At 43.9% G+C, this 235,531-nt stretch overlaps 1 protein-coding gene and 2 non-coding genes across 8 annotated transcripts; 2 read left to right on the top strand and 1 right to left on the bottom strand.

The window, feature by feature from the left end:
• Positions 1–101,763: 101,763 nt before the first annotated feature.
• On the bottom strand, positions 101,764–232,551 carry esrp1 (epithelial splicing regulatory protein 1). 6 transcript variants are annotated; one of them, XM_041190302.1, is made up of 16 exons: positions 231,867–232,201; positions 231,578–231,706; positions 230,181–230,294; positions 229,694–229,808; positions 224,115–224,213; positions 223,982–224,036; positions 219,684–219,794; positions 211,447–211,579; positions 199,952–199,994; positions 198,771–199,072; positions 190,109–190,327; positions 186,567–186,765; positions 152,550–152,724; positions 127,420–127,561; positions 105,469–105,595; positions 103,546–103,677 (listed from the first exon to the last, which is right to left on the bottom strand). In XM_041190302.1, the coding sequence occupies exons 1-15, from the start codon at positions 231,996–231,998 to the stop codon at positions 105,506–105,508; spliced, it is 2,058 nt and encodes a 685-aa protein (XP_041046236.1). In that variant the 5' UTR covers positions 231,999–232,201; the 3' UTR covers positions 103,546–103,677; positions 105,469–105,505. The 6 variants fall into 6 exon arrangements, with proteins under 6 accessions (XP_041046239.1, XP_041046234.1, XP_041046235.1 ...); XM_041190305.1 differs by lacking the exons at positions 105,469–105,595; positions 231,867–232,201 and adding an exon at positions 232,437–232,551 and having other exon boundaries at positions 101,764–103,677; XM_041190300.1 differs by lacking the exon at positions 105,469–105,595 and having other exon boundaries at positions 101,764–103,677; positions 231,867–232,202.
• trnas-aga lies at positions 157,376–157,457 on the top strand. Its single transcript has one exon. It is a non-coding gene; the product is annotated as a tRNA-Ser (tRNA).
• Positions 159,734–159,815, top strand: trnas-aga. The gene has a single exon. It is a non-coding gene; the product is annotated as a tRNA-Ser (tRNA).
• Positions 232,552–235,531: the final 2,980 nt, after the last annotated feature.

Genomic DNA, 235,531 nt, shown 5'->3' with positions numbered 1-235,531 from the left:
TTTTTGGTCACCTTTTTAACTTTTTAGCACCTAAAGTATTCGACCAAAATTGTCCGCACATTCTTTCCATTTCTACTGTTAATATCTACATTTCCATTAAAGCCAATTTGAAGGCCCTCAACTGCAATCCTGGCTGAAATCAGTTTAACTTAGTAGAACACCTCATCAAAATCCAGACTTTCCAGTCTATACGATCCTGTAAAATGACACCTGTATGAAAAGTGCTATCAGGGAAGCATGGTTCATACATTTAACAACAAATATATGTGATTTCTCAAGTCATTCCAATGAATAAAAAAGCCTACACCTTAGATAACAGGTGAGTAAACTGAGTGACCTGGAACCCTCTGCCCCAAAAAGCTGTTGAGGCTGGGTCAATTGAAAATTTCAAAATTGAGATTAACATATTTTCACTAGGTTAGGCTAGAGGGACTAAATGGCCTACTCCTGTTCCTATGCTCCTTGAGTATGTTTGATTCTTTTGCACTGGTACAAATATAAAAAGTCAGTATGTACTTAACAAGTTGAAAAGAGTAATAAACACAGCACTGCAGACACCATCTTGTCAGACCAAGGATAAGCTAGATCATTGGCAGATTTTAGCTTCCAGGCATCCAGTCCTATACCTAATTTGGGCAGACATGATGCATGTATTTCAATAACTCCCCACTCCTCTCCTAAAGATGTTGATTTGTGTTGGTGTATGGATACCTTCTGATTATCATGCATAATCGCACACAGTGAGTGTTGCAGCCATTTGAAGGTAGGGGGATCATAGCAGAGGCTAATCCCCTTCATACACAATCTCTACATTGCACACAAACCAGCAGGAGCCACTCTGGGAGTAGGACTCTGATTTCATTTTCCCTTCGTGATGCTGAGACAAATTTTAGCAGCCATATGGCTGCACTAGCTGAGATAAGATAATTCATCACAGGCTTGAACTTCAAAAAAATAGAAACAAATATAATGGTGGTATCAGTTGCACAGTAGATAGCTCTCAGATTTCCTGTTAGTCACCAATGATTAAAAATATCTGACAAACAACCTGATGCAGTCTGATATTAATCCGAGATCATATTACTAGAAAGATGAGTTATTATTAATTCAAATTTAATCTTCATACAGTGTTATTGTTATTGTTTATACCACAAGTGCAGCTATACAAATACCATAAACCAATAACTAAAAAGGACAGAGACCATATTGCAAACTAACACAATTTTAGATGTGTTTGTTATAGCCAATGTCTTTTGATTTAATAAAGTAGGACCTTTAAGGCTAGTTAGAACAGATTGTAACTATAAAGGTTCATGTAAAACTCATCCTAACGTTGAAAATGTTTAAAAGGTGTTTTGTATAAATTTGATTTTTCTCCCCCATAAAGTAGATAGCTCATGCACAGACAGTTGATCAGACTTTAGAACTTCACTTTCAGCTGACTCAGACTACTTCTGAGAAAACATGAGTTCTTGGTACAACTGTCTGTTGCATAGCTGATGATAACTTACTAAACCATACAGGTCGGCTAGTTTAATCTTCAATCTATGCTGTTATCTGACTTTAGCTGGGGAGGGGTGGGAGTGTCTGGTGTGTACTGCGATTGGGCTTAGTTCTGGCGAATGAGAGGAATATTTAGCTATCATTATCACTCAGATCCCGAATGACATGTGTGAACATATATAGGCTCATCTAGGATGCTGGACAAGGTCCAAATCTGTTAGACATTCAAGTTTGACATAGATACCTTCTTGCGTTCAGTGGCCTCAGTTGCTCCTGTAAATGGTCTGAGTATCTTACCCTTATAGAAATTGGCTCACTCTACCCCACATATACTTGTATGATAACGTAACCTGGGATGTAGCAATAATATTCCCATGTGACCTCAACTGGATATTTGTGGCTTTTACACATGCACTGCTTCAATCTTTCCAAAGCGAACCAAACAAACCAATACAAGAAGTACAACCTCTGTTTGAGTAATAAAAAAAAAGAAAGAATGCAACACATTTTCTCGCATTATTCGGACATGTTGCTTGGCTTATTCAAGTATTATCGCTCTCTCCACCTCCTATGGGCTGGTAAAATTCAGTCCAATGTTTCAGGACTATAATCTCCTATTTCAAATTCTTCCCCAGCCAAGAGGAGATATGAAGGGTCATGAGGACTCAAAACATCAACTCTTTTCTTCTCCACCAATGCTGCCAGACCTGCTGAGTTTTTCCAGGTAATTCTGTTTTTGTGTTGGAGATATGCTTAACCCTGGCACCGTAAGGAAACACAACCTTGGAACCCCTGGTTGAGGTTGCAGAGAACATTATCCCCTGGCTATATTGTCCCGTATCACTACCACATTGCTTTTCACTCTGCCCACTTGTCCGATCTCCTGTACCAGGGTGCCATGGGTAATTTGCTCATTCACCCTGCAGCCTTTGCCCTCTTTCGTATAAGAAGCAAGAAGCTCATTACGATTAACAGTTTTTAAGCAAGTACAGAACCAGGGAAAAGGAGAGGGGGAGAAAGAGGACAAAACTGAGAGCTCTGATAAGGTGAAGGGCAGGAGTGATTAAATGACAAAAATGATAATGGTGCAAGGCAAAATTAGGTGATAATGAAACAAGTATACCTGGGAATCACCTAACACTGATCCACCCCTCCTCCATTCCCAATGCTTCTGGTGCAGGCATTATGCATTACTAGCACCAGCTGTCTGAGAGAAAATGGGAGCAGAACCTTAGATCTAAAGTTATAAAATTCAATCTTAAGATTGGAAGGCTCTAACATGTCTAGTCAAAAGCTGAATGTTATTCCTCAAGGTTCATTGGAACAATGCAGCAGGTCAAGGACAGGGGTATCAGAGTGAGAGTGGGATAAGAATTAAAGTAGCAAGTGACTGGAAATTCAGGGTCACGCTCATGGGCTGAATAGACGTATTCAGGAAAGTGTTCACCCAATCTGTGTTTGGTCTGCTCAATTGTCTCACCACATCATGAGCAGCATACTAAGTTTGAAGAAGCACAAATAAATCAACATGTACTCAACATGCCTGTGCTTGCAAAGCTCAGAATATAGTGTCCGACATTGAATGTGCTTCTGCGATTGGACAGCATTTAATGAACAATCCAGGGTTTGCCAAGAGTTACACCAGCAACCAATTTAAGATTATCCATCGGGCTTGCAGTGTGGCTCACTTACACTTGCTAGTAACTAGGTATATTCATACGCTGGGCTCTATCTCCGAAAGCAGAAAGAACATTGTGCCTTTTTCAACTAAACAAAAGCATGGGGGAACAACTGTTCCCTGGTGCTTTCTCCATGGTAACTCCTCGACCAATCAAAATCCACTTGCCAACCAATCAATACCCTCGTTCTCATGCAGAATAAATTGCTGTCCCCTTTGAAATTTGATATTATTGCACCTGATGATTGCAAGACGAAAGGCTTCAACAGCATGACTCTTTTTTCAGCAATACTCAAGTTCTGCACAGCCAATGGCCTGAATTTTTCAGGCAGTGGACAGGCTCGGCGGGAGCGGGCGGAGGCAGTCACAGAGCCGATCACCACCTGTGATCAGCTCCATGCTGCCCTTTTATGTGGATGGGCCAGTTAAGACCCACCCAACATAAGACACAACTAGTAGTACTCAGCGCTACCTGTGCGGGCAGGGGGAGGAGGGAGAGTCGGGGCCAGCGCTCTTTCACGCTTTGCTTTCTGATAATTCTAAGTTGTGCATGATCAAGAATGAACATCAAGCTGCCTGTTAGTAAAAAAGGACAGCTGATCATTTATGACATACTACTTATGTCATAAGAGTGCTTCAATCTCCCTGAGGCAATGAGCTGCCTCAGGGAGATCGAATTGATATGGAAAAAATTAAATAAATGGGTCAAAAATTTATTTAACCATGTCCCCTCATGTGACTGTGTCACTACCACATTGCTTTTCACTCTGCCCACTTGTACGATCTCCTGTATCTTGGGGATTATCATTGACCAGAAACTTAATTAGTGCAGCCATATAAATACTGTGGCTACAAGAGCAGGTCACAGAGTGGGAATTCTGTAATGAGTTACACTTTCCAAAGCCTGTCCACTATCTAGGCGCAAGTTAGGAATGTGGTGTAATACCTTCTGTGTCACATGGGATGGGACATATTTTTATATTTAGGTAAAATTTTTATTTATTAAGTAAAAGCTTTTGGAAACCTCATCCCGCTCGTGGTTGAGGTTTCCTAAAAAACGCAAAGGCTGCTTGGACTTTTTGCCTGACCACCAACCGTAAGGCTGGACAGGCAACGTTAACAAGTACTTCAATTAATTTCCTAATGGCCTTAATAGGCCGTTTACATATTGGCGGGACGCTTACGCAAAGTCATCGCGTGTCATTTTAAGCGTCAGTGTGTCAGGCCCAACCCCGCACACCGACTGAAAAATCCTGCCCTATTTGTGCTGTTTTTCATTGTAAGAATTTTACTTATATTTGTCTTATGAAATGGTTAAATTTAATGAAAATAGTCAAGCAAAACTCCAAGGTGAGGCCTACAATGGGCTCATCCTCAAATATTTGTGAGAAAAAATACCCATTTTGTATTTAATTTTAAAATAATTGCAAGTAAAAATTTAGGAAGTTCTTAATTGGCATGATTCAGTTGCAAAAGGAAATTGGTCTAGCCTGTCTATTGATAAACACCAACTCCCCTCCTCCACCAACAGTCATCCTGGGAGAGGGAAAATACATCTTGTGACAGTTTGCTAAACTGTTATCAGTAGCACCACGCACTACTAAAACTTCTGTAGGAAGGCTGCACAATTTAATCTATCAAAAATAGTATCATTGAATGGAGAGATTGTGTGTGACTTATAGTTGGTTCCACGGAACATAATAACAGGTTAGGGAGGGTGGTTTGGATAGAGCATGAACCTTTGGCTTGTGAGGCAACAATCCAAGAGAACATTGTATTGAAATGCTTCCGTAACATATTGTATGTGGTCAAAACTGAAAATATTATCAGCTTTAAGGCTGATGCATCTAATAGAAATATTATGGAACTATGTATGGCATAAGGGTGCTTTCTATCTGTGGCTGATAAATGTCATTTTACTTTTTACAATGTACCTTCCCTTTCCCCTCCTCCAACATTACTCCTCTGTGGGCTCAGTGAATGATTATAAACAGACTATTCACTGTGATGTGGGGAAGGGTCAAAACTGAACTCGCCCAAAATACAGACACATAGGTGTTCAAGCAACCATCAGCAGAAAGCAATGAGGAGTGGAAGCCCAGGGGGTTAACTTTCCTTCCTTAGTCGAGGGGCTTTGAATTCAATTCTAGCACCATAACTGCCAACCTGACAGTGACCATCTAACTCAGTGGAGACCAAGAGCTAAAACTGCAACATTCTTCGTTTGCACAGTTTAGTAACCAGCTTGTCCATAAAGGGAAAGATCCAGTAAGTGTTATTTCACCAACTGAAATAAAGAGAAACCAAATAACATTAGGCCCATTATGTCCAGGGGCTGCCACTTCCTTTTCAGCCACAAGTTTTTTTTTTCAGTATCCTCTACATTGAATATTTGGGTCTAATGCTTTATTTTTGTAGTAGGATGGAATAGTTTACAATCTGAGACAAAGGGCTGAATAATATGTTCCTAAATCTGGAGCTTTCCCTATCCACACCGACATATTATCAGGCGTGATGATGTCAGGTTGCATTCCCGATGTTATTACACCAGTTTTGAATAATACGGCAGGCAGGTGGGGTTAAAAATTGGGAGCCCGCATGCATTATTCAAATTTTATTTAAGGAGATATTTAAACTCATTAACGAGCTGATTGATTGGAATATATGTAGTGTCTAATAATATGCTTGCTGAGTCTGCTTGATGCCATGTGGGGTTCCCATTTTGTAAATGAGGCAGCTTGTTAGGGCAGATTTAAAAGGTTCAGCTGAGCCCTGCATCTCGTCTTATCAGTTCAGAGGCATGATACTGTTGGGAGTGCTTTGTTCAAGTGGAGTTTCCACTTTAAACTTATATTAATTAGAAATCTTTTATCCTCCTGCTGAGTGCTCCATTTAGTTCTTGTCCATCTCCCCAGGCTTTAAAGTAGCTGGAAAAAATGCGCATTGTGGTTCTTGGTGAGGGACAACCTCCCATGAGGAGGTTGAGAAGGAGGAGGAAGACATTGAGAGGAAGAAAGACAGATCAGGATGTCCAGGATGCACTGGTGGTACATGAAGGGGCCAGAGCTGTGTCAGACCTGGGGTGGGGGGGTGCAGGGCAAGGGGGGGGTGGGGGGGGTGTGGGGGGGGGTGTCGGTGGGGGGTAATGAATCTGTCATACATCCTCAGTGGAGGCGTAGAAGGATGCAGCCCCTTGAATATACAGGCAGAGTTTGAGCTACCTGCAAATGTCAGAAACTCAATGCAAGAGAATGCTCAGGCTTTCAAGTTTCATTACACTGTAACATGTCACAGGGGAGATCTCCTCCAACTGCTTTGGGGAGGGGATCACCTGATGCCTATAGCTCTGAAGGTCACTGTCCCTCTCAACAACTTTGCGACAGATTCCTTTCAGGCTGCATATGGAGACTTCAGTGGCTTAACGCAGCCTGTTGCACACTGAGAAGAACAAGGGCAGCATATGCACAGGAACACCACAACCTGCATGTTTCCCTCCAGGAGACGTACCATCTTGACTTGGAACTGTATTATTTTTCCTTCACTGTCACCGGCTCCAAATTCTGGAACTCCTTTCTTAGCATCACTGTGGTGTACATACACCATATGGACTATAGCAGTTCAAGAAGGCGGTTCACCGCCATCTTCTCAATTAGGGATGGCAACAAATATTGGCCTACCCAGCACACGAAAGAATGAAAACAAGGCTTCAGTCCGACTTGTCTATGGCTTCCCTTTTGAAGAGGCAGAATGCCATTCTGAAGTTTCAACTGGTCAGCAGGGTGGGAGGCCCCATACTGTCTTCCAGTATGGGTGTCTACTTGTGATGGATCAGAATCCTGGAACTCTCTTCCTAACAGCAGTACGTGTGTACCTATACCAAATAGATTGCAGCAGTTCAAGAAGGTGGCTCATCACCATCTTTTCAAGAGCAATTAGGGGTGGGCAACAAATGCTGGCCTAGCCAGCTCACATCCCAGGATGAGCACACTTGGAATTCGGAATGGGATCATGGCCAGGTAAACGTTGTGCCCTGCTGCTTCTGGTGATGCTGTTGTAACACTGGAGTTTTGACCAACTAAATTAAGTAGGTAATAATGGTGAAACTTTGGCTCAAAATTCTCTCAAGGGAAAAATTCAAGAAGAAATTGGGGTAGAATCTGTCTCTGCTGAGCTTCTAACCCTTGATAACAGCAATTGCATGTCTGTGTATGTTGTCTGGTTTCTTCACCAGAAACTGTTCCAAATTCATTGGCAAGGCAGTCAATAATATATGCAGCTCTGCAGAAAGCAAACTTCTGGGTCGCACATGGGCTCCATGATGTCAGGTATCAGTTGCCATTAGAATTGTGGGCCCGCCATCAAGGGAGATTCATGTAAGATTTTTATTGGAGTTTTGTTCTTGTTTTCATTTTGACACTCTTCCATGGGGCAGCAAGTATTCCTCCAAAATTCAGCCAGTTCTGCTAAATGGTTGTCTCTGTAGCCTTGCTACTGGCATCAGTGCCCACTCCTAACATGGTAATGCCTCAATTCCCAAGGCTTGGGACAGGATCATAATGTTATCCTTCCGGGATTACATTGGCACCACCAGAATTTCCACCCTCCCACTACAGGCAAACTCCTCATTGCTTTTATTATAGAAATCATGCATCAGGCTTTCCACTATAATTTATTACATAGAATTGCAGAGCTGGGCATTCCCATATTGGTAAAACTGAAACTCAGTATTGTGGGCCAGTGTTTGAAGCAAGCACGTCATTGTAACAGTTATCAGGAAAATATCACTCTTTCCAAACACATGGAGGTCATATTGAACACACTAAAATCACTTAAGTATCTGTCAAAGTTCTGTTGGGCACTTTTCAAGGAAACACATACACACATCCGGCCAAACACAAGTTTAAAGCGCATTTTCTAAGAAGGCACCACATTAACCACATTCAGTACATAATATTCAAAATTTTGTTTTCATCAGAAACAGAAAATAAATTGGGTTTGTTCTTGCGTGGTGATTTAGTTTTGGAATGAAGATGGGAGTCAGTGATAATTAACTTCTTTCTGATTTTAAATTCTTATTTTCCAAATGCTTGATGCATAATGCAGATGCCATGTTAGCTGATTAATGGGGAATTTCTATTTGTACTTGTGCCCAGTAAGAACTAGACTGAAATAACTCAAAGTTCATTTCATAACAAGAAGTCCCAGCAGCAAGAGATGGAATTATTTTCCTATCAACTGGAATGGATTTGAGCCCAGAGCAGAGTCAGCAAACAACCTCAGAACATGCATCACACCCAGACCTCAACTATTCAAACACACTCCTTTTTGGCCTGTTATCTTTCAAAATTCTTACACTCCAACTTGTCCAAAATTGTGCAATGCACATTCTGTTCCACAGTAACTTCCCCTCGTCTATCATGCATGTTGAAGCCTAAGTTTTCCATTCAATAATGCTGATGGCAATCCCTTAAAAAAATCAAAAAATCTGTTCTGAGAATCAGTAAACTATTCAACAGTGCAGCATCATAGCTGACCATTATTTATCCTAACCCAGGGTACATTTAGTCACATTTTTTTCACAAAGAGCCATTTTAAAATAACTAGAAGCAGGGTCTTTAGTTGATTTTCCAACTTACTCAAAATGCTGAAGCTACTTACAGCCCCACTATTACCACCCCAGTAGAAATCTAGTCCCTTAACAGAGATCAGAGATTGCCCCTGTATTTGAGCTGTTCGGCTCAGTAAGACATTATGTAGTGAATTTCCTCACTGAGCTTTCAAGGTGTTCTGAAACTACATTTGCTGGATTGCTAGTTTGCTGGTAGTAATGTTGCAGTATTACTGATTTCTTCACAATGCTAAGTCATAAAAAAGGTGAAGAAGAAAAATGACTCAACTCTTTCAATGAATGGAAGAAAATGGGTTAGAGATTGATTGCCAAACACATTATTCTGTGCAAAAAAAGGAATTTGGACTTGTCTGTAAGTAAATTTATCAAATGAAAACTTGTTGGTTCACAACTTGATACAAATCAAGCTGTTGTGTTACTTAATTTGCAGGCTGAGAAATAGTTTTTTATTTCCTGAACACTAAAAGGAGGCTAATGGAAAATATTGGAGAATTACATTAAAAACATAATTATGGGTTCTTCATGGGCCACACCCCAGCCTAAATCCAAAGAATCCCCCATTGAATTCCACTGCTTCCTGTTTGGATACACCTTATTTAGTACACTGTGTCACGTGCCAACCCAAGATGGTGGTCTGTGCATGTGCACCGGATTGTGATTGCACAGAAATTGACTGACATCATTCTGCGGCGCCCAGACTGCCAGTATTGGTCTACCTCTGTGCATGTGTAATTAAAGGCTGTACGGTGTTGTGATGTCAGAAGGATTGCACATGCGCGAATTTCAAAATTTGGTGATTCCCAGGGAGTGTGCCAGTTGCATAGGGCATCCATAGGGAGTGTTAGGCAGTGTTTATATGGTCCTCATCCACTCCTCCTCACCCCCAACCCCTCCATCCTCTCCCTGGGCAGACACTCTTGGGGAATCCCCCGTCAATGCTTGCTTATGACTATTGTGATCAAGTGCATGATGCCATATGTTTTCTCCAAGCTTTATGGATGGCAAACATTGTACAGTTTTCACAGTGAAACCCAGTGATTTACTATCACTCCTTGTTCCACAGGCAACTCTGCAATTATTCCATGAAAAATGTACTTTTATCAAGCTAAATAGTTGTATGAATTCTGGTTACAAGTAGCTGTGCTTCATTCCAGTGTGCTGGTATCTATGACAAGACAGAGTGCAATGTCTTGCCTTAAATCTGCGCCTTTCCTTTGGGTATTTTATAATTTAAATAACCCACAATGGATGAATATAAATTAATACAGTTTCACACTTCTTTCCAAGTGCCCGTTAAAAGGACACCGCCACCCAGCTGTGATGATTTCAGCAGCGCCACCTTGGCCTTGGCCACTGCCCACTCGGGGGCTCTGAATGACATCACAGAATAACATGCTTGAACTGTGCATGCTTGGAACATGCACAGTGTTGGTAGGAAACACAGCTATTTAGTACCATACCACAAAAAAGCCTCCCCCACAAAACGTTTGTGACAGTTCTGACATTCCACCGTGAAATACTATCCACAATTTCATTGACCTTCAGCAGGTAGGGAGTTTTTGATCTCCTATATCTAATGCCCACAGAACTATGATGCATACATTCATGATATTGGCAATACTTACTGCTGCAGGCATTTTTTTATTTGACACCATTTCTGTTCTGGTTTCACACATTTCGATTTTCTATTTCAGGCAAGCACAGAAGCAAAGAATTATATAGTGAGTTTCCCAGAATAGTTTAGTTAACCTCCAGTCTTAATGAATAATTAATCCTGGAGTTAAAACAGCAAATGAAGGCAGGTTACATTATCTCAGAATCATGGTCCCAGATGATGAAAGCAAAATGTACTGTTTGAAATGATCAACTTACCATCAATTTACAGTCAAAGCAATGTTGCTTACAGATTTACTATGCTGAGTATTTCAGTGTGCATATTAATCATGTGCTGACTATAGGTGGTACATGATGTTAGACATTCATCAAGGCTGACATCAGTATAGTTTGTAACAGTTTACTGATAAATATATACAGCATGCTATTGCTAGTCTATTTTCCAACCAAAAGAAGAGAATCTCATATAAACTAAATTAAAGCATTAAGATCGTTTGGGATATGCACTGGTCATTGTGGATTTCAACCATGGTGACCAGGAAGGTCCCAGGTTTAATCTGTTCTGTTAACTCAATGTGATATCAATTTCTGAATTTCACAGTCGGCGTGCAGGCTTGGAGGGAGTGGGTGGGTGCAGTTGGGAAGCTGACCGCCGCCTGCGATTGGCTCCGCAATGCCATTTTACGCAGGAGGGCTAATTAAACTCACCCAGCGTAAGATGCGACAGCAGCAACAGGGAGAAGGGGCGGGCGGGGGTGGGGGCTGGAGCTCAATGTCCACTGGGTCCAATGGCAACCCGGTGGCTGATTCAAAAGCGACTGTGGCAGGCATGTGAAGGCTGCAAGTGAAGCAGATGCACCTCGTCATGGAGCTCATGAGTGCTGAACGCGGCAGGTGGAAGGGCAGGTCGGCAGGGCAGTCGGTCCCGTGTTTTTCCAATGAGTGTCCCTCTGCCCTCTTGGAGGAGGTGGCAGCACACAGAGAGATCCTTGCCCCAGGGACGGGAGGAGGAGGCCTCCCACCACATCAAAAATGCCTGGGAGCAGGTAGCATCCAGGGTCAGCTCCCATGATGTGGTGAGGCGCACATGGGTGCAGTGCCGTAGGCGGTTCAATGATCTACTGCGATCGGGAAGGGTGAGTACCGTGTTGGCGTGAATCACTTAGCACAGCAGTTAGGAGCAGCCCCCATCCACTCCACCCTCCCCCGACCTCAGAGTTCTTAGAGTGTGAGTGACAAATGTCAATGAGGCAGCATCTGGTTAAGGGGGTGAACCCTGGCTGCTTGGAATGAGTGTCTAGCGGCTTCAGGATCACAAATTGGCTGAGTCCTATGAGGTGTTCCTCAGGTGGGGTTGGCCAGGCTGCAATAGCAATGCAGGTACAGGGCGGACTAATCAATGCTCCTCTCTCCTTTCAGGAGAAGACAGACCATAACAATGCCGAGAGGTTGCAGACTGGCAGAGGACCGTCCCATCTTCTAATCCTAAGTAGATATGAACAGGAGGCCGTGAAGCTGGAGAGGCGCCATTCGCCGAGGTCAACCGGCCACAGTGAAGTTGGGGTGCCACAGGGAGGTAAGCATGCAGTGCACTGAGGTCAGAATGTCTTTATAGCAATTATTCCACTGTTGTCTCAGTATTGATGTGAGCCTCGAACATGGAATCCCCATGGATAATGGAAAGATGAGGGCATCACGATCCGGGTGCCAGGCATGCACAGTAACAACGTAACAACTTCAACTAATGACATGTCCTTGTTCTTCCTTTCAGGCTCACCAGAGGCCTATCAGCATCAGGAGCCTGAAAGCCCACCACTGACCCCAGAGGACAGCAACCATGAAAACGCACCTGCATCACACTCTGTCAGCCAATCAGGCACCAGCACAGATACCAGCACCTCAGTGGGCATTAGATCAACGGATAGTATCTCGGTGCACAGTGGTGAGGCCATTTCACACTCGCTTGAGGAGGCAGGACCCTGGCAGTAGGAGGGCTGCTGGACACCAGGAAAATGCTCAGTCAGTGGCTGATGATGAGCCTCTGGAGTCGTCCCTGAGGCAGCAGATACTGGAAGTCCAGCAGAGTGTGGAGGAGGATCTAGCGGATATAAATGAGGGAATGCGTGCCATAGGCTCCATTGTGGAGGAGTCATTGAGGAGCATGAGCAATGCAATGACCCTCATGGCCGAGTGCAATGCCTCCTCCGTGGAGAGAGTGGCGACTCTCATGGAGAGGCTGCCCCTGGAGCTGAATCAGGGATTCCTGGGGATGCGAACGGACCTGCAAGCCCTCACAGCGGCAATGACCTCAGGTGGTCACTGTCAGTGTGGGAGATGGATTGGAAATCCAGTATCTTGGCTAGGTGCCCGTCCACCAATGGTGAGCAGGGAGGTCTAAAGTGACCTGACGTTGGCACATGAGCTGCTTGTTGTCTCTGCTGGCTCCTTTCAGGGTGCTCCAGATGATGGCAGCAGCTCCTCCACCCCTCTGCCAGTGACCGTGGCATCTGATGAGGCTGTGGTGACTGGGGAGATGCCAGCCGTGGCACTGGCTGCTCTCTCCCAGGTGGGGCCAGCACAGGCTCCATGGGCCAGAGGGCACCCGCCAAGTCATCAAGGCCAGCAGGACAGCAGAGTAAGCAGGCGGTATCCAATGCTGGTGCCAGCGATGGGGGAGCACCTAGATGTAGCGCCCTCAAACAAAAACTTAAAACACCTTAAGCACAACACAGGTTTATCACTGGTGATATTTTTTCCCCCACTTTTACATTAATTATTATTTGGTGTGATGGAGAACACCTTTCCATTTAATTTGTTTTAGGTATGCCAGGCACTGCAGCATTAAATGTGTTTGTGTTCAACAAGCCTCTGGATGTTTCATTAGTTCTGCAGTTGCAGGGTAGACCATGATGAGTGACTTGTTTGTCATTGAACTTTATTGAAATGGCACATAGTGTATGTTGTTCACCAAGCAAATGTTCATGTCAGGTACTGAGTATGGAGCCTGCAGTCCTGGTATGTGTTGGTGGTTCTTATTTGGTAGTCTAGCTGAAGGAGCGTTGGATCAAAGCCTCCTGGGTGTCCCTGCCTCCCTGGAGGTTGCCAAGGTCAGCATCTATCCCCTCAGTGTTCTCCTCACCGTGCTCGTCCTCGGACTCACTACTGGAATCATCGTCTGTTGACAGAGCAGCTGCATTAACAAGTTCTTCCTCCACTGCGTCCCCTCTTTCCAGTGCCAGATTGTGGAGAGCGCAGCATGCAACCACTATCATGGTTGATCTGGGGGGTACTGGAGTGCACCCCCTGAATGGTTCAGGCATCTGAAGCACATCTTAAGAAGACCAATGGTTCTCTCTACCACAGCCCTGGCGGAGGCATGGCTCCTATTGTACCGCTGCTCAACCTCTGTTCTTCGATGGCAGAGAAGCGTCATCAGCCACCTTCTGAGGGCATAGTCCTTGTCACCCAGCAGCCATCCATCCAGCCGGGCTGGAGCACTGGAGAGCCTCGGTACCTGGGAATGTCTGAGGATGTAAGCATCATGGGGACTGCCTGGGTACCCTGCACAGACTTGCAGAATCTGCATCCTGTAATCACACACTATCTGCACGTTCATGGAGTGGAAGCCCTTCCTGTTGACAAAGGCACAGGTGTAACCTGCTGGCGCCTTGATGGCCACGTGTGCAACCTATAGCACCCTGCACATGGGGGAAGCCTGCAATAGCCGCAAAGCCTCTGGCTCACTCTGCCCGGCTGACCTCGTTCATGCCGTAGTGAATGAAAGTCAATGCATGTCTGTCACCAGCTTGACACAACTGCGGACAGCTGATTGGGAGGCTCCACAAAGATCACCCACCGACCCCTGGAAAGAGCCGGAGGCATAGAAGTTGAGGGCCACTCTGACTTTCAGTACCATTGGCATGGGGTGCCCACGCACACAGTCGGAGCTGATCTCAGGGCCAATCATCTGACAGATGGAGGTCACTGTCTCCCTTGAGAGGCGGAGCCTCCTTTGACATTGCACCTCAGACATATTGAGATAGCTGCATCACCGCCTGAAAATCCTTGCAGCAGGGTAGTAGCGTCTTCTGTGGCCCCTTCAGCCTTGGACATCTTGTTGGCCCTGTGCCCCTTGTGCCTACACTTGTCCTCCCACAGGTCGGTCCCCTGGAGGCTGAAAAGAGACACCTGGCCTCCTCTCCCTTCTGGCCCTCTCTTCCTCCTTAGCGAAGGTGCCTCTAGCGGAGACCACAATCCCCGTTCCCAGGGTAAGGAAAGGCTGTCTGATACCTGGAAGGCTCCAAGTGGTATGACTCCTCCAGAGTCCTAATTTCTGTCAAAGCAGCTCTGAAATGAAATGAAGTTGTTCTGTTCACACAAGCAAGCAGCATTAAGTTATAATCTAAAGCACTAACAACTCGCATTAGCGAGCCCACTCACCCCTCTTATCCCGCCTGTGGATGAGGTTTTTGAAAATGTAGCCTACCTGCCTTCCCATTGCGCTCGTGCAATACCCTAAAAATCACACGAGCTGTGTAAAATCACAGGCAATTGGTACCTCAAGGGCCTTAACTGGCCCGTTAATTAATGGCAGGCGTGCCTCTGTTTTCATTGCATACCTACCTAGCGAAATATTGCGACGGTGTGTGGTTACATTGGGACGGAACCTCGAGGTCATCATGCGTCATTTTACGTTCCAGCCTGTTGGGCGTGCGCCCAGATGTCCGAAGATAAAATTCTGGCTCAAGAAACGGCTGAAGGCACTGGATATTGCAAAGTCCTGACAATATTCCAGCCATAGTACTGAAGATTTGTGCTCCAGAACTTGCCGTAACTCTAGCCAATCTGTTCCAATACAGTTACACCTTAACAGGGCTGGGACTAGTGTCCTTACGGGGAGGTTTGCTAGTGCTGTTGGGGAGGGTTTAAACTAAATTGGCAGAGGGATGGGAACCTGGGGGGAAATTCAGAGTGCAGAGAAGAAAAACTGGCAGTGGGAGGTAGTGAAGTATCAACTGATAAGAAGGATATATCAGAGAGTTGCATCAAGGTAGATAGAATACTTGGAAAGTTTGGCAGAATTAGAGTAGGCAACAGTAAAGCACTAGATGGGGTCAGAATAAGCGGGAAAGTAAAAAAGCCTAAATCAGGGCTAATGTGAATGTATGTGAATGCATGTGAATGTGATTAATGAGATTGGTGAACTGCAGGCACAGGTTGACAAATGGAATTTGATATTATTGCTACAAATATGGCTCAAAGAAGGGCAGGACTGGGCATTAAATATTCTTTGGTGACAGGAAAGGAAGAAAAGTAGAGGGAGTGGCAATATTGGTAAAAGATGGCATTACAGTACTGGAGAGAGGGGATGTTCCAGAGGGGTTAAGGACAGAATCTCTCTGGCTAGAGGCAAGGAATGGGAAGGTGCAATTACATTGATCAGTATAGTAAATAGACCTCCAGCTAGTGGAAGGGATGTGGAGAAACAAATTTGCAAAGAAATTACGGGGAGGTACAAGAGTTATAGAGTAATCAAAATAGGGAACTTCAATTATCCAAATATAGACTGGGATCGGAATAGTATAAAAGGACAAGAGGGGTGAGAGTTCCTGAAATGTGTTCAAGATAATTTTCTGCAGGAGTATGTTTCCAGTCCAACGAGAGGACAGGCACTTTTGGACCTGGTTTTGGGGAATGAGTTGGCCCAAGTGGATCAAATATCAATGGGAGAGCCTCTAGGTGACAGTGATCATTGTACCATAAGGTTTAGGTTAACCATGGAAAAGGACGGAGAACAATCCAGAGCAGGGATAATTAACTGGGGAAAGCCAACTTCGTTGGAATGAGAATGCACCTGAGTCGTGTGAGTTGGAATCAAATATTGGCAGAAAAGAAAGTGGCTGAACAATGGGCCACCTTCAAAGAAAAAGTATTGCAGGCAATGTCAGGGCATATTCCCTTGAAGAAGAAAGGTAGGACAAATAAATCCAGAGCGCCCTGGATGACGAGAGAGATAGAGGTAAAGATGAAAAGGAAAAAGTAGAATCAGGCTGAAGGACCAGAGGGCAAGTGAGAAATTAATAAGAAAAGCAAGGAGAGAGTATGGAAAGAGACTGGCAGCAAACATAAAAGGAAATCCCAAGGTTTTCTATAAGCATGTAAATAATAACAAGGTGGTGAAGGAAAGAGTAGGGCCGATTAGGGGCAAAAAAGGGGACATGCATGTGGAGGCAGGAGAAATAGGGGAGGTGTTGAATGAATACTTTCCATCTGTCTTTACAAAGGGAGAACTTGCTACCCAGGCCAAGGTAAGAGAGGAGGTAACTGGTACACTAGGCGAATTTACAATTGGGAGGAAGGAGGTGTTGGAAAGGCTATCTTCACTTAAAATTGATAAGGTACCAGGACCAGATGAGATACATCCAAGGGTACTGAGGGAAGTGAGAGTGCAAATTGCAGAGGCACTAGTGATAATCTTCCAGTCTTCCTTAGAAACCAGGGAATGTGCCAGAGAATTGGAGAACTGTGAATATTGTTCAAAAAGTGGTGCAGGGATAAGGCTGGCAACCACAGGCCAGTCAGTTTGACCTCAGTGGTAGGGAAACTTCTGGAAACTATAGTATGGGATAAAATCAATAATCACTTAGACAATTGCAGGATAATTAAGGAAAGCCAGCATGGAATCATTAATGGAAAATCATGTTTAACTAACTTGCTAGAGTTTTTTTAGGAGGTAACAGAGAAGGTTGATAAGGGAAACACTGTTGATGTGGTGTATCTGGGTCTTCAAAAGGAATTAGATACAGTGCCACACAACAGACTTGTGAACAAAGTTCTAGGTCATAGACTAAAAGGGAAAGTAGGCATTTGGTAAAAAATTGGCTGAGTGACAGGAAACGGAGGATAGTGATAAATGGTTGTTTTTCAGATTGGAGGAAAGTTTATAAGGGGTCAGTGTTGAGACCCTTGTTCTTCCTGATATATATTAATGACCTCGACTGTGGCAGGGCATGATTTCAAAATTTGCAGATGATTTGAAAATTGGAAATGTTGTCAACTGTGATGGGGATAGTCTTGAACTTCAAAAAGAATAGACATGTTGGTGGATGGGACAGGCAAGTGGCAGATGAAGTTCAATGCAGAGGAGTGTGAAGTGATTCGATTTGGCAGGAAAGGTATGGTGAGACATTAAAAAATAAAGGGAGATCCTCTAAAGAAGATGCAGGAACAGAAGGACCTTGGTGTAAATGTACACAGGTCATTGAAGATGGCAGGGCATGTTAAGAGAGCAGTTAATAAAGCATATAGTATCTTAGGCTTTATTAATAGGGTCATTGAGAACAAGAGTAAGGAGGTCATGTTGAACTTATATAAGACACTAGTTAGGCCTCATCTGGAGTACTGTGTCCAGTTCTGGGCGCCAAACTTGAGGAAGGACATGAAGGCCTTGGACAGAGTACAGAGGAGATTCACAAGAATGATAATCAGGGTGAAGAACTGTAATTATGAGGATAGTTTGGAGAGGTTGGGACTGTTTTCCTTGGAGAAAAGAAGGCTGACAGGAGACTTGATAGAGGTATACCTGAGGGGTATGGAAGGGTAAATCATGAGAAACTGTTCCCACTCAAGGGAACATCAAGAACTAGAGGGCACAGATTCAAAATAATTGGCAAAAGGAATAAATGTGATGTGAGGAAACATTTTTTTACCCAGAGGGTGGTTGGAGTCTGGAACAAACTTCCTGAAAGGCTGGTGGAGGCAGGTTCGATCAAGGTATTCAAAAGGGAATTGGATTGCTGCCTGAAAAGAGAGATTGTGCAAGATTACAGGCATAAGGCAGGGGATTGGGACTAGGTGGAATGCTCTTTCAAAGAACCAATGCAGACTCAATGGGCCAAATGGCCACCTTCTGCACTGTAAAGATACAATGATACTGATACTGCGAACACTGGCATATACCCAGCAATGTGAAAAAATAGTCAGGTATGACCTGTACACAAAAAGCAGGACAAATCCAATCTGGCCAATCAGTCTACTCTTGATCATCAGTAAAATGATGGAAGGGGTCACCAACAGTGCTATCAAGTGGCACCTGCTTTGCAATAACCTGCTCACTGATGCTCAGTTTGGATTCAGCCAGGCCCACTCAGCTCCTGATCTCATGACAGCCTTGGTTCAAACATGGACAAAAGAGCTGAACTCCAGAGATGAGGTGAGAGTGACTGCCCTTGACATCAAGGCAGCATTTGACAGAGTGTGGCATCAAGGAACCCTAGCAAAACTGGAGTCAATGGGAATCAGGGGGAAACTCTCCACTGGTTGGAGTCACACCTAGCACCAAGAAAGATGGTCGTGGTCATTGGAGGTCAATCATCTCAGCTCCAGGGCATCACTGCAGGAGTTCCTCAGGGTAGTGTCCTAGGCCCAAACATCTTCAGCTACTTCATCAATGACCTTCCTTCCATCAGAAGGTCAGAAGTGAGGATATTCGCTGATGATTGCATAATGTTCAGCACCATTCATGACTCCTCAGATACGGAAGCAGCCTACATCCAAATGCAGCAAGATCTGGACAAAATCCAGGCTTGGGCTTACAAGTGGCAAGTAAAATTCATGCCACACAAATGCCAGGCAATGACCTTCTCCAACAAGAGATAATCTAACTGTCATCCCTTGATATTCAATGGCATTAACATCGCTGAATCCCCCACTATCAACATCTTTGGGGTTACCATTGACCAAAAACTGAACTGGACTAGCCATAAAACTACTGCGGCTACAAGAGCAGGCCAGACATTAGGAATCCTGCAGTGAGTAACTCACCTCCTTACTCTCTAAAGCCTGTCCACCATCTACAAGGCACAAGTCAGGAATGTGATGGAATACTTTTCACTTGCCTGAATGAGTATAGTACCAATAACACTCAAGAAGCTTGACACCATCCAGGACAAAGCATCCCACTTAATTTGTACCATATCCTCAAACATTCACTCCCTCCACCACTGATGCACAGTAGCAGCAGGGTGTACCATCTACAAGATGCAGTGAAGGAATTCACTAAGCCTCCTTAGACAACGCCTTCCAAACCAATGACCGCTTTCATCTAGCAGGACAAGGGCAGCAGATAGATGGGAACACCACCAATTGGAAGTTCCCCTCCAAGCCACTCACCATCCTGACTTGGAAATAGATTGCTGTTCCTTCACAGTTGCTGGATCTAAATTTTTTTCTATTATACATTCACGGGATGTGGGCTTCGCTGGCTGGGCCAGCATTTATTGCCCATCCCTAATTGCCCTTGAGAAGGTGGTGGTGAGCTGCCTTCTTGAACCGCTACAGTCCATGTTCTGGAACTTTCTGTCTAACAGCGCTGTGGGTGTACATATACCACATGGACTGCAGCGGTTCAAGAAGGCAGCTCACCACCACCTTCTCAAGGGCAATTAGGAATGGGCAATAAATGCTGGCCTAGCCAAAAATGCCCAGAGCCTATGAACAAATAATAAAAAAATTGACCTTGGCTGGGATCAGAGCACTGAAATTAGTCTTAGGGAAAATCAGCAAGTTGTCCATTCTGATCACTGACCAATAACACCTGCTAAAATGTGTGAATTCAGATGTTGTGTGAGGACTAGAATGGACGTGAATGTATCATCTTCTTAAGGTACACTGCTCATGCTCAACCTAGAAATTAATTGCTTTGACTTCAATGGAAAGCATAATTGGTCAGGCTGTTAAGTGATTCTGCCAACCCCATCAGTTTCCAAACAAGTGGCTTAGGTTAAAATCATTCCTTACTTAATCACTGATGGGGATTACTCCACAGTATAGGAATGCACCTTCTTGGTGCTGAGTGATATCTACCTAAACATGTGCTAGGCTGTGGTTCCTTACCTTGCTAACAACAAGCGAAGAAAATAATAGCTTGGATCAGAAGGGTTTGCTAGGCCCAGTCATAACCTATCTGGAAGGTTGGAGGGTGAGACAGGACCAAAATATGTGCAGAGGTGTGCCTTGATGGCCATAGTTCTGCCAGCAGTCAGCTGCTAAAGTCAACTTGAGTTTCTTATATTTGTGTGAGATCAGGTAGAGCAGGACAGTGAGTTGACCTATTTTCATTCCGCAACAAGGCAGTCTCAGGACCTCATTCTGTTCTTGTCCTGAAAGTGAATGACTCAAGTCAATGCTTCCAGGTTATATGAATGACTCCATTGCTGAATAGATACAGTTGCAGACAACATTGTGCAGTGCCCTGTAGAGTACCTCTGTGTTACAAGGGATAAACCCAATGGGTTGATTTGTATTGGATTTTGCAGCATTGTGCATTTCATTGAATGCCACTACTGCCACATCAGTGAATGGTACTACAGTTATATAGTGTTACATCATTACCTATACTGTAGTGTTCACCAACTGAATACTATTGCTGTATGTATAGTTCCCCATTATTGAATGTTATTACACTTTGAATAGTGTCATGTATTTTATTGAACATAATTATAGTTTGTATAATGCCCCATCACTGAATGTTAGAACAGTTATATGTTATTGTATGTCATTATTTTATAACATGGCCCAGAACTTCCAACCTCCAGAGGGTCGTACCCCAGAGGTATCCCTGAAGATGCACTGGGGGATCCCCTGAAGTCCCCATGCAAGGACTGCATACGAATTGCCCAGTGAGTTTAAACTTCCAATGCATAATTACCCTGGACCTGGAATCATCTAATACTCTGATTTAAATTGGAGACTTCAGATGGTTCTGACTCCCTTATCAGAATAGTTACTCAGGAAAAGTTAGAAGGATTAAAGCCAATTCTAACTCCTGGGTAACTAGACTATTGACCCCCCCTCCCCCTGACCGCCCCACTGGACCCCCTGACTACACCCCCGCCGACCACCTTCCCAACCCACTGACTGCACATTTCTCAGCAGGCCCTGGTCAGAAGTCTGGGCAAGAAATGTGTAGCTCCAGACTAAGGTAAGTAAAAAGGAGTGGAGTAGCAATCTGACGTGATTGCCACTCCATGGAAGTTCTGACCCATTATCAATAATGCCACTTCACAAAATGTTACTATTATTTTGTATCATTTTGTATTGTGCCATAAGGCATAGGCTTGGAGGGCCGAAGGGCCTGTTCCTGTGCTGTACTCTTCTTTGTTCATTGTAACACCAAATATTTTACGGTCTAAATAGTGCCATTTTTTCTGAATGTTATTGCAGCTTGTGCTGCAACATGTACTCTTATTATACTTTGTATAGTCTTACATTGTTGACTATAGTACCACATAGAGTCATAGAGTTTTACAGCACAGAAAGAGGCCCTTCGGCCTGTCGTGTCCACGCCGGTCATCAAGCCCCTATCTACTCTAATCCCCTTTTCCAGCCCTTGGCCCATAACCTTGTGTGTTATGACATTTCAAGTGTTCATCTAAATGTTGTTGAGGGTTCCCACCTCTGTCACCCGTTCAGGCAGTGAGTTCCAGATACCCCCCGCCCCAACCCTCTGGGTGAAAAGTTTTTTCCTCAATCCCCTCTAAACCTCCTGCCCCTTACCTTTAATCTACACCCCATGATTATTGGCCACTCCACTAAGGGGAGAAGTTTCTTCCTATCTACCCTATCTGTGCCCCTCATAATTTTGTACACCTCAACCAGGTCCCCCCTCAGCCTTCTCTGCTCCAAGGAAAACAACCCCAGCCTTTCTAGTCTCTCTTCATAGCTGAAACACTCCAGCCCAGGCAACATCCTGGTGAATCTCCTCTGCACTATCTCTAGTGCAATCGCATCCCTCCTGTAGTGTGGTGACCCAGAACTGCACATAGTTCTCCAGATGTGGCCTAACTAACATTTTAAACAGCTCCATCATAACCTCCCTGCTCTTGTATTCAATGCCTCAATTAATAAAGGCAAGTATCCCATATGCCTTCTTAACCACCTTATCTACCTGTTCTGCTGCCTACAAGGATCTATGGACGTACACACCAAAAAGCCTCTGATCCTCAGTACTTCCTAGGATCCTACCATTCATTGTGTACTCCCTTGCCTTGTTAGTCCTCCCAAAATGCATCACCTCCCACTTTTCAGGATTGAATTCCATTTACCACTGTTCTGCCCGTTTGACCAGCCCATCTATATCGTCTGTAGTCTAAGGCTTTCTTCCTCGCTATTTATCACACCACCAATTTTTGTGTCATCTGTGAACTTACTGATCATACCTCCTATATTCATATAAACATAAAAGCAAAAAAACTGCGGATGCTGGAAATCCAAAACAAACATAAAAATACCTTGAAAAACACAGCAGGTCTGGGAGGGAAATGTGCGGAGAGGAACACGGTTAACATTTCGAGTCCATATGACTCTTCAACAGAACTAAGTAAAAATAGAAAAGAGGTGAAATATAAGCTGGTTTAAGTGGGGGTGGATGTGGGGGGGTGGCGGGAGGGTGAGGGTGGGACAGGTAGAGCTGGATAAAGCAAAAACAGAATTACTTGGAAAAACTCAGCAGGTCTGGCGGCATCGGCGGAGAAGAAAAGAGTTGACGTTTCGAGTCCTCATGACCCTTCGACAGAACTGAGTGAATCCAAGAGAGGGGTGAAATATAAGCTGGTTTAAGGTTTGTGGGGGGAGGGGGGGGGATTTGGGTGGGGGAGAGAAGTGGAGGGGGTTGGTGTGGTTGTAGGGACAAACAAGCAGTGATAGAAGCAGATCTTCAAATGATGTCACAGACAACAGAACAAAAGAACACATAGGTGTTAAGTTGGTGATATTATCTAAACGAATGTGCTAATTAAGAATGGATGGTAGGGCACTCAAGGTATAGCTCTAGTGGGGGTGGGGAGAGCATAAAAGATTTAAAAATATTTAAAAATAATGGAAATAGGTGGGAAAAGAAAAATCTATATAATTTATTGGAAAAAACAAAAGGAAGGGGGAAGAAACAGAAAGGGGGTGGGGATGGAGGAGGGAGGTCAAGACCTAAAGTTGTTGAATTCAATATTCAGTCCGGAAGGCTGTAAAGTGCCTAGTCGGAAGATGAGGTGTTGTTCCTCCAGTTTGCGTTGGGCTTCACTGGAACAATGCAGCAAGCCAAGGACAGACATGTGGGCAAGAGAGCAGGGTGGAGTGTTAAACTGGCAAGCGACAGGGAGGTTTGGGTCATTCTTGCGGACAGACCGCAGGTGTTCTGCAAAGCGGTCGCCCAGTTTACGTTTGGTCTCTCCAATGTAGAGGAGACCACACTGGGAGCAATGAATGCAGTAGACTAAGTTGGGGGAAATGCAAGTGAAATGCTGCTTCACTTGAAAGGAGTGTTTGGGCCCTTGGACAGTGAGAAGAGAGGAAGTGAAGGGGCAGGTGTTACATCTTTTGCGTGGGCATGGGGTGGTGCCATAGGAGGGGGTTGAGGAGTAGGGGGTGATGGAGGAGTGGACCAGGGTGTCCCGGAGGGAATGATCCCTACGGAATGCCGATAGGGGGGGTGAAGGGAAGATGTGTTTGGTGGTGGCATCATGCTGGAGTTGGCGGAAATGGCGGAGGATGATCCTTTGAATGCGGAGGCTGGTGGGGTGATAAGTGAGGACAAGGGGGACCCTATCATGTTTCTGGGAGGGAGGAGAAGGCGTGAGGGCGGATGCGCGGGAGATGGGCCGGACGCGGTTGAGGGCCCTGTCAACGACTGTGGGTGGAAAACCTCGGTTAAGGAAGAAGGAGGACATGTCAGAGGAACTATTTTTGAAGGTAGCATCATCGGAATAGATGCGACGGAGGCGAAGGATCTGAGAGAATGGGATGGAGTCCTTACAGGAAGCGGGGTGTGAGGAGCTGTAGTTGAGGTAGCTGTGGGAGTCGGTAGGTTTGTAATGGATATTGGTGGCCAGTCTATCACCAGAGATTGAGACAGAGAGGTCAAGGAAGGGAAGGGAAGTGTCAGAGATGGACCACGTGAAAATGATGGAGGGGTGGAGATTGGAAACAAAATTAATAAATTTTTCCAAGTCCCGACGAGAGCATGAAGCAGCACCGAAGTAATCATCGATGTACTGGAGAAAGAGTTGTGGAAGGGGGTCGGAGTAGGACTGGAACAAGGAATGTTCCACATACCCCATAAAGAGACAAGCATAGCTGGGGCCCATGCGGGTACCCATAGCCACACCTTTTATTTGGAGGAAGTGAGAGGAGTTGAAGGAGAAATTGTTCAGTGTGAGAACAAGTTCAGCCAGACGGAGGAGAGTTGTTGTGGATGGGGATTGTTCGGGCCTCTGTTCGAGGAAGAAGCTAAGGGCCCTCAGACCATCCTGGTGGGGGATGGAGGTGTAGAGGGATTGGATGTCCATGGTGAAGAGGAAGCGGTTAGGGCCTGGGAACTGGAAATTGTAAGGTGTCAGAGGAATCATGGATGTAGATGGGAAGGGACAGGACAAGGGGAGAGAGAAGGGAGTCAAGATAACGAGAAATGAGTTCTGTGGGGCAGGAGCAAGCTGACACGATCGGTCTACCGGGACAGTTCCGTTTGTGGATTTTGGGTAGGAGGTAGAAGCGGGCCGTCCAAGGTTGGGCGACTATCAGGTTGGAAGCTGTGGGAGGAAGATCCCCAGAGGAGATGAGGTCAGTGACAGTCCTGGAAACAATGGCTTGATGTTCAGTGGTGGGGTCATGGTCCAGGGAGAGGTAGGAGGAAGTGTCTGCGAGTTGATGCTCAGCCCCCGCGAGGTAGAGGTTAGTGCACCAGCCAACAACAGCACCATCCTTGTCAGCGGGTTTGATGACAATGTCAGGGTTGGACCTGAGAGAATGGAGTGCAGTAAGTTCAGAGAGAGAGAGATTAGAATGGGTGAGAGGAGCAGAGAAATTGAGACGACTAATGTCGCGCCGACAGTTCTCAATGAAAAGATCAAGAGAAGGTAAGAATCCAGAGGGAGGGGTCCAGGTGGAGGGAGAATATTGGAGGTGGGTGAAAGGATCTGTTGAACGGGCAGAGGACTCCTGCCCAAAGAAGTGAGCCCGGAGACGAAGATTGCGGAAGAAGAGTTCAGCATCGTGCCGAGCCCGAGATTCATTGAGGTGAGGGCGCAAGGGTATGAAACTAAGTCCTTTGCTGAGCACTGAACGTTCAGCTTCGGAGAGGGGAAGGTCAGGGGGTATAGTGAATACACGGCTGGGGCTGGGATTGGAAGATGGGGTGGGGACGGAGGGACAGACAGGGGTGGAGTGTCCTAGATGGGTGTTGGTGTCGATGAGTTGTTGCAGCTTGCGTTCCTTAGCACTTGAGAGAAAGAGAAAAAGTTTCTTGTTGAGGCGTCGGATGAGACGAAGAATAAAATGAAACTGGGGGCACGCGCAGCTTTGACAAAGGGTACGGCGGTGCTGCTGGAGGGAGAGGTCGAGTGTGTTCATATGGCGGCGCATGGCACTGAATGTGGATCTCAGAATGTGATGGGAACAGCGGTCCGAGAAACGTTTTATGTCCCGGAGATACCTGTAATCCTGGGTGGGTTCGAAACATGAGGGGTGGAATTTCAATTGAAATCCACTTGGGGTAAGTCGGAGACGGAGACAGTCACTGAGAAAGGAGATATGGCTGTGAAAGCGGGTTTTAGTAAACACCTTGTCAAACAAGCTGGATAAAGGGCCAGTGATAAGTGGAGATAGCCAAAAGATGTCATAGACAAAAGGACAAAGAGATGTTGAAGGTGGTGATATTATCTAAGGAATGTGCTAATTAGGGGTAGAAAGCAGGACAAGCAAGGTACAGATAGCACTAGTGGGGGTGGGGTGGGGTGAAGGGAAGGGATTGAAATAGGCTAAAAGGTAGAGATAAAACAATGCATGGAAATACATTTAAAAATAATGGAAATAGGTGGGAAAAGAAAAATCTATATAAATTATTCGAAAAAAAGGGGGGTATCAGAAAGGGGGTGGGGTTGGAGGAGAGAGTTCATGATCTAAAATTGTTGAACTCAATATTCAGTCCAGAAGGCTGTAAAGTGCCAAGTTGGAAGATGAGGTGCTGTTCCTCCAGTTTGCGTTGAGCTTCACTGGAATAATGCAGCAGGCCAAGGGCGGACATGTGGGCATGTGAGCAGGGTGGAGTGTTGAAATGGCAAGCGACAGGGAGGTCTGGGTCATGCTTGTGGACAGACCGAAGGTATTCTGCAAAGCGGTCACCCAGTCTGCGTTTTGTCTCTCCAAAGTAGAGGAAACTGCATTGGGAGCAACAAATGCAGTAGACTAAATTGAGGGAAGTGCAAGTGAAATTCTGCTTCACTTGAAAGGATTGTTTGGGCCCTTGGACGGTGAGGAGAGGAGAAGTAAGGGGGCAGGTGTTGCACCTCCTGCGGTTGCATGGGAAGGTGCCGTGGGATGGGGTTGAGGTGTAGGAGGTGATGATGGAGGAGTGGACCAGGGTGTCCCGGAGGGAATGATCCCTGCGGAATGCCGCCGGGGGGTGAAGGGAAGATGTGTTTGGTGGTGGCACCATGCTGGAGTTGGCAGAAATGGCAGAGGATGATCCTTTGAATGCGGAGTCTGGTGGGGTGATAAGTGAGGACAAGGGGGACCCTATCATGGCTCTGGGAGGGAGAGGAAGGTGTGAGGGCAGATGCGCGGGAGAAGGGCCAGGCACGGTTGAGGGCCCTGTCAACCACTGTGGGTGGAAAACCTCAGTTAAGGAAGAAGGAAGACATGTCAGAGGAACTGTGTTTGAAAGTGGCATCATCAGAACAGATGCAACGGAGGCAAAGGAACTGAGAGAATGGGATGGAGTCCTTACAGGAAACAGGGTGTGAGGAGCTGTGGTCGAGGTAACTGTGGGAGTCGGTAGGCTTGTAATGAATATTGGTGGACCGTCTATCACCAGAAATTGAGACAGAGAAGTCAAGGACGGGAAGGGAAGTGTCAGAGATGGACTATGTGAAAATGATGGAGGGTTGGAAATTGGAAGCAAAATTAATAAATTTTTCCAGGTCTAGATGAGAAGCAAGGTACAGATAGCCCTAGTGGGGGTGGGGTGGGGTGAAGGGAAGGTATTGAAATAGGCTAAAAGGTAGAGATAAAACAATGCATGGAAATACATTTAAAAATAATGGAAATAGGTGGGAAAAGAAAAATCTATATAAATTAAAGAAGCAGCACCAAAGTAATCATCGATGTACCGGAGAAAGGGTTGTGGGAGGGGGCCGGAGTAGGACTGGAACAAGGAATGTTCCACATGCCCCATAAAGAGACAGGCATAACTGGAGCCCACGTGGGTACCCATAGCCACACCTTTTATTTGGAGGAAGTGAGAGGAGTTTAAGGAGAAATTGTTCAGTGTGAAGACAAGTTCAGCCAGACGGAGGAGAGTAGTGGTGGATGGGGATTGTTCGGGCCTCTGTTCGAGGAAGAAGCGGAGAGACATCAGACCATCCCGGTGGGCGATGGAGGTGTAGAGGGATTGTACGTCCATGGTGAAGAGGAGGTGGTTGGGGTCACTGAGGAAGGAAATATGGCTGTGAAAGCGGGTTTTAGTAAACACCTTGTCAAACACAAGGAGAGAAATGGAAAACAATGAAAGTGAACAATGCAAAAGAGAGATACAGAAATCCTGTCGGACAGAAGAGCAATACTTCTTCAAGGTAGGCATTACTTGAAGAGAAGTGTCAGCCAATTAAACACTAAGATAAAAGCAAAAAACTGCGGATGCTGGAAATCCAAAACAAAAATAAAAATACCTGGAAAAACACAGTAGGTCTGGCAGCATCTGCAGAAAGGAACACAGTTAACGTTTCGAGTCCGTATGACTCTTCAACAGAACTAAGTAAAAATAGAAAAGAGGTGAAATATAAGCTGGTTTGGGGGGTGGGGGAACAGGTAGAGCTGGATAGAGGGCCAGTGATAGGTGGAGATAGCCAAAAGATGTCACAGACAAAAGGACAAAGAGGTGTTGAAAGTGGTGATATTATCTAAGGAATGTGCTAACTAAGGGTAGAAAGCAGGACAAGCAAGGTACAGATAGCCCTAGTGGGGGTGGGGTGGGGTGAAGGGAAGGGATTGAAATAGGCTAAAAGGTAGAGATAAAACAATGGATGGAAATACATTTAAAATAATGGAAATAGGTGGGAAAAGAAAAATCTATATAAATTATTGGAAAAAAGGGGGGGATTGGAAAGGGGGTAGGGATGGAGAAGAGAGTTCATGATCTAAAATTGTTGAACTCAATATTCAGTCCGGAAGGCTGTAAAGTGCCTAGTCGGAAGATGAGTTACTGTTCCTCCAGTTTGCGTTGAGCTTCACTGGAACAATGCAGCAGGCCAAGGACAGACATGTGGGCATGAGAGCAAGGTGGAGTGTTGAAATGGCAAGCGACAGGGAGGACTGGATCATGCTTGCGGACAGACCGAAGGTGTTCTGCAATTCCTACATTCGGGTCTAGATCATTAATGTACACAACAAACAACAAGGGACCCAGCAACGAACCCTGCACTCTGCCAATGGACACAGGCTTCCAGTCACAAAAACAACCTTCGACCATCACCTTCTGCTTCCAGCCACTAAGCCAATTTTGGATCCAATTTACCCTGAATCCCATGGGCTCTTACCTTCTTGACCCGTCTCCCCTGCGAGACCTTATCAAAAGCCTTACTGAAGGCCATGTAGACTACATCAACTACATTATCCTCATCTACACATCCAGTCATCTCTTCAAAAAATTCAATCAAATTTGTTAGACATGATCTTCCCCTGACAAAGCCATGCTAACTATCCCTGCCACTCCAAGCAGAGATTAATTCTGTCCCTCAGAATTTTTCCCTACCACTGATGTTAGACTCACTGGCCTATAGTTCCCTGGTTTATCCCTACCATCCTTCTTGAATAACGGTACCACATTGGATGTCCTCCAGTCCTCCGGCACCTCTCCTGTGGCCAGAGAGGATTTGAAAATTAATGTCAGGGCCCCTGCAACCTCCTCCTTTGCCTCCCACAGAAGCCTGGGATACATCTCTTCTGGGCTTGGGGATTTATCCACTTTAAGCCTGCTAAAACCATTAATACATCCTCCCTCTCAATGTTAATTTGTTCAAGTCTATCACAGACCACTTCCCTGATTTCTATACCTACATCGTCCTTCTCTATAGTGAATACAGATGCAAAGTACTCATTTAAAACCTCAGCTATGTCTTCCAGCTCCACACACAGATTGCCATTTTGGTCCCTAATGGGCCCTACTCTTTCCCTGGTTATCCTCGTGCCCTAATATACTTAAAAAACACCTTTGGATTTTCCTTTATTTTACCCACCAGTGTTTTCTCACACCCCTTCTTCACTCTCCTAATTTCTTTTTTAAGTAAACCACAGCACTTTCTACACTCCACTAGGGTTTCTGCTGTTTTGAGCCCTCGGTATCTTTGAAGATTGTCACAGTTTGTTTAAGGGACTATCATTTCAGATTTCCAGGATCTGCAGTATTTTGCTTTTATGCTGTAAGTTGCATCCCACCATAATTTCCACTTCTCAGCTATTTCACTGCATTATACGATGACAATGCGCCAGTTCACTATGCACTACATCATGACAGCACTGGAATGGGGGTGAGTAACCTGGCAGGTCTTTTAACATTACAAATTCTTTTATATTAACACCTACAATTGTAACAAATACTGCATGTACTCATATCACAGGGAAGGCTGTCATATCAGAATTTCCATTCATTTGTACTTGGGCCAGAATGTTTAGCTCGTCAGGCGAGCGGGTGCCTGACCCGAACAGACGTTAAATGATGTGCGATGACAATGGGTGAGTGTCCTGATGTCATTGCACACTCACGCGATATTTCGGTGGGCAATCAAACTCGGGAGTTGGCAGCACGCCCGCCGACAATTAACAGGCCTATTAAGGCCATTACAACCCCAATCGAATTAAATTTTTCGCGGCCCATCCAAGTTGGCGGTCAGGTGAAAAGGCCAAGTGGCCTTTGGATTTTTTAGGAAACCTCACCCACGGGTGGGATGAGGTTTCCGAAAGCTAGTAAAAATAAAATAAAAATGTAAGCATTCCATTAATAACATGTCCCTGCTCATGTGCCAGAGTCACATGAGGGGACATGTTTTTTAACAATTTAAAATTCTTTACTATTAATTCTTTAAGTCTTCATCTCCTTGAGGCAGCTCTGTGCCTCAGGGAGCTTTTCTTGTGCGCACCTTCATGTATGCTCGAAGTTTCCTGCTTGCCCTCCTCCACCACCACCACCACCACCCCCACCCCCACCCCCACCGCGCCTCCACCCTCCAGCCCCCTGCCCCGACACACACACACGCACACACACATACACACAGGCAGAGCACATTTCATGCTGGGTGGGCCTTAATTTGCCCACTGGTGTGAAATCGCGGTCGAGTCCCGATCGCAGACGGCGTTCGGCTTTCCAACCACCCCCACTGAGCCCACCGGACGAGGGTTGGTGGGGGGGGTGTGAGGACCAGGGTTGGAAGTGTCCCTTGTTGTTAGGCACTCAGTGCCAGATTGAGGACCTGGCATCAGGGAGCAGGGTGGCCCCACTGAGAACAATCCCCAGCCCTTGCTGCAGACCAACCCTCCTCCACCATGATCCCCACCTGCGACCCCCTCTCCTGCCATTACTCACCTGTGGCTGGGTCAATGGCAATCCTAGACCTGGGGTGGGTGTAGTATCGACAGTAGCCAATGCCTCCCCGCTGGTGCTTCTGAGCAATGAAGAGCTGCCAGACTCCTCAGATTGGCCGACAGCTCTTGACAGGCAGGGTGTCCACCCAACCCCCATCTGCCATACTCCCCTCCACCCCCCCCACACACCCCCCCACCCCCTCCACCAGGTCTTTGATCCTGTGGAAGGATCGCCAATGACCAATTAAGTGCCTGTTTGTTTCTCTTGCTGGCTCTCTAGCTGGTCAGTGAGACCCCCATTGCCTCCAGTAAAAGCTGCTCAGTAAGTCTCCTGCTTCTCCACAACAGCTAAATGGAGATAATCTCAAAGCAGCACACAAGATTATTCTTTGAAAACAGAAATGCAAGGCAGGTGCAGTATACCACTAAGAAGCTGTCAATAAAAGTACAAGATATTTTGCAACCTTCCTATCTGCCACAAAAACAAAATTGCCATATTAATATCATCATTCTGATGGAATACAGTGTACAGCACAATTCTATTACATAAAGAAAACTTCAGTTATGTGAAGAAATTGGAGAAGTTTTGATTGTTCTTCGAGTAGAAGCAGTTAAGGGGGGGATTTAATCCTCAAAATTATGAGGAATTTTGATAGAATAAATAATGATATATTGTTTCCATTGACAGGAAGGTCCATAACTAGAGAACATAGATTTAATGTACTTGGCATCAGAACCTGAAGGGAGATGAGGAGAAATTTTTAACATAGTGAGTTGTTATTTACTGGAATGCACTGTCTGAAAGGGCGGTGGAAGGAAATTTCATAAAAGGTAAATAGAAACATACTTGAAATGGCAAAACTTGCAGAGCTATGGGTAAAGAACAGGGAAGTGGAACCAATTAGAAAGCTCTTTCAAAGGTCAATTGGCCACCAACTGTTATGCTTTTATGAGCACACTTCATTTATACCAACACTAGAGGTCAGTGGAGAGCTTCAGATCACAAAAGCAAAATACTGAAGCTGCTGGAAATCGGGATAAAACAGATTTTTTTTGTGTATTTATGGGGTGCGAGCATCGTGGGTGTAGCTAGCATCTATTGCCCATTCTTAATTTTCCTTGAGAAGGTGGTGGTGAGCTGCTTTCTTGAACCACTTTAGTCTATGGGTGAAGCACTTCCACAGTGCTGTTAGAGAGGGAGTTCCATGATATTGACAGCAATGATGAATGAACACCGATATATTTCCAAATAGGAATGGTGTGTGACTGGACACAAACATGCAGGTGGTAGTGTTACCATGCGTCTGCTTCCCTTTTCCTTCTAGCTGATAGAGATTATGGGCAGAATTTTGCCCTTAACGGGCAGGCGGGACCAACCGACTTGGCGGCAGGCAGGCAGCTGATCCCTGCCACCGAAACAGGCCCCACTGCCATTTTAAGTGGGCGGGCCAATTAAGGCCCGCCCAGCGTGATGCCTGATAGGAAGTGCTATTGCTTCCTGTGCGGACGGAGGGGGCTAGATTCTCCAAATGCGAGAGTGCTGCCTCACGGAGATTGCTGAAAGTTTTTGAAACTTTAAAAATAGAATTAAAACAATCATTAACATATACGCCTCATGTGACAATGTCACACGAGATGGGACTTGTTAATAAATATCACAAAATCTTTATTGAAGTTTTTTAAACCGACATGAAACCTCATCCCGCCGGTGGATGAGGATTCATGTATTATCAGAAGCCCGCTGGGGCACCTGGCCTGCCCACCAGCCTTAATCTTTTAACTACCCTGTCAATGGCCTCAATTGGCCATTGACAGGTCGGTGGGCAGACAGCTGATCGCACTGTGCCCCCATCTTCCTGAATATTTAAATGGGGTGGGATGATGTCAGGGCTTCCGTCCAATGTCATCACGTGTCATTTTTGTGTCGGCGAACGGGCCCTGCCCCCAGCTCGCCAATGGCAAAATACTGCCCTATGTGTTCGGGAGGTGTTGTCGAAGGAGGCTTGGCAAGTTGCTTGTAGATGGTACACACTGCTGCTTCTGTGTCACTGCTGGAGGGAATGAATATTTAAAGTGGTGGATGGGGTGCCAATCAAATGGATTGCTTTATCTTGGCTGGTGTTGAGTTTCTTGGATAAAAACAAAAAACTGTAGATGCTGGAAATCCAAAACAAAAACAGAAATACCTGGAAAAACTCAGCAGGTCTGGCAGTATTGGCGGAGAAGAGAAAAGTTGATGTTTCGAGTCCTCATGACCCTTCAACAGAACTAAGTAGAAATAGGAAAGGGGTGAAATATAAACTGGTTTAAGGGGGGGCGTTGTTGGGACAAGCAAGCAGTGATAGGAGGCGATAACCAAAAGATGTCACAGGCAAAAGAACAAAGAGGTGTTGAAGGTGGTGATATTATCTAAAAGAACATGCTAATTAAGATTGGAGAGCAGGACAAGCAAGGTAGTTCTAGTGGGGGTGGGGTGAAATAAGCGATGGGTGGAATACATTTAAAAATAATGGAAATAGGTGGGAAAAGAAAAATCTGTATAAATTATTGGAAAAAACAAAAGGGAGGGGGAAGAAACGGAAAGGGGGTAGGGATGGAGGAGGGAGTTCAAGATCTAAAGTTGTTGAACTCAATATTCAGTCCGGAAGGCTGTACAGTGCCTAGTCGGAAGATGAGGTGCTGTTCCTCCAGTTTACATTGAGCTTCATTGGAACAATGCAGCAAGCCAAGGACAGACAGTTAAAGGAGAAATTGAGAGGCCTGAACAATCCCCATCCTCCACTACTCTCCTCCGTCTGGCTGAACTTGTTCTCACACTGAACAATTTCTCCTTTAACTCCTCTCACTTCCTCCAAATAAAAGGTGTGGCTATGGGTACCCACATGGGCCCCAGCTATGCCTGTCTCTTTATGGGGTATGTGGAACATTCCTTGTTCCAGTCCTACTCCAGCCTCCTCCCACAACTCTTTCTCCGGTACATTGATGATTACTTCGGTGCTGCTTCATGCTCTCGTCGGGACCTGGAAAAATTTATTAATTTTGCTTCCAATCTCCGCCCCTCCATCATTTTCACGTGGTCCATCTCTGACACTTCCCTTCCCTTCCTTGACCTCTCTGTCTCAATTTCTGGTGATAGACTGTCTACCAATATCCATTACAAGTCTACCGACTGCCACAGGCACCTCGACTACAGCTCCTCACACCCCGATTCCTGTAAGGGCTCCATCCCATTCTCTCAATTCCTTTGCCTCCATTGCATCTGTTCTGATGATGCTACCTTCAAAAACAGTTCCTCTGACATGTCCTCCTTCTTCCTTAACCGAGGTTTTCTACCCACGGTAGTTGACAGGGCCCTCAACCATGTCCGGCCCATCTCCCGTGCATCCGTCCTCATCCCTTCTCCTCCCTCCCAGAAACATGATAGGGTCCCCCTTGTCCTCACTTATCACCCCAACAGCCTCTGCATTCAAAAGATCATCCTCCGCCATTTCTGCCAACTCCAGCATGATGCCACCACCAAACACAACTTCCCTTCACTCCCCCAGGCGGCGTTCCGTAGGGATCATTCCCTCTGTGACACCGGGTCCACTCCTCCATCACCCCCTACTCCTCAACCCCATCCTATGGCACCTCCCCGTGCAAACGCAAAAGATGCAACACCTGCCCCTTCACTTCCTCTCTCCTCACCGTCCAAGGGCCCAAACACTCCTTTCAAGTGAAGCAGCATTTCACTTGCATTTCCCCCAACTTAGTCTACTGCATTCATTGCTCCCAATGCGGGTTCCCTCTACATTGGAGAGGCCAAACACAGACTGGGGTGGCCGCTTTGCAGAACACCTTCGGTCTGTCCACAAGCATTACCCAGACCTCCCTGTTGTTGCCATTTTAATACTCCACCCTGCTCTCTTGCCCACATATCTGTCCTTGGCTTGCTGCATTGTTCCAGTGAAGCTCAACGCAAACTGGAGGAACAGCACCTCATCTTCCAACTAGGCACTTTACAGCTTTCTGGACTGAATATTGAGTTCAACAACTTTAGATCTTGAACTCCCTCCTCCATTCCCACCCCCTTTCCGTTTCTTCCCCCTCCCTTTTGTTTTTTCCAATAATTTATATAGATTTTTCTTTTCCCACCTATTTCCATTATTTTTAAATGTGTTTCACCCATCGCTTATTTCACCCCACCCCCACTAGAGGTACCTTGCTTATCCTGCACTCCACTCTTAATTAGCACATTCTTTTAGATAATATCACCACCTTCAACACCTCTTTGTTCTTTTGTCTGTGACATCTTTTGGTTATCTCCTCCTATCACTGCTTGCTTCTCCCTACAACCCTCTCCCTTCTTCCCCCCCCCCCCTTAAACCAGCTTATATTTCACACCTTTCCTATTTCTTCTTCGTTCTGTTGAAGGGTTATGAGGACTTGAAACGTCAACTTTGCTCTTCTCCACCAATGCTGCCAGACCTGCTGAGTTTTTCCAGGTATTCCTGTTTTTGTTTTGAGTTTCTGCTACTGAAGGAAAATGCTCAGTGGACCAAGTCGCATCTCTGGGGTGGGGGGAAAATGGTGAAAAATGTCAAGTCCAATACCTTGAACTATTTTCATTTAGAACTGGTTCTACGTGGGTCTGTACAACTTAATCATGAAGCAGCACTCATCAACTGAGTGGAGAGTATCCCCCCTTCTGACCTGTGCCTTATAAATGACGGAAAGGCTTTGGGGAGTCAAGAGTTGAGACACACAGAATACCCAGCCACAGAATACCCTGCCTCTGAACAGTTCTGGTAGCTACATTATTTATGAGGCTGTTGCAGTGAAGTTTCTGCTTAATGGTGATCCCAGGATGTTGATAGTGGGGAATACCTTTGAATGCCAAGGGGAGATTAGTTAGACTCTCACTTTTTGTAGATGTTCATTGCCTGGAACAACATGGCAAACATTTATTGTCACTTGTCAGCCCAAGCCTGAATGCTATCCAGGTCTTGCTGCATGTGAGCACAGACTACTTTGTTATCTGAGGATTGTGATTGGAATGGATCACTGCGATCATCAGAGAAGATCCCCACTTCTGACCCTATAGTGAGAATTTTACTGACCTACACGAAGCAGGAACAGAGCAGGGTGGCTGGTAAAATCAGGAGAGCCATGGCAGGGAGCATCCCCAAACGTGTCCTGCTGTCGGAGAATTTTACCAACGCCGGCTAAGGGATTGGAGAGGCTACCTGCCACAAGGAGCTGGAAAACCAATTTGAATATATAAAGTAAAGCAAAATACTGTGGGTACTGGAGATCTGAAATAAAAACAAAAAATGCTGGAAATACTCAGAAGGTCTGGCAGCATCTGTGGAGAGAGAAACAGAGTTGACATTTCAAATCAATAGGACTCTTCTTTGAATCTTTTTGTCTGAATATGTTAAGGCCCTCTTAAGGGTCATTTTACCAAACTTTCGGCATTTTGCCGATCGTGGATCAACCCACCCCCCTTCCACTGCTAGGTGGGGAGACTGCCACCTAAATGGAGGCACCTTCCAGCGGCAGCCTGGATGGTGAGTGGGTGGTGTTTTTCTAAGCAGGGAGCGGTTTGTGGGCAGGTAAGCCAGCCTCTTTGGCCCTTGTATATTCCTTGGAGGGGTTCCCCCTCCATCAGTGATCATTTTTTTAAAAATTATCTTTGGCCTACCTTCTGTAGGGCCTCTCCTTTCCTCAGCAGTGACCATAGTTCCTGGTGGTGCTTCTAAGCTGCTGGCCGATCTGATTGGCCAGCAGCTCACTGAGGGGGGACTTCCTCCTGAGTCCGGGTTGAAAGTCTAATCTCCAGTCAGATTGTTAAATGGCTGTGGGTCTGCTGGCATCGGTAGGGATGCATACCCCATCGACTTTATCGGTGGCCAGGCAGGAAACCCCATCATCCAAAAAATCCCACCCTATGATGGAAGCAAGGTCATTGATAAAGCAACTAAGGATGGTTGAACCTAGGACAATGGCCTGAGGAACTCCTGCAGCCATGCCCTGGGGCAGTGATGACTGGCCCCCAACAACCATAACTCTCTTCCTTTGTGACTCCAGCCAGTGAAAAGTTTTCCACTGATTTCCATTGGCTTCAGTTTTGGTTGGGCTCCTTGATGCCATACTTGATCAAATGCTGCCTTGACATCAAGGGCAGTCACTCTTACCTCCCCTTTGGATTTTAGCTCTTTTGTCCACCTAGGACCAAGGCTGAGGTCTGGTGCCAACTGATTGAGGCGGAACCCAAACTGAGCATCAGTGATCTGGTCATTGTTAAGTAAGTGCTGCATTACAGTGTCAACAGCACCTTCCATCTACTGATGATTCAGAGTGGACTGATGGGGCAACATTAGCCAGATTGGATCAGTTTTACTTTTTGAAGACAAATTTTACACTTTGTCGGTTAGCTCCATAAATTGCTGGTCACACTCAAAAGATTATTTTTGGGGGTGTGGGTCAGGGTGGGGGGGTGGGGGGTGTGGGGGGGGCAGAGGTGGGGGGTGGGTGTGATTTGTATCTGGGAGAAACTTATTTTCTGGACATAAAATAGAGAAAGAAGGGACAAATGCCTGTGATGTTGGATCTCCGCCCCTCCTATGTTGCCTCAGGATAAAGTAGGGGACAAGCTACTTGACATAAGTGCAAATTAAGTTTTGCCATGACAATTAGACAGGAAGGGAAATTCTCAGCCCTCCTGCCTCACTTCCTCCCCTAACCCGAGATGGCTGTCTGGAGGTGGGGAAGTGATGGTGCTCAAAAGAAATGGGTCTTAGACCTTGTTCTCAGTTTCTGTATGATCGGAGGATCAGAGAAGGACAGGCAGCAAAGTCCAGCAGAACCATAGTGATCCATTTTGCTCATCCAGGGACATGTAACAGAGCTAGATATTATAAAGCTGTTATTTTTGGACATCGGCCAGAAGGTCTTGCTGTTCCAGACCTCCCTTGCTTCCAGGCAGTAGGCCTTGCCAAGAGGCAAGGGAGTGCTAAGGGAGTGTCGACTTGTGTAAGCATCCTGAACATGGAAATGCAGATAGATTCATATCATTGCAGGTGGAGTGTACTTTGTGTGGGTAGGAGATAGGAATATTGGCCCTGCAAGCTTTTAAAATATCTTGTGTCACCTTATGCACATTCACAAATTTACAAGGTAAATAAGGATCATCAATAGTATTCAGGCCAGTTTAACTCATCCTTGCAGAAAGATCCTGCAATACCTCTTTTCATCTTTTCATCTCCAACATTTGACCTGGAAGTTCCATTTTATTTGTTGATTTGTGTGTGAAGAAACTTCCTGATATCAGTCCTAATTGCATTTTGCTGATTTGAGCCAGTCTTCCCTGCTCCAACTCTCAGGGCTAGTTTGAAGTGTTTTTCTGAAATTACCTTTATAATACCATTTACTTTCTTGTATAGGTCACATTTGAGTCACCTCCTGTTGAGGCTGGAAAGCACAAGTTTCCCTAGTTTCCTCATGTGTTACCTCACATTTCTCATTAATTGCTACAAGATACCACCAATGATGGCCATTTCGCCTTCATTAAATTCACACGATGATAAACATGACTTTAATTGGAAGTGATGAAAAATATAACAAAAGAACAGAATATAATAATACAAAGGATCAGAAGTAACAAATCAACCAATGTGGCAGCGCGCCTTCCTGAGCACATTTTCAGCTCCATCTGCCGAGGATCTGCTGGAAAACTGTACTGTGAAACCAGGATGCGTAGGCCTTCTTTCATTTATCTGATGCTTCTTTCACCTGCTTTCAGGAAACCTCTTAAGATATTCTTCCCAATTCCCATTCTTTCCACTGAGCTATTGCAAAGAAAATCAAAAGGTAAGTCACCCTTCTGACCAATTGGTTCATGACCAATGTTGACTGAGTCATGGGACTGTATCCTGGTACTTCCTTTGATTAATAATTCCTTGTAACAATGACCTCTGAATTTTTACAAGCTCATTCCACAATGCTTTCAATTTAGGTCACGGCTAGTTTGCTTACTTTCAAGCAATCTGCAGTTACATTTAAGAGCGGGTTACTTTTTATTATAATTCCTCCTTTTACAGGCAACACTGCATGCAGTTTAACTAAATTTTAATCTGCTCAATCTGAAATTTTGAAACTTTGCTTTCTCCTTTTGTTGTTCCAGAGCTGGCCCTATTATTCTGAGATCCGGTAAAGCTAGTTCCTCCTCCCCTTTCTTGTACATTCACTTTGTGGTCCTGTCCTGTGTTTTTATTCCACCTATATATATCGTACTTTTCTACTAAAGTATGTGTTGCAGCATGCAGGGTAGTTGTGAAATTACATTTGTTCATGTACTTTAACCATCTTAAAACTGTCACTTTAATCCTTTAAAATCATAACAATATGAGCAGGTGTCTTCACCTCTCCAACACTGATTATATTTCCTTCATTATCCCACTTGCAAGAACTTCTTCAGAAGAGGAATGATCTTTAATACTTGATTGCTGTGGAATTGTACATCAATGCTTCTAAAATGCTGACATTCTTTTCTTTATCTGAAAGTATGTAAACAAACTAGATGTAATTGCAGAATGTTGACCTTATTCCACTTTTACCACTAGAATAGAATTACATAGGGCTGAATTTTTCACTGAGTGGGTGGGCACACGCCCAACCCGCTCGAGCGTAAGATGGCGCACGATGACATTGGATGAGTGTCCTGATGTCATCGCGCAATATTTCGGTCAGCAGGCGTGCGCGGAGGTCGGCAACGTGCCTGCCGACAATTAACAGGCCTATTAGGGTCATTAAAGTATTAATTCAATTCAATTTTTTGCTGCCCGTCCAACCTTATGGTAGGTGAGCAGGCGAATTGGCAAAGCCGCCTTTGGATTTTTTATGAAACCTCATCCATGGGCGGGAAGAGGTTTCCAACAGGAATAAAAAAGTTTTTAAAATGTTGAAATGTCATTTATAACATGTCCCTGCTCATGTGACAGTCACGTCAGGGAACATGTTTCTAACTTTTGTAAGTTTTTTATTTTTAATTTTGAAAATCTTCAGCTCCCTGAAGAAGCTCTGTAACTCTGGAAGCTTTCATTGCAAGCACCCACACACATGCACAAACTTCCATGTTCGCCTTCCTCCCAGTAGTGCTCAGCGTTGTAGTGCGTGTTTCATGCTGTATGGCCGTTAATTGGCCAGACAGTGTGAAATCGATGACGGGCCCCAATTGTGGGTGGTGGTCAGCTTCGCGACCGCTCCTGGGCTTGCCCACCTGACAAGGTAAAAATCCTGCCCAGAGAAATTGCAACACTAGAACATTTGGCTCAACCGATTCAAGCTCTGCACAAGCAGTAGTCCTAATGCCATGCGTTCACTTTGTTCTCATATTCCTTTATCCCCGTTTCCTTCAACTATCTACCCAACCTATTCTTAAATGTTAAGATCCTGCCTTGATCACTGTTGGATGCCAGCCAAATCTCAGTGGCAGCATCATGAACTCTGAGTCCAAAGGTTATGGCTTCAGGTTCCACTCCAGAGACATGAGCACCTGGAATAAGCTGACACTCCAGTGCAGCACTGAGGGAATTTAGCACTGTCTGTGGGGCCATCTTTTGGATGAATTGAGGCCCTGTCTCATGTGGACATGAAAGATCTCATTGTATTATTTTTGCAGAAGTACAGGGGAGTTCTCTCCCATGTCAATATTTATCTCTCAGCCAACACCACTAAAACAGATTATGACCTTGCTGTTTGTGGGACCTCACTATGCATTTCCTTCCCTACATTACAATAGCAACTCCACTTAAAAAAAAAGTCATTAAATGCTTTGGCACATCCTGAGGTCTTGAAAGGCACTATGTAAATGCAAGATTTTCTGCTAATTCCTGTAGCCCACTTGCAACATAAAAGAAGAAAAGATACAATCTCCAGCTGGGTGTTTTGGGGAGGACTCTAACCATTTTCCGTCTTTTAAAACAGAGTTAAGATTTTTTCTTTCCTCTCCTACTGAAACTGGGTGCCGTATTTAGCTCATTAGTGTCACTGGACTGCTACTGAAGTCGATTGCCCTCCTAGGGGTGCGCATTCTGTTTCCACGCCTTCTATGCAGTACATCGTCTTAAAAAGGGCGTTTGCCCAAGCAACCCCTCCGATTGCCATAAGCAACAGCTATTACGATTTCTCACAGCCCAGTGGCTGATTTGATGCCCATTCAGCAAATTTGGACCACACAGGTCCATTCAATGAATTCTCTGCCATGTATAAAAGATCAAGCATTCAACTGCAAGATGGTCTTTCCATGAGTGTGACTTAAAGGTCCAAGTACCCAACACGTTAGGAAGGTAATTTTCAAGCACTTCTGTTATTACAAAGTATCTGGAGGTATTCAGGAGTTTTGGAGATTCTGTGATGAGTTCCTGGATTTGGGAGAAGTGTTTCTGCATTCTCACAGGGAGGGCAGAGGAGTAGCTGACTTGTTCATGCAAAGGCTACAAAAGGTATGTAGTTGCAGTGCCTCTGGTTCTGCGGCACAATAGGGAGATATAGCAGAGACTGTGGAGAGGCACAGTATGCACAATGCCCTCTGCCAACTTGCAGGCACATTCCTTTACCTTCCTTGACACTGACAGGAGTCTGCCTGGCAGCATCTCAGTGTACTGCCCATCAGCATTCTCCTGCCTGCTGCTCCACCGAGATCCTCATCTGAGTCCTTTCTGGCAGAGCTTGTCTGAGACCTCACCCTCCGATGACTCTACATGAATCTTCCTTTATTTCTGGTCTGACTGCAGTCCGATGGGAATGTGATGTATTGAGCAGCATGAGAGGTTGGTGGAGCAGTGGGTAGGAGATGTCATGTTGTGAATATCTAGTTCACTGTTCATTTTACTATTTTAGAGGTAATGTTTAGTTTCGGGAATAATTTTGTTGTAAAGGTAAGGTAATTAAAATGCTGGGCTGCAGCGATTGCCAGAACACCTGAAAAAAGCATTTTTAAAGGTTATCCACGTTTGTTTAATAGAGTCAGAATAGAAGAGATAGAATTATAAAACAGCAGGTGGGTTTACTTAGCTGGAGAAACTGTAAATGAGGGATAATTAATTTAAATATTCATTTGAGGATAACAGCCCAGAAGAGGCTATGTTGTCATGGAGATGGGTGCAGCTTAGAAGTATGTCTGGTTTCAATTGAACTGGGTGTTTGATGGGAGACGTTTTTAGTTGCAGTTTGAACCTTGTGTGGTTTGCAGCTGTTTTAGAGAAGTCAGCCAAAATAAATGACAGTTAAATAGACCTGCACTGTAAGCAGAGTAAAACACTAACTTCATCATTGAATGCATGGAAAGTGGATCGGTCTTAAACTTAGTTTGAATCTTGTGAAGATCAGAAGTTGGGAGATTGCCTAGTTTAAAGCTAGTGGGTGAATCTACAATAAGCCTCATGGTGTCTTATTGTAAAAGAAAGTAACCAGCAGATTAGCTTGGAAGTATTGAAAAGTAACCAGAGCCAGGGATTGATGTCTTCACATGAAAGCTTTACCTTTGAGAATAGCTGGGGCTGAAGAAAATTCTCCAGAGGATTGTGGCATACTTATGGGTGGTCCTGACAGAAGTACATACTTTAAGATTGATGTGTCTCATAAGAGGCTTCTTGAGGGAAATAGAAAATAAAACTGGGTGCATTATATATATAGTAATAAACCTAATAAACCATATTGTTAAGTTCATGGTGTTTGTTTTGTTTAAGTCTTTTATATACAGTAAATCCTCAATTAAAGTTGTGGTCGCGTTCATGAAAATTGTGACTTTAAGTGAATCATGGGTTCCCAAAGGAATCAATGTTAAAGTCAGAGTTAGGTTCCTTCGGACATTTCTTGCCTGGAAAAGCCAATGCACAAGTTGAAACACTGTACTGTATGTGTGCAGCATGGTGCAAAAACTTACTAAATAAAATAAATCACTGAATATCACAGAAATAAAATATACATTGAAATTAGGTAACACAAAATCACCAAAACAAGCTCTGAGTAGCACTTATTTTTAAATGTATTTCCATCCATTAACAATATGGTTTATTAGGTTTATTACTATATATATATGATGCACCCAGTTTTATTTTCTACTTCCCTCAAGAAGCCTCTTATGAGACACATCAATCTTAAAGTATGTACTTTCATTTTATCTCTACCTTTTGGCCTATTTTGATCCCTTCCCCCCACCCCACCCCCACTAGGGCTACCCGTACCTTGCTCTTCCTGCTTTCTACCCTTAATGACACCTATTAGCACATTTCTTGGCTAATATCACCAACGTCAACACCTCTTTGTCCTTTTGTCTATGACATCTTTTGGCAATCTCCACCTATCACTGGCTCTCTATCCAGCTCTACTTGTGTCCCCCCCCCACCCCCTTAAACCAGCTTATATTTCACCTCTCTTCTATTTCTTCTTAGTTCTGTTGAAGAGTCATACGGACTCAAAACATTAACTGTATTCCTCTCCGCAGATGCTGTTAGGCCTGCTGAGTTTTTCCAGGTATTTTTATTTTTGTTTTTGTTTCGGATTTCCAGTATCCGCAGTTTTTTGCTTTTATCTGAGTAGCACAGCTTCTGTGTCTCACCCACAGCAATCCTGAAAGTCAGCTTAACTTTTTGCTTGCTTTCCTTTCCCACTCTGTCTCTCTTTCTCTATTTTCTTTCCCACTCTGTCTCTCTTCCTCTCTCCTTTCCCACTCTTGTCTCTCTCCCTATCTCTCCTTTAACACTCTCTTTTTTCCCACTCAGTGTCTGTCTCTCTCTGTCTCCTTTCCCATTCTGCCCGTCTCTCTCTCTCTCTTTCCTTTCCCACTCTATCTCTGTCTTTTTGTCTCCAGAGCCTGGACCTCTTCCTGACAGTTTGCAGGGGCCAAGACTCTGTCCCATGGGGTGCCACAGAAGCTCATTAGACTTCATGCACTGATAGGTCCTTGGGTCCAGATATTGGAAAATGACCTCCCCAGCCACCTGCTTTCACTCTGTACTGAAGGTTTCCCTTGATAGGCTCCTGCCTACTCACAGAATCATGTTGTATCTCTTGCTGTTCACCAACTCTAAGGCCTCCAACATTGCATCTGTGACCCTGTAGCCCTCTATCTGCACTGGTGTTTCATGTTCCTTCTTTGGAATTGCAGCAGTAATTTTCAGCAGCAGCTTTCTGTCATTTTGTGAAACTTCCCTTGAAGAGGAGCAGACTGCCTTTAAGAATAGAAGGCTGTCTGTGCCACATGTGATCAACACAAAGCTGCTTGGCCCTCCCTGCTGAGCGCATAGGCAATGGTACCATGGAAAGACAGTTAGCAGCATGTAAGCCACTCAGCCCAATGCTACTATCAGATATATTTGGTGGCAGCACCAAAATTGCAGGCTGCCCAAATCCACTGGAACATATGTGAATCACAAGCCCGGTGCCCAAATAAGAGTGTAATCCAATTTTTGGCCAATTGTCTTATCTTGGGGTGCAACTCTATAGGGGCTGCCCCTCCTCCAATGCCTTATCTAAATGACAATTCTTCATCGAGAAGCCTGAACAATTAGCTTTAGCATGTCATTTGACCTTAGCACATACCAAAGCCTAATCTCCTTCTTTTCTGACACAGGTCACTGGATAATAAGATAATAAGAAGCAAGACTGTTATTGATTTTTTTTTAACATCTTTAGCCCAGAATATTGAGGCCAATTGTAGTACCCCTATTTTTCAGGATGAGATTAGCTAACTTAGATAATGGAGGGAGTCAACTTAGGAATTTCCTGGGAAGCTTTGTAAAGTCAAATATGTGGGCCAGCACTCACGATCTGGGTTTGCACATGATGAAATAACATGGGGAGAATTTTCTCCCTGTTGGGCGGGAGCCGCCCGCAATTGGCTGTGCGCCACCATTTTTGTGGGCGGGCCAATCAAGGCCCGTCCATCATGATGCGCACCCAGAATGGCTGAGCTCTCCCTGTAAGGGCAGGGGGAGCATGCATGCGAAAGAGTGCAGAAATCTCCCTGAGGCACAGAGCTGCCTCAGGGAGTTTAATTTCATTGTGAAAACCTGAGATAAAGATTTGAAAAAATTAATCGGATATGTCCCTCATGTGACAGTGTCACATGAGCTGGGACATGTCTATGAATTTTATTAAAAATGTTTGTTAAAGCTATAAAACCTTCATGAAACCTCATCCTACCTGTGGATGAGGTTCCATGAAAAATGTGAACGCTGCCTGGGCTCTTTGCCTGCCCGCCAACCTTAAGGTTGGACGGGCAACCCTGAGAATCAGTTTAATTAGTTAATTAATGGCCTTATTAGGCCTTTGACAGTTCGGTGGGCGCACAGCCAACTCTGCTGCACGCCCGCCAAACTGAGGATTGGAATCAGGCACAGTGACATCGGGACGCACACTGTGCGTCATTTTGCGCATCGGCGAGCAGGGCCCACCCCCACACGCCAACCTGAAGATTCAGGCCCATAGGTGAAGTCCTGTTGGGCTCTAGTATAAATAACACAGAGGCCTAGAAACTGGACTGCACACAACTTGGAGTGTCAATGTTTTCCCCTCATAGACTAGCTTTAGTTGCATGAGTTAATAGAACTCTGTAAAACCCTAGTGACAATATTAGTACAAAATGCAAACGATATAAATGCTGTTCATAATTTTAAAAGAATGTACTAATTCTTTTAGCTTTTCTGCGCACATCTAATGCAGCCACAGCAGCACCACACCAACTTGATTTGTTAGCTTCATTACCAATCAGAGCTCCTGTTTCTCCTGGCTCCACTGATAGGTAAAGTATTTTTTTAAAAATGTACCTTTTTGGTAGTGTGGCTTCCATCATGTTCTGTGTTCAGGTCAAACCAATTTCTGGTTGGACCCTAAAACAGGAGTTATACCACTTATTAGCATATTCAAGGTGCCAAATACTTGTTTTAGCCAACTGCCAGGGTTGTCTCTACACAGTCAGGTCCAAACAGGCACTAGGTGTGTTCCTGATGCAATATTTGGACACAGGTGTTTGACCTCTTAATCTAGTCCCCTTTGCAACAATTTTGAGCAACTTCATCTCCAATGTTCAAGTAATCACCTCGAGGAAAAAGAGAAAAAGTTGAAGGAGTAAAAGAAGGCTACAAGTAAAGGAACAGAAAATACTGGATTCGCATGAACAACTTTAATCTCTGCATTATTTACTGGAAAAGTGTTTACCATATGTGTCAGCATCTATTCTGCAGAATTCTTCCTGTCTTCGGGGTTGTTGCAGACCAATTATTTCAGGACATTTCAGTCCATTAACTCACAGGAATTAAAGATACAAAAAAAGTTAAGATTCCTTATTTTAGTAAATATAATGCAGAGCTCAGTAACATGAAGATATCATGGCAATGATAGTAATGGGGAGGACCACCCACTGAACCTGTACATCTGAGGGAGATGTATTTGGTTATGGGTTTGGTGCAGATGTTCAAGAGGAAATTAAAAGATAACTAACTACCTGTAGGACTAAAACAATGTTTAGGCTGGTAAAAAAAAAACAAACAAAATAACTATGCCACAAGGAAAGGCATTACCTTTCTTACCCTGTATTAATTGCTCAGCTTGTGGAAAAAAACCTGTAGTTTTATTACCTGCACTAAGTTAGTATACTCCTTCTATACTCAGTTCTGAAGAAGCGTCATATTGGATTCAAAATGTTAACCCTTTCTCTCTCCTCAGACGCTGCTGGTCATGTTGAGTTTAGCTAGCACTTTCTGGCAGAATTTTCCCTTCTGGAGACTAAGGACAGTGGCCAGCGGGTTTTGCAGAGCATTTCCCACTGGGGTGGCGTGGTGGGAAATCATGCCCAATTTCAGGCTTGGAAGCTCATTAATTATGCATCGACGAGTAGCTGTCCGAATCACATGGCAGGGCAGGCACTGATTCGTCCTCCCTGTCATCACCCAATGAGGTTGGGGGTCCGGGTACCGTATTTAAATGCCATCTGTACACACACATTACTCTCAGCAGGCCAATTATGTGCAGGAAACATCTTGAAATAGCTGCACCAAAGAAAAAAGCTTCCCACAGGTTCAGCAATGACCGCCTTGAGGCCCTCATCCGTGGAGTCCGCCAGCAGTGGGGCGTCTTCTATCCAATGGATGGCTCCAGGAGGCCCACTGGCCTCAATCACCTCGCTGGCTTACGAGGTGGTTGCAAAGGAGGTCACCTCATCAGGCAGCTGCCCGAGAAACGTCATCCAATGCAGGAATAGGGCAAATGATCTCATCCGCTCTGCCAGGGTGAGTTACCCTCCAGTTCATTCCAATCTCACAATCTCATAATGGCATCTTGCACTCAAAGGGTTGAACCGCTCAGGGGTCTCGCACAATTTTAGCGAGGGAGACATCAGCACTGATTGTCTCACGGACACTTTAACATCACTAGCGTCTCATCTAAAACACTGCACAAACTCCATCCTCAGCTCTTACTGGGGGAGGGCTCAGCACACACAGCAGGCATGCATATTTCCCAACCTCTCCTCTATCTCTTCTCATCACACTCCATTCCATTAATCTTCATGCAGGCCAAGATCGCTCACAACCGGAAGGTGATATTCCAGATGGGAGGAGGAATGGCAGAAGTCCAGGAACTGTCGCACTGAGGAGGATGCTGCTGAGCTGGCAGGCGAAGACAAAGCTGGCTCCTGTGAGGAAGATGAGATCAGTCTGTCCCAGCAAGCCAGTACAATGAGCCTTCCTTCCAATGAATTGACCACATCCTGACATTCACAGTGAGTCACATGCAATGTTTTATTATGCCTGCTTATGAACTAAATCGATCTTCTCTATCTTACAGGCACCAGCAGGCCCAGACAGACCACCAGAGATAATGTAAGCCCCAGCCCCCAGCCCACCACAGAGGAAGATGCTGAGGATGCATCAGAGGAAGAACCATCACTGCATTCACCTGCACCCTCCACCAACACAGAGACATGCACCCTGTTTGGTCATGGATCTAGATTAGGCTCGGGGGTCACTATCTGGAGACCACCTCACTGACATATCTCTGCAGCAGTTAGAGGCAGTGACAGTCCAGGTCTCTGGCACTCGGAGTCTGCTGCAGCTCAGACCCGCTGTCAGATGATGAGCCTCTGCAACAGGCCGCCTCTAACATGCTGGAGATGCAATGACAGGTGGTGGAAAATCAGGCAAAGTTGCAAGAGGCAGTCAACAGACCAGAGGGAAGGATGGAGGAGTCCATCTGCGTTCTGACTGATGTCATGGCTCTGACATGCAAGCACCTCGAGCTCTCCATGGGTAGGGTGGCGGCCACGTTGGAGACCTTGGTTCAGTAGATTCTGCTGGATATACGCCTGGACCTGCAATCCTATTGGCATTGGCGAGATCCATCAGTGACTAGGTAAGAGGGAGGTGGGACACCTCGACCTCACTCCAGGAGTCCCAGGGAGTCAGGCAGGGGCCCTCAGGCACTCATAGGGAGGAGGACCAGCAGCTGCAAACCCTGTGACCATCCACCCAGTTAACTCTGAGACTGGTCCAGCCAATCCTAATACTGTCTGCCTGTGACCCCATCACCTCCAGCTGCACAGGCTGGGAAGGGTGAACCTGCCCTACAGCAGGACACCCAAAGCAGGCCTGGGGCCCTCCAGGCCTTGGCCCTCTACAGGACGCCTGCTAAAGTCATCAAAGAAAACAGGGCATATCAGTCAGCAGGCTGCCTCCACCTCTGCTGCGGATGTCGGGAATGCACCAATACATAGTGGTAGAGTTAGAAAAATTAAGAAATTTTGACATCACTTCTGAGTCACAGGTGTTCAATCACTGTTTATATCATGCACCATTGTAAATACATTTGCTGTTGATGAGAATGGCCTCATCATTTGAAAGTGTCATTCATATGCGTCTTATTGGGAGGGTGAAGAAGCTCCCTCTCCGTGATCACTTCCCTTTGTGAGCCTTGCATTTATGTAATGTGTAGCTGAGTCATGATAGTTTCTTGACCCTCATATATTGTCAGAGAGATGTGTTAAACTCTTTAATGGAAGTATTTGCAAAATGCATTAGTAATCTCTATTCCTTACAAGACAACATGGAGTTAGGTGTGCTCAATAGCCTTGGAGGATTAGCTGCAATTGTTTTTCAAAATGAGATGGCTGTCTTCATTGGTAGTGCCAAAGCATAAAACCTGAAGCCATGGTCGTCTCTCCATGCAAGCATCAAAGTGTCCGCCAGAAGTTTCCCATTAAGGCGGCGACAACAGCATCAAGTCCTTTGATGCGGCATTTGCACTGTTGTGCCGACATTCACTTCCTAGAGCACACGGATACAGGGCTCACTGCTGACCTTTCCAAAGATTAGGGCCTGGTGAATCATGAGGGTTGAAAGGACAAGTCTGAATGCTGAACTTGCTCTCGATGTTACTGGTTGTAAAGGCCTTTAAGTGCACTGGCATGGCATTTAGGGACAGAAGGAATGTGGCTGTGTCCCATTGCCTGCACCTTACTCCTCCCGGAATCTTGTGGCTATCAGTGTGGCACGGGCACATCTTCCTTGTCGTGCTTCTTCAATGGCATCCTCACCTGGAAGCTGACCCTCATCTCCCTCTTCAGGTTCCTGCCCTTCCTGCTCTTCATCATCTGAAGAGCTCTCAACCTCCTTCACGTCTCCCTCTGGCAAGCGACCCCCACCCCCCCACCCCACCACCCCCCTCAACTTTGAATCACCAGGTTGTGAAGGGCACAACAGACTATGATTATGCAAGACACCCTCTGTGCAGAGTACTGCAGAGCCCACCTGAGCAGTCCAAACATTGCAAGCGCATCTTCAGGATGCTAACGGTCTGCTCGATTATGGATCATGTCAAGCTACGCGCCGCATTGTATCGCTCCTTCAAGGCCCTCCGAAGATTACGCATGGGCGTCATGAGCCATCGTTTGAATGGGCATCCCTTATTCCCAGGCAGGCAGTCCTGTAATCCATGGGGCCCTTTGAACAGTTGAGGCATCTGGGAGTGACTCAGAATATGTAACACATGGGAACTCCTAGGGTACCTGGCATGATGTGCTTCTGATGATCACACACCAGTTGAACATTCAGGGAGTGAAACTCTTTCCTGTTAGTGAACATCAGGGGCTGTTGCCTTGGAACTCTCAAAGCCACATGTGTGCAATCGATTGCACCCTGTACTCCAGGGAAGCCTAAGGTAGCTGCAAACCCCAGAAATCTAGCAGACTGGCTAGCTTCATCCAGTGTGAACTTCACATAATGATGAGAGAGCATCTGTCACCTCCTTGATACATTTATGTGTTGACAACCGTGAGATGCCGCATTGGTTCCCTGTGGACCCCCGGAATTGTCTGCAGGCAAAAAAAAAGAGCGCAGCGGTAACCTACAGGGCTACTGGACTCCCTGTCCATGGGCGCTAGATCCTCCTGCTGAATGTGGCAGATATGATCCGCCGCATCTCTTAACAAGCAGCATTGTCTTTCGCTCATCTCCAGATAAGAGAGTCATCTTCAGTAGATTCTTGGTCATGCGAGTCACCTCCATGGGATGAGCCCAACCTCCTCATCCTCTGGGTCTCATTGAGGTTCCACTGGACCATGGACCTAGGGGGTCTCCTCTTGAAGCTGTGCTCAGTGGCGCCAGGCCCTTCTCCTACTCAATCGGATCACTGCCATTAAGAAGGCAGCATTGTGAACAGGCTCCATTATTCAATCCTCCTTCTCAGTATGGATTGATAGATGCAACAGACAAATGAATTCTGGGCAAGTATAGTAGACCTCCCACTTTTAAACAGAGAGCCACTGTCGTGCCCTAGCGCTGCATCACTGCTACTAGCTTTTTGCTGATACAGCCTTGTAGCTGAGGTGCAAATTCACAGATCTAGGTCAACAAGACACCAACCCTGAATTTTTTTTATTCATTCGCGGGATGTGGGCTTCGCTGGCTGTGCCAGCATTTATTGTCCATACCTAGTTGCCCTTGAGATGGTGATGGTGAGCTGCCTTCTTGAACCGCTGCAGTCCATGTGGTGTAGATACACCCACAGTGCTGTTGGAACGGAGTTCCAGATTTTGATCTAGCGACAGTGAAGGAACGGCGATATAGTTCCAAGTCAGGATGGTGTATGACTTGGAGAGGAACTTCCAGGTAATGGTGTCCCCATCTATCTGCTGTCCTTATCCTTCTAGGTGGTAGTGGTTGTGGGTTTGGAAAGTCCTTTGGTGAACTCCTGCAGTGCATCTTGTATCTACATCTGGTACACACTACTGCAATTGTACGATGATGGTGGAGGGAGTGAATGTTTGTGGATGTAGTTTGTGGATCAAGCGCGCTGCTTTGTCCTGGACGGTGTCAAGCTTCTTGAGTGCTGTGGGAGCTGCATTCGTCCAGGCAAATGGAGAGTATTCCATCACACTCCTGACTTGTGCCTTGTAAATGGTGGACAGGCTTTGGGGAGTCAGGAGGCAAGTGACTCTGTAAGGTATGATGGATCTGTACCGTTGGGATGGTCTCCACCTGAACTGATCTGGGACCAATTTTCTAGCGAAAAGGGTAAATAGGGTGGTCAACAGGACTTTAAACTAGAAAGTGGGGTGGGGGGGGGGAGAGAGGGAAGGGTAAAACTCCAAGAAGTATGACTAATGGGAAACAAAGCAGCAGGTTAGCATGTGGGGGTGGGTGGGTGGATTCAACTTCATGGAAAATTAAGAAAAAACTGAAAAGGAAGGAGAGCCCAGGAGAGGCTATTAAAGTCCCCAGGACACAAAATAGGGCAGATTGTTTGGAAAGGGCTAGGAATCTAACTTCAAGCACATCAGATAAAGGAACGACAATGAGAAAGGGGACGGGAAATACAGGACTGAAGGTGTTGCATCTGAATGCATGCAGTATACAAAATAAGGTAAATGAGCTTGTGGCGCAGATTGAAATTGGCAGGTATGATGTGGTGGACATCACGGAGACATGGCTGCAAGGGGATCAGGACTACGAGTTAAATATCCAAGGATATACATCCTATCGAAAAGATAGGCAGGTTGGCAGAGGGGGTGGGGTTGCTTTGTTAGTAAGAAATGAAATTAAATTGATAGCAAGAAATGATGTAGGGTCAGATGATGTAGAATCTGTGTGGGTAGAGTTGAGGAATCACAAAGGTAAAAAATCCATAATGGGAGTTATGTACAGGCCTCTGAACAGTAGTCAGGATGTGGGGCACAAGATACACCAGGAGATAGAAAAGGGGTGTAAGAGAGGCAAGGTTACAGTGATCATAGGGGATTTCAATATGCAGGTAGACTTGAAAAATCAGGTTGGTAGTGAATCCCAAGAAAAGGAATTTGTAGAATGTCTACGAGATGGCTTTTTGGAGCAGCTTGTGGTGGAGCCCACTAGGGAACAGGCAATTCTAGATTTAGTGATGTGTTATGAGGCAGATTTGATAAGGGAGCTTAAGGTGAAGGAACCCTTAGGAGGAAGTGAGCATAATATGATAAAAGTTACCCTGCAATTTGAGAGGAAAAAGCTGGAATCAGATGTAACGATATTACAGTTGAATAAAGGCAACTACAGAGGCATGAGGGAGGAACTGGCCAGAATTGACTGGGAGATGAGCCTAGCAGGAAAGACAGTGGAACAGCAATGGCAGGAGTTTCTGGGAGTAATTTTCGAGACACAGCAAAAATTCATCCCTAGGAAGAAGAAGCATATTAAAGGGAGGACGAGGCAACCATGGCTGAAAATGGAAGTCAGGGACAGCATAAAAGCTAAAGAGAAAGCATACAATGTGGCAAAGAGCAGTGGGAAACCAGGGGATTGGGAAGCCTACAAAGACCAACAGAGGACAACTAAAAAAGAAATAAGGAGGGAGAAGATTAAATATGAGCGTTAACTAGCCAGTAACATAAAAGAAGATTGCAACAGTTTTTTAGATATTTAAAGGGTAAGAGAGAGGCAAAAGGGACATTGGGCCACTGGAAAATGACGCTGGAGAAGTAGTAGTGGGGAACAAAGAAATGGCGGAGGAACTGAATAGGTACTTTGCGTCAGTCTTTACGGTGGAAGACACAAGTGACATCCCCAAAGTTCAAGAGAGTCGGGGGGCAGAGGTGAGTATGGTGGCCATTACCAAGGAGAAGGTGCTAGGAAAACCAAAAGGTCTGAAGGTGGATAAATCACCTGGGCCAGATGGATTACAGCCCAGAGTTCTGAAGGAGATAGCTGAAGAGATAGTCGAGGCGTTAGTGGTGATCTTTCAAGAATCACCGGAGTCAGGGAGGGTCCCAGAGGACTGGAAAATCACTAATGTAACCCCCCTGTTTAAGAAGGGAGTGAGGCAAAAGATGAGAAATTACAGGCCAATTAGCCTGACCTCGGTCGTTGGTAAGATTTTAGAGTCCATTATTAAGGATGAGATTTCAGAATATTTGGAAGTGCATGATAAAATAGGGCAAAGTCAGCATGGTTTCATCAAGGGGAGGTCATGCCTGACAAATCTGTTGGAATTCTTTGAGGAGGTAATGAGTAGGTTAGACAAAGGAGAGCCAATGGATGTTATCTACTTGGACTTCCAGAAGGCCTTTGACAAAGTGCCGCACAGGAGGCTGCTGAGTAAGATAAGAGCCCATGGTGTTAGAGACAAGGTACTAGCATGGAAAGAAGGTTGGCTGTCTGTCAGGAGGCAGAGAGTGGGGATAAGGGGGTCCTTCTCAGGATGGCGGCCGGTGATTAGTGGAGTTCCCCGGGGGTCAGTGTTGGGACCACAACTTTTCACTTTATACATTAATGATCTAAATGAAGGAACTGAGGGCATGCTGGCTAAGTTTGCAGATGATACAAAGATAGGTGGAGGGACAGGTAGTATTGAGGAGCTGGGGAGGCTGCAGAAGGATTTGGACAGGTTAGGAGAATGGGCAAAGAAGTGGCAGATGGAATATAATGTGGGGAAGTGTGAGGTCATGCACTTTGGTAGGAAGAATAGAGGCATAGACTATTTTCTAAATGGGGAAAGAATTCAGAAATCTGGAGTGCAAAGGGACTTGGGAGTCCTAGACCAGGATTCTCTTAAGGTTAACTTGCAGGTAGTTAGGAAGGCAAATGCAATGTTGGCATTTTTTTTGAGACGACTAGAATATAAAAGCAGGGATGTACTGCTGAGGCTTTATAAGGCTCTGGTCAGACCACATTTAGAATATTGTGAGCAATTTTGGGCCCCGTATATCAGGAAAGATGATCTGGCCCTGGAGAGGGTCCAGAGGAGGTTCACGAGAATGATCCCAGCAATGAAAGGCTTAACATATGAGGAACGTTTTAGGACTCTGGGTCTATACTCGATGGAGTTTAGAAGGATGAGGGTGGATCTGATTGAAACTTACAGAATACTGGAAGGCCTGGATAGAGTGGATGTGGGGAAGATGTTTCCATTAGTAGGAGAGATTAGGACTTGAGGGCACAGCCTCAGAGTAAAGGGAAGACCTTTTAGAACAGAGATGAGGAGAAACTTCTTTAGCCAGAGAGTGGTGAATCTATGGAATTTATTGCCACAGAAGGCTGTGGAGGCCAGGTCATTGAGTATATTTAAGACCAAGATATATAGGTTCTTGATTGGTAAAGGGATCAAAGGTTACGGGGAGAAGGTGGGAGAATGGGTTTGAAAAACTTATCAGCCATGATTGAATAGCGGAGCAGACTCGATGGGCCGAATAGCCTAATTTCTGCTCCAATGTCTTATGGTCTTATGGACTATGTCAGGCTGTTGCTTGACTGGTCTGTGAGACAGCTCTCCCAATTTTGGCATTAGCCCCCATGTGTAAGTTAGGAAGACTTTGCAGGGTTGACAGGGCTGAGATTGCCATTTCCTCGGTCGATGCTGGGTGGTCTGTTGGGTTTCATTCCTTTTTTGTGACTTTGTAGCAGTTTGTTACAACTGAGTGGCTTGCTAGGACATCTCAGAGGGCATTGCGGCGTGTCTCACTTATCAGCCAGACCAGGTAAGAATGACAGATTTCCTTCCCTAAAGGGCATTAGTGAACTAAATGGGTTTTTATAACTTTTAATTCCAGATTTTTATTGAATTCAAATTCCACCAACTGCCATGCAAGATTCGAACCCAGGTCCGCAGAGCATTACCTTGGGTCTCTGGATTACTAGTCCATGACAATATCACTATGCCATCACCTCCAACATGTCTATCTAACAGAGGTTGGAAGAGGTTTGGATGCATTCATGAATTGTGTCACCTTACCAAAGGCACTCCCGCAATCTCTGATCTGGATGCTCTTTGGCCTGTTATCCATGCCAACTGGAGAAAGCACATCAGAGGCTTTCATTGATGATCTAGCAGATATGCAGCAGCTGTGCTTCCTTAATGGATGCCTGCATTTTCCATTCTCACATACCTCTCTGTTAATGCTCAAAATGGGGAAACTATATTGTGAAGCCAATGACCCCTGTAGGCTCTCATTAAAACACAGCAAAAGGCAGTGGCTCCAATTGGACATTCTCAAGAAAGTCTTCCTCTTTTCTCTCAGCTCTGACTCTATTTCAATGTTGTGACTCTAAGCAGTTTGAGGGTGCTCCCTGACAGGGCCCCATAGTCCAACCATGAGCTCCTCCCACACTGCCTCAGACCCCTCCTGTGCAAACTCTTCAAATTTGATTTTAAACTGCTAAAGAACTTTGAGGTTTCAAGATGGTGGTTCTGCATTTTTACTTTGAGGACAGCTTCAACCCACCCCTGTCAGTGTTTGGGTTCCTCCAATCTTCCTGGAATCTCACAATGTGCGAGTTGACCTCCAGTTATTCTCCATCCTCCCCCAGTAACCCTGCATCCCATTGTAATTGTGGTGGACATTCCAGCCCTCCCCCTGAACCCATCATTGTTGATGTCTCCATGTAGACCTCAGCCCTCCCCATCTCAAGGCTGTATGCATGGTCACATACAGAGGTGAACGCCCCCCTACCCCCGCAGTAGAGCTTCAATCACTCCCCTTTATTATGTTTTCCCTGCAGATGCCTCCCCTATCTATGACCATCCCATCTACAGCCCAGTACTGAGCCAGACAACCCCACTGCTGCCGACTGTAAGACCATGAACACGCCCTGCACACCAATCTGTGTCTTATCCCAAATGAGCATACAGTCCCCTCCCCTCCCTGAAGCAGGGCTATGATGCGTGTGTCATGCAAAGCCCTGTAGCATGGCCTGCAAAGCCCCAGGACTGCCTTTAAACTTTCCCCCAGACTATGAGATCCACAGAGGCCCAGGACTGTCTTCAATCTCTCACTCTGACCTCTTGGCCTCAGGCCAGTGACTATGACTGTCTTTCAATGAGCTTTCCTATTTCTTCATGACTGCCTTCCCCACCTCCTTCCATGAGTCTTATTGCAACCCATCCCTCATGTTCCCCACTAATAAAACCTGCCTCTCAGATTCTGGAGTCTGTGTGTATCCCCTCTCATTCATACAGTTCAATTCCTATTCACCCCTTTCTGTGTCCACGTTCTAGTCTTCCATGTTAGACTCCAGCTTCCCCTTTCTCAATCTCCCCTCTGCCTGCCATCATGCCCCCACACCACCTCCAACCCCACCATACCCCACTGTCCCCCATATGTCTGCCATCCTTCCCCTACTCCTATCCTTCCCCCCACCTTTCCAATCCCACCATACAATATTGTCCCTCATGTGTCAGTCATCCTTCCCCTCTACGCCCCCACCCATGCCTGGTTGCAAAGCTGGTCTCTGTTTCAGAGTGCAGCACTGCCTGAGACCTGCAGCACACACGGAATCCTGTCCTCCCGGAGCACAGAAGTAACCCACCATGAGGAGACCAATTCTACAGTGGAGGTACCCACCGCGAGGAGACCAACCCTACACCCCCAGTGTGGCGCCACACTAGCATTGCTGAGAACCTGGAGCAATGCTGTTGCAGCTAGGCTTTGAATGTTGCACTCACCTCAAAGGCATGAGTGAAGTGAGGGTGGACAGCTGCACGCCACTAATATCCGATTGTGATTTAGGCTGATCTAATATCCCATTGGTGTGGTATGTAATAGGGAGGGGGAATGTGATTCCAGTAAGTGGTATGTGTGGTAATTCATGCAAAAGGTGTTTCCGACATGAATCAGCGGGAAAGCCAACCCGCCATGAATGGGTTGAGGGTAAAATTCCGATTTGATTTCTCACAAGAGGAATTCCAATATTTGGCTCCTCACCAAATTTTCTGCTACGAAACCTGCCACTGGCAAGACCAGGAAATTCTGCCCTCTTCTTTTATTACTCCTTCTATTGTTTTTCAGATTGTTGTCACTGTGATTATACTTTTTAGTATAAGAAGAAAATCTCGGTCTTAAGCTTTCCATCCTCTTCTCTAGTCCTACAAGCATAGTTTGACTTAATACTGGGAAATTAAGTAGGACAAATAATTGATGCAACAGTGAGAACAACTGGGAAATAGCAGCCAGCTTGGCTGAATGTGAAAATAGAAAAGCATAATGAAGTCTCGAAGGCCTGGAAAAAACAGGGCACTCAGATTCTCCAGTGCCATGTCAGAGACCATAGTGCAGGCAGTGAATGAAAGGAGGGAGATTCTAATTCCACCAGGAGGCAGGATGCCCTCTGGGCAACTTCTCAGCACCAGTGGGAAGAAGTTACAGAGGAGACTAATGTCAGGAAATTAGCTCCCAAGGTATAGCTGCAAGGTTAGACGAAGTTCAATGACCTTACCTGAATAGTCAAAGTAAGAATACTGCTCTCTTAATCTCTGCTCTTACCTCCAGCCTCAGTTCTCATGAAACTGTGCATCTGCTACTCCTCCAAAATAACAACAGCACATTTTTCACACCTCCTTCTCCTTATAATCACACATTTTCCATTATCCAATCCTCACCTTACCACAATGACCCACTGCCATCAAAAGAGAATCTAACCATCTCCCCTTGATGGTTCAACAGCATTACCATTGCTGAATCCCTCACCATCAACATCCGGGGGTTTACCATTAACCAGAAACTTAACTGGAACCGCCATAATATAAATACTGTGGCTTTAAGAACAGGTCAGAGGCTTGGAATTCTGCAGCGAGTAACTCATCTCCTGACTTCCCAAAGCTGTTCCATCATTCATAAGGCACAAGTCAGGAGTGTTCTCGAATACTCCCCACTTGCCTGGATGAGTGCAGCTCCAACAACACTCAAGAAGATTGATACCATCCAGGACAAAGCAGCCCATTTGATCCAACACCTGAAATGTTCACTCCCTCAACCACCATACAGTGGCAGCAGTGTGTACAATCTGCAAAATGCACTGCAGCAACTTGTCAAGCCTCCTTTGACAGCACCTTCCAAACCCATGGCCTCAACCACCTAGAAGGACAAGGACAGCAGATGGGAACACCAGGAACACCTACAAATTCCCCTCCAAGTCACTCACCATCCTGACTTGGAAATATATCACTGTTCCTTCACTCTCACTGGGTCAAAATCCTGGAACTCCCTTCCTAACATCACTATGGGCGTACCTACACCAAATGGATGGCAGCAATTCAAGAAGATGGCTCATCACCACCTTCTCAAGGGCAATTTGGGATCAGCAATAAAATGCTGGCCTTATCACTGACACCCACATCCCAAGAAAGAATACAAGAAGTACTACAAACCAATGTTTGACCCTGACTAGCACATTCTCTAAACATCTCATAAGATTGTGATGAACACTTTCTCTTCATTCTTGCAGGAGAAGGCCATGCATAACTTGGGTCAGGCTGCTACCACTGGAGGAGGCTGAGCCTGACAACCTTCTCTCCCATTGAAGAAAATATGCCAGCCCCCATGGGCAGGGGGAGATCCAGGTTTGGCAAAACTGGAGGCAATGTCATGAAGGATTTCTTTTCAAGTTATCCTCTTTCCTTTCTTACTTCTACCTCACCTTACACACTTTGGGCAGAGTCTAATGAGGGCAGCAGGATGCCTGACGTCTGCCACTAAAACTGGCAGCACCACTGCCAACTCGCTTTCTGGGAGCCCCGAGGGAATTAAATCCCTACTTGGCAGTGGGAACCCTGCTGCCAGGGCTCCCGGCTCCACAGGAAATATTTAATTGTGGGACTTCTACCAGTAAATTGAAATCCCACCCCCGAGATCCAAGAGCCAATCAGAAGATGGTATTTCTCCATTACCACCAGCACCCCCAGAAGCAGTGCCTGCTGCTGGTAATTCACTTGGGCCTTTGCCAGGATGCCTGAGAAAGGAAGTGACAGCGTGATGAGAGTTGCAGGGAGGGGGCACTGGCAAGGTAGGTAGCAGGGGTGGTCAGGGGAAAGGGCAGGAGGATGCTTTCAGAGGGCCCTGCTCTGCCCGGTGCCGGGGTTCCTCAATCTGGATTGCAGTAGTTCAAGAAGGCACTCATTACCACCTTCTCAAGGGCAATTAGGGATGGGCAAAAAATGCTTACGTCCTGTGGAAAGAAGTGTCCTTGAAGAAGGGACCCTTGCCCCTGTCACTAGACCGCAAGCGAACCAGACAGGGTTTGCTTGTGGGTCTTCCCACATGGCAAGGCCCCCACCCAACCAGCGGCAGTGGATCACTTAATTGACCACTTAAGGGCTTCAACTGGCTTCTGGGTAGGAAGGTCCCCCCAAGCCCCACACAACCCCATTCTTCCTGTCTCAGACTTAATTAGGGTGAGGCAGGGAGGTGGCAGGATTCCCTAATTTAAATATTTTAATCAGCCTCTAATATGCATCCAGTGAGCTCCTGCGACATGAGGCAGCCCATTCCAATACGGTGGATAGCACATTTTTATCACATAATGATCGAGTGCACCCTGCCCACAAGCCCTCAATGTGCAAATTGTGCTGTGGAGCTGGTGGATAACCAACGTAGCAACTTTGTTGAAGAAGTGAACAAATGATAAATTAGGTAGCTATTGATCAGTGAGTTTAATTGTGGAATAACTCCTAGACTTGATAATTCAAGGCCAAATGAATAAGCATTGAGATGCAGGTGGTGATAAAGAACATTTGGCAATGGAGTGATAGACGTTTTGAACAGGTATAAGCTGATCAAAGAGTCAGCATGGAGAAGGGGTTGCAAAAAATGTACCTTCAATTGCGGTGTTTAAGTCGACCTGATTTATAAGATGACCCCATTTATTCAGCTCCTAAAATCATGTTTTTGCATATACTCAGCATATAAGTCTTTCCATCGTGACATGCTGCACTTGCACTAGTAGCTGCCCTCAATTTTTCTCCCCACAAATGTATGTTTTACTTACTGGTACCTTATAACTGGGTACAAGGAATCAAGCAGGCTAGGCGGGCTGTGTTGTGAAAATATGTGGGAGTTTAAGGTATGCCCACCAAGAGCGACAAAAATGGCGACAACCCACACCCATGCTGGCGACTCACTTTTGCACTTGGCGTCTAACTCAACCCCCATTTTTTTGGAGGGTTTTTTCAAGGCTTTAAGTGTTGGCCTATACGCCACCATCTATGGTAAGCTTCCCTTAATCTATTTTTTTAAAGACATAAATGAATGAACAAATCTGTAATATAGCAAAGATCATATAGCTTGCACTCCCCGTAAATGTCTAATTTTCTTCCTGTGAAATTAAAACTACTAGTTAAACTCTCATCATGGCTCAGTTATTAATTATGCTGCCATGTGGGCAATTAAGCAAAAACAGACCAGGAAAATCCTAACATTGATTGACAGTCTATGTTGAATTTACTGATCTTAACAGGCGGCACCACAGGTGTCATCAGGGTCCCTGAGACAAGGAAGGTTTTAAATGAGTGAACTAAGCAGCCATTTTCCTCTCCTGATCGCTATCCAGTGGTTCCTGATTGATTGATTAGGGAATTGAAAAGAAAAAGAAACCTCTATTTTGAACTCAAACTAACATTTCCATGAATAACAGGAGAAATTTTACCTCCAGGTTTGGCTATCAACATGCCTACTAATCTGCTGGTAATTCACTGTCAAGACTTACAAATGAAGAATGGCCATTCATGTGGCCTGTGAGACTGTACTGTGGCATGAATCAGGCTTTCAGGAGCTGAAGGAAGAAAACTGAAGAATCTAATTCCAGAAAAATAGCCTCCTTAGTCCATGCACATTGCCTGGTCAAGACACCAGGAAGGCAGACCTTGATTCTTTTCTAACATTAATCTTAGGGGTGCCAACCATGATTTAAGTATTCCTGGAGACTTCACCACATGACTTGCCCACACGCTCCAGCCATTCTGTTTCCAGCTCCACAGATGCCGCCAGACCTGCTGAGTTTTTCCAGCATTTTCTGTTTTTATTTCACTCCAGCCTTTCGTTGGTTAACACATTCATCCTTGTGATGTATTGCCTTCCTGCGCCAATTGGAAAACGAAAAGACATTTGGATGATGCGTGACTGTCAGCCAAACAAACTTTTCCCCCTCCATTTTTAATATTTTTATATCTGGTAAGGAGAAATGTTCAAAGAAAATGAGAAAAAAAAACAACCTTCTTTACTGTCCCGATGATTTTTCTCCAGGATTGCACAGTCTCCGTGTCCTGGAGATTGATCTTCAATTCCTGGAGACTCCAGGCCAATCCTGGGGGGGGGTTGGCAACTCTAGCTAATCTTGAACTGTCACTGACAGTTGGGTGAATGGCAGCTCAGGATGACTTACCCTCTATTTCTTTCCCACTCCATGGAAGGGAATGCTTGACAGCTCCTTCTGAGGTCACAAATACTGTCAGGAACACACCCGTTTCACGAATCACAGTTGGTAACCACATATCCATCTGGATATAAAGAAGGTCATTTAGCCCATCATATTTATGCCACCTTGGAAGGATGCCACCTCCCAACCTCTCACCTCGTGGTTCTTTTATCCCCTGCCCCCCTTCCCCATCTCTGTCCTTTCTTTAAAACCTGTTAATCTCTAATTTTTTCCAATTTTGGTGAAAGGTCAGCGACCTGAAACATTAACTCGGCTTCTTTCCACAGATGCTGAGCTGCTGAATATTTCCTGCACTTTCTGCAGTTCACACTTGCAACATCCACAATGTTTTGCTTTTGTCCTTTGGCTTCTTATTAACATATTAACATTTCCCAAATAAACAAATATAGACTTGAAGCTCTTGTTACACAAGGATGTTGAAGTACTCCTTTAGGTGCGATAGAATAACAAGGAAAGGAGCTCCAGTGTGAACAAGTTCTGTCTTGTTACCAGTCAGATAATTCCTATTCACAGTATAGGGTGGATAGACAGGTTCTGTAGCATCCTGTTTAAAGTGGGACAGCAGGTTAATCCTGACTCACACAGGTTGCTTTCAGCAGCTTGGTTATGATTCTAATTGGGTCAGACCCTGATCTCTGACTGACTCTCACTGTAACTTATTTTCAAATGGAGACTATGCATTGTGGCAGGGAATAGGTCCCGCTGTTGTTCAATAACTTTGCAACAGCTATGGAGAAAATGTCCCTTAAGTTAAGTTACCCATTTGTCACTCTCCTGTTCAGTGGGAGTGACCTCTGCATCACTCTTCTGTGTTGATGTTTAAAGCTGGGAGTTGAAGGCGCTGCACTCTGAAATGCAGGAGGGGGGAAGTGAGGAGAAGGGGGTGGAAGGGGGGAGAAAAGCAATGGAAGGAGGGGGAAGGGGAGGGGGGGAAAGGGGAGAGGGGAAGGGGAGGGGGAAAAAGGCAGAGGGGAAAGGGAAAGGAAGAAAGGGGGAGGGGGAAAGGGGGGAAGGGGGGAAAAAGGGAGAGGGGAAAGGGGGAAAGGGCAGGTGAAAGGGGAGGGGACAGGGGAGGGTGGAAAAAGGGGAGGGTGGAAAAGGGGAGGGGGAAGGGAATGAGGGAGGGGAATAGGGAGAGGAAGGAGAGGGTGGAAAAAGGGGAGGGGGAAAGGGGAGCGGGGAAAGGGGGAGTGGGGAAGGGGAAGGTGGAGAAGGGTGTGGGAGGGCGGAGTGGGAGAGGGAGGGGGGGAGAAGATTCAGCTGAGAGTCGGGAGATTGGGGTGAGTTTGGTGCCTGGAGTCTTTCAGGCCGCCGGAGAGAAGTTTGAAGAGGAAAGTGCAGCAATGCTTAAACATCACAATAATTGGAAAAATGCCGTCCTGGCTCAAACAACCCCGGAAACAGTGCAGCCCCCCAATTATGGGATGGTCCTGTAAAATCTCGGACAGCTGGTCACCTTGCCCCAATTGATCCTGCTGTTTGTGCTCTGATAGGTAAAAGCAGTTTAAATGCTCAATCTCTTTGTTTCACTGTGAGTTAATGACATGAACCTGAATGAGGGTGCAAGTGAATAATCCCTGCAGTTAGATCCGGTTTGAATGTTGCATGACTGTTATTCTTTGTGATTTTGTGTGTTTCCATATATTGATGATTGCAACCTAAGCTATGTAAAGATTCATTCGTCACACAATTCCACTAGATGTGAAGTCACATTTTATCTCTTACAATTAACAATGAGGTTTCAGCTCACCTAATAGCTCAGTGGTAAATGCATTACAGAGACACACCAGGAATGTTCCAGGTTTGACTTCTGTGCTGTAATTAATAACTATCTTAACCAAGGCTGCATTTTCAGGATTTGACAATGAACATCTATGTCCCTGAACTAGGCAGGAGAAAAATTAGTGTTCTTGCTCCTGATTACTCTCCAATGACCCCTGTTTGAAAGTATATTTGCAAGCAACTGGGAGAAAGGTTTACTGAACAGTCTTTCATGAAAATGATGACCCTTTACAAAAAAGTATGTTACGATAATTCCATATCAAACGCATGATCAAATAACATACTTGCTTGAAAATCAAAATTTAAAAAGGTTATCTTTGCAACATGAGCAAAGACTAGAGCTTAGAAATTCAATGGTGTCACATTCCTTTCTCAGGGACAAAATCGATGCCTAAGCATCACTATAAGGTGAGCGGGGTATACATACTCATTACTTGGCAGAAATGTGGTGCTCATCAAATTGTATATCATTGCTCATAACAGGGCCAGGGAGAGAAATCATGGGTCCCAGCGCTTCTCCTGTTTCTATGCCCTCAGGTGTCTCTGTGCAACAGAACTTTTAAGGGGCTAGAGAACAAGACTGAAAGGTTCACAATTGTATCTGTTTTGTGATCATCGGTCTGAAGACCCTGCTGATTGCTGCTTCTCACTACAATATATTTTCAATATCTACTGCTCAACACAACTCACCATATTTCAATACCTCAAAAAAACTCATAAAAAGCCCCAAGATAGAATTGGATAATAGATAAGTAGATAAAAGGACAAGACTGCACTCAATGGAAAAGACTCTTGCAAATCATGTGCAGAGTAAAACAGTTTACTGATTCATAATGAGCCCATTACGCACTCCCATCTGGTGATCTCATCCCACAAAGCCCGCTCACAGTAAACTTTCATTAGCAACAAAGTAAACAGAACTCCAGCCATGATTCCACCTTCTGTTCATCAGATCATTATGGATGACAAAAGTCCATCTAGCCCAGTTCATCTCATCTATCCCAGAATGACATATAACCATACACATTAGGAGTAGGCCATTTGGGCCCTCGATCCTGCTCCACCATTTGATAATATTACTGACTATTATTAACAATGTAAAATGTTGCACCCCTAGCCAAGCTGTTCCAGTACAGCAACAGCACTGGCGTCTAACCAGCAATGGGAAAAATTGCCCAGATATGTCCTGTACACAAAAAGCAGGACAAATCCAATCTGGCTAATTACTGCCCCATCAGCCTTCTCTTGATCATCAGTTAAGTGATATAAGGGGTCATTAACAGTACTACCATGTGGCACTTGCTTAGCAATAACCTGCCCACTGACATTCAACTTGGATTCCGTGAGGGCCACTCAGCTTCTGACTTCATTACAGCCTTGTTTCAAACATGGACAAAAGAGGTGAGGTGAGAGTGGCTGTCCTTGACATCAAGGCTACAATTGACCGTATGTGACATCAAGCAACCCTAGCAAAACTGGAGTCAATGGGAATCAGGGGCAAAAGTCTCCGCTAGTTGGAGTCATAGCTCGCACAAGGGAAAATGGTTGTGGTTGTTGGAAGTCAATCATCTCAGTTCCAGGATATCACTGCAGGAGTTCCTCAGGGTAGTGTCCTCAGCCCAACCATCCTCAGCTGCTTCACCAATGACCTTCCTTCCATATCAGATCAGAAATGGGGATGTTCGCTGATGATTGCACATTGTTCAGCACTATTCGCGACTCCTCAGATACTGATGCAGTCCATGTCCAAATGCAGCAAAACATGGACAATATCCAGGCTTGACCTGACAAGGGGCAAGTAACATTCATGCCAGGCAATGGCCAACTCCAACAAGAGAGAATCTAACCATTGCCCTTTGATGTTCAATGGCATTACCGGGCAGAATTTTCTGCCTGCCGGGTGGACGGGCCTGACCCAATCTCCGGAGGGTGGGGAGCTGATCCCCACAGGAGAAGCAGGCCCCGTCACTATTTTACATGGGTGGGCCAATTAAGGCCCACCTAGCATGACGTCCAGCAGGAAGTGCTATGCGCTTCCTGTGCTGGCGGGGAGGGGTTTCCCCAAAAGCGAGAGTGCGCTCTTTCACGCATGCGCACAAAAGAGCACACATCTCCCTGAGGCTAAGTGCTGCCTCAGGGAGATCGCTTACACTTTTAAAAACATTAAAAATAGAAAAAAAAGTTCCCTAACATGTTCATAAATTATAGTAAAGCTTCATTAAACTTTTTAGAACCCTGCACGAAACCTCATCCCACCACTGGATGAGGTTTCATGTTTTTTCTATTCCCTGCCGGGGCTCCTGGCCTGCCTGCCAACCTTAAGGTTGGACGGACAGGTCATTTAATTGTTTAAATGATCCTGTCAATGGCCTCAATTGGCCATTGACAGGTCGGCGGGTGCACAGCTGATTTTGCTGAGGCCCACCTTCCTGAAAATTTAAATGGGGCAGGATGACGTCGGGGGTTCTGCCCAACGTCATCCCGTGTCATTTTATGCATTGGCAAGCGGGCCCGGCCCCTGCTCACCGACGGCAAAATTCTGTCCACCATTGCTGAATCCCCCACTATCAACAGCCTGGGGCTACTATTGACCAGAAACTGAACTGGACTAGCTATATAAATACTGTGCCTATAAATGTAGGTCAGAGGCTAGGAATCCTGCAGCAAGTAACTCACTTCCTGACTCCCCATCATCTACAAGGCACAAGTCATAAATGTGATGGAATACTCTCCACTTGCTTAGATGAGTACAGCTCCAACAACACTGAAGAAGCTTGACACCATCCAGGACAAAGCAGCCCACTTGATGGCACCCCTTCCACAGACATTCACTCCCTCCACCACCAACGAATAGTGGCAGTAGTGTGTACCATCTACAAGATGCACTGCAGGAAGTCACCAAGGCTCCTTTGCAGAATCTTCCAAATTCATGACTGCTACCATCTAGAAGGGATGGAGGCGAACACCACCTGGAAGTTCCCCTCCAAGCCAGTCACCATCCTGACTTGGAAATATACCGCTCTTCCTTCACTGTCACTGAGTCAAAATCCTGGAACTCCTTCCTTAACAGCACTGTGGGTGTACCTATACCACATGGACTGCAGCGGTTCAAGAAGGCAGCTCACCACCACTTTCTCATGGGCAATTAGTGATGGGCAATAATTGTTGGCCTAGCCAGCAATGCCCACATCCTGTAAATGAATAAAAAATAATAATTTTTATGTTGAATATATACGTATCTGTGTGTTTTAAGAAAGGTAAGATGGTTTCAGTTTCATTTAGGATGTTTGTGAACCTTGGCACTTGGGAGTCTAGATAGAGCCCTTACTGAAAGGTCGGGTCTTTTAGGTTTGTTTGTACATATATATATATATTTTAATGAGGTTTTACAATCCTGAAGTTAAAGAGATCAGTTGGGATTATAATACTACATTATACCAGTGACTACAACTCAAAAGTACTTAATTAGCTGTAAAGTGATTTGGGACATTATGAAAGGCACTGTATAAATGTAGGTTTTGTCTTTCTTTCATTATACTTGCACGCAGTAGGCAGAGTGACTGTAGCAATGGTGAAATTGGAAGACTAATGCCTAAGGATAATTAATCACAGAGCAATCAACTGATGTGAGGAAAGTGGCTACAACAAAATCGCTACATTTACCAAAACAATTCAAATCTGTAGCCCCAAAGCTTCCCTCTAACCTCCCTCCAACCCTCCCCATCTTACCAACCACCACTCCAAACTCCCCCCATTCTCCATCCAACCTCCCCCAACCTTCCCTCTAATGTCTCTCCAACCTCCCTCTAACCTCTCTCCAACCCCCCAACCTCCCTCAATTTCCACTCCAACCTCTCCCCATCCTTCCCTTCAACACCCTCTCCAACCTTCCCCCAACCCTCCTCCAGCATTCCCCCCAAACCTCCTCTAATCTCCCTCCAATTTCCCAACCCCCACTCCAACCCTTCCAAAACTTCCCCCCAACACCCCCTCCAAACTTTCCACCAGGCCCCCTCAAAACTTCCCCTCCAATCCCTCCTCTAACCTCCCCCAACCCCCAATCCAATCTCTCCCCAACCTCTCCTCCTAAGCCCCCTCCAAACTTCTCACAACCATCCCTCCAACCTTCCCCCAACAAAAAGCTCTCTAATCTCCCTTCAACCTCCACAACATTCCCTAACTCCCACTCTAACATCTCCCCACCTCCCATCCAACTCCCTTCCAACCTTCCCTCCATCCTTCCTCCAACTGCCCCTCTAACATCCCCAACTTTTCCCCCAACCTCCCCTCCTACAATCTTCCCCCCAATTGCCCCTCCAACCTTCCTCCAACTTTCACCCCAACCCCGTCCTCCAAACTTCTCCCAAACACCCCAGACCCCCGACACAGCATCCAATTAGTTCTAAAATTACAGGGATTTGACTTACCATTTTTCAAGCATAGAAACAAAGAAAATAGGAGCAGATGTAAATCGTTAGGCCCTTCGAGCTTGCTCTCCGTTCAGTATGATCATGGCTGATCTTCTATCCCAATGCTCTTTCTCCATACACCTTGATGCCTTTAGAGTCTAGAAATCTATCTATTTCCTTCTTAAATATATTCAGTGACTTGGCCTCCACAACCTTCTGTGGTAGACAGTTCCAAAGATTCAGCACCCTCTGAGAGAAGAAATTTCTCCTCATCTCAGTCCCAAATAGTCGGCCCCATATCCTGAGACTGTGACCCCTTATTTTAGACCCCAGCCAAAGGAAACATCATCCCTGCATTCAGTCTCTCCCACCCTGTCAGAATTTTATATGTTTCGTTGAGATCCCCTCTTATTCTTCTAAATTCCAATGAATATAGACCTAGTCAACCAATCTCTCCTCATCCCAGGAATCAGTCTGGTGAACCTTCGCTGTACTCCTTCTACGGCAAGTATATACTTTCTTTGGTAAGGAGACCAAAACTGCACACAATACTCCAGGTGTGGTCTCACCAAGGCCCTGCACAGCTGCAGTAAGACATCCTTGTTCCTGTACTCAAATCTCTTGCAATGAAGGCCAACATACCATTTGCTTGCTGCACTGCATGCTTGCTTTCAGTGACTGGTGGATAAGGACACCCAAGTCCCTTTGTACATCAACATTTCCCAATCTATCAACATTTAAATAATACTTTGCCATTCTGTTTTTTCCACCGAAGTGGATAATTTCACACTTATCCGAGTTATACTGCATCTGCCATGTATTTGCCCACCCACTCAACTTGTCTAAATTGTCTTGAAGCCTCTTTACATCTTCCTCACCTCTCACATTCCTACTTAGTTTTGTGTCATCAACAAATTTGGAAATATTACATTTGGTTCCCTCATACAAATCATTGATATATATTGTGATCCCTGCCTGCCACTCCAAAAAAGACCTATTTATTCCTACTCTCTGTTTCCTGTGCATTAACCAATTCTCAATTCATGCTAATATAATACCTCTTATGTGCTTTAATCTTGCACACTAATCTCTTATGTGGGACTTTATTCCTTCTGAAAATCCCAACCCATTGGTTCTCCCTTATCTATTCTGCTAGTTACAACCTCAAAAATCTCCAGTGGGTTTGTCAAGCATGATTTCCCTTTCATAAATCCATTTGTCTAATCCCATTAATATTTTCTAAGTGTCCTGTTATCACATTCTTTATAATAGACTAGCATTTTTCCTACTACTGATGTTCGGCTAACCGGTCTTTAATTCCCTGTTTTCTTCATCCCTCCTTCCAAAATTCCCCTCCAATCCAGGAATACTCAGTTGGTGCTGCTGCTTCTTACCTTTAGGCCGATTCATGGTTTGCTGGTTTGCTGGTGGGCTTTTTAAAAAAAAAAATTGGCATTGTGAAGCTGCCCGAAGGTTGGAAGCAGAAGCGGAAGCAGCAGCAGCAACTAGTGAAATTGACCTGACACTGACAGATTGGCTTAAAAAATATCTGTTTTTCTTTAAGTTGGTCTTTCAGTTCTACACTTCTGGCTGCTCAGTATGGACGATGAGAAATTGTTTGAAACACCGAGACTCAAACCCCAGGCCCCCGTGTCTGACACCGTCTGCAGCCCTCTCTTCCAGGCCCTAGTTCATAGGCATCCAGGATCGCTAATTAAAATATTTAAATAAGGATTTTACTCTTAGATCCTCTTATGATAATGGGCTGCCCTTGTGCCTGCCCCACTATTTGATAAATTTGGCCAGCAAGCCCACGATGCTAACAGGCAGGAGAAGCTTTTAGCAGCACTATAAAGCAATAAGTGACTCATCCACTAAATCCAGGTTAAGAACATAAGAGCATAAGGATCAGGAACAGGAGTAGACCGTATGACCTCTCGAGACTGCTGCCCCATTCAATACAGTTATGGTTGATATTTGGCCTCAACTCCACTAACTCCTTATCCCTTCATTCCCTGAGAGACTAAAATCTGTCTATCTCAGCCTTAAATGTATTCAACAATGGAGCATCCACAGTACTCTGGGGCAGAGAACTCCAAAGATTCATAACCCATTGAGGAAAGAAAGTTCGCTCATCTCAGTCCTAAATGGTTGGCCCCTTATCCTGAAGCCATGCCTCCATGATTTAGATTCCCCAGCCGGGGGAAGTAACCTCACAGTGGTTACCTTGTCAAGCCCCTTCAGAATCTTGTATGTTTCAATTAAATCACCTCTCGTTCTCCAGAACTCCAGAGAGTATAGATCCAATTTACTCAGCCGCTCATCACAGGACAACCCCCTCATCCCAGATGCCAACCAGGTTAGTTACTGGCTTGTCCTTTGAGGCTACTGGTTAACCTTTATGTGTTCTTTGGCCAGTTTCTGACCTATAAATATTAATTCAGACTGCTGGATTCATAGGTCCCTAAAGCCAGTTATGCTGTAACATAATTGTCTGCTTTCACAACAGTCGTACTGCCATCATGAGTGATCCGTTAGGGCTGGCTTTAGGGCTGGAGGATGAGAGGAAGATAGAAGAGAGCAAGACCAGGCCACTGTGCAAAAATCCATACCCACAGTGAGTCTTCAGGGAGTTAATCTCCAAGCTCAACTGAGCTTCACTGAGCCCATGTCCACTGGTGTAGCTACAACTCAAGCTGTGCACCAGGGCATGGACCACTGCCTCTAACAGTCAAGGTCACCATGGCCCTTAATTTATGTACAGTAGGCTCCTTCTGGATGGCATTTGCTTATATCAGCGCCATCTCTCAGTTTTCAGTCCATCGCTGTATTAGGGAGATCACCGAGGCTTTCTGTGCTAGAAGTACCGTCTACACTACTTACCCCATGGACAGAGTGAAGCAGCCTTTGCTCACATAGCAGGCTTCCTCAGAGTGCAATGTGCTATTGACTGTTATATTCCAGAAAGCCAGGTGGTGAAGGATAAAACTAGGACCAATCTTTATACATTTACATAACCATTTATCACAAACATACACCTCTGAACCCCAGCCACAATTTCGGTCTGCTCCTATTTATAGGGGCATAAGGGCATCCCCAGTTAAAGCCCACCACCTACATACAATTAAATATAATTAATATTCAATTATAACACTGACTGTATCCAAATTGTCTTGGGTGCTTACCATTACCAGCTTAGCATCTTTATTAATCGGAAAGGATACCACAGCTTCATAGTGCAGTTGGTTTTTGACGACAGGCAGTGCAACATTTATACGCCCAGTTTCCGACCACCAGTTATGATTTACTAGTGTACTTTAGGGAAGGAAATCTATCGTCCTTACCTGGCCTGGCCTACACCTGACTCCAGACCCACAGGAATGTGGTTGACTCTTAAAATGCCCTCTGAAATGGCCTAGCAAACCACTCAGTTGTAACAAACTGCTACAAAGGCATGGACGGACCACCTGGCATCGACCTAGCACTGGAAACGACAATGGCAATCTCAGCCCGGTCGACCCTGAAAATCCTGCTTACTAACATCTGTCAAAATTGGGAGAGCTGTCTCACAGACTTGTCAAGCAACAGCCTGACATAGGCATCCTCATGGAATCATACACTACAGAACATGTCCCAGACACCACCATCCCTGGGTATATCCTGTCCCATCTGCAGGACAGGCCTAGCAGAGGTGACGGCACAGTGTTATACAGTCAGGAGGGAGGTGCACTGGGAGTCCTCAACATTGACACTGGACCCCATGGAAGTCTCATGGCATCAGGTCAAACATGGGCAAGGAAACCTCCTGCTGATTACCACGTACTGCCCTCCCTCAGCTGATGTATCAGTGCTCCTCCATCTTGAACATCAGTTGGAGGAAGCACTGAGGGTGGCAAGAGCACAGAATGTGCTGTGGGTGGGGGACTTCAATGGCCATCACCAAGAGTGGCTCGTTGCACCACTACTGACTGAACTGGCTGAGTCCTAAATGACATAGCTACTAGGCTGGGTCTGCAGCAGGTGGTGAGGGAACCAACAAGAGGGAAAAACATATTTGACCTCACCATCGGCAACCTGTCTACTGCAGATGCACCTGTCCATGACAGTATCGGTAGGAGTGACCACCGCACAGTCATTGTGGAGACGAAGTCCCGCCTTCATATCGAGGAGATCCTCCATCGTGTTGTGTGGCATTACCACTGTGCTAAATGGGATAGATTTTGAACAAATCTAGCAACTCAAGACTGGGCATCCATGAGGCGCTGTGGGCCATCAGCAGCAGCAGAATTGTACTCAAAAGCAATCTGTAACCTCATGGCGCGGCATATCCCCCACTCTACCATTACCATCTAGCCAGGGGATCAACCCTGGTTCAGTGAAGAGTGCAGGAGGGCATGCCAGGAGCAGCACCAGGCATACCTAAAAATGAGGTGTCAAGCTATAACACAGGACTACTTGCATGCCAAACAGCATAAGCAGCAAGTGATAGACAGGGCTAAGCAATCCCACAACCAATGGATCAGATCTAAGCTCTGCAGTCCTGCCACATCCAGTCGTGATTGGTGGTGGAAATTAAACAACTCACTGGAGGAGGAGTATCCACAAATATCCCCACCCTCAATGATGGAGGAGCCCAGCACATCAGTGCAAGAGATAAGGCTGAAGCATTTGCTACAATCTTCAGCCAGAAGTGCCAAGCGGATGATCCATCTCAGCCTCCTCCGGAGGTCCCCAGTATCACAGATGCCTGTCTTCAGCCAATTCACTTCATTCCATGTGACACCAAGAAACGGCTGAAGGCACTGGATAGTGTAAAGGCTGTGGGCACTGACAATATTCCAGCAATAGTACTGAAGGCTTGTGCTCCAGGACTTGCTGTGCCCCGAGCCAAGCTGTTCCAGTACAGCTACAACACTGGCATCTACCCCGCTATGTGGAAAATTGCCCAGGTATGTCCTGTACACAAAAAGCAAGACAAATCCAACCCAGCCAATTACCACCCCATCAGTCTACTCTCGATCATCAGTGAAGTAATGGAAGGGGTCATCAACAGTGCTATCAAGCAGCACTTGCTTAGCAATAACCTGCTCACTGATGCTCAGTTTGGGTTCCCCAAGGGCCTCTCAGCTCCTAACCTCATTACAGCCTTGGTTCAAACATGGACAAAAGAACTGAACTCGCGAGGTGAGTTGACAGTGAGTGCCCTTGACATCAAGGCTGCAGTTGACCGTGTGTGGCATCAAGGAGCCCTAGCAAAACTGGAGTCAATGGGAATCAGGGGGAAAACTCTACACAAGTCATGCCTAGCACAAAGGAAGATGGTTCTCATTGTTGGAGGTCAGTCATCTCAGCTCCCAGGACATCACTGCAGGAAGTCCTCAGAGTAGTGTCCTCAGTCCAACCATCTTTAGCTGCTTCACCAATGATCTTCCTTCCATATCAGATCAGAAGTGGGGATGTTCGCTGATGATTGCACAATGTTCAGCACCATTCACGACTCCTCAGATACTGAAGCAGTCCATGTCCAAATGCAGCAAGACCTGGATAATATCCAAGCTTGGGCTGACAAGTGGCAAGTAACATTTGCATCACACAAGTGTCTGGCAATTACCATCTCCAACAAGAGAGAATCCAACCATCATCCTTTGATGTTCAATGGCATAACCATCACTGAATCCCCCACTATCAACATCCTGGGGGTTACCATTGGCCAGAAACTGAACTGGACTAGCCATATAAACACTGTGACTAAAGAGGTCAGGGGCTAGGAATCATGCGTTGGGTAACTCACTTTTTGACTCCCCAAAGCCTGTCCACCATCTATAAGGCACAAGTCAGGAGTGTGATGGAATTCTCCCTACCTGCCTGGATGAGTGCAGCTCCCTCAACACTCAAGAAGCTTGACACCGTCCAGGACAAAGCAGCCCATTTGATTGGCACCACATCCACCAACATTCACTCCATCCACCACCGACGCACATTAGCAGCAGTATGTACCATCTACAAGATGCACTGCAGGGGTTCACCAAGGCTCCTTAGACAGCACCTTCCAAAGCCACGACCACTACCATCTAGAAGGATAAGGGCAGCAGATAGATGGGAACATCATTACCTTTAAGTTCCCCTCGAAGTCACTCACCATCCTGACTTGGAAATATATCACTGTTCCTTCCTTGTCGCTGGGTCAAAATCCTGGAACACCCTTCCTAATAGCACTGTGGGTGTACCTACACCACATGGACTGCAGCGGTTCAAGAAGGCAGCTCACCACCACCATCTCAAGACAATGAGGGATGGGCAATAAATGCTGGCCCAGCCAGTGAAACCCACATCCCGAGAATGAATAAAAAAATATTCAGAGTCTTCTTGATTGGATCTCTCTTGTAAGCAATGGCAGCGGATTGTTTGGCATCAATGATAGGCTCCATTGCAGTGATGTTAACCTCAAACCAGTCAGCGATTTTCCACTCTTGCCTCCCATTTGTTGAAGCTGCGGCATTGTAAATGGTATCCCGAAGTATGTTGCACTTTTCTCCTGTATACTGTGTGGGAATGCCACAGGGCAACTGTTAATTGAGTTGAGGAACTGTTGGTTCTTATCTAGGTAGGCAGTATGGCTGATGTTTACATGAGGATGACTTTTCTGCTTTGAATGAGAAAGCTTCAATTGTTGCATCCTAATCCTGGTGCATTCTGGAAAATGATCTGTATCACAGTCAGCTCTATGGTAGCTGTGCGTGTTGAGCAGAGAGCCAAGCCTAAAGATGATCAGATACAGCTGGTGCCAATGCTTGACCTTTGATGTCTCCAGGACACCTTGTTGGCAAAGTTTGTTCTGAAAGAAAGTGTGAGCTATACAAAGCTCATGGTAGCAGCAAAGCTCAGATAGTCTCTGTCCATTTTCATTTATCTTTCCCAGGCCATGATGTCCGAGACAGGAGGGCCGTGTCTCATGATCCACACCCCACTCATGTTGATTTCCCTCAATAGCTAAGAATGTCTATCATAGGGATTCTGCTGATAGCGGTGTCAAGCTCTTCGTAGAGCTGGTCCTTTGTCTCTGTAGTGGAGTACAACTTCAAGCGCCAACTCTAAATGGGAAACTTACCCAAGAACATTTCAAACAACTGCTCCTGCCCTGTGCTACTCAGCAGCTGAATATGACCACCCTGTTTGAGAACGTTCTCCACATGCCAAGAAGTTGGATCTCATCCTCAATACAGCTTGCAGAGCTATTACTGGCTGCCTGAAGCCCACTAAATTGGACAATCTGTACCTGCTTGCTGGCATTGCTGGCATTGCTTCACAAGCCATAAGGAGGCAAGTTATACCAAGGGTAGAAAGGACAAAGTAGACTAGTGACACTTATAACTCTCTCTTCCCAAAAGAGCCAGCAACAAACTGGATTAAGTTAAGCGGCAGCTTCTTGCATACTGTCCAGTCTGTAGACAGTAACCCCCACAGCAACCACCTTGCTGATTGGTCAACACATTTAAAGACAAAGGCACACAAGTTATCTAATGATCCAAAGGAATCTGTCCCACAAGGGGACAGCGAAACATGACCCATTTTGCTCTGTCTCAATTGCCTCAGGGCTGGTGTCGGGCACTGCAAGGCCCTTGTGCCGAAGTAAGGATACAGCCAAATGAATTCTGTTGATTGTCACTGTGGAGAGGCATTCCAAGCAATGGAACATCTCCTAAAGTGCCCTCTATCACCAGATCCACATAGCCCGGAAGACCTGAACATCTTCAAATCTCGAGCTAGAACCTGAGTAGAACAGTGGCATGGAAAGGTGTAGTGACATAACAAGAAGAAAAAGTGGAACACAGTGTTGGAGCTTTGATACTCATGATGTTAATTGGATCTGTTTGAGTTGAGCGGTGGATAGAGAGAACACATCTGTGGTGGGTTCTATCATTGAGAGCAGCGAGTTCCTTTCAGTGAAGTTTATACCCTGCTCATGTGTTTCTTCCAAACCCTTCCCTGCTAGCTGAGCATGTAATGTTTTTCTTTCTGTAATCCACTCTCAGCCAGCCTCGGCCCTTATAGGGAAGCTATGTCAATATTCATCCTATCAAGTTCCATGTCGATCACAGCTGCATTGTGCATGTTATCAACCAATTGCAAGTTGTCTGTCAGCCCTGTGCATATGGACTTGACGGTCCAGCTTGCCAATCAAAGATTTGGCATCTTTTTTTCTTTTTGTTTATTTTGTTTGTTTGCCTGGTACGATGGATTTGGTCGATTTATTGAGCAGAGACTCTAAGCTCCAAGCACCCAATGAAGCAGGTGGACTGTGGTGGGTTAACACCTTAATAGTTGGGGACTGCTTAACTTAAAATGGGGGTTGGTTGGCCAATGGGACAGAATGGCCCCTCCCACCATCAAAGACATCCATTCTCCAAGTTATTCAAATTGGGCTTATCGCTTGTAACTGTTGTCTCCATGATGTGTTAACATCAGCGTCAAAACTGGAATGTCCTCTACAGAGCACAAACCTGTGCAAAATTTATGAGGACCGTGGGTTAGCCAAATGTCAGGGTCCCCCTCTTGGCTTCACCCTTTGGATTACTGGGTCCTGCTTGCCTGCTTGGCCCCGGAACAGTAAAAGAAAATCTTAGCTGGCCTTTGAGGGTGTCTCAACAAGGAGGCATCCTCTTCTTCTCCATGCGGCCTCTGCAGTGGCTACCTCTATCAATGAGGTAGGTGAGGCTGTTGAGCTGCCGCACCTCTGATTCAGCAGCAGCTCTGAGAGATGGGCTGCCATCCGCAACTGGATGGCATTGGCTGCCGCCGATAAAATCCCACCCAGGGTCTCACCATTCGCCCACACAGGATTGGAACCTGCGATGGTAGGACTATGAAGCTTTTGGAAAATTCCAGCTCTAAGTTCAACTTTTCCATTTGTCTTTGTATCCTTCTCTAAATCTGTGGGTTACATTTTATCCATTTTCTCACCTAATCTTCAGCTGTGTTTATTACTCTTCTGGGTATTCCCGTGTCACTGTTTTATGAATGTGTTTAATTTCCTTAATACTTCTTTAGTTGCTTGATATGACAATCTTTTAAATAATTTAACAATTATTGCACCTATACTTTTTTTGGTTGTTTTCTCCTTCACTCCCCCTTTTTCCTGATTCTATCGACATTCCTTTTCCCGTATTCATTTCTCAGAAATGAAAACTAACCATCTGTTAATTCCACAGATGCTGACTGACTTGCTTTGTGGTTTCAGGCTATGCTTTTTATTAACTGACTCCAAATAGGAAGGATTCTATTTGCCTTTTTTTTAATGCCTTATCTATTGTGCCGCCCCTGTAATGGCCTGTGCATCTGCTTCTCCACTTCATTTAAAATCTTATCATTTAAGCTCAGTGCCCGAAGAAGGTCGAGGAAAGAAAGTTACACATTCAAGTGCGAATGCAGATTCACCTTAATACCAGCATCTCCTCCAAGGCATCCCAAACTCCTTTGTGAACAACATTTTCAAGCATATCATGAGTTACTCTTCCTGCCTGGCCTGTTACAACAAATGCTCAACTATCTTCTCGAGCAGGATCCAGACCAATGTTCACTTGCTGTTACTTGGGGGGGTTGGCCAGGGATACCATGTCAGAAGGGACAAAGATGTGACCAAGTAAGCCGGCACCAAGCATAACTCCAAGGAGTACTGGAAAAAACATACCAGGTGTTTTTCCAGGTAGTGCAATTGCTCAGTGAGCCTTGGGGGGAGTTGGTTTCCTGTTTTTTAAAATTTCTTTGTCCTGCATTTTCCCTATATCACACAGTGAAGTATGCTTATTTCACACATAATTTGCACTTGCATGATGTTTACGTAATTTCACAATGCTATCTGTTAAATTCTGTGCATATAACTTTCAAATCTACCATCATCAGCCCTCTCCTCATAACCTACTCTTGATCCTTGCAAACTGCTACCACATCTCCAACCTTCCTTTCCTCTCCAAGATTCTTGAATGTATTGTCACCTCCCAAATCTGTGGACAGATTCCCGAAACTTCATATTTGAAGTTCTCTAATCAGGCTCCAACCCTTACGAGCATATGAATAGGGAGCAAAAGTAGGCCATTTGACCTCTTAAGCCTGCTCCACCATTTGATAAGATCATGGCTGATCTGATTGTGGCCTCCAATTCCACATTCCGCCTACCCCCTACAGTCTTTGACTCCCTTGTTAGTCAAGAATCTATCTACCTCTGCTTTAAAAATATTCAATGTCCCTGCCTCCACCGCTTTCTAGGGAAAAGATTTCCAAAGACTCTCAATCATCTGAGAGAAAAAATTTCTCCTCATCTCGTCTTAAATGGGAGACCCCTTATTTTTAAACTGTGTGCCCTAGTTCTAATCTCTCCCACAAGGGGAAATATCCTCTCAGTATCCACTCTGTCAAGTCCCCCCCCAGGATCTTATATGTTTCAACAAGATCACCTCTCATTCTTCTAAACTCCAATGGGAGGTGATGGCGTAGTGGTATTGTTGCTAGACTAGTAATCCAGAGACTTGGGTTTGAATCCTGCCATGGTAGATGGCGGAATTTAAATCCAATAAAAATCTACAATTAAAGTCTAATGATGACTATGAAACCATTGTTGATTGTTGTAAAACCCATCTGCTTCACTAATGTCCTTTAGGGAAGGAAATCTGCTGTCCTTACTTGGTCTGGCCTACATGTGACACCAGACCCACAGTAATGTGGTTGACTCTTAAATGCCCCTGAATAAGGGCAACTAGGGATGGGCAGTAAGTGCAGGCCCACATCCTGTAAATGAAAAAAAAAGGATACAGGCCCAGCCTTTCCTCATAAGGTAACTCCCTCATCCCAGGAATCAGTTGAGTGACCGTTCTTCTAATGCAGTTATATCCTTTCCTAAATAAGGAGACCAATACTCTAGATGTGGTCTTACCAATGCCCTCTACAACTGTATCAAAACATTCCTACTTTTATATTCCATTCCCCTTGCAATAAACGCAATAATCATCGTTGTGAGTCTTAGTTTAGGTTGTCCTTGATAAAGACTGCTAGAGGTAAACTTTAACATTTATTAAACATTCTTCTAATTATGTACAGGATAAAGCTTATATTCTCAGCATACTCTATTGTCATGTGATCTTACATCACTGATGATGTAGACTGTCTATTTACATTAAATCTTTACACTACATCTCTCCCCAAGTCTCTGACTCTATTAAATGCATTACTAATATCATCCTGCACCTTCCCACAAAGTCTCAGCCTTCATCCTGGTTCACAGAGATAATCTTTGTAGTGTTTTCACCAATGTACTCTGGGTGGGGTACTTCAATGTCCATCACTAAAAGTGGCTCAGTATCACCACTACTGACTGAGCTGGCCAAGTCCTAAAGGACATAACTACTAGACTGGGGGTCTGCGGCAGGTGGTGAGAGAACCAAGTGGGAAAAACCTACTTGACCTCATCCTCACCAATCTACCTGTCGCAGCTGCATCTTCCATGGCAGTATTGGTAGGAGTGATCACCGCACAGTCATTGTGGAGACGAAGTCCCATCTTCACATTGAGGGAGGCCTCCATCCTATTACATGACACTACCACCATGCTAAATGGGATTGATTTTGAACAAATCTAGCAACTCAAAACTGGGCATCCTTGAGGTGCTGTGGGCCATCAGCAGCAGCAGAATTATACTTGACCACAATCTGTAACCTCATGGCCTGGCATATCCCCCACTCTACCATTACCATCAAGCCAGGGGATCAACCCTGGTTCAATGAAAAGTACAGGAGGGCATGCCAGGGACAGCACCAGGCATACCTAAAAATGAGGTGTCAACCTGGTGAAGCTATAACACAGGACTACTTGAGTGCCAAACAGCATAAGCAGCATGCGATAGACTGAGCTAAGCGATCCCACAACCAACGGATCAGATCTAAGCTCTGTAGTCTGCCAGATCCAGTCGTGAAAGGTGGTGGACAATTAAACAACTCACTGGAGGAGCAGGCTCCATAAATATCCCCATCCTCAATGATTGGGGAGACCAGCACATCAGTGCAAAAGACAAGGCTGGAGGATTTGCAACAATATTTAGCCAGAAGTGCCGAGCGGATGATCCATCTCAGCTTCCTCCTGAGATCCCCAGCATCATAGGTGCAAGTCTTCAGCCAATTCAATTTACTCCACGTGAAATCAAGAAACAGCTGAAGGCACTGAATGCTGCAAAGGCTGTATGGCTGACAACAATTTGACAATCCGAAGGCCAGAACTAGCTACACCCTTAATGAAGGTGTTCCAGTACAGCTACAACACTGGCAATTATAACTGCCCAGATATATTCTGAAAACTAAAAGAAGGACATATCCAACCTGGCCAATTACCGCTTCATCAGTATACTCTCAATCATCAGCAAAATGATAGAAGGTGTTATCGACAGTGCTACCAAGCAGCACTTACTCAGCAATAACCTGCTCACTGATGCTCAACTTGGGTTCCACCAGGGCCACTCACCTCCTGACCTTATTACAGTCTTAATCCAAACATGGACAAAAGAGCTGAACTCAAGAGGTGAGGTGAGAATGATTGCCCTTGACATTAAGGCAGCATTTGACCTAGTGTGGCATCAAGGAACCCTGGCAAAACTGGAGTCAATGGGAATCAGGGGGCAAACTCTCCACTGGTTGAAGTCATACCTAGCAAAATGGAAGATAGTTGTGGTTTTTGGAAGTCAATTATCTCAGTCCCAGGACATTGTTGCAGGAGTTCCTCAGGGTAGTGTCCTAGGCCCAAATATCTTCAAACATCAATGATCTTCCTTCCATTATAAGGTCAGAAGTGGGGATGTTCGCTGATGATTGTACAATGTTCTGCACCACTCCTCCGATACTGAAGCATTCCATGTCCAAATGTACAACATTCAAGCTTGGGCTGATAAATGGCAAATAATATTCATGCCACACAAGTGCCAGGCAATGACCATCCCCAATAAGAGAGAATTCAAGCATCTTCCTTGACATTCAGTAGCATGGCCATTGCTGAATCCCACACTATCAACATCCTGGGGACTATCATTGACCAGAAATTGAACTGGGCCAGCCATATAAATACTGTAGCTACAAGCGCAGGTCAGAGGCTGGGAATTCTATGGCGAGTAACTCACCTCCTGACTCCCCAAAGCCTGTCCACCATCTAGAATGTACAAGCCAGGAGAGTAATGAAATACTCTCCACTTGTCTGGATATATGCAGCTCCAACAATACTCAAGAAGCCCAACACCAGCCAGGATAGAGCAACCTGTTTGACTGGCACTTCATCCATCACCTTCAATATCCTCTCCCTCCACCAGACGCACAGTGGCAGCAGAGTGTACCACCTACAAGATGAACTGCAGCAACTCACTAAGGCTCCTTCTTCAGCACCTTCCAAACCCGTGACCTCTACCAACTAGAAGGACAAGGGCAGCAGATGCATAGGAGTACCACCATCTGCAAGTTCCTCTCTGAGCCACACATCATCCTGACTTGAAACTATATCACCATTCCTTCATTGTCACTGGGTCAAAATCCTGGAACTCCCACTCTAACAGCAGCGGTTCAAGAAGTTGGCTCACTACCACCTCCTCAAGGGCAATTCGGGATGGACAATATAAATGCTGGCCTAGCCAACAATGCCCATATCCCGTGAAAGAATAAAAAAAAATCCCCGGCCTCATTTTCAGCTCACTCAGAGGGTGTATAGGATTCAAACTGTCCATGTTTTCTGTTGAACTCGGTAGAGTAGCATGTGAATCATCAGAGACTACCAGCTTGCTGTTCAGGCCATCTTCCTGATGTACTAGGTTACTGTTCTATTCCATTGAATATCTTCTTCTTGTAGATACAAGTGCACTTCTGCTTCTCCTTGCTATTCCATTTTAAGTCTCCGCAAAATAAGATCGCAGATGTAGTGTTTTTTCCAAAACCTGGCCTTTGCGATTTCGGTCAGGCGCCCATACTGACTCCCCTGCCCAGAGTTCTGGTAAGTTATGTACTCTGTTGCAATGATTATAGTTTCTAGTTTGATTTGCATGATACTCATCCTCCTTCTCCCTTTCTCTATATCTGTTGCTTTGAGGCATGGTATAGGTATGTGTGGAAGAACAGAATGTTGAGTCCGCAGTTGTCTTCCCATTAGAAGTTCAGATGGAGTCAGACCACACTGTCGTGATGTGGATCGGTAGCTCAACAGTGCCATGTTGATATCATCATTTTTCTTCAACAAAGCCTTCACCATCCTTACTCCTCATTCAGCCTCCCCATTAGCTTCTGGGTATCTAGGTGAGCTAGTCGTGTGGACAAACCCATAAGCTCCTGTGAACTGCTTAAAAAATTCAATGGCAAACTGTGCGATATTGTCTGAAATCACTAGGTCTGGAATGTCATGTGTGGCAAAAATTTCGATTAGTAATGTAATGACAGCTTCTGAGGTGGGACTTTGTGGCATGAACTGAAGACAATGGCTTCAGTCTTCCCAATAATTCATTGGAGAAAATTTCTGCTCATCCTGTGCTGAATGTCAGTCAAGCAGTGTGACAAATTAAAGACAGGGGAGGAGCCGCACCAAATCTTGTTCAGCTCTGTGGTGGCTGCTGTAAACTGGCTTCTGGTCTGGTAATGCATCAATTTTAAAATTCTCATCCTTGCTTCCAAATTCTACCATGGTTGAATTGTCCTTACCTATCTCTGTAATCTCCTCCAGTTCAACATCCCTCTGAGATAGCTGCACGCCTCAAATTCTGGTCTCTTGTACATCTCCAATTTTAATTGCCTCACCATTGGTGGCTGTGCCTTCAGCTGCCTAGGCCCTTGTTTTAGAATTGCATTCCTAAACCTCTCTGCCCCTCTACCTCTCTCTCTTCCTTTAAGGCAGTCATTAAAATCTACCTCTTTGATTAAGTTTCTGGCCATCTGCCCTAATATCTCCCATTATGAATGTGAGTTTTTACAAGAGGGTTATGTTTTAAAATGTCTCCTTTAAGTTAAGGTGAAAATGGACTGTCCTGGAGAGAAAGGGATGGTGATCATACTAACTCTACCTGGAGTCAGGTCCATAGGATCTGTAATTGAAACTTTTTGAAATTCAAGTGATAGGTTTCACGCCTAGAACACGGAGACACAGAAATATGAAGAGAGGAGACAGAAAAAGCTGCTGATGTGAAGAAAATAGGAAAAGACTTTTGTGTCAGCAACAGCAAGATGCTGTTGAAAACTAGTTCTCTGTTTGAAAAGCTGGGATTTGAAGTACTTAAGGAACAAGGAGTCACAGGAGTGGGCCTTGTTACTAGAAGTCAGTTCGAGAATATTCAGAAGACTGATGCAATGATTTTTGAAGTACACTGGAAGATTTAACCTGGCGTGGCAGGGAGAAGGGAGACTGTTAAACAGCCAGGTGGAGCTTGGAACTTAATCTTTAAGGCTACATATCTGCTGGACTCTTGGTATAAAGTGAAAACATGTCATAAAGTATATTTCGGTTGTGTTAGTTAATGGGGAAGTACCTTTTTCTTTAGTTTGGTGCATTAGTTGCCTGTTAAATAATGATTAGTTTATTGTGATTTTAATTTGTTACAGTAAAAATCTTAAAATGTGAAATCTTGTCCGTCAGCTATTTCCCTTGGTCACTGGGGAATTCATCTCTTTTAAAAGTTATCAATGTCTTTGGGGATTGTAACACTCCTTATGTGGCTTGCTGTCAATTTTTGTTTGATAACGTGCGTCTGAAGTGCGACAGGATGTTTGACTAAAAGATGCCATATAAATAGAAGTTGTTGTTTAAATGAGAAAATACCCACTTAGTGGACGCTTCCAATTACAGGCATCAACTTCTGATTTTTTGGTTAACGTCTGTACACAGGAAGTTGACAATAAGTGGTTAAAACAATGTTGATTTTAATGTACTATTGAAATGGTAGCACAGGCCTGAAAGAGTTCAAAGATATTTAGCTAACAACTCTATTTAACTCAAAAGCTCTGTTTATCTTTAATGTTACTTTTTACTACCTGTAGTCTCAAGGTGCTTAGGAACACAGTTGGACCTGTTTTTGAAATGGGACACTGTGTTCTCTTGGAATTTTCCCATTTTCAAGAGAATCAGCATCAATCAACATTTGAAGTTTTCTTGAGGCGAGTAGATATGCATTAAATAAACAGAAGTAGGTGCTGGGATGACTACACCTAATACCTGAATACTTTCAGTTTGATTCAGTTTGTGTCATTCCATTCCGTTCCACAATTGTGGAAAACTGCTTGTCAACTTTCACATATAAAGCTATGGTTGCATAATGGAACGGTGAAGGGAAAAGCTGTTTTGAGGTAAACATATTCAAGTTGCCTTTGAATTCAATCCAACATCACAAATCCAAAAGCCAGTATTTCAAACAGACCAGTATTCCAACATTCCCATGTTAATCAACTTTATGGCCTTTTGTACATGCAATCACAGTACTGTGCACATATTTACAATCTACAGTTAACTGGCACTGTATATAAATATATATATAAACAAAAAAAATATTTTTTATGTATATGAGGTGGACAAATATTTTTGATTTGTTTTTCAAATGAATTATTAGTCCACACGGTGTTTGGTTCCAGCCAATTCAAATTTATGACATTGTACTCTGTTCTGAGTTTATTGCCTAGAAATGGTGCAATAAGTAGAGATTAAAAAGAAAACAAAAATGAATGCTACAAATTTGAAATACTAATCAGGACATTTTCAATAGTAAGATTGATAGATTTTTACTAGATATAAAGTGAAGGCGAATAAATAGAGTTGAGGGACAGATCGGCTGTGAACTAATTGAATAGTTAAATAGGCTTAGTTAAATAGGCTTGAATAGGCATACTGCCATTCCTCTGTTTCCAACATTCACACATGCACTCTCAGTAAGGCTTATTAGGCAGTGATCAGGAGCAATCCTGACTGATATTATTACCTGGAAAAACAGAAGGGTCATGAGGACTCGAAACTTCAACTCTTTTCTTCTCCGCCGATGCTGCCAGACCTGCTGAGTTTTTCCAGGTAATTCTGTTTTTGTTTTGGATTTCTAGCATTCGCAGTTTTTTTGTTTTTATATCTGACTGATATTTCCCTCTCTAGATTAGATAAACAATTGATGGTTTGAGAAGAAAATGTATGAATTAGGATTAGAGTGAGAAACTCTGATATGGAACTAGCATGAGGTCAGGAACAATGGGTCAAAACATATCCTTCTTTGTTAACAGTTGAGTGATTCAAGCTCACGGATGTTGCTTTAGCTAAAATGAGCTAATTCACAATAGAACACTGATGAAACTTGTAAGTGTCTGTTCTGAGTGGCTCATTGTCACAGCATTTTGTAAATTTATCTACTAAGGTTTGCTAACTGATCTCAGTCAAGATTTTGGACAGCACCATTGCACCTCATAGTCTAAGTGGAGTGAAAGGAAAACCTGCAGCATAACACTGTGTATTTCACTCAATGACAGTATTTACCACTTGTACCAGAACAAGAATACAAAACAGAAAGGCACTCCCTCCAACCTAGACAAAAAGCAAACATGACAAATTCCTTTCAACACCAACTGAACTTTCACAGGATCTTTGTTGATTTGCTGTGAAGACTTTCAGTAATATATCTAACAGTCTGTTCAAACAAATGCTTCAGGCTGAAGTAACACTACTGCCAATAAGAACAGTTGTTTTAATATTTCATGTAATTAATATGATCTCTCATTACTGTAGCCTTCTGGCAATGTAGATCACATTTAGTAGCTACACAAAGGCTTTATCAAAATTATATATTTTTAAAGAACCAACCAACAAAAGACATTATCACTATCTCACTATATGAAGGCCTTTTAGTTGAGAACAATGGGCATGATGTAAGTACCTGTATATAGCATTTTCAGAAGAGGAAAAAATCTATACATACAGCTAATGCTTGTAGGGAATTGTTTTATCATGCTATGGGAAAATTATTTTTCGCATCGGCAGTGCACACCAAGGCAAATCATGAGATGCCAGATAGTTCCCTGTCATGGGGAATGTTATTGCCCTCATATTATAGATGCAGATTTAATCTGACCACAAATATAACAATAACCCAACTTGGACTCGAACTCAAGTTCTGTCGAAGGGTCATGAGGACTCGAAACGTCAACTCTTTTCTTCTCCACTGATGCTGCCAGACCTGCTGAGTTTTTCCAGGTAATTCTGTTTTTGTTTTGGATTTCCAGCATCCACAGTTTTTTTTTTGTTTTAACCCAACCTTCAGTGTTCTCTGGGGAAGAGAATTCCAAAGATTAATGACCCTGAGAGAAGAAATTCCTCCTCGTCTCTGTCTTAAATGAGAGAACCCTTATTCTAAAACCATGCCCCATGGTTCACGAGGAGAAACATCCTCTCAGCACCAACCCTGTTAAGCCCCCTCAGAATTTTATGGCCGAGATTTTCCAGCCTGTCGCAGGCAGGACCGGCCACAGGCAAGGCAGCGCCCCAGTCAGAAGTCCATTGCCTTGCAGCAGGGCTGGAAGATCGCGGTGGTTGGTGGATGCGGAATATCCCACCGTATATGTTTGAAAAAGATCATTCTTCTAAACTCCAATGAATATAGACCCAATCTGCACCAGCTTTCCTCATAAAACAATCCTTTCATCCAAAGAATCAGCCTGGTGAGACTTTTCTGTACTGCTTTCAATGCAAGTATGCCCCTCCTTTAGTAAGGACACCCAAATTGTACACGGTACTCTAGGTGTGTGTTATGTATTGAATGTCTTGTTTAGCTTGCCGTACTTTGAAAGCTAGTGCATTATGGGATCACAGAATCCATGTTGTTTTTGTTAGTTCTGTTACTGCAGGAGAATAAATGAGAGCTGCAATGTTCAATCATCTCCATGCCTCTGTGAGTATTGATTAGACTTTAAAAAGTTATTGGCTGTACCAATATTAAAACATAACAGTGTGGCCTTGTACAGTTTTAGCAAGAATTCCCTTTTATGTGGCATCCCTCTTGCAATAAAGGCCAACATTCTGTTTGCATTCTTAATTACTTGCTGTACCTGCATGCTGACCTTTTGTGATTCATGTACAAGGGCAACCATGTTCCTCTGTACTGCAACATTCTGCAATCTCTCTTCATTTAAATAATATTTTCCTTTTCTATTCTTCCTGTCAAAGTGGATAACCCCACATCTTCCCATATTGTGCTCCATCTGCCAGATTTTATCCAACTCACTTAACTTCTCTATGTTCCTTTGCAGTATATTTGTATCCTCCTCACAACCTGTTTCCCTACCCATCTTTGTATTGTCAGAAAATTCAGCAACAATACTGTCAGTCCCTTCATCCAAGTCATTCACATAGATCATAAATAGTTGAGGCCTCAGCATTGATCTCTGCAACACTCCACTAGTTACAGGTTGCCACCTGGAAATCACCCATTTAATCCAACTTTCTAGTTAGCCAGTCCTCTATGCATGCTAATTTATCACCCCCAACACCACATGCTCTTATCTTGTGTAGTAACCTTTTATGTGGCACGTTATTGAATGCCTTTTGAAAATCCAAATACATTGATTGCATCTAGTGGTTCCTCTTTATCCACCCTCTTTGTAACATCCTCAGAGAACTCTAATAAATTTGTCAAACACGACTTTCCTTTCCCAAAACTCTGTCTGTTTGTATTATGATTTTCTAAATGTCTTGATACTACCTCTTTAATAATGGATTCTAGCATTTTCCCAATGATAGATATTACTCTAACTGGTCTATAGATTCCTGCTCTCTGTCTCCCTTGTTTCCTGAACAACAGTATTACATTAGCAGCTTTCCAAACTGCTGTGACTATTCCAGAATCTAGGTAATTTTGGTAGATTACAATTGATGCATCCACTATCTCTTCTTTTAGTATTCATTACCCATTTCTTTTAAGACCCTAGGATGCAGGCTATGAGTTCCTATGGACTTGTCAGCCTTAAGTTCCATTAGTTTTCCTATCACATTTTCTCTAGTCATTATGATTGTTCTAACTTCCTCCCTTCCTTTTGCCTCTTGATTTTCAACTATTCTTGGGATGCTTTTTGGATCTTCTACCATGAAGACAGATACAAAATACTTGTTCAAAGTCTCTGCTATTTCCTTGTTTCCCTTTATTAATTTATGTTATGACCAGGATGGGAGGAGTGTGCAGTTGATCTAGCCCCATGACTCCACAGGTCATACCATTAGTTTAAAAGTTTAATTTACTCACCAACGTGGCCAATTGTTTATCTTCACTACTGGTACCCAGAATAAAAGAGACTTTAACCAGGCTTCTTTCTTGCATTTCCCCACACCTTGGGCAGAATCTTCTGCTCTCGCTGGTGGTGAGCTTGGAGGCGGGAAGGGCGTGTAATTAGGGGGGATGGGAGTGTACCGCAACCTCACTATCTTCCCACCACCGCCAGAATCATCTTCTGTGCAGGAAGTCTCATGGTTGAACTTCTCACTCTGCCACCTATTGAAGCACTTAAGTGGCCAATTAATGACCACTTAAGGGTCTTGTCCTACTACTGCTGGGCCTGACCTAAATTAGGGGCTGTGCCTGATTTATCCCTAATTTTGTTGATTTAGTTTATTTGTTTTAACTCGAAAAGAGTTACTGCTGGGCCTGTCACTGTGCGGTGTGCATGGCGGCTAAGACTGTGCGGCCGGATTGACACCCCTTGGACAATGAAGAGACAGTCCATTGATCAAAGGCACTCCCCCTTACACCCCTTTCCCCGTGACCCCCACCCTGTGAAACCACACCCCCTTCCCCTTCCCCTCCCCCTTCCCCACCATTATTTACCTGAGGCCTGGGTCGCTCTGCGATTCTGGAACTCTGGTAGCTGTTTTACCTGCAGCAGCCACTACCTCCCTGGTGGTGCTGCTGAGCACAAGGGCCGCTGGCCTCTGATTGGCTGGCAGTTCTTAATTGGTGAGACTTCTTCTCCTGGGGTCTTGATTCCAGAAGAAGGTCCACTGGTGGTCTTGCCACTGCCTGATTGGCTTGTGGTTCAGCAGGCCTTCCTGAAAAGAGGCAGGTGAGAACCCCAAAGCCTCAACAAGATTCGTCTCCTCGTTTCCCCAGGACACCATCCCAGCACTGATAGTTGGCTCCTATCCTTGCATTGAAATCCCCATCACAATAAGCTTGTCCTCCTGTAGAGTATTTGCAATAGCTCAGAAGTTGTCCTTGAGATCTTCAGGATTAGTCATTGTTGGAGCATATGCACTGATGATAGTCACTTGCTTGCTGTTCTCAAAAGATAGGCATAGAGCCATGAGGCAATTATTTATGCTCCAGGGAGAGTATCCAACCTTCTTGCAATATAATGCCTGGCATTACACCAGCACTGAAATTCATCCACACAATTGAACAATACTGTGTTAGGCAGAATGTCTTTTCAGATTGACAGCAGTTAGTGGAAAGTACCACTCAGTGCCTTCTGGCTGAAGATGTTTGTAAATGCTTCAGCCTTGTCTTTTGCACTGATATGCCCTGTTGCATCATCATTGAGGTTGGGATGTTTATGGAGCCTCCTCCTCCTGTTAGTTGTTCAATTGTCCACCAACATTCATGACTGGATGTCACAGGGCTGCAGAGCCTTGATCTGATCCATTGTGGGATTTCTTGGCTCTGCTTCTTTCACTGTTTAGCATGCGTGTAGTCCTGTTGGCATGGTCTCTGCTACAAGCACTCAGCCTAGTAGTGCATTTCACAGCCTCACAACTCTCTGTCTATAAGCTTCTCTTATTCTCTAAGATAAGAGCAAAATACTGCAAATGGTGGAAATCTGAAATAAAAACAGAAAATGCTGAAAAAACTCAGCAGGTCTGTCAGCATCTGTGGAGAGAGAAACAGAGTTAACGTTTTGAGTCCATATGACTTGAGGAAGAGCTCTGAAGGAGTCATACAGACTTGAAACGTTGACTCTGTTTCTCTCTCCACAGATGCTGACAGACCTGCTGATTGTTTCCAGTATTTTCTGTTTTTATTTCTATGTTTTCTTTTTTTTAATTCATTCATGGGATGTGGGCTTTGCTGGCTGGGCCAGCATTTATTGCCCATCCCTAATTGCCCTTGAGAAAGTGGTGGTGAGCTGCCTTCTTGAACTGTTGCAGTCCATGTCGTGTGGGTACACCACAGTGCTGTTAGGAAGGGAGTACCAGGAATTTGACCAAGCGACAGTGAAGGAACAGTGATATATTTCCAAGTCAGGATGGTGATTGACCTAGAGGGGAATTTCCAGGTGGTGGTTTTTCCATCTATTTGCTGCACTTATCCTTCTAGATGGTAGTGGTCATGGGTTTGCAAGTTGCTGTCGAAGGAGCCTTGGTGAATTCCTGCAGTGCATTTTGTAGATGGTAAACACTGCTGCTACTGTGTGTCGGTGGTGGAGGGAGTGAATGTTTGTGGATGTGGTGCCAATAAAGCATGCTGCTTTGTCCTAGATGGTGTCAAGCTTCTTGGGTGTTGTGGGAGCTGCACTCATCCAGGCAAGTGGAGAGTATTCCATCACACTCCTGACTTATGCCCTGTAGATGGTGGACAGGCTTTGGGGAGTCAGGAGGTGAGATACTTGTCACACTATTCCTAGCCTCTGACCTGCTGTTTGAGCCACAAAACTTATATGGCTAGTCCAATTTAGTTTCTGGTCAATGGTAACCCCCAGGATGTTGATAGTGGGGGATTAAGTGATGGTAATGTCATTGAACATCAAGGGGCGATGATTGGATTCTCTCTTGTTGGACATGGTCATTGTCTGACATCTGTGTGGTGTCAATGTTACTTGCCACTTGTCAGCCCAAGCCTGGATACTGTCCAGATCTTGCTGCATTTGGACATGGATTGCTTCTTAGTATCTTAGGAGTCATGAGTGGTGCTGAACATTATGGAATCATCAGCGAACATCCGCCCTTCAGACCTTATGATGGAAAGAAGGTCATTGATGAAGCAGCTGAAGATGGTTGGGCCTAAGACACCACCCTGAAGAACTCCTGTAGTGATGTCCTGGAGCTGAGATGACTGACCTCCAACAACCACAACTATCTTCCTCTGTGCGAGGTATGACTCCAACCAGTGGAGACTTTTCCCTCTGATTCCCATTAACTCCAGTTTTGCTAGGGCTCCTTGATGCCACAATCAGTTAAATGCTGCCTTAATGTCAAGGGCAGCCACTCTCACCTTACCTCGGAAGTTCAGCTCTTTTGTCCATGTTTGAACCAAGGCTGTAATGAGATCAGGAGCTGAGAGGCCCTGGCGGAACCCAAACTGGATGTCAGTGAGCAGGTTATTGCTAAGCAAGTGCCACTGGATAGCACTGTTGATGACCCCTTCCATTACTTCACTGATGATCGAGAGTAGACTGATAGGGTGGTAATTGGCTGGGTTGGATATGTCCTGCTTTATGTGTACAGAACATACCTGGGCAATTTTCCAAATAAACGGGTAGATACCAGTGTTGTAGCTGTACTAGAACAGCTTAGCTAGGAGCGCAGCAAGTTCTGGAGCACAAATCTTCAGTGCTATTGCCAGAACATTGTCAGGGACATAGCTTTTGCAGTATTCAGTGCCTTCAGCCATTTCTTGATATCCGGTGGAGTGAATCGAATTGGCTGAAGACAGGCATCTGTGAATACTGGGGACCTCCGGAGCAGGCCGAGATGGATCATCTGCTTGGCACTTCTGGCTGAAGATTGTAGCAAATGTGGAGCCTGCTCCTCCAGTGAGTTGATTAATTGTCCACCACCATTCACGACTAGATGTGGCAGGACTGCAGAGTTTAAATCTGATCTGTTGGTTGTGGGATCGCTTATCTCAGTCTATCACTTGCTGCTAATGCTGTTTGGCATGCAAGTAGTCCTGTGTTATAGCTTCACCAGGTTAATACCTCATTTTTAGCTATGCTTGGTGCTGCTCCTGGCATGCCCTCCTGCACTCTTCTTTGAACCAGGGTTGATCCCCTTTCTTGTTGGTAATGGTAGAGAGGGAAAATGCCAGGTGTGAGGTTACAGATTGTGTTTGAGTACAATTCTGTTGCTGCTGATGGCCCACAGCGCCTCAAGGATGCCCAGTCTTGAGTTTCTAGATCTGTTTGAACTCTATCCCATTTAGCATGGTGGTAGTGCCATGCAACACAATGAAGGGTATCCTCAATGTGAAGTCAGGACTTCATGAGGATGAGGTCATGTATATTTTTCACTCTTGTTGGTTCCCTCCCCACCTGCTGCAGCTATGTCCTTTAGGACTCGGTCAGTAGTGGTGCTACCGAGCCACTCTTGGTGATGGACATTGAAGTCCCCCACCCAGAGTACATTCTGCACCTTTGCCACCTTCAGTTCTTCCTCCAAGTGATTTTCAATGTGGAGGACCGCTGATTCATCAGCTGAGGGAGAGCAGTACATGGTAATCAGCAGGAGGACCATTGATTCATCAGCTGAGGGAGGGCGGTACTTGGTAATCAGCAGGAGGTTTCCTTGTCCATGTTTGACCTGATGCCATGAGACTTCATTTGGTCTGGAGTCAATGTTGGGGACTCCCTGGGCAACTCCTTCCTGACTGTATACCACTGTGCCGCCACCACTGCTGGGCCTCTCCTGCCGGTGGGGCAGTGATGGTGATGATGGTGTCTGATACATTATCTGTAAGGTATGATTCAGTGAGGATGACTATGTCAGGCTGTTGCTTAACTAGTCTGTGAGACAGCTCTCCCAATTTTGGCACTAGCCCCCCAGATGTTAACAAGAAGGGCTTTGCAGGGTTGACAAGGCTGAGAATTGCCATTGTTGTTTCTGGTGCCTGGTTTGATGCCGGGTGGTCCGTCCAGTTTCATTCCTTTTCTGTGACTGTGTAGCAGTTTGTTACAACTATGTACCTTGCTAGGCCATTTCAGAGGGCATTTAAGAGTTAACCACATTGCTGTGGGTCTGGAGTCATGTGGAGGCCAGACCAGGTAAGGACAATAGATTTCCTTCCCTAAAGGGCATTAATGAACCAGATTCTTACTGAATTCAAATTCCACCATCTGCCGTGGTGGGATTCAAACCTGGGGCCCCACGGAATTATCCTGGGTCTTTGGATCATTAGTCCACTGACAATACCGCTGCATCATCGCCTCGCCTATCTCTTTAATGTTATATCCATGTCTCCTTAACCTAGATTTTTTATTCACTGGAAACAGTCTGTTTGATATACTGTGTGCCAACCCATCAGCATTTTAAGCTCCTCCAGCAAAGCACTCCAAAATTTCATCTATTATAATGAAAATAACCCTGTGCTCTGAAATAAAGATTTTCACATACTTTGGACAGCCATCTTTGCCCTCTGGAGAGCTTCTAACCTCCCTTTATTCAGCCAGATCTACTTTCTAACTGTGCTGCTACATTTGTTCCTGGACCATTTCCCTGAATTTTAATAACTTTCTTGTATAGCACCTTATTGAATGCCTTTCAAAAACTGATAGAAACATCTTCTGGAATTTCTATCTCTTCAATTTGTCACCTTTAAAAAGCTATATTAAATGTCAAAAAATGACTTTCAGGTCTGTGAGGAGGTCTCCACTTCCTCATTAGAATTCCATTTTCAATGTCATAACATTCTGGAACTTCCTCAGCCTCAGTTTCAGTTTGAGCTGATTGTACTATCTTACTTAACTCCGGATCAGCTTGTTGAGCATCAACTAGAGAAGATTTACTAAACATCTCTTTTGGAATATTTAAGTATTTAAAGAAACTAACAGCTAGCCAAATAGCTGTTTGTGGTGTCATTTTGGCTTCCAATGATGGATTTTGCTTAGTCATTGCTCGGGTCATCACACATGAAGGAAAAGTTTCCAGAACCTTTTCCTGTATCTGCTCCATCTCTTTAACCTCACATGGGCTTTCCATAATTATGGGAGAATCTACTACCTTTGCTCCAGCTGAATCATTTCCCAAAAGTAAGTCAACTCCATCTACAATTAACTTCTGAACAATCTCTACTGTCACTGTCCCAGACATTAGGTCACACTCCAAGTGCACCTGGTACAAAGATACGGGTACATATTCCCCACCAATACAATTTATTAAAACTTTGGTTTTTAATGCGCTTTCTGGTGGAAGTTAAGCCTTTCCCCAGCAAAAGTATTTGAGTGGCTCCCGTGTTTCTACGTATGATTATAGGTTTAGCTGTCTCATTTGAGGGATAACCTTTCCTCTCAATAAGAATTCTTTATCACTCTCATGTATCTTATTCACCTCTCCTGACCTCTCAGTAGTGTTCACATTCAGTTTCACAGCTGCAGTTGGCACTACAACTTGATCTGTTGTATTTTCAGGCAGGGCTCCTTTTCCTGAATCACCCTTACATACCCCAATAAGTCCCATGGATTTCTCATGCAACTTCCAGCAATCTGCATGAACGTTACAATGGAAACACTGAGGCCTTCAAATATCACTTCCACCCTCAGCACCTTTCTTTCAGGTCTGAGGAGGAGTTTCCAGGGAATTCCCAGCTGCCCCTTCTCTTTCCTGGCTACTTGTGCTCCTTTCACCTTCTCACCTTCTATCCTTCTCAGGTTTGTGGAGGAGACGGAAATAGGGTTTAGATTTATGGGCCAGCTCATAATCGTCAGCCATCTCCACTGCCTGTTTAGCTGCTGCAACCCTCTGCTCTTCAACATGGATTCAAACTACTGGGGGGAATAAATTTTTAAGTTCTTCCAGGAGAATTATTTCCACAAGAGTTTCATACATTGTCTCTACCTTTAATGCCCATATCCAACGGTCAAAATTACTTTGCTTTACCCTCTCAAATTCAAAAAAGGTCTGCCCAGGCTGTTTCCTTACATTTAGAAAGTTCTGCCTGTATGCCTCAGGGACCAACTCAAATGCACTAAGAATAACCTTTATTACTGCATCATAATTCACAGAAAGCTCTTCTGAAAGTGAGGCATAAAACTTGAGCTCTGCCCACCAATCTACTCCATAGGAGCATTGTCCAGATTTCTTTTGGCCACTTAATTTGCTTAGCTATCTTCTTAAATGGAATGAAGAATGCCTGTACCTCCCTTTACTGAAATTTTGCAGGGGCTTGTACAAATTTAAACGTCTCCCACTGGGCTTTGGGTTGGAGGTGTTTTTTTTGTCTTCAGAACCTTCCTCAGCACCTGAGACTTTTTTAAAATTCCAACATTATAAGCTGGTATTCCCTTACTTGTTCCTTCTCTCTCAATCCTTTGCCTCACTCTCTTTATCCTTCTGCCTTTCCTCCCTTGCCAACTTCTCTCTCTAGAGGTCGTTTCCACATTTCTAAATCTTTTTCAAGCTTTTTCTTTCTCTTTCTTTCCCTTTCTCTTTTGCCTCCAAGTCTTTTCGGCTCTTCTTTGTGTTCAAACTGCTTCATTTGCAACTGAATCTTAGCTAACTCAATTGACTCATCTCCTGGAGAATGTGGTCTCTCTTGTATCCCTTCCAATTTCAAATACTGCACTATTGCCTCACTATATCCACTTTCCTCGCCCCTATGTTTAATTCCAATTACAACTTATCCACCAATGCCATTAACTTAGTCTTGGTTACTTTTTGTAAACCAGTTTTCTGTACTAACTGCTTTAAGGAATGTAGTGACTGTAGCTTTAAGACTTACTGTACTGTGTAGGATCATATGACAGTGTGAACGAATCAGCCTGAAGCGCGGGGAACTTAGGGGTGGAGTTCGTGTCTAGTTGTGGTTCTTGATTGAAGCATGCAACTGCTGCTGAAGCCCTGTAAATAAAGTTCACTGTTTCTTATGAGAAACCTGTCTGGAAAATCAAGTCTGTAACACTGGTGATGAGGAGAAATTGGTTCCGGCCCTGTCCCTCGCCCATTGAATGTGAGTATCTTGTTTTAAACAGAACAATGGGAAAATATATTCTGGTCAGATCACCACATCGACTCCTCCACAGACGTTTGGAGTCAATATATAGAATGCCTCGGTTTCATTTTCCAAGTGAACGGAATTATGGTGGAGAAAAAAAGGAAGCGAGTGTGGGAGTAAAATTTAGAATTTAATCTGTAGTTTGACAGCCCTGAGTGCTCCCGATTTGAAGAGCTTCAGCGAACTGGTAGACCTCGTAAAAGGTCATTTCCAAGCTAAACCCTCCATAATCATGCAGAGGTTCAAATTTAATTTGACAGAAAGAGTCCCAGGGGAGACCATAGCAACATACATGGCGAAGTTGAGACAGCTAACTGAACATTGTGACTTCGGGGAGACCCTAAATGATATGTTAAGGGATCGTTTGGTCTGCGGTGTGCACGATGATGCCATTCAGCAACGGTTGTCAGCTGAAGTAAATATCGATTCTAAAAGAGCATTGGAAGTAGCGCTTGCAATGGAAAGCGCAGAGCGGGATTCGCAGGCCTTATAGGGTGTACAAAATGGCGCCATTTTCCAGTTGGGGCGGAAACAGACTGCCGGACGTGATGCGAAAACTAAGGAGTCAGCCGCAAAGCGGGAGAAAGTCCCAGCTACCCGAAGATTTTAAAAATATAGAGGAGACAGCTCGGCAGCAAATCTGAAAATGAATTGTTATCGAGGTAGAAGTAACCATATCCCTGAAACTTGGTGGAGTGCCATTATTGTCATAAAAGAGGGCACATACTGAAGCAATGTAAAGCAAGATTGAGACAGACTCCCAGGCAGCAAACTAAATTGATCGAAGTACATAATTTGGAAGAACCCGAAACCACTAATTCCGATGTTTATTCTCTATTAAATGTGAAAGTAAGGAAAACAGAGCCAATCACTGTTACTCCGCAGGTCAATGGAAAACTTCTGATTATGAATGTGGATACCAGTGCATCAGACACTATAGTGTGGGAGCATACGTTCAAATATTTAAAGAAGGGTACTCAACAATTGAATTATAGAGCAGGCTTCAGTCAAATTTAAAACATATACTGGTGAAACTATACAAGTGAAAGGTATTACCACTGTACCTGTTTATTACAAGCACCCAGACAGCACAGCTCCCTGTGATTGTAGTGGAAGGTGAAGGGCCAAGCCTTCTAGGTCATGATTGGTTGAGGGAAATTAACCTTGATTGGCCAGTGAGATTTCAAAAGGAAGCCGGAAGAGTTCCTGTTTTGGAAAAGGAACAAGGCTTCAGAAGGAGCCTGGAGGGTCCAAGGACTTTAACAGGATGCAAAAGGAATGTGTAGCCAATCAGCAACCTGAGGAAATGAAACCCGTCCTAAACAGCAGCATGGAAGAACAGCAGAAGAAACTCAAGGAGACTCTGCTGAATTACAGAATTCAAAATGAAGCAAGTGAGCTTCGCAAAGAAAAGGAAAGATCTTCACACACTATAAGGACGCCTCAGGTCAAAGTTTATACCTCTAGAATATTACGAAGAGAAGCAGAATGAATTTAACTTCACCCTGAACAAACTGAAGAACCAGTTGGCAGAGAAAACACAGCAATGTTCAAGGCTCCAGGAGGAAGTCAGAGGATACAAAAAAGAGACAGAAGAGCTGTAGAATCAGCTGAGTGAAACAAAAGAGGCATCAGAAGGAAAAGTCATGGAACATTCCAAAATGCAAGTGGATGATGAAGCCATGGCAGCTCAACTCCTGAACTGAACCAAGTTGAGATTTCGCCTGAGAGAAGTCTGGCCGGCTGTGAAGTCAAAATGAAGGACAAGACCAAACTCTGTGATAGACATAAGACAAGATGGAAGATGGTTCAGAAAAAACAATGAATGAGCCCCCCACGCTACTACAGGTTCAACACCTTCAGAATTACTTATGAAGTGCCATCTTTGTACGAGATTAGACCTGGTACTTCCCAATTTGGAGGGGAAGGTAGAGAACAGTCAATGACTTGGATTCAGGGATAGAAGGTACTATAGCTAAATTTGCAAATGACACCAAAATAGGTGGGGAAGTAAGTTGCAATAAAGAAATAAGAAATTTACAAATAGATACGGACAGGTTAGGTGAATGGGCCAAAATTTGGCAGATGGAGTTTAACGTGGATAAGTGTGAGGTTATCCATTTTGGTCGGAAGAATATAAAGGTGACTTATTATTTAAATGGAGAGAAACCTCAGAATGCTTCAATGCAGAGGGATCTGGGTGTCCTTGTGCATGAATCACTGAAAGCTATTATGCAGGTACAGCAGGTAATAAGGAAGGCAAATGGAATTTTGGCGTTTATGGCTAAAGGAATAGAGTCTAAAAATAGGGAAGTGTTGTTCTAACTGTAGAAGGCATTGGTGAGACCATGCCTGGAGTACTGTGCACAGTTTTGGTCCCCTTACTTGAGGAAGGATGTAGTTGCACTGGAGGCGGTTCAGAGGAGGTTCACTAGATTGATTCCAGAGATGCGGCGCTTGACTTATGAGGAGAGGTTGAGCAGTTTAGGCCTATACTCGCTAAAGTTTAGAAGGATGAGAGGAGGTATATAAGATGGTAAAGGGGATAGACAAACTAGACATGGAGTGGTTGTTTCCCCTTCTGGGGCATTCTAGAACAAGAGGCAATAGTTTTAGGCTAAGGGGTGGTAGATTTAAATCAGAGACGAGGAGGAATTACTTTTCTCAAAGGATCCTGAATCTATGGAATTCACTACCTCAGAGTGCAGTGGATGCTGGGACCCTGAATAAATTTAAGGAGGAGATAGACAGATTTTTAATTAGTAATGGGTTGAAAGGTTATGGGGAGGGGGCGGGAAATTGGAGTTGAGGCCGAAATGAGATCAGCCATGATTGTAATGAATGGCGGGGCAGGCTTGAGGGGCTGAATTGCCTACTCCTGCTCCTAGTTCTTATGTAAGGGAATCAAAACGTGACTCATGATTTACATAATTGAGAGTGAGAATTTACTGTCAGGGAAACAATATTTATATGAAATTTCGGTGGCGGATTTAGTCGGTTTCCTGGTGTAATAGTTTCTGTGACAGGATCGTTGTTGTACCACGTAGAAGTGGTGGCTCAGATCACCGAAAACACGTGGATCATTTGAGTGGAAGGGAGACACCCCAACAAGCTGATGTTTCACCTGTAACCATTGTAGAACCTGTGGTCCCTACTGTGATTGATCAACCAAGGATAGACATACCAGATGTCTCTGTCAGAGTGGATAACATTGAACTGCCTGTGCCTAAAGAGGTACCTGATGATGCTGCCGTTCCAGAAAATAAAGAGTCAGTAAGAGGTTCTAAAGTTGTGGAACTATAATGTTCCACCCAGATCAGGGAACCATCTGAGACACTTAACTTATAATTTCATAACCTGTGTATATATTTATAATGTCATGAATGTAGTTGTTCTTGTAAATACAAATTGTTAAAAAAATTTAAAAGGGGAAGACTGTAGCTTTAAGACTGACTGCACTGTGTAGTATCACGTGACACTGAACATATCAGCCTGAAGCGAAGGGGTGGAGTTTGTGTCGAGTTACGGTTCTTGATGGAAGCCCTGTAAAAAAAGTTCACTGTTTCTTATGAGAAACCAGTCTGGAAAATCAAGTCTATAAGATTTTCCATCTCTAGAAATGTCTTAAAATCTTCCAAAGCCATTTTGGTTTACGAATGTATAAGAAACCTGGTCTCAGTCCTTTTATCCTTTTTTACCAATTATTATTAGACAGTTGGTGATTGGACGCAGTGTGTTTCAAGTCCTGCAAGAGCCCCCAATCTATGTTATCACTGGGATGGAGGAGTGTGCATTGTGACTAACCCCACTACTCCACAGGTTGCACCATTAGTTTAAGTTTGACTCACTCATCAAAATGACCAAATGTTTACCTTCACTACGGTTACCCAGAATAAAAGAGACTTTAACCAGAGTTCTTTCAATAAACAAGAAACTTATTAGGTTATTATAAACCAGTCTTGTCAAATAGGAAGGCAAAGCTCTTAACATACAGTATTAAAAATGAAAGTTTACTAATTACTGTTGCGAGATACCCTAAGTTTCATGTACTCTCACACACACAGTAATTCTACCAAAAGTTAAATGGTACAATGGTTCACAATGGTTCAAGGGAAGAAGAAAGATGATGGAGTACTTGAAGTGGCATCTGGGTTTTGCAGTTGTTCTCAGCACTGATCTGCGAAACAATCGATGACTCTTGCACTACTTTTCAGGTGGACTCAAGGAACACCTGCAGGTACTCAATTCCAGCAAGTAAAACAACTTAGGAGCAGTTTATATTCATTTCTGACTGCAGACTGGCTCTTGACCGCAAAAAGGCTGTTATCTTCCTTCACAAGCAGTTAGTCCTTCTTCCCAAAGCAAAACCAAAACCAAAACCAATTTTTAGACAATTCCAGGCATTTTTTTCCCCCCAGAGCCATAAACTACCATATGACCCCTTTTGTAAATAGTCCACTAGGGCCAAGAGATTCCCAGCTTCTTCACAACTGCTCGATTATCTTTTCTTGGATGTCTCTCCTGAGGAAAGCAGAGTTCTTGCAGTAACCCTTTAAGGAACAGTGGGCGGAATTGTCCCAGGTTTGCACCAAATGTGGTACGTGGGTAAAATGTTTTACCCGCCAACTGTGAGGGCAGGTTTTCACGCCTTTTTGTCCCAAACCTACCACATTATTTATGCATTCCCGGGAAACATGCCATTTCCATGGTGGGCGGTCTGGCTCCGATTCGCCTGCCATGCCTCCACATTACCGCTTCATCATGCTAGACACCATGTTTAAAGTACCGTTGCGCTCAATTCTTCTAGCCCAGGACTGTAGCAAAGAAGACATGGCCCCGAAAGGCAAGATGACTGCAGCTCTTGAGACGCCATGGAGACCTGCTGTGATATCCTCTATCCCGGCTCTGGCTGCAGCAACATTACCACTATGGCTTGGTAGGCGATGGCAGTGGTGATCAGTGCCAGTGCTGCACAGAAGAGGTTGGGCATCCACTACTGATGGAGGATGAATGATCTTATCTGTGCAGCCAGAGTATGACAACCATATCAGCACTCCAAACTCACACACTCAAGCTCATCACACATTCACCGGCATCTCACTCACTGCCAGCTCAAGGGACATCACCACCCATTCTCACACACATACCCTTACCTGGCCTCATCTGCTCTGGACACTGCCTCCTCAGGCATCACCATCTTGAGGCCTTTTGCACAGATCAATGTGTCCCCCACACACTCACTGGGTTACGCTCCTTTCTCAGTGCAGCCCTCTTCCCTTGCCTGAGGCCACTTCTCTCCCTTTGCCAAGCAAGCCCTAGCCCTGCAACCATTGAAAAGCCACCACATATGGCTGATCTGGTAGACAGAAATCTGCCGTGAGCACCCCCGCCCCACCAAAAGTGATGTGGTGTTGTCTGTGAAGCCTGGCACTGATGATTGTGAGTGCTGACCGAAGCAAGGTAGGCAAACAAACCTTGAAGTCCCAAGTGACTTGCAGCCCACCAAGTGCATGCCGCTTATTTGCTGTTGTGAAACATGTGGGCAACGTGGGTGGACTATCCAGCGGGGGGGATGATTCCAGCAGGCTAGCCTAATAATGATATGCTGATGTATTACAATGAGCTTCCTGACGTCCGATGGCGGAGAATGCAGCCCGCCATCAGCAGGCTGAGCAGATGATCGCGAACTGGTTTCACGCCATTGTGAAACTGATAGCACCATATTGTCTGGTCACGCCACCGAACACACCCGACGCCAGCGGGCATGGAAAATCCCAACAATTATTACATCCCCATGATCTGATTCAAGTCCAGTAACCTCACATTAAACTTAATTTGACTTCTAAGCCTACATTGATTAAAAATGGACCAGGAACCACTGGAAATATACTCAGTATTTTATTTAACACTGAATTTATACAGTATTTAAAAACAATCATTCCTTTGACATTTCATGTATTCAAACATTAGGATAACAGTTGCACATAATGTAACTCAGAATTGTCCTCAAGTATTGCACTCCTTGAGCTAACTCTTGCCACATAAAATGATATATCCTGCATTTTAGTGCTCACAGACATGAATCTAATATTTTATATCAAAATTATCTGCTACAATCAAACTGGTAGTATCTGATTTACAATATTTTTATATGTTATATTTAATAGTTAAAGCCTAGAGATCTATAAACTAACATGCGTAAACAGTTTGAGTCATTTGCAGATTTATCAGTTGAAATAATTATGTTTTAACACTTTCTATCTTCTGTCTTTGGCCTGTTTGTCTGCACTGACACTAGTGTTCAGATTTGACAGTAACTCGGAATAATATTCCAGCCAAATAAGCGTGAACATTATTATATAAAATTTTGGCCACTATGGTCTAAAAACATAAAAGGCACACTGGAACTTTAGTCTGTGCTTGATATTGATTATTTTAGGAGGCATACAGTTTGAATAGTGCTTACCATGGTTGTAAACAATTTATACATATAAAATTTATATTTGTGATTTCTATTTTAATTAAAAGATACATTTGTGAACCTTAGTAAAGAAAGCAATAGTCTTTAGACTAAATATTTTAAATGTTAAATAGCAGAATAAATAAATTGCAACTGCAGAAAACCACAGAAAGGATTGGCAAGGAACAACTAGCAGATGTGAGGCTCGTATGGCCCTTGGATTATAGTAATGATAAAGCAGTGTCTGATAAATGTCATCCAGTAGAATTATGAAATTCAGGAAAGCATCCTGTACATTATTGAAGTCAAGGAATCTTGTGCAGGTATGATACAACAATGATTTTAATAAATGAGCCTTTTTAAAAAATGTGTGACGTGGAAGAACCCTGTACACGTGTGATATCACAATAAGTGACAATGAAGAGGTTTTTACAGAAGTGTTAAAGTATTTTTATTAAAGTAGAAGTTCTCTGTACATTATTATGTTAATGTTTGATAAAGGTAAGTGCTGTTCAGATGTGTTACTATAATGAGTAACACATAAATGTATGTTATAGCAATTGCTGGCACAGAAGTTCCCTGTACAGGTATGTTACACTAAATAAACAGCTCTTTGCAAGCAAGCTATAGTAATGATTGGCATTGAAGATCCCTGTACATGTGTGTAATGATTGGAATGAAGATGACCTGTAAAAAAAAAATTCATGTTACAATGAGTGACATGAAGAAAGCCCTTGTTACAGTAATAGTTAGTGAGGAAGTGCTCTGTACAAGTGTATCACTGTAATGTTTGTCATGGAAGAGGCCTGCATTGATGCGTTACAATAATGAGTGACGTGGATCAATGTTATATAAGTCATCTCTTACAATGAAGATTGACGTGGAAAACCCTATGCATAAGTGTTACAATTAGTATCCAAGTTTTAGTGTTCATATAAAAACTTGACCATTGCAGTTTGTGCTAATTAAACCAAATTACTATTTGATGATAACATATACATTCTTTCAATGTCCAGCTTCACATATCCTCTAAGATAGAATGAAAATGGCATCATTCTCATTTTGTTAGTGGAATAGGTTATCTTAAGAAACATCTTCATTCTGAATTGTTATGGACGTTATTACTTTTGCATAAACATGCTTGTTACTTATGTTTCCATACTGAGTAGCACAGAATATTTTACAACAAGTAAAGATCCACAAAGCGACTGCCAATGTGTTGGTGGTTCTTCTCTACCACAGCTTGCTTGGCAGTGTCCAACGATGGGAATATCACAAAAGCATCGCCACTGGGTTGTCCATACAAGTTGGACATGATCAGCACAGACTCAGGGGGAATCTGCATCAAGTAAATAAAAACAGTAATGTAATAATAGATAACTGGAGATATATCCCACAGCACCATGCTCCATTCCACAGATAAGACCCAGCACCAGACAGGTTTCTTTTATTCAGATACTTGCAATTCCCATCACCTTATTTTGCTAATGTCCATATCGAAGTGTTGCTAACTGAGAACACATCAGTAAACCCTACTCTATTTCAAAATGCTGCTGCACCTACGTTTCCATATGGATAAGTATCTGTAAGATATACAGAGAATCAACAATGGTGTTCCAGAATGAAACTCAAGTCATAGTCAGAAGGTGAGAGAGAGAGAAACTCAAAACAGTTTTCACAGTCACATCCCCAAGACCGAGCTACGGCTTCAATCTTGCTGGCGATAATGGAGGCCTCTGTTAATGCTGCTCAATACCATCCCACAAAGAGAGCAGCCCAGTTTGACTTACTCTCCCCTCGTTGAAGGAAACTGCCTGGTATCTTTTGCTGCTCCCTACTATACCATGGATGAAATGAGGAATTCTCAATGTAGGAACTTGTGCATGGACCTGTGTCTTGTGATGTAGGTCAATGTCTCCTACAATAATCAATTTTTGTAGTAACTGCTGTGATTGAACTATACATCCCACATTTAGAACCTCAAGTCTGAATTACATGAGAATATGCAAGAAAAGACTAACTAGATTACAAGGTCAGAAAAATATACAGATGAAAAAACATAGGTCTGCAACAAAATTACTTTTTTTTTTAATTTAATGAGTATCAAGTAATGAAGACAGGGTGGGGAAGTAAACAAATGACTGCTGTATTTAGCATTTATATACTAGTACTGTACTTATTTTTATCTTAGACAGCTATTTTTTAAATAATGAAAACTTTTGCATGTCATATTGCTGATCCTAGAATACGTTTATGAAGAAGCTGTTGAGTGAAAGCAAGGTTTGTCACTTCTCTAGAGAGAGGCAAAAGGTGAGCAAGCTGCCTGTGCAATCTTGGAGCTGGCAAAGGTCTTGAAGCAATCCATTTGTCTACCTTTCAATCCAGTATTTGCAAAGATAGAGAGGACTTCTATTACATAAACTCTGGACATGCAAATCATTTTATAGCCAACAACTTCTGAAGTGTAGACACTGTTGTAACGTTAGGGAAATGCAGCAGCCAATTTCCACTCAGCGAAGTCCCACTATCAGCAATCAGGTAATGACTATTTGATTTTGGAATAAATATCAGAACACAGGGACAATTCCCTAGTTCTCCTTCAAGTAGTGTCACAGGATACATTGACTTTATTTTAAAAAGGATTATAACTTATTTTCCCACTACCTGTAAAATTGACCACACCCAATGTATACAAGTTTATTTTGCTGATAGTTTCCTTTTTATTCCTTTGCATTTTACTTCATAATGGCCAATATTAATTTAGGAACATCTAAAAGACATGTTAAAAGCAAACTGTATACATTTTGAAACAGATACTTAGACACATGTCCTAAGGCAGTGCAGCAACGTAAATGTAGTTGAAAAACCTTAACCCCATAGATATTGAAGAATAAAGCTGACATCTGATCCACAATGCTTTGCACACATGTACACCATCAGTTTTCCCTACACCATCAGTTTACCCAACACCATCAGTTTACCCAACACCATCAGTTTACCCAACACCATCAGTTTTCCCAACACCATCAGTTTTCCCAACACCATCAGTTTTCCCAACACCACATGATTTGTGAAAGCATCCTTAATATAGGTCGAGTGACCCAGTTAGGTGGACATAGCACTTCCTTACCTGCCTTCTCTTACAAGAGGTCTAGCTCATGAGCCATTTAAATACAGACCCATTCTTTGGGATGTGTGAACACTGTCCTGGCTTGGTCATGCGCAAGCACAAGTCCTTGGCATTCCTCAGCTGGATACTGATGCAAGGTTGAACATATATAAGAAATCTATTAAACTCACACCAACTCTGTCTCATCAAATAAAAAACACATGCTGTTTGATGTTGGCTCTTCGATTTCTTTCAAAAGTTTACCTTTAAGTTGTACTTTAATTCTTAATTCCCAAACAGTGACTTGAGTGGAGATACAACATTAGGCAAGATGCCATTCAAAGTAGTTATCTGGTTTGACTTCCAAACAATATTCCATAACCCCATATTCTGCTGCTGTCGAGCACTCTGTCCAGAAGCTGAACATTGTAAAGTTGCATAGTGAGGTTAAATTCATTCAAATAGCAGCCAAGACTTTGGATTTACATCTGTTGCACATTCTATTGCTTTCGTTTTTATACAGATATTATAGTACCCCCAAATAATAAGTGACATTACTTACTTTGAGACAATTTCAAGATATGAAATGCACCCTCCAAAAAAAAAAGCACAAGTTTCTCAACTAGATTTTAAAAATGCATTCTTGGGATGTGGGCATCATGCTAAGGCCAGCATTTATTGCTCATCCCTAATCAGCATAAAATGGTGGTGAGCCATCATCTTGAATTACTGGTGGCGGTTTGACACAACCAAGTAGCTTGCTAGGCCACTTCAGAGAACATATAAGAACCAATCACATTGGTGTAGGACTGGAGCCACACACAGGGCAGACCAGATCAGGCAAGCATAGTTAGTTTCCTTCCCTAAAGGAGATTAGTGCATCAGTTGAGTTTTTATTAAAATCCAGTAGCTTAATGGTCACTTTTATTGATAATCCCCACACAATTTCCTCTAGTCCCTCCAGACTTCAGAGTCAGGTAAGTATTTTCTACAATACTTTTTTTTTGAGAGGAGCCTCTCGATCACTGGGTAAGCCATATGTAAACTGAAATCAGCCAGTCCAGCAGTGTTCAGCGCAGCCCAACATTGGGGAGGAGTCATAGACCTCTTGCACATGCGAAGGATCTTAAAGCTATTTCAGGCACATATCCTTGATATCTTACTTAGGCATTTGCATCTGAGGCAGGCATGAAAAAGTCTCAACTGACCTCAGTTTAATAATATGGAGAAGGTGAAGGGGTCCGTAGGTAATGACAGAATAGTGGAGGAGGCTGTTTATTGAAACAACAGCTCCTTTCCCTGCAGGCCAGAGCCACTGCCATGGAATTCCTAGCAACAACCATCTGAGGTGGAGTAGTGGAAGGCCAAGTGTTCAGATAAGGATTGATTATTTGCAGCCTAAGATCCCATCATGACTAGAATATTTCAGCACTACCAAGAGTTGAACAAACAGAACAGGCCACATAAAAAAGGAATAAATGATAACTTTCAGATCATGGTGAATGAACGGATGTACAGAGAAATTTTGGCTTTTAAAAACCTAAGCAAGTTGTCCTTACTTGAATATACTGAATAACATATGCATTTGCAATAAAAATCACTTTGTAGAAAAGTGCACACATTCCTGTTATTTGTAACAGTATAAATGACTGGTAAATCAGGAAGCACAGATTATAAGGTTGGTAGTGGAATTCCACAGGAACGGTTTATTGTCATAGTAACAAGCTTGCTTAGCCAGGCATGTATTGTTATGCGTCATCTGTGAAAAATATCACAAGCTGCTACTGAAATTAACTATTCAATAGAAATATCATGTCCAATTGATTTGCATTTATATTGATCCTGAAAATTGATGGGAGAAAAAATGGGAAATAATGCACCTGGAGCATAGACATTTCTAGAATTTCTAGCATACAAAACAGGTTGAATAATGTAGGTGGGTGGAGGTGCATATGCAATGATACATAGAGCTATCCGCATTGGGAGATGTTTTAAAATGGCATTTATGATTATAATAATCATATTTTTAAAACCAAATTGAGTGAATCTTCTCTCCCAAATGTATGACTCAGAAAAACTAGCAAAATAACATCAAAATTGCACAGGTTGGTCACACCCAGCTGAAAGAAGGAACACTGCAGGTGGACAGCCTAAGGTTTTCAGTGTTATGTTTACATACAAGAACAACTTATCAATTGAATTTACCTCTCCTCAATATGGTGATGCTTACATAAGTACAGTTCAATAGGTCTTGCCGCCTTTGGATCAATTTTGCCCGATTTACCAGAATACATGCATGAGTGCAGACAGTCTATTTGCTGGGGACTGCAGGGGATCTCAGAGCTGAATATAATCCTATCCTTGCCAGATATTCCCACATAATAAATTCCAACACAGTCACTGAATAGCAGTCAGCAATTTGAAACGCTAGCCTAAGGACATTTAAGACTTTTACATTACACTCAGTGGACAGGAGGTGGATAAGTGAGCTTTAAAAAAAAATGCCTTCTGAAGTTTTATGGAATTTTGTTTAGTTCATACAAGGTGCACCAAGAGGATTGTATTACTGGAAGTTAAGCATTCCTTCATCCATCAATTCAATTTTTGGTGTTCCAGATGAACAACCACAAAAGTAGTCATTGGTAAATTTTGGAAAAGGCACATTTACGGCTAATCACAAGGCAGTGTGTTCTGCAAAACAATGGCACTCTGAAGTAAAAAAACAAGGTATTTGGGGAAAAAATTACATCAGGGCACAGTGCCCTGCCTTTAATGAATTAGCTTGAACAGGAACATATGACCTGGAACAACAACTAAGCTGCCCAGGCCAAACTGATTAACCTGTGTGAAAGACAAATTGGCTTAAATTGAAGATGAAAAGGTAACCAATATTCCATCTTTTCCATGTTATATGTCTCTAAACTGCACCCTTAACCAATAAACATGGGTTTCATAGGGCTATTAATCAGTTGGCTGTTCAAGGTTGTTATCTTCCAGCGCATGGCACCATCTGGCACAAGCACAGTTGAGAAAAATTAAAGTTTATAGTGATAACAATAGAAAATTAGTCACTGTGTTTTCACAAGTGATTATTTTTAATTCCATACTTGCTGATACACATTTCATACCACGGAAAGGGCCAGAAGCAGAGTTTAATTTCACTTGAGTCAGGTGCTAATTTCTAATTGTTTGTAATTCTATTTGTAATTTCAAACTGCTTAATCTCCTGCATACAGATTCTCTCCTTCCCATAGCTGGTATGGGAGAGCAAACAAAAAAAATCTAACTCCATCACAACTGACTGTTCCAATGCCAGTAAGCACTCAGCTGTCAAAAGTGTATTTGCTGCTGTGTGTGACAGTTAATACATTCTAGAGAGGAAATTTGCCTCTCACAATAGGCATTCCACTTTGGGTTCTAGGTGAGACCACGTGAAAAGCTGGGGTCAGTGGGACTGATGCCTTAGGTGGTTTGATCAAATCGCTCCCCCTTTGTTCACTGAGATTTCAGGAATGAATAATTGTTGGGTTCCTCTGACACGGCTTCCCAAACACCTCAACATGAATGGCACCCCTTTCAACCCATAATGGCTGAGAAATGATCAGTCCTGAAAACAAAGCGAAATTCCAGACGCTGGACAGACATCTTTTGTTGAAGTCACTGTGGTGAAGGAAGGTTACATGACTCAAGGCTCTGGTCTTTTGAGCAGTTTATTATTACCTTTCTGCACTGTACAACCAGCCTGCTGTTTAACATCCAACTGGCAGGCAACACAGAAGCAAGCTCTGTCCAGGTTGGACCACTGGTTCATCTAACCTGACACTATGGGAAAATTTTGCATCATCACCTACTGAACTGATGCCATCTCTGCATGCCTACTTCATCTTGTGACATTAACACCACCTGAAAAAGCTAACCTTACAACACCAGCCGACCATCGAATGCCTACATGAAAGGCTTCCTTATTAGGCTCTGACTTTGGGACGCTGGAATTCACATGAACCAATATATTCAGTTTTTCTGTGGTCTTTGTATTGTGAACCTTTTCTCTATCCCCCTTTACTGTGTGAATCCAGAATGGGAAGTTGTGAACACTCCTTTTCGTGGGTTTTTGAATGTGCAAAAATGAGCTAACTTTGAATTAATCCTAACTTGAGTTTGTTGTGGGGCTATTAGTAACATTGGATCACACAAAAACTGAGGACTTAAAAAAAAAATGCCACCACTTATTTTTTAAAACAAACTAATTCAAAACATCCTCTGTTTACGGACAGGTAATGAGGAAAACAGTGCTGTTTGAACTGACCTCCTCCTGTCCATGACAGAAATGAGAGAGATTTTGTATGACGGTCTTTTCAAAAATTAAATACACAGCTGAATTTTACCCAAAAATATTCAAGGTAATTGTCAAGTTGTAAGATTTTGTTCCAAGTATTCCTTTGACTAACAATCATGGCTATAGGAAGCCAGCTTTTTAACTGTTGAATTACTGGAATATTCAAGTTCAGAGAGCTCTAAGAGGTTCCTACTACTCCACAATTGTAATTATGATCATGCATGTGATTATTCTCCACAGATGAGGAGAGAGTAAATTATATTGTTAGCAATACTAACACTGAGTTCCACTGAAAACAGAGTGCTAATGACATCAAGAAGATCTAGCTTTACTGGGTGTGACAGCATGAGGAACACAAATACTTTTGAAAATACATGATTGCTCAAATAGTAGATTAGTGACTGTTGGCATATTTTGGAAAAACGATGCATTAAACCTTGCTGTCTGCCAAAGTAAGTCAGGGGCTCCACTCAACCTAATATTTCAGGCCCTTCAGTTAGACCTGGATTTGCATATTTAAGTTTGTTTCCAATTATATTTGAATGTTGCTATAATATTTTATTGGCAGTCAGGGTCAGTGTAGTCATCAGACTCAGCAACCACTGCAATTCTTCTCCACTATGTACAATCTGTCAAACCTTTTCTAGAGGGAGTGGAATTATTCTTTATGCCATATACTGGCAGGCATGGCTTGTAAAAAAGGCAAGTTTGAGCTAGAATTAACAACCCTGTGGTACCAGCACTGGAAAGTTGAGACTGAATGGTGCTTCCTGTTGCTCTGTCCTAATGTGCCTCAACTGCCATGAAAGTTTTTGCAGTTGCACATCATAAAATAGCTAACTGAAGGAGGCTAATACAGTCATCAAATGAGATGATACACAATCTATAACCAAAAATCTATTAGCCGCTTGGATTAGATTTTCTTCCAGGTAAGTTCCTGCCTGAATACCATAAATTCAGTGATTCTGTGCTCTTAGCAGGAAGCAGTGCTTGAAAACAACATTGGTCAGAGTAAAAATGACAACTGTATGGCACTGAATCTCCACCCTTAACTCCTGTGTGGAAGGGATCAATGAATTTACCATAATTTACATAATTGTTACTAGATGAGCCTATGTGGCCTGGTGAATATGGGGATTGGGGGCCCTAGTCAAATTGCACTGAAATCCACATGCCAGGTTTAACACCTTAAAACAAATGACAGAGTGGCTAGCAAAATGCAGGTGGGAAGATGTTCTCTGGTTGAGGAGATGAAATCCATAGACATCGATGGACACTGGAAGGTTTATCCTTGCGTGGCCGAGGGAAGGGATCGCTGGAGTAGCAAGTCAATTGGAAGCAACTTTGGAATGGTTTCTGTAAACAGTGCAATGCTGTGGACAGCTTGCTGTAATATATAAATGAGGTGTGGAGTTTGTGTGTTAAAATACTGGTAAGGGATATTTTTTCTGCAGTTATGTGCATTAGTTGTCTAAGTAATGTTTAGTCATGGTTGATTGTAGTTTGTTACACAAAGTTTTGAAACTTGAAATCTTGTCATGTGATCCTTTGAGTTGGCCACTGGGAATTCAAATTTCATTTTAAAGTAACGATAACAAAGTGGGGGCTCTTGCGGGAAATGAATCTAGAGGCTGGGAATAAGTACACTTCAATTTGCCAGTTTAAACAAACAAGATTTCACAGTTACTTTTGCTATATTCATCGAACAGTCGGCTTGGCTACATGTATTGCTCAGGCTTTTGGGAGTGAGAGGTTCTATGAATGCTTTGCAACAATTAACAAAGGTTAATTTGAAGGTGGTGACAGAGAAATTATGAATAGATTTAAAAGTAGGAGTTAAAAGGGCAGATTGTTAAAGTATTAGCTCAACTCCTGAACCTTGAGGGAGAGAAAAATAATTCCAAAGCTGCAGGTCAAGTTCGCTAGGATTCAGTTGCAAATGAAACCTGCCTTCCACAGATGAATCTGTCCATGATAGTATTGGTAGGAGTGACCACAGGACAGTCCTTGTGGAGACAAAGATCCATCTTCACGTTGAGGAAACCCTCCATTGTGCTGTGTGGCACTATCACTGTGCTAAATGGGATAGATTTTGAACAGATCTAGCAATTCAAATCTGGGTACCCCTGAGGCAACGTGGGCCATGAGCAGTAGCAGAGTTGTACTCAACCACAATTTGTAACCTCATTGTCTGGAATATCCCCCATTCTGCCATTACCACCAAGCCAGGTTCAACACTAGTTCAGTGAAGACTGCAGGAGGGCATGCCAAGAGCAGCACCAGGGACACCTAAGAACAAGATGTCAACCTGACGAAGCTACAACACAGGACTACTTGCATGCCAAACAGCAAGTGATAGGCAGAGCTAAGTGATCCTACAACCAACTGAGCAGATCTAAGACAAAAACAGAAATACCTGGAAAAACTCAGCAGGTCTGGCAGCATCGGCGGAGAAGAACAAAGTTGACGTTTTGAGTCCTCATGACCCTTCAACAGAACTAAGTAAAAATAGGAGAAGGGTGAAATATAAGCTAGTTTAAGGTGGGGGGATGGGGTTGGTTGTAGGGACAAGCAAACAGTGATAGGAGCAGATAACCAAAAGATGTCACAGACAAAAGAACAAAGAGGTGTTGAAGGTGGTAATATTATCTAAAAGAATGTGCTAATTAAGAATGGATAGCAAGATAAGCAAGGTACAGATCTAAAGTTGTTGAACTCAATATTCAGTCTGGAAGGCTGTAAAGTACCTAGTCGGAAGATGAGGTGCTGTTCCTCCAGTTTTCGTTGGGCTTCACTGGAACAATGAAGCAAGCAAGGACAGACATGTGGGCAAGGGAGCAGGGTGGAGCGTTAAAATGGCAAGCAACAGGGAGGTCTGGGTCATTCTTGTGGACAGACCGAAGGTGTTCTGCAAAGCGGTCGTCCAGTCTGCGTTTGGTCTCTCCAATGTAGAGGAAACCGCATTGGGAGCAACGAATGCAGTAGACTAAGTTGGGGGAAATGCAAGTGAAATGCTGCTTTACTTGAAAGGAGTGGAGAGAGGAAGTGAAGGGGCAGGTGTTGCATATTTTGCGTATGCATGGGGAGGTGCCGTAGGTGGGGGTTGAGGAGTAGGTGGTGATGGAGGAGTGGACCAGGGTGTCACGGAGGGAACGATCCCTACGGAATGCCACCAGGGGGGTGAAGGGAAGATGTGTTTGGTGGTGGCATCATGCTGGAGTTATGATTTCCAAAGGGAAATATAGGGAAAAGATTAAAAAGTGAAATGCAAAAACCTGAACTTGAATTCAAATAGCAGGAAAACCTAGAGTTCCAAAGAGAAAAAGAAACAGAAAAGGAAAAATTAGAAGGTGAAGAGCTTGAAATCCAGAGAGAAAAACAGTGTAGAAATTTGATTCCGGCAAAGAAAAGGTTAGATTACATGAGCAGAGAATGGCAAGAAAGCTTGATGATGACTCAAATTTAACACCTGGTTTTGATTTGACAAGAAATATTTACCTGGTGCCCAAGTTCAGTGAGGAAAGAATTGAAATGTATTTTGTGTTGCTGAGAAAATTGCTGCAATGTTGCAACAGCTACAAGAAAGTTGGATGGTTTTATTGCAAGGTGTGTTTGTGGGGAAAGCATTAGATGTATACTCATCTCTTTCAGATATACTGTACAGTCTAGTGATTGTGATTGTGAAGACTGCTGTTTTCAATGTTTATGAGTTAGTTCTGGAAGCTTATAGGCAAAAATTTAGAAATTTAAGAAACAGGATCAGACTTTTGTGGAATTTGCTAAAGCAAAAGGAAATTATCTTTGATAGGTGGTACAGATCAATGAAAATTGAACAAGATTTTGAAAACCTTAAAGAGGTAATGCTTACAGAAGAATTTAAAAATAGTATCCTTTAGGAATCAGGTCCCACATAGGGGACCATAAAGTTTCCTAGATAAGGGCAGCTGCAATATTGGATGATTATGAATTATTTCACAAACGTATGCCTAGTAGCAGATTTTTGTTTGCAAATCATACAGAAGCTGGAGACATAGATCAGATAGCAGACTGTAAAAGCTTCTATAGGTACTGAATCTCAATGCGGGTTTAAGCCATCAAGAGGCATGGCCAGCATGATTTTTATAGCTCGCCAATGACAGGAAAAGTGTTGTGAACAACATCCACCTCTCTACATAGCGTTTTCTGACTTAACAAAGGCCTTTGACTCTAAATCATGAGGCACTCTGGAAGATTCTGATGTATGGATGTCCTCAAATTGATTACCATCCTCCCCTACTTCATTATGAGTGGTGATCCTTAACAAAGGATGCATTATAGACCCTTTTGAGGTTAAAACAGGAGTTAAACAAGGTTGCGTCATGGCTCTAAACCTTTTTTTTGATCTTCCTTGTTGCCATGCTCCATCTGACTAGAGAGAAGCTCCCTGTTGGTGTGCAGCTTATTTATCGAATGGATGGTAAATTATTTAATCTGACAACGCTGATCAAAAATTAAGATCATCCTGACCTGTGTTGGAAACGGATCACCAGAGAATTGTCAACATATTTACTGAAGCATGTGAGAAGGTATGACTTACACTCAGTATTCAGAAGACCAAACTCCTCCATCAGCACATTCCAGCCCCATTGATTAGGTTTCATGATGAGTGCCTGGAAAATGTGGAACAATTCCAGTACCTTGTAAGTTCTCTTTCACACTGACAGGCTGACATTGACGAAGAAATCCAGCATCACCCAAAATCTGCTGGTGCAGCCTTTGGCCACCTGAGAAAGTGGGTGTTTGAAGATCGTGACATCAAAACTGAAATGAAGCATTGTGGTTGTGATCCCTTCCTTACTGTTCGGGGTCAAAATATGGACAACATTTAGAAGACATACCATCAATGCTGCCTGTGGAAGATCTGGCGTATTAAGTGGGAGGACAGATGCACCAACATCAGTGTCCTCTCATAAACAGGTACCACAAGCACTGAGGCAATGGTCGTCACCATCAGTAAGGGTTGGTCATATAGTTCAGATATCAGATGTCAGGCTCCCAAAGCCTGGTCTTCTCCCAGCTCAGTCAGGGCAGACGCACCAGAGGAAGACAGAACATACAAACAGACAAAATAGGAGAAGTAGACCATTTGGCCCCTCGAACCTGCTCCGCCATTCAATAAGATCATGCTGATTTGTTTACATTTTGAACTCTACATTCCCATCTACCCCGGATAATCTTTGATTCCCTTGCCTAACAAGAATCCATCTAATTTGAAGAAACGCTTCAAGGATGAGTTGAATGCCAATATGAAGAAATGAAACATTGACTTCAACTTCTGGGAGACCATCGTCGAACCAGATGGTGGCAGACTGTAGGGGAAGGATCCCAGCATTTTGAGACCCAATGACGACAAAAAGAGGAAAAGCGAAAGCAGTGAAATGAACACTCCACGACCTGAACTGAGAACACAACCAGGCATCCCACATGACAACAAATACCCTAACCTGTCAATGTCTGCAGATCTTGAATTGGTCTCATCAGCCATTTTCAGACTCATGGAAGACAATCATCCTTGCTGGTGAGGGATAGTCAATAATAACAATATTGGAGGTTGTTTAACTGCTGTGTTGCGTAAAGTTACTTTAAAATGCGGTTTAATTTCCAGTATTATAGCTGTGGGGGTATTGTGTCTAAATTAACGAAAAGATGTTAATTTTATATTAGGAAATGATTTGGCTACAGGTAAGGTATTGCTAACTCCAGTGGTTCCAGAAAAGACCAATAAAAGCTGTTAAAACTGAAAATGTACAAGGGAAATCAATTGATGTACAGAAATCCATTACTTTATGTAATCCTGCTGTGGATATTACTGTTTCAACTAAATGTGTGTCTGAAGAGTGAAAAGCTCAGACTGCTGATGGTAAAGACTGTAAACATAGGGTTAATGGCAGTTGGAATCAAGTTGAAGCTGCCTGAATTAAACATAGTGTAGAATGTGAGCAAGAGGTGTCAAAGCAGATAGCAACAGTCCTCCAAGTTAATGGTGAAACAAAGGAAAGCATTGCTTTGACACTGAAAGACTCAGCTACAAACAATTATACCACCATGGAGCTGCAGGAGGATTTGTGTTCTTGAACGTAAATTAAAACTTTAACATGATGAAGTGCGAGAGGGGAGGTCTTGGAGACAGACAACAGCACCTAAAGGAGTTATCCAATCCATGGCTCCAAAATGAACCAACTGCTTTCTGAGAAAAATCAAAGCACAAGATCACAGGAAAACAGGTAGTTGATTGGTTGGTGAGCATTTTTCTCATTTATCTTTCAAAACTCAGGTAATTTTAACAATTGTCAGGTTTTATTACCATTGATAAGGTTTACTCATAGTAGTAAAGCTCATTAGGTTGGCTGGTGAGTGTTTTCTATTTATCTAAACTAGGGAATTTCATTTGGGGCAAGTAGAACATATATTGCAATAACAATATAAAGCATAGGCAGGAGTAGAGACATTAATTAAAACATAATCAGTAAAATAATTAATTAAATGCCATAAAGATGGAAGGCTATTAAAATTGGGGGACTTAATAGGAATGTAGTAGTAGTATGGGACAATATAGTCAGTGGGGTAGACAAAGTTCTCTGCAGCAGAAAGCGTGAGTCCAAACAGTTGTGTTGCCTGTCTGGGGTCAGGATTCGGCAAATCTGCTCTGGGCTGGAGAGGAACTTGCAGTGGGAGGGTTGGGATCCAATTGTCGAGATTCATGTAGGTGGTAGCTAATTTTGCCAATTACATCAAGATAGGTATGAAACTAAGTTGTCAAGATGAGTTAGAGAGTCTGCAAAGGGATATAGATAAGCTAAGTGACTGGGCAAAAATTTGGCAGATAATAGAGTTTAACTTGGTAAATATCCACTTTGGCAGGAGGAATAGAAAAGCAGTATACTATTTAAATGGAGAGAGATTGCAGAGGCATCTGGGTGTCCTGGTACATGAATGACAAAACGTTAGTATGCAGGGACAGCAAGTGATTAGGAAAGCAAATCGAATGTTGGCATTTATTGCAAGGGGAATGGAAAATAAAAGTAGTGAAGTCCTACTGCAGCTGCACAGGGTCTTGTTGAGACCACTTCTGGAGTACTGTGAACAGTTTTGGTCTCATTTGAAAATCGATATAATTGCATTAGAAGCAGTTCAGAGAAGGTTCGCTCAACTCATTCCTGGGATGAAGAGCTCCTCTTGTGAAGAAAGGTTGGACAGGTTGGGCCTATACCCATTGGAATTTAGAAGAAATGATCTTATTGAGACACATATGATCCTGAGAGGACTTGATAGGGTCGATAGTGAGATGATATTTCCTCTTGTTGGGGGCGACTAGAACTATGGGACACAGTTTAAGAATAAGAGGTCTTCCTTTTAAGACGGAGATGAGGAAATTTTTTTCTCTTAGCAGGTTGTTAGGATGTAAAATTCTCTTCTTCAGAAAGCAGGTCTGGTTCATTGAATTTGTTCAAGACTGAGTTAAATAGATTTTTGATAGACAAGAGGGTTATGGAGGGGCAGACAGGCAAGTGGAGTTGAGACCACAATCAGATCTTATCGATTGGAGGAGCAGGCTTGAAGGGCTGATTGGTCTACTCCTGCTCCTAAGTCCTTTGTTTCTATGCACTAATGACATAGGTAGGAAAGAGGCTCCGGTTAGAGAGTATGAGCAGCTAGGGGCTAAATTAAAAAGCAGAACCTCAAAAGGTAATACTCTCTGGATTAATCAAATTAGGGTAGGTTAAATGAGATGAGTGTGTTAAATGAGTGGCTCAAAGATTGTTGTGGGAGAAATGCGTTTCAATTCATGGGGCACTGGCACAGTATTGGGGAAAGTGGGAGCTGTACCATTGGGACGGTCTTCATTTGAACTGCGCTGGGATGAGTGTTCTGGTGAGTCATATAACCAGGGCGGTAGAGAGGGCATTAAACTAAATAGTGGGGGTAAGGGTTTAAGTGAGAATGTGATAAATTAAAGGGAGAGGACAAGACAAGACAGCAAAGTAGGAATCAGGGAATTGATAAACTGAGTGTGGCAGGAAGGGATAGGGCACATTTTAAAAGTACGGCAGCAGATAAGGCTAGAGGTTGTGAATATAATAAAAAAAGACAGAATTAAAGGCATAATATCTGAATGCACACAGCATTCGCAACAAGGTAGATGAATTAACAGCACAAATATGGAAGTAACAACTATGAACTAATTGCCATTATGGATGGCAAGGCTGGGAACTGAATGTTCAAGTGCATTCGATAAGGAAGGATAGGCAAAAAGGAAAAGGTGAGGTAGCACTATTAATAATGGAGGAGGTCAGTTCACTATTGAGAGAGGATCTTAGATCAGAAGATCAAGATGCAAAATCAGTTTGGATGGAGCTAAGAAACAACAAAGGGCAAAAAATATTGGTGGGATTTATTTATAGACCACCAAATTGTAGGAGGTAACGTAGGGCAAAGTATGAATCAGGAAAATAGAGGTGCATGCAACAAGGATAATAAAGTAATCATGGGGACTTCAATCTACATATACACTGGGTAAAACTAATTAGCACTAATGCTATGGAGGATGAATTCCTGGAATGTATGAGATTGTTTTCTAGAACAGTATGTCAAGGCACTAACTAGAGAATGGACCAAAAATAAAAATAAAAGTAGCTGGAAAAACTCAGCAGGCCTGACAGCATCTGCGGAGGGGAATACAGGTAATGTTCCAAGTCCATATGACTCTTCATCAGAGCTGAGGGAATATAGAAATGAGGTGAAATATAAGCTGGTTGAGGGGGGTGGGACAGGTAGAGCTGGATAGAGGGCCAGAGATAGGTGGAGGCAAAGAAGAGATTGCCAAAGATGTCATAGACAAAAGGACAAAGGGGTGTTGATGGTGGTGATATTGGCTAAGGAATGTACTAATGGTGACATTAAGGATAGAAAGCAGGACAAGCAAGTGACAGATAGCCCTAGTGGGGATGGGGTGGAGGGAAGGGATCGAAATAGGCTAAAAGGTGGAGATGAAATAATGGATGGAAATACATTTATAAATAATGGTAATGGGTGGGAAAAGAATATATTTAAAAAAAATATTGGAAAAAGGGGGATCAGAAAGGGGGTGGTATGGAGGAGAGAGTTCACAATCTGAAGTTGCTGAACTCAATGTTAAGTCCAGTAGGCTGTAAAGTGCCCTAGTTGGAAGATGAAGTGCTGTTCCTCCAGTTTGCGTAGAGAATGGACCATTCTAGATCCAGAATAGTTCAATGAGAAAGGGCAAAGAAATAATCTTGTTGTAAAGGAGCCTTTAGGATAGAGTGATCATAATATGATGGAATTTTACATTAAGTTTAAAAGCAACATAGTTCAATCCCAAACTGGGCTCTTAAATCTAAACAAAGGAAATTATGAAGGTATGAAGGGCAAATTGGCTGTGGTAGATTGGGAAACTACATCAAAAGGTATGATGGTGGACAGGCAATGGCTAGCATTTAAAGAATTAATACATAGTTTACCAGAAATATAGATTCCTTTGAGGCACAAAAATCCAACAGCAAGGGTGCTCCAACCATGATTTGAGGATGCATTGAAAGGAAGAGGCTTATAAAGTTGCCAAAAAATAGCAAGCCTGAGGCCTGGGAGCAATTCAGCAAACGAGGGCCAATAAACTGATAAAGAAAAATAAACTAAAATATGAAAGCAAGCTAGCGAGAAACACAAAAATGGACTGTAAAAGTTTCTATAGGTGTATGTAAAAAGGAAAAGATTAGCAAAGACAGGCCCATTACAGACAGAGACAAAAGAATATATAATGGGGAAAAGGGAGATGGCAGAAAAACTAAACAAATATTTTGGCCAGGATTTTCAGCTTGGCATGCAGGCGCTTGCCCAACACGCCTGAGCGTGAAATAGCACGTGACGATTTCGGGCAAGCGTCCCAACATCATCACGCACTTGCACGATATTTCAGTCGGCAGGCGCGGGCGAGTGTAGGCAGCCCACCCACCGACAATTAAGAGGCCTATTAAGGCCCTAATGCAGCTCATTAAGCCGAATTTTTCACTGCCTGTCTAACCTTATGGTTGGTGGCTGGGCGAATAGGCCAGGCGGCCTTTGCATTTTTAGCGAAACCTCATCCACGGGGCGGGATGAGGTTTCCAACAATGAATAAAAAAATAAATTTTTAAAAATTCAATTTTAACATGCCTCTCTTCTTGTAACTGAGTCACATGTGGGGATATGTTTACATTGATTGTGGATTCTTCTTTTCTCATTTAAAAAATCTTCAGCTCTTTGAGGCAAACTTGTGCCTTCAGGGAGCTTTCAGTGAGCACAACCCGGCACTTGCACAAACTTCAATGCTTGCATTCCTCCCGCCCCACCCCGGCAGTGCTGAGGATCTCAGCACGTGCAGCCAGCCAGCGTGAAATTGTGGTCGGGGCCCGATCGCAGGCAGCAGACTGTTTTGCGGCTGCTCCCGGGCCCGCCCACCATGTCCGCCTGATATGGGGAAAGTCTTGCCCATTGTGTCTGTCTTCATGGAGGAAGGTGCAAAAAAAAACACAGGCATACTAGAGAACCAGGGAACTAGTGAGAATAAGGAACTGAGAATTGAAAAATCCCCTTGATGATCCACATCATGTTGAAAGAGATGGCTGTAGAGATAGTGAATACGTTGATGGTCATCTTCCAAAATTCTATAGATTATGGATTGTTCCTGAAGATTGGAAAACAGCAAATGTAACCCCACTATTTAAAAAAGGAGGAAGAGAAAAAATGGGGAACAAGAGATCCATGAGCCTGATATCAGTAGTAAAGAAAATGCTTGAATCTATTATAAAGGATATGATAACAGGACATTTAGGCAGTTATGAAAGGGAAATCAAGTTTGACAAAGCTGTTAAGAGTTTTTTTTTAGAATGTAGCTAGCAGAATAGATAAGGAAATTAATGAATATGTTGTATTTAGATTTTCAGAAGGCTTTCAATAAGGTCCTAGACAGGAGGTTAGCAAGCAAAACTAGCACATATGGAATTGGGAGTAATATACTGGCAAGGATTAAGAATTAGTTATTGGACAGAATAGAGAGTAGGGATAAATGGGTAATTCTCAGGTTGGCAGGAATGACTAGTAGGGTACCAGAAGGATCAGTGCTTGGGCCCCAGCTATTCACAATCTATATCAATGATTTGGATGTGGGGACCAAATGTAACATTTACAAGTTTGCTGATGACACAAAATTAAGTGGGAATGAGAGTTATGAGGAGGATACAAAGAGGCCTAAAGGGGACTTAGATAAGCTAAGGAAGTGGGCAAGAACATGACAGATGGAATATAATGGAGAAAAATGTGAAGTTATTCACTTTGGTAGAAAACAGATATAAAGTATTTCTTAAATGGCGAGAGAATGAGAAATGTAGATGTCCAAAGGGACCTGGATATCCTTATTCATAAGTCACTGAAAGCTAACATGCGGTGCAGTAAGCAATTAGCAAGGCAAACGATATATTGGCCTTTCTTGCAAGAGAATTTGAGTATAGGAATAAAAAAAGTCTTGCTGCAATTGCATAAAGCCTTGGTGAGACCGCACCTTGAGTATTGTGTATAGTTTTTGACTCCTTATCTAAGGATATTTTTTTCACAAAGAGATTGCAACAGAGGTTCACCAGACTGATCCCTGGGATGCCAGGATTGTCCTATGAGAAGAGATTGCAGAGGCTGGACCTATATTCTCTGGAGTATAGAAGAATGAGAGGTGATCTGATTGAAGCATACAAAATTCTTACAGGGCTCGACAGGGTAGATGCAAGGAGGATGTTTCCCCTGACTGAGTGGGGGGGGGGGGGGGGGGGGGGGGGGGGGGGGGTGTGCGGTCTAGAAACAGGAAATACAATCTCAGAATAAGAGGTAGGCCATTTCAGGCTGAAATGAGGAATTTCTACACTCACAGGGTGGTGAATCTTTGGAATTCTCTACCCCAGAGGGCTGTGGAGGCTCAGTCATTCAGCATATTCAAGACAGAGATTGACAGTGTCTTTAATATCTAGAAATCTAAGTGATCGGGATAGCACTGAAAAATGGTGTTGAGCCAGATGATCAGCCATGATCCAGTTGAATGGAACAGCAAGCTCGAGAGGCCAAATGGCCTACTCCTGCTCGTATTTCCTATGTTCCCATGTTTTGCAAGAAAAGAATTGGACAGAGCTTGTGCTGAGTGGAAGACTAATTCAAAAAGAATTTAAAAGCATTTGTGAACTAACTAAAATAAGCATCAAAATTTTTTGTCTGATCATTGACATAATCTTAAAATTCTTAAAGCTGCTACAGAGGATTTTATCATCAAAAAATGAACTGCTTGCACAAGAGGCAGTGTTAAATCTGCGGCTCCTGGAAAAGAACACAAAGTTTAAACCATGGAAATGGACTTAAAGATAAAAGTAATCCTAAATTTAAACAGGAGGATGATAATTCACATGTTTGGCTGGTTGAGACTCTCTTTACAGAATTGACATTAAAAAAGCTGCAAACATGGAAGAGAATGGAGATCAGGAGTTAAAACCTGAACAGGGTGGCTCAAAGACTGTGTTAAAAGGTCAACACCTGATGACACTGTGTCTGGTTTTAAAGAAAAACAGAGGGAATTACAGAATCCAGAGGGTAAGAAGCATTAAGAGATAGCATTTCTTCTGAGTTTACAATTCACACCTGCCAGTACCAGAAAACCCAAGGGATTATCAGAAATCAGCAATGTTGTTCTTGACAAAGTTAGGAAGATTAAATCAAATATATAATTTTCCAACCCAGGGCATGGAAAAGCTATTAAACTACTCAAATTGAGAAAGGAGATTTGCTATGACAAGTGACAGAAAGTCATGCCACCAGTAGTGAAATGAACTCTTGTTCGCAAGAGAGTTGGAATTCTAAGAATTCATACAAACTTAACTTTACTGGGTGTGACAGGTTAAGCCTTATAATGTTGCCAAGACAGACTTCCTAATGGTGAAATGTGATAACAGGGAAAAATAACCTGCACTGTATCATCATGTGTGCACTGCCTGAAGGAAGTTCTTGGCTTTAAATCTTCTCCATGTCTCTCTCTCTTGTGCCAGTCTTTTCATTTTTCCAATAACTTCCTTAAATTTTCAAGCCATCCAGCACAGATATTCTCTTCCTTCCTCTTTTTCCTTGAAATCTTCCCTCCATAATGTCTCTTAATAATCTGTTTCCTCTTAAGATATGCTCTGCCCAGTCTCTCTGCCTTTCCCTATTTATGTTCAGGAAATGTCTTTTTGTTTGTTCACTTTCCTCAGTGCTTTATCATTTGTTATTTTTTCTTTTTGACTGATCCTTTCCATTCGCCTCCAAATCTACATTTCAAAGCCATTTAGCAAGTTGGTCTCCTCTTTCCTTAAAGTCCAAGTCTTACATCCATACAGAATAACATTTCAAATCAAGCTCTTTACAAGTCAATTCATGAGTTGTTTATTCAGCTTTCCAGTTAGCAACTGTCTCTTCTTATTAAATACAGCCTTTCCAATTGCTATCCTTGTTCTTATTTGTTTGTTGCATCGTCTGTCTGCGGATGTTATGATTCCTAAATACCTGAACTCTTGCACCTGTTCTAGTTCTTTTCTTTCTATAAGTATATGGTATTTTTGGAGATATGCATCATTTTGGTTTTTCTGATGTTCACTTTCATTCCAAAGTTCATATCTGCTATTACTAGCCTATCTATTAGTTCTTGTAGTCCTCTTTTTGGGCTTGCTGCAAGTGCTTCGTCATCTGCAAATCTAACAGATGCTGTTATTTGTCCCAATCTTAATGCCAGTTCCGTGTCTTCAAATGCTTCTTTAATCATTGCTTCAGCATAGACATTGAAGAGGACTGTTGATAAACAGCACCCTTGATGATCAGATTGTGAGGTTTTATAAGATGGTCATGTTTTAAACTGTCTCTTTTAATTCAAGGCAAAATGGCGTAATTAAAATGGACATGTGACCTATGATAAGCTTATGTGACCTGGTTACCACAGGGACAGGGGGCCCCCGGTCAAGTGCTATTGAAATCCACATGCCAATTTAACACCTGACAACAAGGGACAGAATAGTTGGCTTTGCCACAGATCGACCCAGTGACAACTCAGGCAGTCCCTGGACAGAGCATGAGTGAGCGTGTTCTGGAGAGAGAGAGAGAGAGAGAGAGAGAGAGAGAGAGACACAGACAGAACAGGATGGCACCTGCTGTGGTCAGAGGAAACAGCCCATTTCTCTATTGGCTACCAGAGAGACACACCCACAGACATTTAATGACACTGGAAGATTCATCCTTGTGTGGCCGGGGAAGGAATCATAGGAGCGAGACGGGAGCTGCTGGAGATTTCTCAGAGGACTGAAGGAAAGGACCTCAACAGTCACTGGCCATATTGACTCAGCAAAACAAGAAGAAAAGAGCCTGTTGGAAGCTGGGAGTAACTTTGGTTCCTGGAAAGACTGCAATTCTGCGGAGAGCGTGCTAACATATAAATGCAACACTAATCAGGGATGTTTCTTGTGTAGTTTGTGTATTTATTGCCTAAAAAGGAATGTTTAGTCTAAATTGATTTTAGCTTGTTTGTTACAGCAAGGTCCTTAAAAACTCAAAATCCTGTTATACGATTTCTTTACATCACTGGGAGTTCAATTCTCCTCTTAAAAGTTATTGGTCTCCACGGGAATTGTAACAATGCATTCACTTATTTTATCTTCACAATAGCGCTCTTATACAAGATTAACACTGGAGCATAGCAACAAATCATGTGTCACTGACACTGATCCCAATTCACACAAGCAACACTTTGTAAAGAAGGATATTCTCTGGAACACTAAGATCAGTAAAATGATTTGAAAATCTCAGAGCAGTGGTATTGCCTGCTTTGCCAGCCTCCAGGTTGAAACACGTTGCAACATACATCTTTCCCAAAGACCACAAAATTGACTTTGCAGAGCCATTGGTATAAAGAGAAGTAAACAGTCAAGAGTAAGGAGACTCAGAAGTTTGTTGGTACAATCTTATAGCTTAAATAGCGGCATAAAATGAAAGTCATCAAAAAAAATACAAATAATTTTACATTCTATCGTCAATCAACCCAATGCAGAGGCAATATGGCTGACACTGCTCTCTTTTTTAAAAAAAAAAATTATTCATTCATGGGATGTGAGTGTTGCTGACAAGGTCAGCATTTGTTGTCCATTCCTAATTACCTTTGAACTGAGAGGCCTGCTAGGCCACCTCAAAGATTGCTATGAGACAACCACATTGCTGTGGGTCTGGAGTCGCATGTAGGTTAGACCAGGTAAAGACAACAGATTTCCTTCTCTAAAAGATATTAGTAAACCAGATGGGTTTTTATAACTACCAATGCAAGCTTCATGGTCACCATTACTGACACTAGCTTTTAATTCCAGATTTTATTAATTGAATTTAAATTCCACCAGCTGTCTTGGCTGGATCTGAACCGGCGTCCCCAGAGCATTAGCTTGGGCCTCTGGATTATAGTGCCAGGACATTACCATTACATCACTGTCTCTCCCTAAAATGAGTATGTTACAATTCTTCCCAGGAACGTAATGGGGTGTCACCAATGAGGGATTTCAAGACACTTTATCCTGCTTAATGATGGTGGATGCAATGACACAATCAGCAACACAAACAGTGATCAAATGCACTTTGTAGGGTGGCATTGTATAATACACACTAGAAAGGATCTAGGTTCAATCTCTAGTTTGAACTAGGTCAGTTGATCTGTATAGATTAATAGGGATTGGTCTTAAAGATGCTCAAACCAGGGAACAATCAGCAGATGTTCCTACTTCCAGTTACATTTCCAATCAGAGTCACTGGAAAGTATGTTTGAATAACAAACTTTGGCAACTGATAATATCAGGTCCAATATTCAACATTAGCTGTTTAGATAAGCACATGAAAGAATGGCTATAAAAACAAAAAACTGCGGATGCTGGAAATCCAAAACAAAAACCAGTTTATATTTCACCCCTCTCCTATTTTTACTTAGTTCTGTTGAAGGGTCATGAGGACTCGAAACGTCAACTTTGTTCTTCTCTGCCAATGCTGCCAGACCTGCTGAGTTTTTCCAGGTATTTCTGTTTTTGTTTTGAAAGAATGGCTACTTAGATTAGTAGCAGTAGTTGATAGTCTTATGGTTACTTCAAATAAATTGTGGGTCAAGGAGGCAGTGTACGGTAATTACCCTCTGCAAACATTTCCCATTGTTAGTTAGGAGCAATGGTAGGGCAAATACAATGCAGCCTGAGGATCCCACCTTTTTTTTAATAAAAAGACAAACATAATGCCTAAAGTCATACTGCTGTAAGTCTTCAGCTGGCTAGTGCTCCAGTAGTGTTATGCGCTGTAAATATGAAATATGACTTTGATAGAAAATATTAATTTCGCTATCATATTTCTGTAAACAGGCTAAAAGGGATGGTATTACAACTGTTATTGTTGACTGAAGTTCACACATCCTAATGTAACATATACCACAGGTCATTAGAAATTTAAGTGAATATGAGCATCGTGATAGGTAATCTCTGATCATCCTTTGTATATCCACTGATGCCATAATTATGTCTCTTGTTCTGTTCCAATTCAAATGCATATTGTATTTCTAAAAACTATTTAAAAAAATCAAATGAATAGCATTTATAAAATGGGCAAATTCGCAGTGTATGGAACTCAATCCTATTGTCACCCATCTACATTCAAGTTATGTCAAGTTTTTTGATGAATTTGAACAACTCATAAATGGGGAGATACTTTTTTTTTTACTGTAGTCTGGCTGCAGTACAACTCATTTTTGGTCATCAGTTTGATATTGGCAAGCTGCAGAATTTAGTTTTTAGAATACCTGTCTTATGCAAGAATACAGAAAACTTAACAGCAAATATTTGCCACTAACAAAATCTGATTAGTTTAGCAACTAGTTTCCAAAATTTGTTGACAGATGGCAATAAAGACTTTCTGTGTTTTCAATCAAATCTGAGCCAGAAGTTTGAAATCTGTGAACGGAGCTCCTCAGTGAATAAACCTGTCATTGCATCACTATCAATCCAATGAACTATCTGTTAAAATGTAAATATTATTCAACAACTCTTTCTCCATCCATTTTCCCTTCCTGTTCTTAAGGATGACTATTAATATATGTTCCCCAAGTGCTGGGAACCCTCCAATATCTAACCCAACTGGACATTCATCATGAATAAGCCAGGATTGAGTGTGTCAGCCGGCCAATCAACTGTGCAGATATCACAATCAAGCTGAATTGCAGAGAACCCCAGATTGTGATCCTTGCACAGGCACAGGGGCCATCTTTGATGTCTTATTGCATACTGTAGTCAGCTGAGATCAGTTAACTCAACACAAACAGAGGATCAAACATGCAACATTCCTGAAAATCAGTAATATTTTTTTCAGCACAATTTATACAAGTAGCTAAACTGGAATTATGGATCCAAATATGACAGAGATTCTGGGTGTTCTGCAAATTGGTTCTTTGCAGAAGAAATTAAATTTATCCTTGCATAACTGGCTGCAAATACCACAATCTGACTTAAATTGTTTTTCAGTAAGCTACTGACCTGATAGCCACTGAAGAAATTAAGGATTTCCTTGACTCCTGTGTTGTAAGCTAGTCCTTGCATCCTGACAATGGTGCCAGGCTGGGTTGGAACAGCGGCAGGTGTTGGGAAATAGCCAATGCTGGTCAGGGACCCAGAAGGGCTAGAATTAAAGAGACCACAATAAAAGATGTCTCATGAGAGTATCTGAAGCATACATTTAGTACACAATCACAGAATCTTTACAAATACTGGGCTGCATCTCACGCAGGTCAACATCACAAAGATAGGTTAACATTTCAGGTATAATGTTTCATGAGAACAGATTGGCAATAAGTTTATTTTTCTATGTTTACCCCTTTGATGTTTATGTCAGTTCCAATTAAAGATTACATCTGAAATGCTAAGCTTTCTTTTCCTTTCAGGTGCTGCCAATTCTAGCATTTTCTATTTTTATTTCAAGTTCATAGCATTCATAGTTTGCCTTTTACTTCACAATGTTGGTGGATGATTACTTTTATAAATCACAGAGCATTTCCTGCTCAGTCAGGAAAGGTATAAACTGCAGAGGATTCACCAGACACATCCAGCAGCCCTGCTAAAAATCTCAACCATCCATCCAGCGAGACATAGCTTTTTCAAGAATCAATAGTTTAACCACTTCGAAACCCAGAAATACTTAACTCGTTGAATAGTGGTTCCTTCAAGTCAGTTTCTCGTTTTTAATTAAGTAACAGTACCTCCACCAATCTGGTTTTCAACCAAGCAGTTTGGAAAGTTTCTTAATTATAAACACATACCAAAAGTTGTGTTTTTAAGATAGCAACTTGCTTTACCCATGATGTCAGTTATTCATGGCACCAGATTACAATTTGAGAGACAGGCTCCACCTGATATTCTACAGTGCTGCAGGTGGTAACGGGCTTGCACAGATTTGAAACCTGAGGGCATAGTTGCATTTTGCATCATCCTTTTAAACTTCTCTTTGTGCCAGTAAAAGAGAGACTGCCTGCACTTGGGGGTCCTGTCAAATAACTGAATTTGCAAATGGTGGAAACCCTAAACATGAGGTGAATGTGCTTATCTCTACGTCACTATAGCTTGCTCTGTACCCCAGAAAACTGCTCAACTGTGGTCTAATACAAGGGGCAGGGCCGATTGAACCACTAGGCAAACTAGGCGGTCGTCCAGAATATCAAAATTTGGGAGGTGTTGCAAAAAAAACTGAATGAACTATTTATTCCCTAACTTAGTTACCAGTTTATAAGTCAGTAGAGATGCAGTAGCAGACATTTAAGGAGATACAGTCAAATCCCGTCATTGGTGGGGATTACACTCCTGTAATCAAAGGCTGAAATTGTGAACAGTGAACTTGCGCATGCACACATGTAGTGTGCACTTTCTATGCAGGAAAGACATGGGAAACGTACAAGTTTAGCTTTCTAAATTGCACGAGTGACGTTTTGAGGTCACGAGCCGCGATTTGGTGTACATGCATATTTACACGAGTAAACAAATTTGTGATAGAGGGGGTTGTGAATGAGAGTTGACTATACTTCGTAACACTCAGCAAAGATACATTCCAGTGGGAAGGAAAGTCTCTAGGGGAAGAATGCACCATCTGTGGCTACCTAAGGAAATTAAAGATAGTACCAAATTAAAAAAGCATAAAATTCTGTGAAGATTAGTGGCAGGTTAGAAGATTCGGCAGAATATCAAAAAAGCAATGAATGGCCAAAAAAATTAATAAGGAGGGAGAAATTAAAGTTCAAGAGAAAGCTGGGTGGAAATAGAAAAACGACAGTAAGAGTTTGGATTGGTATTTAAAAAAGGAAAAGCGTAAGTAAAGTGGAGGCTGGTCCTATACAGGGGAGATCTAGGGAATTAATATTGGAAAATACGTAAATGGCAGATGAATTGAACATTTATTTTGCATCTGTCTTCACTGTAGAGAATTGTACATCAAGAGATGAAAGGGAAGTTAACACAATTACAATTATCAGGGAAAGGGTACTGAGAAAATTATTAGAACTAAAAGCTGATAAGCCCCTAGGTCCTGATGGACTACAAAAGAAGTGGCTGTTACGATGGCAGATGCATTGGTTTTAATTTTCCAAAACTGCCTAGATTTTAGAAAGGTCCCATCAGATTGGAAAGTAGCAAATGTAACTCCTCTATTTAAGATAGCGGGGAGACAGGAAGCAGGAAACTACAGGCCAGTTAGCTTAACATCTATCATAGAGAAATTGCTGGAATCTTTTATTAAGGAGATTATAGAGGGGCATTTAAAAAATCTCAATGTAATCAGAGGCAACATGATTTTGTGAAAGGAAAATCACATTTGACTTATTTATTAGGAAGTTCTTTGAGAAAGTAACAAGTAATGTGAATAAAGGGGAACCTGCAGATGTGCTGTACTTAGGTTTCCCGAAGGCATTTGACAGCGTGCCACATCAAAGGTTACTGCACAAAATAAGAGCTCATGGTGTAGGGGGTAACCTATTAGCATAGATAGAGTATTGGTTAGCTAACAGGAAACAAAGCAGGCATAAATGGGTCATTTTCAGGTTGGCAAGATGTAACAAGTGAGTGCCACAGGGACCAGTGCTGGGCCTCAACTATTTACAACCTATATTAATGACGTAGATGACCGGTCCAAATATATGGTTGCTAAATTTGCAGATGACACAAATAATTAGAAGAGTAAGTTGTGAAGCGGACATAATCTATCTATATCCCTTTGCAGACTTACGTGAGGGGGCAGAACATTGGCAGATGGAGTATAATGTGGGAAAATGTGAACTTGCCCACTTTGGCAGGAAGGACAAAGAGCAGCATATTATTTAATTAGACAGAGATTGCAGAACTCTGAAGTACAGAGGGATCTGGGTGGCCTGGTAAATGAATCACAAAAAGTTAGTATGCAGGTACAGCAAGTGTTTAGGAAGGCAAATAGAATGTTGGTGTTTATTGCAAGGGGAATGGAATATAAGAGTAGGGATGTTTTGCTGTAGTTGAATAGGGTATTGGTGAGACAACATCTGGGGTATTGTGCACAGTTTTGGTCTCTCTATTTAAGAAAGGGGACAATTGCATTACAAGCAGTTCAGAGAACGTTCTCTTGACTGATTCCTGGGATGAGGGGGTTATCTTTTCAGGAAACGTTGCACAAGTTGGCCCTGTATCCATTGGAGTTTAGAAGAATTAGAGATGATCTTATTGAAACATAAGATCCTGAGGGGACTTGACAGGGTGCAAGCTGACAGGATGTTTCCTCTTCAGGGAGAGACTAGAACTTGGGGACATATTTTAAAAATAAGGGGTTTCCCTATTTAAGATGGAGATGAGGAGAATTTTTTTCTTTCAGCGGATCGTGAGTCTGTGGAGGTCTCTTTCCTGGAGAGCAGTGGAGGCAGGATTAGTGGATGTTTTTAAGGCTGAATTAGATAGATTCTTGATTGACAAGAGAGTCAAAGGGTATAGGGGGTAGGAAGCAAAGTGGAGTTGAGGTCACAATCAGATCAGCTACAATCAAATTGAATGGCGGAGCAGGCTCGAAGGGCAGAATGGCCTACTCCTGCTCCTAATTTGTATGTATGAATCTACATATGCAAGCAAACAGGCTACAGCAGTGGAAATGTAAGGTCCAGATCTACTGATATCATCCATATTATATTAACATGCATATAGATGTCCATGCATTAACATTGCAGTATTTGGGGAGTGTGCGAGAGGACCACACTCGGACAGGCAGTCAGCAGCACCTAGAAGAGTGCGTGAATGGAGGACCCTGGGACAGGCAGTCAGCAGCACCTAGAGGAGAAGTGTGCGCGAGGAGGACCCTGGGACAGGAAGTCAGCAGCACCTAGAGGAAGAGAATGAGAGAGGAGGACCCTGGGATAGGCAGTCACCAATACCTGGAGGAGAGTGTGAGAGCAGGACCCTGGGACAGGCAGTCAGCAGCACCTAGAGGATCTAGCATCTGGTATATATCAAGTAGGAAAGCTCGCTGTCTAAGACCTTTCTGCCATAGTGCACTGAGGGGCTGGGAAAGGTATAGACCCCTCGGGCTGTACGGCTCACAATGAATGTAAGCATTGAATAGTATTATAATTGTATTGTAGCACCTCAGAGTGCAACATGATGTATGTTGATAACTCCAATACCATTGCACTGTCTGTCTGTAATGACCATATTGAAATGATTGTAATATTCATTGATTGTATTGAAGCACCTCGTGATCCATGTGTAAAAGTTGAATTTGATTGCACTTTTTGTGATGGCGATTTAGAAATGTTTTGTAATGTTCTTCCAGATATTTTATGAATAAAGTATATTTTTCAAAAAATACATATATATCAAGTAGGAGTAAAGGTAAAATAAAAGCAAGGGTCCATATTCTATTTAGTTAACGAAAACAAGAAATGCTGGAAAAATTCAGCAGGTTTGACAGCAGCTGTCGAGAGAGAGACAGAGATAATGTTTTGAGTCCGTACGACTCTTCTTCAGCATCCGCAGTATTTTGCCTTTATTCTATTTAGTTAAGATATGTCTGGGGAGCTCAGTTGCATGATTTGCATATCCTGCGCTATGTGTGAAATCCTACACATTCCTGCCGGTCTGGATGACCAGGTGTGCAGGAGTTGCCTCCGACTGGAGCAACTCAACCTCCGGGTTTTGGAGCTTGAGTGCTAGCTGGGGGCACTATGGTGCATTCACAAGGCTGAGGGGTTCGTGAATAGCACATTTCAAGACGTGGTCAGCCCGCCGCTTAAGGAAGTGCGAGCAGAGAGGAAATTGGTGACCGCCAGACAGAAGAAGGGGACCAGGCAGGGAATCCCCTGAGTGCATCTCATTTGCAAACCATTTTTTGGCCTTGAGAAATGGTGGCAGTGATAATTCCTCTATGGAGGCCTACTGGAGCTAAGGCTATGGCACTGTAGGTGGTCCAGCTGTTCGGGGTTAGGGGTTGGGGGGGAGGAAGAAGCGTGGAAGGGCAATAGCGGTAGGGGATTCATTAGTGAGAGGAGTAGACAGATGCTTCTACAGCTGTAGATGTGACTCCAGGATGGTATGTTGCCACCCGGGTGCCAGGGCCAAGGATGTCACGGAATGGCTGCAGGGCATTCTGAAGGGGGATGGTGAACAGCCAGAGGTCATGGTCCATGTTGGAACCAATGACATGGAGAAAAGAGAAATGAGATCCTGCAAGCAGACTTCAGGGAGGTAGGTAGAAAGTTGAAAAGCAGGAGTTCAATGGTAGTAATCTCCTGATTGCTCCTGGTGCCACACAGTAGAGTGTACAGAAACAGAACGATAGAGCAGATGAATGCGTGGCTGAAGAGATGGTGCAGCAGGGAGGGCATTAGATTCCTGGGGCATTGGGACTGTTTCTGGGGGAGGTGGGACCTGTACAAGTTGGACGGGTTACATCTGAACAGGAATGGGACCAGCATCCTCGCGGGGAGACTTGCGAATGCTTTTGGGGTGGATTTAAAATAAATTGGCAGGGGAATGGGATACTGCAAAGTAGATCAGAGGGGAGAGAAGCTGAGATGGAATTAGAAGTTCAACTGCTAGTGAGTGAATCTGGAAGACAGAGGAAACCTAGGCTAGATAAGAAAGAAGTGAGTTTAGCAAGGCTAAATGGAATATATTTTAATGCAAGGAGCCTGAGGAACAAGCCAGATGAGCTGAGGGCACAGATAAGCAAGTGGGAGTATGATATCATAGCTACGACTGAGACTTGGCTAAAAGAAAGGCAGGATTGGCAGCTCAATATTCCTGGTTATAGGGTATTCAGATGGGATAGAAGAGGAATAAAAGGGTGGGAGGTTGCAATATTGATCAAGGAATCAATTATAGCAGTGAGGAGGGATGCTATCTTGGAAGGGTCATCAAATAAGGCCATATGAGTGGAAGTAAAAAACACAAAAGGGACAAACATGCTGTTGGGTATATACTATAGGCCCCCAAACAATCAGGGAGAAATAGAGGATCAAATATGTAATCAAATTTCAAAGAGGTGCAAGAACAATAAGGCAGTAATAGCAGGGGATTTTAACTACCCAAATATTAGCTGGGAATGTTTTAGTATGCAAGGTAGGGAGGGAGCAAAATTCTTAAGTTGCATCCAGGAGAACTTTTTCAGCCAGTATGTAGAAAGCCCAACTAGGGAGGGAGCAGTTGTGGACCTAATATTCAGAAATGAGCTCAGGCAGGTAGAGGGCATATCAGTAGGGGAGCACTTTGGAGATAGTGACAATAACTCAGTTAGATTTCGGATAGTTATGGAAAAGGATAAGGTTGGGCTGGGAATAAATTTCTAAACTGGGGAAAGCTAATTTTACTAAGATGAGATATAATTTGGCCCAAGTGGACTGGGAGCAGCTACTTGATAAAACTGTGTCAGAGCAGTGGGAGGCATTCAAAGAGAAAATAGCGAGAGTATAGGGCAAATATGTTCCTGTAAAGACAAAGGGGGGGAACCAAGTCCAGAGAACCCTGGATGTCATGAGACAAAGGTTAGGATTAAGAAAACAAGAGAAGCTTATGGCAGATACTAAGGGCTCAATACGGCGGAGTCCTAGAGGAGTATAAAAAGTGCAAGGGGGGAAACTTAAAAAGGAAATTAGGAAAGCTAAGAGTGCATGAGAAAGCATGGTGGGTGGAATAAAGGTAAGCCCAAAGCAGTTTTTAAATATATCAAGAGCAAGAGAATAACAAGGGAAAGAGTAGGGCCAATAAGGGGCCATAGAGGTAATGTGTGTGTAGGCCCGGAAGACGTGGGTATAGTCCTCAATGAATAATTTGCATCAGTCTTCACAATGGAAAAGGATGATGCAGGTATATATATCAGGGTAGTGGGCTGTGAAATATTAGAGGAAATTAAGAGACTGAGAGAGAGAAAGACAGGAATGCTAACGTTGTCTCATTATTAAAAAAAGGAGGAAGGGATAGACCAGGAAATTACAGGCCAGTCAGTCTAACCTTGGTGGTGGGGAAGTTGTTTTTTCACTTGTTCATGGGATGTGGGCATCATCGGCTGGGCCAGCATTTATTGCCCATCCTTGTTCAGAGGGCATGAGAGTCAACCACATTGTTGTGGGTCTGACCAGACCAGGTAAGGACAGCAGATTTCCTTCACATTAGTGAACCACATGCGTTTTTACGAGAATCAACAATGGTTTCATGGTCATCATCAGACTGTTAATTCCAGATTTTTAAAAAAATTGATTTCAAGTTCCACCATCTGCTGTGGTGGGATTCAAACCTGGGTCCCCAGAGTATTGCCCTGGGTCTTTGGATTACCAGTGCAGTGACAATACCACTATGCCACCAACTCCCTGAGGGACAGTATATCTGCATTTGGAGAGACACGGATTAATCAGGGATAATCAGCATGGATTTGTTAAGGGAAGGTCGTGTTTGACAAATTTGATTGAATTTTTTGAGGAGGTAACCAGGAGTGTTACGTAATGCATTTGATGTGGTCTACATGGACTTTAACAAGGCTTTTGATAAGGTCCCTCATGTCAGACTGGTGAAGAAAGTAAGAGCCCATGGGATCCAAGGCAAAGTGGCACGTTGGATCCAAAATTGGCTGGGTGGATCCAAAATTGGCTGGGAGGCGGGAAGCAGAGGGTGATGGTAGAGGGATGTTTCTGTGACTGGAAGTTTGTTTCCAGTGGGGTTCCACAGGGCTTGGTGCTGGGGCCCTTGCCAATTATGGTGTACATACATGATTTGGACTTAAACGTAGGGGGTACGATCAAGAAGTTCGCAGATGGCCCGAAAATTGGTAGGGTGGTAAATAGTGAGGAGGATAGCTGTAAACTGCAGGAGGCTATCAATAGACTGATCAGGTGGGCAGAGCAGCGGCAAATGGAATTCAACCTGGAAAAGTGTGAGGTAATGCACTTGTGGAGGGCTAACAAGGCAAGGGATTACACTGTGAATGGTACGGCCCTGGAAAGTACTGAAGATCAGAGAGACTTTGGTGTGCATATCCACAGATCCCTGAAGATGGCAGGGCAGGTAGATAAAGTGGTTAAGAAGGCATATGGGATACTTGCCTTTATTAGGTGAGGTGTAGAATACAAGAGCATGGAGGTTATGCTGGAACAGTATAAAACACTGGTTAGGCCACAACTGGAGTACTGCATGCAGTTCTGGTGCGACCAAGAAGTCGCGGATGGAAGGATTATATTTTAGGAAGGATGTGATTGCAATGGAGAGAGTGCAGAGGATATTTACCAGGATGCTGCCTGAGCTGGAGGGTCTGAGCTAGGAGGAAAGATTGGATAGGCTGGGGTTGTTTTCCTTGGAGCAGTGAAGGTTGAGAGGGGACCTGATAAAGGTGTATAAGATTATGAGGGGCATAGATAGGGTGGATAGGAAGGCACTTTTCCCACTTCTACCTCTTACCTTAAATTTATGCCCCCTGGTTATTGCAGGGGTCAATAACCAAGGGGCAAAGATTTAAGGTAAGAGGTAGAAGGCTAAGAAGGGAGTTGATGAAAAACTTTTTCACCCAGAGGGTGGTGGGAGTCTGGAACTCACCGTCTGAAAGGGTGGCTGAGTCAGAAACTCTCATAACATTTAAAAAGTATTTAGATATTCACTTGCATTGCCATAGCCTCCAAGGCTACGGGGCAAGTGCTGGAAAATGGGATCACTGTAGTCAGATGTTTGTTGACCGGTGTGGACATGATGGGCCGAATGTCCTCTTTGTGTGCTGTAAGCATTTATGAGTATAAGTATTTCTAAAAATTTCATATTATATTCCTCATTTTGCTTATGACAGTTTCACAAATTTGTACATCTACGTGACTATTCTAAATCTGTGAACCAGTGGTAAATAATATCAAAGAATATAATTTAATCTCGCCCATTCTATCATAAATGATTATTGTAAGTTGCACATAAAAGCATCTGGTAACTATTTCAGGAACACGTGAGCCATATTACACATTATAATATGCATTTCTTCTAGTACGCATCCTGAGAAAAGTGTGGAACAAAGAGAATGCACAATCAGTATCAGCATTCTTTTTCATATAAAAAATCCAATTATAAATGCAGAATTTTTATTCATACTAATGCACAACATTCATTTTCAAAAGTTAATGGGGTGGGGGCAGGGAGGGGAAAGGCCTTGTGTGCACAAGGTTGAAGGTTCGCCAAGGTCGCCTAATATTCTTGCACGGCCTTGACAATGGGGAGGGAGGGGACTCAAGAATGCATCATGTAAATAGAAGTAGCAATCTCAGATTAATGCTGTAATGTAACAGACTGATCTGAATGTGGCCTGAACTCCACTTTGCTTCCTACCCCCCATGCCCTTTCACTCTCTTATCAATCACGAATCTATCTAATTCAGCCTTAAAAATATTCACTGATCCTGCCTCTACTGCTTTCTGGGGAAGAGAGCTCCACAGACTCATGATCCTCAGAAAAAAATTCTCCTCACCTCCGTCTTAAGTGGATGTGGTTTCACCAGTACAGTGCCAGATTCAGCCATGAAAGTTGGCAAGTAAGTATATAGAAAGCTATTCTTTTCCTTGATTACTGCGAGTTAACTGTTAGTTATTGTCACAACTAGGTATTGAGTTTGAACTATAATGAATTGGAATTTACTCAGGCAATATATCACAATGGAACTGTGAAAACAGTATACAACTTGAAGAGTTCACAGGGTTTCCATTATAATTAACTGCTAGGGTCTTCTCAGGGGTGGATCGGCCATTGTTCATTGACTGCCTACATTATTTTATTATAGACCAAAATCTGTGCTTTTACAAAGTTGCCATTCTAGAAAAAGAGAAATCCCGAGCTCTAATAGCTAATCACTGAACTTGGATTTCAATAAGAGGTCATTTTGCAGTTCAAGTTAGTAGTGAGGAAGTTTAATTATAATCAAAATTACTAAAGAATAAGCTGATCATACTGAAGAGTTGAGGAAGTAACCTTGGTGAGTGAAGCAGGGCACAAATGCATCAAAACTCAGCTGATGTCTACAAACAGATTTCCAATGGGAAGTGATCATGAGTAAACCTCATGTCAGCTCTGAAGAGTCATACAGACTCAAAGCATTAACTTTGTTTCTCTCTCCACAGACGCTGCTAGATCGACAGTTTTTCCAGCATTTTCTGTTTTTATTTTATATTAAATGAGTGAAAACCTTACTGATTTTCCCATTTCTATCTTGGTTTAGTGTTTCTTCTTTGGAAAATTTCTCAAGTATTTTATTAGGTTTCAAAATACACCTACTGACTGAACCAGAAAACACTGGAAAAAGACAGAGAATTGTGTTAAACTATAAGACATTAGGCCTCAGCTGCAATTTTATATTCCATTTTGGGCACCACACTTAGGAAGAAAGTCAAGGCCTTGGAGATATACTAGAATGGTACCAGAGGTTAGGGACTTCAGTTATTTGGAATGACTGCAGATACTAGTGTTTTGTTCCTTCAAGCAAACAAGGTTAATAGGAGATTTGACAGAGGTGCTCAAAATCATTCATGTCAGTAAATAAGGAGAAACCGTTTCTACTGGATGAAGGGTCAGTAACCAGAGGACACATATTTAAGATGACTGACAAAAGCACCAGAGGCGACATGAACTTTAAAAAAAACACAGCAATGTGTGTTCTGAAAGACATTGTCTGAAAGGATGCTGAAAACAAATTCAATAGTAATGTTCAAAAGTGAACTGGTAAGAATTAAGAGAAAAAGTAAAGGGCTATAGAGAAAGAACAAGGAAATGGGACTATTGAATAGCTACACCAAACAGCCTGCACAGACCCAATGGATCAAATGACCTCTTTTTACACTATATTATTTTATGATTCTAAGTCAGTTAACCTCCATGAGAAGAAAAGATAGGTCAACAGTTTAGATGTAACTGTTTTCCAGATCAGATCTATTTGTTAGGATGGAGGCCACATCAGAGACATTGCTGCTAGCTTGGAGTGGGTTTCCTTGCCAACTGTAATTTAAAATTGCAGTTGGCCAAATCAGGTCGGGAAAGTAAATTGCAAATCTGTTGCTCCTCTTTTGCAACATCCCCGCCCTGGCTTGGTCTTGAATAGTTAAAATTGAGAACTGGGTTTCAGAATGGGAAGGATTTAATTCCCCAACACTAACATTCTGCATTTTGATGAGCCTATTTTTAAAAAAAAAAATAAGTGATGAGGTATATTTCTCTGTTTACGGGGATGGAATAAAACTATAAGACTAATCTGCACATGGTGATTTTCTTGATCAAAAAATAAATCATATGTGGACTTCTCAAGCTAGGCATTTTGCCGTACTTGTAACTTATCTATTTCTATATGGTATTCATTATTTTCTCTTCTTCCATGTATTGAACAACTTCCAAACATAATTTCCTGGGAATTGAGGATCTGTTCCAGACTGGTCTGGTTCAATTACTGGCCTCTAGACAGTGCAGTTCTGGAATTTCTCCCTATTTACCCACAGCGATTCATCTGCTTCCATTGGATGCTTCCCAACACCAACACAACAGAGGTCACTTTTTAGGAAAACACAGGCATAGACCTGTATCGTAGCATTCTACATCAGGTTTACTGAAGCTCTATATATTGTATCAAAGTCAAGGTCTTTCTACTTAAACCAACAGTTCTCTGTGCAAACAATTTTGAGGAAAGCTGTTAATCTGTTTGCATTGCTTTGGGGTTTAGGATTATCTGAATGTTTGCTCAGTAATATCTGACCTTGTAAGCATAAACCAAGAAGTTTACAACTGTATGACGGGTCAAAACATTCTTGACATTACGATAAAGTTAAAACGGCTAGTTTATTGGTTGCAGTTTAGTCATTAACTCTATTTTTATAAATATTTTTATTGCTTTTCCAGGTTCATGAATTTTAAGATCGCAGCTTAAGATAATGGTGACCATTAATTGGTTCAGCAGAGGCTGAGTCAGTTAACTGATTGTTTTCTTAATTTGTATTGCTGCACGCTGTGCTAATTTAATAGGCGTGTCACAGTAAATTAATTATATAATAGAGTGAGTCTTAGGCTTAATAGCAGCATCCCCACCTCTGAATTGGAAGATGCAGGCAGGGGTTGAATTTTGCTCCAATAAGTCCGGCAAGTAAAGACTGGAGATTAGACTCTGAATTGCATGCATACACAAAGATACGTACATGTTTAGGAAGATAGGAGTTAGGAGCAGGAGTAGGCAAACAAATAAAATAATATTCAATAATAATATAATAACAACAATATTGTTAAATCAATTGTTTTAAGTTCAGGTTTAGAATATAAATCATTCTGTATCTTCACATTCTTCTCAAAGTATGGAAGATTTCCAATCCATCCCAAGCCAGTTAGAACAACAAACTCTTCTATCCACTGGTTGAAGGCACCCATGTAAAATGAGTGTGGTTAGTCTCGGTTCAGTTCACAGTGGGCACAGCTGCAGCACCAAACTTTCTAATTTGATAATAATTAGCATGCCCACTCCAAGTTGGCTGAAGTGAAAAAACGTCTCACTGGTTCAGCATAGGGTGCTTTAATGAAGAGTCATACGGGCTCGAAACATTATCTCTGTCTCTCTCTCCACAGATGCTGTCAGACCTGCTGAGTCTTTCCAGCATTTTTTGTTTTCGTTTCAGATTTCCAGCATCCACAGTATTTTGCCTTTAGTTTAGTGCTTTAATGAAGTTGGGGCCAAGGTAAGAAAAAGCTTGAATGTGCATTTAACCATGGTCTATCTGATCCAATAATGCTTGATGTGGAGATCAAGGGCCAAATTTTCATGCCTTCATCAATGTCTGAACATTGGTGGGCGGGCTTTTAAAATGATGGGGGTGATCTGATTCCAGGATTCCCACCCCCAATGCTGTCACCAGCATTTTTAGTGGCACGGAATAAAGGCGTGGGTGGTAAGTCCACACGTAACATTCCTGACCTTGTTGGATCCATTGCAAGGGTGGAAATTTTAGCCTCCCCACCACCCCCAACTAGTTTTATGTAGTCAGGCCTGTTTTGGTAGGCGACATGATTCACAGCATCTCAGAGCAGTTGTGAACCATGAGAAACACACTAGTCTGGAGTCAGGAGCTTTTTAAGAGGTAAATTCAAAAGGTGTTGCCAACTTTACATGCCACAATGCAATATGCAATGCAATACATTTCGAATTCAGTGAATTTTGATAGGGCTTTGTTTAGAAAAGATAAATGACCATTATTGTGAAAGTGGAAAAGACTTCAGGTGCACTAGAATAAATTATCCACTGGATAAAAAGTTCTCTTCCATATTAAAGAGTGTTGAGACTCATATTTTACTGTGTCAGTTGCACCCTATACTTTGATCTTTTCATTGATTGACAGTTTGGCCATCTGTTCAGATTTTGAAGTAGTGGAACAGATTGCTATCTGTCTCATCACTTCAAAGACTACAATGTATTCAGCTGTAGAGGCTCTGCTGACACAACTGTGTAATTGAATCTTGTTATGAATGCTTGGCTGAGCTTCAACCCCCACTAATGGATTGCACCCAGGATGGGTTGTTGATAAAGCTGTCAAGGGGACAGTGAGGTTTGTTTTGATTGACAATTTTATGCGCTCTCAAGATTATTATTCTTTTTAAAGAAGTTTTTGAATAGCGGTTTAATTTGACAGTTTTATGACCACTTAATAGAATTAAGTTTTTTTGTGTCAAGTTTGAATGCATGTGTTTGATTGAGTTTTGAGCTCCTGAGAGGCTTTAAAGTTTTTCCCCCCAAATGGAAGTTGAATGTTTATTAATTTATTTGACAGTTTCATGAGCATCTCAAAGATTTCCTAATCTTATTATCAGGTTAAAAACAAAAAACTGCGATTGCTGGAAATCCCACAGCTTCCAACCTCATAGTCGCCCAACCTCGGACGGCCTGCTTCTACCTCCTACCCAAAATCCACAAACAGAACTGTCCCGGTAAACCGATCGTGTCAGCTTACTCCTGCCCCACAGAACTCATTTCTCGTTATCTTGACTCCCTTCTCTTTCCCCTTGTCTAGTCCCTTCCCACCTACATCCGCGATTCCTCTGACACCTTACGTCACATCAAGAATTTCCAGTTCCCTGGCCCCAACCGCTTCCTCTTCACCATGGACGTCCAATCCCTCTACACCTCCATCCCCCACCAGGATGGTCTGAGGGCCCTTAGCTTCTTCCTCGAACAGAGGCCCGAACAATCCCCATCCACCACTACTCTCCTCCGTCTGGCTGAACTTGTTATCTCACTGAACAATTTCTCCTTTAACTCCTCTCACTTCCTCCAAATAAAAGGTGTGGCTATGGGTACCCGCATGGGCCCCAGCTATGCCTTTCTCTTTATGGGGTAATGTGGAACATTCCTTGTTCCAGTCCTACTCCGGCCTCCTTCCACAACTCTTTCTCCGGTACATCGATGATTACTTCGGTGCTGCTTCGTGTTCTCGTCGGGACTTGGAAAAATTTATTAATTTTGCTTCCAATCTCCACCCCTCCATCATTTTCACGTGGTCCATCTCTGACACTTCCCTTCCCTTCCTTGACCTCATTGTCTCAATCTCTGGTGATAGACTGTCCACCAATATCCATTACAAGCCTACTGACTCCCACAGCTATTTCGACTACAGCGTCTCACACCCCGCTTCCTGTAAGGACTCCATCCCATTCTCTCAGTTCCTTCGCCTCCGTCGCATCTGTTCCGATGATGCTACCTTCAAAAACAGTTCCTCTGACATGTCCTCCTTCTTCCTTAACTGAGGTTTTCCACCCACGGTCGTTGACAGGGTCCTCAACCGTGTCCGGCCCATCTCCCGCGCATCCGCCCTCACGCTTTCTCCTCCCTCCCAGAAACATGATAGGGTCCCCCTTGTCCTCACTTATCACCCCACCAGCCTCTGCATTCAAAGGATCATCCTCCGCCATTTCTGCCAACTCCAGCATGATGCCACCACCAAACACATCTTCCCTTCACCCCCCGTCGGCATTCTGTAGGGAGCGTTCCCTCCGGGACACCCTGGTCCACTCCTCCATCACCCCCTACTCCTCAACCCCCACTTATGGCACCACCCCATGCCCATGCAAAAGATGTAACACCTGCCCCTTCACTTCCTCTCTCCTCACCGTCCAAGAGCCCAAACACTCCTTTCAAGTGAAGCAGCATTTCACTTGCATTTCCCCCAAATTAGTCTACTGTATTCATTGCTCCCAATGCGGTCTCCTCTACATTGGAGAGACCAAACGTAAACTGGGCGACCGCTTTGCACAACATCTGCGGTCTGTCCGCAAGAATGACCCAAACTTCCCTGTCGCTTGCCATTTTAACACTCCACCCTGCTCTCTTGCCCACGTCTGTCCTTGGCTTGCTGCATTGTTCCAGTGAAGCCCAACGCAAACAGGAGGAACAACACCTCATCTTCCGACTAGGCACTTTACAGCCTTCTGGACTGAATATTGAATTCAACAACTTTAGATCTTGAACTCCCTCCTCCATCCCCACCCCCTTTCTGTTTCTTCCCCCTTCCTTTTGTTTTTTCCAATAAATTATATAGATTCTTTTCCCACCTATTTCCATTATTTTTAAACATTTTAAAATCATTTATGCTCCCCCCACCCCCACTAGAGCTATACCGTGAGTGCCCTACCATCCATTCTTAATTAGCACATTCGTTTAGATAATATCACCAACTTCAACACCTATGTGTTCTTTTGTCTGTGACATCTTTTGATGATCTGCTTCTATCACTGCTTGCTTGTCCCCACAACCACACCACACACACACCTTAAACCAGCTTATATTTCACCCCTTTCTTGGATTCACCTAGTTCTGTTGAAGGGTCATGAGGACTCGAAACGTCAACTCTTTACTTCTCCGCCGATGCTGCCAGACCTGCTGAGTTTTTCCAGGTAATTCTGTTTTTGTTTTATTATCAGGTTCGTGAGTTCTATCCAGAGTGAATACTGATGGGTAGGCATGGGGAATATGGAGGGAGCATGAGGAGGTGAGGGCTCAAGTGCCGAGCACTCATGTAAAGAACTGAGCTGATGTCCCATGGAACCAAGGTATTCTAACCTGCTTGTTTTAGTTTCTGCCTCTGCCCTGCTTCAGGAGGCAGCGGCCCCGACTCCAGCTCGCTACTGCTGTCCCGTGATGAAAAGAGTGTAGGTAGGCACTGCCACACAGGAGGCGGGATCATGACATTGGGAAATGGCCTGACTCTCAATTCTTGTCTCTAATTTGAAAATCTGGGCCCAAGACTTGGAATGGAAAGTGTTCCATTCACCAATCCTAGAATCTCTCATACTAGCAATGCAAAAAATATTTTTAAAAAACCTCAAAAGTTTGCAACTTTGTAGGCCCGAGTTGAAAATAACATTTATTCAGCTTATTCAGCATTTTCAACTTGCAATCACAAAGGTTTTTAAAAACATATAATTTGTACTCAAATACATCTTGGGTGAATTTTTCCCAGAATTGCACGAAGTGTATTTTAACGGGCAGTTAAAATGGAGTCCAACCCACCGACAAAAATGATTGGTTTTTGCCCTGTATCGTCATGAGCCTGCCTCGTTTTTTACTCACTCCCACAAAAAATGCCATTTCCATGGCGAGTGGGCTTTCATTCGCATGCCCGCCATCACCCTGCTGTTGCATCACATCTGCTGCCACCTTTAAAAGGCAGCTGCCAGCAAAGCGCTCATCACCACCAGCTCACCACTGCTGCCTGGAAGACATGGCCGACAAAGAAAAAAAGACCGCAGCCCCCGCTTCAACAACAGGTCCCTCGAGCGACTACTGGGTGCCATGGAGGCCCGCCAGGATGTGCTCTACCCCCACTCTGGCTGCAGGATGGGCAGCAAAGTCACCAACCTGGCTTGGGAGGTGGTGGCAGCGGTAGTCAGCGCAAACGCCCTTCAGAGAGGGACAGCCACCCAGTACCACAAAAGGATGAATGATCTCCTTCGTTCCACTAGGGTAAGTCATTCTTTTCATTACTCCCAACTTTCTGACTCTCAAACCCATCACACAACCACAGGGCCCTCACTCACTGCCAGAGCAAGGGACATCACCATTCACTCTCTCACACACACACCATCATTGTCCTCATCCCATTCATGGGACCACTCACCACCCACACAGGCCAGGCATACTTATCATCTGGCCCGGCAGGTATCCTGATACACTCTCCCCATCTCTATCCATGCAGGACAAACTGACACACAACAGGAGGGAAAGGTCGGAGACAGGTGGAGGGGTGCCAAAGATGAAAGTTCTGACAGAATTCAAAAACAGAGCTACCTAGCTATACGGCAATGACCAGGACTGGTCCTGTGCTGACCGTGAAGTTGACGCTGCTCTACCAAGTGAGGATCTAGCAATGCAACATCCATCAGACAACCATACCGTGAGTGATGTGTCCTCTTTCATAGACCACTACCATGCACTAATTATTTCCCTTTGCTTTTGTAGACACATCTGCCAAACAACTGACATAGTCTATGACCCAGGGCCTCCAATCAAGCCCTGAAGAAACCTCTGAAGAGGAATCTGGAGGCACCCTCCCTGAAGTCCCTTCACAGCACTTACCCATACCCTCCACCAGCACAGAGATGCACACCCTGGTGGGACCTAGTTTTAGAGTAGCCTCGGGATCACAATCTGGTGAGCACATCGCACTTGCTGATCCACAGCAGACGGAGGCAGGGACTTCCCAGGTCTGCTGGAGGCCAGAATGTTGCTGAGTCCGAGTCAGATGACCAGCCTCTGGACTCGGTCATGTCACAGTTGCTGGAGCTGCAAAGGCAAGCTAAGGAACATCAGGAAGGAATGTCCACTGCACTCCTCAGATTGCAAGGCAAGGTGGAGGAGTCCATCTGTCTTCAGGCTAAGGTGATAGTGCTGGCATTACAACACATTGAGGTCAACCCTGGCAGGATGGTGGCCATGGAGACCTTGGTCCAGGATGTCACTCCTGCACTGCTACGCAGGCTTAACTTCATTGATGATGCTGTAGATAGCCTCCAACAGTGTGTACACGAGGGGGGTGCTGGGCAGCTTGATCTTGATCAGCTACCCCTTCCGCTTACCGAGTCAGCCAGGGGCCCTCAGGCACCCATAGAGAGGCAGATCAGCAAGTGCACACTCCGTGGTCATCCACCCACATGACTCTGGGGGTGACCAGCCCATCCAAATCCCCTCTTCCCATGACCTCCACAACTCCAACTTCACAGGCTGAGGAAGGCACCACAGCCACACAGCAGGACCCCGAAAACAGGCTGGGGCCCTCCAGAGGACGCTCGCCAAAGTCATTACAAACAGGCTGCTTCCATCTCTGCTGTGGATGTCCAGGGAGCAACGAGATGTAGCGGCAGGGTTAGGAAAGCTAGGTAAAAGTAGTTGCACAGCCTGGCCACGAGTGTTGATCACTTGTAAATACTGTTCACTATTGTCAGTAAACTCCTAAGCATGCCTCCCTGCCTGTGGCTCCTTGTTCTGATGAGCAGTGTTCTTGTCACTCAGATGTGAAACCTTTCTGCACAAGATAAAAGGCGGGTGTCTCAATCCAGGGCTTCTTCCCTGTGCTCTGTGCAGCCTTCAGCCCACAATGATGGTTCAGCCTCACGCTCCCTGGAAACATTACTGATGCCTACACCTCAGCAGTGTTGGTCATTGCTGCCAGAATGTAGTGGGCAGGCGCCACAGAGTTCTCTCATTCTCTGTGTGGTCTCAGCATCCTTAAGGTGTGGCTGGCTCCCAACACACCAGCATCTGTGACCAGTGATGCTGTGCACCAGCTCCTGAAGGGCTGAGGTGCTGAAGGCGGACATAGCATCAGATGCATCTAAAGTTTCATGGCTGTGTTTCTGAGATGGCCCTGATCATAGAGCACAAGTGAGCTGCCCTCGGCTGGACAGGAATCAGATATTCTTAGAGGCTATGTGAAGATCCATGGAGTGTCCTCATTGCATGTTGTCATCATCCTCCTGTGATCGTCCTGACCCCCACCTTGATTGCCTATGCACAGGATGCAGCGCCAGGGCAACACGTGACGGCCCCCGCCCCCTCCATCCCCCACCTCAGAAGTTGCCTCCGAGGCTGGCCAATACTTGCCCCCGGAAACCATACTCCCCCTGCTTTAAGCAGTCACCTCCGAGGCTGGCCAGCACTTGCCCCTGCCCCCCAGCACCCGAGGCTTGTAAACAGGGCGCTGCTACTCACCCCCAAAGTGAAGGCCGCCAAGCGTATGTCGTCGGTGTGTTGTGGAACAACAGGGAGCGTTCTTTCCCGCCGACGTGGACGGACAATACGGTGGGGTTCAAAGAGCCTGGCACGATGGCCTTTTAATTATACGCTGATGTATTACAGTTAGCTCCGCACTGACAATCGCGACCTGCCTTCGTGCCATCGTGAAGCAGGTTGCACCATATTTTCCGTGCATGCCACCTATCACTCCCACTGCCAGCAGGCTCAGAAAATTCCACCCATTGAGACACACATTGTGGAAGGGAACATCTCATTTATTTCACCCAATATCAACATTAAACATCCACAGATTAAATATAATGTTGGTTGAAACCAGAGTAATTACACTCTGCATAATAACAGACCACTAATCAAAGCTCAGGATTGAGGCGACAGGAGTTCTCACCATAGTTACAATCAGTTGTTTGCCACAGTAATGTTACCCATTGTACAGAAGAAAAAGCACCACCGACTGCGCCTCTGAATTTGTCCATTCCTTATCCTCAACCATAATAAGCAAGATAGGCAAATTTTCCAATAAGTCTGAACCAACTCAACAGACTGTCCAATTATTTCACGTAAACTGCTGCAGGCTTGGGCACAGATTGCATCAGTGTGGATTAGATTCAAACCAAGGTGTTGGAAGCAAAATAAAAACAATTTGTTTTCTGAGTGTCACCACCCCTCTGCACCCCCACCACTCCCCCACCCACCAAATGTTGTGTGACATAAACAAAGATTTCTGTCTGGTGCTGCTGTGATGGCTTTTCCCTTTCGGACTCTGTCATTGTACAATATCAATGAGACTAGCTGTCAAATAAAGCCGAAGTCCTGCAAGTGGCATGTCCAGATATAATGGTGCAATGTTTATTACAACGTCCTTTTTAAAAGTCTTACATAGAATTTACAGCATCAAACAGGCCAAGTGGTCAGTGCTCCACTGGTCAGTACTCCACTATTTATGCTCCACAGAAGTCTTCTTCCATTTTACAAAAGCAAAATACTACAGGTGCTGGAAATCTGAAATAAAATAGAAAATTACTGGAAATACTCAGTTTCAAGGTATGCCTTTTCATCAGGACTGTGCTGATGAAAGGTCATCAACCTGAGATATTAACTCTGTTTCTCTCTCTCCACAGATGCTGCCAGGCCTGATTAATATTTCCAACTTCTTTCATTCTACTTGATCTAACTCAATCTGCATATCCTTCAGAGTGCTGCAATTCAAATCTCAGGACCATGAAGAAACAAAAGTTCTTATTATAGATGCAAGCATATAGTGAAAAGGGAGTGGGACCAAGGAATTGTTTTTTTCAGAGAGACATTATAAATGTGATGGGCTGAATAGCCTCCTCTGTGCTATAAAATATCTATAATTCCTTGGTCCATCTTGCATTAATTGACAAACATCTCCTTCTGTGCTGTAATAACTCCATGGCTAGTCCTAATCTAGATACTTCTGCTAGAAAGTGAGCACAGGATCAAGGTTGGTTCTGATGTCACTATGGTCAAGTAGCCTGCACTGACGGGCAAGGTCAAGGATCTTCCCCTCCCTTCCAGAACCTTGATAGGGCTCCTCTTGACTTCACTTTCCACCCAACCAGCCTCCATATTCAAATGATCATCCTCCGCCAATTCCACCAACTGCAGCATGATACCACCAAACACAACTTCCCCTCACCTCCTGTCAGCATTTCAGAGGGCCTGTTCTCTCCATGACATCCTGGTCCACGCCTCTAACACCCCCAACACCTCATCTCCTTCCCATGCCATCATAGGTGATGTAACCTGCTCATTTATCTCCTCACCATCCAAGGCCCCAAACACTCCTTCCAGGTGAAGCAGTGATTTACTTGAATTTCTTTCGATTTAGTCTACAGTATTCACTGCTCACAATGCTGTCTCCTCTACAATTGGGAGACCAAACGCAGACTGGGTGACTGCTTTGTTCAGGCAGCAAGCATGACCCCGACCTTCCTGTCGCTTGCCATTTCAATCCACCATCCTGCTCTCATGCTCACATTTTTGTCCTCGACCTGCTACAATATTCCAGTGAATTGCCCAATGCAAGATGGAGGAACAGAACATCATCCGATTAGGCACTTTACAGCCTTCAGGGCTTAACATTGAGTTCAACAACCTCAGACCATGAACTCTGTCCACTGTTTTGATTCCCCACCACCCCCGCCCCCAACCCACGCAATCAAGTGCCGGTCTATATCTTGCTCTTATGTTTTTTTGCATTCAGACAGGGCTGACTTTTTTTCTGCTTATTAATGCCTACTTTGGGGCAAAGCTTTAGTCTGTAATACTATCATTACCACTCCTTTTGTCTTGCATTCCATGACAACTTTGTCATTTTATCTTCCCTACCCTCTAACTTATCCCTGACTTTCATTTTCTTCTGCTCCTCTCCCCTTTCTCAACAGCATAAAACACACATTTCTACCTCTCCCCAGATCTGAAGAACAGCCGTATTGGACTCAAAACATTAACTCGGTTGCTGTCTCCACATATGCTGCCAAGCCTAATGGGTTTTTCCAGCACAGTTTTTACTTCAGATTTCCTGCATCTGCAGTATTTTGCTTTTATTTTAATGTCAAGTATCACATTTGAAGAATAAAAACTTGAGTGGGGTAACATTTGCAGAATCAGAGCATGGAAGTTATTGGCCCAGATTTTGCTATTTACCTCACTGACAACTGCCCAAAGACCTCTTGTGGGTTTATCAGGAAAAATTTCCTCTAAATGGATGTCTTCCAGCACAGTGGACTCTACAGAGAGTCTGTGGAATCTGAACAGGGCAAGTAACAGTGAGACTCTTCAACTAGATTGAAGCACCCTCACAGACATGCAGAGTCCAAAGCATGAAGCAAAAAGCAGGAAATATAAATTAGATTTAAACGAATGTACAAAAAGCAAAATAAAGACTGGGAAATACGAATGGAATTGAGGAAAGGGATGAGAGACTAAGACCTGGATTTTCATCACCGAGGTGGGCAGGAGAATGGAAAATTTGCCAGCACAGTTTGCCTACCTTGGAAGAATGCACAAAGGCGGGTGGGGGGCAAGCTTGGCAAAGGGGACATGAGGAGGACCTTTTGAACTCACCGTTTAAGAGGTCCCCTCAAGCAGACAATGGTTTATGGTGCCTCCGAGGTGTCATTAGACCATAAGACATAGGAGCAGAAATTAGGCCATTTGGCCCATCGAGTCTGCTCACAAACCATGACTCTTTAAAAACCCGGCCCGACTCCATGAAAATTGCAGAGTAGCAAGACATGCCCATCTCTGCAATGGAGCCAGCCAGGACGGGTGTATTGAGTGCAGGCTCACGACCCAGACCAGCCATTAAAAGGCACTCCTGAAAAATTGCACAGCCTGGGAGCTGGGTCAGAAATCCTGGAATTGGGACCCACCCACCATTTTTTAAAAGGGCTCCCGAGTCATCCTGATTTGATGAAAATCCAGGCCCCTGGCTGAAAGCTTTATTTTTTTTTCAATCTCCAACACAGATTTTCCTCTGAGGGAGTCTTATGAGACTTCAGAATTGTAAAATTAATTTATCAAGGCTAGAGAGTTCAGCAATAATTATGACACCATTAAAAATTCACTTATTGCAGAATGCACCAACCCTAACTTTTTCAGCTGCTTTTCGCGTGGAATTAGCAGGCAAGTCACCAATGTTCATGCTATTGCAGACATTTCAATGCCCAATCAATCAATCAATCAGAAAGGACCACAACAGTGCACCTTATGGAAAAGTAGATTGTTATCTCTGACAGCAACATCTGGATTTCACATTAAACTGCGTATGCGTATACTCCAGGCATTGCTGTCAGATTTCCTCCATTATATGGTGAGCGCTGATAGCCTCACTATTGTTCTTAACCCAAATTCCAGACCAATGTGCAAGAAAATTGCGGATGTTTGTTCAAAGGACTGAATGGCCTACTTTGTTCCTACGGAATTCCTAAACTTGGTGGGAGAGTGCTAAATGAACATATAGATTGAAAAGCAGAGAAAATAACAAATGCTCCCACTCTACTAACTCATTGACTTTCTCCAATTAGGTCAATGCAACTATTTTATACCCTACTTAGATCGTGGTTTTAGTTACAACTGTTTTGCTGTGACGAACCAGTTCCCTCTGAGTCATGGGATGGATCTGGCACCCTGAAACAACTGAACTGCACACACGCAGTTGGTGAGGAATCATGCCTATAGCTTTCCAATTAATGAAGAGAGATGTAAAGGGTTTTGGTGGGTTGGGAACTCAAAGCCAGAACAAAATAATAGATGCTGCCTTAGATAGTTATTTACTTTCATACCACTTTTGTGTCAGAGAATACAAGGGAGGCAGCACACGGGGTTTAAATTCATGTGTATAGTGTCTCATTTACAAGGCAGTACTGTAAATATATTGGGCCATTATTTTCTATAGCTGTCTGCTGTTAGACTTGCCCTTACACATTTAGATTTTAAAATTTTTTGCATGGTGAGCTGTTAAATGTTGCAGCAAAGAGAGCCCGAGTCAACAAGGCTATGCATCTCCTTAACAAATCAGAATGAAGGACTGTGAGGCTAGTAGCTCAAGGATGAAGAAGGAAATTTAAATTATTTTGGGCGAATTCAGTGCCAAATCTGTTACAGAAGGGAACCAGAAAAAAGAAAGATTGGACTAAAAGAAAGGGAAAGACAGGCAGAAAGAAAAATGTTTTTCATTTTAACTTTTGTATTTTTAAAATGACCAACAATTAAAACCTGTTGGAATGAAACTGTTCACTTGTAATAATTAATTTTTCAATGCTGGAGAGGTTACTGGCAATAATTAACGCTTATCATTGTTAAAAAAGGGACTTGTACTGAAATTTAAAAAACCCAACTTGTTGCAGCAAACTTAGTTTGCATCTACCATGAAAATAAAGCAACTTCATACTATTCAATGCATTTTAATGGTATAACAAATGCCAAGTAGTTTTCATGAAACTAATGATGGATAGGCACAACTCAGTCAGTAACTTTGCATTTGAGGTTAACCACACATCTACCCTTTGTTTGAAGACACTATACTATTGAACATAACTAATACAGACACCAATTGCGTCACCGTTATTTTGATAGTAAATTAGGGCCCAATGTATCATGCTCCCCTGTCAGATTTCCCCACTTATCCCAGAAGCACTTATCACTGAACAAAAGTTATTTAGAAATAGTACAGAAGAAAAGGAAAACAAAGACTATTAAACCAACTCATGTTTTGTTTTGCGACTGTAGCCATGACAAAACTTCTCTTCAAAAAGGTTCTTTTATAAATTATGGTAGATAAGAGCTGGATGGGGCTATTTAAAAGGGATGTAAGAAATATCTTGCTTTTATCTAACACTTTCCATGAATTCATGATATTCCAAAGTGCTTTGCAGCCAATGAAAGACTTCTGAAGTACAGTCACTGTTGTAATCAATGAAACGTGACAGCCAATTCGCACATAGCAAGGTCTCATAAACAGCAGTGAAATAAATGTCCAAATCATTTGTTAGCTGAGAGATAAATATCAGCTCTTCTTTGAGTAGTGTTGTGGAATTTTTTTTTTACATCAATCTAAGGGGCCAAAGGATGACATCTCCAACAGTGTAGTTCTTCCTCAGTACTGCACTGAAGTACGAGCTTAGATTTTGTTCTCATGTCTATGGAATGTCACTTGAACCCACGTAACGCTGACACAAGAGATTGCTTTGACTGAGCCAAACTAACAGCTTTTATGGATAGGTTGTGACACCAAAGAAACACCTCACTTTTTTCCGGTCTCTCAATAGCCATCCAACAGTACATGATTAAATGACCAGTATTAATTTGACATTGTACCCTTCATTATTATCACAAGCTTCTAGATACGAATTCTCACCTCGGGTAGAATGCAGAATAATTCATGTAGAACTGGGCACCAGCTGGGTAGTATGCTGTTGAAGGTGGGAGAGCCCGGGGACTGAGAAACACAGGTTGTTGATAGAGAGCTGCAGATTCAGCTGAAATAACAGTTGCCTGTGTTGGAAATGTATTGTATGGTGAGGGAGACAAGCCTAGATAATAAAACAAAGAGAAATCATAATATTTGCTTGTGTGGAAAGCTGTAGAAGTACCCAAGGAGATCTCCTTGTCCATAATTTATAAATACTTAACTATCATAGGAGATTTGATCATATCAAAGTATCATAGGAGCAATTATTTTCTTCTCCACACCACTACCCATAGCAGTACGGTTCACAGGCAACAAAAATCCCCTGGTACTTTAACTCATTTCTTTATGCAAGAGTCTAGATTCAAAATTTTCATCCTTGTATTCAAATCCCTTCATGACCTCACCTTTCTCTATCACTTAACGTCTCCAGCCCTGCAATCCTTCGAGGACTCTAACATTTCTCCAATTCTGGCCTCTGGTATAAACTCTTTCCTTCACCCCACTATTGAAAGCTAAGCCTTCAGCAATCTAGGCCCCAAGCTCTGGAAATTCCTCCCTAGACCTCTTCAACTTCTCATTCCTGAAGACCGTCCTTAAAACCTAATACTTAGACCAAACCGTCAGTCACCTGTCCTAATAACCAACATCCTTACTTGGCTTTTTGTAAAAGTTTGTCTGGTAATGTTCCTGTGAATTGAGGTGTTTTACTACATTAAAGGTGCTATATAAAAGTAAGTTGTTGTTTTAGATAGTGGAAATGAATGACCTATTTGGCCAAAACAGATATCATAGTTGAGCCCAATCCTGTAGTCATATAACATCCCTCAATTGTCTTCCAATGATCTGCTAATGAGAATGTGCAATCAGAATAAGGACTTTCAGGAAAACATTTCTCTTCAGTGACGCTGAGGCTGCCCCAATGATAAATTCCCAAATGAGCAAAGGCCCGGGGTTAATGCTAAATTCTTCTGGATTTAAATAACTCAATGCAACAATAGGTGGATCCATTACCAAGAAAAAAACCTTTTAATGGTTATAGATACTTAGAGTGTACTATGGTGTGCTTTTGCCCTGTACATTGTTTACATTTTACATGATTTTTTAAAAAGCACTTTTTATTCATAGCTTCTTTCTAATTCCATTTTTAAAACTCTTACAAATATGTTTGAAATATTTTTTGTATATCGTGAAAGCCTCAAGGCATGTTGAGCACTCAGAGTTAAACTGTATATCTGTTTAATCGTCGCTATTGAGCAAGCAAATACAAACAGCCAAACTCAAAGCTGTATCAATAATTTTCAGGATACGGTGCCTAATCTTGTGAAAATCAGGCAAGGTGCATTCTAAGCATTGTGTTGCTTCATGTACATTTCAGTATTTGTTTAACACAGTTCCTATTTACACCATATGTAAAGCACTCTGGAGATAGTCACGTCACCCTGAATCACAACCAAAAGGATACATCATATTAAGACAGTTCACAATTGTGTGAAATAAGTCACAAATTTAGGTTCTTTCTCTCCAGAATTTTATCAGCATAACCACACCACAACTAATGACAAAAGACAAGCGCTTTGTGGTAAATAGGGAAGTCAAAAGGGCATTGAGAGAATTATACTAGGTGGTACATTCTTATTAAAGGTAGACAAAAAACTTTTTTGGAAAAAACATGATTGGGTGTTGTATAAAACTACTGCTTCCTATAAGTAATGGGGGGAACAAGCATGTTGGATGTGGAGTTGGAATGTCTATTGGTAGGAAAATGAAGCTCAAAGTAGATATTATTGGAGTAGCTCAAGGGTTAACTGGGGACAGTCCCATTGGCAGTGGGTATCATGGTGGGTTGGGGGGGGGGAACAATTCAGCAGGAGGGGCAGAAATCGGTTTCACACTGTGAAACTAGCTAGTGATAGTCTGCTCCATCAGTCACTGCTGGGCCACATTTCCTGCAGCAGCATAGACTGAAGAAAGTACACAAGACATGCTGGGGTGGGGTGGAAAAGAGGGAAGCAGCCACACACTTGGAAAAGCTGGTCAAAAAAGTGAGCATTCTTCCACAGCTGAGACCGTTCAGCAGAATCTTCATTGACATTTTTGGAATCAGGCCTTTGAAGCTTTTTTGCCCACCGAAGCAACACAAAAAGCATGAAAATGCCACATAATCCTCCAGGACTTTTCACCACTTGGGCGCAGACTGCAAATTAATGTGCATTTTAGGGGGCAGCAGAACAATTGGCCGACTGGACAAGTTGTACAATCAGCTTACAAAAGGTGGCCATGGCACAGTCACTGGTAGAGGCACTCACAGCCTCTTGCGATGTCTTTATCAAGGTTTGGACCACTATCGATCATGGTTCATACTAACAGCATAGCCTTGCAGTGCAGGTTAAGAGAATGCCTGTGCCCAAGCTGAGAGCACAGCATGCAGTCCAGTGGCTGAAGCTGCCACCAATCGGTCAAGTGGAGTGGGTTGGAAGTGGCTGGTGTTTTGGACAGCCATGGAGTGCACTACACACTGGCCATCCAAGTGGTGGCCAACACTCTCTCGCTTGCGTGAACCAAGAGAAGTTCTTAGGATACGCATGCTAACCCACAAATCTCTCTTTGACCCTGCAGGAAGAGAACATCAGGATCATGGAATCTGGTGCTTTAGCAGTTTGCCTCATGGCTTACAGGGAGCAAAGAGAGCAGTGGGGGTGCCTGGATCTGCAAAGGGAGGAGCACCTCCCTCAAGATGAAGGAGTGATGGGGCCTCCTGCACATGCAGCTAAAGATCCACAGATAGCCATCACTCGTAGGCACTTTGTTAGGCCCAGAGTCTATAGATGGCATTTTTCATTCCTGAAGATGACTGAGAACCAGCGTCACCGAAGACAGCACATGTCTAGGAAACTGGTCAGTCACATATACCTCCTGCTGCAGGGTTTGGCGACATGGGGACATGGAGGCATCCACTGCCAGTGGCCGTAAAAGTGATCATAGCACTCAATTTTTATGCTAGTGGCTCCTTCCAGGGCTCCACAGGTGACCTGTGCACAATCTCGCAAGCCTCCACAGACAAGTGTATCCAGGAGGTCACGGACACCATTTTTGCAAAGGCAAAGAACTTTGTGCATTTTGACCAGGATCAGGAAAGCCAGAAAGCAAGAGCACTGGGATTTGTGCAGATCTTTGGTTTTCCACAGGTGGAGGGTGCCATCAGCAGGACTCACGTGATGCTCAGATCTCCGTGGCAACAAGCAGTCAACTACGTCAACCACAAAGGTTTCCACTCACCCAATGTTCAGCTGGTGCGTGACCATCACAAATGCATCCTGCAGGTCTGCGCACAATTCCCAAGGAACATCTACATCCTTAGCAGGTCTCAGATCTGTGACATCTTCCAGGGTGCAGAAGGGCTGCAGGGCTGGCTCCTCGGGGAGGGGCTACAGAGGATGTGGCTGATGATGCCTGTGCAGCGGCCTCAGACTGCAGCCGAGACAGAGTATAATGAGGCTCAAGCGTCGAGGCACCAAAGTGCAGGTCGCCAGGTCCGGTGCACACTACAATGCAGTGCAAGAGGTTGTCGCGTATCATTGTTGCTTGCTGCATGCTACACAACCTGGCGCTGCAAAGGAGGTGGAAGGATCTGGCTGAGGAGGAGATGAATGAGCTGCACATCTCCTCCAACGAGGATGCTGAAAGGGCGACGGTAATGAAGTCTTCGGAGATGAGGATGCTGGTGATGAGGCCACTGCACTGGCCAACGAGGCAGGAGCACTTGGGAGACCCTCATAACCGCAGGATTCATGCAGGATGATGACAAAATGCAGTGGGGACAGTCCTGACATTCTCACATTGCATCTGTGAACATTTGATTCCTGTGTGGTTGATGGCAGCGAAGGCCCTAATAGTCTCTAGATTCCAGGAGGATGATGATGACATGTGGTGAGGCCATTTCATTGATCTTCACATTGCCTCTGTGAATGTCTGACTCCTGTGTGGCTGAGGGAAACTCCCTTGCGTTCTCTGATCAGGGTCATATCATGGAGTCACAGCTGTGAAACTTTAAATGCACCTGATCCTTTGTCAGCCTTTAGCACCTGTCCCCTTCAGGAGCACACCGTCACCAGACACAGGTGCTAAAGAGATGGAGGGGGCAGCCCCACCTCAAAAGGTGTCGAGAGCACAAAGAGAATGACAGAACACTGGTGCTTTTCCACGACATTCTGGCAGCAATGACAAGCACCACCGAGGCACAGGCATCACTAATTTGTCCAGTGTGTGTGAAGCCGGACCAGCACTTTGATCTGAAAGTTACACACTGCACAGGAAAGAGACCCTGGACTGCATTACCTGCCTTTATCTTGTGCAGGAACCCAGGTTTCACATCTGAGTGACACGAACACTGCTCGTCACAAAAAGGAGTTTATTGACAAGAGTGAACATTATGTACAAGTGATTAACACCCAAGCCCAGGCTGTGCAACTGGGTTATGGTACTGGGTTTGTAACCCCAAGATCAAGAGTTCACATCTCACAATGGCAAACTATGAATAACAATGTAACTTCATCTGAATAGGAACAGATGGAAATGGGTTTGTACTCGAAAGAGTTACAGCCTTTAAGAGCTTGGCCTAAATAGCCAAGTGGTTATGGTACTGGGTTTGTAACCCCAAGATCAAGAGTTCAAATCTCACAATGGCAAACTATGAAACAATGTAACTTCATCTGAATAGGAACAGATGGAAACGGGTTTGTACTCGAAAGAGTTACAATAAACTATAAGCTTTGATAGTCGTGGCCGAGTGGTTAAGGCGATGGATTAGAAACCCATTGGAGTTACTCCGCGCAGGTTCGAATCCTGCTGACTGCGTTTGCTTGGCCTAAATAGCCAAGTGGTTATGGTACTGGGTTTGTAACCCCAAGATCAAGAGTTCAAATCTCACAATGGCAAGCTATGAAACAATATAACCTCATCTGAAAAACAGATGGAAACGGGTTTGTACTCGAAAGAGTTACATCTCCTTGGGGGGACTTGGCCTAAATAGCCAAGTGGTTATGGTACTGGGTTTGTAACCCCAAGATCAAGAGTTCAAATCTCACAATAGCAAATTATGAAACAATGTAACTTCATCTGAATAGGAACAGATGGAAATGTGTTTGTACTCGAAAGAGTTACATCTTCTTAAAGCTTGGCCTAAATAGCCAAGTGGTTATGGTACTGGGTTTGTAAACCCAAGATCAAGAGTTCAAATCTCACAATGGCAAATTATAGCTTGGCTTAAATAGCCAAGTGGTTATGGTACTGGGTTTAGAACCCCAAGATCAAGAGTTCAAATCTCACAATGGCAAACTATGAAACAAAGTAACTTCATCTGAGACAGATGGAAATGTGTTTGTACTCGAAAGAGTTACAATGATTTTACCGGGGTCGAGCTCTGGTCATAAACCAGCTGATCGCCGCCATGTTGTGGTATCGGCTGGTCACTTTGACCCCTCCCCCGGACTTTGTCACAAGAATCCAGAGATTGTTAGTCGACTTCTTCTGGGACAAAAGATTGCACTGGGTCGCTGCCGAGGTTCTGAGTCTCCCGCTTAGGGAGGGTGGTCAGGCGCTAGTGTGCCTACGCACACAGGTGGCGACTTTCCGCCTTCAGACCCTGCAGCGATACCTCTACGTTGAGCCTCCTCCTAGATGGTGTGCCCTGATGACGTATTTCTTCCGTCAGGTGCACGGCCTGAATTATGACGTGCAGCTCCTGTTTATAGAACAGCTGGGCCTCGGTGGCTCCTTGCAGGCGTTGCCCGTCTTTTACCAGGACCTGATCAAAGTCTGGAAAGTGGTCGCCTCGCGACGCAGCTCTCCCCCGTCAGGAGTAGCGGCTATCGTCAGAGAGCCGCTGCTCAGGAATCCGCCCCTCCGTCCTTTTCAGTGGTTGGCGGAGAGGAGGGCTGTGGCCGCAGGGGTGACCAGGATCGGGGACGTGCTGGGTGGCGGAGGACTGGGCTGGATGCTCCCGCAGGAGTTGGCGCGACGCGCGTCTGTGAGTGTCCAGGTCGCAGCCGATGCCATCCAAGACCTGAGAACGGTCGTGCTCGGACCCGACGTTATTTTGGGTCTTGAGGTGGCCCAGGTGCGCGGTGGTCTTCCGTCTGAGCGTTCCCCTGTTCGGACGGAATTCCACATTGGCCCCAAGCCCCGAACCCTCCCTCGGGTGCTGGTGCCCCGCAATATGAGCCGCCTCGGGGACATGCCCTCTGTGCCTTTTGGCACGGCAAAGAGGGGCTTTTTGTACGGACTGCTGCTGCACACCTTCCATTTTCTCGCCCTTGTCCGTCGCCCGGACACGCCTTGGCGTGCCTTGTTGCCGTCCGGCGGCGGAGGCCCCCGATGGGAGGCCCTCTACGGAGGTGTCCTCCCCCTTTCTATCGGGGACCTGGGTTGGAGGGTGTTGCATGCGGCAGTCCCTTATAATAAGAGGATGCATAGGTTCACGGACTCTCAGGACACGTGCCCTTTTTGCGGTCTTGTGGAGCCCGTGGACCATGTATACATAGGGTGTTGTAGGCTGCACTCCCTTTTTAGTTATTTGAAAAACCTTTTATTGATGTTTTGTTTGCACTTCAGCCCCACGCTCCTGATCTATGGGCACCCGGTGCGGAAGGGGGTCGGGAAGGAGGAGGACCTCCTCGTGAACCTGCTCCTGGGCCTGGCCAAGTTGGCCATTAACAGGTCCAGGCAGCGGGCGATCGACGGGGGAGTCCCGCCCGATTGTTTGTCCCTCTTCCGCGGCTACGTTCGCTGCCGGATGTCCCTGGAGAAGGAGCACGCGGTGTCTGCTGGCACTCTCGAGGCCTTCCGTGCTCGGTGGGCACCGCGGGGACTGGGGTGTTTTGTTGACCCCTTTAATCACATTTTGATTTAAAGTTTGTAAGTTTCCTTTAAACTTTGTTCTTGGTTTTACAGCTGACCTGAATTAGGGGCTGTGCCTGATTTATCCCAATTTTGTTGATTTGGTTTTCATTTAAAAGATTATCAAGAGTTCAAATCTCACAATGGCAAACTATGAAACAATGTAACTTCATCTGAATAGGAACAGATGGAAACGGGTTTGTACTCGAAAGAGTTACAATAAACTATAAGCTTTGATAGTCGTGGCCGAGTGGTTAAGGCGATGGATTAGAAACCCATTGGAGTTACTCCGCGCAGGTTCGAATCCTGCTGACTGCGTTTGCTTGGCCTAAATAGCCAAGTGGTTATGGTACTGGGTTTGTAACCCCAAGATCAAGAGTTCAAATCTCACAATGGCAAGCTATGAAACAATATAACCTCATCTGAAAAACAGATGGAAACGGGTTTGTACTCGAAAGAGTTACATCTCCTTGGGGGGACTTGGCCTAAATAGCCAAGTGGTTATGGTACTGGGTTTGTAACCCCAAGATCAAGAGTTCAAATCTCACAATAGCAAATTATGAAACAATGTAACTTCATCTGAATAGGAACAGATGGAAATGTGTTTGTACTCGAAAGAGTTACATCTTCTTAAAGCTTGGCCTAAATAGCCAAGTGGTTATGGTACTGGGTTTATAAACCCAAGATCAAGAGTTCAAATCTCACAATGGGAAACTATGAAACAATGTAACTTCATCTGAAACAGATGGAAACGGGTTTGTACTCGAAAGAGTTACATCTTCTTGGGGGCTTGGCCTAAATAGCCAAGTGGTTATGGTACTGGGCTTGTAACCCCAAGATCAAGAGTTCAAATCTCACAATGGCAAACTATGAAACAATGTAACCTCATCTGAATACAGATGGAAACGTGTTTGTACTCAAAAGTGTTAAATCTTCTTGGGAATTTTGTTAATTTAGTTTAATTGTTTTAACTCGAAAAGAGTTACATCTTCTTAGGGGCGTCAACTGTGGCTCAGTGGGTCCACACTTGCCTCTGGATCAGGTGATCGTGCGTTCAATCCCAGGCCTAGGTAATTAAGCTGACACTCCAGTGCAGTACTGAGGGAGTGCTTTCTTCTGGATGAAAGGTCAAACCAAGGGCCCATCTGACCTCACAGGGTAGGCATTAAGTGTTGACGAACAGCAGGAAAGTTCTCCCTGGTGTTCCAAAAAGAGTTACATCTTCTTGGGGCCTGGCCAAGTTGGCCATTAACAGGTCCAGGCAGCGGGCGATCGACGGGGGAGTCCCGCCTGATTGTTTGTCCCTCTTCCGCGGCTACGTTCGCGGCCGGATGTCCCTGGAGAGGGAGCACGCGGTGTCTGCTGGCACACTCGAGGCCTTCCGTGCCCGGTGGGCACCGCGGGGACTGGGGTGTTTTGTTGACCCCTTTAATCACATTTTGATTTAAAGTTTGTAAGTTTCCTTTAAACTTTGTTCTTGGTTTTACAGCTGACCTGAATTAGGGGCTGTGCCTGATTTATCCCAATTTTGTTAATTTGGTTTTACTGGTTTTAACTCGAAAGAGTTACATCTTCTTGGGAATTTTGTTAATTTAGTTTAATTGTTTTAACTCGAAAAGAGTTACATCTTCTTAGGGGCGTCAACTGTGGCTCAGTGGGTCCACACTTGCCTCTGGATCAGGTGATTGTGGGTTCAATCCCAGGCCTAGGTAATTAAGCTGACACTTCAGTGCAGTACTGAGGGAGTGCTTTTTTCTGGATGAAAGGTCAAACCAAGGGCCCATCTGACCTCGCAGGGTAGGCATTAAGTGTTGACGAACAGCAGGAAAGTTCTCCCTGGTGTTCCAAAAAGAGTTACATCTTCTTGGGGCCTGGCCAAGTTGACCATTAACAGGTCCAGGCAGCGGGCAATCGATGGGGGAGTCCCACCCGATTGTTTGTCCCTCTTCCGCGGCTACGTTCGTGGCCGGGTGTCCTTGGAGAGGGAGCACGCGGTGTCTGCCGGCACTCTCGAGGCCTTCCGTGCTCGGTGGGCACCGCGGGGACTGGGGTGTTTTATTGACCCCTTTGACCACATTTTGGTTTAATGTTTATAAGTTTCCTTTAAACTTTGTCCTTGGTTTTACAGCTGACCTTAGGGGCTGTACTTGATTTATCCCTTATTTTCTTAATTTAGTTTAATTGGTTTAACTCCAAAAGATTTACACCTTCTTGGGGCCTGGCCAGGTTGGCCATTAACAGGTCCAGGCAGCGGGCGATCGAGGGGGTTGTCCCACCCGACTGTTTGCCCCTATTCTGCGGCTACGTTCGCGGCCGGGTGTCCCTGGAGAGGGAGCACGCAGTGTCTGCCCGCACCGTCGAGGCCTTCCGTGCCTGGTGGGCACTGCAGGGGTTGAGGTGCTTTATCGACCCTCTTAATCACATTTTGGTTTGATGTTGTTTCCTTTAAATTTTGTCTTTGGTTTTGCAGTGATCCTAACTTAGGGACTACGTTTTATTTTATCCTTCATTTTGTTAATTTGGTTTATTTGGTTGGCTTTAAAAGAGCGACATCTTCTTGAGCCTTCGTGATTCTTTGCAGGCATTGCCCATCTTTTGCAAGGACAGGATCAAAGTCTGGCACGTGGTTGCCTTGCGACGCAACTCTCTGCCGTCAGGAGTAGCAGCTATCATAAAAGAGCCGCTGCTCAGGAATTTGTCCCTCAGGCCTTTTCAGTGGTTGGCAGAGAGATGTGTGGCTGACGGGGTGACCAGGATCGGGGACGTGCTGGGTAGTGGAGTATGCTGGATTCTACCACAGGAGTTGTTGCATCGTGTGTCTGTGGACATCTGGCTCATGGCCAATGCCATTCAAGAACTTAGGACGGTCATACTCGGCCCTGACGTCATTCTGGGCCTCGAGGTGGCGCAGGTGCGCAGTGGTCTTCTGTCTGAGTGCAGCCCTGTTCGGACGGAATTCCACTTTGGCCCCAAGCCCCAAACTCTCCCTCAGGATCTGGTGCCCCGCAACCTGAGTTGCCTTGTGGAAATGCCCTCCGTATCCTTTAGCACAGCATGGAGAGGTTTCCTGTTACGAGCTGCTACTGCATACCCTTCACTCCCTTGCCCTCGCCCGCTGCTTGGACACGCCCTGGCATGCCTTGTTGCCGTCTGGTGGCGGAGGTCCCCAGTTGGGTCCCTCTACAGAGGTGCCCTCCCCTTTTTCATCGGGGACCTGGGATGGAGGATGTTGTGTGCAGCAGTCCTATACAATTGTAGGAAGTGTCGGTTCACGGACTCCCAAGATGCCTGCATCTTTTGCAGCTTTGTAGAGTCTGTGGACCATGTATATTTTGGTTGTTGTAGGCTGCACTCCCTTCTCAGTTATTTGAAAAGCCTTTTACTGTTGTTTTGTTTGCACTTCAGTCCCACGTTTCTGACCAACGGGCACCCGGTGCGGAGGGGGGCTGGGAGGGAGGAGACCTCCTCGTGAACCTGCTCCTGGGCCTGGCCAAGTTGGCCATCAACAGATCCAGGCAGTGGGTGATCGAGGGGGTCATCCGACCCGAATGTCTGCCCTCTTTCATGGCTATATTTGCGGCCGGGTGTCCCTGGAGAGTCCCTGAGTGTCTGCCGGCACCGTTGCGGCCTTCCGTGCTCGGTGGGCACCACAGGGACGGGGTGTTTTATCGACCCCTTTAATCACATTTTGATTTGATGTTTGTAAGTTTCCTTTAAATTTTGTCTTTTGTTTTTGCAGTTTCCCTTTAAGGGCCTGCCTTTTACTTTGTCCCTGATTTTGTTAATTTACTCTATTTGGTTTGACTCAAAAGAGTTACATCTTTTTAACCTTCCTAACCCTGCCGCTATGTCTTGGTGCTTCCCCGAGATCCACAGCACAGGTGGCGGCAGCCTGCTGACTGCGACGCCCTGTCTGTGATGACCTTGGCGGGCATCCTCTGGAGGGCAGAGTCCTGGAGGGCCCCAGCCTGCTTTGGGTGTCCTGCTATGAGCCAACTGCACCCTCATCAGCCTGTTCAACTAGAGCTGCAGGGCTCACAAGAAGAAGGGGTATGGATCAGCCGGACAGTCACTGAGTCACCTGGCACCAGGGTGTCAAGCTGCTGGTCCTCCTCCCTTTGGGTGACTGACTCTTTGAGAAGGGGAAGCAGAAATGAGATCAAGCTGCCCCACACCCCTCTCACACTGACACTTTTGGAGGCCAACTATGGCTTTAGCGATGGAGTTGAGCCTGCGCAACAGTGCAGGACCGATGCCCTGGACCAAGTACTTCATGGCGGCCTCCATCCTACCAGTGTTGACCTTGGTGCATTGGCATGCTGGGACTATCACCTCAGACTGAAGGCAGACGGACTCCTCCATTGTGCCTTGCATTGTGCCTTCCGGATGTTCCCGAGCTTGCCATTGCAGCTCCGACAACTGTAACATGACCGAGTCCAAAGGCTCGTTATCTGACTCGAACTCAGCAATTTTCTGGCCTCTAGCAGTTCTGAGTGCCGGATACCTGCGAAGTCCCTACCGCCTGCAACTGAGGCTACTCTAGAATTCTGTCCCAATGAGATGTGCATCTCTGCGCTGGTGGAGGGTGTGGGTGAGAGATGTGACGAATCTTCAGTTAGGGTGTCATCAGGTTCTTCTTCCGGGGTGTCTTTGGGGCTTGAGTCCAGGACCTGGCTCGTGGAGCCCCTCAGCTGCTTCCCAGTGTGCCTGCGAAAGCATTAGTGCATGGCAGGGGACTGCGGAATTGGAGAAATCACTCACAGCATGGTTGTCTAATGTATGTTGTACAGCCAGATCATCACTTAGTTGAGCACCGCCAACCTCACCTTCAGCACAGAAATGATCCAAATCGTCATGGGCCAGCTGGATGACTCTGTTCTCAAAGTCTGTGAGAACTTTGATGTTGGGCTTTCCTCCACCAGTCTGCGACTTCTCCCTTTTGTTGTGTGCCAGCTTGTCCTGCATGAATACAGATACAGCATGTGTAACCAGGGTGCCAGCCAGGCCAGATGAGGAGGAAGCATGTGTGGGTGCTGAGTGATGCCATGGACAGGATAAGGACATGGTCTGCAAGGCAGATGAAGGTGTGAGACACACAGTGAATGGTGATGTCTCTTGAACTGGCAGTGAGTGAGATCCCTGTGGATGAGAGTTGAGTGTGATAAGAAGAGTGATTCACCCTAGCAGAATGGAGATGATCATGCATCCCCTGTCCTCTTTTGCAGGGCGCTGGCATGGACCACCGGTGGCACCGCCTCCCATGCAGGATTGATGACCTTGCTTGCCAGTCTTCACCCAGACCGAGGGTAGAGGACTTCACAGTGGGCCTCCCCTGCGTCCAGGGAGGCATCACTAAATTTGGGGGCAGCATGTTTCCTCCCTTTGGCAGCCATGACTTTGCAGCAGCTTTCGATCCCTTAGAGAGCGAGCTCTGTGCAGGGGCGCCCTTTAAATGTGTCACCCGGAATACGAAGACCTGAGGTGACAGTGGGGCAGGCGAATCAGAGGCCTTGTCCTCCCAGATGGTAAAGGTCATTAGCTTGGAGGTGCTGTTGAAGGAGGCTTGATGAGTTGCCACAGTACAAATTGTATATAATATGCGCTGCTGCCACTATGTTCTGGTGCTGGAGAGTGTGAATGTTGAAGGTAGTGGATCAGGTACCTATCAAGCAAGTTGTTTGTTCTTGATGGTGTTGAGTTTCTTGAGTGTTGTTGGCGTTGCATTCATTCAGGCAAATAGACAGTATTCTATCATGCTAGAATAAAAGCAAAAAACTGCGGATGCTAGAAATCCAAAATAAAAACAAAAATACATGGAAAAACTCAGCAGGTCTGGCAGCATCTGCGGGGAGGAACACAGTTAACGATGGACTCGAAACATTAACTGTGTTCCTCTCCGCAGATGCTGCCAGACCTGCTGAGTTTTTCCAGGTATTTTTGTTTTTGTTTAGTATTCCATCATGCTCCTGACTTGTGCCATGTAGAAGGTGAACCGGCTTTGGGGAATCAGATGGTGAGTTACATCCCAGCCTCTGACTTGCTCTTGTAGTTACAGGTCCAGTTAGGTTTCCGGTGAATGATAACTCTCCAGGATATTGATAGTGGCGATTCAGCAATGGTAATGCCTTTGAAAATCAAGGGGAAATGATTAAATTCTCTGGTTGGAGATGGTCATTGCCTGGCATAAATGTTACTTGCCACTTATCAACCCAATGCCTCAATGTTGTCCAGGTCCTGTTGCATATGGTCACACACTGCTTCAGAATGAGTCATCGCAATTGGTGCTGAACCATGTGCTATCATCAGTGAACACCCCCACTTATGGCCTTACGATGGAGGGAAGGTCATTGATGAAGCAGCTGAAGATGGTTAGGCTTAGACACCAAGGAATTCCTGCAACAATGTCCTGGGACTGAGACCACTAACCTTCAACAATTACAATCAACTTCCTTTGTGCTAGGTATGACTCCAACCAATGGAGAGTTTTCCTCCTATTTCCATTGACTTCAATTTTGCTCTGGCTTCTTGATGCCACACCTAGTCAAACGCAGCCTTCAGGTCAAGGACAGTCCCTCTAACCTCACCTTTTTTGTCTATGCTTGGATCAAGGCCATATTGAGGTCTGGAACAACGTGTCCCTGGTGGAGCTCAAAGTGAGCATTGGTGACCAGCTTATTGCTGTTTCAGTGCCATATGAAAGCACAGTAAAGTGATCAAAGATGTAATTGACAGATGATCGAGTAGACTGATGGGGCAGTAGTTGGCCTGGTTGGATTTGTCCTGTTTTTTTATTGATAGGACATACCTGGGAAATTTCCCATTTTGTTGGGTAGATGTCAATGTTGCAACTGTTCTGGAACAGTTGGGTTAGAGGCCTGGCTAGTTCTGGAGTACAAGTCTTCCGTACTAGAGCTGGGATGCTGCGAGAGTCCATGCTGTATCCAGTGCCTTCAGCCATTTTTTGACATCATGTGCAGTGAATCAAATTGGCTTAAGCCTAGCATCTATGATGCTGAGGACCTCAGGAGGCGGCCGAGGTGGAACATTCACTTGGCTAAAGGTGGTTGCACATGTTTCAGCCTCGTCTTTAGCACTGATGTACTGGGCTCCATCATCATTGAGGATGGAGATGTGCATGGAGCATCCTCCTCTGGTTAATTGTTTGTCCACTACCATTCACGACTGGATGTGGCAGTACTGCAGAGCTTTGATCTGATTCATTGGTCACGGGATTGCTTTGCACTGTCTACTATCTGCTGCTTCCACTGTTCAACATGGATGTCAGCATTCTATTGACATTTACCAGGTAACCGCATAATTTTTATGTATGTCTAGTGCTGCTTCTCACACGCTCTCCTGCACTCATTGTACCAGGACTGGTCCTCTGGCTTAATTATAATGGTAGAGTGAGGGATATTTCAGGCCATGAGACTACACATTGTGGCTGAATACAATTCTGCTGCTGCTAATGGCCCAGTGTTTCATTGATGCCCAGTTTTGAGCTGCGTAATTGGTTCCGAATCTCTCCCTTTTTGCACAGTGATATTACCGCACAACATGGTGGAAGGAGTACTTAGTGTAAAAACAGGACTGTGTCTCCACAAGGACTGTGCGGTGGTCACTCGTAACAATACTGTCGTGGCTCAATGCATCTTCAACAGTTAGATTGGTGAGGACATAGCCTAGTGGGTTATTCCCTCTTGTTGGTTCACTCGTCATCTGCTACAGGCTCCATCTGGCAGATCTGTCCTTCAGAACTCACACTACCGCTGACTGAGCTGGCCATCAAGCCACACTCAATAATGGACGATGCAGTTGCAACCCAGAATACATTCTGTGCTCTTGTTATCCTCAATGCTTCCTCCAAGTGATGTTCAACATGAAGAACTGCTAATTCAACAGCTGACGGAGGGCAGTTGGTGGTTTCCTTGCCCATGCTTGACCTGATGCCATGAGACTTCATGGGCTTCAGAGTCAACATTGAGGACATCTCCCTCCCAATTAAATGTCCTGTCCCACCGGCAGGACAGCTCCAGCTATGGTGATGGAGGAGCCTTGGACATTGGCTGTAAGTTATGACTCAATGAGTATGACTATGTCAGGTTGTGTCTGGTCTGTGGGGACAGCTCTCCCAATTCTGACACAAGTGCCCAGGTGTTAGCGAGGAGGACTTTGCAGGGTCAAATGGACAGGGTATGCCTTCATCATCTCCAGTGTCTAGGTCAATGCTGGATGTTCCATCTTTTTCAGTTTTTCTGTAGCGTTTGACACATCTAAGTGGCTTGATAGACCATTTCAGAGGACAATTTAGGGTCAACCACATTACTGCTATGAGTCTGGAATCAGACCGGGTAAGGATGGCAGATTTCCTCCTTTGTGAACCAGATAGATTTTTAAGACAATCCGGTAGTTTCATGGTCACTATTACTGCAACTAGTTTTAATTTAATTGAATTTATACTCCACCAGCTGCCATGGTAGTATTTGAACTCATGTCTATACAGCATTAGTAATCCAGTAGCAATACTACTGTGCCCACAGACCAATAAATCCAACATCTGTTGTTGACAAATTATTGGTTCTGAAAGATCATTGACCCAAAATGTTAATTCTGTTTTGCTCTCCACAGATCCTACCTGACCTGAGTATTATCATCCAAACTAGGACTGTATTCCATAGAAGGTTAAGAGGTAATTTGTTTGAAAATTCCAAGGTATTAAAGAGAACAGATAGGGCCGATAGAACAAAACTACTTACGCTTATTGGAGAATCTAGGACTAGGAGGTATAGTCAGAAAATTAGAGCCTGTCCTTTCAAGAATGAAATTCAGTTGTACTTTTACACGCAGAAGAGTGCTGGAAGTTTGGAACTTTCTTGCGCATATGGCAAATTAATGCTAGGTCAATTGTTAATTTTAAATGACAGATTGATTAATTTTTGTTAGCCTAAGGTATTAAGAGAGAGATGGGAGTACATGGAGTCAGCTCACAAATCAACGACAATCTGACAATGGCACAGCAGGCTTGTGGGGTTAAATGGCCTGCTCCTATGTTCTTCTAAATCTTTCAGACCTACATTATAAAAGGTTAGTTTGCAGAGAATGTCGCTGTTACTTATTTTAACTGCTTTCTGTGCAATTACATTGTATAAGATAGTTTGTTTAGATTTACATATCATGAAAAAGGATGGGTGGTTCTGCTAATGATATCAGTGATTGCATGGAAGCAAATCACACAAGGATACTGTTTATTTTGGTAGCAATTCTAATTTTTCTTCCCACATCTGAAGCTGGGATATAGTTTTACAATGGCACCTGCCATTCCTGATTTTAGAGCCTTGTTTGCAAGTGCCAACAGGTCTTTCCTCCACTGTGGGCATCACAACAAAGCCGAATTCTGATGCCTCTAACTTCTTATTTCCAGATCATTTGTCCTCTTTTTTGCAACCCCTCCCCTCTTCCTCCAACACAGGGCAGCAGTGGCTAACTGTACATCTTTACTGTTGCCCATCATGCTTTCCTAACTGGAAGCAGAGTAGAGGCAGGTCAGGAGCTGGGAGCAGCATAAATAGAGCCCAGAGAGCTGAGCGCAGTCTTTCCTACCTGGGACCAGAGCAGAGTAGGTCGGGAGCCAGGAGCATTTCAGCTTCTGAAGAAACTCAGTGAGAAAAAACTGTGACAACACAGGAAACTGGTAAGTGCTTGGTGTAAGGGACAGTGTGTTAAAAGCCAGCTTAAGATACAGGGGTTAAGGTAGGTCTACAAATAATGGAGCAAAATTTTAAAATAAAAAAATTATTAAATTATTAAAATAAAATAATTAAAATAAATATCTAGAACAGATACCAGTGTAATTAAGAAACGTATAACTTTTAGTTGTAATTTTGGTCAGTACTGTGTAGTGTACATAGGAATTATTCCAAACAAATTAAGAAAATAAAACTAATTTATTCTAATTTATAAATAAATACTGTAGTAAATGCTTTACATAAAGTTTAAGGCATGTCAGCGCAGGTCAGCCATGTGGAATGTACATCTTGTGAGATGTGGGAAGTCGTGCAGGCACAAAGTGCCCTCGATGACTACAAGTGCAGGAAATGTCGCCAGCTGCAGAAGCTTGAACTGTGAGTTGGGGAGTTTGAAAGGCAGCTGGAGTCATTGTGGCGCATCTGCAAAAGCCGAGGATTACTTGGATAGCACGTTTAGCGAGGTGGTTACACCATAGGTAAGAAGTACACAGGCCAGAGTATCTAAGAGCAACAGTCAGGTAGTGCAGGATTCCCCGAGGTTATCTTGCTCTCTAACCACTTTCCTATTTTGGATACTGATGAGTGGGATGGCTCCGCAGAGGACTATAGCAAAAGCCAAGTTCGTGGCACCACAGGAGGCTCAGCTGCACAGGAGGGGAGGAGGAAGAGTGGAAGTACTATAGTAGTATGGGATTCCATAGTTAGGGGACCAGACAGGCATTTCTGTGGCTGTAAATGTGAATCCAGGATGGTATGTTGCCTCCCTGGTGCCAGAATCAAGGATGTCACAGAGCGGCTGCAAGACATTCTTTTGGAGGAGGGTGAACAGCCAGAGGTCGTGGTCCATATTGGGACCAATGACATAGGTAGGAAAAGGAATGAGGTCTTGAAAGTAGATTTTAGAGAGTTAGGAAGGGAATTATAAAGCAGGTGCTCAAGAGCAGTATCTCAGGATAACTCCCAGTGCCAAGTGAGCATAAGAATAGGAAGATTGAGCAGTTTAACATGTGGCTGGAGAAATGGAATAGAAGGGTTTTAGATTCCTGAGGCATTAGGATTGGTTCTGGGGCAGGTGAGACCTGTACAAGGAGGACGTGCTACACATTAACAGGACTGGGGCAAATGTCCTCGCAGGGAGGTTTGCTAGTGGGTTTCACTAGATTGGCAGGGGGATGGGAACCTGACGGAGTTAAAAAAAAAATTTTGATTCATTCACGGGATGCGGGCTTCACTGGCTGGGCCAGCATTTATTGCCCATTGGCAATATTGATTAAAGATGGCATTATAGTATTGGAGGATGTTCCAGAGGGGTCAAGGACGGAATCTCTCTGGCTAGAAGTAAGGAATGAAAAAAGTGCAATTACATTGATTGTTGTAGCATATAGACCGCAAACTAGTTGAAGGGATGTAAGGGAACAAAATTTGCTAAGAAATTATGGAGAGTTGCAAGAATTAGAGTAATCATAATGGGGAACTTCAATTATCCAAATATAGACTGGAATAGGAATAGTACAGAGGGACAAGAGGGGCGAGAGTTCCTGAAATGAACTGAAGATAATTTTCTGCAGCTGTATGTTTCCACTCCAATGAAAGGAAATGCACTTTTGGACCTGGTTCTGGTGAATGAGTTGACCAAAATGGATCAAGTATCAATGGGAGAGCCTATAGGAGACAGTGACCACTGTATCAAAAGTTTAGGTTAATCATGGAAAAGGACAAGGAACGATCCACAGCAGGGATAATTAATTGGGGGAAAGCTGAGAAAGCATCTGAGTCGAATGAGTTGGACTTGAATGTTGGTAGAAAAGACGATGGCTGAACAATGAGTCACCTGCAAAGAAAAAGTATTGCAGGCAATGTCAGGGTATATTCACTTGAAGGTGAAAGGCAAAACAAATAAATTCTGGGCACCCTGGACGATGAGAGAGAGGGGTAAAGATGAAAACGAAGAAGTGCACATACAACAGATGTCAGGTAGAAAATATGATGGAGAATCAGGCTGTATATAGTACCAGTGGGGAAGGGAAGAAACTAATGAGAAAAGCAAAAGAGGACATGAAAAGAGGCTGGTGACAAACATAAAAGCGAATTTCAAAGTCTTCCATAAGCATGTAAATAATAGAAGGATGGTAAAAGAAAGAATAGGGCAAATTAGGAACAAAAAGAGGGGGCTAGCTTGTGGAGACTGGAAAAATAGCACAGGTGTTGAACGAGTACTTTGCATCTGTCTTCACAAAGGGCTTGCTAGCCAGGTTGAGGTGAGAGAGGAAGTAACCAATACACTAGAGCTTACAATTGGGAGGAAGGTGGTGTTGGAAAGGCTATCTTTACTAAAGGTTTATAAAGGTACCAGAATTGGAGGAGATGTATCCAATGGTATTGAAGAAAGAGAGAGCACGTGCGAGAGAGAGAGGGAGCGCGCGGGCGGGCGAAAGAGGGAGCGCGCGGGCGGGCGAAAGAGGGAGCGCGCGGGCGGGCGAAAGAGGGAGCGGGCGGGCGGGCGAAAGAGGGAGCGGGCGGGCGGGCGAAAGAGGGAGCGGGCGGGCGGGCGAAAGAGGGAGCGGGCGGGCGGGCGAAAGAGGGAGCGGGCGGGCGGGCGAAGAGGGAGCGGGCGGGCGGGCGAGAGAGAGAGCGGGCGGGCGGGCGAGAGAGAGAGCGCGGGCGGGCGGGCGAGAGAGAGAGCGCGGGCGGGCGGGCGAGAGAGAGAGCGCGGGCGGGCGGGCGAGAGAGAGAGCGCGGGCGGGCGGGCGAGAGAGAGAGCGCGGGCGAGCGGGCGAGAGAGAGAGCGCGGGCGAGCGGGCGAGAGAGAGAGCGCGGGCGAGCGGGCGAGAGAGAGAGCGCGGGCGAGCGGGCGAGAGAGAGAGCGCGGGCGAGCGGGCGAGAGAGAGAGCGCGGGCGAGCGGGCGAGAGAGAGAGCGCGGGCGAGCGGGCGAGAGAGAGAGCGCGGGCGAGCGGGCGAGAGAGAGAGCGCGGGCGAGCGGGCGAGAGAGAGAGCGCGGGCGAGCGGGCGAGAGAGAGAGCGCGGGCGAGCGGGCGAGAGAGAGAGCGCGGGCGAGCGGGCGAGAGAGAGAGCGCGGGCGAGCGGGCGAGAGAGAGAGCGCGGGCGAGCGGGCGAGAGAGAGAGCGCGGGCGAGCGGGCGAGAGAGAGAGCGCGGGCGAGCGGGCGAGAGAGAGAGCGCGGGCGAGCGGGCGAGAGAGAGAGCGCGGGCGAGCGGGCGAGAGAGAGAGCGCGGGCGAGCGGGCGAGAGAGAGAGCGCGGGCGAGCGGGCGAGAGAGAGAGCGCGGGCGAGCGGGCGAGAGAGAGAGCGCGGGCGAGCGGGCGAGAGAGAGAGCGCGGGCGAGCGGGCGAGAGAGAGAGCGCGGGCGAGCGGGCGAGAGAGAGAGCGCGGGCGAGCGGGCGAGAGAGAGAGCGCGGGCGAGCGGGCGAGAGAGAGAGCGCGGGCGAGCGGAGAGAGAGAGAGCGCGGGCGAGCGGAGAGAGAGAGAGCGCGGGCGAGCGAGAGAGAGAGAGCGCGGGCGAGCGAGAGAGAGAGAGAGAGAGCGGGCGAGCGAGCGAGAGAGAGAGAGCGGGCGAGCGAGCGAGAGAGAGAGAGCGGGCGAGCGAGCGAGAGAGAGAGAGCGGGCGAGCGAGCGAGAGAGAGAGAGCGGGCGAGCGAGCGAGAGAGAGAGAGCGGGCGAGCGAGCGAGAGAGAGAGAGCGGGCGAGCGAGCGAGAGAGAGAGAGCGGGCGAGCGAGCGAGAGAGAGAGAGCGGGCGAGCGAGCGAGAGAGAGAGAGCGGGCGAGCGAGCGAGAGAGAGAGAGAGAGCGGGCGAGCGAGCGAGAGAGAGAGAGAGAGCGGGCGAGCGAGCGAGAGAGAGAGAGAGAGCGGGCGAGCGAGCGAGAGAGAGAGAGAGCGGGCGAGCGAGCGAGAGAGAGAGAGAGCGGGCGAGCGAGCGAGAGAGAGAGAGAGCGGGCGAGCGAGCGAGAGAGAGAGAGAGCGGGCGAGCGAGCGAGAGAGAGAGAGAGCGGGCGAGCGAGCGAGAGAGAGAGAGAGCGGGCGAGCGAGCGAGAGAGAGAGAGAGCGCGGGCGAGCGAGCGAGAGAGAGAGAGAGCGCGGGCGAGCGAGCGAGAGGGAGAGAGAGCGCGGGCGAGCGAGCGAGAGGGAGAGAGCGCGCGGGCGAGCGAGCGAGAGGGAGAGAGCGCGGGCGAGCGAGCGAGAGGGAGAGAGCGCGGGCGAGCGAGCGAGAGGGAGAGAGCGCGGGCGAGCGAGCGAGAGGGAGAGAGCGCGGGCGAGCGAGCGAGAGGGAGAGAGCGCGGGCGAGCGAGCGAGAGGGAGAGAGCGCGGGCGAGCGAGCGAGAGGGAGAGAGCGCGGGCGAGCGAGCGAGAGGGAGAGAGCGCGGGCGAGCGAGCGAGAGGGAGAGAGCGCGGGCGAGCGAGCGAGAGGGAGAGAGCGCGGGCGAGCGAGCGAGAGGGAGAGAGCGCGGGCGAGCGAGCGAGAGGGAGAGAGCGCGGGCGAGCGAGCGAGAGGGAGAGAGCGCGGGCGAGCGAGCGAGAGGGAGAGAGCGCGGGCGAGCGAGCGAGAGGGAGAGAGCGCGGGCGAGCGAGCGAGAGGGAGAGAGCGCGGGCGAGCGAGCGAGAGGGAGAGAGCGCGGGCGAGCGAGCGAGAGGGAGAGAGCGCGGGCGAGCGAGCGAGAGGGAGAGAGCGCGGGCGAGCGAGCGAGAGGGAGAGAGCGCGGGCGAGCGAGCGAGAGGGAGAGAGCGCGGGCGAGCGAGCGAGAGGGAGAGAGCGCGGGCGAGCGAGCGAGAGGGAGAGAGCGCGGGCGAGCGAGCGAGAGGGAGAGAGCGCGGGCGAGCGAGCGAGAGGGAGAGAGCGCGGGCGAGCGAGCGAGAGGGAGAGAGCGCGGGCGAGCGAGCGAGAGGGAGAGAGCGCGGGCGAGCGAGCGAGAGGGAGAGAGCGCGGGCGAGCGAGCGAGAGGGAGAGAGCGCGGGCGAGCGAGCGAGAGGGAGAGAGCGCGGGCGAGCGAGCGAGAGGGAGAGAGCGCGGGCGAGCGAGCGAGAGGGAGAGAGCGCGGGCGAGCGAGCGAGAGGGAGAGAGAGCGCGGGCGAGCGAGCGAGAGAGAGAGAGAGCGCGGGCGAGCGAGCGAGAGAGAGAGAGAGAGCGCGAGCGAGCGAGAGAGAGAGAGAGAGCGGGCGAGCGAGAGAGAGAGAGAGCGGGCGAGAGAGAGAGAGAGCGGGCGCGCGAGAGAGAGAGCGGGCGCGCGAGAGAGAGAGCGGGCGCGCGAGAGAGAGAGCGGGCGCGCGAGAGAGAGAGCGGGCGCGCGAGAGAGAGAGCGGGCGCGCGAGAGAGAGAGCGGGCGCGCGAGAGAGAGAGCGGGCGCGCGAGAGAGAGAGCGGGCGCGCGAGAGAGAGAGCGGGCGCGCGAGAGAGAGAGCGGGCGCGCGAGAGAGAGAGCGGGCGCGCGAGAGAGAGAGCGGGCGCGCGAGAGAGAGAGCGGGCGCGCGAGAGAGAGAGCGGGCGCGCGAGAGAGAGAGCGGGCGCGCGAGAGAGAGAGCGGGCGCGCGAGAGAGAGAGCGGGCGCGCGAGAGAGAGAGCGGGCGCGCGAGAGAGAGAGCGGGCGCGCGAGAGAGAGAGCGGGCGCGCGAGAGAGAGAGCGGGCGCGCGAGAGAGAGAGAGCGCGAGAGAGAGAGAGAGCGCGAGAGAGCGAGAGCACGTGCGCGCGAGAGCGGCGAGAGCGAGAGCGGCGAGAGCGCGAGACAGAGCGCGCGCGAGAGCGCGAGACAGAGCGCGCGCGAGAGAGCGAGACAGAGCGCGCGCGAGAGCGCGAGACAGAGCGCGCGCGAGAGCGCGAGACAGAGCGCGCGCGAGAGAGCGAGACAGAGCGCGCGCGAGAGAGCGAGACAGAGCGCGCGCGAGAGAGCGAGACAGAGCGCGCGCGAGAGAGCGAGACAGAGCGCGCGCGAGAGAGCGAGACAGAGCGCGCGCGAGAGAGCGAGACAGAGCGCGCGCGAGAGAGCGAGACAGAGCGCGCGCGAGAGAGCGAGACAGAGCGCGCGCGAGAGAGCACGAGTGCAAGCGCGCGTGCGAGAGAGCGAGAGCGCGCGCGAGAGAGCGAGAGCGCGCGCGAGAGAGCGAGAGCGCGCGCGAGAGAGCGAGAGCGCGCGCGAGAGAGCGAGAGAGCGCGCGAGAGAGCGCGCGAGAGAGCGAGAGCGCGCGCGAGAGAGCGAGAGCGCGCGCGAGAGAGCGAGAGCGCGCGCGAGAGAGCGAGAGCGCGCGCGAGAGAGCGAGAGCGCGCGCGAGAGCGAGAGAGCGCGCGCGAGAGCGAGAGAGCGCGCGCGAGAGCGAGAGAGCGCGCGCGCGCCCACGAGTGAGAGCGAGAAAGCGCGCACGCCCACGAGAGTGAGAGAGCGCGGGCGTGCACGCCCACGAGAGAGCGAGAGCGTGAGAGAGCGCGCGCGCATGAGAGAGCGAGAGAGCGCGCGCGCACGCCCACGAGAGCGAGAACACACGCGCGCCCGTCAGAGCGAGAGAGCGCGCGAGAGAGAGCGAGAGATCGAGAGCGCGCGCGAGAGAGAGCGCGCGAGAGCGAGAGAGCGCATGCGAGAGTGAGAGAGCGAGAGAGCAAGCGAGCGAGAGCGCGCGCGCACCCACGAGTGAGAGAGAGCGCGAGAGAGCGCGCGCGCACCCACGAGTGAGAGAGAGCGCGAGAGAGCACGCGCGCACCCACGAGTGAGAGAGCGCGAGAGAGCGCGAGAGAGCGCGAGAGAGCGCGAGAGAGCGCGAGAGAGCGCGAGAGAGCGCGAGAGAGCGCGAGAGAGCGCGAGAGAGCGCGAGAGAGCGCGCGCGCACGCCCACGAGAAAGAGAGCGAGAGAGCGCACGTGCGCCCACGAGAGAGAGAGAGCGCGCGCGGGCGAGAGCGAGCGGGCGAGAGCGAGCGGAGAGACAGGGAGGGAGCGAGCGCGCGGGGGGAGCGAGCGCGCGGGGTGAGCGAGCGCGCGGGGTGAGCGAGCGCGCGGGGGGAGCGAGCGCGCGGGGGGAGCGAGCGCGCGGGGGGAGCGAGCGCGCGGGGGGAGCGAGCGCGCGGGGGGAGCGAGCGCGCGGGGGGAGCGAGCGCGCGGGGGGAGCGAGCGCGCGGGGGGAGCGAGCGCGCGGGGGAGAGCAAATTGCAGAAGTGCTAGTGATAATCTGTCAGTCTTAGATACAGAGAGGTGCCAGAGGACTGGAGAATTGCGAATGTTACATCCTTGTTCAAAAAGGGGTGCAAGGATAAAGCTGGTAACTACAGATCAGTCAGTTTAACCTCAGTGGTTGGGAAGCCTCTGGAAACTATAGTATGGGATAAAATCAAGAGTCACTTAGACAAGTGCAGGATAATTAAGGAAAGGCGGCCTAGATTCATTAGGGAAAATCATGTTTAACTAATTTGGTGTTTTTTGAGGAGGTAACAAAGAAAGTTGACAAGGGAATTGCTGTTGATGTTGTGTATATGGATTTTCAAATGGCATTTGATACAGTGCCACACAACAGACTTGAGAGCAAAACCCTAAGTCATGGAATAAAAGGAAAAGTAGGCACTTGGGTAAGAATTTGGCTGAGTAACAGGAAACAAAGGGTAGTGATAAATAATTGTTTTTCTTATTGGAGGAAGGTTTGTAGTAGAGTTCCCCGGAGATCAGTGTTGGGACCCTTGCTCTTCCTGATATATATGACCTAGACTGCAGTGTGGAGGGCATGATTTCAAAATTTGCAGATGATTCGAAGATTGGAAATATTGTCAACTGTGATAGGGATAGTCTTGAACTTCAAAAGGACATAGACATGTTGGTAGATTAGACAGACAGGTGGCAGATGAAGTTCAAGTGGCAGAGAAATGTGAGGAGATTCGTTTTGGCAGGGAATATATGGTGAGACAGTACAAAATAAAGGGAGAGACTCTAAAGGAGGTGCAAGAACAGAGGGGCCTCAGTGTTTATGTACATAGATCATTGAAGATGGTAGGGCATGTTGACAGAGCAGTTAATAAAGCTTTTATTGTCAGGCTTTATTAATAGGGCCATTGAGTACAAGAGTAAGGAGGCCATATTGAACTTGTATAAGTCACTAGTTAGGCCTCATCTGGACTACTGCGTCCAAATCTGGGTGCTATACTTGAGGAAGGACGTGAAGGCATTGAGGGGATTACAACGGAGATTCACAAGAATGATTCCAGGGATAAAGAACTGTGGCTATGAGGATAGATTGGAGGGGTTGAAACTGTTTTCCTTGGAGAAAAGAAGGCTGAGAGGAGACTTGATAGAGTTATTCAAGATCCTGAGGGGTATGGACAGGGTAAATAGTTAGAAACTATTCCCACTCAAGGGAACATCAAGAACTAGAGGAGACAGATTCAAAATAATTGGCAAAAGGAGTAAATGCGATGAGGAAAATTTTGTTCACCCAAAGGGTGGTTGGAGTCTCGCACAAACTTCCTGAAAGGGTGGTGGAGGAAGGTAAGATCGAGGTATTCAAAAAGAAATTGGATTACTACCTGAAAAGAGTGTGCGCAAAAGGTGACAGTCCCACTCCCCTGCCTTATCCCTAAGTGGAGCGCTCTTTCAGAGAGCCAGTGCAGACTAGATGGGCCGAATGGCCTCCTTCTGCACTATAAAGATACTGTGATATCAGATCACCAACTCAGCAAAGACCAAGGATCAAAAATTAGACCATCCTGCTCTATGTGGCTCAAGATAACATGGGTATATTGATTTCTCAATTACGTGGGGTTAGTTGTTATGTCCTCTGCTTTCCCTCAATACACCAGATATGTGGAATTCCCAAATGCTACCTGACATAACAATTTTCATTTACATAGCAGTGTTAATGTAGAAAACATGTCAAATTATTTCCAAGAAATGAGGTAACGAAAGGCTGGTTTTAAGGCGGGTCTTACAGGAGGAGTAGAGGGGTAAAGGGTACAGGGAGTAAATGGTACAGCATGGGACAAAGCAGCTGAGGATGCAGCCTCCAATTGTACAGCAAAGGAAGGGGGATGCACAAGATACTGGAATCAGAGGAATAGAAAGTGAGGATGAAAGAGTCAGCGTTAATGAGCAGAGTTAGCAGAGGCCATGGAGGAATTTAAACACAAGGATGAGAAATTTAAATGAGGCACTGGAGAATAGGGAGCCAAAAGATGTCATGATTTGAACAAGCAGGATTTGGCACACAGTAGGATATGGGCAACAGAATTTTGAATGAATCAAAGTTTATAAAAAGTGAAGGACGAGAGATCAGTCATTAATTGGAGTAGTTGGGTTCGGAGGTAACAAAGGCAGGTACAAGGACATCAACATCAGATTGGTCAAGGTCAGGAAGGAGGTGTGCAATGTTAGAGGTGGATGTAGAAAGTCTTTTTCATTGATGGTTGGGAGTAGAAAGATTAATCAGAATGTCAACGTTGTAGTCTAGTTCAACTGAGGCAACAGCCAGCAAGGGGAATGGAGTCAGGAAGGGCATTTGAGTTTGTGATAGAGACTTAAGACAATGGTCTTAATGTTTAGCTGGTGAAAGTTATAGTTCATCTAAATTTGAATACCATAAGAGTAGTCTAAAAGCATAGAAGCAGTGGAGATGTCTATGATTGGTGGAGAGGTAGATGATGGCCTAATGTCTTGGGATAATGTAACCAAGGGAAAAATTGTGGATGAAGAAGAGGATTGGGCCAACAATTTTCTTTTTGAGGATTCCAAAAGATGAAGAAATTTGAATGGGAACACATTGCTGAAAATGTTCTATTTCGATGGCAATAATAGAACAAAGTGAGGGCACTCCACCAAACTGGAAAAGGGAGTAGAGGAATTGAAGGCAGCTGGTATGATTAACTATTTCAAAAGGTGTAGAGAAGTCAAGGATGACAAGGGTGCTTAACACATTTTGGTTATAGTCAGAGAATGGAATTTGTAACTTTGGCTGAGGCCATGTCTGTTCTACTGGACGGTTGGAAACTTGACTGAAGGGATTCAAACTAGTTAACAAAAATATTAGAATTCTATCTTTTCCCATTCATGACGTGGCTTTAATCCAGTTGGACTTCATAAAACAACTGATATTGGTATAGCACCATTAACTTAATAAAAGGTCTTAAGGTGCTTCAGAGGAGGAGTATAAAATGAAGAATTACACTGAGCCACATACAAGATGATTTAGGTCAGATGACCAAAAGCTTGGTCAGAAAGGTAGGTTTTAAGAAATGTCTCAAAGGACGCAAATGAGACAGGGAGGTGTACGGAGAGCATTCCAGAGCTTGGGGCCAGGGCAACTGAAGGCACGGTCACCAATGGTGGAGCAATTTAAATTAGAGATGGTCTAGAGACCAGAATTAGAGGAACACAGACAGCTGGGAGGATTGTGAGGCTACAGGAGATCACACAGATAGGGAGGGGAAAGCCATGGAGGGATTTGAAAACAACCGACAATTTTAAAATCAAGATGTTGCGTGATCTGGAGCCAAGGTCAGTCAGCGGGACTTGCTGCAAGTTAAGACATAGGTAGCTGAATTTTGGAGGACCTCAAGTTTATCGAAGGTAGAAGGTGGAGATCATCCAGGACTGCACTGGAATAGTTGAATCTGGAGGTAACAAAGGCATCAATAAGCTGAGACGGGGGCAAAGTCAGGCAATAGTATGGAGGTGTAAATAGGCAAGCTTAGTGATGGCATGAATGAAGTCGGAAGCTCATCTTGGGATCAAATGTGCCACTCAGATTGCGATCACACTCGTTTAATCGCAGACTGTTACCAGGGAGAGAAGAGTCGTCGGTAGCTGGGGAACAGAATTTGGAGGATAGAAAATAATGGCTTCAGCATTCCCAATATTTAATTGGAGAAAATTTCTGCTCACCTAGTACAAAATGTTGAATAAGCAGTCCAATAATTTAGCAACAGTGGAGGAATTAAAAAAGGTGTTGAGTGATGAAGAGCCGGGTGCCGTCTGCATACATGGGAAAACTTAGAAAATAGAAGGAGTAAGTTATTTGGCCCTTTCAGCCTTCTCTGCCATTCAATATGATCATGCCTGATCCTCTACCTCAATGCCATACTCCTGCGCTCTCCCCATACCCCTTGATGCCTTTAGAGTCTAGAAATCTATTTCCTTCTTAAATATATTCAGTGACTTGGCCTCCACAGCCTTCATAGGTTCACCACCCTCTGATTGAAGAGATTTCTCCTCATCTTAGTCCTAAATGGTCTACCCTGTATCCCGAAACTGTGGCCCTTGTTCTAGACTCTCCCAGCCAGAGGAAATATCCTCCCTGCAACTAGTCTGTCCTGCCCTGTCAAAATGTTATATGTTTCAAAGAGATCCCCTCTCATTCTTCTAAACTCCAGTGAGTACCGGCCTAGTTGGCCCAATCTCTTCTCATATGACAATCCTGGAATCCCAGGAATCAGTCTGGTGAACCTTAGCTGCACTCCCTCAATGGCAAATTTATCCTTTTTTAGGAAAGGAGGCCAAAACTGTACACAATACTCCAGGTGTGGATTCACCTAGGCCCTGTACAGCTACAGTAAGACATCCTTGCGCCTATACTCAAGTCCTCTTGCAATGAAGGCCAACCTACTATTTGCCTTCTTGAGTGCTTGCTGCACCTGTATGCTTACTTGCTTTCAGTGATTGGTGTACAAGGACACCCAGGTCCCTTTGTACATCAACATTTCCCAAACTATCACCATCTCTGCCTTTTGGTTTTTTTCTACCAAAGCGGATAACTTCATACTTATTCATGTTATACTGCAGCTGCCATGTATTTGCCCACTCACTCAACCTATCTAAATCACCGTAAGACGTAGGAGCAGAAGTAGACCATCGAGTCTGCTCCGCTTTTCAATGAGCTGATGGCTGATCTGATAATCCTCAACTCCACTTGTCCCCATAACCCTTGATTCCCTAACTGATTAAAAATCTGTCCATCGCAGCCTTGAATATACTTAACGACCTAGCCTCTACAGTCCTCTGTGGTAAAGAATTCCACAGATTCACTATACTCCAAGAGAAAAAATTCCTCCTCATCTCTGTCTTAAACGGGTGACCCCTTACTGTGAGGTTATGCCCTCTGATCCTAGACTCTCCGACAAGCGGGAACAATCTCGCAGCATCTACCCTATCAAGCTCCCCAAGAATCTTATTTGTTTCAATAAGGTTGCCTTTCATTCTTCTAAATGCCAATGAGTGCAGGCCCAGCCTACTCAACATCTCCTCATAAGAAAATCCCTCCATACCCGGGACCAACCAAGTGAACCTTTTCTGGGCTGCCTCCAAATGCCAGTATATCTTGCCTTAGATAAGGGGACCAAAGTGTTTTAGGTGTGTTCTAACTAGTGCCTTGTATAGTTTGAGCAAGGCTCCGCTATTTTTATACTCCATTCCCTTTGTCTTCCCAATGACCTGTTGAACTTGTATGTTAGCATTATGGGATTCAAGCACAAGAACTCCTAAATCCCTCTGTGCTGCAGCCTTCTGCCGTCTTTCTTCATTTAAATAATATTCAGCTCCTCTATTTTTCCTGCCAAAGTGCATAACCTCACATTTTCCCACATTTTATTCCATCTGCCAAGTTTTTGCCCACTCACTTAACCTGCCTATATCCCTCTGTAGACTTGTTGTGTCATCCTCACCACCTGCCTTCCCAATTACCTTGAAGCTTCTTAACACCCCCTCATCGTGTCGTCAGCAAACTTGGAAATATTACATTTGGTTCCCTCATCCAAATCATTGGTATATATTGTGAAGAGCTGGGGACCAAGCACTGACCCCTGCAGTACCCTACTAGTAACCGCCTGCCACTCCAAAAAAGACCCATTTATTCCTACTCTGTTTCCTGTCTGCTAGCCAATTCTCAATCCATGCCAATATATAACCCTCAGTCCCATGTGCTTTAATTCCACACACTAGCCTCTTAGGTGGGACTTTATCAAAAGCTTTCTGGAAATCCAAACACACCACATCCACTGGTTCTCCCTTATCTATTCTGCTAGTTATGTCCTCAATGAACTCCAGTAGGTTTCTCAAACATAATTTGCCTTTCATAAATCCATGCTGACTTTGTCTAATCCTGATGATATTTTCTAAGTGTCCTGTTATCACATCCTTTTCATAGACTCTAGCATTTTTCCCAAAACTGAGTTTAGGCTAACCGATCTGTAATTTGCTGTTTTCTCCCTCCCTCCTTTCTTAAATAGTGGGGTTACATTTGCCACCCTCTTATCTGCCAGGACTGTTCCAGAATCTAAAGAATTTTGGAAGATGACAACCAATGCATCCATTGTTTTCATAGCCACCTCCTTTGGTACCCTGAAATGTAGATTATTGAACCCTGGGAATTTATTGGCTTTCAGTTCCATTAATTTCTCTAGCAAAACTAATTTCCTTCAATTCCTCCTTCTCATTAGACCCTTGGTTCCCTAGTATTTCTGGGAAATTATTTGTGCCTTCCTCCATGAAGATAGAACTAAAGCAGTTGTTTAATTGCTCTGTCATGTCCTTATTTTCTATCCTAAATTCTCCCGTTTCACTCTAGAAGGGAACTATATTTATCTTCACTAGCCTTTTTCTTTTTATATGCTTATAGAAGCTTTTACAGTCTGGTTTTATGTTCTTTGCAAGTTTACTCTCATACAATATTTTTCCCCTCTTAACCAATCTCTTGGTCCTCCTTTACAGGATTCTAAACTGCTCCCAATCCTCAGACTTGCTACTTTTTCTAGCAACTTTATATGATTCCCCTTTGGATCTAATACTATCCTTAATTTATTTTGTAAGCCATAGCTGGGCCACTTTTCCTGTTGTGTTTTTGCACCAAAAAGGAATGTATAACTGTTGCAATGCATACATTTGTTCATTAAATATTAGCCATTGTCTACTCACCTTTTAGTGAAGTTCCCCAATCTATCTTAGCCAACTCACACCTTATCCCTTCATAGTTTCCTTTGTTAAAATTTAGGACCCTAGTTTTAGATCGGACTACTTCACTTTCAATCCTAATGAAGAATTCTATCATGTCACTGTTCCGTAAAGGACCCCTCACAACAAGATTATTAATTAAACCCTGCTCATTACACAATATCAAATCTGGGATAGCCTGTTCCCAAGTCGGTTCCTGACATACTCGTCTAAAAAACCATCTCGTACACACTCCAGGAATTCATTCACCACAGTATTATTGCTCTTTTGGTTTGCCCAATGTATATGTAGATTAAAGTCACCCATGATTACTGCAGGACCCTTGTTATATGTATCTCTAATTTCATGTTTAATGCTGTCCTCTACCTTACCACTACTGTTTGGAGGCCTATAGACAACTCCCACTAATGTTTTCCGCCCTTTGTTGCTTCTTACTTCAAGACTGATTCTACATCTATATTTTCTGAGCCACTATCCTCTCTCACTGTCGCACTGATTTCATCCTTAATTAACAATGCCACATCACCTCCTTTTCCTTTCTGCCTATCTGTCTTAAATATCAAGTACCCTTGGGCATTCAGTTCCCAGACTTGGTCATCCTCATACCCATTTACATCTATTTGCGCTGTTAATTCATCTACCTTATTGTGGATGCTCCATGCATTCAGATATAGTGCCTTTAGACTTGTCTTTATAACATTATTACACCTTTTTTTAGTACTATGGCCCTATTTGCTGCTAGCCCTGGTTTCTTCTGCCTTCCACTTTTGCTTTCTACTTTTCTTTCATTCCTATCTTTGTCTGGATCTTTTGTGTCCCCCCCGCTCAGGTTCCCATCTCCCTGTCAATCTAGTTTAAACCCTTCCCCATAGTACGAGCAAATACCCCTGCAGAATACCCCTGGGAAAACTATTGCTTTCGGATGATATAGCCTAGGGGTGTCATGCAAATGTAGGTAATAATTAGGATTAGGTAGGTAAGAAGTAACATTACCAATCTCATATTTTATTGATTGAGATTTCTTTTAACATTGGTAATTTCATGGATGAGATTAATACTAAAATCACATGGGTGAGATACCTGTAAGTCCTTCAATGCCGATAGACCCACAGTGAGGAATATGTCTCACCTACACCAAACTCACCCAACAAAACACTGAATTCATGCTGTTTCACAAACAGCTGCCCAGCCTAACCCTCTCCACAATCATCACCTCAGAAAATTACCCTAGTTCCGAAAAGGGAATTGCAAGAGCCGAGTAAGAAGTAAAAGATATAAAAGTTATAGGTTTGCCATGGGATTAAAACATGAGTGTCTGTAAACTTAAATTAAGATCATTTTGGAAGTTAAAGTATAACTGTTACAAATCTCACCAAGGAAATGTAAAGTTTTCTTAGAAATATAAAAAATTCCATTCAAGTAGAACAGCCATTTATGCATGAGGCTGCTGAATAAAATTCAAGGCAATTATAGGGGAGATGCTTGTTACCAAAAGATCCTCAGTGCTGGTTTTATATTCACCATTAACCTCTGGCAGTAGGGTGCGAATAACAATATTTTAGTATTTTACATTTGTACTGCTGGCATGTTGCTGCTCTATTGGCCCACCTACAGTACTCAATATTAGAGATTTATAGTTTTTTGCAGTTAAGTCTGACATCATTTCCTTCTGTATTTCATATCTAAAAACAATAGAATAAATGTGGAACTAGTATCATTAAGGATAGAAGGTATTTAAACCTGCTTTCCCTCCTCCCTCACCACCATCCCCACCTTATCTGGTTGCATTTGGTGCTGCAACACCATTTTAATGGCAGTTTAATCATAAAAACAGCACCTGGAAACTGGGTGGCTCAGCTGATTGGAGCACCATCCATATACCTGTGTGTTGGATTTCAATCCAGATCCCAAACTAATGCAATGAATGTCCAGCATAAAATGAGTTTAGGTGGTGTTAACTAACTTGGCAAGTCCACAGCACCAAACTACCTGTATGCAAACTGTAGGTCAAAGTGATTAAAAAAAAGTTACATTCTCCATCTCAGAAATTGCTCATATTGATGAATATTAAAAGCTGTAAAACAAAAATTAGTGCCCTGAAACCATTTTGACAGTTGTTATTAAGGCATTAACAGCAGAATAGTACTCTGCCTGCTCCCTTAGAATGCAGCAGAAATAATGACTATGGTTTCTGCCATCGAAAAAAAGTAGGCTCTGCCCCTTTACCATGGTAATTTATAAGCTCCAGGCCCAACGATTAATCTTAATTATGCATTATTGCTATAATGAATGGGTGTATGCATTACCTTGCAAACTTAATGATACCAAGTTAAGTATAATTAACTCCTCTTTAGGGCAAGCAGGATTTTCCAATAAAACTTGTTCTTCAAGGTGCAGTATCCTCTAGCAAAATGTGTACCAATGTCATTGGTATACTAAATGAAGGCATGCACAAATGGTGCAATCAGTTCTGAGACAGGCCAGATATCAAGCCCACATTAAAAGAAAATCATGCGCTCTGTTCAACTTACCATCCAAAAAACATTAGCTTGTTAATCTAATCATGTTGCTATGCGAATGGAAAGGCACAAAAACACATTGTGCTCCTTCATTCATTGCCTTCTTAAATCTAAAAGCTTTGTGGAGAGCAGAGACATGGGGAAAAAACTAAAATGGCTAAGTTAAAAATAGATGTAGGAATGTGTCTTCTTGAATTGAGTACATTTTCATTGTCAACTATACCTTGCAACATCCCTGCACCGCCCCCTTTCCCCGAAGGCACCAACTCACATTCACCAGCTTCCATCTGGTACTTCCCCAAGAGGTCATCTTCATGTATGAGTTTAGCCTGTTAAAGCATCAGGGTTTCATCTGTGGAAAATCATGTAATCTTCCTTACCCCAAGGCATTAAGGACAGTTGCAGTAACCAACTGCCATCTTGGCCGAGACCAGCTTCCTCAGCACAATTCCGCTGTTAAATCAGGGCCCTTCTAGTAAATGCAATGCTTGCACATGAACTTTTCTTTAGCTGAAAGCACTTGTTTTTATTCAGCACTCTGCATTGTTTCTAGTTTTCTCTATCATACTTATATTTTCATGGAGGCAGCTACCAATCTAAATAAGGTTATTCATTGAATCAAACTTTAACAATTGTATTTTAAAATTAACTTGAAGGACATATTTACCACCATTTTTGTCAAGTTACGTCTAATTCCATGGATAGCCTATATCAATAGTATTTTCTGAAATTTAGCCAACCACAACCAAAGGCACAATAAACCAGTACAAGCTAGACCACTCAGAACATGGTGCCAAACCTTCTGAATCAAAGAACCAGGAGTATAGTCAAAAGCTCCAGCACCTACCAGCGAGCAGCGTAGAGCACCATCAAAAGCCAAGCAAACTTACATGGTAACTTACATGGCGGTGGAGACAAGCCATTTCTATTTAAAATGCCACCCTTTAATACAAAGTTCATTTCCTCAGCAGAACACTGGAATACTTCAACATATCTATCCTTCATTGTTCTTTTGTGACGCTTCTGAGAAGTCAGGAATGCTCGATCTGATGATTTCATTTGGATAAAGGCATCGCCTGAAGGACGGCCCTAAAAGAAAATTGTGCACATGATGCCATTAATAAGGAAGCAAGTATAGCAAGATTTCCATTACTGTACCATTTAAACATTTGTGTAATTTATCATTTCCCAGAAAGAAATCCCTTCTCTTGTGTGCTTTAACACATAACAAACGAATTGAAGAAATTTAATAACGTCAGAGCTATTTTCTAACATACTATTTGCCCAATCTCTGCTGGGCAAAAAATTAGTTTTCATGGAAGCTGCTCTTTTGGCAAATTTGTCAGTCTGCATTTTCTATCTAAGGTTTGCTCAGGTGGGAGACATGTTCTATAGGACCATAGGAACAGGAGCAAGCCATTTGGCCCATCGAGCCTGTTCCACCATTCAATTAGATCATTGCTGATCATCAACACGCCACTGTCTTGTACTATCCCCATATCCCTTAATTAGTATCCAGGTATCAATTTCTGTCTCCAATGTGCTCAGTGATTGAGCTTCCACAGCCCTCTGGGGTAGAGAAGTCTCCACCCTCTAAGTGAAGAAAGTCCTCCTCAGTCTTAAATGGCTTACCCCTTATTCTGAGACAGTCCCCCTTGGTTCTCGACTCACCAGTCAGGGGAAACATCCATCAACATCTACCCCGGCACATCCTATTAGAATTTTATCAATTTCAGTGAGATCAACTCTCACTCTTCAAAACTTGGGAGAATACAGGCCCGGTTTCCTCAATCTGTCCTGATAAGACAATCCCGCCATTCCAGGGCTTAGTCTGGTGAACTTCCATTACAATCCCTCTACGCAAGTATATCCTTTTTAGGTAAGGAGATCAAAACTGTACACAATACTCCCGGTGCTGTCTCACCAAGACTCTATACAAATGCAGCAAGGCATCTTTACTCCTGTACTCAAATCCTCTTGCAATTAAGGCCAACGTACCATTTCACTTACTAATTGCTTGCTGCGCCTGCATGCTAGCTTTTAGTGACTCATGAACAAGGATGCCCAGGTCCTTTCAACACTTCCCAACCTCTCACCATTTAACAAATACTCTGCCTTTCTGTTTTTCTACCAAAGTGGATAACTTCCCACTTAAATTATATTCCATTTGTCATGTTCTTAGCCATTTACTTAGCCTACCCAAGTCCCCTTGAAGCCTCCTTGCATCCCCTTCACAACTTACATTCCCATCTAGTTTTGTGTCATCAGCAAACTTGAAAATATTATACTTGGTCCCACATCCACATCATTTATATAGATTATGAACAGCTGTAGCCTTGCGGTACCACTAGTAACAGCCAGCCATCCTGAGGATAATCCATTATTCCTACTGTTTGTTAACCAATTCTCAATCCATACCAGTATATTACCCCCAATCCCATGTGCTCTAATTTTATTTACTAACCTCCTGCATGGGACCTTAATCAAAAGCGTTCTGAAAAGCTAAATACCTCAGATCCACCTACTCACATTTATCTATACTACAAGTAACTTCCTCAAAAAGCTCCAACAGGTTTATCAAACATGATTTCCCTTTCAAAAATTCATGTAGATTCTGCTCAATTTTACCATAAAGGGTCCAGTTATTACATCTATATAATAGATTCTAACATTTTTCCTACTACTGACATCAAACTAGCAGGTCTGTAGTTCTCAGTTTTCTCTCTCTCTCCCTTCTTAAATATTGGGATTACATTTGCTACTTTCCATTCTGCAGGAATCTTTCCAGAACCTATCGAATTTTGAAAGATAACCACCAATGCAACCACTATTCTCTAAAGCCACCTCCCTCAACACTTTGGGATGTAGCTCATCTGGTCCAGGGGATTTACCAACCTTCAATCCAATTAATTTTGAGTACTGCTTTTTCATTAATAGTCGTCCACAGCGTCCCCCCTTTCCAGCGCAAGATTGTGGAGAGCGCAGCATTCAACCACTACAACTGACACACGATCTGTGAGGTGCGCCCCAAGCGGTCCAGGCATCAGAAGCGCACCTTGAGAACACTGATGGCTCTCTCCACCACAGCCCTTGTGGAGGCGTGGTTCCTATTGTACTGCTGCTCAGCTTCTGTTCTTGGATGGCGGAGAGGTGTCATGAGCCACCTTCTGAAGGCATAGCCCTCGTCACCCAGCAGCCATCCATCAAGCTGGGCTGGAGCACTGAAAAGCCCGGCATCTGAGGGTGTCTGAGGATGTAGGCGTCGTGGAAGCTGCCTGCATACCTTGCACAGACTTGTAGAATCAGCATCCTGCGGTCTCACACTATCTGCGTGTTCATGAAGTGGAAGCCCTCCCTGTTGACGAAGGCAACGGGCTCACCTGCTGGCGCCTTGATGGCCACATGTGTACAGTCTATCACACCCTGGACACGGGGGAAGCCAGCAATAGCCGTGAAACCTCTGGCTCGCTTGTCTGGCTTGCCTGGTCCCAACTATAGTGAATGAAGGTCAATGCAGGCCTGAACAGAGTGTCTGTAACCTGCTTGACACAAGTGTGGACAGCTGATTGGGAGACACCGCAAAGATCACCCACCAACCCCTGGAAGGAGCCAGTGGCATAGAAGTTGAGGGCAGCAGTAACCTTCAGAGCCACTGGCATGGGGTGTCAACCCACACAGTTTGCGGAGCTCTCAGGCCCAATGATCTGACAGATATAGTTGACTGTCTCCCTTGAAAGATGGAGCCTCCTTTGGTACTGCACCTTAGACATAGAGGTAGCTGCTTCGCCACCTGCATACCCTGGCAGCAGGATAGTGGTGTCTTCTGCGGCCCCTTCCGCCTTGGACTACCTCTTGGTCCTGCACCCCTTGTGCTTGCACCTGTCCTCCCAAAGGTGGTTCCCCTGGAAGATAAATGTGCACTCCTGGCCTCCTCCCCCTTCTCGCCCTCCCTTCCTCCTCAGAGGAGGTGCCTCCAGTGAAGAGTTCTAGATAGAAATATTGGATAATCTGTTATCTTAAGTCAATTTACTTTTCATGCCCAAGAATCAGCATTTGTGATATGAGCATATGGATGTTGTGCACATTGGTAAGGCGCCTCTCTGTCACTACTTTAATTTAGGCATTAAAACTGTTGCAAACAAATGAGTTAATGCCTCTAAAACAATGTACGGAAGAATGTCAAACAATATGCCCTTTCAAATAACAGAATAATTTTCAGGCAAAAAGCACATTCAATAAATTAATAAACCAAAACAAGCCAACTTGGTAATGAATGTTAAATCATATTTTCAGAAGTAATCCTAGAATATTAATGTAATTTTAATTTGGAACATATTTCTCTCTTAACTTACATAGCACATTTAACAGTTAATACTACTGACATTCTAAAACGGATTAGAGATTCTTGAGAAAATTTGATTTACACTCTTACCTGCTGATTTAACACCATGTGCACTCCATGAGGTCGTATATCGCAAGTAAATTCACCCAAGAACTCTAGAATGTCCTCGATGGTGGCAGCGTAAGGTAGGCCTCGCAAACGGATGCAGTCTCGCAAATTAGTAGAAGGCACAAATGGTTGAGGGAGCATAGGAATGACAGGAGCGGGTGCTATGGGCATAAGGGGAGTGGATGTATACCTGTTAAGAACCTGTAGAGAATTTGAACATCCAGAAAGAAAGATACTTTAAGTTTCTCCAGCAAACATATTCCTTAACCTAAGAAAACTGCCTTAGATTTCAAACTTCTGAAACTAGAAATGGAACTCAATAACTTGAGGTATATCTTGCTGTTTAAATTAAAATATTACTAATCTGCACAAATAAATTCACAGTTTGCATTATGCCTCCTATTAAACAAAACATGTTAATTAATGATAAATGCTTACACTGTCTTGTTAAAGATGTGATTCTGTATAATTTGTAATTCAATTTACACTATAAAAAAGGGACATTTAGCATAATGTGTCTATTCTAACTCTCTTAACCGGTTCAGCATATCCTTCTATGCCATCTTCCCCTGATGTGTTAATATAGCTTCCTCTTGAGTGCATCTAGGCTACTCAATTCTATTACTCCCTGCAGTAACAGATTTCACATTCTTAGCACTGTTTGAATAAAGAAGCTTTGTCTATATTGCCCATTAGATTTCTTAATTTATATCTTATATTTGTGGCCTCTAGTTTTGGTGACGTTCACCAATATTTCTTATTTGCAGAAGATATATTGGGCAGAATCGTCCCAGATTTACACTAAGTGTGGTAGCAGGCAGGTAAAATGACATTCTACCAGCTGGACACAATGGTGGCTTCTCACACCATATCGTCTCAAACCCACAACATTGATTATGCATTCCTGGGAAACACATCTCATTTGCTCGCCACGCCATCACTAAGCCACTTCATCGCACCGGGCACCATATTTAAAGTGCAGCCGCAGGCACATATATTGTGCTTCCAGCCCAGGACTGCTGCATGGAAGACAGGATGTCCCGGAAGGGCAAAAAAACTGCAGCCTCCCGCATCAGTGACGTGTTCCTTGAGCGCCTTTTGAGTGTCGTTGAGGCCTGCCGTGATGTCCATTACCCCTGCTCTGGCTGCAGGATGGGCAGCTGCATCAGCATGGGAGACGGTGGCAGTGCCAATGCCAATCAAACCACTGCAAAGTCTCAAAAAAGGAATGAAACCAGACGGACCACCCGGCATCGAACTAGGCACTGGAAACAACAACAGCAAAGTCAGCCCGGTCAGCTCTGCCAAGTCCTCATTAACATCTGGGATTTATTGCCAAAATTGGGAGAGCTGTCTCACAGACCAGTCAAGCAATAGCCTGACATGATCATCCTTACTGAATCATATCTTACAGATAATGTCTCAAACACCACCATCACCATCCCTGGGTATGTCCTGTCCCACCGGCAGAACAAACCCAGAAGTGGCGGCACAGCGGTATACAGTTGGGAGGGAGTTGCCCTGGGAGTCCTCAACATCGACTCCGGATCCCATCAAGTCTCATGGCATCAGGTCAAACATGGGCTGCTGATTACCATGTACCGCCCTCCCTCAGCTGATGAATCGGTGCTCCTCCATGTTGAACACCACTTAGAGGAAGCACTGAGAGTGGCAAGAGCGCAGAATGTGCTCTGGGTGGGAGACTTCAATGTCCATCACCAAGAGTGGCTACTGACCGAGCCCTAAAGGACATAGCTGCTAATCTGGCTCTGCAGCAGGTGGTGAGGGAACCAACAAGAGGGAAAAACATACTTGACTTCATCCTCACCAACCTGCCCTCTGCAGATGCATCAGCCCATGATAGTATAGGTACGACTGACAGTCATTGTGGAGACAAAACCCTGCCTTCACATTGAGGATACCCTCCACTGTGTTGTGTAGCACTACTACTGTGCTAAATGGGATAGATTTCGAGCAGATCTAGCATCTCAAGACTGGACATCCATGAGGTGCTGTGGGCCATCAGCAGCAGCAGAATTGTACTCAGACACAATCAATAACCTCATGGCCTGGCATATTCCCCCACTCCACTATTACCATCAAGCCAGGGGATCAACTCTGGTTCAATGAAGAGTGCAGGGCGGCATGCTAGGAGCAGCACCACGCATACCAAAAAATGAGGTGTCAATCTGGTGAAGCTATAACATAGGACGACTTGCGTGCCAGACAGCATAAGCAGCGAGTGATAGACAGGGTTAAGTGATCCCACAACCAACGGATCAGATCTAAGCTCTACAGTCCTGCCACATCCAGTCGTGACTCGTGGTGGACAATAAAACAGCTCACTAGCTCCACAAATATTCCCATCCTCAATGATAGGGGAGCCCAGCACATCAGTGCAAAAGATTAGGCAGAAGCATTTGCTACAATCTTTAGCCAGAAGTGTTAAGTGGAAGATCCATCTCAGCCTCCTCCGGAGGTCCCCAGCATCACAGATGCCAGTCTTCAGCAAATTCGATTCACTCCATGTTATATCAAGAAGCAGCTGAAGGTTCACTGCAAAGGCTATGGACCCTGACAATACTCAGCAACAGTACTGAAGGCTTGTACTCCAGAACTTGCTGCATCCCTAGCCAAGCTGTCCCAGTACAGCTACAACACTGGCATCTACCCGGCTATGTGGAAAATTGCCCAGGTATGTCCCGTACACAAAAAGCAGGACAAATCCAGCCCGGCCAACTACCATGCTATCAGTCTATTCTCAATCATCAGTAAAGTAATGGAAGGGGTCACCACAGTGCTACCAGGTGGTACTTGCTGAGCAATATCCTGCTCACTGACACCCAGTTTGGGTTCCACCTAGACTACTCAACTTCTGACCTCATTACAACCTTGGGTGAAACATGGACAAAAAAGAGCTGAACTCCCAAGGTGATATGAGAGTTACTGCCCTTAACATCAAGGCCACATTTGACCTAGTGTGGCATCAAGGAGCCCTAGCAAAACTGGAGTCAATGGGGATCAGGGGGAAAACTCTCCACTGGTTAGAGTCATACCTAGTACAAAGAAAGGTGGTTGTGGTTGTTGGACGTCAGTCATCTCAGCTCCAAGACATCACTGCAGGATTCCTCAGGGTGGTGTCCTCAGCCCAAACATGTTCAGCTGCTTCATCAATGACCTTCCTTCTATTATAAGGTCAGAAGTGGGGTTGTTCACTGATGATTGCACAATTTTCGGCACCATTCATAGCTCCTCAGATACTGAAGCAGTCCATGTCCAAATGCAGCAAGAACTGAACAATATCCAGGCTTGGGCTGACAAGTGGCAAGTAACATTTATGCCACAAAAGTGCCAAACAATGACCATTTCCAATGAAAATATACCTAACCATCACCCCTTGACATTCAATGGCATTACCATCACTGAATCCCCCATTATTAACATCCTGGGGGTTACCATTGGCCAGAAACTGAAATGGACTAGCCTTATAAATACTGTGGCTACAAGAGCAGGTCAGAGGCTAGGAATCCTATGGCAAGTAATTCACCCCCTGACTCTCGAAAACCTGTCCACCATCTAAAGGCACAAGTCATGAGTGTGATGGAATACTCCCCACTTGCCTGGATGAGTGCAGCTCCCACAACACTCAAGAAGCTTGACACCATCCAGGACAAAGCAGTCTGCTTGATTGGCACCACATCCACAAACATTCACTCCCTCCACCACCGATGCACAGTAGCAGCAGTGTGTACTATCTACAAAACGCCCTGCAGAAATTCACCAAGGCACCTTAGACAGCACCTTCCAAACCCACGACCACTACAATCTTGAAGGACAAGGGCAGCAGATAGATGGGAACAGCCCCACCTGGAAGTTCCCCTCCAAGTCACTCATCATCCTGACTTGGAAATATATCCCCATTCCTTCACTGTCACTGGGTCAAAATCCTGGTACTCCCTAACAGCACTGTGGGTGTATCTACACCACATGGACTGCAACGGTTCAAGGTGGCAGCTCACCACCACCTTCTCAAGGGCAACTAGGGATCAGCAATAAATGCTGGCCCAGCCAGCGAAGCCAACATCCCATGAATGAATAAAAAGCAAACAGGACAACCATCCAGTGCCACTACAGAATGAATTGTCTCCTCCGTTCCACCAGGATAACTCTGATCTCATCAGTCTCACACTCAAACCCATCACACATCCACAGGGATCTGACATGTCAAGGGTCAACACCACTAACACTCTCTCACCCTCACATCTCCATCAGGCTCATATCATCTAGATCTCACATCCTCATCCTGTCCATGGTTCCGCTTACCAAACATTTCACACAGTGCCATGTGGCCTGCTCACACTCTCTCCATCTGTTTCCACGCAGGAGAAGCCTGCTCACATCAGCAGGGAGAGGTCCCAGATTGGCGGGGGTGGAGTGGCCCACATCAGGCCCCTCACTCACTTTGAGGCGTGTGCCATCAACGCTGACTGCTGAGGACATGGACCATGCCTGCGGTGATGGTAAGGCCAGCACGAACACCCTCTTGAGGATCCTGCACCAAATCATCCCTCTCTCAAAGCAACTGTGAGTGCTCTCTCTCCTGCTTTTGACTCTGCTGACATGCACTAATTATCTCTACTTTGGTTCACAAGGAGATCTGCCAAGTGACCAACACCCTCAGCCAGCCAGTCCCTCAGCTCCATCCAGGTCCTCACCTCCAACCAAGAGGACTGCTCCTCTATTGGACAGCTGGAAATAAGCAACCTGGAAGACCATCACAGCGCTTACCCGCACCCTGTACCAGCACAGAGATGCACAGCTTGGTGGGGCCTGGATCTCGAGCAGGCTTGGGTTCACAATCTGGTGGTCATCGCATGGAACGTGTCCGCAGCAGGAGGAAGCAGGTTTGGCCGAGCTCCCTGGCACTCGGAGGACTGCTGGGGAAGAGGCATCAGTAAGATCAGAGTCAGATAACAAGCCTCTGGATATGGCCTTCCAATTCAAGAGCTGCTCGAAGCCCTCAATAGAGTAGCATGTGAGTCAGAGGAGTGCGTCCATCTGCTCTCGGATGAAGTGGTGCCCACATGTGCATGTATGGAGGTCTCCATGGGGAGGATGGTGGACACCATGGCGACCCTAGTCCAGTACAGTGCGGAGATGTGTGCAGACCTGCTGTCCATCATGGCAACGCGAGGGGAAAACGGGGCACCTCGACATCCCTCCAGGAGCTCCTTCCCCTCAAGGTGTCAAGCCAGGGGCCCCCAGGCACCGGAAGGGAGGAGGAGTGGCAGCTGGACACCTTGGGTCATATACTCAGGAATCTCAGATACTGTCCTCTCCCTCGAAATCCCCTTTGCCTGCGAGCCCCTCATCCTCAGTCACCACAGAGGGAGCAGTTGGCCAATGAGTGCTTCTGGAGGGAAAGAGAGAGAAAGTGTGTGTGTGCGGCTAATGCAAGCATTCTCCCACGCACACAGACCCTTCCCCCAACACACTCATTTCAACGTCCTGAGCATTTTCAATTCTGCCTGCTGGGGTTTGCTTTCAGTTGTCCATATGAGCTGACCTGCATCTCCACCCACCCAACGATCACACTCCCATGCAGCACCTGATCTCGCCCACCACAACTGTCATTTCACCCTTGATTGAGACAGCATAGTCTTGATTCGGTTTTTCACGCACTGCCCTGTCTTTTCCCGTCCCCCAGTCACCTATTTCCTTTCCCCAATCACTGTTGACCCCCATGGCATCTCCTTCCACCTCCCTTCTGTGACCTACCAGCCACAACCCTTTTCCTTCTGAGATGTCCAGGTGAACGTGCACATTTCCATCCTTCCTGAAAATTCCACCCCCATTCACCTCCCCGACCTCCTCCTCCTCCTCCTCCTCCTCCTCCTCACCCCCAGGGTCTGTGTCTGCCTCAGAGTCCATACCAACCCTCACCATCCCTTCTACTGCTACCATTGAACCCTGAACCCTCACCCTATGCCTCACTCTGCCCTCAGTTTGCTCCCTAGCAGACAGTCATGGACTCGGAGCCCTCCCTTGCACATTCACCTGGGCATCCCCTTTTCTGGACCACCCCCCCCCCCCCCCCCCCCCCCCCCCCCCCCCCACCCCATCCATTGTGAGCAGACCCTCAAAAGTGACTTTCTACCTTCAGTGAGCTGCTTCGTGGCAGAGCCATGTCCATGAGAATCCACCCGACATGCCATGGATATTCCTCCAGCGTACTGTTGCTGTCAGGCTCCAGCATCTTCTGCTCCTTGGATGTCCGTGAAGTGAGACAGGCCCTAGTGTTCTGGTGTGTGATCACGCCGATGTGGATGGACGATCCAGCGGCTGGGGAATGATTCCAGCTGGCTGGCCTTACAGTGATTCACAGATGTATTACAATGAGGTTCCCGATGTCTGGTGAGGAACATGGCCTGCAATTGACGAGTTGAGCGGACAATCGCAAATTGGTTTCACGAAGTTCTGAAATCAATTTCTGCCTTCTCGCCATATTGTCCATTCACATCACCAAGCATGCCTGACACCTGCAGCATGGAAAATTCCGCCCATTGTTCCAGTTGTGAAAGAGGCGAGTTAGACACTACAGGGGTCTGTTGGTGTGGAACGAAGCTTGGTGGATCAATGGGGAAGCATTTTTGCTCCTCCTGGCTCACCAACAGCGCTGTAAAGATACTTACCCGATGGATTCAGCCCTTCATGTCTCCTTTCGGTTGCTGTATTTCCGAAGTTAAAAGTAAAAGTTATGGTAAATTGGAGGCAGTCTCTAAAATGTTTGAGGGACACCCACCTCCTGAAAGTAGTTTGGTCACCCGCACCCACACTCCTCATCCAGTAAAATTAGAAGTTGGCGTGTTGCCCATTTTAAAAAGACCTTAAACCCCTAACCATCCTGGGAGGTTAAAATACCCTAAAGTATCTAAACTCTCTTGAAGTCACCATACTGGTGTTTATCCATTACTGTTAAGTTACTAAATCCACTGGCAAGATCTTTGAAGAGAATCTTAATTAACAAAGCATTGTGTTATAAAGTTATAATGCAATCTGTCGTTATCAGTAACTGTTATTTGAATTACCACTGTAAAAAGCACCATTAAAATATAACTGATACAAAACTTACTTCAATGACTAAATTCTTGGGCATAGAACTTAATACAACTAATTTGTATTAACTTATTCTAATTTTATTACAGCAGGAAGCAGTAATGCACTGCAATATCCCCATTATATTCTGTGATTGCAATGTGCCCAAGTTCCTTTGTATCTACATTTTCCCCTCTATTAGCTTATGTTCCTATGCAAGATGACAAAGTAGGTAATATTGTCACTAGGCTTATTTATTGGACTGTTACTATAACACTGCAGGAAGTATCATGCTTAAGTTATTGGGTTTCTTGCAATTAATCACTACAAAATGTAGTCTGCTGCTGATAGGTCAAAGCTTCTTCTGCAACAGTGGCTGGCAGTTTTTTTCAAAATTCACATAGCCGGGGAAGCAGTTATAGTTTGATATCGAGGTTAACAATCCATCCAATCCATTCATAATAAACCAGCAGTGAAATAAGTACTGGGAAAACAATTACTTGATGGTTCTACTATTATGCTTTACTGAAAAATCAGTGCCAACCATGTGATTTGTAAAGCATGTTCTCAGTTGTTTTTTCTTTTCCATGGCATGAAAATTCAACCTTAACGTGAACTGAATCTATAAACCAGCCACAGGTTACCCATTCTCCCTTCTTTTCTTCATACTTTTTAAATATTCCATGAACAACTTCAATTATCTGATACTTTAAATAAATGGCCATTCTGATTACGTAACGTTGGGACAGCAAGACCAAGAAATTGGATCACAGAGCACAAGATGAAGAATCCAACATAGTATGTGGCATGCCCATTTCCTTTCAGATCAGGGAGCTTAACTCCTATTTCAGGCCAATTCCTGAAATCAGTTGGTGCCTGGTCACGCTGTGTTTAGTTTTCTCAGGCAGAGCACCCAAACTAGGAGCTGGAAAGGTAAGTTAAACCTTACCTGGAAGCGGAGTCAGAAGGAACCTTAGGTTTTCCCAATTGCATTACCGATAGTAACCCAGTTCATTTTAAGTGTATTACAAACAGGAACTAAGCTAGAGTACAATATGATATCTCTGAACAATGGAAGTGGCCAGATGGACCATAACAACTTCCCCAATCCCGTATATTCCTAACACTATAGATATCCATGAAACCACTTGTACACTAGGTATGGACATTTACAAAAATATATTAAAACAATGAAAAAGGCTTTTTCTCATTTGTATTTTCTCTTAATGAAAACAGGGAATACAGTCAAATAACATGAAAAGGCAAATGATTTCAAAGAAACATCAAAATAAGGCATGCATCTTCCCCAAGGTTTCCTGTTCCACTTCATTGTGGTGCTCCAACTAACAGGAAAAGTTAGTACCAGTGTGAAGCAGGCCTGACATTCAACACAACTTTCAGGGGAACTAATTATCTGAGCTGTGGGCTACATTTAAATAAGAGGAGTATTGATTATGAAAAAGTAAAGATTAAAAGAGATGCTGTCATATCATTTTCATTTCATGACTTGAATTATCGACGTGAACTTCAAAAGTATTACAGTACTAACCTGTTGTACTTCAGCTGCTGTACTCCTGAATAGTTCAATGTACCTTTTTCCCAACATATCCTTGTGTTTCTTGAGTGCATTTTGGGCATACTCCTCACAGGTAAACAATACAAAAGCATCACCCGTTGGCCTCTCATCAGGATACTTGACAAAAAGGATTCCCTCTTTTCCACCTGTTATTGGGCAGTTTGATCCAAAAAATGTCAAGACTTCCTCTGCTGTAGCTGTGAATGGAAGCCCACGCATACGAATAATAACCTGATTCTCCTTCGATAAGAACTGAGCTACTTCATTGGAGGTACCTAGAAAGATACAATGTGAGATTAAGGCATAATAATGGAAAGGCAATAATAAACTAGCACCCAAATAAAACACATCACGTGAGGGTCAAATTATATGTGACTATAGGACCAAAAATTAGCCAAATGAATTACATGAGCTACAGGATCTAAAATGGATACTGATACTTTAGTGGATGTCTGCAATTAGTACATTTTTCACTCTTTCTGCGTGCAATGATTTTCAAGATATAAACTCTCTTCCTCGAATGTAAATTGAGGCAATAGATCAGTGACCTGTCACCAGCTTATACCCACAGCCCCACAGACAAGGATAAATGTGGGATCAAGATGGCACTGTGAAGTCCTGATGATTTTCTTACCTAACAACACTCACTTGGTGCATGCAAAGAGAAAATTGAGAATGGCAGATGCCTGTGAAACTGTACCCTAGTCAACTTCACCAGGAGGGCAGGGAAAAATGAAGGATTTAAAAAAAAGGATATATATCACTTGGTAGTTTATCAAAATCAAACAACTGATTGGTTGGCTACCAGCTATACTTCCAATTAAATCCCAAAATCTGTGTTTTAGTTTTGATGACTGGTAGGTTGTTAAATCCAAATAACCCAATTGAAATTCAAACCAGAACTGCCCATTCAGATTTCATTACAATACTTATTTTTCCATACCTTTTAATTCCTCACAGTTCAGCATTAAATTTCTGCATTCAGATGTTGTACCAATGCATTGGCTTATCTTGACTTATGCAAGATGTCAATTTTTCCCTCTAGGCTACGAGCATATCTTGTTCAGCTTGAGTAATAAAATGTGAATTTCTACGTATTGGTTGGCAAAGTAATATCAACATAGGAGAAATATATGCTTCAACAGCTACTTTACCTCCTGCAATTTTCAGAAAATCTTCCCCTGTTGCCTTGTACACCTGTAAAAGATTTAACAATGAGGATAATGTACAAATGAACTGTTGTGTTCCCTATATTACAACAGTGGCCTTACTTCAAAAGTACTTCAGTGGCTGTAAAGTGCTTTGGAACATTCAGGGGTTGGCAAAGGCAATACTTAAATGCAAGCTTTTTTTTCTTTCAATGATGCACAAAGGTTTTATAGGCCTGAATTTTACCTTTGGCTGGTGCACCCAATTGGTAGGCCCGGGAATGGTTGGGAAACAAACTGCCGACCACAATCGGCTCTGAACGTGATTTCATGCTGGCTGGCCAGCGTGAAATGCACACTGAAAAACTCAGCGCTGCTGGGATGGGGGCAGGGAGAGGGCGAACAATGACATTACTGTGGGCATGGGTGAACGCTGCAAGAAAGCTCCCTAAAGGCAGACAACTGCCTCAGGGAGCTGGAGACCTGAAAAAGCTAAAATAAAGGTTTTAAAAACTGAGGAAAGTGTCCATGCATCATAATCAATCATCTGAAAATATAGTTGATAAAACTGCTGTCCACAGAAATTTGTGTGTTTTATTTCATCACAGAAATTTCATTCCGCCCTTAAGAATATAAGAAATGGGAGGAGTAGGCCATTCGGCCCCTCAAGCCTGCCCTGCCATTCAATAAGATCATGGCTGATCTACTGAAGGCCTCAGCTCCTCTTTCATGCCAGCTCCTCATAGCCCTCAACTCCCTGTTATTTCAAAAATCTATCTACCTCCTCTTTAAATACTTTGTGATCTAGCCTCCACAATTCTCTGGGGTAGAGAATTCCAGACATTTACTACCCCCGAAAGAAGAAATTCCTTCGCATCTCAGATTTAAATGAGTGTCCCCTTATTCTGTAACTATGTCCCCTAGTTCGAGATTCCCCCACCAGTGGAAACATCTTCTCAACGTCTACCCTGTCAAGTCGCCACAAAATCTTGTACGTTTCAATAAGATCACCCTTCACTCTTCTAAACTCTAATGAATAAAGGCCTAACCTGTTTAGCCGTTCTTGATAAGTTAACCCTTTCAACCCAGGAATCAGCCAAGTGAATCTCTTTTGAACTGCCTCCAATGCCAATATACCCTTTCTTAAAAACGGGGACCAAAACCATACAGAGTCCCCCAGGTTCGGCCTCACCAACCCCCTGTACAGTTGTAACTTCCCTATTTTTAAACTCCAACCCCCTAGCAATACAGGCCAAAATTCCATTTGCCTGCTTATGTACTTGCTGCACCTGCATGCTAACTTTGTGTGTATCATGCACAAAAACACCTAGATCCCACAATGCTGCATTTTTGTTGGAGTCTCTCTCCATTTAAATAATAGTCTGCCTTTTGATTCTTCCTACCAAAGTGCGTGACCTCACCCTTTCCTACATTAAACTTCATCTGCCAAGTTTTTTTCCCACTCTCAGCTTATCTATATCCCCTAATGGCCTCATCACAACATGCTTTCCCACCTATTTTTGTATCATCAGCAAGTTTGGATACATTACACTCTGGCATCTCCTCTCAGTCATTAATATAGATAGTAAATAATTGAGGACCTAAGACTGATCCTTCTGGCACTCCACTAGTTACGTCTTTCCAAAGACCTGATAATCCCGACTCTGTCTTGCGTGTGTTAACTAATCCTCAATCCTTGCTAATACATTATCTCCAGTACAATGAGCCCTTTCCCGTGGCACCTTTTCCATTGCCTTCTGGAAATCCAAATACACTACATCTACTGGTTCCCCTTTATCAGTTATGCTTGTTACATCCTCAAAGAACTCTAGCAAATTTGTCAAACATGATTTCCCTTTCACAAAACCATGTTGATTCTGTTTGATTGTGTTAAGCTTTTCTAAATGTCCTATTTCTTACTTAATAATGGACTCTGGCATTTTCCCAATGACAGATGTTAGGCTGACTGGCCCATGGTTTCTTGCTTCTTGTCTCCCTCCCTTCTTGGGCAGGGGCATCAAATTACCAATTTTCTAATCCGTTGGGATCATCCCAGAATTCAGTGAGTTCTGGAACATTTCAACCAATGCCTGCACTATCCTTGCAGCCACTTCTTTTAAAGCCCTTGGATGCAGGCCATCAGGTCTTGGCGACTTGTCTGCCTTTAGTCCCATTAGTTTGTCAACTACTTTGTCCTTCGTGATGGAGGCTGTTACAAGATCTTTCCTCCAATTAGCTCCTTGCCTATCTGATATCTTTGGGATGTTTATAGTGTCCTCCACTGTGAAGACCGATGCAAAATATTGTTAAAAGTTATTTGCCATTTCCCTGTTCCCATTTATCAATTCTCCAGTCACATTCTCCAAGGGTCCCACGCTTACTTAGCTGCTCCCTTTTTATATATCCGCAGAAGCTCCTGCAGTTTGTTTTTATATTTTTTGCCAATTTACTTTCACAATCAATTTTCTCCCTCTTTATTAGCTTTTTAATAATCCACTGCTGGTTCGTAAAAAATTCCCAATCCTTTGGCCTACCACTAGTTTTCGCTGCTTTGTTTTGGATTGGATACTTTCCTTAACTGCATTTGTTAACCATGGATAGTTCACCCTTCTCAGAGGCCCTCTTTTTGACTGGGATAAATTTTTGCTGAGCTTTATGAAATATCTGCTCAAATGTCTGCCACTGACTTTTCCCTTCATCTATTTTCCCAGTCTGCTATAGACAACTCTTTCTACATATCTCTGTAATTGCCCTTATTTAAGTTGAGGACACTGGTTTGAGACATGAGTTGCTCACCCTCAAATTGAAATTGAACTGAATTGAGATCTTGGATGAGGTTCGATGAAAAATGCAAAGGCTGCCTGGCCGATTCACCCGTCCACCAACCGTAAGGTTGGACAGGCAATGAAAAATCGGAGTCAATTGCGCCGTTAATCGGCTTAATTGTCCTTTTAAATGGCGGCAGGCGCACTTCCGACTTTTGCACACGCCCGCCGAACGAAATATTGCGAGAGTGTGCAACGACGATTTGACACTCACCCAACGTCTTCTCGCGTGATATTACGCCCGATTGGGTCAGGGGCGCGCCCGAGACGTAAAACTCTGCCCTTAGGATTTAGAGCAATTAAAGGTTCAAATTCAAGTGCAAATTTACTTACCAAATGGAGTGCACTCTACTTGCTACATTCAAAATATATTAAATGCAAAATAGCAGAGCTGAGAGGGTGCATGCCAGAGTGAACTATGGCGCGTACTAAAGCAACAGCGTGAGAGGGATGACATGGCTAGAAAGTAGAGAGCAGGGGCCACTTGTGCCCTTTTAACACTTGGGTGTAAAATACTGAAAATCAGGAAGGATAGACTGTACACCCTAACAGAACCCAGTGATTTTCAATAGTTAACAAGATAATTGGCCCATCTTACTTCTTGCATTTAGAACGTCACCCCATTGCAGCATCTAATGTTTCTTAAATAATACCAGTGTTTCCATCTCCACTGTTTTATCTAGAAGTCCATTCTATATTGATCACTATGTGAAGAGTAACTTCCCAATATCAGTATTAAAATTATCTCCAACCAGTTAAATTTGTGACCAATGTTACAGCTCACCAGAGTCCAGCGGTTCAGATAAAGATCGATGAGATATGACTCTATCACCGAGTATGTGCAAGGTAAGTAATCAAACAACACTAGACACTGTCATGAACACCATCTGAAGGAGCCAAGCAAGAGGATTTACACTTCATCAAGGGGGCTGAGGCAGATACATCCTTAAATCACTTAGTACTTACCAGCTACTGCAAAAATTGTAGGAAACAAAACAAGCCCAGTGAAGAAATGAAAAGTGTCTCAAAGTCCAAGGATATTGTCTTGGAAGAATATCCCCACTACTCCAATGCTATGGCAGTACTTTGAACAGCACAGGCACCTCACAGTCAATGAAAACTTACTAGTCTTCAATGACAGAATAGTTGCACCAAGAACTCCTCAGCTTTATGTTCTTTAAAGACTTCACCAAGGTCATCTAGGAATAGCAAAATGTCATGCGAAAGCACAGCAGTTTGGTGGCTAGTCATTACTCACTATAGAAGAAATGATTTCTAATTATCTTACTTGTGCTGAAGTACCTTTTACTTTTCCATCAAGGCCTTGGGAGCAACTGGATTTATTTGAATTCAGGGGGAGATCCTTCCTTATCGTCATTGATTGCTACTCATGATAGATTGAAGCAAACAGGTTGCATAGTATCACAGCAGCAACAACAGTCATCATCTCCCTCAAGAAAATTTATCCTACACTTGGCATCCCAGGCATAGTAGTGTTTAATAATGGGCCAATTTGCTAATGAGATATTCTACAATTTCACAAATGAACATGGCTTTGATCACCTCTCTATCCTCAGGCAAATTGAGAAGCTGAGAGAGCGATATGAGCCAAAGATTTATTGAAGTGAAAGGAAGAAGTGTTAGAATTATTTCTCTCAAGACTGAGGTTTTCTTCTACAAAATGGAAGGAGATGGCATGTTCTGGACATTTGGACGTTAACCTGAATTTTTTTTATTATATAAAAAAGGTTCACCTTTGAACTGTCAGCAAACAAGCCTCTTCCAAGAAGTCACCTGACACTTATGGTACTTGAAGATTTTTTTTGTTTTAAACTGCAATCATTTTAATTGATGGAGAAAAATAAACTGAAAAGGAAGGTTGATAACTTGCTGGAAATCATGTAGGGGAGAGGAAAAAAAAACTTAAGTTGTGAACCTGCTTGTTTTGAGGGCAGTCTTGTCAGAGAATGAGCTGAGAAAGGAAGGCTCCCTCTCTCTACTTAGCCAAAGAAATGTGTGGTTATCAACCTGTAGCAGGGGAACCCTCATCTGAGTATAACGAGTCTGCATTTGGACCTGTAAAGCTGGACTAGGTGGTGAGAACTTCCAGGCATCTACCAAGACTAGCGGCCCATCTGAACAAGAAAGAATTCCAGGCCAATAGAATCGAGACCCTGCGGACTCTATCCTTTATTTTATCATGCCCATCTTCCAAATCCCATCTCTGCAGAGAGACTCTGTTTGTCCTTTGTTTGTGTGTCTGTGTGCTGGGGGAATTCTTTAGGAAGAGATACTTTCTGATTACAATTGTGTGTCAACCAGTACTTGCAACTTGTTAAAAGAAGTTTTGTTTTAAAAATAAATTAAACATTGAGTTTTTTGAAAGAAGCCTAGTCAAAGCCACTCTTTTTCTAGGTACTAGAGGTATAGGTACACAATTAGCCATTTCAGTGAGAAAATTAAACATTTAAGTTAATGGTACAGCCTGCAGACTAACAGGGCTTCATAATTTGTGCACTCCTCCTATCCTGGTCATAACAGAAGACCTTAATCTAGCTCTTCTGACTTATCAAACCTCACCACTACAAAATGGGTTCTCACTATGCAAGTTACTAATGGGTAGAGATTGAAAACACAGTTTCTATCTCTAGAAACTCAAACCCAACATCACCACGATCAACAAGAGGGTAAAATAGTACGAGGAAGGACAGAGAAACAATCAGGCTCGGACCTTTAATCACAGGCACACAGCACATGAGTTATCAGTGCTGAAGCCTAGTGAAGTATAGGCTTGAAACTAACAGAAGGAAGGTGCAATCATTGTAAAAATTCCATAAAGATCATACAGGTTTGAGACATCCCAGGAGGAACCATGAGGAGAAACAGTGATGCCTTAACATCCTTGGTAAGAAAGCCAATAGAAACTAGGGTTTACTACTCAGATCCTGAAGAAGAAGAAAAGCTTACCACAAGCTCTACAGCCAGCCAGGAAAAGAATACTAACAGAAGGCAGAATACAGAATATCTTTGACCTCAAAAAAAAGAGATGAGAATGAGATCAGGGAGATTGGACGAGGCAGCTCAGAGACTAACCCTGTTAATTTTGAGATTTTGGGAGTGGGGGGGTGGGGAGATGCAGGAGGATGTAAATGATTAAGGGAAAAGACTTGGGGGGGAAGATGTAGACTATAAAGCGTTAACATCAGAAGCATACACGATGCTGATGTAATAATGATATCAGATCACATGACCGAGAGAGAGTGCTTGATCTGGAAGGAAAAGCTCCAACCTTGTGTGTCCCAATGTACAAATACTTGCTGTATATAAAGAGTAATAGTTTTGAGAATCTACTCAAGTAGCATATTTTGGGAGAATATACAATCCCCCAAACCTCCGTCCAGACGCCACCCACACAACAAAACAGATATATGTTTATCATCAAGTGCAGTTAAACTTTTAGGTCTCTTTCTGCTTCATTCCTAGCTTTTGCAACACCAGTTAGAGTACAGTGTTGCCCTTTTGGAAATCCATATCCCAGAACTTCACAAATTAAGGTCAACTTGGGTTGTGACTTTCTGAAAGAAGTCAGAGATTGGTCAGACAGACTGTTCCTCATCTGAAACTCTGCTGACTGCTGTTTATTAGATTAATTTTGTAAAGATAATGCTCAAATTTACTTCTGATAACTGATAACTTGATTATTTTGTGAGGAATGTTGGAATGTGTTAAGGTAAATGAGTCTGCAATTGTCTGGACAAGTTTTGCCACCAACTCTGTATTTAAGTTAGTTTGAAAGCACTGATACGGCCCAGTAGCCCTCTCTTCATCCCATCCAGATGCCAAGAATGAAAATCTACTCCAGGAGCTTCTTGGATTACCAAAATAGCAGTTCCTGATGTGGTCCAGGAAATCTGTTGGGACTCCATATACATAAAACATGAGGACTTGGGGGTAGAGGTGTTAGGAAACACGAAAATACTTACCCAAATCAGGAGTTCAGAGTTTGGGAACTAAAGCTGCTGTCAGGTCTAAGGACTTCTTGCATGTGTCCATTGGGAAAGGGCAACACATGCACAGTTGGCGTCTATCACGTCTTCAGGCCAGGAACTGGCCTTGCGCACACGCACAAAATTAAAAAAGTGTGAAATTGTAGGTCAGGTGACCAGAAGAGAAGCACCATTAAAGATGTGTCCCAGGGAGCAGGGCACGGGTCTGGGGCAAAAACAGATTCCAGAAGACAATCCTAGGTAATGGACAAGGACGGAGATCAAAAATAGATCTTGTTAAACAAAGTTGAGAGGAGGGATCAGAGTAATTGATTTTGAATTAAAGAGAGAATGCTGTGGGGAGCAGACTTGAAGCAAATCTGAGAAGCCCTGAAGATCGGGGGGTTGGTGGGGGGGCAGCCGAAGGTTGGTGACTCTGTGCTGCAGGCTGTAAGGCCAAAAGTACTCTTTTGGAGCCGTGGTGTTCTGCTTGGCACAGCCAAAAATCTGAAGTGTTCTTGGAAGGTGAACTTGAGTGCACTCGGAGGTCCAGGGGAAAGGAATCTCAGAAGGAGAGACTGAAACCCTGGAGACAGATCCTTGTTGAAACTATCCGAGTAGGAGCGATGTTTGGAGAGAATTCAAAGGCGAGTTCTTCAAATGTGGAGATCATAAACCTTTGTGAGAAAGGCAATTTCAGCGAGACTGGTTGGCTCACAGTGTAACAAGCACTTGGGTGGGTTGCTGAGAAATCCATAGGCCGGAATTTTCCAGCCCCTCACACTGATGTAAATGGGGATTTCAATGGGGAACCCGCTGTTGGGCAGCTGGAAGATTCCAGCCATAGAATCTACCTTGGTTGCATGTCATTTACATTGGAGTGTGGTATGTCTGTCCAGTTCGCCAGTTGGTTCACATATACTGCATATTTTACCTTGAATATTAGAGTATATGATAGATATGGTAAATTATTCTATCTTTCTGACTTTGTTTGACTGTAAAAAGATAGCTAGGTTGAAGGAATAGTGAATATTTAAATCATTTTCTTGCATTTGTATAGAGATCTTTCCAACCTTTTTGTCTGGTGTAATATAGTTCATTTTTCTTGTTTAATAAATGTTTTATTGTGTGTTAAAAGTTCATCAGCAGACTCCTGTGAACTTGTTCAGTAACCTACCTCCACGGCTTCTAAAAAAAAGTTAGGATCTATCAAGCCAGATTCCACTCTGGGATCTGACTTGTTCAGCATTATCAGCTGGGATCATAACAGAGGCAATAATAATAAACTTCTATGAATTTTAAGTGCTTGAGATTACCTCTACATTGAAGACACTATATAAATGCAAGTTGTTAATGACATTTAGACACAATGACAAAAAATGCATGGACTGCAAGAAAATATAAATAGGTTATGAGAGTTGGTCCCATAGATGTGGAAAACAGAGTTCAATGCAGATAAATGTGAAGTAACCAATTTTAGGAAAAATACAAAACTGCTTCCAAAATGAGTAGAGAAACTAAAATAATCAGGAGTAAATATGGACTGATCTTTAATAGCAGGAATGCAGGTGGAAAAAGGCCACAAAATTATAAATGCTTTCTGAATTTTATACATTTAGACACCGTTTTTTTCTAAAAAATGATGGATGATAAATTTATACTAACGGCTACTCAGGCTGCAGCTGAAGTGTGTCGTTTCTGGACACAATTATAGAAAGGATATTGAAATCATGGGAATAAGGCAGCAAATTCACTGGAACGATACCAGTGATGAGGGTATGATAGAAAAAACAGTGCTGCATTTACTGGAGCAGAGAATGCTGGGAGAGAGAATCTAATACAAAAGTATAAAATTATGAAAAGGTTTGATAGGATAAATAATTATTTTCACTAACTGGTGAATTGTTAAAGTGGCATTAACTTTAGATTAATATATAAAGGAGCATAAACTTTTGATTTGTATGGAGGGGTGGGTGAAAGCAAATTTTCACACAACTAATAATGGTAATAAATGGCACTGAAGCCCAATCATAAAAATTGAGAAGATTATGTAAACGTTTGAAGAAAAATATTAAAGGTATAGGGTATCGAGCAGGGAAATAGCAGGCAAGAATATTACATTCACATCACACAAGTGCCAGGGAATGATCATCTCCAACAAGAGAGAATCTTGACATTACCATCACTGAATCCCCCATTATCAACATTCTGGGGTCACCAGTGATCAGAAACTGAACTGGACCAGCCATATAAATACTGTGGCTACAAGAGCAGGTCAGATTCTGGGAACTCTGCAATGAATAACTAACCTCCTGGTTCACTAAAGCCTGTCCACCATCTACAAGGCACAAGTCAGGACTGTGATGGAATAATCTCCACTTACCTGGAAGAGTGCAGCTCCAACAGCACTCAAGAAGTTCGACACTATCCAGGACAAAGCAGCCCACTTGACTGGCACCCCATCCACTACAGTAAACATTCACTTCCTCCACTAGCAATGTAGTGGCAGTGTGTACCATCTACAAGATGCACTGCGCCAACTCACCAAGGCTCCTTCAACAGCACCTTCCAAATCTGCGACCTCTACCACCAAGAAGGATGAGGGCAGCAGATGCATAGGAACAACGCCACCTATGAGTTGTTCTCCAAACCACACACCAACCTGACTCAGGACTATATTGCTGTTCCTTCACTAACGGTGGGTCAAAATCCAGGAACTCACTCCCTAACAGCACTGTGGGTGTACCTACACTACATGGACTACAGCAGTTAAAGGTGGCGGCTTACGATCACCTTCTCAAGGTCCATCAGGGTTACACAATAAATGCTGGCAGAGTCAGTGATGCTCACATCCCATGAAAGAATGAAAAAAATAACCTTAAAACACTTCAAACAAAGTTTAAGAGGTTACCTAGGGAAAAGTTGGGCCTATTAAGGACCCAAAGGGAAATCTTCAAATAGAGGCAGAGGGCATAGCTAAAATATTAAATGAGTATTTTGCTTCTGTCTTCAAAGAGGAAGTGTATGATGTAAAGTTTACACTAAAAAGAGAAGGAAGTTATGGACAGGATAGTAAAACATACCAACTTTCAAAATGCTAATCATTTTGGTAAGTCACCAGGTTTGGAATACATCCTAGGTTGACAAAAGAATCAAGAAAGTGCAGATAGATGAGGCCTTGACTTAAATATTTTAATCGTCATTAAATACAAGAGTAGTGCAAAAGGACTGGAGGTTTACTTATGCTCTTCCATTATTAATAGAAAATGGAGAGGGATGTTGTCATCATGACTTGATGAGGTTTTGCTAATTCTGAGTGAACAGAGATAGTTTTTCTTGAAACTATTTATCAAAAATTATTTACAAGGACCACATGGTAAGAACATGATTTTCTGGACACAGTCTAATCTGTGCCTTGCTCTCTTGGAGCCTCTTGGTCATCCGATTCTTGATGTCATGCTTACATCATCATTGTCTTATGGTTTTGGGTTTATCCTTGTAGAGTAAAGGATTAATGGTTATGTTAATAAGACAATCAGTTTAACATCACTGGTGGGAAAGTTATTTAAAAATTCTCATCAGGGACAAAAACTTCTGTAAAGGCATGGGTTAACCGAGAAGATCCACCATGGATTTGTTAAATGCAAATTGCATTTGACAAACTTGAGTGATTTCTTTGATGAGGTAAAGGAGAAGCTTGATCAAGGTGATACAAAATAAACTGCATGTATGAACTTTCAGAAGGCATTCAACAAAGTGTCACACAGGTTTGTAAAGGAGATATAAGCCTATGGAATCAAGGAGAAAATGATATGTGAATGCAGAATTGGATCAATGATAGGAAACAGGATGGTGGATAGGTGTTTTTCAGGCTGGGAGATGGTTTGCAGTTCCCCAAGGGTCAGTTTTGTGTTCACTACTCTTTGTTATTTTCATAAATGACCTGAGAGCAGCACGATAAAGTTTGTAGATGAAACAAAACTTGACAACGTCGTATGTGGAAATGAAGATAGCTGTAGACTTGATGATGGACAGGATGGTGAAATGGACAGAAGCCTGGTAGATGGAGCTCAATGCAGAGAAGTATGAAGTGATGCTCTTTGGGAGGACTAATATGGAATTACATTATGCTACAAATGATACGATTTTGAAAAGTGTAACTTTTCCCTTGATTATTACCTTATTCTAAAAACCAATAATCCTCACTTAAATCTAGAGCTCTACAGATGTAGACTGTGTACCCACTTAAAACTAATATTTCCTATTCTTTACCTACAAAAACACTATTATTCATCATGTAGTTCATTTCAATACTTGAATATCCTCTAGCTGATGTAAAAGCTTCATATCTGAACTGCTTCAGTTGTCTAACATTGCGCTTTTATTGTAAATTGAAAAGCTGTCAGCATTATTCAGAATGAATCAGCATGCACTAATATAAATACTCCTCATAACTGTATACATTGGCTAAAGGCATCAATAAAAAGGAATATATATAATTTGAAATGTATGCAATATAAACAGCTACAAGTAAATGTAACAGACAGATATCTTCAAAGTATAATATTCAAATATGGGAATGCAGGGAGGCTTTGGGAATTTTTAGGAATTTAACCGAGATGCCAATGTACAAGTGTACAGTTTTTCCATAGCCCAGCAACTCTAGATTTGAGGAATGCACAATATATACCTCAATATATCGGTTTCCCATGTGATGTTTGTGTCTTTGTAGTGCCAGGTCTCTGTGTTCATCATTAATGAATCTCACAAGAGCTTCTCCATTCCTTCTTCCCTGAGAGTTTAGGCATAGTGCAGCCCCACCCCTTTAAATACAAAAAGCATCATTCATATCTTTAAGGGCTGTAAAACAACAATTACACAAATGCCTCTACAGATTTTAGAATTTGAAGTGAATACATTTTATCTCAAAGGAAATGCCCAATATAAGCACTTAAAGAGCCTCCATTTAGCTAAGTGTAAAAATTGCAATAGTTCTAATGCTTTTCATTGTTAGTTATTGATCAAAAATCAATTCAATATTTACAGATATGACTTAAATAACTTGCATTTGTGTAAATTTTAGCCTAAGTGTAAATTTTATTAAAATAATCAAGGTGAAAATTCTCTATCTTTACAGTACTATTCATTTCCTCAAATAAAGTTCCCTTAGAACCCAACACTGCATATGCCTAAAATGGTTATTCACACATCACACTGCAAATTAGAACACCACAAAACTATTTCATGTACATTTTTGAAAGCTAAATTCAATTCAAAACATTACAGACGGATATAAAAGGCAAAGGATTTTTTATTGTGAATTTAACAGAATTCAAACTAAATATAAACAATGTAACGGCTGCTATGAATCTCTCAATTAAGGATATGGGATATTGTTAATCATATCTGCCAAGACTGCATTTTCCTTCCAAAAAAGTGAAATTATCTAGACATTTGAATGCTGACCTGGAGTTCACTTTTAAAAAAAGGGTCATAAGTTCACCTTGGAACTGTAAACAACCAGGCCTCTTCCAAGAAATCACCTGATCTGATGGTACTTGAGGAAGATCTATTTGTTTGTTTTGAACTGCAATTACTTTAATTCATGGGGAAAAACTGAAGAAAGACAAAAGCTGGTAACTTGCTGCAAAGCACATTTCAGAGAGAAGAAAAAAACTTAAGTTTTGGACCTGCTGATTTTGAAGTCAGTCTTGTTGGGGAATAAGCTGAGACATGAAAACTACCCGAACTGGTTCTCCCTCTTTCTGTTGCCTGAAATTGTTTCGCTATCAACCTATAGCCAGAGAATCCTCATCCAAGTGTAACTGGTCTGCATTTTGGACCTGCAAAGCTGAGGCAGGAAGAATTGATTCAGCCATGTTGTGGCCTTCCAGACATCCACCAGGATCAGCAGCCAGTCTTCATGCAAGGGAACTCCAGATCAACAGCATAAAGACTCTGCGAAACTTATCCTTTATTTTATAACGTCTGTCCTCCAAAGCCCATCTATGCAGAGACACCCTATTTATTTGTACTTTGTCTGTGTGCGTGCGCCGGGGAAATTTCTTTGGGAGAGATAGATAATTATACTTCCAGATTACAATTGTGTGTTAACCAGTACTTGCAAGTTGTTAAAAAGTTTTGTTTGATAATAAACAATCATTCTGTGTTTATTGAAAGAGCCTGGTTAAAGTCTCTTTTCTGAGTATCATTGTGTAGGTGAATAATTGGCCATTTTGGTGAGTAAATTAAACTTTTTAGTTAACGGGGAGTAGTGGAGCTCAATAATACGTGCACTCCTCCCACCTCTGTTGTAACAATATTTCCAATAATTTACTGGATGGTCATCCAACAGCACACTTCAGAGAGCAATGATTGCAAGAATTCAGTTCAAGTAGCTTATCTTTGTCATGTGAACCTTGGGATTAGATTACAATTTTATTGCAGATATCTAACTATAATAATGAATAAGTCATTTATTAACACAAGTATTTTTGAAGCTATTTTGTGTTTTTTCCTTTAATTTGTAATTTTAATTAGTTGCATTTTCAGTGATCATGGCCAGAATCTTCTGGTTGGTGTGCCCCGCTCGCTGAAGCATAAAATGTCACAAGATGATGTCGGGTGTGCATCCTGACATCACTGTACGTCATTCCGATTTTCAGTTCGGCAGGCATGCACCGGAGTTGTCTGCGCGCCTGCAGAACTGTCAAAGGCCTATTAAAGCCACTTAAAAACTAATTAAAACAATCAACAGAGCTGCCTGTCCAAGGTTGGCAGGCAGCGAAGAGCAGTCTTTGCATTTATCATGAAATCTCATCCACGGGTGGGATGAGGTTTCATGAAGGATTTATAAATCCAATAAATTTTTTAATCGAAATTCACTGACATGTCTCAGCTCATGTGGCACTGTCACATGAGGGGACAATGTCTGAAAAATGTTTTTTCTTTAATCAGATTTTGAGAAATGAAATTAAACTCTGAGGCAGCTCCATGCCTCGGAGATTTCTGCGCACGTGCAAAAGAGCGCTCAATTCACCCCAATTCAGCCTACACCCCCTGCCTGCACAGGGAGCGCTCAGCCTTAATTGGCCCGCCCATGTAAAGTGGCATGGTGCAGCCAATCACAGGCTGCTCCTGCTCAGCACCCCCCCCGCCCCAGACGGGAAGAAAATTCTCCCCTAAGAGACTGAGACCATGTTATTTGGGATCTCTAAGAATAGCATGCCTCAAGGGATACTTAATCTGTCATGACAGGATTCAGGGAGTATCATTTGTATGTAGAAATACAAGCAATAATAGTTTTGCGCATGGAGCCTCATGCATTATTTGCATATTTTTCGTAATAAATTACAGAAAAATTAAACTTACTCTCCATTTTAAACTGGGTATAGACCTTAATGCAAGTGCTAAAACCAAAGGCTTAATTCTTTGCAAACATACTAGTTAAATGGACAAATTTGAGCATAAATACAACAATGACCCAATCTTCACTGTTCTCTGGGGTAGAGAATTCTAAAGAATAACAGCCTTCCGAGAAAATAAATTCCTCATCTCCGTCTTAGCTGGGAGACCCCTTGTTTTAAATTGTGCCCCCTAGTTCTAGATTCCCCCACAAGGGGAAACATCCTCTCAGCATCCATCCTCTAAAGCCCCCTCAGAATCTTATAGGTTTCTATAAGATCACCTCTCATTCTTCTAAACTCCAATGAGTATAGGTCCAAGCTGATGAATGTTTCCTCATAAAACAACTCTTCAGCCCAGGAAGCAGCCTAGCAAACCTTCTCTGAATTGCTTCCAATGCAAATATATTCCTCCTTAAGTAAGGAGACCAAAACTGCACACAATACTCTAGGTGTGGTCTCAGCAATACCCTGTACAGTTGTAGCAAAGACTTCCCTACTTCTATACTCCATTCCCCTTGCAATAAAGGCCAATCTCCCATTCACCTTCCTAATTACTTGCTGTACCCACATGCTAATGTTCCGCATTTCACCTACAAGAACACCTAGATCCCTCTGTGCTGCAGCATTCTGCAGTCTTTCTCAGGTTAAATAATATTCTGCTTTTCAATTCTTCCTGCAAAGTGGACAATTTCACATTTTCTCACATTATACTCCAACTGCCAATTTTTTGCTGGATCACTTAACGTATCTATATCCCTTTGTAGACTCTTTGTATCTTCCTCACAATATGTTTTGTACCTATTTTTGTATTGTCAGCAAATTTGGCTACAATGCAATCACTTCAAAGTCATTAATATAAATTATATATAATCTGTATTGTATAGATTCCTGTGGCACTCCACTAGTTACAGTTTGTCATGTTGAAATTGATCCATTTATCACAACTTTCTCTTTCCTGTTAGTTAGCCAATCCTCTATCCACGCAAATATATCACCCCAATAGATGAGCTCTTACCCTGTGTAAAAAACTTCTACGTGACACCTTATCAAATGCCTTTTGGGAATCCATTAGTTACAGTTTGTCATATTGAAAGTGATCCATTTATCACAACTTTCTCTTTCCTGTTAGTTAGCCAATCCTCTATCCACGCGAATATATCACCCCAATAGATGAGCTCTTACCCTGTGTAAAAAACTTCTACGTGACATCTTATCAAATGCCTTTTGGGAATCCAAATACACTACAGCTCCTGGTTCCTCCACCCTAACTGTTACATCCTCAAAGAACTCTAATAAATTTGTCAAACACTATTTCCCTGTCAAAACCACGTTGACTCTGCCAGAATGATTTTCTAAATTGTCCAGCTACTACTTCCTAATTAATGGATTCTACCATTTTCCCAATGAAAGATATTAGGCTAACAGGCCTATAGTTTCCTGTTTTGTCTCCTTCCTTTCTTGGATGGGTGTTGGGACTTTTCCAGAATGTCAGGAATTTTGGAAGAATACAACATACTGCATCCACTATCTCCACAGACACTTCTAAAATGCTGAGATGCAGGCCACCAGGTCCAGGCAACTTGTCAACCTTTAGTTTACTTTCCCTGTACATATTCTCTAGCGATAGTGATTGTTTTCAGATCCTCCCTTCCTTTTGCCTCTTGATTTTCTCCTCTTTTTGGGATGCTTTGTGTCTTCCACTGTGAAGACAGGTACAAAATATTTGTTCAAAGTCTCTGCCACTTGCTTGTTTCCCATTATTAATTCCCCAGTCTTACCCTCTAGGGGACCAACAACTAACCAAAGATTAAATTATTTGCTTCAACTTAACAAAAACAATTGAGATACTAAATAATGAACCTAACTATTTGATATCTAGATACATAATACAAATACTTAGGTTCTGTGGGCTTAGGTTCCTTGGGTTCTGAAAAGGAACTGAAAACAATCACTATCGCTAGAGAATATGTACAGGGAAAGTAAACTAAAGGTTGACAAGTCGCCTGGACCTGGTGGCCTGCATCCCAGCATTTTAGAAGTGTCTGTGGAGATAGGGATGCAGTATGTTGTATTCTTCCAAAATTTCTGACATTCTGGAAAGGTTCCTCCACCCTAATTGTTTCCATGTGGTGCAGTGTGTCCTGGAGGCTTTGCAGAAAGTGCCACCAGCTGCTTGAACTCACTGGGATTTCTGAGCTTGAGAAGCAGATGGATTCAGTGCAATGTGTAAATCCTTATTTACACAACTATGCATGTCAACTGCACACTGTCAGGAATGATTGTGTCCTTTTCCTGAATTTTATGATGGTTGAAAGTTTCCCAGACTGTGGGTTGCAGGAGGTAGTCAGCTCAGCCAGAAAGCATTCAGGAGTAGTAAGTGGGTGGTAACCTGGAATGGTAGGAAGATACTGGCCCGTTAATGCCTGGCTAGAGGCATAGGGTAGAATCTTACATATGGCGGGCGGGCTGGGGAGGGCGTGGAGCAGATCGCTGCTCGCGATCAGCTGTGTGCCGCCATTTTACACGTGCGGGCCAATTAAGTCCCGCACAGCGTAACACGCAGTTGGTAGCACTCAGCGCTACCTGTGCAGGTGGGGGGAGGAGGGAGTCAGGGGACTGTGCTTTTTCGCACATGTGCACAAAAGAGCGCAGCAATCTCCCTGAGGCATGGAGCTGCTCAGGGAGATTAAGTAGATATAAGTTTTCAAAATATAAAGTAAAAAATGATTTAAACATGTCCCTCATGTGACAGTGTCACATGAGCTGGAACATGTGAAATTTACAAAATTTATTTATTAATTTTATAAAACCTTCAGGAAACCTCATCCCGCCCGTGGAAGAGGTTTCCTGGAAAACATGGAGGCCGCTTGGGCTCTTCGCCTGCCCACCAACCTTAAGGTTGAACGGGCAGCGTTGTGAATAAGGTAAATTGCTTTCTTCATGGCCTTAATAGGCCTTTGACATTTCGGTCGGCGCACACCTGCCGAACGCAATATTGGAATGATGCGCGATGACGTCGGGATGTTCGCTTGACATCATCTTGCGTCATTTTACATGTCGGCATGTCAGGCCCACCCCCACACGCCAGCAGCAATATTCTGCCCACAATGCAGAAGTGAAGGATTCAGGTTTCTGGGACATTGGGATCAGTTCTATGGTCGAGGAACCTGTTCAAGATGTACTGTTTGTATATGAATAGAGTTGGGATCGATATGCTTATGGGCAAGTTAACAAGTGCTGTTTAATCTAATTTGGCAGAGGGAGGGCACCAAGATTTAGTATTAGAAAGTACAAACCAAGGTATAGAGAGGGTAGGGAAACAGTTAAGAGTTATAAATAATACAGAATTAGGTGGAATCATAAAGTACAAAAATAGAGGTCTAGGTTATGTTTGGAGTGCATCTGTTAAATTGTATAAAGAATGGTTGATAAAGTTTGTGAGCTGCACTTATAAATAAGCACTCGGAAATAGGATTTAGTTGTTATAACTGGGACCAGAGTCAAAAATTCATTGGATTCAATGGTCAATGTTCCTGGATACAAGGTATTCAACAAAGATAGGGAAGGAAAATATTAGAGAGAGCAAGAGAGAATAAGAAGTCAAAGGCTCTATTTGGAGGCAAAAAATAAACAAAAGAGTTTTATGCTACTTGGTGTTTTATACAGTGCACGGAATAGTGGGAAGGATGTAGAAGAGCAGATTCACAAAGGCCAGAAACTTACCTGCGTTGGGCGGGCTAGGCAGGAGCAGGCATGGAGCCGATCGCCACCCACAATCAGCTGCGTGCCACCATTTTACATGAGCGGGCCAATTAAGGCCCGCCCAGCGTGATGTACGCAATCAAGGGTTGCCAGAGCAGCAGTGCAGCTGACTCAGAACAAAAGAGAGATCTTTTAGTAAGGTAGAAGTCATGGTTAAAGTAATCAGTACTTTGTTCTGGTGTTTAGAAAGGGAGGGCAGGGAGTTTGTCCTTAAATTTTTGAAGGTGGCAGGGTTGGTCAACAAAGCAATTACTAAAGCTTATAGGATCTTGGGCTTTATAAATTGAGGCAGAGTAATCTACTCTGCAAGGAACTTATTCCTTTTAAAAAAAAATCATATGTACGATGTGTGTGTCACTGGCGAGACCAGCACTTATTATTGATCCCTAACTGCACTATTAAGATGGTCCTGAGCCACCTTCTTAAAACATTGCAATTCTTCCTGGTGGTTTTTAAAACAGAGTAGCATTCTCAGTTATTTCAGAGGATAATTAAGAGTCAACAATATCGCTGTGGGTCTGGATTCACACAGGCGAGAAAGGGTAAAGACAGCAGGTTTCCTTCTTGAACAATGAACCAGTAGGAGTTTTAATCAACAATCCAGTAGCTCACCATTACTGACTGTAGCTTTTTGTTTTACATTTATTTAATTCACTGAATATTGGTGGGATGTGAACTGATGTTTCTGGATTAATAGTCCAGGCCTTTGAATTACTAGTTCATTAACATAACCAGTACACTATCATAAAGCCAAAATATGTAAAATAACTATTCCGTCCAGCTAAAATTTGGATCCAATTCTGGGCACCATACATTCAGAAAAATGTGAAGGCTTTGAAGAGGGTACGGAAGAGATTTACAAGAATGGTTCTAGGGATGAGGAATTAAAGTTACATGAAGCTGGGGTTATTCTCCTTAGAGCAGAGGCCAACAGCAGATTTGATAGAGGGGTTTAAAATCAGGAACAATTTACCGAGTAAATATAGAGAAACTGTTTCCAAAGGCAGAAGGGTCAATAACCAGAAGGCACAGATTTAAAACATGATTGTCAAAAGAACCAGGGGCAACATGAGGAAAATCTTTTTATTTTTAAATGCACCAACTGATAGGGTGGTTTCAAAAAAATCAATAGTAGCCTTCAAAAAGAATAGGGTAAATATTTGAAGGAGAAAAATATTGGAGGGATACAGGGAAAGCACAGGGAGCGGGACTAACTACATTGCTCAAGAGCCAATGCAGACTTGATGGCGAAATGGCCTCCTCTTATGCTGTACTATTCAATGATTCTAATATAAATGCATGATGGGAGAAAGGTGAGACAATCTGGAACTATCTAGATTTGCATCACAATTTTTAATAATGATCTCAACCATGCCATTACAGTGAGGTGCTGAGCAGAGACTAGAAATATTTCCTTGATAAAGGGAGAAGCCTAAAAGTCAAAAGAGGAGTCCATGCTCCCAAGTATCCTATTCATTTAGGATCAGAGGACCAGAAGATTTTTTCTTACTCCCTTCACTTTCTTTTTTTGAAAAACTATCCAACTCTCACCTAATTAAAAATTATGGAGTTGGTGGCATTGGTGGTGTGGAGACAGGTTTTTGTGTGCCTTTCCACTTTATAAGGGAGGAGATGAAACTTGCCAGGCAAGAGAAGAACCATCTGAACAAAATGACAAATATAATTTTAAAAACAATAATCACAGAAATTCTGAAATAGTGTATATTATTGTAAATTTGTTTTCTATTAAAATACTAACTTAGCTATGTTGAGACCCCTGAAGAATCTAGCAATATCTTGGTCAGATGACTGCCAGGGTAGCCCCCTCGCTCTGATTACCGTATTATCATCAATGATCTCCATCTTGCTGCTGTTAGTAGGAAAAGATAAGAAAATAGTTAAATAATTGTAAATTTTAAAAAAGTACTCTTGTGAAGCCTCATTATCCAATCAACCAGCACAAAATTAGCCAATCATCTCATATGTAATAAAATCAGAAAATGTTGGAACTACTCAGGTCAGGCAGCACGCATTGGGAGAAAACAGTTAATGTTCCACCTCTTTCTCACTCCCCAGCTGCTTCCTGGCCTACTGAGTATTTCCAGCATTTTCTGTTTTTGCTTCAGATATCCACCATCTGCAGTTTTTAGCTTTTGTATTAATAATCTCTCACACTTGGTTTAGGTTTGGAATAAATTCTACAATAAATTAATCACCACCAGGTAAGGTAAATAGCATTTTTTTCATAAATGGAATATTAAATAATCCTAACAGGATAGTTCATGTTGAGAGTGGTAACAGCTGCTATTGTGTTTTGATTTCAAAAGGCGATAGAAATAATTCCAATTGCTAAATTCATGAATGTTGTCTGGTTGCTAAGGGGATGAAAGATTTGAAAACAAAACTTAATTTTGAAATTGAGTTGTCAAGTATTAGCATATAAAAAGTTTCACATTTGGAGGAAAATCTTTTTTTCAATCATTTTAATTGAGGCTTCTTTAATCCATTTAAAACATGCCCAAGTCTTCATTAAAATAGCAAAACATTTCACTACATTTATTGTGTTTTAATGTTCAGACTATATTTTGAAGCACTTGCACCCAACAGACAGAGAATCATTTTATTTTCCTCTACACCACTTTCTAGGGGGTAGGGGAACAGCAGGTGACAATAAATAAAATTGTATTTAAATGCAATGATCATGGCAGTCTGCATTTACTCAGCAGACATTTACATCTAACTGACACACATACAGTATATCTCTTCATTTACTCAAATAATTAGAAACCAAATCCTAAGGGTGCACATTATACACTCAATACATTAACTAGAACAACAACTTGCATGTCAAAAATTATTCCAAGACATTTTGTAGACCAGTAAGGGAAAGCAGACACAAAGCCCTAAAAAGGTGAAAATAGAAAAAGCAACCACAAGTTTGGCTAGAGCTGGGTTTTAACAAAGAGTCTTAAAGTAAGAGAGGGAGATGGAGAAGCAGTGGGGTTTTGCAGGAGAGTTCCAAAGCATGGGGCCTAGGTGCAGGAAAAAACATAAGGGGAAAATCAGGAGATTTTCCTGCTTCCCTGTGAATGATTCCATAAGGTAGTATTATCAATTATCCCTTTTTCCATTGAAGTACTTTTTGAACTGTAGTCACTGTTATAAATGTAGGAAATATGGCAACCAATATGTGCACAACAAACTCCCACAAACAGTAACATAATAATGATCAGATAATCTGTTTGCGTTATGTTGATTGCAGAAGAAACATTGGCCAAAACACTGGGGATAACAGCCTTGCTCTTCTTTGAAATAGCTCCTTAGGATCTTTTATATTCACCCGAGCAGGCAGCTGCAGCCTCAGTTTAAATTCTCATCTGAAAGATGACATTCCTGACAGGGAAGCGCTCCCTCAGTATTGCGCTGAAGTGTCAAGCCTTTTTTCTTTTTTTGCATTCAAGCCCTGGAGTGGGACTTGAACCTGAAATCTTGTGGCAGAACTTCAAACAGGACTGGATTGATACAGGCAAGCAGAGGTTTGGATGAGCTCAGATCTTTGAAGGATGGCAAATGGGAAGTCAGTAGGAAAAGCATTGGAGTAATTAATCATACCTTTATTACTTCAGACTTAAAAGATTTCAGCAACAGATGCATTGGAGAGTGTAGGCAGGCAAAATTATGTAGATGGAAGTGGGCAGCCTTTATGGAGGATATAAGATCAGAAATTCAGCTGGAGGGTAAACAGTATTTTGAAATTGTGAAATACCTGGTTAAACCACAAATAGCAGCTAGGAAAGGGGATGGAGATTGTGGCAAGGGTATGGAATCTGGTGGAGCTATAGGCAATGTTTGGAGATAATTCATTGTAGGCGGAATTAAAGCCTGGAATTCAAACCATGATCTTCTTGTGAAATGGTAAATGGATACAGCCTCAGTGTAAATGATGACTGTTTTGAACTTGCATAATATCTTGGATTGGTGTATTTTGACTTTGAATTCAAATGCCCACAAAGCAAGTTTCCAATCTTTGCAGTGGGAGAAATGTGGAGTGTCTATTAAATGCTTCTCCAAGTGGAGGGAAAGAATTTTTTTTAAAAAGGGCATGTCAGTCATCTTCAATCATGTCCTAGCAGCAGCGTAGCCTCCGCTGGAAAATGCATACGTAAGCAACTGGTAAGCACAGAAATTGAGTCAATTGTGATTGACCTCCATCGCCACTGTGTGCAGAAGCTAATTGACTGGAATGTAAATTTAATAAATATCACCTGGAGGACACTAACACCTTGGGAGTGTACCACAGCAATGAGTCAACACATTCAAAAAGGAAAATAAGATCAGAAGTAGGCTCTTCAGCCCCTTGAACATGTTCTACCATTTAATTAGGTCATTGCCACTGTGCATCTTAACTCCATCTACCTGCCTTGGGGCTTGGCCTAAATAGCCAAGTGGTTATGGTACTGGGCTTATAACCCCAAGATCAAGAGTTCAAATCTCACAATGGCAAACTGTGAAACAATGTAACTTCATCTGAATAGGAACAGATGGAAATGTGTTTGTACTCAAAAGAGTTACCTGCCTTGGCTCTATAATCAATAACACCCGTGCATAACATATTCATCAAGCTTAGTTTTGAAATTTTCAATTGCTCTAACCTCAGCTTTTTAGGGGAGCCAGAGTTTCAGATTTTCATTTTCTTGTGTGAAGGAGGATCTGGCATTAATTTTAAGGTTATGTGCTGTTGTTTTGGATTCCATCACCCTATTCAAGGATATAGCTTTTCTTCAGCTACCATGTCAATTGCTTTAATGATCTTAATCGCCTCAATTACATGACCAACTTATTTTCTATACTCAAAGAAATACAAGCCTAATGTACGCAACCTGTCCTCATAACTGAGCCTTTTAGTCCCAGGATCATGCTGGTGATTCTGCTCTGTGCTCTCTCCAAGGCCTCCTGGTGTGTGTTACCCAGAACTGAATTTAATACTTAAATGGAGTCTAACCAGAACTTTATGTATTTGTACCACAGCTTCTATCTTTTTATTTCAGCCCTCGAGATAAAGGTCAACATTTCAGTAGCCATTTCAATTGTTTTGTGTAGCTAACCTCTGGTTTTTAGTGATTTCCATATTTGGACTCCTAAGCCTCTCTGCCCGTCCACAGTTGCTAGTTTGTCACCATTGTGAAAACATTCTGACTTCTCATTCTTGGGTCTAAAGCGATGATCTCACATGTTCCCAGGTTGAACTCCACCCATCGAAGGGTCATGAGGACTCGAAACGTCAACTCTTTTCTTCTCCGCCGATGCTGCCAGACCTGCTGAGTTTTTCCAGGTAATTCTGTTTTTGTTACCCATCACAATGTTGCCCAGTCACTCAATCACTCAATGGTCACCTTGCAGAGGGTTGTGAATGCTCCATTTTTGAATATATTTAAGGCTGAGATAGACAGAGTTTTGGTCTCAGAGAATCAAGAGATAGCAGAACCGGTGCACAGTGGAATTGAAGTCAAAGATCAGTAGTGATCATACTGAATGGTGAGACAGATTCAACTCCACTTGCCAACTAATCAGGACTCTCTTCTCGTACAGTGTAAAGTTATTTTCCCTGACATTAGCGTTCTTACGATTGTTTGATCAGTGAAAGGTGAAAAGCTTCAACAAAATGTTGCTTTTCAGCACTACTCAAATTCTGTACTACCAAGTGATTATTAAAAACTACTTAACTTGGATAGAAGGCTCTTAATTCTTTTAGTTATTTATAAAAATCATGACAAGCTGAGCACCAGTACAGATCATGGGAAGACACCACTAGAAAAATACTGCCAATTGGAAATATGCCCATTAACCCTCCTCTATTGCCTACCTGCCAATTCCTTACCCCTGTCAATAAGTTGTCTCCAATTTCAAGTGTTTTCATTTTTGTTAACAGTCTTGTGTAGACGGGGATAAAAATATGGCAGAGAAAGTAAAGACTAAACAAATGATAAACGAGTATCAGCCCCACTGTTATTGTTAAATATCACTGAGCTTTATGACAGTTAGATTAAGACGACTTACCAGGTCCCCGTTTCAAATTTATGATTCACTCTTTCAGGAGCTGTAAACCTGTGATCTAAACAGATTAATGTATTACAAACTCAGCTCATTCACATTAAAACAAACAGAATTCTTCTGAACTGTTGTTACTTACTATGGGGTTCAGATATAATGGTTAATATAATGTCATTTGCAGTCATAATATCTGAAACACCAAACTGGTAGGTGGCTGATTCATCTTCAAGATGTAGATCTGCAGGAACTCATCAAGGAAAGAAGTGTTTAAAGTGGTAGGCCTGAATTTTCCCCGCGATCGGTTCCGCACTGCCATTTTACCCGGGCGGGCCAATTAAGACCCACCCAGCGTAATACTCAAGCGGTAGCGCTCAGCTGCCTCAGGGAGATTGAAGTGCTTTTGAAATAAATAAAAGGAATAAAAATTGAATGAAACATCCCCTCATGTGACTGTGTCACATGAGATGGGGTACGTTTTTATATTTCAGAAATTTTTTTTTAAATTCAATTTGTTAAAGCTTTAGGAAACCTCATCCCACTTGTGGATGAGGTTTCCTAAAAAACAAAAGCCGCTTGGCCTTTTCGCCTGCCTGCCAACCATTATGCTGCCCATCCAACCTAAGTTTGAAATTAATTAGCTCCTTAATGGCCTTAATAGGCCTTGTAATTATCAGCGGACGCGCAGCTGGCTCTGACGCGTGCCTGCTGAACGAAACATCGCGAGACAGCGTGATGACATTGGGCACATGCCCGATGTCATCGCGTATCATTTTATGCACCAGCGTGTTGGGTCCACGTCCGCACGCCGAATGAAAAATCCTGGCCATAAAGATGATAATTGTAACAGTATACTAATAGTATGAAGCAAATTTTACATTATTGCACTATTAGATATCTGGGAATTCTTAATGTCAAGTTTTAATGAAAAAAACAACAAATTTTAAGGTTGTAATGAGAAAAACTGATTGTGAATTTTTGTATGATCGATCTGATCTACAGCAAAACATGAATTTACTGTTAAATTGGATAACATAGGTAGATACAAATTTCAACTTGTAACACATGCAGTTCTACCTCTTTTCCTTACTCCTACTACTTGAACATAATGATGCACTGCCAGATCTCGTACTGGGTGGGTGGGTCGGTATAGAAAGTTTTTATCTTTAATCTGTACTGCATTAGCTCAGGCCACAGAGAATTTGGTGGCTTAAATATCCTGAGCTAATAAGTGCAAAAATATCTGCCAGAATTCCTGCTCCAATTACTATTGAGTGACTCTTAGTGCACGTGTTTGGCCTTCAGGTATAGGCAACATTGAAAACAACTAATACCCCTCTTGCATGCCGACACCCATAGCCTATGTTCACTCATCAACAGCTACTTGAATGAAGCTACAGAAAATTGCCAATATTGTGACACCATTATCAGGCCATATATCACCACCTTCAGAGAGAAAAAGGGGGGAGGGGCAGGGCAGAGGGAAAAAAGGAAAATTTGGTGCTGGGGGTTGGGGTGGTGGTGTGACAGTGAAAAGTTCTGTGTACCGCAGTCCCGTGGTTATCCCACAATTACTCTTGTTAAAGGCGTACTCTCTTTGAACAAGTGTTTGACAATTGTTTTCCCCTTTGTGGAGACAGAAAAGCAGTATATGTTTCCAAGATAACATACTCCACAACTGATCCTATTGTGTATTAATAGGGGATATCATTGTTTTTTCGAAGCAGAGCAATGCGGGTGCCATTAAGCATTAGGCAAAGAAATTTTTTTTTGTCAATTTGAACACCAAGATATGTTGGTACTTGCTCTCAAATGTATTACTTATATCATTTTTCTAGTAAAACATTCCTTTTTTAGATGAAGTGAAATCTATTTGGAGCATCACAGAAAATAATTGGTTCACTGATTCATAATAATAAAATGCAACTACATAATTAAGGAGTATCTACTTTGCACAAAAAAAATTGTTAGCTTACAAAACTTAATGAGAGCTTTGCCTGAAGCATCGAGAAAAGTGCATACCTTTTGGCTTCAGCAGCAATACAAAGACATTGTTTTGCAACAAAAGAGAAGATAATCTTAAAAAATGATCAGAGCAGGACTGATATGTGAACTTAAACAACAGGGCAATAAGCTGAAAAATCGTTTATACCCCATCGTGGGATTAATGCGCCCCTTTACCTCGACAAACTTAAAACTACCCATTGGAGGAAAACATTTTTCTTCATCAACAGCTTTGTAAATTAGATAAATCATGTTCCTCTCATAATTGGTAGCTAAGTTCATTATGAGCAGTTAGCTGATTGATCTGCTAAATGGTTAACAGCAAAATAGCTGAATGCATCCCTAGCATGAAGAAAGCTTGGGCATTTGAAAAATTGTGTGTCACCCAATGATCTCCTCTGAAGGTTAACCTCACACCCACTGCTCCCAGAGTCAGACATGTGTTACAAAGAGAAACAGATTCTACCTGAGGATCACCTGAGAACTTTCAAAACCAATGTTGATTTCCAAGTAGTTGTTCATAGTTGATCCAATGATTTAGTGGATGCTCCATTGTTGAATACATCTAAGGTTGGAATAGACAGGGTTTAGTAGCTCAGGGAATCAAGGGGTATGAAGAATGGGCAGGAAAGTGGAATTGAAGCCCAAGATCAACCATGATCATTTGCAAAGGCAAAGGAGGCTTGACGGGCCATATGGTCTACTCCTGCTACTTGTGTTCTTGAAAGAAATACACTGCACGATATGGAATTGAATCATGTAAACCAGATCCATTATTTGTGCTAAGTTAATTGAGCTCAGCTGTGGTGTGCATTACATTTAGTCAGCATCTCCCCTGGCTGGGGAAGGGTAGATTAAAAGTCAATATTCCTGCTCTTGATCCAGTAATACCTGGTTGTTGAAACGTGGATATGCTGACTTTAAATGAGGATAAGATACTGCCACAATCAAACAGCTTTTTTTTTTTATTTGTTCATGCCATGTAGGCATCGCTGGCCAGGACAGCATTTATTACCTATCCCTAGTTGCCCTATTCAGAGGGAATTTGAAAGTCAACCACATTACTGTGGGTCTGGAGTCACATATAGATCACACTAGATAAGGATGACAGATTTCCTAAAGGGCATTAGTGAACTAGATGGGTTTTTACAACAATCAACAATGGTTTCATGGTCATCATTAGACTTTTAATTCCAGATTTTTATTGAATTCAAATTCCACCATCTGCTGAGGTGAGATTCAACCCCGCTCCCCAAAACATTACCCTGGGTCTCTGGATTACTAGTCCAGCAACAATACCACTACACCATTGCCTTGCTGAAACTCAAGTGACTTGACTCATGCTCATTACAACTGTAAACTTAAAATGTATCTACAGAACTGCAATTTTGGTTGGTGCATCTGTGAACTGCATCCGAATAGAAGTTATTGTCTTCAGAAAAGAACTAAACAAAGGAACACAAAATGTAAAACTGAATCCTACTAGTGCTGCTCAGATAAGATCACAGGTGCATACCCTTATCGTCTTACCCATCTTCTTAATGTGGGAAGGTGTTCAGCAGAAGTTAGTCATACTTGTGCACTGACTTAAAGAAAAATTATAAATAACTTATATTTTTTTTCTTCTTTGCTAACTTGCAATGGGATATGGTTGCTTCCATGGGAGCTGGCCACTCTCTGACCTTTGGAAACACCTCAGCATCAGATTACTTTGAATATCAGATCTTGTCTTCTTCCGTTGGGTACTTCTGTGTTACTAAAATGTTTTTCTACTCTTTTCCTGAAGCTGTTGATTCTTGCTAGGCTACAGTTCCACAGATACTGATCTCTCTTCCAGTGCTTCACTGTAGTGGTCATCCTTGTGTGAGAACTTAGACAGTGACTTTAAACAGGAGATTTGACAGTGAACAGCATCATTGATGACTTTAGTCCTGGTCTCATTACAATATTCACACAACTGAAATTTCCAGCAAAGGTCACCGAACAGCAGTCAGCATTGGGGACCCCAGCTGATTTGCCATCTTCCCAGCCAAGGAACACAATAATTACAGAAGCCCTGGCTCACATCAGAAAATTCAACACAGACAAATGGGATTTAAACCTGCAGCAGCCCAAGAAGATGCCTTTAACCACTGGACCATTGAGGATGTCTTCACGTGTCCAGTCTTCATATTTAAGATTAGACAATGAGTGTTGACAGACTTGGTGACTGTGGAAACATCATAGCCAAACTTCATTCTATCTTCACCCAAAGTTGATACAAGCACATTTTCTAGCACAAGTCACTTCAATCACCTGTATTTTTTAAGAATGCCTTTAACTCAATAAAACATTCCAAAACACTTCATAGGGATATTATAAAATAAGAGATGACATCACGCCACAAATAAATATTCTGGCAGATGGCCAAAGCCTGACCAGAGGTGGGTTTTAAGAGCATTTTAAAAGTGAGTAAGTGATGTTGAACAGTGGAGAGATTTAGGGAGGGAATTCCAGAGCTTAGGACCTAGACTGTTGAATATACAGCCACCAATAGTGGAGCAATTAAAATCAGGGATGCTCAAGTGGCCAGAATTAGAGGGCCTCATATCTTGAAGAATTCTGGGGATGGAAGAGATTATAGAGATAGGTGAGCAGCAAGGTCATGGAGGGATCTGGAAACAAGATGATTTTTTTTAAATTAAGGGGTTGCTTAACTAGGAACCAATGTGAGTTGGCCAGCACAAGGGTCATGGGTGAATGGGACTTAGCATGAGTTAGGGCACAGGCAGAGTTTTGGGTGACCTCAGGTTTACAGGTGATAGAAGGCAGAAGGCTGCCCAGGAGTGCAGTAGAGTCATCTTTGCTGATTTTTCTTCTCTTAGACCAAAGGTGATGGGGCCATTGCAGTACATGTCTCACTGCAGTGAACTGGCTGAAGTCAGATGCCTCAGCACAGAACAGAGAATCATTTTGGTCAGTAAGACTCAGTGCTTCACTAGCAAGAGCACTTACATGCAGCCATCATGGATCCTTTAAGAGTCCTAAGTTAGCTCTTTATTGGCTTGCTTAATTGATGGATATTTGTTAAACAGTTATTGTTTCAGTGGTGAGTTTGGGCAGATTAATCAAAAAAATCTTATTGAAAAATTATTACAGCGCTGCAACATGTGCCAACCAAGAAAGTTTTCGCTGTCCTCAAAATTTTACATGGTGTACTTTATATCATTGCCTTCATGTTCATTAAGAATTATCATATACTTCTCTATTTTGTAACATGCTATATTGTCTTCCAGGAAACTTAAAATTTCAACAACAGTACACAATTAGAATAAAGAGGATTTTGTTTTGGGGAAGTCATCCCAGGAGATTCAGAGGGTTATTTTTCTCACTGTCATATTACCCACAGTAAACGATCAGTGATGTATTGCTTTGCATGATTGCATTCTTTGTTTGTAAACAAAGAAATAACTTTTTTACCAGGCACTGTGTCTAGTTTCCAGCAATACAGAATTTCGACATGTTTAGAATCACAGCTATCACCATAGATAATATTAAAAAAAAAACCTGCACGGCATTGTTGGATGCAAGTGTTCCAGATTTTGAGTGACTTTGAATCATAAGCTGTCGGGAGACATTGGAGAAATTCACTTCCGCGTGAGAGAGGAAACACAAACTGCCACCTTCTGTGATTGATGGGATGGGGTGGGAGGAAGAGAAAAAATTGACAAAGGATACGTTTGGCCATAACACTGAGATCGAGTTCGTGGAGATCAGGGGCATCTGGGCAGCATTTCTTAAACTCTTTTTGCAGATCAAAAAAGGAATAGAAGCATTCTGGTAACATGACATTCTGTCAGGGGAAGCAAGAATAAAATGTAAATCACAGCCATTTGTTTGGAAACAATGGTTACAAATGTAAAGCTATTTGTTTGGAAACAGGTACACAACAATAAATTGCTAGCATTCCCTTGATATTAGCGTATGATAAGTTGCAAGGGGAAGCAACATTTCTAACATACCTGCATCGATCGTGGTAAAATTATTTGGGACAACTGACTGCCTTACGGAGCTGCTAAATATATAAGGCAGTTTAACATGTTCTAAAACAAGTTTAATCTACAAATCAAAAATTATACTTGGTCAAATTATGACATTTAGAACAGTCATCAGAACCATCTACTGCAATTTGAAAGCGTATTTATAAACGTAATTTAGTACAGACCTTGTTAGAAGCTTCAGGGTGGAAGACTTGGCGTATTAGCAGTTGACTATCTGTACAAAGACAGAATGAAGTTCCCACTCCAATATTCAACTCATTGCTCACAGATCGATTGAACTATGTGAGAATAACAGATGATAAATATCAACATTTGCCTGTGAATTCCGTAATCTAAAAGAGCGATAAAATAATGAAATAGTCACACCGGGCCTAACTTGACATTTGTTTCACACGGACCGGGGTGTAACTTCAATACAACTTATACTTACATAGCGCCGTAATAAAACGTCCCAAAGCCCTTCACTGAGCATTATAAAACAACTATGATTCGGTGTCATATTTTTACAGTGGAAAGTTATGCCCTTTTTTGTTTACTAAAGGAATATCGCTTTTGATTTCAGCATACTTGTGTATTATTTAAAATGTCAACATAACATTACGATTTATTGCTCTGGTATTATTGCGCTAAATCACTGCTGCTCAAATGATTCAATGAATAAAACAAAGCTGTGTTCAATACAGCATTAAATACATTCAATCCATGTTTTGAATCTTGTGATCCCAAGCCTGTTGATTTTGCCGCGTCGATTTAGAATAAATTGACGCTCATCTTGTTACCAGGGCCAGCAGAAAGGATAGGTAGTTTCCCATGTGCTCACTGGAATTTGCATAGTTGCTTTGCTTCAGGCCTCTAAAGCCGTTTGTTATGATGTTAATAATATAGGCTAACAGTGCAATTCAGCTGTGTTTTGGGTAGACAGGTCGTTGCACACAATTCAACAGATTGCAAGTCTGTATCAATCCGCTGCAAACAATTAACTGTTCAGTCCCCGAACAGTATTCAGACACAACTATTTGCATTTCAATGATAATGCCGCACCACATCGACCAAAACACTTCAATCATATTTGAAAGAATATTTACTTCATGTTTTTTCATTATAAAGCGTATTCTTTTGGGGCACACAAGTTTCATTGACGTCATTTAGACGTTAATTCTCCAATCTGGTTAATGCTGTAGAGATAATTGAACACGTTGCATTTGTTTTTGCCTGATGTTGGCAACTTAATAACTAGATCCCATTTGTCTTGTACAGACAAATTCAGTTTTTAATAATTGCGTCTAAAATAACAACTGTAGACGGAATTAAATGTAACTCGTATAACGATGTTGATACGTTGACGGTCTTGTACTTGGAGGTCGAATCACTGTCAAACCTTTTCTTCCCACCCACAAAATGAAATTTCCTAAAATCAAACCATTTGTCAAGTAAAGCAATTTTTAAAAAAAATGTAATAGTCTAAGTGGCAAGCAGGGGGATAAAGTGTCAATCAGGCCTAATTCCACCTCCCAATAGAAGTTCGATAAAATTAGTCTTACACCGAAGGCGGTACATTCACCTGTTGAAGAACTTGATCCAGAGGTTCTGCTGCGCTCAGGTTTTCCACCGTAACGCCAGTGTGCTCGGTGCATTGCTCTGTTAGTTCCAAGTTACTCGGTTTTACAAATACTTGGTGCACTTTCCCAGCCTAGATTAAAAAAAACAAAAACAATTGAATGGAGATCTCGGACAAATTGTTTAAATTTCGCGACAGGGGAGACAGGTATTCTCTCTATAATAGTAACGACCCCACTCCCCCCCCCCAAACTTTTCATAACGAGAGTGTAAGCAATATAATAATGTCGTACCTTTTCGTTGGCCAAATCCACCACTTGCCATAACAAAAGCACCAGCTCCTTCTCATCAGATCCCAGCTTTTTCCCATGTGCCCCGGCTGTTGCCCCAAATAAAACCACCAAATAATCAAGAGACGCCGTCATGCTTACAAAGAAAGAGAGAGACACTAACAATACATTAAACTAAACTAAACCCCCGAAAAGCGACCCCAAATAAATCGCTCACCTCCCCCCAGTGAAAAGGAAAGGAGAAAGCCACCCAACACCTACACCAGGACACCCTACAATCGTCTAAACCAGGGCGGCCCAAGGAACGAAGTCGCTTTTCTTTTTTTTGCTTGCGTGAGAACCCATGCAAATGAGCTGGTCTTCCTTTAATGGGCTCACTTTTTTTTTGCATTTACCTGACCACAACCACGTGAGTTGAGAAAAATACCTGGCTCCCACAGAACAAGAGCCATTGGCTGCTTTCGTGCAGGTACGTGGCACAGTGACGGAGCATAACAACAGCAGCATTCTGCCTTGGATATTTCAAAGCCCAATTGCTCAGTTAGAAAGGGGGAAACGAGGAGGCAAACTCACCCACCACAGCGCAAGGTCACATCATTACACGGGAGGACAAACTAATAGGTATTAAAATTTCAGATCTAAAAGGAATTAAACATAAACCCAAAGAGTCCGAGTTCACTCAGTTGTGGCAAAAGTTGATCACTGCTTTCGTTTTAACCCATGTTATCACATTAAACAATTGGGAGCACCCTTTTAAATGGAAAGATTGAGTTGGATCTTATCATGGGATCTAACTTGCTTGTCTATTGCAAGAAGCTAAGTTCCTGGAGTTGTTTTGAAATCTGAATTGGATCGGGTAAAGATTCGAGAGCAGATTTATAGGTGAAAGGAATCCCAAAATCAAGGTGAATGAATATGCAGCTGGCAAACGGTCGGGTGATAGGTAACTGGGAGGCTGGCGTAACCAGCTGCTTCCTTTCCTCGCTGGATCCTGTGGGAGGGTGTGTCTACAGTACACCTTTACCAACCGCCTCAAGGTCAGGAGAATACGAGCAAATCTTAGTTCATCGAAGTCACAGAGAACCAAAAGACAAGAATGCATGAATCCTTGGTTTAAATGTACAGAATAGTCATGTTAGCAAACTCGGTTCGTTTATAACTCCTGTTAATTCCTGCCCAACCGGAAGTATCCGAGTAAGGAAGAAAAAAAATCGTTCATTTTAAATTCCCAAATTTGGAACATGTCCAATTCCACGCTACGCAACTTCGCGGACATCGCCCCGGAACATTTGGCGATCTCTAAAGCTTCTCATTGCAAAACAAATAATAAAGAGAATAGCAGCTTCTGTATTACACAAAATCCTAGAGTACAGCCGCAAAATCATTACTTACAACTTCAAAATATGCTAGAGCTGGACACACTATGTACTGTACTATGGACACTGAAAACGAATATTAAAATCGGGGGGTGGGGGGGGGGGAATTTACAGAATGGGGAAGGACAGAATGAATCATGAACGTAGTGGATTTTTAAATCTTCGTTGCTCTATTTTGGTTTAGGAAAAAACTTTGCTATTTTGGTGCGGCAACAATGCGTGGCTTTGCTGGTTGTCCTAATTATCAGAAATTTATAAAAGAAATTAAAAAAACAATACAAATATACAATTAACAAGACATTTCCAGTATCCCACTCAACTCGAGCATAACAATGAGCTAAAGTAAAGAAGGCTTTAAACATTTGTTTCAATGCGAGAAGTATAACAGGCAAGGCAGATAAACTTAGAGCTTGGATTAGTACTTGGGACTATGATGTTGACTTGGTTGAAGGATGGACAGGATTGGCAGATAAACGTTCCAAGAATTAGATGTTTCAGGCAGGATAGAGAGGAATATACAAGAGGTGGGGAAGTTTCACTGCTGGTTAAGGAGAATATCACAGCTGTAGGACAGGAGGACACCTCAAAGGGCTCATGCAGCGAGGCAATATTGGTAGAGCTCCGGAATAAGAAGGGTGCAGTCCTATAGGCCGCCCAATTGCCAGCGGGAGATTGAGGAACAGTTGTGTAGGCAGATTTTGGAAAGATGTAAATGCAATAGGGTTGTTGTGGTGGGTGATTTTAATTTTCCTTATATTGACTGGGAATCACTTAGGGGTTTGGATGGTGCAGAATTTGTAAAGTGCATCCAGGAAGGCTTCCCAAGACAATATGTAGGTAGTCCAACTAGGGAAGGGGCAATACTGGACATGGTATTAGGGATTGAACCCAGCCAGGTGGTCAAAGTTTCAGTAGGGGAACATTTCAGGAAAAGTGACCATAATTCAGTAAGTTTCAAGGTATTGGTGGATAAAGATAACAGGAGTCCTCGGGTTAAGGTGCTTAATTGGGGGAAGGCTAATTGTAACAATATTAGGCAGGAACTGAGGAATCTAGACTGGAGGCGGATGTTGGAGGGCAAATCAACGACTGACATGTGGGGGGTTTTCAAACATCAGTTGATAAGAATTCAGGGCCGGCATATTCCTGCTAGAATGAAGGATAAGTATGGCAAGTTTCAGGAACATTGGATAACGAAGGATATTGTGAAATTAGTCAAAAAGAAAAGGGAAGCATTTGTAAGGGCTAGAAGGCTGGGAACAGATGAAGCCCGTGGAGAATATAAAGAAAGTAGGAAGAAACTTAAGCAAGGAGTCAGGAGGGCTAAAAGGGGTCATGAAAAGTCATTGGTAACCAGGATTAAGGAAAATCCCAAGGCCTTTTATACATATGTAAAAAGCAAGAGGGTAGACAGGGAAAGGGTAGGCCCACTCAGGGACAGAGGTGAGAATCTGTGTGTGGAGCCAGAAGAAATGGGAGAGATACTAAATGAGTACTTCTCATCAGTATTCACCAAAGAGAAAGACTTAGCGGTCGATTTATCTAGGGAAGAGTGTGTAGATAGCCTGGATCATGCTGAGATCAAAAAAGAGGTATTAGGCGTCTTGAAGAATATTAAGGTGGATAAGTCCCCAGGGCCAGATGGGATCTACCCCAGAGTACTGAGGGAGGCAAGGGAGGAGATTGCTGGGGCATTGACAGAAATCTTTGTATCTTCATTGGCTACGGGTGAGGTCCCAGAGGACTGGAGAATGGCCAATGTTTTTCCATTGTTTAAGAAGAGCAGGGATAATCCAGGAAATTACAGGCCGGTGAGCCTTATGTCAATGGTAGGGAAATTATTGGAGAAGACTCTTCATGGCAGGATTTACTAGCATTTGGAAGCAAATGGGCGTATTAGTGAGAGGCAGCATGGTTTTGCGAAGTGGACGTCGTGTCTCACTAACTTGATCAAGTTTTTCGAGGAAGTGACAAAGATGATCGACAATGGAAGGGCAGTGGATGTTATCTACATGGATTTCAGTAAGGCTTATGACAAGGTCCCTCATGGCAGACTGGTACAGAAGGTAAAATCGCATGGGATCAGAGGTGAGCTGGCAAGATGGATACAGAATTGGCTTGGTCATAGAAGACAGAGGGTAGCAGTGGAAGGGTGCTTTTCTGAATGGAGAGCTGTGACTAGTGGTGTTCCACAGGGATCAGTGCTGGGACCTTTGCTGTTTGTAGTATACGTAAATGATTTGGAGGAAAATGTAACTGGGCTAATCAGTAAGTTTGCAGATGACACTAAAG

This window comes from Carcharodon carcharias, chromosome 6, assembly GCF_017639515.1.
Source record: "Carcharodon carcharias isolate sCarCar2 chromosome 6, sCarCar2.pri, whole genome shotgun sequence".
Taxonomy (NCBI): Eukaryota; Metazoa; Chordata; class Chondrichthyes; order Lamniformes; family Lamnidae; genus Carcharodon; species Carcharodon carcharias.
Note: the sequence above shows the minus strand (reverse complement) of the source record. Positions and strands in the feature narration are given on the sequence as shown.

Coding starts and splice junctions, on each gene's coding strand:
- esrp1 (XM_041190300.1), bottom strand. CDS start 231,998: ATGACGGCGTCTCTTGATTATTTGGTGGTTTTATTTGGGGCAACAGCC. Junction 231,707..231,866: donor TGGATTTGGCCAACGAAAAG/GTACGACATTAT, acceptor TTTTTAATCTAG/GCTGGGAAAGTGCACCAAGT. Junction 199,995..211,446: donor TGGGAAACCGATATATTGAG/GTATATATTGTG, acceptor AATCTTTTACAG/GTGTACAAGGCAACAGGGGA.